General features: G+C 43.5%; 4 protein-coding genes and 1 long non-coding RNA gene across 6 annotated transcripts; all 5 read left to right on the plus strand.

The window, feature by feature from the left end:
* Positions 1 to 7,736: 7,736 nt before the first annotated feature.
* Positions 7,737 to 12,374, plus strand: LOC129703111 (uncharacterized). Its single transcript, XR_008724512.1, has 2 exons — positions 7,737 to 10,941; positions 11,327 to 12,374. It is a non-coding gene; the product is annotated as an uncharacterized LOC129703111 (long non-coding RNA).
* A 5,045-nt stretch (positions 12,375 to 17,419) lies between these two features.
* Positions 17,420 to 36,484, plus strand: gar1 (GAR1 homolog, ribonucleoprotein). Of its 2 annotated transcripts, XM_055645311.1 has the most exons (7): positions 17,420 to 17,549; positions 22,314 to 22,550; positions 24,307 to 24,461; positions 25,097 to 25,156; positions 31,103 to 31,226; positions 32,764 to 32,829; positions 36,104 to 36,484. In XM_055645311.1, exons 2-7 carry the CDS (start codon positions 22,328 to 22,330, stop codon positions 36,118 to 36,120), a joined length of 645 nt encoding a protein of 214 aa, XP_055501286.1. In that variant the 5' UTR covers positions 17,420 to 17,549; positions 22,314 to 22,327; the 3' UTR covers positions 36,121 to 36,484. The 2 variants fall into 2 exon arrangements, with proteins under 2 accessions (XP_055501286.1, XP_055501287.1); XM_055645312.1 differs by lacking the exon at positions 36,104 to 36,484 and having other exon boundaries at positions 32,764 to 32,837.
* A 94-nt stretch (positions 36,485 to 36,578) lies between these two features.
* Positions 36,579 to 52,610, plus strand: rrh (retinal pigment epithelium-derived rhodopsin homolog). The gene is made up of 7 exons (XM_055645327.1): positions 36,579 to 38,053; positions 38,776 to 38,966; positions 44,733 to 44,832; positions 47,157 to 47,310; positions 49,964 to 50,132; positions 50,881 to 51,059; positions 51,143 to 52,610. The coding sequence occupies exons 1-7, from the start codon at positions 37,924 to 37,926 to the stop codon at positions 51,246 to 51,248; spliced, it is 1,029 nt and encodes a 342-aa protein (XP_055501302.1). The 5' UTR covers positions 36,579 to 37,923; the 3' UTR covers positions 51,249 to 52,610.
* Positions 52,611 to 66,963: 14,353 nt separating this feature from the next.
* lrit3b (leucine-rich repeat, immunoglobulin-like and transmembrane domains 3b) lies at positions 66,964 to 86,106 on the plus strand. The gene is made up of 4 exons (XM_055645338.1): positions 66,964 to 67,079; positions 71,391 to 71,860; positions 77,709 to 78,014; positions 85,034 to 86,106. Exons 1-4 carry the CDS (start codon positions 66,964 to 66,966, stop codon positions 86,080 to 86,082), a joined length of 1,941 nt encoding a protein of 646 aa, XP_055501313.1. The 3' UTR covers positions 86,083 to 86,106.
* An 11,316-nt stretch (positions 86,107 to 97,422) lies between these two features.
* egf (epidermal growth factor) lies at positions 97,423 to 217,075 on the plus strand. The gene is made up of 24 exons (XM_055645351.1): positions 97,423 to 99,369; positions 130,206 to 130,405; positions 130,874 to 131,055; positions 132,316 to 132,546; positions 134,147 to 134,349; positions 136,501 to 136,599; positions 143,075 to 143,197; positions 146,334 to 146,456; positions 148,355 to 148,480; positions 152,187 to 152,323; positions 155,814 to 155,962; positions 161,492 to 161,596; positions 165,341 to 165,564; positions 165,689 to 165,856; positions 170,576 to 170,722; positions 172,164 to 172,334; positions 175,932 to 176,048; positions 177,252 to 177,377; positions 181,140 to 181,262; positions 183,999 to 184,182; positions 193,066 to 193,230; positions 196,776 to 196,881; positions 212,947 to 213,040; positions 214,378 to 217,075. Exons 1-24 carry the CDS (start codon positions 99,249 to 99,251, stop codon positions 214,560 to 214,562), a joined length of 3,609 nt encoding a protein of 1,202 aa, XP_055501326.1. The 5' UTR covers positions 97,423 to 99,248; the 3' UTR covers positions 214,563 to 217,075.
* The last annotated feature ends 50,310 nt before the right edge of the window (positions 217,076 to 267,385 follow it).

A 267,385-nucleotide genomic window follows, 5' to 3' on the forward strand; every position in this document is an offset into this window, starting at 1 on the left:
TGGCTTCCTTGTGCATCACTATGAAATATGAAAATATAAACAAGACAGACAAAGGTTCCCCTGGCACACAACTCTTCCCCCAATTATTAAGATCTATTGTAAGAGCGTGGAAAATGTGGATCTTTTTTCATGTCTTGGGTGCCATCTCTCAGGCAAACATCACGACAGCCTCCAAGCCATCCCCATGGACCGCAGCTGACAGAGCAATGGGATGTTCAGATCTCAGACACTGCACTACACTCATGAATCTCTCTACCTTCTGTATGCTTCAGAGACAGGGCCATTCTACAGCAGGCACCTCTGCAGGCAAAAACGTCATCTCTGAAAAATGCTTCAAATACATTGGCAGGGTAGACTGTCAAAATTCAGGGTCTTCTCCCAAATCAACAGCCCCAACGTGAAAAGCATCCCCAATCAGTACCCTGTTCCTGCCACTCAATCACCTGTCCTGAGACCCATCTTAACAAGAAAATTCCAAGGTGATGGAGGAATCATTTTAAAGTATTTTTGAAAATTTGAAACCACCCTATTACTTTGGACTTCCTGGGCAAAACTGCTCAAAGCAGGGAGGCAGCATTCAGGAAGGCAAGAAACAGTGCAAAAACACTCCCATATTTCTTCTCTCTTTTAGGCAATCCTTTGGGTTCAAGGATGACTCAATTCATTTAGGCTGTGGACCGAGCATCAAAAATGTGTCTAGAAATCAGTTTTCTTGACCCAAGTCACCAAACTACAATAAACTTTCCACAGATTTAGATTAAATATAATTGAGAAGGATGTCATAACTCGTCATTGCCAAACATTGCACATTAATTAATTAAACTAATTAGAAAGTGAGGTCGGGAAAATAAGCGCCATCTAGTGGCCTATGCCCATATTACACCATGGGCAGCCTATTTCCGTGTTGCAGTCCATTTGAACTATATATTATTATACCAATATATATATATCTAACTTGTAAATATGAATGCAATCATATATAATTAAGTAAAATTATCTATCTATCTATCTATCTATCTATCTATCTATCTATCTATCTATCTATCTATCTATCTATCTATCTATCTATCTTTATATAAAACTCTGTGCCTGCCGTCCGTCCGTCCGGCTGCCTTTCTGCCTTTTGATTTGTTGACGGCTGCTCCTTCCTATCAGCTTCCAACACATTTCAATAAAAAGTTGCAAGACAGGAACACTCTGAACTTTTCACCTCAATGGGATATCACACCAAGTGCTTCAACAGAAGGGGGAGGGCCAATTGGTATTGCAATTGGAACTGCTGCAGTAGGCAGGGTAGGTGCAATTGGAATTTTTTTTCAATCCACTGCTGAGGGAGGCAGGGGAGTGCTGGAATCTTACATTTGGGAACGGCTTCAGTTCCGTTGGAGGAGATGGGTGCATGGTGGAATATTGGGTTGGGGGATTACACCATTTGGGGAGCAGACCCAACGGGTCTGCACTTGGTCTAGTTATTATATAAATGTCTGTGGCTGCCGCCTGCCGTCCGTCCGTCCGGCTGCCTTTCTTCCTTTTGATTTGTTTCCATCGTGTGATGTCACAATGCCCAATACTCGCAGATGTCCAATCGGAATGGATCCATTTACATGGACGGCTGCTGGCCGCCTTTCTTCCTTTGATTCCCTGCAACTCCGAAACCAGACGCAGAATCGCCGACATCTTTTCCATTTTGGTAGAGATTTCACTTTTCTTTCTAAGTATCCGCTCCCCCCCCCCAAATATTTGAAAAATAAACTGGCTTCTCACCCATAGAAGCAACCCCAGCCTCAGCCCCTCGTGAACGTTCCATCGTGTGATGTCACAATGCCCAATGCTCACAGATGTCCAATCGGAATGGATTCATTTACATATGCCTTTGCAGGAGCACCAGCACCTGGTGAGCGTTCCATCGTGTGATGTCACAATGCCCAATGCTCAATGACATTGTTGCCATAGAGGGAGTACAGAGAAGGTTCACCAGACTGATTCCTGAGATGTCAGGACTTTCATATGAAGAAAGACTGGATAGACTCGGCTTGTACTCGCTAGATTTTAGAAGATTGAGGGGGGATCTTATAGAAACTTACAAAATTCTTAAGTGGTTGGACAGGCTAGATGCAGGAAGATTGTTCCAGATGTTGGGGAAGTCCAGAACAAGGGGTCACAGTTTAAGGATAAGGGGTAAATCCTTTATGGCCGAGATGAGAATTTTTTTTTTCACATAGAGCGTGGTGAATCTCTGGAATTCACTGGCACAGAAGGTAGTTGAGGCCAGTTCATTGGCTACATTTAAGAGGGAGTTAGATGTGGCCCCTGTGGCTAAAGGGATCAGGGGCTATGGAGAGAAGGCAGGTACAGGATACTGAGTTGAATGATCAGCCATGATCATATTGAATGGTTGTGCAGCCTCAAAGGGCCGAATGGCCTACTGCACTTAATTTCAATGTATCCCTCTCCTCACCCCTCTCCATCCCACCCATCCCTCTCTCCCCACCCCTTCCATCTCTCCACCCGCCCCCTTCCTCCTACCCCTCTGTCCCTCTTCCATTACCCCCCTACCCCTCTCCTCCTCCCTCCCCACTCTTTCCACTTCTACCCCCTTCCCTCTCCCTCCCCCACCTCTCACCTCACCTCCCTTCCCCCAACCCCTCTGACCCTCCCCACTCTTCCCCCTCTCCCCTCCCACTATCCCTCTCCACTATCCCCCCCCCCCTCTCCCCCCACACTCTACACCCTCCCTCCACACTCTTCCCCCTCCCTCCCCTATCCTCTCCCTCCTCCTCTCCCTCCTCTCAACATCCCTCTCTCCTTCCCTCTCCCTCTCTTCACCCCTCTCCCTCTCTCTCTCCTCCCCTCCCATCCCTCTCTCTCCCACTCACCTTCCCTCTCTCCCACCCCTCTACCCCATCTCCCTCCTCCCTCCCCTCCATGCGCCCCTCTCCCACACCTCTCTCCCCCTCCCCCATCCCATCCCTCTCTCCTCCCCCTCCCCCACCCTTCTCTGCTCTCCCTCTCCTCACCCCTCTCCTCCCCCTCCAAACCCCATCCCTGTCTTCCCCCACCCCCATTCCCTCCCTCTCCCAACCCTTCCCTCTCTCCCGACCTCCTTCCCCCCTCCCCACAATCCCCTCTCCCTCCCCACTCTTCCTCCTCTCTCCCCTACCCCCACACATCTCTCCCCGCCCCTCTCCTCCCCCTCACCTTTCTCCCCTCCTCCTCCCAAGCCATCCCTCTATCCCCCACCCCCCATTCACTCTACCCCCGCCCCCTTCCCCAATCCTTCTGTACCTCTTCCCCACTCCCCCTTACCTCACCCACTCTCCATCTCCTTGCCCCACCCCCCCTCACTCTCCCCCCTCCCTCCCCATCCCTTCCCCCTACCCCTCTGTCCCTCTTCCATCACTCCCCCTACCACGCTCCCCCTCCCTCCCCACTCTTCCACCTCTCTCCCCCTTCCCTCTCCACTCTCTCCCCCACCCCTCTCCCTCACTCCTCCCCCCCCCCCCCCCTCCCCCACATCTCTCCCCCCCCCCCCCCTCCCCCCCAACCTGTGTGTTTGGGGGGTGGTTAATGTGAGTGTGATGCCGCAGACCCCACCCCCACCCTGCTAAGTCTGTCCGGTGTCCTTCCGTCTGGCTGCCTTTCTTCCTTTTGATTTGTTCCATCGTGTGATGTCACAATGCCCAATACTCGCAGATGTCCAATCGGAATGGATCCATTTACATGGACGGCTGCTGGCCGCCTTTCTTCCTTTGATTCCCTGCAACTCCGAAACCAGACGCAGAATCGCCGACATCTTTTCCATTTTGGTAGAGATTTCACTTTTCTTTCTAAGTATCCGCTCCCCCCCCCAAATATTTGAAAAATAAACTGGCTTCTCACCCATAGAAGCAACCCCAGCCTCAGCCCCTCGTGAACGTTCCATCGTGTGATGTCACAATGCCCAATGCTCACAGATGTCCAATCGGAATGGATTCATTTACATATGCCTTTGCAGGAGCACCAGCTCCTGGTGAACATTCCATCGTGTGATGTCACAATGCCCAATGCTCAATGACATTGTTGCCATAGAGGGAGTACAGAGAAGGTTCACCAGACTGATTCCTGAGATGTCAGGACTTTCATATGAAGAAAGACTGGATAGACTCGGCTTGTACTCGCTAGATTTTAGAAGATTGAGGGGGTACCTTATAGAAACTTACAAAATTCTTAAGTGGTTGGACAGGCTAGATGCAGGAAGATTGTTCCAGATGTTGGGGAAGTCCAGAACAAGGGGTCAGGGGCTATGGAGAGAAGGCAGGTACAGGATACTGAGTTGAATGATCAGCCATGATCATATTGAATGGTTGTGCAGCCTCAAAGGGCCGAATGGCCTCCTGCACTTAATTTCTATGTATCCCTCTCCATCCCACCCATCCCTCTCTCCCCACCCCCTTCCATCTCTCCACCCGCCCCCTTCCTCCTACCCCTCTGTCCCTCTTCCATTACTCCCCCTACCCCTCTCCTCCTCCCTCCCCACTCTTCCACTTCTACCCCCTCCACTCTCCCTCCCCACTCTTTCCCCTCTCTCTCCCCCCCCCCCCTCTCCCCCCCCCTCCCTCTCCCTCCCCCTCCCTCCCCATCCCCCCCCACCCATCTCTCTCCCCATCCCCCTCTCACCCCCTAAACCGCTCTCCTTTCCAGCCCAAATCTGTCCCGTTTCCTCCTCCTCTCCGCTCCCTCCCTCTTCTCATCACCCCCCCAACCCCCCATACGCCGTTGGGGGTACAGACCCTGTGATGTCACAATGCCCAATGCTCACAGATGTCCAATCGGAATGAATTCATTTACATATGCCTTTGCAGGAGCCCCAGCTCCTGGTGAACATTCCATCGTGTGATGTCACAATGCCCAATGCTCAAAGACATTCTTGCCATAGAGGGAGTACAGAGAAGGTTCACCAGACTGATTCCTGGGATGTCAGGACTTTCATATGAAGAAATACCGGATAGACTCGGCTTGTACTCGCTAGATTTTAGGGGGGATGGAGGGCGGATCTTATAGAAACTTACAAAATTCTTAAGGGGTTGGACAGGCTAGATGCAGGAAGATTGTTCCCGAAGTTGGGGAAGTCCAGAACAACGGGTCAACGTTTAAGGATAAGGAGGAAATCTTTTAGGCCCGAGATGAGAAAAAACATTTTTCACACAGAGAGTGGTGAATCTCTGGAATTCTCTGCCACAGAATGTAGTTGAGGCCAGTTCGTTGGCTATATTTAAGAGGGAGTTAGATGTGGCCCTTGTGACTAAAGGGATCGGGGGGTATGGAGAGAAGGCAGGTACAGGATACTGAGTTGGATGATCAGCCATGATCATATTGAATGGCGGTCCAGGCTCGAAGGACCAAATGGCCTACTCCTGCACTTAATTTCTATGTCTCCCTCTCCTCACCCCTTTCCCTCTCCCACCCATCCCTCTCTTCACCACGCCCCCTTCACTCTCTACCTGCACCCCCCTTCCCTCTCTCCCCCCCGCCCCCTTCCCCCTACCCCTCTGTCCCTCTTCTACCACTCCCCCTACCCCCTCCCTCCCCACTCTTCCACTTCCCTCCCTCACCCCACACACCTCTCTCTCTCTCCTCACCTCCCTTCCCCCTACCCCTCTGACCCTCCCCACTCTTCCACCTCTCCCCCTCCCACTATCCCTCCCCACTCTTCCCCCCCTCTCTCCCCCCACACTCTACACCCTCCCTCCACACTCTTCCCCTCCCTCCACACTCTTCCCCTCCCTCCCCACTCTTCCCCCTCCCTCCCCTACCCTCTCCCTCCTCCTCTCTCCCTCCTCTCAACATCCCTCTCTCTCTCCACTCTCCCTCCCCACTCTTTCCCCCTCTCTCCCCCCACCCCTCTCTCCCTCACTCCCTCCTCCTCCTCTCCCCTCCCCCCCCCCCATCTGTGTGTTTGGGGGGTGGTTAATGTGAGTGTGATGCCGCAGACCCCACCCCCACCCCGCTAAGTCCGTCCGGTGTCCGTCCGTCTGGCTGCCTTTCTTCCTTTTGATTTGTTCCATCGTGTGATGTCACAATGCCCAATGCTCACAGATGTCAATCGGGATGGATCCATTTACATATGCATTTGCACCAGCACCAGCACCTGGTGAACGTTCCATCGTGTGATGTCATTGACACCCCGTCTCCCTCGCCCTCCCTCCCTCCCCCCCACCTGTGTGGTTAGGGGGTGGTTAGTGTGAATGTGATGCAGCAGTGTCCCTCCCCCCCCCCCCCCCCCCCCCCCCCCCCCCACACACACAAACGCACGATGGGGAAAACACTTGGTCTAGTTACTATATAAAACTCTCTGGCTGGCGGAGTCCACCGTCCGTCCGGCTGCCTTTCTGCCTTTTGATTCATTTCGATCGTGTTATGTCACAATGCCCAATGCTCGCAATGTCCAATCGGGATGGATCCATTTACATATGCCTTTGTAACAGCCCCAGCCCCAGCCCCATGGTGACCGTTCTATCGTGTGATGTCACAATGCCCAATGCCCAAAGACATTCTTGCCATAGAGGGAGTACAGAGAAGGTTAACCAGACTGATTCCTAGGATGTCAGGACTTTCATATGAATAAACACTGGATAGACTCGGTTTGTACTCGCTAGAATTCACAAGATTGAGGGGTGATCTTATAGAATCTTATGTTTCTATGTTTCCCTCTCCTCGCCCTCTCCCACCCATCCCTCTCCCCCACCCACCTTCACTCTCTACCCCACCCCTTCCCTTGCCCCCCTCTGTCCCTCTTCCACCACTCCCCCTACCCCTCCCTCCCCACTCTTCCACTTCTCTCCCCCCTTCCCCCTCCACTCTCCCCTCCCCACTCTTTCCCCTCTCTCCCCCCCACCCCTCACTCACTCCTCCCCCATCCCCCCCTCCCCCACCCTCCCCCCACTTCTCTCTCCCCATCCCCCTCTCTCACTCCCTACCCCCGCTCTCCTTTCCCTCCCAAATCTGTTCCGTTTCCTCCTCCTCCTCTCCCCTCCCTCCCCTCTTCTCACCCCCCCCTCCCCCCCACCTGTGTGTTTGGGGGGGTGGTTAATGTGAGTGTGATGCCGCAGCCCCCCCCTCCCGCAAACGCCGTTGGGGAAACAAACCCAACAGGTCTGCACTTGGTCTATATTATATAAAAATAATATGATGAATATAATTGTGAGTGCGTTTTTTTAATGACACTGTCGCAGAGGTCTTGCTCCTGAACCAGCATAATTAATGGGTTAGGGCAGTTCTTGAGGGTTCCTCCCTTTACTGAACCCCACTGACTGCCAGTGTGCAGAGTGGGGGTGACGGCCATGGTGGGACCGGGGCAGTGCCAGGCAGGCATGTTCCAGTCGCTTTAATAGGAAATTTAATGAGACTGCAGCAGATGTCCCGGGTTTTAAGGGCTCATGAACCTCCCTAATTAAAGGGTCAGGGCAGATCCTCTAGGTTTCCCCATTTACTGAACCCCGCTGACTGCCATGGTGGGGAGAGTGGGGGTAACGGCCATAGTGGGACTGGGGCAGTGCCAGACCTGTAAGAGACCTGTCTTATTTCTGATGTAAATGTCACATCCTGGCCAAGATGTTTACTCGATGTATATTCATTTTAAGCTACAATGAGCTTATATTTATGTTAGAGACCTCCCCGATGGTGCCGTTCCAAATGAGGGCTATTACCTTTAACCTAAAAGAACCCTAAAAGTGTTGCATTGTTTATCTCTAGTGATGAATAGAAATTCTGAATCAATGTTATAAGATTGTTCTGAAAGACAAAATGGTTGGCCAGGTAGACTGAAACAAAGGACATAAGATGGCTGCTGACCAGACTTGCTGGAACCGGCTGCAATTAAGGAAATCACAATGTCTTGCAATTACTGTGTAGTCATGAATAAAGGATCAAAGCCCCAGTCTGACAAGATTGAGGAATACACAACCCCCCCCCTAGCCAGAAAGACTAAGGAATGTACTGGTCTGAGATTATGCGTGGTTCCTCTAACATCCCCTTATATGGACATACTTGGTTTCCTGTATTCTCCCAACGTGTTGGTCCTTTGATCGGGGGGAATGTGGGAGGTGCTAAACGGTGGCATTAACATATAAAGAGCCTTGCAATTAAGGGCAGGCAGCTTGACTCTTTGCCAGGTTGTAACCTGTGTGGAGATTCCTGCTCAATAAAACGTACGTTTAAAGCAACCCTGGTGCCTGATCGATTATTGTCGAAACAACCGATGTGAGAGAGAAACGTGAATCAACATTTTGGTGTCAGGAGTGGGATGTCAACCAGCGACTGATCGAGCCGGCGAGTGAATCCACTGGGCGACGGGATCGATGTGAAGGGTGCGCAGCCAAGTGAGTAGATTTAGTTAAATCTCCTCTTGGTCCTTCCTCGTATCCCGGCGTAGCAGGGTAATTCGCTGACTTGCGTCAGTTGGTGGGACGACAGCCGAACATTCCGGTTGTGGGCACGGGGATAGGGCCGTCTCGAGGATTATCCTAGTCTGATCGAGCGGATAAAACACCCCGTAGAGGGGGACCGTAGACGGTATATAAGAGGAGTGCACTGTGTATAGGAAGTTAACTAGTTGAAAGAGTTAACAAGTGGTGAGTGTTAACTGAGACCAAGGTACAAGATATCTCACAGAAAGTCCACTTTAAAGTGGCCGAGTGAGATACGACGGAACCAAGGACTCACGGTTAACCCTGAAATTTTGTTGTGATAATTGTGTAATAAAGTTAACTAGTGTTGAGACGTTAACTGAGACCAAGGTACCCCCATATCTCACAGAAAGTCCACTTTAAAGTGGCCGAGTGAGATACGGAGGAACCAAGGGCTCTAGGTTAACCCTGAAAGAGTTAGCAAGTGGTGAGTGTTAACCGAGACCAAGGTACCCCCATATCTCACAGAAAGTCCACTTTAAAGTGGCCGAGTGAGATACGACGGAACCAAGGACTCACGGTTAACCCTGAAATTTTGTTGTGATAATTGTGTAATAAAGTTAACTAGTGTTGAGACGTTAACTGAGACCAAGGTACCCCCATATCTCACAGAAAGTCCACTTTAAAGTGGCCGAGTGAGATACGGAGGAACCAAGGGCTCTAGGTTAACCCTGAAAGAGTTAGCAAGTGTTGAGTGTTAGCCGAGACCAAAGTACCTCCGTATCTCACAGAAAGTCCGCCTTAGACTGGTTGTTAAGAGAGGAAATCCTCCACGCGAAGGTCAGGAATTGAAGTGACCGAGTGAGATACGGTGGAACCAAGGACTCGCGGTTAACCCTGAAATATTGTGTGTAATAGTAATAAGTTTAAAAATGGGTAATGGTATGGACACCAGTGGTCACCCAGACCGGCCATTACATCAGCTATGTTTCTTGCATCCAGAAATGGAGGAGACCTTTAGGCGTATGTCGGGAGGACTCTTTCATAAACTGGGGAAGGATGAATGGCCTGAAGGGGGTTATGAGTGTGTTATCAAGAGCCCAAAGTGTAATATGGAGAACGGATTAAAAAAAAAAAAAAAAAAAAATGTAAAAGGGCCATTCAGTTGTGGATCGATCATTGTAACAAAGAAAAGGCACGGTCTTTAACGGCCAGTTGGCAGAGCAATGCCTTGAAACAGGAATACCCCTGACCGAGGGGGGTCAGGAGAAGTCAGTGACAGTATTAAAACAGGAATGCAGGCATGCTAAAGAAAGTAAGGATCGTCAGGAGAGAGAGAGAGAAAATATGGCCAAGGTAGATAAAGACTTACGTAAGTCGGTGGCTGGCATAGATTTGGGAGGTGACGACGAGGAGGAGGTAGAGGATTATCCTTGGGGAGTCCGTGGAGCACCCCCGTTGAACCAGCCTGCCCCCGTTGCCAGTCCTGTGTATCCTCCTGCCCTCTGCGGTAGCCGTAATCAAATGTGCGGCCCACACGACAGGAGATTCCCCGGTCCAAATCGGTAACAGGTTGGCTGACGATGCGGCTAAGTGTGCTTCACGCGGTAGATTTAAAGTGGTGGGTAGTATGATGAGGCAGGTGAAAAGCCTTTATATGGGCTCGTCTGAATCTGAGAAACCTATGCCAACCATAAATGATGTATTGCTCTTACAGGGGGACGCCTCTGCTAATGTTATAAGTGAATGGGAGCAGCTGGGCTGTAGGAAGGCTGACTCCGGATTGTGGCTCATGCCGGCCGGACAGACCTGTATGACAGACCAGTTAGCGACCTGGGTCGTTGATTGCCTACATCTAGCCACTCACTGTGGGGCCACCTTGCTAGTAGACGCTCTCTTACAGGCATGGTGGCATCCTTGACTTAAGGTTTTGGCAGCCCAAACTAGTGCACGGTGCCTCACCTGCGCTACACACAACCCTGGTAAAGGAGTTGTCTGCCAGACGGGTCGTACTCCATTACCTACTGCTCCGTTTGAAACCTTGCAGATGGATTTTATTGATTTGCCTAAGTGTCAGTGTTATAAACATGTACTTGTTATTGTTGATGTGTTTTCTAGATGGATTGAAGCCTTTCCAACCACTGATTGCACTGCCTCTACGGTGGTGTCTATTTTATTACGGCAGGTTGTTCCTCGCTTTGGGGTTCCAAACACCATCAGTTCGGATAACGGCCCTCACTTCATTGCCGCTATCAATAAAGAATTGTACAGACAGCTGGGCGTAACCCAGCGGCTACATTGTGCTTATCGCCCACAGGCTGCAGGAATGGTGGAACGCTTGAACCAGACCCTGAAGACCAAGCTTGCCAAGCTGGTGGACCAATCAGGCTCCACCTGGGTTAAAATGTTGCCTGTTGCTTTGTTCCAGATCAGAGTCCTTCCAGCAGGGAAGACAAGGTTGTCTCCTGCAGAGATCATCTATGGCCGACCTCTGCGCACCCCTTGGACAGACATTATCCCGGCCACAATGACGTTGCATCACATGACGGAGGAGATGGTCTCTTATGTCCTTGCCCTTACAAGGGCCCTGCGTGAGATTCATGGGGAGGTCAAGGCCGCTTATGTGGGCGACATAGAATTTCCCGTTAATGGACGGATCACCCCGGGTTCTTATGTGTTGATTAAGAATTGGGTTCGTAAGGACACCCTTTCTCCTCGATGGTTGGGCCCCTTCCAGGTTCTCCTCACCACCCCCACCGCGGTAAAGGTAGAAGGACGATCGGCATGGGTGCATTTGCACCATTGCAAAGTGGTTGGTGACACCAAGCAAAGGGGGGAGGTCGAGGTCAGGGAGGGGGATCCAGTCCACGGAAAGCAGGGCACGAATTAATTTTGCCATGAAATTGCACGTTCTTTTCTTTTTCCCTCCCTTGTCTTCACAGATACGAAATAAATCGCTGAGATGAGGGTCTTTGTGGCATTAATATGTGTGGCGACCACTGCAGGGTTAATCGGTTTCGGCTGGAAATGGACAAAGACTGAATACGGACGGAACAAACGAGGAAAGAGAGGGGAACGAGAAAACTCCAATTTATTCATCCAGGCACACAACGAGCTATTCGGGAAGGGGCAGGTGGTTTGTTATCCACAAATGACATCAGTTACCTCCCTGTTTACCCCATCCCCTGCATGGGGCAGAACTGAACGACTGGTGAAGTGCCAGGACAAAAAAACGGTCCCTGTCAAGCCCGATTAATGGTGGCTTTATCGGGTTTGGGGACCACCCCCGAGGAAACTAAAAGTTCTGTACGAATGATGATCTTACAGCGTGAGCAGGAGAGACTGTTACCATTCCCCAACGACAGCGAAAACGATGAAGTGAGTGAGGAAGGAGAATTGGGGGATAAAGGTCAGACGGTCCAAGAAGCCTTGGCCAGGGAACTAGAAGGTTACGAGATTCGGCGAATGGGACTTTTAAATGGACTATGAGTGTTGCCATAAGAATGGCAAAAGGGGGGAATGATGAATAGAAATTCTGAATCAATGTTATAAGATTGTTCTGAAAGACAAAATGGTTGGCCAGGTAGACTGAAACAAAGGACATAAGATGGCTGCTGACCAGACTTGCTGGAACCGGCTGCAATTAAGGAAATCACAATGTCTTGCAATTACTGTGTAGTCATGAATAAAGGATCAAAGGCCCAGTCTGACAAGATTGAGGAATACACAACCCCCCCCCTAGCCAGAAAGACTAAGGAATGTACTGGTCTGAGATTATGCGTGGTTCCTCTAACATCCCCTTATATGGACATACTTGGTTTCCTGTATTCTCCCAACGTGTTGGTCCTTTGATCGGGGGGAATGTGGGAGGTGCTAAACGGTGGCATTAACATATAAAGAGCCTTGCAATTAAGGGCAGGCAGCTTGACTCTTTGCCAGGTTGTAACCTGTGTGGAGATTCCTGCTCAATAAAACGTACGTTTAAAGCAACCCTGGTGCCTGGTCGATTATTGTCGAAACAACCGATGTGAGAGAGAAACGTGAATCAACACTAGTTTGTGTGTGTGTCTGTGTATACCTTTGAAACGTGTATCTGTGGATGTAAGTGTGTATGTACGTGTGGATGGATGTATGTGTGCATGTATGTGTGGATGTGTACATGTATGTCTGCGTGTGAATGGATGTGTGGATATGTGTGTGTGCGGATTTATGTGTGCATGTATGTGTGTGTTTGCATGCATGGAAGTGTGCGTATGGATGGATGTGTGTGTGGATGTGCGTATGTATGTGTGGATCGGTGGGTGGATTGTCGCAGTCATTCACCAGCACGCCATTATCATAAGTAATTCACTCATTGTTTAAATAATTTGACCAAATAAACAGTGAAACAATCAACATTAAAATAAAACTTTATATAATCATTTTTTTCCCACAATGTATTTTGTTTACATTACATCTGATCTTCATCTGAATATTCTTCATCAGATTCAAAGTATTTTGCAGTAATAGAGTTTCTGCAGTCAACACACTTACATAAATCTGTTGTTTTGTTGCAGGAGTGACGATAGTACTCTGCATGATAACCCGGGATACACTGCTGCCTCCTAATAATAGAAGATAATATGTGTCAGGGTGTATTTTACATCTTTTCATGTTTTATATTATGTAATACAATATCGGCATATCAATGAGGAAATTAAAAATTTATGCATGTCCAGATAGATGGGATGGCAAGTCTGCAAATTATCAAATTAGTGTTCATTAAAGCACAGTGCATGTCCACACAAACACTTTTGTGTGGACAGGCTCTGAAGAGTGGAGGGGCAGAGGCTGCAGAAAAAAAATATCATATTACTTATGTCTGCATGGACTTCAATTCATAAAATGTCAATCTCTTCTTAATGTCAATGAGACTTACACTGTAATTTACTGCCATAGATAAGTTACTTCAAGTTCAAGTGGAGGAGCAGAGGCTGCAGAATAGCTAGAGAAAGAAACATCTCATAGTGCCTAGGTCTGCATGGACTTCAATTCATAAAATGTCAACCTCTATTTAATGTCAATGAGACTTACACTGTAATTTACTACAATTGATAAGTTATTTCAAGTGGAGGGTCAGGCAGAGGCCACAGAAAAAAAAATCTCATAGTCATTAAGTCTGCATGAACTTCAATTCATAAAATTTCAACCTCTTCTTAATGTTAATGAGAATAACAATAGGTTACTACCATAGAAAAATTAGTTCAATTCCACATACACCAATTCATTTCTGCAGAGACATCAATCATTTCTGACCTTTTCTCACTCCAATGGAAACCTATAAAGTGCGATCAATATCCCTCTGTTTATCTCCCGTGGACGGCACTATGTACAGCGCCCGCCCGCGGAGATGATCCGCAGCTCCGCATTCGCTAATCGGCGGCTTCTTGATTGAGACCGCGGCTTCCCTATATAAGTACCTAGGCCCCGCGGTCAGAGCACTTTTTCCCGGTAAGTTATCGCAGGCAGCTCCGAGATTAGCTGTTAAAGACTTATTACTCTACAACAAGCTGACATTAGTGAAAATGTTTAATTTGCTGTAATGGATACACATAGTTTAGGCCTTCAACTTCATGAGTGAATGAATGAATGATTGAATGATGAGTGAGTGAATGAATGATTGAATGATGAGTGAGTTAATGAATGATTGAGTGAGTAAATGAGTGAGTGAATGAGTGATGAGTGAGTGAGTGCGAATGTATGAGTGAATGAATGAATGTACAGCCTCTAAATCTCATTTTTTTCACATTATAAAGGGTGCAATTAAATTAATTAAAGTCCATACAGATTAATTTTCATAAATTCACTTTAGATCTTACCTTTCAGTTTGAGTTGATTCACAAAGTTTCACAACTTTGTGTTGCAGCACCTCAGCAGGGACTTTGCTTTCAAGGCTTTCATCCACTTCTGTCCATTTAGCTGCACATTCTTCAGACTTCTTAATGCTTTTCTCACTAAATTCAATTACCCTGCTGCAAGTTTCCATGACATGTATTCCACAGAACAACAAAGAAACTTCATCGGAATCTCCAGTAAAACAGGCATCAGTAGAGGCAATCTCAGCCATGTTGTGTGCTAGCCTGAAACAAAGTGCATGATTGGCCAACTGGCAGACAACTCAATGTTAAACGTGCTTTGATTGGACTAAAAATAACAGACATTTTTCAGGTTTTTCTCTAATTTAATAAAAAATATGCACGTTTTGTTCATGACGAGTTTCAGGGGTGATTTATATATATTTTTTACACAATATGTGAAAATTTCATGACAGTTCGGTGACTTGGGTCACGAAACACTGGAATAAAGCTCCTCGGCCCACAGCCTAATTCTGGCTTTGTGGATTCTGAGGTGGTCATTGGGGAAAGCCGCAGTCTGTTCCACAAATGTGGCAAGAAGTGGAGAACACAGAGTGTCATGCAGTCCTCATGCATAGCCGTGCACTTCCCAGTACCACATCAAAGGCTCTTCATCCACTATGGGTGATCATGGGTCTGAGGCTCCCAGAGTAGTAGTAGTTTGAAGAAAGCTTAGAGCACATCATAAAACCCTTTTCAAGAAATGCCTAGTAATCTCCTCCAATGATAGAGAACGGAATAGAGCATCTGTTTTGGGAATCCAATGTAAGGCACACAAAGCACATGGCCTGCATAATGTAGCTGACCAAATGTAGCTACCTAATGCAGTAAAAATAGCTTTGGTTTACTTATCCTAACAGTGAATTTGGAGTTTTTAAGCAAAGGCAGCATTTGTGGTATTTTGCCAATGCCTTGACTTGCCTCCTGTAGGTAGTCCAGGTTTCAGAAGCATATAGAACAGAGATCACTGCTGCCCCATGTACGAGGTTTACATCAGCTCTGGGACATATGTATCCCTGTTGCTCAGCGATCCAACATTTTGCTAGTGCATTGAACTTGGTCTGAGCAGGGGTTTAGGGACACAGATTAGGTGCATGGTTGGAGCCAAGGACTGGCAATATGGGAAAATGTGGGGCTGGAATCAGTTGGAGAGTCAGACAGCGGTAAAACAGCCCATTTGGCCCAACTTGCCCACGCTTACCAACATTCTCATCTACAGTAGTCCCACTTGCCTGCATTTGGCCCATAGCCTATCCCTTTTCACTTTCTGCAGAGACCGTTCCCTCCCCAACTCCCTGGTTACCCCCCCCCCCCCCCCCCCCCCCCTTCCCACCCAACCTGCCCCCCCCCCCCCCCCAGTACTTTCCCTTGCAAACACAGGAGATGCAACACCAGTCCCTATACCTCCGCCCTCGACTCCATCCAAGGAGGTTCACTTGCACCTCCTCCAACCTCATCTACTGTATCCGCTGTTCCAGATGTCAACTCCTATATATCGGAGAGACCAAGTACAGGCTCGGCGATCGTTTCACTGAACTCCTCCACTCAGCCTGCCTAAACTTACATGATCTCCCGTTTGCTAAACACTTTAACTCTCCCCCCCCATTCCTTAATAATAAGACAAGATACATTTATTGTCATTTGGACCCCTTGAGGTCCAAACGAAATGCCGTTTCTGCAGCCATACATACAAACACATAGACCCAAGACACAACATAATTTACATAAACATCCATCACATCGCTGTGATGGAAGGCCAAATAAACTTATTTCTCCACTGCACTCTCCCCCCCCCCCCCCGATGTCATAGTCAAAGTCAAAGCCCCCGGCTGGCGATGGTGATTGTCCCGCGGCCATTAAAGCCACGCCGGGTGGTGCGAGGTCGCACACCGGGTCTTGGTATTAGAGCCCGCGGCGTGCGCTCGCAGAGTCCCGCGGCCATTCCAAGCCGCGCGGGGCAGTGGTGTCAGGGCCCGCTCCAGGAGCTCTTCGACCCCGCAACTCGGGCGGGGGAAGTCGCCGTTGCGAGAGCCCTGAAAAGCGGTCTCCCTCCAGGGAGCCGCGGGCTCCCGGTGCCGCCGTCCACAGACCTGTCGTTGGAGCCTCCGACTCTCCGGTCGGGCCGCAGCAGCAGCAGCAGCAGCGCTCCTCCACCGCTCCACCCGCTCCGGACTCGGCCAGCCCCGCGACGGCGATGGTGAGTTGTAGCACCAGAGTCCCCGGCTTCTTCCTGTTGGAGGCCGCTCTTCGTTGCGGCCCCAACGACAACGGAAACCCGACGAGAAAAGGTCGGGTCTCCAGTGCAGGGAGAGATTTAAAAAGTTCCCCCCACCCCACCCCCACCCCCCCCACACACACACACCCCGACAAAAAATAACAAAAATTACATTAAAACACAGACAGAAAAATAATAAAACGCGGACAGACTGCAGAGGCCGCTGCTGGCCAGAGCCGCGCCGCCCACCGGATTAACTGACCTTTCTGTCCTGGACCTCCTCAATTGTCAGTGTAAATTGGAGGAATAGCACTTCATATTTCCCTTGGCAGCTTACACCCCAGCGGTATGAACATTGACTTCTTGCTTGCCCTCTCTATCAATCCCTACCCTTCCTAGTTCGCCATCCAGTCTGACTGTCCCCTTGATTACATTTTATCTGTGCTGCTTTGTTGTCACCTTCACCTAGCTATTCCACAGTTTTTATTCGAGCCACATCCCCTTTCATGTCTTGTTTTCACACCGTACACTTCCTTATCTTTGTCTCCCTTTCCCCTGACTCCCAGTCTGAAGAAGGGTCTCGACCCGAAACGTCACATAAATTCCTTTTCTCCAGAGATGCTGTCTGTCCCGCTGAGTTACTGCAGCTTTGTGTGTCTATCCTCGGGCTGCAGCGCTGCGAAGAGCAGAATTTGCCCGGAGTACGAGCAGCATTAAAGCATTCGCCACAACACCAGCCTGCGAGTTCACGGCTGAACAGACAGGTAGCGAAGTGACGTGGAGCAAGTGAGCTGGGATTGTGAAGGGGGCCGTCGAGGATTGCCGAGCCTGCCGCTAGAGGGTGCAGACCACTAGCTTCATCCAAAGATCTGCATCTGCAGCGGCCAACGCTGAAGCTGCACCACGTGAAAGTTCGTGATACGGCAGGTCGTGTCCCGTCGTAAAAAGTGAGTGGGGGTGAAAAAAAAAGCCGGGGGGAAATATTGGGAGACTTGAAATTGCATCTTAATATTGCAAACAAAACCGATGTGTCGAAAATATCTGGCCAGCTGAAGAGTAAGTAGAGTCCCCCCTTTTGTTTTTTTAAATTCTGGTTGCAGCGACCGCGGCGGCGTTCCACGTGCTCCGGGGAAAGTTTCAAGGCCAGTCTGAAAACGGCTCTCGACCCGAAATGTCACCCTTTCCCTTCTCTCCAGAGACGCTGCCTGTCCTGCTGAGTTACTCGAGCATGTTGTGTCTAATTGATTGTCTGTAATCCCCGGGATATGATTGTGTGTGTGCGTGAGGCTCCAGCATGTTGTGTCTAATCCCCGGCTCCAGCATGTTGTTTCCACCCCCGGGATGGGATTGTGTGTGTGGGGCTGCAGCCCGGGGACAGTGGGCACTACTCGTGCTCCGGGCAACGTTCCAGGCCCAGGACAAGGAAGTGGCAGTAGTAACAAAGTAACATAGACAATTAGCTGCAGGAGTAGGCCATTTATGGCTATGGCTATGAGTAGGCCATTCATGGCTATGTGCAAGCACTGCAGAGAGTGGTGAAAATTGCCCAACGCATCACCAGTTCCTCGCTCCCCTCCATGGAGTCTGTCCAAAGCAAGCGTTGTCTGCGAAGGGCGCTCGGCATCGCCATGGACTGCGCTCACCCCAACCATGGACTGTTTACCCTCCTACCATCCGAGAGGCGCTACAGGTCTCTCCATTGCCGGATCAGCAGGTCCAGGAACAGCTTCTTCCCTGCGGCTGTCACACTACTCAACAATGTACCTCGGTGACTGCCAATTACCCCCCCCCCCCAACACTCCTCCACAGGAAAAACACTATGACTATGCATGTAAATAGATTTATTTATTGAAATCATATTCTATGTCGCTCTTCCAGGGAGATGCTAACTGCATTTCGTTGTCTCTGTATTGTACACTGACAATGACAATTAAAGTTGAATCTGAATCTGATCATCCCAAATCAGTAACCCCGTTCCTGCTTTCTCCCCATATATCTTGATTCCGTTATCCAACTCTCTCTTGAATACATCCAGTGAATTGGTCTGCACTGCCTGCCGTGGCAGAGAATTCCACAGACTCACAACTCTCTGGGTGGAAAGCTAGGTAAATTCAATGCTGGCATTTATATTAAGTGGACTGGAATACAAAAAGAACAGATGTAATGCTGAGATAAGGCACTGGTCAGGCCGCATTTGGAGTACAGTGAGCAAATTTGGGCACCATATCTGAGGAAGGATATGCTGGCTCTGGATAGGGTCCAGAGGAGCTTTACAAGAATGATCCCAAGAATGAGTGGGTTAGCATATGATGAGCGCTTGACAGCACTGGGCCTCTACTCGCTGGAGTTGAGGAGGGGACCTCATTGAATCTTACAGAATAGTGAAAGGCACAGACAGAGTGGGTAGACACAAAATGCTGGAGTAACTCAGCGGGACAGGCAGCATCCCTGGAGAGCAGGAATGGGTGACGTTTTGGGTCAAGACCCTTCTGACTGAGAGTCAGGGGAGAGGGAGACACAGATAAGGAAGGGTAAAGTGTGTGAAAACGAGACATCAAAACAGATGGTGATCAAGGAAAATGTAGAATAGATTATTGGTAGCTAGGAGAAATTGACAACAAAGCAAACAGAGATGAAATGTAATCAAGGGGACAGACAGATTGGTCAGAGACCGAGAGAGAGGGAAAGCAAGGGTTAATTGAAGTTAGAGAAATCAATGTTCATATTGCTGAGGTGTAAGCTACCCAAGTAAAATATGAGGTGCTGTTCCTCCAATTTGCGCTGGGTCTCACTCTGACAGTGGAGGAGGTCCAGGACAGAAAGGTCAGAATGGGAGCGGGGGTTAAAGTGTTTAGCAAACGGGAGATCAGGTAGGTTTAGGTGGACTGTGCGGAGGAGTTCAGCGAAACGATCGCCGAGCCTGCGCTTGGTTTTGCTGATATATAGGAGTCCACACCTGGAACAGCAGATACAGTAGATAAGGTTTGAGGAGGTGCAAGTGAACCTTTTCTGGGATAGGTGGGGTATTTGGTGTGTAGGAAGGAACTGCAGATGCTGGTTTAAACCAAGAATAGACACAAAATGCTGGAGTAACTCAGCGGGCCAGGCAGCATCTCTGGAGCGAAGGAATGGGTGAGGTTTCGGGTTTGAAGAAGGGTCTTGACCCAAAACATCAACGATTCATTTTCTCCAGAGATACTGACTGACCTTCTGAGTTACTCTGGCTTTTTGTGCATATCTTCAGGTCGTGTGGTGTTCACCCTGGCCTCCATGTGGTGGGGAGGTGATGAGTAAGTTGGATGAATTGGCTACTCATGGTCGCCACAAAATCAATCTTTTGTTTCTCAGTGTAAACTGAATTGGTCCCACTGATAAAGAGTATTTGGGTCGGACCCCTTCAGACTGAACAATACATAAAAGTGGTAGACTAACTTAGTCGGTCAGGCAACATCTCTACAGAACGGATAGGTGACTGTGAATAAGTTCTTCTTCAGACTGATTGGACTCATCAGTCTGAAGAAGGGTCCTGATCCATGACATTGCCAGTCCATCCCCTCCACATATGTTGCCTGACCTGCTGAGTACCTCCTGCACTTTACGTTTCGGATGTAAATGTAGGTTAGTAAGTTCACAGACGGCACCAAAAGTGGTGGAGTTGCAGACAGTGAGCTGTCAAAGTATACCTGGGATCATAGCTGCAGAAATGGGTGCTGAAGTGGCAAATGGAGTTTACTCTGAACAAGTGTGAGATGTTGCACTTTGGAAAATTGAATGTAAGTGGAAAGCATACAGTTTAGAGAGTCCACATTTTCCAGCCTTTTAGATGATGCACTTCTTCCCCTGGCACTTTTATTTCCATGTTATTTCATATTGCACATGGTAATATAATTTATTACTTGAGCCCTGGGGAGTTTCATCTTGTCAAAATGGTGAAACATTCAAGCACTCTAGCTGTGCACAAGAGTAATCTTCCAGTCCCTGGCTTTGGATGCAAAACCTGCCTATATTCTCAACATGTGCTCCCAATTCCAGCTGCACACATGCCCACACCAACTAGAAAGTGGTCCTGACCTCCCATATACCTCACTGGAGACCTCAAACTATCTTTAATCAGTCTTTACTGGACTTTAATTTGCATATACCCTTATATTCTTTATCGATGTTCTACCCTTTATTCTGTATCTACGCTGGATGGTTTGATTGTAATCATGTATAGTCTTTCAGCTGACTGGATAGCATGCAGCAAAAAGCTTTTCAGTGTCGCTAGGTACACGTGACAATAATAAACTAAACTAATCACGAACCTAACAATCTCCATTTTGAAAATGCCCAATGTCGTGGCCTTCACAGCTGTCTGTGGCAATGAATTCCACAGATTCACCACCGTCTGGCTAAATTAATTTCCCCTCATCTCCATTGTGAAGGTTCATCCTTTTATTTTGGGGCTGTGCACTATGGTTTTAGACTCTCCCATTACTGAAACATAATTTGCGCATGCATTGTAGGCCTTTATAATTTTCTAAATCTATTAGACAGTTGAGAGCTGTGAGCGACAGAGAGGAGAAAATTGAAAAAAAAAAGCCTTGAGGCAATTCGCCAGTATTCTTCAGCATGGTGGAGCAAGCTTCAGAGATCAGGTCTACTCCTATGTCCTTGTACACCTTATGTTTTTGGTGCTTGACTAAAAGTTTGATTCAAGAGAGTCCCCACTGAGGGCAGTGGGAAAGTGGTTGAGGACAATTTTTCAGTCTTTGCTGCAGATTCACACACTCGTCACATTTGATGTCTCTAGGTGAAAGTGAAATGAGTTGGCTGCATCCATTTTTCAGAACTATTTCAACCATGCTTGTAGAAATCTGGCTGTGATCCTAAATAAGTTGCCATTTGATACTGCACGTCCTCGTCCTCCCCATGTTTTGAGAGGTGGGGGGCAAACTCCCCCCTCCCCCCCCCCCCCCCCCCCCCCCCATGTTTTGTATTCCGGATTTTAAAATTCGGTGGGAAAAAAAATCTATTAAAAATCTCTGCTTTCCGCGAGACAGTGGGTTTGGGACTGATGATCGAGGGCGCCGATTGGACGAGAGACGTTGGTCAGCAGGCAATGGGGGGGGGGGGGGGAGACCATGATGTTTCAGTGCGATGATTGGAGGAGGGAGGTGTCGGTCAGAGGCTGAAATAAGGGGGTGGGACTGAGGATAGAGCGCGGTGATTGGAGGAGGAAAGATCATAGGCGGAGCTCCGCTCTATGATCTTTGGTTCACAGGGCCTTTCATCGCCCGGAGTGGCGCAAAATCGGCCACGCGATTTTTCCACCGCCCCACGGTCAAATTGCTGTGTCGAGGCGATCGAGGCTCCCGATGTTGAAGCCACTGCAGGGGCCACAGTCTAAGAATAAAGGGGAGGCCATTTAAAACTGAGATGAGAAAAAACTTTTTCACCCAGAGTGTTGTGAATTTGTGGAATTCTCTGCCACAAAAGGCAGTGGCCAATTCACTGGATGAATTTTAAAAGAATGTAAAAGAAATCGAGGGTTATGGGGAGAAGGCAGGCACGGGTTACTGATTGTGGTTGATCAGCCATGATCACAATGAATGGTGATGCTGGCTCGAAGGGCCAAATGGCCTCCTCCTGCACCTATTTTCTATGTTTACTTGATCAACAAATAAATCCAATGATCAGCAAACTAAATCTATTGATAACGTGCAATCTTTCTTACTATATTTCAATGATGATGTGTAACAAATCCAGGTTACATACTTTATTATTGTGTCAGGGAAGATAACTAATGTACCTTTACTCACTAAATGTAATCTTTTTCAGAATTTTGAATTGAAATGTCTTATCGTGGAGGAAGGGGCGGCGGGGGCGGCGGAGGTGGCTACAGAGGTGGAAGAGGAGGTGGCTACGGTGGGGGAAGAGGCAGCAGCGGCGGCTACGGTGGGGGAAGAGGAGGCGGCTTTAGCGGAGGAAGAGGGCGTGGTGGAGGCGGATTCCGCGGCGGAGGTCGAGGAGGCTTCAATAGAGGATATGATCAGGGGCCTCCTGAAAGGGTAGTCGGTATGTATGAACATGAACGTATGGACATTGATTGGTGACAATGACAAGAATGACAATGGCACAATGACAAGAACATTGATTAGTACGGGTGTCAGAGGTTATGGGGGGGATGCAGGAGAATGGGGTTCGGCGGGAGAGATAGATCAGCCATGATTGAATGGCGGAGTAAACTTGATGGGCCGTATGGCCTAATTCTGCTCCTATCACTTATGACCTTATGAACAACATACTTGGCAAAAGTTGCATTGTCCTAAATCAAGAGGTTATTGTAGTCCAGATAAATATTTCAAATCCCTGAGCAGCTGTTTAATTGGTCCATATTTTAATGAAAATATTTCCAGGGAAGAAGGCTGATTAGCTGAAGATCTTCACTACTGTTTGATCTTTTCTGCAAATGTGATAAAAATGCTGCACATCAGAGAGAAATAGAATGCTTGGATGTTACGCTTCCTCTCTGATAAACTGGTTTTATGTTCTGATTTTGATTCCATGAGGATTCAGGTTTATTTTATTCATGGATTTCTGTAATAATAGCAAAGACACAAAGTAACATGTGTAAAATGATAAATGCTGCAAAAATCTTGTTAGTCCAAACACGGGTGTCATGAAAATATTTTGTATTCATCCTCTCATGTTAATGCAGTGTTTCATGTCTCATGTGTTTTTTGTCTTTTTATGACTTGGCAAATTAATTTCCCTCCTGAGAGAAATAAAGTTATATTGTATTGTATATAATTTGACTCCAAGCCTTTTAATCGCATGAATACCTAATGTACCTCTGAAGTGTTAAATTTAATTTGGATTTACATTGTTTAAATATCCTTTTAAATGAGCTTTTGAATAACTGATGGAGTTAGGAGTACTTGATGGCGCAATGATCCAGCAGACCTTCATCCCATGAATTTGGATTCAAATCAAAAATTCATCGAAAAGATGGAAGGAGAGCGTTTCCACATATAACCATATAACCATATAACAATTACAGCACGGAAACAGGCCATCTCGGCCCTACAAGTCCATGCCGAACAATTTTTTTTCTCCCCTTAGTCCCACCTGCCTGCACTCGTACCAGAACCCTCCATTCCCTTCTCATCCATATGCCTATCCAATTTATTTTTAAATGATACCAATGAACCTGCCTCCACCACTTCCACTGGAAGCTCATTCCACACCGCTACCACTCTCTGAGTAAAGAAGTTCCCCCTCATATTACCCCCTAAATTTTCTGTCCCTTTTCTGTGAGTTATGTCCTCTGGTTTGAATCTTCCCTAGTAGATGATTCTTGAAAACTTGTCCACATCAACTCTGTCATCCCTCTGCTGCTTTCAAGACCTCTATCATGTCCCCCCCTTAACTTCTGCGTAACCCACTAACTAGGATAAAGACCTAACTTATTCAACCTATCTCTGTAACTTAGTTGTTCACATTCTAGTAAATCTCCTCTGTACTCTCTCTATTTTGTTGACATCCTTCCTATAAGTGGCGACCAAAAATTGTACACCATACTCCAGATTTGGTCTCACCAATGCCTTGTACAATTTTAACATTACATCCCAGCTTCTATACTCAATGACTCTGCTGATTTATAAAGGCTAGCATACCAAAAGCTTTCTTTACTATATTTAATGATTTTTTTTTTTTTTGATGTGCAGCTTTAATTTTTTTTAAATTTAAAGCTATTCATTTATAATTTTAATGTATTCTTATGAACATTTAAATGTTATGGTTCTTTAACTCTTTGTTATATTTGTGTTAGAATTGGGAGATTTCTTGCATCCATGCGAAGATGACATTGTTTGCAAATGCACCTCGGAAGAAAATAAAGTCCCTTATTTTAACGCGCCCGTTTACTTGGAAAACAAAGAACAAATTGGAAAAGTTGATGAAATATTTGGACAGATTCGAAATTTTGTATCCTTTTGTGAGTTAGTGTTGGGAAGTACCTAAATTAGTAGATGATTCTTGAGCTACATATGAAGGCCTCGTGTCAGCGAGTGTTTCTTTGACATCTTGTGCTGCTGTCAGGTGTGTTGGTTGTATGAGAACAAAATACTTGGTAACCCACTAACTAGGATTGGGTATAATCGCTAAATTTTTTTTGTTCACATTTATGTCTTCATTGATCTTAAAATTGGTGTGGCACAGTGGGGCAGCTGGTAGAGCTGCTGCCTCACAGTGCCATGGACTGGGGTTCGATACTGACCTCGGGTGCACATTCTCCCTGTGACCACATGGATTTACTCTGGGTGCTCTGGTTTCCTCCCACATCCCAAAACCATGTGGGTTTGTGTGTTAATTGACTTCTGCAAAATCGCCCCATATGTGTTGGGAATTGAAAAAGATAGAAATAGTGTAATATTGGAATAATATAGAGATAGTGCAAACGGATGATTCAGCGTGAGCTCGGTGGACCTAAGGGCTTTTTGCTACACTACATCTCTAAATTAAAAACTAAAATTATGTCTCAATGGTATGATTATAAACTTATTTGCTTAAAATTATTGGAAAAAAATGCTATCTATTTTTTCCTTAATTGAAATTATTAGTATTTTTCAGTTAAGTTATCAGACAACATGAACGCTAGTTCCTTCAGGCAACCACAGAAGGTAGGTTTTATTCTAAAGATTAATTGAAAATATGACATTATTTACAGAAAATAATCACTTTTCCATTTTTATTTTTGTAAAATCCATTTCTTCAGTTCTTGCCAAAAGTTTTCTTCCATTTAGATTACCAACATGTTCCCATTACGAATACAATTATTCTTGCAAGCAAATGATACTTGGGTACTCTTATCAATATTTGTGGATTTTACTGACTGGTGTACTCGTACCTCTCACTAAGAACTATAAAATAGTTGCTTCTGGTCTATTTGGTCTTGGGCTGAAGGCTCCATTTCAACCCTGTGTGACACTCTGCCTCTGCAAACCCATGTATTCTAATTTGTTTACATTTTGTATTTGTGTTATCTTTTTCAAAGGCTCTCAAATTCCAAATGTACTACATGCCTTGATTCCTAATCTGTTCTGCTGGTTCCAACCTCTAAAATTCTTTAGAAAATATTAGATGTGATTTGCCTCTTATTCATGTTCATTCGAAGTGCTCTGTTAATATATCTTTCCTATTTTGTCTAATTTTCCCATCTACTAACTCAGCCCAGTTTTTCTCCCTCTGTTTTCAGGTAGTTATATTTGCCACCTTCCGATATGAGTATGCAGTTCTAAATTCTTTTGATTTTAATTTATCAATTAATAGTCCCATTTATTTTTTTTCAAGTACTTTTTCTTTCTTTGACCTCCTTTTTCACTAGATCTGTTATTTACTATTTCCAGGTAAGATTCGCGAAGCCACGGACAATATCTCTGTTTAGTTTCTATGCTGTTCCCCAGTATAATTTCTCAACTCAGCCTTTAAGTAGCAATGTTACAAAATTTTGAATTTAAAAAATCAAGTCTGCAATTTATCCCATCAGATAAAGCATAAAAAGAAGTTTAATTTGACACCTAATTCACTTTCATATCTCAAGTATTTAAAAAGTTATGGCCATTTTCATACTCGGAAATTAGCATCTTGTTCCCTATTGATTTTCTATGGACATAACAAAAAAGCTGTGATCGTGGACAGTCAAAAGCCCATAACTTTCTTAAAAATTAAGAGAACTGAATGAAATTTTCAGTTATCATAAAGAAGAAGTAAAAACAAATAGAAAACATCACTGTGTTTAAGAAGGAACTATGAAATATTGGACTTTGATCGAAGGGCTCCAGCTTTTTTGTCCCCAAACACATAAAAAATCTTACTTGGATGACCTGAAATTAAAGCATATCATTCCTTAGTTCCAATTGTATGCTATTTTCAAATTTCATTTACTCATTTTCTAAACATCTATCTATTTCTTGTAAATGATTAACATTTTTTAAATAGCCTCATTGTCCAAATGGCTTCCAACCATTCACAATAAATCATGCTTTTTGTTCATTTACATTAATTTATAGGCCAAATGGAAGGAATCTTAGTGTTCAAGTGCTGTTCTGGATAAGGGGAATTTAAATCAGCTTTCTAGTAGGGTTCCTGAAAACGCACTTAAATATTTTAGACCAGTATCTTTGTATATGAGGACAGAGCCAGAAAATATGTGTTAAAGAACCATCTGCACTTTTGCATCTGTCACATAATGGAGAAATAGCAGGGTAGATTCGATGTAATTTGGTCTTTGTATAAAGGGATCTTAAGAAGCCCTTTTTAATGTAAAAATAAACAGCCTACCGTCTGTTGTCTGCTGTATGAGACCTTGCCGGTGGTCGCGGGTTTAGAGGTTAATTTTTAAACTACTACAACAATTATATAAAGCCTTTAAAACTAATAATAGCTAAAGCGACGGAATATTCCAGCGATTTTCCGTTAATAATTAACTAGGCTGAACATCCTCGATTGGAACAGCCTAGGGAAAATCGCGTTTTAAACCCGCCCCCTCTAAACGGCGCCAAAATCGCGCACACCCGCAGTGACAGATTTTCAGCGACGCTTCAGTTGGGCTTTGCAACATACCTACTTTAAGCAATCCACTTTAGCTTCTGCAAAACATTCACTTTTGCAGTTAGACTAGCACATGCTGTCATCTTGGACCACTTGTATTCTACTCTCCCTGTCTTTAAGTGTCAGGGTTTTTAGTTCTTCGTTGCTAAGTTGTGTTTTTCCAATCCAAAGCGTTTCTCCTCGCTTTTCCAACATTTTATATATTTTGTTTTTGTAATTCATAGTTGGATCATTCTTTTTACTTATTGGGGTTGAAGCTTTAAATGGGATATAAATTTGTTCTTCGTCTTCTTGCGAATGAAACATAAACCAAAGGAATAGTTAGATCTCAAACCGGGCGTTGAGCAGCCAGGTCCTGAGCTCCATTTGGTGGGTGGTAGAGCGGGCATCCAGAGATGGCATAGTTGGCTGTCTGTTGTTTTTTGTTGTTTTTTACTCACTCTTTCTCCACAGCCATATCTCATTATGTAATTTTATCATGTTCTGATTATTTTTCCTTTAAAGCCCCAGAACAGCAAGATTATTAATTAACGCTTTATCGTTGCACAAAATTAAATCGACCTGCAGCACAGAGAGTTTGTGCAAATTGTTCGTAATCTGAGCCTGTCCATTTGCACCAGCATATCCTTCAATAATACTCTGATTTCCCCAGCTTACCACACGGTTTTAAGGAACTTGCAGAAACAAGGAACTGCAGATACGCAATGTGCTGGAATAACTCAGCAGGTTATACAGCATCTCTGGAGAACATGGGTAGATCACTCTTCAGGTCGGGACCCTTATCATCAGTCTTCTGTTGAAAGTCACCCATCCGTGTTCTCTACATCTACTCCAACACTTTCTGTCTTCAGCTATCAATGTCACTCTATCCTTTGTGTTCTTTCAAGGAACTCTTTCCGGTCACTTTGCCATTGTCTTGTCAAATGTACCAGTGACAACAAATGGAATAAAGGCCATTTCAAAAACATTGTCCAAAATGAGGAAATGACACGTCTCCCTGAATTTTGCCAGCTTTAAAGGACAGGATCCAAACAAGCCACACAGCGTGATGTGGAGAATGCACATCAGTGATAAATGAACCTCCCTGAGATGAATGCAGTATCCCAGGAATGAGTAGGTTAACATATGATGAGGGTTTGTCGGCACTGGGCCTGTGCTAGCTGGAGTTTAGAAGAATGAGGGGGGATCTCTATTTCCCCCTATATTTAGGGGAGCTATATTTAAGAGGGAGTTAGACGTGGCCCTTGTGGCTAAGGGGATCAGGGGGTATGGAGAGAACGCAGGTACGGGATACTGAGTTGGATGATCAGCCATGATCATATTGAATGGCGGTGCAGGCTCGAAGGGCCGAATGGCCTACTCCTGCACCTAATTTCTATGTTTCTATCTAGTTGAAATATACAGAACATACAGAATAGTGAAAGGCTTGGATGTGGATGTGGACACGGTCACAGTGGACAAACGCATCCGGGTCTACCCCAACCAGAAGCCCTGGATGACCTGGGAGGTCCAGCGGCTGTTAAAAGAGAGGAACACCGCTTTTAGGTCTGGCGATAGGGCTTTATACAGCACGGCCCGAGCTAACCTGAAGAGAAGCATCAGAGAGGCCAAATCAGACTACAGGAGGAAGAGAGAGGACCACCTGGACAGTAACAACAGCAGGCAGGTGTGGCAGGGGATCACCAACTACAAGACCAACCTTGGAGCTGCTGAAGGTGACGCCTCGTTGGCAGAGGAGCTGAACCTCTTCTTTGCTCGCTTTGAAGTGGAGCCACCCGAGACAGCCACTTCACACCACATGGTTCACAGCAGCCTAACCCTCAAGATAGAGGAGCATGAGGTGAGGCACATGCTGTGGGCCATCAATCCAAGGAAGGCTACTGGACCTGACGGCGTCTCTGGACGCGTGTTGAAGACCTGCGCAGACCAGCTGGCTGGAGTCTATACGAGGATTTTCAACCAGTCTCTGGCCCAGTCCACTGTCCCACCCTGTCTGAAGTCCTCCACCATAGTCCCCTTGTCCAAATAAACCAACATCTCCAGCCTCAACGACTACCGGCCAGTCGCACTCACACCAGTGGTGATGAAGTGTTTTGAAAAACTGGTCCGGGGTCATATCACATCACTCCTGCCCCGAAGCTTTGACCCCCACCAGTTTGCGTACAGAGCGAATAGATCTTCAGAGGACGCTGTAGCCACAGCTCTCCATGCTGCACTGTCCCACCTGGAGCAGCGGGGGAGCTACGTGTGGATGCTCTTTGTGGACTACAGCTCTGCTTTTAATACCATCCTTCCCCACAAACTGGTGGACAAACTGGGGGACTTGGGACTTCCACACTCCACCTGCAAGTGGATAAATAGCTTCCTGTCGGGTTGCAGCCAGAGAGTCAGAGTGGGCCATCATACATCCACGGCCCTCAGCCTCAGTACCGGCTCTCCACAGGGCTGCGTACTGAGCCCCCTGCTCTACACCATCTACACACATGACTGCACCCCCGCCCACCACAGCAACACCATTGTCAAATTTGCGGATGACACTACGGTGGTGGGACTCATCTCCGGGGGAGGGACGAGTACGCCTACCGGGATGAGGCGGAGCTGCTGACAGTGTGGTGTGAAGAAAATAACCTGCTCCTCAACACCTTAAAGACAAAGGAAATAATAATAGACTTCAGGAAGAATAAAACGGTACCATTAATTATCAGAGGGGACTGTGTGGAGAGGGTGGCGGATTTCCACTTCCTGGGAATCCATATTGAGGAGGACCTGACGTGGAGCGTGAACACCTCTGCGCTGCTGAAAAAGGTCCAGCAGAGACTGCACTTCCTGAGGGTGCTCAGGAAGAATAACATCAATCAGAGACTGCTGCTGTCCTTTTATCGGTGCTCCATTGGGAGCATCCTAACATACTGTGTATGCGTATGGTACACCAGCTGCACGGCGGCTCAGAGGAAAGCGCTCCAGAGGGCCATTGACAACGCCCAGAGGATTGTTGGCTGCCTTCTCCTTACCTTGAACTTACACAGTTCCCGCTGCATCAAAAAATCCCAGAGTATTATAAAGGACATTTCCCACCCCGGACACTCCCTGTTTGAACTGTTGCCGTCAGGCAGATGGTACAGATCTACAAGGACAAGGACAAACAGACTTAAAAACAGTTTTTACCCCACTGCTATAAAGGCACAAAATGTAGCCGCCAAGGAACGCAGGGGTGATACATACTAAGGGACTGTGGTACAATGTGAAATCGACAGAAGGAGTTAGGGTTGGGTATTTATGCGTGCTATTTTCATGATATTTATTTTAGTTGTTTATCTTTTTTAATATTTTACCTTGTATGTAACGTTAGCTTTTAGAAATGTTTGAATGGTGCACTGACTGGCTGACATTTTTAAATTTTGTTGTACATGGTTCATGTTACAATGACAATAAAGAAACTATTCTATTCTATTGTTGCCATTAGTGGGAGAGTCTAGAACTAGAAGTCATAACCTCAGAATTAAAGGACATTCTTTTAGGAAGAAAATGAGGAGATATTTCTTTAGTCAGAGCGTAGTGAATCTGTGGAATTCTTTGCCACAGAACAAGGCAGTGGATATTTTTAAGGCAGAGATAGATAGATTTTTGATTAGTGCAGGTGTTAGAGGTTATGGGGAGAAGGCAAGAGAATGGGGTAAGGAGGAAGAGATAGATCAGCCATGACTGAATGGTGGAGTAGACTTGATGGGCCAAATTGCCTAATTCTACTCTTATTCCTTATTGGCCTTATGATCCTGGGTCAAACATTGGACCATTTGTTGGAGACGTCTTTGAAATAAATTCATTTTTTTCGATAAATGATTTGTTCATCTACGAACCTCAACTGAATTTATAAATATTGCTGCAGTCATGCAGAAAAATGTAGTAAAATAATCATTGATCTGCTTTTCTCTTTGTGCACAGTGAATGCTGTGCATGAAACTAGCTGCCTCAAGTGTACTTGGATTTACTTGCGTAATTTTCCCTTTTCCCCGCAGTTTTACGTTGATCCAGCAAAACTACTCCCGCTTCAGCGGTTTTTGCCTCTGCCACCTGGTGTAAAAGGTGGGATGAGGGGAGGCCGGGGTTCCAGAGGTCGAGGTGGACGTGGTGGGAGAATGGGTAAGAAATGTTCCATTAATTGAACAAGACCAACAACATATCTATTCAAGTTCCTATTTTTATGTATACACTCCATTGCAGTGTTACCAAAGGTGCAGTGGCTCAGCTGGTAGAGCTATTTTCCTGATGGTAAAATGACTACAGGTGATGTAGGTCAATGATTGTATTGCCTTTATATAAATTGCCCTTGCAGCACATCATTATGTACCATTGTGCAGAGTGGCACAGCTGGTAGAGCTGCTGCCTCACAGCACCAGAGACCCAGGTTTGATCTTGACCTCGAGTGCGGTATGTGCAGACTTTGCACCTTCACCATGTGTGTTTCCTCAAGGTCAGTTCACTCCCACCCCAAAAATTCCAAAGACGTGTGGGTTTATAGCGAAATTGGCCTCTGTAAATTGTTTCGAATGTGTAGGGGCTGGATGAGGAAGTGGGATAACAGAACTAGTGTGAACAGGTGATCGATGGACAGCAGTGGGCCAAAGGGCCTGTTTCCACACTGTATCTATAATACTGAACTAAAATAAATTGATAATTCTCAGAAGAGGACAGGATACAGGTACAGGATACTGAGTTGGATGATCAGCCATGATCATATTGAATGGTGGTGCAGGCTCGAAGGGCCGAATGGCCTACTCCTGCACCTATTTTCTATGTTTCTATGTTTCTAAGAGGGGGTTGGCCATGGACGTCGGTTTTAATGAATGGCATAAAAGAGAACAAAGAGACAGGGAGATGGAGAGACTCGGGAACAGAATTTCATGACATTGCCTCGGAAGCAGAAGACAGATCGTCCAATTGATCGACAATAAAGGGCCTGTCCCACGAGCATGCAACTCCATGCAGCAAGCACGACCTAAAGGGCTGGTCCCACCAGCATGCGCCTGCATGCGGCAAGCGCGACCTAACGTGTTCGCTTGAGACGTACGACCTCGCGTGGCCGGTCCCACTTCGATCGCCGGAGCCGTATGGAGTTGTGCGGAACTGGTCCCGACATCGCACGGGGCTCCGAAAAACTAACCGTGTTTAAAATTCCGCGTGGCAACGGCCTGCCGGCCCGCAGCCGCGTTGACGCCGTACGTCACGCGCGACCTTCCCGCGGACTTCGCTCGAACATCATGTCACTCACTCGACCTCCGCGCAGCCCCCTCTTCTGGTTTGGTTGCGCTTGCCACATGCTGGTGGGACCGGCCCTTTAGGTCGCGCTTGCCGCATGAAGTCGTATGCTCGTGGGGACAGGCCCTTAAGGGAAAAGTTAGAGGGTAGAACTGGAACAGTGCAAATATCTTGGTGGTTTGTATGGTTATTGAACCTGAAGAAAATTGGATTGGCTGGGAAGAGTGGTGGTGGTGTTAAATTGAGATGTTGGAGAGCGTTGAAAACAAACATGTATAACTATTGAAATGACCTGATTGGTCAATTTTAAAAGCAACTATTGCATTGATGCAGCAGTCTTTTCCATTTTAAGAATGAGTGGCTGTGGGTAAATGTTTTCATGTGCAATAATCTAATGATTATATTTTTGATTTTTATCCAGGTGGTTTCAGAGGTGGCAGAGGAGGTTTCAGAGGTGGCAGAGGAGGTGGAGGTCGCAGCTTCAGAGGTAAATAACAAAGCTTGTGTTATATTTCATTAGCCTCCAGTCGTTTTCCTTGCTCTCTGGATGTTATATTTAAAATGCAGGCTTTAAATAAACGAGTGATTGAGTGAAAACCTTTCTTAGAAAATCCATGCATTTGTAACTTGTGAAGAGGTTGTTTGGCTATCACTGCAATGACCAATGGCTAATGTTTTCAACGATGGTGATGCCAGCCTTTCATCTGCTGACTGTGGGGGTGCTTGAGCTGGGCTGAAATATGCCGGATGGATTACAAAGGTGGAGCACAAATTTCCAAACTCTGAAACTGGGAAATTGCCTGGCAAATCTGTACCTTCTTAACTCGCTGCAAAGAAAATGGGTTCTCTAAAAATTAGTGGGAAAACACTTCGACCAGGAGAATTCAATTTTGTTCAATATCTTTTGAGTGCAAAGTATTTTAACTTAAACAGGACTCGAACAGTTTTGAACGTTTGCATGTTAAGGTCATTTGATTCAATTGGTTGCTGGCCATCAAAGCCATGCAGTCAGCGTGACTGACCCCGTGCTGGGAGAGGCTCTGGACCTTGGTGATGAGCCACAAGTCAGCACTTTTAAGACCCTGTGTGGTCTAGGGCGCAGGTTACCTGGAATCTCTGGCCAGCAAACCTTCACTACATCTCCCTCCCTCCTTGAATCGTGCAAAGACATCTATTTTACCAGGTTTTCAGTCTGCTCTGATTTTGAGACTTTGCACACTATTGCTTTCAATTTGTCTTCATTCTTTCAACCACGTTTTCTTATTTTTCGCACCCCTAGTCCAACCCACTCCTAGTCCGAACAAGGACAGGGTTCCATTGTCCATGGTTTCCAATCTACCCGCCTCTCCATTCAACAGATCAGCCTCCTTAATGTCTCTCATTTCCAGCAACAGTTCACTATCAAGCCTGCTTTCTTCCCCCTTCCATTTCGGCATCCAAGGGGACTTTTCTGCCTTCCTTGGTCCATTTTTCCATCTCCTTCAATTAGTTCTCACTCATGATTTTTTCCCAGAAAATAGCAGGAGATGCAACATCTGCCTTTTTACCTTCCGACAATCCAAGAATCCAAACATCCTTCCAGTTGAAGCAGTAATTCATGTGTTGCTTCCAATTTCGGGTGTTGCATACAGTGCTCGCTTTACCATCTTCTTTACAAGCCCAGCCAGGGTGACTGCAGAACCCTTTCTTTCAGCCTGCACTGCTAGCATCGAGCATCCAGTGATCTGATTTTAATTCTCATCCCACTCCTTTTCTACAGTGCTCCAGTGACACCCACAAAGTTCGAGGAACAGCATCTCATTTTTATCTCTCTACATCAGACCCTAAGAGACTAGTTAGTTTTAATTACTTGAGATGCTCTTTTTCCCTGTCTCTTTCAGTTTGTTTAACCTTTCCATTTTGTTTAATAATTATTACCATGGCAGCTTTAGTGTGTCCCCATCACAGATATTGTCTGAAGGAGGGCCTGACCCAAAACGTCACCTATCCTTGTGGCCCAGAGATGCTACCTGACTTATTCAGTTATTCCAGCACTTGTGTTTCTTTTGTAAACCAGAATCTGCAGTTCCTTATGTCTACAGATATTGGCTCTGTGTTTTTCACCCCTGCCTATCTCTACAACTTAAAACATGCTAGCTTTTGGTCCATTCCAGTTCGAAAGAAGAATCCTTGACTCAAAACATTTCCTCTCTCCCCAGTGCTAGCTTTGTACCTGCTGAGTGCTCCCAGTTTAGGTCCACCACTGGTTTACCAGCACCCATGGTTCCAATGCCTTTCTGGGTTGTCTGTTTTGCTGGGCAAACAGTGGTCACGGGCTCCAAGAGGAGTCGGACAGTATTGGAACGGTCCACCTAGGCCGCCAAAGATACCAGTCTGCAAAGTTGGCACTGAACCCGCCGACAGGAACTGATCTGCCGGCCCCGGCTGGGCCAGAGTTCCAGAGCCCTGGCCACAGGGGGCCAATTCGACCAGCAGATCGGCGCAGAAGTCCCAATGAGGTCGAGATCAGCCACCTGGTCTAGAAACCACATTCTGTGAGGTGGGGGGGGGGTTGTTCAAGTGCATTCTCTTAATTTTTTTAAGAAGGAACTGCAGATGCTGGAAAATTGAAGGTACACAAAAATGTTGGAGAAACTCAGCGGGTGCAGCAGCATCTATGGAGCGAAGGACATAGGCAACGTTTCGGGCCAAAATCCTTCTTCGGGTTTCGGCCCGAAACGTTGCCTATTTCCTTCGCTCCATAGATGCTGCTGCACCTGCTGAGTTTCTCCAGCATTTTTGTGTACATTCTCTTAAATTTGTTCAGTTCAAAGGAGTGTCAGACCAACAGTTGTGAGAAAATCAGTGGTGGACCTGTATATTCTAGTTTTTGTTTCTTTAAAATTGCCATACTAACCTGCGGCTACCAGCTCTTGATTCTCCGTCCAAAGTTCTCTCTGTCTCAACCATCAGTCACACAATACTCACAGGTCTTGGTAACTTGGCCACACCTTGACTTAAAAATTCTCACCCAAGTGCAAATTGGTATTTATTTATCTTTCCCTTTGTGTATTCTTGTGGGCTTCTTGAGCACTGCAGTTCTCTGACCTTGGTACAGTTTTCCAATTCTGGCCTCTCAAGGTTCCCAATGATAATTCTTTCTCCGATGGCATCCGTTTCAATTTACAAGCAAAATAACTTTTTTGTTTTGTTTAATATGCACCTTAAAGCCTATAATTTTGATCATGCATCTCTCTGAATATCTTCTTTGTACTTTGGTGTCATATTTTGTGACTTAGTTTCTAAAGAGTGATTTTGATTTTTGAGTATGTGTAGTTATATATGGATTCCCAGTTTAGCATTGTGTCCATGCTCTAATCCAACTTGTTTATGTACAATGGGAACAAACAGTCACGCGGCATATTACTGTGACCAGAACATTTTCACCCTTCCCCTCCACATCCGATTCCATTTGATCTTCAATTCCAAGTTGCCTCATTCGGCTTTCTGAGAATCCCATCTGTTGCGTTGATTTTTTTTTAAACTTACCAAGTTTGTCACTTCAAAGCCATCTAAGCTCCATTAGTATACAGACCGCTTAATATTTATGCTTGTGCCCAGCTCCATTGGGTCCCCTGGACCAGATAACCATTTCAGCTAAATGTCATCAGGCTTTCAGCCATGCCTAACCTGTGCAAATGTATATAATTGTAGTTCTCCATTGTTTACCAGTTGTTGGACTACTGAACGTAACCTGTATCCTTTTATTCTCCCTATTTCAGGTGGAGGAGGAAGATGAACATGGATATTTAAGAGCTGGCCAGCAGCCTCCAAAAGTATTCTTTATATCTTCTACCAGTTCATGCCTTTGCTATTATGGGCTATACCAAACCGAGGAATATTTAAAATCTAGTATAGATTTTTGTATTACAATCACGTCTGTATAATTAATTTGGATATATTTGAGGGTCCAGTTTATATGTAATTTGTGTTTTAATTCAATATTTTCTGAACATATTTATATACAAGGACAAAAGCAGTCATTTGTATTGAATTAAATTTACAATGTCCTACCGATGTAACGATACTTAATTTACAAAACAGAGCATTGTGAGATGATTGTTCAGTGAAATTGGTTTTAAAATAAATGTTTGTTGCAAAGACTTTTGTGTGAAGTTTTACCCGGGAGCCAATTGACTGAGATCACATGCAAGTAGTTTTAGCATGGAAGTAATCATCGCGTAATATTTACATGGAGTAAGGGGTACATTAAGTGGGATGCTGCCTCGGCTCCAGCATCTTGGTTCAATCCTGACATCCAGTGCATTCCTGTGGCCATGTGGAGTTTCCCCAGAAGCCCTGGTTTCCTCCCATCCCAAAGAAATGCAGGTTAGTGGGTTATTTGGCCAATGTAACTTGCCCTTGAGTATGTTGGTTATAGACATCATTTTGGAGGTAGTTGATGGGAATCTGGGGAGATAAGGATATATGAAAGACGGGAGAATGTGATTATATCACAGACTCTGGCCTGAGTGACCTCCTTTACTGTAATCCCGTGAACAGTGAATTTTAAAATGTTTCATTCTAGGGGAGGTGGGAGGATCACTGATATAACTGGAATCTCGTCAAAATAATTGTTCATCTACCCGAGTGGACACATAATGGAAATGTTGTAAGTTGGCATGGCAATCAGTCCCAAGCTTAAAATTTCCCTCAATCCCATAATTGGATCAAATGACCTAAGAGGAAATTTATTTTTATAATTGACTGGAGCTGTGCACAGATAACTTTAATAGCCTCTGAATCTGGGCAAAAATGTGATCAGTAGACCTTTTGAAAACCTAGAATTGAAATGGTTAAGCACATTTTAAAATTCAGCCAGTCGATAAAGTTCTTTGTTTAACAATAGAACCAGTAGTGACTTTATCTCTTGATACTGCTTCTTGTGTTTCCCAATGTTTTACCCGTGATCGCCTCAGCTCTTATAATCCTTTGCTACCCTGGATGCGTTCCAAGTCTACGTCTTTGCCTGAAATTCTAATTAAGTTTTGGGCATTATGTTTGAGAGAGAAAACTGCTCCACAATTTGGTAAGTGCTTTGGCTACTAGATGTCTTATCATTACCTTTAGCATCTAAGCTAGTAAAGCATCTGTGGCAGAAATTAATTTGAGTAAAAACTGAATTTGTTAAATGAAAACTAATGGGCATATAAGCAGCCTAATCTTATATAACACAAGCAAACCAACATTCCATCCAACTACAAAGAGACCATTACTTTGCCCTCCCCTCTCTGAGTCCCTTTCTAAACTAACTCTTAGTTGAACAGAGTTTTTGATCCTGAAAAGTATTAGTGGGATTTTCTGGATTTTGAGTGCACAAAGTACCAGATTTGTGGTGCTCTTTGTTCAAGTAACTAAGGAGTTTGTGTTCCAGATTTTAAAACCTTTCACTGGTTGATCCATTTAACCTTTCAGTGATCATAGTAACGGCAAGCCATTTTTGTGTGAGAAACGAGTCCTTGCCTCCAAATTTGCAATTGAATAGATCCCAACTGAATTTACCCGATTGTATTTGAATAAGAAGGGATTCCTAACAGCAGTAATGGAAGATGCTCTGGAAAATATCCCCAGGAACAATATCAATTCATCTACAAATTCCACTGAATTGGAGCCCAAATCTGCGTTTATGCAATGGGAGCATAACATTGTTGCAGCATACTTAATAACAGCAGGTATTTGGTTGTATTTTAAAAAAAATTTAAGTTAATGATGGAACAAGAGTAGGTTAAAATATGTTACGCGCTTATAGTTAGAAAATAATCATTGTCTTCAGATCAGTAGGAATATCAGTCAATCTAAAATTAAAGCAGTCAAGTGTCACAACACAGATTTATGTAATAATCATGAACTCATAAATGCACCAGTGAGTTGAAATTTATGGCAAAATATCAAATTGTTTGCCTGTATTCATAGTTCTTATTGTCTGAGAATATGAAGAGAGATTATGAAAGATATTTTTCATCCAGATAATAGTAGGGGTCTGTAACTCAATGAAAGGGTGATTTTAAAGGAGAGACAAAGTGCTGTAGTAGCTCAGCTGGTCATGCAGCATCTCTGGAGGACATGGATAGGTGACGATTCGGGTTGGGATCCTTAGACTAATAAAGGCATGACTCCTCGTATTTGAACAATATTTGGATGAATATCTGTTGGGCTCCGACCAGCAAAATTACGGATCCTAATACTGGGAGGAATTAGATTTTTATTTTCAGTGCCTGTAATGATGGGGTAAACGGCTTCCTTCTATGCCTTAACTTTAATTAAAAGTTTATACTAAGTGAAACCTTGATGGTGTTAGCAAGGAACAACAGTACTGATCTTAAAAAATAAAGAATCTTTAATTTGATCACAATGGAACTATTAATAAGATATGTGTCGTTGTGCTTCATTGCAGGAATATTAAGTCTGCTCAGCAACATAATAGTATTAATAATGTTTGCTAAGTTCAAGGAGTTCCGCACAGCAACCAATGCAATCATTGTGAACCTGGCTCTCACTGACATTGGGGTGAGTGCCATTGGCTACCCCATGTCGGCTGCTTCAGACCTGCATGGTAGTTGGAAATTTGGTTATTCGGGATGTCAGGTCAGTTTGCAGACATTCTGTTGTTAATATCTGGTGGAGATAGAAACTTTCATGTAGTAATTTTAAAATATATTAATTTGCCCTCATTATAATAATTTCGTCACTGCTGTTGAATTATTTTTGCAACTCAATCCACGTTTCCTCTTTTTGTGTATGATTCGTTTTCAGTACAGTGAATTAGAAAAATGTAAATATTATCACTAAAGTGACCTAATCCAAAATTAGGCATCTCAGTTAATTAAAACATTTTCAATCCAATCTGCTACTGAAAGGTTCAAATTTTTATGTCCTTAAATATTTGCTTTTGCTTATGGCAGTGTGATGCATGAGAATATTTTTGTTTTGTTTTTAAACGTGCTGTAATAGATGCTGTAATTCATAATCCTTAGTTTATAATGCTTGCTGATTGAAGCACATGCTAAAGTATGTTTAAAAACAAAATGGAAGTCATTTGTGAAATTGTAATAATGTGTGTAACAGCTTAAATTACCTTGTTTCAGTTGGAAAGAATGAAATGCACATTTCATTAGATCTAGCAGTAGTTGTGGGGGTTTCCCTGATTGTCATATCTAGTGGAGTGCCCCCGAGGATCAAATTAATGATTAAATCATTCATTATTTACTATTTATACTAATGACCTGGCGGAGAGGGCAGTGTGTAAGGGTCCCAAGTTTGCTGACAGTAGAAAAATAGAAGGAAAGGCATGTTGCAATGAGGATGATGGGACTCTGCAGTTGAATAGTGATAGGAAGGGGTGAGTGTGCAAAAACATAACAAATGGAGTTTAATATTGAAAATAATGCAATAATGACATTCTGCAAGAGAAATGTAGAAGCAAGTTGATATCTAAATGGAGAAAGCCTCCAGATGAGCACAGTACAAAAGGGTTTAGGTGCTTACGTGCACAAATCACAAACCATTGGCTATGAGGTGTAACAAATGGTTAGGGAGGCAAATGCCATTTTGGCCTTTATTGCAAGAGGATTGAAATATATAAGTGGGGAAGTATTGTTATATTATATACGTATTGTTAGAAGCATCGGAGATGTCTTCAGTCTTTTGTGAACGGGGTTTCCCCTTTTCCATTGTAGGTGAGGCTCTCACTAGGGTCTCCTCGATATCCCACAGCTCTGCTCTTACTCACCCTATTCGTAACAAGGACAAAGTCCCCCTTGTCCTCACCTTCCACCCCATCAGCCGTCGCATGCAACATATAATCCTCCGACATTTTCGCCACCTCCAACGGGATCCCACTACTGGCCACATCTTCCCATCTCCACTGCTTTCTGCAGAGACCGTTCCCTCCGTAACTCCCTGGTCAATTCGTCCCTTCCCACCTAAACCACGTCCTCCCAAGGTACTTTCCCCTGCAACTGCAGGAAATGCAATACTTTTCCCTTTACCTCCCCCCTCAACTCCATCCAAGGACCAAATTAATCTTCACAGGTGAGGCAGAGGTTCACTTGCACCTCCTCCAACCTCATCTGCTGCATCCACTGTTCCAGGTGTCAACTTCTGTACATCGGTGAGACCAAACGCAGGCTCGGTGATTGTTTCGCTGAACATCTCCGCTCAGTCCGTCATAACCAACCTGATCTTCCGGTTGCTCAGCACTTCAACTCCGCCTCCCATTCCCAATCTGACCTTTCTGGCCTGGGCTGCCTCCATTGTCGGAGTGAAGCCCAGTGCAAATTGGAGGAACAGCACCTCATATTTTGCTTGGGTAGTTTACACCCCAGCGGTATCAACATTGACTTCTCTAACTTCAGATAGCCCTTGTTTTCTCCCTTCTTCCCGTCCCCCTTCCTGGTTCTCCTACTGTCTCCGCCCACTTTCTATCTTTTTCCCACTCCCCCCCACCCCCGACATCAGTCTGAAGAAGGGTCTTGACCCGAAACCTCACTCTTTCCTTCTCCCCATAGATGCTGCCTCACCCGCTGAGTTACTCCAGCATTTTGTGTCTACCTTCGAAGTATTGTTATATTTGTGCAGGTTACTGCTGAAGCGGCACCTAAAGTACTGTGCACAGTTTTGCCTTCCTGAATTAAGAAATTGTGCACTGGCATTGAAGGCCATGCACAAGAGATTCTCAGGGCTAATTCTGGGAATGAAGTGGTCCTTTCTCAGGTGGCCAAATAAGTTATTTGCAATATTTAGGAATAACAAGTGCATTTTTACTTTAACCAACCATATTTTCATTTTCAAACCACATTAAGGGCACTCCCAGTTGAGTAGACGTGTGTTCCGTGTTATTCAGAGCTCAGAGACCCTCTTGGTTCCTCCATATTGCAGAGACTGAGTGAGACACACCACTTCCGGGTTTTATAGTCCCTCCCCCCTCCCAGCAGCAGGGGCAGCAAAGAGAATGGCAAATTTTTAAAAAAACATTAATACCTCTATGGGAAACATCGATTTTACATCGATGGGAAAAATCCTACGGTCCCGGAAGGCGGAAGGGGGCTCTGAGCAAGGTGGCCAAAGATGACGGCTGTAGGTGGCGGCGTTTTCTCGGAAATCATGCCACAGCGAGCCAAAAGCGGTCAAGATCAGACTTTTAGTAATATAGATAGATACAAGAATCTTAAAGGGTATGACGGGGTAGATGTTGAGGCAATTCCACTAGTGGGAGAATCTCAAAGAAGATGAAGTGGCAGTCATTTAAAACTGTTGGAACTTGCAGTCACTTGTGAATCTCTGGAATCCTCACCATCACAATGTTGGGTGTATTTTACAAGAGGAAGTAGATATATGTTTTACAGATCAGATAATTGATCGCAATGTGGAACTAATGCAGAACAGGCCATGAAGCCTAGTCAGAATGGGGTATGGATTCAGCTGAAATGTATACCCTTTAATTAAGGAGTTCGACAAGAGAATTAGGGTTGATAATTTTTGCAGAGCATCAAGATTCATGTGGGATGTTTTAACAATGACTCAAAATGGATAGTGATAATGGACAAGAAATCCCGACTCCAGTGCGTGGCAATGCTATATGTGAAGTTGCGTCACTACCTATATGTTCCCCATACATGTTCCTATCCTAATCATTCACTGGTCTGACGTTATAATTTGTTATTTTTACTGAGGATAGACACAAAATGCTGGAGTAACCCAGCGGGACAGGCAGCATCTCTGAGAGAAGGAATGGGTGATGTTTCATAGAAACATAGAAATTAGGTGCAGGAGTAGGCCATTCGGCCCTTCGAGCCTGCACCGACATTCAATATGATCATGGCTGACCATCCAACTCAGTATCCCGTACCTGCCTTCTCTCCATACCCTCTGATCCCCTTGGCCACAAGGGCCACATCTAACTCCCTCTTAAATATAGCCAATGAACTGGCCTCAACTACCCTCTGTGGCAGAGAGTTCCAGAGATTCACCACTCTCTGTGTGAAAAAAGTTCTCCTCATCTCAGTTTTAAAGGATTTCCCCCTTATCCTTAAGCTGTGCCCCCTTGTCCTGGACTTCCCCAACATCGGGAACAATCTTCCTGCATCTAGCCTGTCCAACCCCTTAAGAATTTTGTAAGTTTCTATAAGATCCCCTCTCAATCTCCTAAATTCTAGAGAGTATAAACCAAGTCTATCCAGTCTTTCTTCATAAGACAGTCCTGACATCCCAGGAATCAGTCTGGTGAACCTTCTCTGCACTACCTCTATGGCAATAATGTCCTTCCTCAGATTTGGAGACCAAAACTGCACGCAAACTCCAGGTGTGGTCTCACCAAGACCCTGTACAACTGCAGTAGAACCTCCCTGCTCCTATACTCAAATCCTCTTGCTATGAAAGCCACCATACCATTCGCTTTCTTTACTGCCTGCTGCACCTGCATGCCTACCTTCAATGACTGGTGTACCATGACACCCAGGTCTCGCTGCATCTCCCCCTTTCCCAATCGGCCACCATTTAGATAATAGTCTGCTTTCCCGTTTTTGCCACCAAAATGGATAACCTCACATTTATCCACATTATACTGCATCTGCCAAACATTTGCCCACTCACCCAGCCTATCCAAGTCACCTTGCAGTCTCCTAGCATCCTCCTCCCACCTAACACTGCCCCCCAGCTTAGTGTCATCCGCAAACTTGGAGATATTGCCTTCAATTCCCTCATCCAGATCATTAATATATATATTGTAAATAGCTGGGGTCCCAGTACTGAGCCTTGCGGTACCCCACTAGTCACTGCCTGCCATTGAGAAAAGGACCCGTTTACTCCTACTCTTTGCTTCCTGTTTGCCAGCCAGTTCTCTATCCACATCAATACTGAACCCCCAATGCCATGTGCTTTAAGTTTGTATACTAATCTCTTATGTGGGACCTTGTCGAAAGCCTTCTGGAAGTCCAGATACACCACATCCACTGGTTCTCCCCTATCCACGCTACTAGTTACATCCTCGAAAAATTCTATAAGATTCGTCAGACATGATTTACCTTTCGTAAATCCATGCTGACTTTGTCCAATGTTCACCACTCACCACTATCCCATCTTTAATAACTGACTCTAGCAGTTTCCCCACTACCGATGTTAGACTAACTGGTCTGTAATTCCCCGTTTTCTCTCTCCCTCCCTTCTTAAAAAGTGGGGTTACGTTTGCTACCCGCCAATCCTCTGGAACTACTCCAGAATCTAAAGAGTTTTGAAAGATTATTACTAATGCATCCACTATTTCTGGAGCTACTTCCTTAAGTACTCTGGGATGCAGCCTATCTGGGCTTGGGGATTTATCGGCCTTTAATCCATTCAATTTACCCAACACCACTTCCCGACTAACCTGGATTTCACTCAATTCCTCCACCTCCTTTGACCCGCGGGCCCCTGCTATTTCCGGCAGATCATTTATGTCTTCCTTAGTGAAGACGGAACCAAAGTAGTTATTCAATTGGTCCGCCATATCCTGGTTCCCCACGTTTCAGATTGAGACCCTTCTTCAGACCCTGATTTGAATTGAAGTGACATAAAATATGCCATATCTGCTATCACAATCCAAATGCGTACCATTCAAGATAAAGCTCAATCACCATATCCTCAGGGTACTAAACATGATCAGAGCTGCTCACCTGTCTAGTGCAAGAGCAAAGGCTTGGATTTTGTCAGCACAAAATGGCCATGGGACCATTTGCTCCTCACTGGTTGTAAGTTGTTCTTGGGTATGAATGAATAGTCGATGCTTTTTATTTTCTATATCAAAAATACAAACAGAAGTAGCCCATTAATCCCACCTTGCCTCATGCCTGTTCTCCTTTTCAATAATAAGATGAGAGTTGATTTTCATTTATTTTATTTCACTGCCTTCTCGAACAGAGAATTCTAAAGATTCATTAGATAAAAAAAAAATTCTGATGTTTTTGCTGAATGCCTGACCCCTTATTTTGAGTCTGACCCCTGGTTTTACACACCTCAAATAGGTATTTAATGTATATTTTTACTTTGGGCATCAGAGTGATTGAAGAATTATAAATATGTTGTAAAATCTCTGAATAATAATTTTATTTCTATTGACATCCTTCCACACAAATGCCATCAAATCATCCGAAAGTGGCTCGGGGGAATGTTACCATGAGATAATATTATCCCTCATCACAAAAGATTTTGCTTAAGTAACTTTGACAGGTCTCCTTGCTTTTTGGAAAGTGATGCATTTAATTTAACTGCCATCATTAACTAGCAAAACAGCCAGAGAGGAGACAGCTAAAGGACAACATGGCTCACAGCCTAAAAGCCATTCCTTTTTGTGTTTCAATTATGTTTGCTTTCTTTCAGGCATACGCGGCGCTAAATATCTTTTTTGGGATGGCAAGCATTGGATTGCTTACAGTGGTTGCTTTTGACCGGTACCTGACCATTAGTAAGCCCGACCTAGGTAAGACCAATACTTGGAAATTGATTCTAAAATAACGAAGATAGTTATATTGCCCTCCTTGTAACAATTATAGAAGGCAAAATGCTAAAGTATGAAGTTTATGCAGATGAAAATCTGAATGACCACATTTGAATATAGGAGGTACCATGCAGACTTCCCTTTGCATGCACCTTTGGCCTAAACAACAGTACCTTGTACTACATTGTGGATGTGCAATCAACCTCATGCCTCTATCATCGCAGAGTCTATGCGTTGATAGAGTGGCCCAGTATGATCAGTCATCTTATTCTTCTTTCCATTGTTGTGGAGATGATCCTTTTTGCCTTTAGTTGTCTTCCCCAGAAGGGCTCAGCTGAGATGAGAAACTTCCAATGTAGTTCTGTTTAGTTTAGAGCTACAGCACGGAAACAGGCCCTTCGGCCCACTGAGTCTGCACCGACCAGCGATCCCCGCACAGTAACACTATCCTACACACACTCGGGACAATTTACACATACACCAAGACAATTAACGTACATGCTCGAGTAGACACAAAATGCTGGAGTAACTCAGTGGGACAGTCGGCATCTCTGGAGAGAAGGAATGGGTGACATTTCGGGTCGAGATCCTACATCAGTCTGAAGAAGGGTCTTGACTCGAAACGTCACCCATTCCTTCTCTCCAGAAATGCTGCCTGTCCTGCTGAGATATTCCAGCATTTTGTGTTTATCTTCGATTTAAACCAGCATCTGCAGTTCATTCCTACACAAACCTGTATGTCTTTGGAGTGTGGGAGGAAACCGAAGATCTTGGAGAAAATCCACGCAGGTCACGGGGAGAACATACAAACTCCGTATAGACAGCACCCGTAGTCGGGATCAAACCCGGGTCTCCGGCGCTGCAAGCGCTGTAAGGCAGCAACTCTACCACTGCACCACCGTGGCCTTGGCAAACTCCTGGGCAAAAATATGCTGCTATTTTCTCAACTCAGTGCAGGTAAATACAAATAGAATCCTAATAGGATGTTTCTAGGATTGTAGCAGGGGATTGCTTTGCAAAATGATGTGGATTTTGATTAATTGCATTCTTATTCTTCAACACAATGAAATAAAAGAATCACAAGGAAATACATTTTCCAAATCTTTTACTTAATACACTTTAGTAATTATGTAGGCCGCATAATTAATTGACATGTAATGTTCTGATATCACATGGCAGCACAGTGGCGCAGCTGGTAGAGTTGCTGCCTCACAGCACCAGAAACCTGAGTTTGATACTAACATCGGGCGCTGTCTGTGCAGAATTTGCATGTTCTCCCTGTGACTGTGTGGGTTTACTCAGGGTGCTCTGGTTTCCTCTCACATCCCAAAGACATGTGGGTTTGTAGGTTAATTTCACCACTGTAAATCGCCGCTAGTGTATAGAGAGTGGATGCGAAAGTGGGATAACATTGAACTAGTATGAATGGCGGGTTGATGGGCCTGTTTCCATGCAATATCTCTAAACCTACATTAACAGCTCTTGTAGCCATTAGTTGCATTATTCTAATAACCCCTAACTGTGCAATGTAGTAATAATAATACATAGATAGATACAGATAGAAAATAGGTGCAGGAGGAGGCAATTCAGCCCTTCGAGCCAGCACCGCCATTTATTAAGATCATGGCTGATCGTCCCCAATCAATAATCCGTGCCTGCCTTCTCCCCATATCCCTTGAGCTGTATCTAACACTCTCTTGGATCCATCCAGTGATTTGGCCTCCACTGCCCTCTGTGGCAGGGAATTCCACAGGTTCACAACTCTCTGGGTGAAAACGTTTTTTTCTCACCTCTTAAATGACCTCCCCTTTATTCAAAGACTTGTAGCCCCTGATAATTAAAAACATTATTAGCCAAGTATGTATACAAGGAATTTGCCTTGGTGCTTAATAATAAAAACATGATATACAGTAGACAATTAATAATAAAACATTATAATTTAAACATGTAAAAATAAACTACCAGAGTATAAAGAGGCGGACTTCACTGTAGCGAAATATATCACAGATCTGCCTCTTGAGTACAATGGAAACCAAAACGGTGGCACAGATTCTGTACATTGTTGCCTTTTCTCTTAGTACAGGTTTAAAACATGTTAACTATTTTTATTATACATCTAGCACAGTAATGCATATTTGCATTATACAATTTATCTATGTTCTAGAAACTTGCAACTAATACAACCTTACAGTTGGCTGGGGATACTTCTTGCCATTGTGCAATGTGCATTGTTGTGTCGGTACATTTAATGTTCCATAGCTGTGTGAATATATTGTGGTTCATAAATCAATTAATATTTCCAACAGGGAGGAAGATGACTGGTGCGACCTACACAGCTCTGATCACAGTTGCCTGGGCAAATGGCCTGTTCTGGGCCCTCATGCCAGTAATGGGTTGGGCAAGCTATGGACCTGATCCAACAGGAGCCACTTGCACCATTAATTGGAGAAACAATGACTCGTATGTTTTCTATGTACCTGCTTTATACTTGTTCCTCAAAAATATATTCTCTACTTCTGAAACTGAAAATAAACACAAATTAAATGGTCAAATGTGAAATATTGCCAAAGAGGAACATTTTCAATTAATTGTTTTTACATTTAACACAATTTCTTTGCGAATTCCCTTTCTCGCCTCGCGCTCACTATTTCCCGTATTCCACCTCCGCACCAGAGGCATAACGGGGGTTAAAACAGTGCTTACTTTTTGCAGATTTGTGGTGAAGCCTGATTCACTTCCAGTCAACCAATTGCAACCACAATAGTGATCCTTCTTGAACACTGGCCAATTGTTTTCTCCTCACAGTCAAAATGAAGCACTTTCCAGCTTCACCGTCCAAAATGGACCCAGCCTTTCCTGCCTTGCTCCAGTAACTTGAAACAATCATTCTTGTTTCAGCACCGTAGGTCGATCTACTACCCACAGTGGTCATATTCATACTGAATTAGGATGTTGAGTGGATATTTTATGTGCTGCCCATCTGTTTCAAACTAAACACAATTCCCACAACATATTTTACATGAGCCTTTTTTAAGAACCATAAAAGGGTAGAGCCTTTCATACCATTCTCCTCTTGTAAACAAATCTGTGTTTAAGACCTAAAAGTGGATTGCGTTGGTTTTTATTTTTGTGTTAATTTTGGTTCATTCCAGGAATAGGACAAGTGACTGTGACATTGGAGACATGCATTACACAAGGTTTAAAAACTGTCCATAATAAACTGAATTTTATTGAAAGACAACAATATTTTCCATTGAAAGACAACAATATTTTCATATAAACACACTGGGTGTTTGTTTTCTGCTCTCACAGTTGCTCGGTCATTCAATCGTGGCTGATCTACTTTTCCCTCTTAACCCCATTCTCCTGCCTTCCCCCCTTAACCCCTGACAAGAATCTATCTATCTCTGCCTTAAAAATATCCATTGACTTGGCCTCCACAGAACCTCTGTAGCAATAAATCCAAAGGTTCACCACCCTCTGACTAGATAAACACTTCCTAATTTCCTTCCTAAAAGTATGTCTTATAATTCTGAGGCCATGACCTCTGGTCCTAGATGCTTCCGTCTTATGGAAACATTCTCTCCACATCCACTCTATCCAGGCCTTTCACTATTCGGTAAGATACAATGAGGTTCCCCCTCATCCGTCTAAATTCCAGCGAGTACAGGCCCAGTGCCGTAAAACGCACATTATATGTTAACCCACTTATTCCTGGGATCATGCATGTAAACCTCATCTGTGCCCGCTCCAGAGCCAGCACATGCTTCCTCAGATATGGAGCCCAAAATTGCTCACAATATTCCAAAATCTGTCGCTGGTCTATTACTATTTTCAGTTATGAGATTGGGTGACTTCCAACCGGGAGCTTGGGTGGTTTTATATCAAATCCAGTTAAGATAAAAAAAATTCAGCTGCCGCCTGCAGGCTGAATTTATGCTTTATATTCATAGACCCACAACATGGATGTAGGTCCATCAGCCCAATGACAACCAAGATGTCCCATCTATAAGATGCCCCATCCCACCTTCCTGCGTTTGGCCCAGATTTATCTAAACGTTTCCTATTCATGTACTTTGTCTTTTAAAGATATTTTTAATGTGTCTAGTTCAACAAATTGAATGTTGGAGCTCAATGTAATGCCCTTTTGTTCTCCAAAGCATGCAATCTTTCTCTATGCTTCTTTATAAACAGACAGCAACATACAAATAGACACAAAATGTTGGAGTAACTCAGCGGGACTGGCAGGATCTCTGGAGAGAACGAACGAGTCGAGAAGAAGGGTCAATCTTATCTACTTGCGCATAATTTATATCCCACCATGCCCTGCATAATCTATGTGCCCATCCAAAAGCCTCTTAAATACCACTATCATAAATGCCTCCACCATTGCCCCTGCCAGCGTGATCCAGGCACTCGCCATTTTCTGTATTTAAAAAAACATAACTTGCCCCTTACATTTTCTTTAAACTTTGCCCCTCTCGCTTGAAAACCTATGCCCTCTAGTAGTTGATATTTCCATCCTGGGGAAAAAGGTTTTGACTGTCTACCGCATCTATGCCTCTCATAAATTTATATACTTCTATCAGGTCTCCCATAAACCTCTGTCGTTACTGCAAAAACAACCCAAGCTTGAAAACTCTCCCTGTAGCTAATACTCCCCAATCCAGGCATCATTCTGGTAATCCTCCTCTGCCTGCTCTCCACACCCTTCCTGTGATGGAGGCAACCAGAACTGCATATAAATACTCCAAATGCAGTCTAACCAAAGTCCCACAGAGCTGCATCATTACTTCCTGACTTCCAATCGTCAATGTAGAAATTAGTTACGTTTTCTGTTCTTTATCTTGGGCAAGGAAAATGTATGTGGAGGCCAGGTGCAAATGTTTTTAGCTATTGATTTATCTGATTATTGATATTTCATGTTGTTTCCTGGCCTGACGTTCTCCTCTATTTTGCAATCTGGAATTGGAATGGATCCAAACCAATCTGCCGATATAGAGTTTGCGTTTTATAATGTGCAAAATTGAGGAAAATGTAAGGCCAAATAGATTATTAAGGAGATGATTGCAACAGCAGCCACACATTGTAATTTGATCTTATTTATTGCCAGGCTATTTGTTTCCTATACCATGACAGTGATTGCAGTTAATTTTGTATTGCCGCTATCAATCATGTTCTTCTGTTACTACAATGTGTCAAAAACAATGAAAAGATTCGCACAACACAGTGGTATGGAAAATATAACCTTGGATTGGTCTGATCAACTGGATGTAACCAAGGTAAGAATCATATTTGCAACATCCTAGAGGAAAAGCAATGGAGATTTTTGCTCAGTTATTCTCTGCCACCAATTCTCCGATAATCATATCTTTAATTCCACCTTCACCTTTCTGCTGTCAGCCCTTCTAGTCTGGTTTTCATCCACATAAAACTAAATTATATAATTTAAAACAATGTTTTTCACTGCACCACTCATGACAATAAACTAATCTGAAACAATATAATACTCAGCATGTAATAGACACAAGAAACTGATGATACTGGGATTTGGAGCAAAGCACTGCTGGAGGAAGTCAGTAGGTCAGATAGCATCTGTGGAGGAAATGGACAGATGATGTATTGGTTTGAGACCCTCTTGCAGACTGAATCTGAAGAAGGGTGCCGACCAGAACTGTCATCTGCCTATTCCCTCCCTAAATGCTGCCTGTCCCACGAGTTCCTCCAGCACTTTGTGTTTTGCTCACAGCCCTGCACGATTTCAGCCATGTGTTCTTTGTGATTTTTAGATTGATGAGCCACTCCATTCTCCTTCACTGTTTTCCATCCGTTTGCCTGGCCACGACCTCTCGTACTTCAGGCTTTTGGTATCCCAGTACAGTCTCAGCTCTCCTTGAGTACAGGTGCAACTTAGCTTGCCCACTTTTCTATTTTTTACAGAGAAAGTTTATATGTTCTGGGATTTCACAGTGGCAAACAAATAAATAAATTTAGATGAAACATGTATAACTTTATTATTTCCTCTTCCAGATGTCTGTCGTGATGATTGTGATGTTTCTCGTGGCTTGGTCACCTTACTCTATTATCTGCTTATGGTCGTCTTTTGGGGACCCAAAACTCATCACACCTGCCATGGCAATTATTGCTCCACTTTTTGCCAAGTCATCCACTTTCTACAATCCCTGTATTTATGTTATTGCAAATAAGAAGTAAGCGGGTATTTTCTTGTGGAAAGACGCACTCGTGCAGAGCGCTGATCCAAAATATGCTGATGTGTATTTCTGCTTTTCAGGTTTCGAAGAGCCATCATCACAATGATACGCTGTCGGACTCAACAGGATCTAACCATCAGCCACACTCTACCAATGACCACCTCCCGGACTCCTTTAGCAGAATAAAACACATTACACTTAAATCTGCTTCAAAAATCTGCACCATTGTACTCTGTGATAAATGGTTTTGCCTTCACCTTCTCATCTGTTAAGGGCCTGTCCCACTTGGACGACCTAATCCACGAGTTTAGAAGACACTAGACGAGTTGAAAAATATGTCACGGTCGTGTTGACTCGCCAAAGTAAAAGACCTACGTCTACGGCCACGTACGACTATGTCCACGACCTCCTACGACTATGTCTACGACCTCCTTCGACCCCCTCGACCTCAGTCTTCCACACCTAAGACCAACTACGACTAGCTACGAGTGGAAAATAATCACATGATAAAATGATGTCATGTTTGCATTTTTTTTCTCGGGCCAGTTACCGACCTACGACTACCATCACGACCTACTACGACCTATCTATGACCTACCTACGAGTAAAATCCATTTTTTTCAAGCCAACCTTTTTTTTACTAGTGGACATTGTTTTATCAGGCTGGAAAAAAAGCCGCAACCTACTCAAGTCCGCGGAGACCACTCACGAGTATGAGGAAGAGTTACAAAGACTTTCTACGACCTTGTGGCGACCATGTTGCGAGTATGAGTCAAGGGAAAACTCGGCACAGGTCGCCAATTGGGTCGTGAAAGTGGGACAGGGGTTTTAGACTTTGATTTTGTCTTCCACTGATGTTAAAATTACTTTAGATATTTTTAATTCCAAACTGAATCGTGAACATAACTGAGTGTAATTTTACAAATCTTTGTTTTGTGCCCTCCATTTCTTTGTCTAGTTTACAAGAGGGTGATGATTTTGGGTGAAAATCTTGCTACACAACCCGCTTCCCACAAGCCACGCTGCATTATAGATCTCTCTCATTTATTTCCATTGGATTTAGTTGTTAGTATCCTTGTTGTAATGCAATGGTCTGCCAAGAAAGGGGTAAAAGTTTGCAAAATGTGCCCGAGTCGGCAGTCACAATGTCTGTTCTCGCTGCATGAGCTAAATTTGACAAATTAGCAAAGGAGATGCGGTAACGCAGGAATGATTCGGCAGAAGAATAGAACAAGATAACGTACAAGGTGACCATGCTCCAAGTCACTTCGGCTGTGCTCAATGCACGGACTAAGTGACTGAAGTCTGGAAACCAAATATAAAGGAAACAAATGCAAAGCCCACTGGTTTGGGATTTCACCTTCGGACTGGATTGCGACCGGCACCAAGGAGATGGCAGCAGACACGAACCCCTGCCTTCTTAGATTCGGTATCCCCCTGGCGATAAGTATTTGGCTTGTTTGTAAGAACAATCTTGTAAGAGAGTGTACTACAAAATAAAATGGCTGTCTGCTGCCAAAATCATTATAACCTCGTCCGTGAGAATCATTTGACAAACTCCGTGCAACAATACACAGCCACAGCTAAAAAGCGAAACTCTTCAACCATAGTTTCATTTTTTTAAAATCTCTCACCATTTTGCATGGAAATATTGCAGCTTTATGCTTACAATTTAGGTAACTTGGAGTCATAGGCATACAGCACGGACACTTGCCCATGCCGACCAAGATGCCCCATCTACACTAATCCCACCTGCCCAGGTTTGGCCCATATCCCTCTAAATGTTTCCTGTCCATGCACCTATCCAAATGTATTTTAAATGTTGTTGTAGTATCTCTCTTTCTCTATTTCCTATGTAATATTTATTTTGTGTCCCATAATCTTTCCTCCTATTACTTTACACTGACATGCTTGAAGTTCAACATTTTTGTTGATGACGGCATATGTTTAGTTTAAAGATACAGGGCGGAAACAGGCCCTTTGGCCCACCGTGTCCGCACCGACCAGCGATCCCCGCACATTAACACTACCCGACACACACTAGGGATAATTTACACTTCTACCAATCCAATTTACCTACATACATGTACGTCTTTGGAGTGTGGGAGGAAACCGAAAATCTTGGAGAAAACCCACGCGGTCATGGTGAGAACGTACAAACTCCATACAGACAGCACCTGTAGTCGGGATCGAATCTGAGTCTCAGGCGCTGCAAGCTCTGTAAGGTAACAACTCTACCGCTGCACCACCTTGCCGCCCAGAATTTTAAGAATATATTTTCCATTCTTAATCTTCAACTTCTTGGGTTTCCACGTCCACTGAGTTCGTCCAGTCGTTTGCTTTTTGGCCCACTGCATTCATGCTGGAAGCCTTGCATAGCTTAGTTTTGAGATACAACGTGGAAACTGGTCCTTTGGTCCACTGATTCCATGCCGACCTTCAATCATGTGCACTAACTCTATGTCCTACACACTAGGGAGAATTTACAGAAGCCAATTAACCTCTAAACCTGCACGACTTTGGTATGTGGGTAAGAAACTGGAGTGCTCACACGGTCACGATGAGAATGTACAAACTCCGCCCAGATAGCTCCCATAGTCAGGATCGAACCCGGGACTCTGGCGCTGTGAGGCAGCAGCTCTACTGCTGCGCCACTGTGCTGTTTCTCAACGTACTTTGTGGATCACTCAAATGTGAATTAAAATCCTGGACTAATGCTCAGGATTGTTGGATTCCCATGTCCAACTGCAGGGTCCTTCATGAATTACTTGTCTGATGTATAGGGGCCAGGAACAAAAATCACAGACTTTGCAATTCAATTCCCATGTGATATCTTATTTTTCCATTTTCTCTTTGAGTTTTCTAAGGATACGCAGCTTTTCTGAGTCGTAGAGTGATACAGTGTGGAAACAGACCCTTCAGCCAACTTGCCCACATTGGCCAACATGTCCCAGCTACACTAGTCCCACCTGCCTGCATTTGGTCCATATTCCTCCAAACCTGTCCTATCCATGTACCTATCTAACCTTTTTATACGTTGCGATAGTCCCTACCTCAACTATCTCCTCTGGTGCATCTGTGACTCTATGCAGCTACCCGATCTATACCTCTCTTGATTTTATATCTTCTCCCTTTACATCTTATAAAACTGGTTTCCTATTGGCTTGCTATTACATTTCTTCCCTTCACACTTTCATAGGAGTGCGGAATCTGTGTGCAGAATTTCATCTTCGTGAATGGAACCCAATTTCAGAAGATTGTGCTGTAAATTTACTATGTAGAGCAAAGTATGAAATATACTGCGCTCCCACTTGCACAAATTCATTTATAAATATGATTATAAACATTCTACCTGTATACAGATGCCAACTCTGCCATCCCTGATACCATGTTTAAGAATGATAGTTCAAATGGGTGGTAAATTTGAAGTAGCTCCACATATCTATTTATAACTAAAACTCTGATCTTTGCGCGGTTTTTCTATTTGCGCAAAAACGGTATGCAATAGCGCTACGATTTTTTGCCAGCTCACCCACCGTTCTCCTGTGCTGCGAGTGCACAGTTTTATTCCGATCGATGGCTTATTGTAAACGTTAGCGAGGTTTAATAATCTTAAAAACCGCACGTGTGCAGATCGATCTCCTCTCCTGCCAGTCAGCGCTACGTGGATTAGTCTCTTCTGTCACTCCCCGGGACGGTCCGCCTGTTCTGGCGCCATCGCGTCTTTAATGCTGCTGAGGGTCGCTGGCTCTTGACCCCTCCCCCGTGATACCCCCTCTCCCCATGGCCCTTTCCCCGTCTTTTTTCCGAGCTCTCTTCCCTCCCCCGTCCACACACCCTCCCCCGCCCACACACCTTCCTCCCCCCACAACCCCCTCCCCCCCGCCCACACAACCCCCTCCCTGTCCCCCACACCCCCCTTCCCCCACAACTCCTTCCCTCTCACCCCACACCCCACCCCCCTCCATACACGCCACTTCGCTCCCCTCCTACCCTTGCACACATGAAGAGGAGGGGGAGGGGGGAGAAATGAGCTGTGCTTGCGCAGTTAGGGGCTATGGGTGAGTGGGGGAATATTGTGTTGGGGAATAGGTTGCATTGGGGGACAGGGCCTCCCCTGTGACTGGGACCCAACGGGTCCCACTTAGTCTAGTTTAACTTGATAACCATATCATTTGTATAGCCAATCTTTTAATATGTCCATCTTAAGTGAATGGTGTCTAAAATGTAGTTTCTCATTGCTAAGTCAATAAAATATTTACATATTATGTATAATGTAGATAAAAGATTGTCATTAAGAAAAAAAGCAACATTAAATTCAGACTTCACATCATTTGTAGATGTGAATGTTGGAGGAATTGTATTCCAGCAAATTTGAAGTAATATCAATTGTGGTCATTAAAACCCATCATAAGTGAATCACAAAAGACTGATCTTTATCAGTGCATCAATTTGACCCAAGAAAATAAAATTGATGTTAAATGAGCCAGGGTGGAATTGCGCATTCACTTTGAAAGGTCTCATCAATGCACAATACATCTTGTGTGGTGTATTATTGTTTTTACTTTTAGACATAGAATCGTTAACACTTTCCTACACTTTTCACGTCATGAATAATGTAGACAGATTGCAGACTTTCTGGAATCTGAAACATGAGCTTACTTTTATAATGTCACTTCTTGACTCTACAAAAGAAAAATACTCCAGATAATGGGGAACTAGAAATCAATAACTCTTGGAAATACTGAGCAGTTTTTAACAAAAGATCATTAACCTAAAAGTTTTAAGAAAGGACTGCAGATGCTGGAAAAATCAAAGATAGACAAAAAAGCTGGAGAAACTCAGCGGGTGAGGCAGCATCTATGGAGCGAAGGAATAGGTGACGTTTCGGGTTGAGACCCTTCTTCAGACTGATGTGTGTGGGGGGGGGGGGGGGGGGGGGGGGGGCAAAGAAAGGAAGAGGTGGAGACAGTAGGCTTGTGTGAGAGATCGAAAGGAAGGAGAAAGCAAGGACTACCTGAAATTGGAGGCCAATGGTCATACTGCTGGGGTGTAAACTGCCCAAGTGAAATATGAGATGCTGTTCCTCCAGTTTGTGGTGGGACTCACTCTGGTCAGGAGAAAGGTCGGATTCGGAATGGGAGGGGGAGTTGAAGTGCTGAGCCACCGGGAGATCAAGTTGGTTATTGCGAACTGAGCGGCGGTGTTGGGCGAAGCGATCGCCAAGCCTGCACTTGGCCTCAATGATGTAGAGCAGTTGACACCTGGAACAGCGGATGCAGTAGATGAGGTTGAAGGAGGCGCAGGTGAACCTCTGCCTCACCTGGAAAGACTGCTTGGGTCCTTGGATGGAGTCGAGGGGGGGAGGTAAAGCGTAGCATTTCCTGCGGTTACAAGGGAAGGTACCCGGGGAGGGGGTGGTTTGGGTGGGATTGGACGAATTGACCCGGGAGTTATGGAGGCAACAGTCTCTGCGGAAAGCAGACAGGGGAGGAGATGGGAAGATGTGGCCGGTGGTGGCATCCTGTTGGAGGAGCGAAAATGTCAGAGGATTATATGTTGTATGTGACGGCTGGTAGGATGGGAGGTTAGGACAAGGGGGATTCTATCCTTGTTACGAGTAGGAGGATGGGGAGTGAGAGTGGAGCTGCAGGATATAGAGACCCTGGTGAGAGCCTCATCTATAGTAGAAGAGAGGAACCCCATTCCCTGAAGAATGAGGACATCTCCGATGCCCTGGTGTGGAACACCTCATCCTGGGAGCAGATGCGGCAAAGACGGCGGAATTGGGAGTAGGGGATAGAGTCCTTACAGGAAGCAGGGTGGGAAGAAGTGTAGTCCAGATAGCCATGGGAGTCAGTGGGTTTATAGTAGATGTTGGTCAGTAGTCTGTTACCTGTGATGGAGATAGTGAGGTCTACAAATGGTAGGGAGATGTCCAAAATGGTCCAGGTGAATTTGAGTGTCGTATGGAAGCTAGTGGTGAAATGGAAGAAGTCAGTTCTGCATGGGTGCAGGAGCTAGCACCAATGCAGTCATCAATGTAGCGGAGGTAGAGTTTGGGGATAACGCCACGGTACGCCTCGAGCAAGGATTGTTCGACGTATGGCCCATACACGTACCCATAGCTACGCCTTGGATTTGGAGGAAATGGGAGGAGTCTGAAAGGTATCTGAAGAAGGTTCTTGACCCAAAACATCACCTATTCCTTTTCTCCAGAGATGCTGCCTGACCCGTTGAGTCACTCCAGCATTTTAGTGTCTGTCTTCGGTGTAAACCAGCATCTACAGTTCCTTCGTACACAACCTAAAATGTTAACTCTGTCCGATTCCCTCTCCAAAGATACTGCCTGAAATGAAGAATATTTCTATTTATTTTTGTTGCTTTACTGTTGATTTAGTTATGCTTGGGTTTAAAAGAGAAGAGTGAATTTGTTATGTTGTACAGTAGGTACTCACAGCCAGCCATTGGCAAATGTGGCCACTATTATTGTCTAATCTATAGTGCTCAGGAAGGATTGGCCTAGGAGTTGGGTGGGGATGAGGACTTCTTCCTGGATGTTGAGTAACTTGCATGTTTCCGCTTAATTGTGTAAGCCTTGAATAATTTGGGACACTTTAATTGCAGAAAAGGTGTTACCCCTAACCCTAATATTACTCCAGACACCTGAGCTCAACAGTATTATGGAGTAATCTTTCACGGTTACATTGGTAGATGCATTGAAGTTTCTGAGATGTTAAAACAAGGGAACCTTTTGGTACTATTTTGAAAAGAGTAATAGTAAGATTAAATGAAAACTTACCAGTTTGAAGTTTGATCTGTATTTTATGAGGAGGAACGTTGAGGGAATACGTGAAGAACCCCGCTTCCAACGCATGCGTGTCATTCTTCAAAGCAGCGGTGTGAGGTCACGGAAACTATAATGACCTAACATAGTAAGATTATCAAAGAGATACCAGTTTTTGATATGATCATAGGAGGGTGGGAGCGGAGGGCACGTATTCCCTCAACGTTCCTCCTCATAAAATACAGATCAAACTTCAAACTGGTAAATTCTCATTTAATCTTACTATTTTACTTCGGAGTCACGTGAGTGACTACGTGAAGATTTCAAAGCTCTGTGACCTCATGCCGTGGAACGAGTCCATGCTTCACAACTGTCTTGGGTATTGGGAGAGAGCATCATTAGCAATTTTTAAAACACACTTATACAAAGACTTGTGTGATATAACGAAAAATAAATTTATTAATTGAAATCATAGCCCTGTAACCTTTCGGGCAAATTATATTGTTGAACGTAAAATGGTTTCCGAAAACGATGATGGCTCCAAAACTGGTTTATTATAAAAACCTTTGGAAAGTCCTTTCGGATGACCATCCTGCCATTCTGAGGATTTGGTCTGTGGGCACCTCCAGAATTTTTGCTGCGGATGTTGCTGCAGCCCTGGTGGAATGAGATTTAAAAACATTAGTGTCTATTCCTGCCATCTTTAGGACATATTTGAGCCACCTTGATATAGTTTGGGTCGTGACCCTTTTGTGCGGTTTCTTGTAAGAGATTAACAACGCCATTTCCTGACCTCGAATGCTCTTAGTATATTCTATGTATAATTGGATATGTCTTGCTATACACAGGCGTTCGTCATATGGATATGCCATAAATTCAATCACTTGACCCGATGAACCTGGTCTGTTTTGTTTTATTAAATCCTGTATGACAAACACCAGTTTCTCGGGTGAGATGATCAGGGAGTCCAGGCTCAGTTTGCTTAATGACTGGACTCGTTGTGCGGTAACTAACGCCATGAGCATAACCATCTTCATGGTCAGTTTCTGAAGTGATAATGCTGTTATGGGCGACCAGCTCCTCAGCATGTTTAGAACGACACCCACCTCCCAGATTTTGGAGTACCTGGTTTTAGGGGGATTTGCATTGAATATGCCCCTCATAAGTTTTGTTACCAGGGGGTGCGTTCCCACCATGTGCCGCTCCGTTCCTTGTGATAGGTAATTGGAGAGTGCACTTCTGGCACTATTGATGGTACTGTAGCCCAATCGATTATCATAATGGAGGCTTGTTAAAAATTCCAATACGGCCGGAATGTTCTTGGCCCTTTGGTCGAGGTTGTTGTCAAAGCAGTATATGCCCCATTTCTTGATGTGTCCAAGGTACTGCTTCCGTGTTGACAGTCTTTGTGCAGATGAGATGAGATTCATCGTCCTGTCTGACAGCCCCATGCCGTGTAGTGGGTCTTTCAGACTCTACAAATCAACAAATCCATAGTCTTATGGCATGGATGACTGCCCCCAGTCACTGGATGAATTAATAAATTCGGGCTATGTCCAATAAGGGAACATGGTTCTAACACCATCCCCTGTATGACCGAATACCACGGTTGAGTAGGCCAATCGGGTACTATGAGAATCCCAGATGCCGAGTCTTGTTGAATTTTCCTTAGTACCCGATTGATGAGGCAGAACGGGGGAAATGCATAAAAAGGCCATTTCCCCCAATGCAGAGAGAAAGCATCTGTAGCTTCTGCCCCAGGGTCTGGTTCCCAGGACACATACCTTGGTAATTGGTGATTCAACCTGGATGCAAAAAGATCAATATCTGGTCTACCATATTTTGCTGTAATTTCAGCAAATATATTTTTTATTTAACATATGGGGTTGGAGCAACGTGTTTTCGTTAAATTTGCGTGACCTGGTGTCTGCCACTGAATTTAGCTTACCTGGTAGGTATGTTGCCGATATCCAAACGTTTCTTTGGATACACCATTGCCAAATTAAATTTGCCAATTGATCACAAGATGTCGATATATTTCCACCCATGTGATTAATGTATGCCACCCCGGTGGTATTATCAATTTGTAATCGTACATGCTGGTGCTTAATTGCTGAGTAATATGACTTAAGGCCATAAAATGCCCCTAACATCTCTAGGTAATTAATACCACGTGTGTTAAGTAATACTGCCTCTTCTTCCTTCCACCTCCCTCCACAACTGGAAACAGAGTTAGTGGCTCCCAAACCAATGGCGCTGGCATCTGTTTATAATACCATAGACGGGTTGTCAATAATATGGGGTTGGAGCAATACCTAATGTTATGTACCCACCACTGTAGTTCAATTATAGCTTCCGTAGGCAGCTCCATAGGTCTATCAAAATGACCCTAGTTAAATTTGAGTGCTCTAAATTTGGCTCTTTGCAAATTTTGATAATGTAATGGCCCAAATTGTGTGGCCGGGAAATGTGGCCACAATTTTCCCAATTTCCGGGCTACCCGCCTATTATCTGTTGGGTTAAGAACCCGCCTAATGGAGGGTCTGTTGGTGTATTAAGAAGCTCGCTGCAATCCTGCTGTGCTGGGCTGGATGGATGATAAAATCTTGGTAAAGTTTATTGACATATTGACCAATTCATGTGTGCCAACAATAAAGGTGAATCCTCAAATGGCTTTGTTTACGTAACAATGCCAAATCCATATTAGTTGCTTGGGTATCAATTACACAAAGTTCCCATCCATCCAGTTAATTTCAAACTGGATGGATGTACTATATAAACCTCAAGTTGTTCAAACACTAATTGTTTTGTCTTAAAAATGACATATTGAACAAATGTGTTTGATGTGAAAGGTCAATTCATAACCCCCATTGTGCCAACAATAAAGTTTGATACAAATTCTAATTTTTCATAATAGTATGCTCAATCACACCATACAAACCTGTGGGCTTTAGATTGTTGTTTACGTAAACACACCCAGAAGGAACACATTCCCAGATAACCTGAATACTGCTCCATACGAGTGTAGTGATTTTACACCATTCATAACTGTAGTATTGCAACCTCCCCCCCCCCCCACCGTCGTGGGTCCTTTTTTACAGAAGAAACACACCCACCTACCCCCATGGTTACTGGGGGTTGTGTTTTTTCCTTGGTTTTTTTGAAAAAAGGGCGGGTTCTGGTTTTATATCTCGTGTTCGGGGTTGTGTGGGAGGTTGAGGCTTCCGCATCTTCCAGGGTGGCCGTCCCTGGCCATACCCTAAAAAAGGCTGCTGCGGGTTATATTGATTTCTGGCACTGCCACTGGTATGAGCCACATTTTTTGGTCTTGCATGTGGCTGGTACCGTGCTCCAAAATAAGCCTTTGCGCTGGCTTTGATGAGCCCCAGTGTCTTGGCTTCTTCATCCAGTTTTTTGACTTGTGCGCTCAAGTCTTGTCCAAACAAAAGGGTTGAGGTATTTGCGGTTCTTTGTTTACAAATGGTAGCATATTTGGGGTCCAGTGCTGGCTGAATGGCAGCCTTCCGCATGTTGTTCAGCTCATATTGCACATTACAAAACAGAGCTAATGCGTCTTGGTGGTCTTTGGTTAGCTCTGTTTTGTCCAGGGTGCGGGTGTATGCTGTGATCCCTGCCGTCAGCCCCTTTAAGGTTTTCTGGATCTTGAGGTCCTGGTTCCTGATGTTCCTCCCCATATGCTGCCAAATGCATTGGTTGACACTGGAGACCTGTAATGCCTCACAGTTACCAGGTGGCAGATGTCTGGCCAGTGTCTCTGTAAATATTTGTTGTTGGAGTTTATGGCCAGACATATAGTTAATACTAGCTGCCATCCTGGGATCCAAGTCTGCCCCTGTTTGACTTGGTTTAAAGTAATCAGCCACCATGTCCAGCAGTGTATCTTTCCCTGCTGTTTTAGGATCATGGGACGCTGTATTACCAGGCTCTGGCCCATCAGGGTCCTGCCCACTCTTTTTTATAGAGTTAGAGATCTCTAGGGGTCCCGCACGGGGTACCCATGTGGGGCTTATCTCCTGCCCACTATGGCTAGTCTCCACATTCATGGGACTGCCACTGTGAAGGAGCTCCTCGAGCAGCTCCTTTAAACGGTCTTTGTGCTGAGCTGCACTTGCCATTTTTGGCTGCTCCCAATCCTGCAGCCTTTCAGCAGTGTGCTGCTCTTTGCTGTATCCCCGCTGTTCCCGTCCCCGGTACTCACGGGTGCTGGTTTGCGGGCTTTCCTCATCCCCCCGCTGGCCATACCGGTCCTGACTGTAGGTCCACGTCTGTTCCCGGTCAGCTGTTTCTTCTGGCTGCTCCGTATGCAGCCACTCATAGCGGGTTTGTTTCGTCTCCCGCTCTCGCTCAGCCCTGGTCCGATGTTGATACGGGCTGGTCGCCCGCTGCTGCTCCAAGTCGGGCTCTTCTATGTGGTGAGTTTTTCGTTGAACTTTTCCTCCCGCCCGGGAAGTAAATTTTGTCGGTGCCAGAACGCTTTCTGGCACAGCTGGTTCCTCTGCCGAGGTATCTAGAGCCGGCGGCTGCTGTCTCTGCCCTTCATCCGTGTTCTCAACACGTTTCTCGGGCAGCTTTTTAGCGGGCCGCTTTCTCTTTACTCTATCCATTTTCCTGTTGAAATAAAAATGTAGAGTGCCTTACCTGCCTTTTGCTGGCCGTTTTGTCATTCTCCCGTTACTGGGGGACGTCCTCCCCCTCCTGTTGACTCGTGCAATGCGTGTAGCGATATGACACGCATGCGTTGGAAGCGGGGTTCTTCACGTAGTCACTCACGTGACTCCGAAGTAAAACTAGTTGTCCTGCCAGTAGTATTTCTCAGTTAAGATTATTAGAATGTGAGAATTGTGAATATAGACGTTGTCTAAATTGACTGCCATGTATAAATACTCCATTAGATATTAATTGCCTTGGGACATGCCGAACAGGAAGGGCACAATGTCATTGCTAGTCTCTTTTTAAAAGGTGGTAGTGGTTGAACATGCAATGAATATCAAATAAAATTCACCGTTTTACCAGCAGAGGGAAGAACAGACTGAAACTAGGAAGGAGATTTGTTAAAATGCATAATCAATTTTGCTGTTTTTTTCCAATGAAACTGCACATCACTTAAATTTTTTTTTCTGGGTGTATGCTTGTAAAGGGGCTGATCCTGTCCATTTACATTGAGAAATAATCCCTTTATAGCAGGGTCCCGACCCAAAACGTCACCCATTCTCTCCAGAGATGCTGCCTGTCGTGCTGAGTTATTCTAGCATTTTGTGTCAACCCCCTTATAGCTATGTCTTCAGCTTTGTCCAATTTATCGGCCCATAATTTGAAAGTAATGTAATGGCAACTTTAAAAAATGTGTCATTAAAAGTGTTTAAGAATAAACACCCAGCAATTAGTGGTTAGGGAGTAATGCACTAAGAGTTGCAAATCACCAAACAGCTGTATAATTTGTGACAAATCTACCTGGTGCCTCCTCAAAACTAGAGTTCACTTCTAACCTAATAAGTGTCTGGGTATTTGCCAGTACAAATAAATTAAATTATCTTCAGAAAGCTATTTAAGGTTGTTGGGGAGGCTTTTACTTGTAATTAAATAACTGTCTGCACAAACTACATAAAGGATCCAAGATTAAGTCATTTATTTAATTGATTAAATTGATGTGTTGCAGTTCCTGCCCCTTTGTAGCTCACTTCCAATTAGTTTACAAGTAGCTAGTAGCTACTTCCTGATTGCACAAGTGCATTAAAAAATTGTTGAATAATAGGCAAAAAAACATCCATGTTCAAATGTCTAGGCTTCATGTGCTGTGGGGAAAAAACAAAGTACAGTTTCCTGTAATTCGGTGATGAATGGAATCTGCATGATTCTCAAGCTGCTACTTCAGACATTTGAAGGAGGGTCTTAATCATGGCTGATCATCCAACTCAGTATCCCATCCCTGCCTTCTCTCCAAACCCCCTGATCCCTTTAGCCACAAGGACCACATCTAACTCCCTCTTAAATATAGCCAATGAACTGGCCTCAACTATCTTCTGTGGCAGAGAATTCCACAGATTCACCACTCTCTGTGTAAAAAATGATTTTCTCTTCTTGGTCCTAAAGGTCCTCTTATCCTTAACCTGTGACCCCTAGTTCTGGACTTCCCCAACATCGGGAATATTCTTCCTGCATCTGGCCTGTCCAACCCACTTAAGAATTTTGTAAGTTTCTATAAGATCCCCCCTCAATCTTCTAAATTCTAGCGTGTACAAGCCGAGTCTATCCAACCTTTCATCATATGAAAGTCCTGCCATGCCAGGAATCAGTCTGGTGAACACTCTCTGTACTCCGTCTATGGCAAGAATGTCTTTCCTCAGATTAGGAGACCAAAACTGCACGCAATACTCCAGTTGTGGTCTCACCAAGACCCTGTACAACTGCAGTAGAACCTGCCTGCTCCTGTACTCAAATCCTTTTGCTATGAATGGAGCATGGTGGAGTATTTGCCCCCATACAGCAACAATGGTCACAAAGTGGAAATGGTTGAGAGCTTCAAATGCCTTGGTGTTAATATTACCAATGACCTGCCATTGACCAACTATATTGAAACAACAGACAAGAAGGCACATACGTCTACTTCCTTAGGAGACTAACTAAATTCTGCACACCTCCAATGATTATACTGTAGACGAAAGAACTGCAGATGCTGGTTTACACCGAAGATTGACACATACTGCTGGAGTAACTCAGTGAGAGAGTCAGCATTTCTGGAGAAAAGGAATAGGTGACGTTTTGGGTCGAGATCCTTCTTCAGGCTGAGAGTCAGGGGAGAGGTAAACAAGATATGGAAAGGAACAAAGAACATGTAAGGCGTGATAAGAACTGATCAAAGCAGCACAGAGGTGGAGCAGCGAGAGAGGGTAATTGTACCCTTTCATCTCACGTTTCCCTGTCTCCTGACTCTCAGTCTGAAGAAGAACCTCGACCCAAAACATCACCCATTCCTTCTCTCCAGAGACGCTGCCTCTCGTGCTGAGTTACTGCAGCATTTTGTGTCTATCTTGGGTGTAAACTAGCATCTGCAGTTCCTTCCTACACATTTCGTCTGCTCCATTGGAAAACTCCGCAAGGTGCCTACTTTGAAGAAGTTCTCCTCTTCTCTCCGACAATGCCCCTGTCCCACTTAGGAAACTTGAACGGAAATCTCTGGAGACATTGCGCCCCTCCCAAGGTTTCCGTGAGGTTTCCGGAGGTTTTTGTCAGTCCCCCTACCTGCTTCTACTACCTGCAACCTCCAGCAACCACCTGCAACCTCCAGGTTTCCTAAGTGGGACAGGGGCATTATGCAACACCTTCTCTCGCTGCTCCCCCTCTATGCTGCTTTGATCTGTTCTTTTTACACCTTATACGTTCTTTGTACCCTTCCATATCTCGTTTCCCTCTCCCCTGACTCACAGTCTGATGAAGGGTCTCGACCTGAAACATCAACTGTTCCTTTTTTCCATAGAAATGATACAGTCGAATTGAATCGCAGCTGGTTTGGGAAGGATTCTGCCCAAGACTGCAAAAAACTGCAGAGGGTTTTAGACGTAGCCCAGTCCTTCACTCAGACCAGACTCCCCCACCATTGACTCTACCTACACTTCACACTACCTCAGAAAAGGAACCAACATTAATCAAAGATTTGTCCCACCTCAATCATTCCTTCACCCTGCTCCCATCAGGTAGAAGGTGCAGAAGCTTGAAAGCACACACCACCAGACTCAGGAACAGCTTCTTCCCCTCTATGATCAGGCATATGAACAGTCCTTGCATAAACTGGGGTACTGCCCTGTTCACCCTATTCACCACTACCCCCATATGGACGTTGAATTTTGTCTTTGGATCTAATGCACGATAATGCTGAGAACTATATTCTGTACTCTGTATCTTCCCCTTTGCTCTACCTATTGTACCTATAAGTTGTATTTAAATCTACATTGGGCAAACAGTGGTAAAACTGAATTATAAGGAGAAACACGGCAAATTAGGTCAATCCTGCTTCTGAGTCAAAATTAAGTTGATCTAAAACACTTCTTTGTATAAGATAGGGAACCCAGTGGAGAGCATCTAAATAAAGGGGTTGCCTGCCTACGGCACGGATACATTGGCAAAGAGGCCACTGAACTCAGGAGGCTACCATCTTCTCTTAACCATATTGTTCAGTTCATTTGGAGTAAAATGTGTTGATAGCAAGTTTAGAAATGGAATATCTCACTGTATAGTTACATTTGTTATGGGTGTCTGAGATTATGGGGAGAAGGTAGGAGAATGTGTTTAGGAGGGAGAGATAGATCAGTCATGGATTTTGAGAAAGGTGAAATCCAGCAAGGTGATGGCTGGGTATGGGTATGAAACGGATTAATGGACTGGCCATGTTATTGGAGACACAAGGAACTGCAGATGCTGAAATCTTGAGCAAAACATAAAGTGCTCAGCGGTTTAGGCACCATGCGTGGACGGAATGGATAGGCGACGTATTTGGTCTGGACCCTGGACAGTCTGAAGACGAGTCTTGTCCCAAAATATTGCCTATCCATTCCCTGCACAGATGCTGCCTGACCTGTTGAATTACAGCAGCAGTTTGCATTTTAGCTGTGTTATTGAGTTGCCCTAGACTTGCACTTTTAAGAACTTGATTGTTATAACATTGCATAATTTAACCACATAATGTTCAGGCATGCATCAGTACTTTGTGTCCTTTTGGGTAAACCAGCATCTGCAGTTCTTTGTGTCTACGTGGAACTAGTGTGAATGGGTGCTCGATGATCAGTATGGACCCGGTGAGACTTTGAAAACTGATAACTGAAGGTACTGTAACAAATAAAACAAAGATATGTAATTACAAAACAGCGCCACACGGAGATTATTTACGGTTGGGCAATGGAACAACATCTCCCTTAAGTACGTTCATCTGAAAACTAAGCTCTTCCCAGCGATATCTGAAGGTTGCATGACCTACAAGTCTCAGCTAATCTCCTGTAATCCTCTGTTACCGGCCTGATCCCTCCACCTATTGAAACAGAAGATGTATGAAAATCAGGACTAAAAGCTTTATTTTGCACCTAGTTTTGTCGACTTTGAATCATGTATTTGCTTCCTATCTTCCTCCTGTGGGCCACAATATGTCAAGAAGTATCTTCCTTCTGTCCTTCCCAATGTACCTGCTCTTTCCACGGTAGAAGTGATGGCACCGGGACTAGGTAAGTCAATTAACATTAAAGAGGTGGATAGAAATAGTCCCACGGTTTGCTGCCGATTTGTAAAGCAGGTCAACAAATTTGAATCCACAATTTTTTTAACTAACCAGGAATCGTTGTCAAAATCCACAATAATAATTTCCAGTATTGGGATGGAATATATTTCCTTGATGCTGTACAACACTGCGAGATTATATCTAATCCTCCTTGTAAAGTGCCAGTGAATATGCAATAATTTCTAACGTGATTGATTGTAAAAGTTACTAATGGTTAACACAATCCCAATAAACCAGGTGTACGTTCCTGATTCTAAGAACTATTGAGAAAGTTTTAAATTTTAATTGTGTGGCAAAGTCACACAGAAAACAAAACCAGACGATTAAATGGGAAATGCAAAAGTCTTACAAGGTTGAGCATTATACAGAAGATGCTTTTTATCAGTCAGCTTGCCCGTTTTAAATGAATGGCATTGGCCACACTAGTCGGTGCAATTACAGGTAGTTCTGCTGTAATTTTGCCATTGCTTTCCAACAAAACCTTGTGTCATTACAAAATTGTGTTAGAAAAACAATGATGTCAACGGGGGAAAGGGATTAGGGGCAGGAAAATTTCAGACGTACCATAACAAAGTGCACGATTTAAAAAAAGTATTGTTAATAACTTTAAGTTTACTTTTGTTACTGGAAGCTAAAAATACTAAAGGCTATATGTATAGCATGGAACTGCAGGTGCTGGTTTAAACCAAAGATAGGCACCAAAATCTGGAGTAACTCAGCAGGGCAGGCAGCATCTCTGGAGAGAAAGAATGGGTGATGTTTCAGGTCAAGACCCTTCTTCAGACCCTAAAAGACTATATGTATCATTGTTTAATATAGTATTACACAAGTATCACTAGAAATTATTGCTTATCAATTTAAAAGGCCATCTATGGTGAAACCTGTGGTCTGTGCAGAATAAGAGACAATGGTGTCTGATTATTGCAAAGGTTAAATAAAAACATCTTTTGCATGATAGTCTACAAGATTACGCAAGTGATGGGGTGGAGTGTGTGTGTCATTGTGGAACTCAATAAAATATTAGTTAGGCCACTGTCAGTGAATTGTGTCTAATTCTACTTTTGGAAGCACTACGAGCGATGCAGATATGATTTAAAGATCGTTGCCAGGATTGGAGATCTTTGATCGTGAGGTGAAATTCATCAGACTCCTAATTTCTGTGTGAGAAGGAAGACTGAAAACAAGTTAGTTGAGATGGATGAAACAGTGAAGATAAACGTTATATGGCAAGAAACAAAACACTGCAGATGGTTTAAGTTTATTATTGTCAAGTGTACTGAGGAACGGTTAAAAGCTTTATTGTGCATGCTGTCCAATCAATCAGATAATGTTATAGATAAATTGAATCAATGCAAACTCAAGTACAATTGATAGAATGAAGGGGAAGAAACAGAGTGCAGAATGTGATTCTCGGCATTGTAGCACACCAGTTGCATAGACGGAGTCCAATGTCCACAATGGGATAGAGGTGAATTGAACAGTACCCTTGCTCATGGAAGGACCATTCAGAAACATAGAAAATAGCTGCAGGAGTAGGCCATTCGGCCCTTCGAGCCAGCACCGCCATTCAATATAATCATGGCTGATCATCCAAAATCAGTACCCTATTCCTGCTTTCTCCCCATTTCCCTTGATTCCATTGGCCCCAAGAGCTACATCTAAATCTCTCTTGAAAACATCAGAAATCAGGAGTAAAACCATAAAATGCTGTAAGTGCTCAGCAGTTGATGCAGCATCTACGGGTAGTGAAACTGAATCAATGTATCATGATTTGAATCTTGGTGAGAAATGTTAGCTGTTTCTCTTGCCAAGGATGCTGTCTGACCTGCTGAGTATTGCCAGCATTTTTCAGTTTTATTTTGGAAAAGGAGAAATTTGTTTCTCCCTGAATGTTGATAATTAGTGGACTGACATTTTGGTCAAAGGGACTTTAGGAAAGTCTGAAGAAGGGTGTCGACCTGAAATGTCACCCATTGCACAAATGCTGTCTGTCCCGCTGAATTACTCCAGTATTTTGAGTCTATCTTCGGTGTAACCCAGCATCTGCCGTTCCCTCCCACACATTAGGAAAAGCGTTGTAAGGTCCAGAATGTCTTGAAATAGTGATCAAGGCAGTAACAATCATCACTTTATAAAGTGGTGAAGTATTTGATAAGCTGCATAGCTTTCAAAAAAGAGCTCTTCTACCGTCGCCTCTGCCTCACAGCTTTCAAAAAACAAATAATAATAATTCTTCAGGGAATGGGGGTTCTCCTCCTCCACCATAGATGAGGCTCGCACTAGGGTCTCTTCCATACCCCGCAACACTGCTCTCTCTCCCCACCTTTCACCCCACCAGCCGTCACATACAACAAGTAATCCTCCGTCACCTGTTTCGCCACCTCCAACGTGACCCCACCACTCGCCACATCTTCCCATCTCCCCCCATATCTGCCTTCCGCAAAGACCGCTCCCTCCATAACTCCCTTGTCAATTCTTCCCCGGGTACCTTCACCGTATCACCCCCTCCCCGGGTACTTTCCCTTCCAACTGCAAGAAATGCAACACTTGTCCCTTTATCTCCCCTCTCGACTCCATTCAAGGACCCAAGCAGTCGTTCCAGGTGCGACAGAGGTTTACCTGCATCTCCTCCAACCTCATCTATTGTATCCCGCTGCTCTAGATGTCAGCAGATCTATATTGGTGAGACCAAGCGGAGGTTGGGCGATCGTTTCGCCGAACACCTCCGCTCGGTCCGCAATAACCATCCTGACCTCCCGGTGGCTCAGCACTTCAACTCCCCCTCCCACTCCATATCCGACCTCTCTGTCCTGGGTCTCCTCCATGGCCAGAGCGAGTAACACTGGAAATTGGAGGAACAGCACCTCATATTCCGCTTGGGGAGTCTGCATCCTGGGGACTTGAACATTGAATTCTCCCAATTTTGTTAGTCCTTGCTGTCTCCTCCCCTTCCTCAGCCCTCCAGCTGTCTCCTCCCATCCCCCAGCCTTCGGGCTCTTCCTCCTTTTTCCTTTCTTCTCCCCGCTCCCCCCACCCCCGATCAGTCTGAAAAAGGGTTTCGGCCCGAAACGTTGCCTTTTTCCTTCGCTCCATAGATGCTGCTGCACCTGCTGAGTATCTCAAGCTTTTTTGTGTACCTTTGATGAGCTGCACCCTGCAACATTCCACATTGAGAAAGGGGAGTGGGATTAACATATAATGGTACTTTCTTCTCTGGTGTGGCGAAGATAGTTAAATCATCTTTGTGCAGTAATCTTTTATTATTCTATGTACCATGGTGCATTTTATTTGTGACCCTTTATTCAGTGTAAGAAGTCTGGCCAAAGCTCGAAGTTGATGCCATAAAACTATGAGATGATAAATTTGAAGATTCATTACAAACGCATTTACATTATTCAATTTGGAACCAGGATCTGACATCTCAACAAACTAAACTTTAAAAGTATGAGCTGGGAGATGGAAATGGAAGAAAACAAGAGTGGCTAATTGAAAATACACACAAACAACTGTAAGAGCTTAAACAATAGACAATAGGTGCAGGAGTAGGCCATTCGGCCCTTCGATCCAGCACCGCCATTCACAGTGATCATGGCTGTTCATCCACAATCAGTACTCTGTTTCTGCCTTCTCCCCATATCCCCTGGCTCCGCTATCTTTAAGAGCTTTATCTTACTCTCTCTTGAAAGCATCCAGAGAATTGGCCCCCCACTGCCTTCTGAGGCAGACAATTTCACAGATTCACAACCCTCTGTGTGAAAAATGTTGTTCTTCATCTCCGATCCAAATGGCCTACCCCTTATTCTTAGCTTCTGTAGATACCTGTATTTAAAGAGGAAGATATATCAGATTCAGATTCAATTTTAATTGTCATTGTCAGTGTACAGTACAGAGACAACAAAATGCATATACAATAGTTAATGCTGGTATTTTACAGAGACTATTAAGCTATTTTATTTACCAAACATGAATATATAATCTAGTAATTTCTGGAGAATAAAATGCACTCTAAAGAAATAATGACCGATATTATACAAGAGTAAAACAAAAATGCATGTGTTTTTAATAAAAAATACAAAACAAAAGTAGAATATCACTGAGATGTCAGAAGATGGAGCAAAATATATTTAATAAAACTGAAGTTAATAAATACAACAGAACCACATTAAATTCTTGTTATTTATTCGTTTGTCAGGGTTAAAGTGAAATAACATGAAAGATGTCCAGAAAAATACATATTTAAATCACTTTGTTTTTACAGGTCCGTATTATGCAATGACCCAGATATGTCCGAGATCCCCGTCAATGTACCAGTGGATACTGTTAAACTTCGAGTTGAGAAGACTGTTGTCCGCCTTCTGCCACGTGAAGCATTTTATTACCTTGTGGATTTAAGATATCTTTGGTTGACATATAATGCCATCAACTCCATAGATCCTCGTAGCTTTTACAACTTAAGGGAACTACATGAATTGCGCCTGGATGGAAATATGCTGTCAACCTTTCCCTGGGAGTCACTGCAGGAAACGCCAAATCTTCGGACCCTCGACCTGCACAATAACAGGCTGTCCAGTATCCCTGCTAATGCAGCCCCGTACCTCAGAAATGTAACCAACATCGATATTTCCAGCAACAAACTGACTACATTGCCGTCTGACTTGTTGGACCTCTGGCCAGCTTTCTCAACGCACCAAATGGTCGAACAAAATCCAGCACAGAGAGTGATCCTAGGTATGTTCTATTCGATGGTACAATAGTTGACGATCTATTTGCTGCACTACTGAATCCACAGTTGAGTTAGGTCATAAGATCATCAGGAATAGGACTAGAATCTACTCCGTCATTCAATCATGGCTGATCTATCTCTCCCTCCCAACCCCATTCTCCTGCCTTCTCACCATAACCCCTGACACCTATACTAATCAAGAATCTATCTATCTCCGCCATAAAAATATCCTCTGATGAAGCAATAAAATGCAGAGGGAAGGGTCCAGTTACCGTTCCCACCAAGTCCTTAGCTGTAAGGCCAGCGTTGAGGATGTACGGACACTGGAATAGAGTAGTCAATCTTGTGAGATAAGCTAAGGGGAAATCATAACGAAAGGCAGATACTGGAAATCTGAAATAAAAACAGAAAATGTTGGTAACATTCTGTAGCTTAGGCAGCATCTGTAGAAACAGATGTAACATTTCAAGATGAATGGTCTGATACATGACCTGATACATTACCCCCTTGTATCTTTCCACAGATGCTGCCCGATCTGCTCTTACCAGCCGTTTCTGCTTTTAAAAAAGCAAATAAAAATTTGATTCATTTTATTTTATCAGTTAATATATATATTTTTTTTATATGGAACTAATTTGTTTTGTGATTACATAGAACTATTTAAATAGCTTTGAAATATTTCTATCAGAGACAGTATAAAATTGTTCATAAAGCCACTGACAGCGGCAAGCTTTTGGTCTTTAACTCCACATTGGCTGTAGATGTTTTACACAAGACGGTTGAAGGTTTTGTAAAAGGCCACAAAGTTTGCAAGATCAATATGCTGGAACTGGCAATCCAGAAAATGTAATGTGAACCAGGGTAATGGATAAATACGGCTTAGTTCAGTGAAGGATGCATCTGATGGAGTTTAGTTTAGTTTAGAGATCGGCATGGAAACAGGCCCTTCAGCCCACCGTGTCCGCACTGGCCGTCAATTATCTGTTCACATTAGTTCTATGTTATCCCATTTTCATGTCCACTCCCTGCACACTAAGTGCAATTTATAGAGGCCACTCAACCTACAAACCCGCACATTTTTTTGGGATGTGGGAGGAAACTGGAGTCCCAAAGCAAGTCCACATGTTCAGAGGGGAAAACGTGTAAACTCCACACAGACAGCACCCATGGTCTGGATTGAACCTGGGAAGCTGGCAGTGTGGGGCAGCAGCTCTATCAGCTGTGGTATTGTTCCACACAATTATGGGTGGATTGGAAAAAGTAACAATTAAATGTAAAATAATAATACCTATATTTAGTGAGGATTTTTTGAAGACCAATTAAAAATGAAAATGCATTAATCAACACTTTTTTTCCCATGAATTTACCCCCCTTAAATAAAAGTATAAAATCAATCTAATTAAAAATTAAACATATTTTTAAAATAATATATGTGTTTAAGAAAGAACTGCAGATGCTGGAAAAATCGAAGGTAGACAAAAATGCTGGAGACACTCAGCGGGTGAGGCAGCATCTATGGAGCTGAGGAATAGGCAACGTTTCAGGTCGAGACCCTTCTTCAGACTGATGTTGATGGGGCGAGGAGGGGCGGGAAAAAGTTAGGAAGAGGCAGAGACAGTAGGCTGTGGTAGAGCTGGGAAATGGAGGGAAAGGAGGGAGAAAGCACGGACTACCTGAAATTGGAGATGTCAATGTTCATACTGCTGGGGTGTAAACTATCCAAGCGAAATATGAGGTGCTGCTCCTCCAATTCACTCTGGCCATGGAGGAGGCCCAGGACAGAAAGGTCAGATTCGGAATGGGAGGGGGAGTTGAAGTCCTGAGTCACCGGGAGATCAGGTTGGTTATTGCGAACTGAGCGGAGGTGTTGGGCGAAGCGATCTCCAAACCTGCGCTTGGTCTCACCGATGTAGAGCAGTTGACAACTGGAACAGTGGATGCAATAGATGAGGTTCGAGGAGGTACAGGTGAATCCCTGCCTCATCTGGAAAGATTAATATATTCAAATAATATGTCACTTTACACTGAAAAATATAAAAATTTGTAGATCTAATTTTTAACAATTTGGTTGTGCCAAACTCTCACCAAAACAAGCACTGTGAATATTAATGGGTTTAACAAACACAATCATTTGAGCCTGAAGAAGGGTCTTGACCTGAAACATCACCCATACCGTCACCCCAGAGATGTTGCCTGGCCCGCTGAGTTACTCTAGCATTTTGTGTCTGTCTTCGATTTAAACCAGCATCTGCAGTTCTTCCGAAAAGAGAAGAGTATGTCCCATACATTGTATACTTAAACCTGCAGAGAACATTTTTACAAAGTTCTACCACAAAAGCAGATTTTTTTTATTTTTTATGTTTTGGTTGAGTTAGGAACATTGTCCAGGAATTCAAGAACTCTAGATCTTCTTCAAGGAGTTCAATGCAACTACAGTTAAATTAAAAATGTAACTTTCCTGCGTTGAACCTGAAGGATGTAGCTCTAACTCAATCCTTCACTAAAATAGCCATCTAGATCAGTGTTTCTCAACCTTTTTACCCTTGCAGAACCCTTGAAATAATTTTCATGTCTCAGGGAACCCCTACATAAAAATTACTAAATAACGTGGGTGAATGAGGGACTATATCTGCACGCCAGGAAGCACAGACAGGGCTGATGGAGACCATGCATGCGTCTGTACTCGAGTGAGTCACTTGATGATCAACGAATCCGTCACGTACAGCTGATGTCCACTGACCACTAAAGGCCATTTCACACTGGCACCGTATAGACGTTGCTAAATATGGCGTCACTAAATATGCCAAATAAACATTGCGAAATATACCGAACGTCTATAATAAAATTACGAATATGAAATTAAACACAAAAATGACTCAAAAAATGCATTTACATATGATTAGCCTATTTATCACAATTTATCTCGAACCCCTAACGACATCATGCGGAAGGCTAGCGTTCCAGGAAACCCCGGTCTAGATTGGAATAAATCGAACAAAAATGATGGGCTATTGTACTTGTTAAAGGATGCAGCTATGGTCTGTTTTCCATTCCATCTATATACTTATAAAAATCTTACCTTGCATGTCTGTCTGTCTGTATGTATGTATGTGTGTATGTGTTTTTTTGTATCTTCATCAAAACGAGGTAGCGCTGAAAATTTTCCACATTCTCACTCACATTTTACCCGTCCACAACATAATCAGGTTCCCTTCAGATTTGATGCTATATTTCACCAATTATAGTTATTGATGATTAAAGTTTTAAAAAGCCCAACTTTGAGAAGAATAATTGTGACTCTGCTTTGAGATTTTTCTGGCACCTTCCAGTGATGACGTCACAATGGCATCTCACAGTCGTACATTCACAATGGGATCTCATTTACATACGCTGACAATGACATCACAATGGGATTGTAGCCCTTCTAGCTCAAGCAGGTGCAAATGCATTTTCCTTAAAGTTGCAGTACACTGATTTTTTTTTTAAAGTTTAAAATGAGGGAGTGTGAATAAGGCAAAAGGAGCAGCCCCTGCGCAGTTGGGGGCTATTGGTGAGTGGTGCAATAGGATTCGTTGGGGCATCGGGTGAGTGGTGGAAACGGGTTTTGTTGGGGGAACGGATGAGTGGTGGATTATTGCGTTGGGGGAAAGGGGCCCAACGGGTCCCACTTGGTCCAGATTTAATTAAAATTGTAATTAATTAAAAGGCAGGAGGGTTCCTTTTCAAAATTGCATGTTGATCCATTGACCATCTGCTTGATGCTCTCTTCCGGTGATCGACAGCACACCCAAATATTCAACAATATGATTGGGTCTTAAATAGAATCCTTGCCTGTCTAGCTGCATAGTTTTAAAAAAAAATGCTTCTAATTAACACAAGCAATTATTTGCCCATTGCGATAGCCTGTTTCTAAGTACTTTTCTTATTAAAAACTAAATTATAAACAGTACTGAACAGCTGTGTGTGTACATGTGCATGAGTGTGTATGAGCCAATACATCAGCATGTGTGTGTACGTATGTATGAGATGAGTGTGGAAAATTGGATTATACCTCGTGCCTTTATTTACTGTCCCAGGTCTTGTTGCTTCTTGTAGTTTGGTTTCAAGTGTACTCATCTGCAGGGACCCTGATTTTCAACACATTTCCAATGCTACTGCAGTGCAGGCTACTCTCAGCGTAACGGAACATCTTTAACCGCCAGTGAGATTATGTCTCCAAGCTCACAGTCAAAGTTGCCAATGTTACTGAATGTCGATCAATATCGTGGACATCCATAAACATTAAAAATCATATTAGACTTTAGAGATACAGCACAGAAACAGGTCCTTCGGGCCACGGTGTCCACGCTGACCAATTATCACCCTTCACCCTTGTTGAACCATTGCAGAAAATCAGCTCCTATCTATTTTATTCAAGTTAATGAACTGACCCAGCTGTTTTCATCTAATTTGAGCCTTTACCATCAACCAACCCCATTCACAATAAAACATCTTGAAAATACAGGTTTCGTCTCTATCATATTGAAAATTAGTTTACATAAATACTTTAGAAACAAATGAAATTCCATTAACTGTCCATTTGTTGGGCTTCTCCTGTGGAATAAAATAATGATACAATCTCCATTAGCGGTGTGGGGCTTCTTTTGTGGATCATTTAAAATAAATTGGATACATATGGATGAGAAGGGAATCTCTAAATGCAGGCAGGTGGGCTAAGGGGAAGCATTTTTGAATAGGGCCGAATGGCCTGTTTCCGTGCTGTAATTATTATATGTTGTTATATGTTAAATGGTCTTGCTGGAAGCTTTGAATAAAGCTTTTATTATATGTGGTAGCTGATGCCTTCCAATGGCAATATGGGGAAGATTGCACAGTATTCCACAATATCGAGCCTTTATCACAGTGAGTGGATCATCATGAACATCTCCGCTTCCTCGTTCTCTGTCTTCCATCTCAGCTGTTGACTGCCCACCCAGTCTCAGCTCTGGGAATTGACTATTTCTGCAGCAGACCCCATGAATCTTAGCTGTTGCGCAAAGGTAGAGTTGCTGCCCCACAGTGCCAGAGACCCCGGTTCGATCCTGACTATGGGTGCTGTCTGTACAGAGTTTGTACTTTCTCCCCGTGACCTGCATAGGTTTTGGCCAGGAGCTCCGGTTTCCTCCCACACTCCAGGTTTAAGAAGGAAGTGCAGATGCTGGAAAATCAAAGGTAGACAAAAATGCTGGAGAAACTCAGCGGGTGAGGCAGCATCTATGGAGCGAAGGAAATAGGCAACGTTTTGGGTCAAGACCCTTCTTCAGACTGAGTCAGGGGAGAGGGAAACTAGAAACGATGAAACTATGAAACGATGCAAAGAACAAATGATTGAAAGGCATGAAAAGAACAAATCATAGCCAGCACCGATGATCAAGGAACGGTGGAGCCCACAATGGTCCATTGTTGGCCGTGGAAAAGACAATAACGAGGGTATTTTCCGCCCACAACAACAAGCCAGTCGTGACACACTGACTCTGCAAAATCTTGAAAGCAATTAAAAAATATATCACTTTTCCGCAGTTTTGGATGTCCTTTTCACATCTCAGCTACAGCTTTTTGATGTTTATCCAATAATTTAAGAATGTCTTGGCAACAGAAAAATAAATCACACTTGTTAATTGGGTAGGATAAAATAATCTGCAATGATAAAACATGGTTGATGCTTACTACAGGATATTTACATTAAGTTACAGGTTATGATTTGAGTGAAGTTTTTTGGAAAAGTGTTACAAGAGGAGGATTCACATTAGAGCAAACTCGCACGTTCATGCTTTAAAAAACAATAATGGCCTAAAACTCTTTCTTTTCTTTTAGGTTTCCAAGACAATCCATGGTTCTGTGACTGCAGGATATCAAAGTTAATTGAACTTTCAAAGTGGGAGGAACCAGCAGTCGTTCTCATGGACCCGTTGGTGACGTGCAATGGGCCTGATGATGTTGCAGGTGTTTTATTGCTGAGGGTTGAGCTTGAGCGGTGCATCAAACCATCGGTCATGACTTCAGCGACCAAACTGACTTCGCCACTTGGAAGCAATGTCTTACTCCGCTGTGATTCAACTGGATACCCCACCCCGAGACTGATCTGGTTCAGAGCAGACAGCCTACCTGTCAACAATACAGGTAATCCATTCAGCTTAGTTTAGTTTAGTTTTGTTTGCAGATACAGAGCGGAAACACCGGGTCCGGCCCGACCAGCGATCCCCGCACATTAACACGATCCCACACCCACTAGGGACAGTTTTTTACATTTACCAAGCCAATTAACCTACAAACCTGTACGTCTTTGGAGTGTGGGAGGAAACCAAAGATCTTGAAGAAACCCACGCAGATCACAGGGAGAACATGCAAACTCCGTACAGACAGTACCAATAGTCGGGATCGAATCCGGGTCTCCGGCACTGCATTCGCCGTAAGGCAGCAACTCAACCGCTGCGCCACCGTGACCATGCTAAAGCTATAAAGCTTATAGAACGTGAAACAATGCCGCACAAGAACAGGTCATTTGGCCCATAATGTCTGTGCAGAACATGTTTGCTTGCACATATTCCCTATCCCTCTATTCCCTGCAATCCATGTGCCTACCCAAAAGTTTATTTAATGCCACTATCGTATCTGCTTTTACCACCAACCCCACCAACACATTCCAGACACTCACCACCATCTGTGTAAAAAAAATGTTGCCCTGCATATTTCCTTTAAACTTTACCCCTTTCACCTTAAAGCTCTTTCCTCCAATCTTTGACATTTCCACACTGGGACAAAGTGTTCTGTCTATTCTAACTGTGCTTCTTATAATTTAACAAACTACTATCAGGGCTGCCTGCAACCTCTGCATTCCAGTGAAAACAATCCAAATCCATCCACCCTCTCCCTGTAGCTTTCCAATCCCAGGTATTATTCTGGTAAACCTCTTTCCAAAGCATCCACATCTTTTCTATAGTGGGACGACCAGAACTGCATGCAACACTCCAAATGCGGCCTAACTAAAGTCTGACAAATCTGCATCATGGCTTCCAGATTCTTATACTCAATGTTCCCGACCTATGAAGGCAGGCATACGGTATGCCATCTTTACAACTATCTATTTGCGTTGCCACTTTCAAAGAGTTTTGGACTTGGAACCCAATATCCCTCTGTGTATCAATGCTGTTGTCATGCACGTTTTTTATAGTGCATTCTCACCTTAGGTTTAACCTCCCAAAGTGCAACAACCTCACACTTGCTCGGATTAAACTCCATCTGCCATATCTTCGCCATTTCTGCTGCTGATCTATATCCAACTGTGTACTTTGACAGCCTTCCTCGCAGTCCATAACTCCAGCAATTTTGGCGTAATCTGAAAACTTACTAACCAACCCGACAACATTTATGTCCAAATCATTTATATATATACTAGACCAAGTGCAGACCCGTTGGGTCTGCTCCACCAACGCAGCCGTTCCCTACCCGTAGCCCCCACGGGAGATGTGGTCCTCCAAGTCAAGCCATTCCCGCAGTCAGCAGTGTGGCTGTTTCTAAATGGCGTCTTTGAGGTGAGAGGTGGGTGCCAGCAGCCGTTATGGTCGCTGGCCAGCAGGAGGCGACAAAATGTGTGAGTGGGGGGGGGAGAAGGATTTTATTAAAAATGTGTACATAAACACGATGAAGTTTAATGAGGAGTGGATACTTGGAATGAAAAGTGAAATCTCTACCGAAATGGAAAAAATGTTGGCGTTTCTGGGTCTGGCGTTGGCGTAGCAACGAATCAAAGGCTGGCAACCACAAGTCAGGCAGAAACACAGCCAGCCAGCCAGCCAGCCAGCAGCCACAGAGTTTTAATATTATATAGATATAGATAGATATCACAAATGACAGAGATCCCACCAAAGATCTATGTGGAACTCCACTGGTCACAGACCGCCAATCTGAACATTATCCTTCTCCACAAGTTTCTGTTTTCTATCACTAAGGTAGTTCTGAATCCATATGTTAAAGTCACTGTTAATCCCATGCATCTTAATCTTCTGGATTAGCCTACCATGGGGGACTTTATCAACCCATTCTCTTCCAAGTGGATGTAAATTCTATGCTGAAGAATCATCCCCAAAACTTCACTATCACTGACGGAGGCTCACCTGCCTATAATTCCCTGGATTCTCTTCATCTTTCCTAAGCAAAGTAACAACATAATCTACTCTCCAGTCATCTGGAACCTCGCCTCTGGCAAGGGAAGACACAAAGATCTTTGTCAAGGTTCCTGCAATCTCATCTCTTGCCTCTCTTAGTAACCTGGCATAAATCCCGTTAGGTCCCGGCGATTTATTCACCTTAATGCACTTCAAGAGTCTCAACACCACTTCCTTATTAATCTCAAACTGCCCTTGCATATTCGTTTAGTTTAGTTTAGAGATACAGCACGGAAACGGGCCCTTCAGCCCACTGAGTCCGCACCGATCAGCAAGCCCTGCACATTAACACTACCCTACACTCACTAGGAACAATTTACACATACACCAAGCCAATTAACCGACAAACCTGTAAACCTTTGGAGTGTGGGAGGAAACCGAAGATCTCGGAGAAAACCCACGCAGTCACGGGGAGAGCGTAAAACTCCGTACAGACAGCACCTGCAGTCGGGGTCGAACCCGGGTGTCTGGCGCTGCAAGTGCCGTAAGGCAATAAATCTACTACTGCATGAAATTGTGCGAATCAAGAAATAGTTTCAACACATTTCTGTGTATATATTACGACTGCACGGCTCACATTTTCTTGGCATCAGTCACACACATGACATCACGTCACCACTTATGGTTTTGATTACTGGTGTCATTTGGATTTTTTTGGTGTAATTTAAGGCCGTTGTTTGTACACATAGAAAATGTCAATTAAAGGGTTGGCGTTGTGACATTGTTGTCTGGCACACAGCATCTGCCAGTCTCAGAGCTCACACTTGTCCTTTCATTGGTTACTGGCTACTCATACTATTCATCTCTGGGCTGTGTGCTTAACTACTGTTTTCCAAATTCACTGAAAGACACAGCAGGAAGGTCAGCCATAAGTCTTTATATCAGTCACCGTGAAGTCTCACAGTGCCATCGAGTCACTTACATGTGCGGCCCTTGGGCAGCGGTAGAGTTGCTGCCTTACAGCCCTTGCAGCTCCAGAGACCCGGGTTCGATCCCGACTACGGGTGCTGTCGGTACGGAGTTTGTACGTTCTGCCCGTGACCAGAGTTCTCTCAGAATTCTTCGGTTTCCTCCCACACTCCAAAGACGTACAGGTATGCAGGTTACACAAAAAAGCTGGAGAAACTCAGCAGGTGCAGCAGCATCTATGGAGCGAAGGAAATAGGCAACGTTTCGGGCCGAAACCCTTCCTCAGACTGGATATGCAGGTTAATTGGCTTGGTGCTTGTGGAAATTGTCCCTAGTGTGTGTAGGATTGTGCTGGGATCATTGGTTGGCTCGGACCCGATGGACCGAAGGGCTTGTTTCTGCATTGTATCTGTAAACTAAATGTGCGACTTGGTCAGTACACTCTATAATGTGACACACAAGGAAGATCATTATGTCCCTTTCCCCTTGGTTTTCCTCACCTCTCTGATGGTCTTTCATGCAATCGTTTAGCTGCCAAGGGAAGTGTTCCTTGAAGGTTTGATGCTCTTTACAAGCAACCGTTTGAGGACTTCTACTTTAGTGTGGGATTCTACATGGATCTCACCAAAGGATTATCCAAAAATACACACAAAATTGCTGGAGTAACAATGGCAGCACCTCTGGATATCCAATGTATTTATGGCCAATTTCACTTACATTTGCAAGGAATTGGATACCACATCGGTGTTACATTCAACAATCGAGGAACATTCAAAAACATGTTACACATTTACTGCCCAAACTACTTTTCTAGTCAATGGAAAGAAAATCAGATGGTTGTAAATGTGTTTTAGCTCATGTTAGCCCATTACACCCGGGGATCAATTTGCACCCACTTTGTATTGAATTTCTCCGTCATCATTCACGGAGGATTGCTGCCCTCTGTCTCAAAGCAGCACAATTATTTATTTGCAAGAAATTGTCAACAAACACATTGATTATGTGATTGAAAACCTCATAGAAGATTGTTGAGTCACAGGCCCTTTGGCCCATCTCGTCAATGCCAGCCAAAATGCCCATCCAGTTCAGTTTAGTTTAGTTTATTGTTACGTGTACCAAGGTACAGTGAATAGCTTTTCGGTACGTGCTAACCAGTCAGCAGAAAGACAATACATGATTACAATCGATCCATTTACAGTGTATAGATGCATGATAAGGAAATAACATTTAGTGCAAGATAAAGCCAGCAAATCTGATCAAGGATAGTCCGAGGTTCATTGAAGAGGTAGATAGTAGTTCAGCACTGCTCTCTGGTTGTGGTAGGATGATTCAGTCGCCTGATAACAGCTGGGAAGAAACCGTCCCCGATTCTGGAGGTGTGCGTTTTCGCACTTCTATACTTTTTGGCCGATGGAAGAGGGGAGAAGAGGGAGTGGCCAGGGTGCGACTGGTCCTTGATTATGCTGCTGGCCTTGCTGAGGCAGCGTGAGGCATAAATGGAATCAATAGAAGGGAGGTTGTGCGATGGTCTGGGCTGCGTCCACAATTATCTGCAATTTCTTGCAAGCCCCATATGTGTTTGCATTTGACCCACATCCCTCTAAACCTTTCCTATCCATATACCTTTCCGATTGTCTTTTAAATGTTATTATATCTATCTCAAATACTTCCTCTGATAGCTCATTCCACACACACACACACCACCATTTTCACAATCAGAATCTAAATCTCCATAAAATGAGTGTGCAAGACCGAAAGTGAAATTCTCCCACCTTATAAAATAGGGGTGGGTTATAGTTTGCAACATATATATTCTGTGCTTATTAAAATAATCTTTTCATGTACTTTTTCATTATAAAGCTTTACGTTATTGTCTAATTATACCAATTGGAGTTCAGTTATTAACAATAACACCACACAAAGTGTTTATAATAAAAATCTGTCCTAACTCTGTCCGCACCGACCAGTGATCCCCACACATTAACACTACCCTACACACACCAAGGACACTTTCCACTTACACCAAGCCAATTAAACTGCAAACCTGAACGTCTTTGGAGTGTGGGAGGAAACCGAGGATCTTGGAGGAAAAACCCACGTGGTCACGGGGAGAACGTACAAACTCCCTACAGACAGCACCCACATTTGGGATTGAACCTGGGTCTCCGTCACTGCAAAAGCTGTCAGGCAGCAACTCTACCACTGTGCCACCGTGCCACCCGATATATGCTGGATTCCAGAAAGAGATGTGGACTAGCAGGATCTAGGTAGCACAGTTAGGAGAAAGATAAATGGCAAGCACATTTCCCTGTGGGAAATACTAATCACTGAAGGTTACCAATAGACCAGGTGTTTCTGTTTTCAGGGTGGAGTGACTTTCATTGTTAAAGCTCTCATCACTGATCAACATCTCTGCGGCTAAGTTTAGTGTACAGAATTAGGTTGCATTTAGGCAGAGGAGCAGCTCCTGTGAAGAACTACGCCATAGATGTATAAAATTGTAAAATGAGCTAGATTTGGTCAGCAAGGTCAAAGTTATTATTGCTATTGCATTAAATGACTCTCAAAACCTTGAAGTACATGAGGAGGATGCTATTAGAATGCAGGGTGACTTGGACAGGTTGTGGGAGTGGGCAGATGCATGGCAGATGAAGTTTAATGCGGATAAATGTGAGGTTATCCACCTTGGTAGCAAAAACAGGAAGGCAGATTACTATCTAAATGCCATCAAGTTGTGAAAAAGGGAAGTGCAACGGGATCTGGGGGTCCTTGTTCATCAGTCTATGAAAGCAAGCATGCAGGTACAGCAGGCAGTGAAGAAAGTGAATGGTATGTTGGCCTTTATAACGAGGAATTGAATATAGGAGCAAAGAGGTCCTTCTGCAGTTGTACAGAGCCCGAGTGAGGCCACACCTGGAGTATTGTGTGCAGTTGAGGAATTTGAGGAAGGCCATTCTTGCTATTGAGGGAGTGCAGCGTAGGTTTACAAGGTTAATTCCCGGGATGGCGGGACTGTCATCTGCTGAGAGAATGGAACAGCTGTACTTGTACACTCTGGAGTTTAGAAGGATGAGAGTGGATCTCATTGAAACATATAAGATTGTTAAGGGCTTGGACATGCTAAAGGCAGGAAACATGTTCCCGATGTTGGGGGAGTCCAGAACCAGGGGCCACAGTTTAAGAATAAGGAGTAAGCCATTTAGAACTGAGACGAGGAAACACTTTTTCTCACAGAGAGTGGTGAGTCTGTGGAATTCTCTGCCTCAGAGGGTGGTGGAGGCAGGTTCTCTGGATGCTTTCAAGAGAGAGCTAGATAGGGCTCTTAAAAATAGCGGGGTCAGGGGATATGGGGAGAAGGCAGGAACGGGGTATTGATTGGTGATGATCAGCCATGGTGGCTTGAAGGGCCGAATGGCCTACTCCTGCACCCAGTGTCTATTGACTATGACCTTGAATGCTGCATATGCCTTTCCAATCTATATAATTGTGATAATAAATTTATTAACCAGATTGTTTAAAATGATTTTATTCTTTCATTATTGTATTGCCACTGACTTAGAATTGTTTTTAAATGCAAATTTAGTTAGTGAAATAATATGTGTAGAAAGGAACTGCAGTTGCTAGTTTATATTTGAAGAGAGACACAAAATGCTGGATTAACTTAGCGGGTCAGGCAGCATCTCTGGATAAAATGTATGGGTGACTTTTCGGGATTGAGACCCTTCTTCAAGCCATCACCCTAGAAGGGTCCATATCCAAAACGTCACCCATCCTTTTTCTCCAGAGATGCTGCCTAACCAGCTGAGTTACTCCAGCATTTTATGCCTATCTTAAGTGAAATAATATGATTTGGCTGGTCAAATCTAAGAATTTGTTTATTAATAAGGGTACATTTCATTTAGTTTAATTTTGTTTGGTTTAGAGTTTACTCTGGTTCAGTAGAATTTAATTATAGAACTACTAAAGTCCTTGCTTGGAAAACCCATTTAAAAATGTATTAAACTGAGTAATATTTTATTGCGTTAATAGTTTTTTACACTATATTTAAAATATTCTTCCCTTCAGTCATACAAGAATCGCCAGCAGATGGGACGCGATGGTCGATAATAAGTTTGATGGGCATTTCCTACAAGGATGCTGGTGAATACACATGTAAAGCAAAAAACTTGGCAGGAACCGCAGAAGCATCGATCACTCTTACTGTTGTAGGAATCTTTACCACAGCTCTCCCTCAAAGGAAGACCCTTGTAAACAAACTTAGTTTGGAGAAAAATAATTCGGTTCAAGTGAATGAGGAACAAAAGATTGGAACCTTGACGGCTGAAGCTCCATCATCCACCTCCACTACCCCTGGGGATAAGAGAAAAGTCCCACCTGTGGACCAAGCCAAGGCCATGGCGGATGAAAAAAAGCTTCCTAAGGAGCAAGTGGAGGGAGATTCAAACAAGGTAACCCAGCAAGCCAATGAAAACAAGAAAGAAAGTGGATTTGTGAATGCCACGGTAACAACCCAACAAAATGTTATCATTAAAAATCTGCGAGTGATCAGTGAGACGGATCAGAAAGTCCTTGTGACCTGGAAAGCTTCAGATTATTTAAGCAGTACAGCCTTGAATGTACTCTACTCAAGATATGGTGATAAGCATGTGCGGAAAATGAATGTCGAACCTGGCACAGGCAAAATCTCCATTGGAGGACTGACACGCAGCACAAAGTACACAGTGTGTGTGTGTCCAAAGGGAATCCAACCCAAAAAAGAACAATGTATCATTTTCGCAACAGAAGGAGAAATCAGCACAGGGAGACATCAATCACAACTGATCATTATTGCTGTTGGTGTGGGGTGTGTTTCTGGAATAGGTGTCATTTTTGCACTGTGTTCCGTGGCCATTAAAGCCCATTGCAAAAAGAAAGACCCAGCAGAACAAGAGCTCATTAAAGATTCCTACGTACAATTTGAAAGAGTGTCCTTCAAACCAGAGCTACACACGAGAGTGAATGAACTGTGGACTCGTCGTGATACTGAATCACAAAGACTATTACTCTCAAGATCCAGCATTGATTCACAAATAACCTTCAAAAGTGACAGTTCCAGGTCCGAGTACCTTTGCTAATTTGTGATGCACCAATGTACAGTGTAATAAATATCCATGAAATGTATGTAGGTTATTCTTTATTGGCAAGGTTTACATTTATATAACATCTTAGTTTTTTCAAAGAATAATTAATATTTAAAATCTTTCATATTGAATGTCAAAACTTTGTAATAAAATGATAAGAACATTTCTTGAGTCTTTTGTCTAGTTTAATTTAGAGATGCAGCGTGTAAACAGGTCCTTTGGACCACCGAGTCTGCCCCGACCAGCGATCTCCGCACACTAGGGACAGTGTTTCATTTATACCAAGCCAACTAACCTACAAACCCGTATGTCTTTGGAGTGTGGGAGGAAACTAAAGATCCCGGAGAAAACACACGCAGGTCACGGGGAGAACGTACAAAGTCCGTACAGACAAGCACCCGCGGTCAGGATCGAACCCGGGTACCTTCGCTGTAAAGGAGCAACTCTACCGCTGCGTCACTGTGCCGCCCAAACTTGTTGGGTTTTCTGGGTTCTCTGGGTTTTTCTCCATATTAAAGTAGACAATAAACTGTAAATTTTCGTCTTCATGATTATGTCCCCGATATCCTTGTCACCATTCTGATACCTATTTATTAGCCAGATTACCCTTAACCTTTGCATCACATTTATATTTCTCACTGGGTGGCACCGTACATGGCAGCCTCGCCAACAGCCTGTCTCATTCCTTTCCGTTGTTTTTAGTATTTTTTTACTAGTTCTTTTAGTTTTGTATTTTGTGGGGGAACTTTTTAAAATCTCTTTCCATGACAGAGATGTGACTTTTCACGTGTCGTATCTCCGTCCGCACTGCGGCCTGACATCGTGGTGCTGGCGGTCCCTTTGTTAGGGATCGACTGCGGGAGCTCCAACCGCAGGTGCATCGAAGCCCCAATCGCGGGTGCCTCGACCACCCCAATGCGGGGGCTTCGATCGCCGACTGTGGGAGCTTCAATCACCTCGGCTGCTGGAGGTTTCGATTGCCCCGACTGCGGGAGAAAAGGAGGAAAGAAGATATGTTATTTGTCTTCCATCACAGTGGGGAATGTGAGGCCGCTGAAAAAACAAGATGGACGTGCTGCCTGCACTGGTGGGGACTTGGAGGGAGTGCCGTTAGTGCAGTTATTTCAATGTTTAAGAGGATATTGGTTCATGAGAACAAAGAAACATAGAAAATAGGTGCAGGAGTACGCCATTCGGCCCTTCGAGCCTGCACTGCCATTCAATATGATCATGGCTGATCATCTCGGCGTCTGGTGCGAGTGTGGACGGCTTTCTGACTGTTCGGGTAGACAGGGACTGCAGAGAGTAATAGCGGTCGGCACAATTCTGGTCACATCACGGTGAAGGATCGCGTGTGTGTGGCCCGGACACTGCTGATGGCGGTGGGTCTCCACTTATGCTGTGTGCCCTGGGGATTCTCACACGTCAAAGGTGGTGGCTGTTGAGGAGAAGGAGCAGAGGTAACATGGAGAAATTAATTTGGAGGATCTTTAAGCAAGCTTTGAGAGCACTTTCACATCACCCAGCATTGGGAAAGAGGAAAGAAGAAATTTCAGATTTTGGTCTTTAGAGATCCAGCATGGAAACAGGCCCACTGGATCCGTGCCGACCAGCAGTTACCTTGTACACTAGCACTATCCTACACATATGGAACCATTTGCAATTTACAGAAGCCAATTAACCTACAAACCCGTAGGTCTTGTAGAGTGTGGGAAGAAACCGAACCACCCAGAGAAAACTGACATGGTCACAGAAAGAACATATAAATGTACAGACAGCACCCATACTCAGAATCAAACCTGTGTCTCTGGCGCTGTAAGGCAGTGACTCTACCACTGCTCCACTGTGCAGCCCAATACATTCAGATATACATTCATGGATGAATATTACTAATGACCAAGTATTAATGAACATGACACTAAGGACAGGAGAAAATCTAGGGCAGTCATGTATTCTGAAACAACTATATTTACATAAAGTACACATGTTGTATATATAGAATTTATAACAAATTAAGAATAACTACACTATTGACTTAATTTACAAGTATATATTTTCTAAGAATAGGTACTGACGTTTTACAGTCCCTTAAACGTCCATCTCTTAATACCATTTAAGTGATCTAATTACTTAATACTCGACTGTTTAATCTTCTTAGAAATCCAAGTGAAAACATCTTCAGTTGCAGGCAAAAGGCATCAATATGATTCCATATTGTTTATATTATTGTTCAAAAATGGATTAGGGAATTTGATTAAAATAAGAACACATATCTTGGACCACATTGTTATGTATTCATGGTCCAAATTGTGGTCAGCAGTAAGTCAGGTTGTTCAGTGAAAATAGATTCACCAGGTGATTGTATCGTGCTAATGAATATTTTCTAACTGAGTAATAGGGAAACATGAGTAAAGACGATTTTGAGACCTGGAAAACAACTATTATTAGATGACTCTTACATCTGGTATGTTTTATTGAAGCCAAACGCACACCTTTACACATTTGGCCAAGATAGTGAGCAATATCTGCATCCAACCAAAGAGATTAGCCAGATACCATATAGTAAACACGGGCAACAACATATCATTTTAACATCAATAAATCAAGCAGCTGAGTATAGAGATGACTAATGTCCCAGTCCGTGCTTGATGTTTTTCCTTATCTTGGTTCTCAATTCTGGGAATTCCGCCAGGAAAAAGTTGTTACCTGCAACAACAAGTCAGTGTGTCTTCAACACTTCTGCAATGAGTGGGAGCTTGTATTGTCATGTCATAAGGGATAGGAGCAGAATTAGGCCATTTGGCCCATAACTCTACTCCGCCATTCAATCATGGCTGATCTATCTCTCCCTCCTAACCGCATTATCCTGCCTTCTCTCCATAATTTCTGACACCTGTACTAATCAAGAATCTATCTATCTCTGCCTTAAAAATATCCACTGACATGGCCTCCACAGCCTTCTGTGGCAATGAATTCCACAGATTCACCACCCTCTGACCAAATAAATCCCCCCTCATCTCCTTCCTAAGAGAACATCCTTATGGGCCTGTCCTACTTTGGTGACTCTTTAGGCGACTGCCAGGGCCTAATTTTAATGGAATTCACCCATGACACCTGGCGACAACCTACGACAACCTACGACAGCAGAAATTGTCGCCACTGTGCCAAAAATTTTCAACGTGTTGAATATTTTGCGGCAGTCGCCTAAAAAATCGCCTAAGAGGGACAGGCCCATTAGATTCACATCATCACAGGCTGAGGCAGTTCTCTATTACAAAAAAACAGGAGTTGAGAGAATAATTTTGGAATACGTTAAACATCCAATTTAATTTCCTGTTTTAATTTTTTTATGGAATTTTTTTTTCAAGTGAGACTAAAAGTGCACTTTTGCAAAGTGCATGGGTGTCCTCCTACTCCTGCGGGACCATCTGCAATGTTGTCTACATGACCTTGGGTACTTCTTGGATAACGGATTGTGAGGGTGAGATGTACCGCATTTGTTGGACACTGCTCTGGAAGATGGTACCGCAGAAACCTATGTTGCAGCAGTACCTGCCTTCATCTTTAGACCTTAGACTTTGGAGAAACAGCATGGAAACAGGCTGATGCAAGGGAGCAAGTTCAAGGGTTTGACTAGTAGAACAGAAAAAGGCTGTTTAGTTACAAATCAGATTTATGGGCAAGAGAGAGAACAACAATACTTGTCATAGTATGTGCGGGGTCCAGTTTTACAGCAGCACACCCCACTCTCTCTCTCTCTCTCTCTCTGCTTCTGTCCGCAGCGCTGATCACGACTCAGTCCGTTGATAAACCCGTCTCGTACATGAACTAACTTATGGCGTACCGGCGCCTGCCTATATACAGTTATCAGCTGTTGAAATAACCGCCAGTACGTCCTGGCCAATAGCGCTGCTCGCAAATTCAAACTATAACCAATGGCAGGGGACATCCGAGCGAGGCCCCCCCCCCCTCCCCCCCCTTTGGGAACCAAGCGCAATCAGCCGCAGACTGGCGTGTAAAGCAATACAGCGCTACAGACTTGGCGCGTAAAGGTAACACACACTGCGCTGCCGGGTTGGCACGCAAAGGTTTAAGCAAAGTGATGTCAGCTTAGGGTGTGGGATTTAAACAAATAGCTGCCAGCTGCAGCGCAATGGGTTCTAAATATAGCGCTACTGGCCAATAACGCTCTGGGCTTTAAACATAGCATTCTGGGCTTTAAACATGGCTCACGCTATCGGTTGCACACTGTTCGGGCACAATTCTCGTATAACACAGGCCCTTTGGCCCACCGAGTCTGCGCCAACCAAAAATCACCTTGAACACTAGCACTAACCTACACAGTAGGGACAAAGTACAATTTACAGAAGGCAATTAACCTACAAACCTGTACGCCTTTGGAGTGTGGCAGGAAATCTGAGCAACTAGAGAAAACCCACGCGGCCACAGGAGGAGCGTACAAATTCGTGCAAACAGCACGCGTAGTCAGGATCGAACCCGGCCTCTGGTGCTGTAGGGCAGCAACTCTACAGTTGTGCCACTGTGCTGCCCAAGGCACAGGTGTCAAGGCATCAAGTACAGGAGTCGGGACACCATATTACAGCTGTACCTGACATTAGTTAGGCTGCATTTGGAGTACCATGTACCATTCTGGTCTCCCTGCTCATTAAACTGGAAAATGGGCGAAAATGATTTTGGGAGAATGTTACTGGGTATGGAGGGTTTGAGTTAGAAGTAGAGACCAGGGAGGCTAGGACATTTGTCCCTGGAACATGGGAGTTTGAGGTGTAACCTCTTTGAGGTTGATAAAATAAAATAAATATAGTGAATACCCAAGGGTAGGGAAGTCTAAAATTAAAGGGGACAGATTTAAACTGAGAGGGGAATAATGTAACGGAGTTGTGGAGCACAGGGGCTGCATATGTGGAACAAAGCTGTCATAGGACGTGGTGGAGTACAATTCCAACTTTTAAAAGACACTTGGGCAGATACTTGGACAGGAGAGATTTGGAGGGATATAGGCAATAAACAGTAGGTGCAGGAGTAGGCCAGAGAACCGGCCTCCACCGCCTTCCTGAGGCAGAGAATTCCACAGACTCACACCTCTCTGTGTGAAAAAGTGTTTCCTCGTCTCCGTTCCAAATGCTTTACCCCTTATTCTTAAACCCCTGGTTCTGGACTCCCCCAACATCGGGAACATATGGGCCAGCCGCAAACAAGTGGGACTACCTCAATTAAGTTTTGTCCTGGATGAGTTGATCCAGAGCCCTTGTTTGACTGCTCTATGATTCTAATTATTCCCCCTTTGAAAAGAGAATTATGAAAATACCAGAAATGTCATTTCAATGGAGATTCGGGGCAGAGTCTTCTATAGGCTCTAGCTTTGCTATGATCCGATGTGTACATTGGATTCATTATATTAATTTGAAAACACATAATTATTGAAATTGGAGAACTGCTTGACATGAATAGGTTTTAAAACACAAGAAAATAAATTTATGTCCCATTTACACAAACATATTATACCTGCGTTCTCACTTAACACAGTTTTGCTTATCTGGTTACTTTCAATGTTTACTTTCCATTCTAGTTTAAATCATTGGTTAATTATTTTTCTAATAATGAAAGCAACCTTAAATTATCCTCTCTCTCCTTTCTTCCTATCTCTGATATCTCTCCACCCTTTCTTGATCTCTGACTCCATTGCAAGGGACAGACTATCAACTGATGTCTACTACAAACCTACCAACCCACAGTTATCTGGACTACACTTTCTGCCTCTTCCTACATTCAATTCCTCCATCTCCATCACATCTGCTCCCAAGATGAGGCTTTCCAATCTAGGAAATCTGAGATATCCTCTTTCTTTACTAAGCATGGTTCCCCCCACTGCTGTCATGGAAGATTCCCTCACCGTGTCTCCTCTGTCTCCCGTAGTTCTGCACTCACCTCACCTCACCCCAGACAGATCAAGGATATTCCCCTGGTCCTCATCTTTCACCCCACCAACTTCCACATCAAACATAAGATCCTCTAACATTTAGTGGCGTTCCATCACAGTGAGGAGGTGCCTGGTGAACTCACTGTGGTGGATGTTAAATTTGTGTTTATTGTGTGTTTTTGTCATTTTTATTATATGTAGGACTGCAAGGCAACAACATTTTGTTCAGCCCGAAAAGGTCTGAATGACAATAAAGGCTACTTTGACTTTGACTTTGACTACTTTGACTTTGACTTTGACTTTGATTTCTATCGCCTTCAGCGTGATCCCACCACCAGTCATATTTTCCCATCTCCACCCCTATCCAACTTCCACGGAGTCGGTTTCCTCTGCAACTCCTTGGTTTACTCATCCCTTCCCAACCCAAACCATCCTGTTCCCAAGTACTTTCCCCTGCAACCACAGGAAATGTAACTCCTATACACTATATCTCCTCCCTCACCTACAACAAGGGACCCAGGAGTCTTTCAGGGTGGGAGATTGCAACCTTCACGTGGTCCTCCCTGTTTCAACGAATGCAATCAACCCGACGTGCGCAACCAAATAAGATCAAATAGGACAAGTTGTCTTACAACTTTAGGCTGTGCACGTCATACGCAAGAAGAAGAAGAAGAAGATGAAGCAGTCCATCCAGATGAGACAGAGGCTCACGTGCACCTCCTCTAACCTCAACTACTGTATCTGGTGTTCCTGATGTGGCCTCTGGTACATTGGCGAAACCAAGTGTAGGTTGGGCGATTGTTTTATCGAACATGCTCTCGGTCCGCCAAGCCCTACCGGATCTCCAAGTTGCTAACCACTTTATCTCACCTTTCCATTCCAAAACTGACCTTTCTGTCCTGGGCCTCCTCCATTGTCAGAATAAGGCCACACACAAACTGGAGGAACAACGGCTCATGGTTTGTATGTGTAGCTTACATCCCATTGATCGATATGTTCCAATTTTAGGTAACTTCTCAGATTCAGATTCAATTTTAATTGTCATTGTCAGTGTACAGTACAGAGACAACGAAATGCATTTCTAACTCCCCCTTCCCCACCCCTTTCTCCCCCCCCTCCCCCCCCACCCTTTTCACCCAACCCCCCATCCCCCTGTGCCCCACCTAGACTTGCACCAATTTCCACCCTACCCCTCCACCTATGTTCTTTCCTCTGACTTCACAATTTGAAGTACTTTCATCTTTTTGTTTCACACCTTTTTTGCTTCTCTGGCCCTTGTCTAACCATCTGCCTTTCATACGACACCCTTGTCCGTGTTCACCTATGACCTGTCATGCTTGTTCCTGCCACTCCTCTCTTCTAGCTTTCATCCCCCCCCCATTCCCATAATCAGTCTGAAGAAGGGACCTGACCCAAAACATCACCTATACATATTCTCCAGGGATGCTGCCTGACCCACTGAGTTACTCCAATGAGTGTGTTTCTTAAATTAACAGAAGTTGGCAGTGATCTACAGTGTATCTTCAATTAAAAATGTATAAACTTAAACCCAATTATATCATCTGAACTAATTTTTTAAAATCTCTATAAATTGGAAATAATCCTAACCACAGATGAAAGAAATCATATAATAAAGGTAAAGAGAATGGCCTGAAACATGGTTGTCCCGTGCACTTGCCACTAAAAGCATAAGAACATAAAAGAATGAAGTGGGAGTAGACCATTTGTACCTTGTGCCTGCATTGCCACCATTGTTCACTATATGATATCTGATCGAATCCCTTTGGTCGAATGCGAATTTTACTCACACTGTTGGACAAATGAGGGAAGGTGTGTGTGCGTGTGGTTTCCATAAAACATGCCAGTTGTAACTGTCATCTAATTCCATGTTTCCCAGGTCTCTAACTCTGCTTTATTCATGTTTTTTCTCTTACTCAGTTAGAAACTATGCAATAGCATGATACAATCAGTAAGTGAAGCTACTTCCACTGAGCTAATTCCGTGCAAGTAGCGTCACAGAGGTGGTCAAAGATATTTTCGGCACATTGGCCTTCAATAGTCAGAGTATTGAATATAGAAGTTGAGAGTTATATTGCGGTTAAATAAGACATTGGTGTGGCCGCGATTATAGTATTTTGTTCCGTTTTGGGCACCTAAACGTTTGTAATATGGTTTGTAATAAGGTTTGTAATAAGGTGGATGAATTGAATGGGCAGTTAGTAGTTAAGGGATATGATATAATTGGAATTACGGAGACATGGCTCCAGGGTGACCAAGGCTGGGAGCTAAATATGCAGGAGTATTCGATATTCAGGAAGGATAGACAGAAAGGAAGAGGAGATGGGGTGGTATTGCTGGTTAAAGAGGAGATTAATGCAATAGTAAGGAGAGACATTAGCTGGGATGCTGTGGAATCTGTATGGGAAGAACTGTGAAATAGCCAAGGGCAGAAAAGGCTTGTTGCAGTTGTATACGGACCACCAAACAACAGTAGGAAGGTTGGGGATAGCATCATGCAGGAAATTGGGGATCTGTGTAGCAAAAGTACAGCGGTAATCATGGGTGACTTTAATCTACATCTACATTGGGCCAAACAAATTGGTAACAATGCTGACGAGGGGGATTTCCTGAAATGTATACAGGATGGTTTTTTAAGCCAATATGTAGAGGAACCTACTAGAGGGCAGGCCATCCGAGACTGGGTATTGTGTAATGAGGAAGGATTAGTCAGTGATCTTGTTGTGCAAAGCTCCTTGGGCAAGAGAGACCATAATATGGTGGAATTCTGCATTAGGATGGAGAGTAACACGGTTAATTCAGAGATTAGGGTCCTGAACTTAAAGAAAGGAGACTTTGAAGGTATGAAATGGAATTGGCTAGGATAGACTGGCCAATTATACAAAGGGTTGATGGTGGAGATGCAATGGAAAATATTTAAAGATCGCATGCATGAACTCCAAAAATTGTTCATCCCCGTCTGGCGAAAAAGTAAAACGGGGAAGGCGGCTCAACTATGGCTAATGAGGGAAATCAAGGGTAGTGTTAAATCCAAGAGGCCTATAAATTGGCCGGAGGAAGCAGCAAACTGGAAGACTGGGAGAAATTTAGAATTCAACAGGGGACAAAGGGTTATTTAAGAGGGGGGAAAAAGAACATGAAAGAAATATACAATAGACAATAGACAATAGACAATAGAATGCAGGAGTAGGCCATTCGGCCCTTTGATCCATCACCGCCATTCAGTGATCATGACTGATCAGCCCCAATCAGTACCCCGTTCCTGCCTTCTCCCCATATCCCCTGACTCTGCTATATTTTAGAGCCCTATCTAGCTCTCTCTTGAAAGTATCCAGAGAACCAGCCTCCACCATCCTCTGCGGCAAAGAATTCCACAGACTCACAACTCTCTGTGGGAAAAAGTGTTTCCTTGTCTCCATTCTAAATGGCTTACCCCTTATTCTTAAACTGCGGCCCCTGGTTCTGGACTCCCCAAGCATCGGGAACATGTTTCCTGCCTCTAGTGTGTCCAAACCCTTAACAATCTTATATGTTTCAATAAGATTCCCTCTCATCCTTCTAAACGCCAGAGTGTACAAGCCCAGCCGCCCCATTCTCTCAGCATATGACAGTCCCGCCATCCTGGGAATTAACCTTGTATACCTACGCTGCAGTCCCTCAATAGCAATAATGGCCTTCATCAAATTAGGGGACCAAAACTGCACACAATACTCCAGGTGTGGTCTCACTAGGGCTCTGTACAACTGCAGGAGGACCTCTTTGGTCCTATACTCGACCCCTCTTGTTATAAAGGCCAACATGCGCCTTGCAGAGGGTCTCCAGCAGCAGTATCCACCCGGCGCGGCCTGCGGACTTTGGAAGCCGCCGACTCCGGTAGGAGGGGGCCGACTCTGCTGTCCACGCCGCTGAGGACGTCTCGCAGCCCCGACGTCGGACTTACAACACCCCAGTGAGCGGTCCTGAACATCGGGCCGCCCGTAGCGGCAACTGCGGAGGGCACGGGGAGGCCCTGACCACGGGGAACAATGGAGGAAGAGACTGACTTTGGTGCCTTCCCACACAATGGGAAACTTTGATTCTGCTGTGTGGGGATGTTTTATGTCAAACCCTATAGTGTGTTGTGTCCCTTTTTTTTTTTGTATGGCTGTATGGGAATTTCATTTCACTGTGCCGTCTGGCACATGTGATGAATAAATCTATCTTGTATCTTGTATCTTGTATTCCATTTGCTTTCTTCACTGCCTGCTGTACCTGCATGCTTACATTCATAGACTGATGAACAATACCCCCAGATCCCATTGTACTTCCCCTTTTCCCAACTTTACGCCGAAAAAAGCTTGCAGGGAATATAAAAACTGACTGAAAAAGCTTCTTTAGATAGGTTTAAAAGGAAAAGATTAGTGAAGACAAATGTAGATCCCTTCAAATCAGGTACAGGTGTATTGATAATGGGAAACAATGAAATGAGAGACTAATTAAATGAGTACTTTGGTTCTGTCTTCGAAGACACTTAGGAAGACACAAACAATCTCACAGAAATACTAGGGGACTGAGGATCTAGTGGGAGGGAGGAACTGAAGGAAATTCACATTAGTCAGGAAATGGTGTTAGATAACCTGTTGGGACTGAAGCAGATGAATCCCCAGCGTCTGATGGCCACACAAGAAGGTGGTCCTAGAAATCGTGGATGCATTGGTGATCATTTTCCAAAGTTCTCTCGACTCTGGATCAGTTCCTGTGGACTGGAGGGTAGCCAATGTAACTCCACTTTTTAAGAAAAGTGGGAGAGAAAAAATGGGGAATTATAGACCAGTTAGTCTTACATCGGTCGTGGGGAAGTTGCTTCAGTTGATTATTAACAATATAATAGCAGCGCATTTGGAAAGCAGCGATAGGATCGGTCAAAGTCAGTATGGATTGATGAAGGGGAAATCATGCTTGACTAATCTTCTGGAATTTTTTGAGGATATACAAGTAGAATGGATAAGGGAGAGACAGTGGTCAAGACCCTTCTCCAGACTGATCAGATGTGTGTGACTGGAGATCTGCTTGCAAAAGGTTACATATCTCATGCATGCTAAAGAGGGCAAACCTAAGCCCGTATCTGGTCAGAGAGGAGAAGAAAGGAGATATCTCAAATCAAACTGGAAGGGACACATACAGGGCAGAGACCGAAGGTTCAATACTGGACATTTATGAAGTTCCTTTCCATCTAATTATATTTATTTTCCAGCTGGTTAAAATGTTTGCTTCAGTACTGCATTGGTTTAATTCCACTTTGGTGAGGCCCGCAAAGTTAATGAAGAAGATAAATGGGACCCAAAAAGAAAGTGACAATTCTATCCAATAAGTAATATTTTGGAAGGATTGTTCCATGATTACGAAGGATGATTACGAAATTAAATTTAATGTAGTTTCTCTTTTTCAAGAAAATGATGTGAAGAAGGCTTCCAGAAGTCATTTGCAATAACAAATCTTCGTTACCAATGCCACATCAAATTATGGTATGTCCTGCTTTACTCCATTTGCGTTGACTTGTATTCACAATGCCATCAGTTGCTGCTGAATTTGTTCTTATGTGGACATGGGGATAAAATGCACACCAGCAGTCCTGAATAATACATCATGGCCTGTTGCAGCTGTGTATGGATATTTCCACAGACTCCAGATTACCAAGAAAATCACCACAGAGATGTCCTACAGTTTGTAGGCAGACTTCCAAGCACATCTGACCATAGATGCCAGCCCTGTGTAAACCACTATGTAGTTTAATTCCTAGCAAACATGTAGCCCAAGGACCCACATATTTTCAACAGCAATGTGAACTGGCAGCATGATTTATTTGCGTGTCTCTAGAAATAATTTAAATAAAGGTGTCAGCAAAATCCTTAGCCCAGGCTTTTTCAACTACTGCAGAACATCTAGAGTTATAGACTTCATGGCGTTCTATAAATGCCTCATAAACGTGGTCAGTCTTTCTGAGAGACAGAATGTAAAAGTGTCACCTACCTACTTTGTCCACATTCAAAAATGCCGATCCTGCGCAGTGCTGGTGGTTGAGATGCTGCCTTTGTGACTAAGCAGCTTCCTCTCCATCTTACTGGTGGAGTCAAGCATGGTGGGCTTGAAATCAGAGCAGTTTCCTTGGCAACAATGCCAATGTGGCAGGTTGCCGGTGGATTTTTATCTGTTAAATTCAATGCCAAACAACTGATTGTAGGTTTAAGATGGTGAAGTTCAGCTGAAGTTCAAACATTGTTTCAGCTTATTGTCCAGGTAACTAGCTTCTTGTCCAGGTAACCAGTATGACGATAGATTAGTAACAAGTTGCTTAACTCAGTAAGTTTTGAGTACAGGGGCTATTGGTAAAATCTGTGTCATTTAACGGTATGTATGTTTAACGGAATTTATATGTGGCTAATCTGCATTTAAGCAGTAAACCAAAACTTGGTGCTTTTTAAAACGGTGCCAGCGTTGAACTACCATTGACTCAGGTGGCTGTTAAAGATTGGATATTTACTCTAGTTTCTGAATGAGGCAGCCAAAAGTATTCACATTCACATTCAACACGCTTGTTACAGACTTGTACAGACAGAAAACTATGAGCTCCAGCTCTCTGTTCTCTGCCTGACTTCTCAACTACATTAGATAGCCCACATGTACGTTTGAATGAAATTCATGTCAAGAGGTTTAAAAAAAAGGCGAAAGGGGTGGAGTGATTAAAATTCTCGTGCTGCTGAGGGTTAGTGGAGGAGGGGAATCCTTATAAATGCAAGCAAAACAAGCACTTTGACTGGAGAGACAAGAAAGACAATTTCATTCAGCAAAGAAAATGCTTCACTAAAAGGAGTAATGGGGCAGAAATGCATTTATTATTTCTCTTATCTATAGGCTTTATATCTGGAAGAAACTATTGAATTTCCAGCTGATCTGGATTCTTTTTTAAACTTGCCAAATCTGTCACAAGGGTGTCAGGCATTTCATACTTTACTTCTACAAAGCTATAGAAACCTCCAAGAGAGTTGGATTTAACAAAAGTCTAGAGCGCTACAATTTTTTGAAAAAGGGACCCAGGAATTGTGAGAAAATGCTACAGACCTTGTTAAACTTTTTCTAACATTGTCCTTTATCCTTCTATCCTGAAATTATGTTTAAAGGACAGTGAACTGTGCTTTACAGTTAGGCAAAAAAGACAGAGATTATGACAGTCTCATCTCTTCTTGTAGTGATCCTCAGTATTACTTTGCCTCCTCTCTCTCTTTGCTTGGACTGGAGATGTTTGGATGATTACTATTTAGCTGATGATAACTTCACATGTGCTCGTAAGTTCAATCTTATTTTTATTTGGATACTTTAATGGTTAACTATCAAATGATGATTTAACATCTTGTTTAACATGAAGTAATTTTCCTGATTGATTAAATCATTAATTGATAGTCATTGAGTCATAGAGTGATACAGTGTGGAAACAGGCCCTTCGATGTTTATATTTATCATTTAATGTAGAATATTTTTTTGAAACACAGCCAGTATGTTGGTAAGATTGTTTTTTAATCGATTTAATATTTATATATAATTCAATTTATGATCTTAAAAATATGTCTTCTGTACATTTGTAGTTGAATCTAAATTTTAAGATTTCAAAAGCTTTCTAAAAACCTTTAGAAAATATTGGTTGTGCAAGAGTGTAGGTGACACCGTTGCTACATTTGGGATGTGTGCACTGCTTATTGTGTGAATAGAAATTGTCATTGTTAGATATGACGAGCTCCCTTTGGAATAACGATTTGAGGTAGGCAGCAAATAACACTGTGTTGGGCATCTGTATATCTGGGTAACATTTATAATGCCCAACCTAGAGTTGCAGCTTGGTTACTTTCTCCCTGCGACCATCTTCTGTCCTTCAACACCATCAGAATCATAAATCCCTCCAGTTCCAACCAATGCTGCACAATTCCCCATTATCTTTCAGCTGCTCAAGGCCTAAATCTGGAATTTCAGAGTTATTTGCTGCCTTCTGATGAAAATGAGTGTTATCTTTTTTTTTTTTTAATTTGTATTTTTATTAGAAGCAATGTACGGTAGTATAAACCGCGGCATATGACAAACATTTTGTGTACAACTTCTATGTTAATTTTAACCAGAAAAAGGTAGATCAAGAAAGAGAGAGAGCAAGAGAAGAGAAGAGTGAAGGAAGTAGTGATGTGTAAACCCCTAGTGTACCAGATGGGCAGTCCAGGGGTGAACAAGTGATAGCCTGTGGAAAAATAAAGACAAAAAACAATAAAACTGTAAAAAAAGAAAGAAAAAAGAGAGAAGAAAAAGAAAACAAGAGAGAAAAAAGGAACCCTTGTGTAAGGATAGACCTGCTTCATATCTTACCACACCCATCACCCAGTTCGTGAATCGGTTTATTTCCAGAATTGTGTTGCACCATATTTGTAATAAATCAATAAACGGAGAACATATCTTTAAAAATTGCTCTGATTTTCCTGCTAAGACGAGTCTCATATCTTCCAGATGTAGCGTCTCAGACATGCTTGTTATGATTGTTATCTAAGCCACACAATATCTAGGCTGCATGATGTGTGATACCATGAGAGAGCTGCGCTGTTTCCTGTGGTGGTTTCTAGATGAGACTTTCCAAGGGCCTTTCATTTCATTACATTTTATTCTCGTATTCTTGACCAACCAGATACGGGTCAATTAGTTATTGTCTAACTGAGTTTTATTGGACCTTGGTTTGGATAATCTGGCTGCCTTATTTCCAATGTTACAACTTGTGGTTGGCCTTCAAGATTACTTCATTGGCTGTAAAACACTTTAGGATACCTTGACTTCCGGAAGGCACAATATATCTTAACATACTATGAATTATGCTGTGGTGAAGAAAATGATGTAGCTATTTGTAGACTAGTTTTAGTTCAGTTTAGCTTAGAGATACTGTGCAGAAACAGGCCGTTCGGCCCACCGAGTCTGTGCCAACCAGTGGTCACCCCGTATACTAGCTCTATCCTACACACGAGGGACAAAGTACAATTTACAGAAGCTAATTAAACTACAAACCTGTACGTCTTTGGAGTGTGTGAAGAAACTGGAGCACCTGTAGGAAACTCACGCGATCACAGGGAGAATGTACAAACTCCGTACTGACAGCACCTGTAGTCAGCATCAAAGCCGGGTCTCTAGTGCTGTAAAGGATCAACTTTGCCACTGCGCCACTGTGCTGCCCCAACAATTATTAGAACTACATTTTTTCCAGGGTTATTACAGTTCCTAGTGCAGTTGCAGCTGAATTTCTAGCGAACAAGCAGGAGATTTCCTTTCAAAAGAAAACAAGCAAATGGCTGGAGCAGCATCTTTGAGTTGAGAAGAATGGTCAACATTTCTCATTGAAACCCCTGAGAAGATTTCAGGATTTTGACCTGAAATCTCAAATATTCCTTTCCACTCACAGATACTGCACGATCTGCTGAATTCCTCCAGCAGATTGTTTGCTGCTCCTGGTTCCAGCATCTGCAGTCACTTGTATCTCCAAATTCCTTTTGAAATTCACACACGCATGCCTAGAAATTCATTGCCAGTCTGGGATATCTGGTAATGGCTTTATTGTGCCCTGTATTTTCTTTTACTGAAGCAGTGCCTGGACAGCAGAGGTGACTTACACCCTCTTCAGTTTTGTGGGTGCCGAGGTGACGGATAGGGTCAATGTCATGAGGCTTTCTACAGATTGGGCATCATATCGTGGGCATGTGGGTGATTTGTGAGGTAATGTATTAATTCAGCCATTTACACAGGGGCTTTATTTGCTCCTAATAGGAGGACTCTAGGATCTCAAGAGCATCCCAAAAGCTATTTCAAATTTGTGGAATTCTCTGCTTCAGAAGGCAGTGGAGGCCGATTCACTGGATGTTTTCAAAAGAGAGTTAGATAGAGCTCTCAGGGCTAACAGAATCAAAGGATAGGGGGAGAAGGCAGGAACGGGGTACTGATTGGGGATGATCAGCCATGATCAAATTGAATGGCGGTGCTGGCTCGATGGGCCGAATGGCCAACTCCTGCACCTATTTTCTATGTTGCTACCTTTCTCCGCTTTGAGCAGTCATGGGCCAGGCATTTTCAAGGGTCAGCGGGAATGTTGCATTTTTCAACCTGGCACGGTGCTGCAGCAGTTAGTGCTGCTGCTTCGCAGCTCCAGGGACCAGACTTCCATCATGACTGCGTTCTCTACTTGGAGTTTCTCCCAGTGTGTGGTTAAATAGCAAAGAATCAAAGGAGAATTGATGGGAATGTAGGAGATAATAAATCCCAGGACTGATGGTAAACTAATGAGAGGGGGACGAGACTGACAGAATTGCTCTGTAGGGAGCCGACATGGACCTAATGGGTCAAATGGCCTCCTTCAATGTTGGAGTAAATGAGGCTTTGAGAACATCTTTTCCTCTGTCTACTTGGCAATCTGATCTCAGCATAGAAGTCCAAATAGAGCAACATGCATGTGAGCAACATGCCCTGGTCAACACGGCTGACTGAATGTAACAACGATCTCCATGCTGGTGATATTAGTCTGGGAGAGGACACCAAGATTGGGTTTACTGACCCCTCCATTGAATTTGGAGGATTTTGTGGAGAATTCATTGGGGGTATTTTCCAGTGTCTTGAAGTACTTGCTCTTGGTAGTCCATGTCTGAAAAGCATATAGGAGGGCAGAGCTTATTGCTGCCTTGCAGACACACTTTATACTAGGTCTGAAGTCTTGCTCTCTAAACTCTCTTTTTCTCAATCAACCAAAGGCTGTGATGTTGTATTGAAAATGACAATGATTTTCATCATTGATATCTCTGGTTTGGTTTATTATTACACCTCAGACACATGTACCAAGGTACAGTGAAAGAATGTGTGTGCATTCCAGCCAAATTGAACCATACATGTGTACAATCAAGCCATCCACAAGTACAACAGGTCGAGCAAAGAGAAAAAATACCAGAGTGTCATGTATAGCAATACAACATTATAGCATTGTAGTTACAGAAAAAGTGCAGATACAAAGAGTGTAAGGGCTGCAATGAGGGAGCTTGGGGATTGAGAGTACACCCTTAGCTCATGAGAGGACCATTCAGTAGGACCATTCAGAAAGCTGTCCTGAATCTGGTGGTATGTGCTTCCAAGCTTTTGTATCTGCTGCCCAACAGAAGATGGAATAACCGGGGGTGTGAATGGCTCTTGATCCGAAGAAGGGTTTCAGCCCGAAACTTTGCCTATTTCCTTCGCTCCATAGATGCTGCCTCACCCGCTGAGTTTCTCCAGCATTTGCATGTCTACCTTTGGCCTTTGATTAAGTTGGCTGCTTTCCTGATGCAGTGTGAAGTGTAAATTGAATCAATGTGGGAGGGAAGGGGGAGGGAGTGGCTGAGTTTGTGTGATGGACTAGGCTACATCATCAACTTTGCAATTTCTTGCGGTATTCCCAATACATGCACCTGTTTCTACCGTGCATCTGTAGAAGTTGGTAAGGTTCATTGTAAAACATACCAAATGTACCTAGTCATCTGAGGAAGTAGAGGTGGCTTTCCTCCATGTTGAATTTGCCTTTTGCCATAGAGGGAGTGCAGAGAAGGTTCACCAGACTGATTCCTGGGATGTCAGGACTGTCTTATGAAGACTGGTTATACTCTCTAGAATTTAGGAGATTGAGAGGAGATCTTATAGAAACTTACAAAATTCTTAAGGGTTTGGACAGGCTAGATGCAGGAAGATTGTTCCCGATGTTGGGGAAGTCCAGGACAAGGGGTCACAGCTTAAGGATAAGGGGGAAATCCTTTAAAACCGAGATGAGAAGAACTTTTTTCACACAGAGAGTGGTGAATATCTGGAACTCTCTGCCACAGAGGGAGTCGAGGCCATCCTTTAAGAGGGAAACTAAGGGGATCAGAGGGTATGGAGAGAAGGCAGAACTGAGTTGGATGATCAGCCATGATTTTGAATGGCGGTGCACACAGAGAGTGGTGAATCTCTGGAACGCTCAATTCTCACCCTTCTCTCAGAGGGTGCAAGTCGAGTGACTCAGCGGTTTCAGTTCTGGTGTGGTTGCTGTTCCTTCAACACCTTCTGTATTCTTAAGAGGGAGTGGATAGATGTGGCAACCTTTGTGGCTAAGGGGATCATGACATGCAAACCATTAGAAGGTAAGGAGAGAAACTCTGTGGGCAGGTACTTGAGGGATACTCAGAGTTGGATAGAGATACATCAGCCCCATGATCATATCCTCCACCCATGGCGTTTTTATATTTACAAAGTGCAAAGGCTCGAAGGGCCGAAGATGGCGCTACGGGGAGAATGTACAAACCTGCACCCACAGTCTAACCTTTCTGCGCTGTTTCTATACCGTTTCTATGCCCTCTGTGTTTCTAGTACTGTTCCCTGCACTGTGTAGGAAGGAACTTACTGGGTTTAAACCGAAACCACAAAGACAGACCCAGTGTCAAGTCTGAAGAAGGGTCTCGTCCCGTTACTAGGGGCATTTTGTGTCGACCCCTTTCTTCTCTCCGGAGTTGTATTGCGTGCAGATTTGAGGATGGGCATTTCATGCTAATTATGTCAAGAATGCCCAGCTCTGAAAATGAATATGAATAGTAAAAGAGATGTCCACTGTGCCTCTTGATCGATGGATTTGATATTTGAGATTTGGGGTGCAACTGATCAGCGGCTGATGCAGGTGCATGAGATGGATTAATATATTAATACTAATAAACTGCGGTTAATATATTGGACTTTGATCCTTTCTTGTAGATGGTCATGACAAAAGCATCACTTGGGGGACCGATCTATCTTCCTCTTTCCAGTTGTGGGCAATGAGATTTGTGACTGATTGTGGTGGCCTCACCAACAAATGTTAGAACTGCAGCTATGATATCATCTGCTCTCAAAGCCTTGTATTTTTTTAGGTAGGACATAGCTTGTTGGTCATGAGGGTTGGTTGGATTGGACAGAATAAACTGTAGTAGGATGGGGTCAAGAGTGCTCATGTCAATTACAAATTTGTGATGAGGGGGTTTTTTGAAATGTTCCTCCCGTGGGTGGTTATAATTTTCTGTTCTTAAGACGTTCACCATTCTTGGCTCTCAGTAGTGTGGCCTTGTATGTTTGGGCCATAATTGACCTTGAACTCAAACAGGTAATGGTTGTAGTGAGCAGCTGCATCATAGTCATAGTCATACAGCATAGAAATTAGCCACACTGACCAACATGTCCCATCTACACTAGTCCCACCTGCCTGCATTTGGCCTACATCCCTCTAAACTTGTTCTATCCAGGTATAATTGTTTCTTAGTGTTGTGATAGCACCTGCCTCAACTACCTTTTCTGGCAGTTTGTTCCATACTCCCACCACCCTTTGTGTGAAAAAGTTACCCCTCAGGTTCCTATTAAATCTTTCTCACCTCACCATAAACCTATGTCCTCTGGTCCTCGATTTCCCTACTCTGGGCAAGAGATTCTGGGCATCAACCCATTCTATTCCTCTCATGATTTAGTACGGCTGCCATCAGTTTTTTTCAGGTTATGGATTTCCACCACAATTTGAAGTTTGGCACATGGAATATGAGGACCATCGTGGACAGCCGCAGCAGTGACACACCTGACTGTTGTTCTGCTCCCTTAAATTAAGCTCAGACACTTTGACATCAACATCACAGTCCGGAGTGAAGCACAAAGTGTGGGAGATGGCCAGTTTAAAGAATAAGGCAGGGAGAAAACCAAGGAGAACAATAAACTCTCTTGACTCTTGACTCTTGATTCAAGGTACAGGTATGTCTACCTTGAAGGAGTTCTACTCTCTCCGATGAGAGTTCAGCAGTCTATCTTTGGTTTAAACCAGCATCTGCAGTTCCTTCATACACAGGGAGAGCACCTTTTTCTGTATGGTCACAACATCACAACACAAAGTCCATCGTCATGAATGATTTGGTCAGTCATGTTAGGAACTCTTCCCCAGAATGAGAGAATACTATATTATCCTTTGGTTCTCTCCCACATGGAACCAAGATCAATACAGACACCCCAAACTTCCAATGAAGCCAAAGGGAACCCCTATAATATTAAGAAAAACTGGTTTACCCCATAAAGGAAATAAACTGATCCTCTTGGGTGCCAAGATGGGAAAATATGCAAGTGTGTAATTGGCAAGGAAAGAACAGAGATAGCTAACGATCCTTATCTTGACAAAATGCACAGAGCACTGTTTTACCACAATCAGTATCCTACTTTATCAAAGAGAATCTCGCACAACATCTTGCAGTAACATTTCTATTCCAAATTCTGGCACCTGGTAAATGTTATCATTGTTTGAGAAAGGGCCACAAAGATATTTGTATCAGTGGTATTGTGTCAACTTTGACGCCCATTATGGGCTGACCGTTTGTATAATACACTGTATTATTTCCATTAAACTGGTCTCGTAAATGCCAGCACCAACAGCAACATTGCCACAAGAAGATAGGTGTTAAAGGACCCTCACAGTGGTAGCTCCTTTCAGACTGCACCTCACAGGCAGCTTGTCAACCTGTACTCCAGCAGAGATTCACATGAGTCTCAGCTAAATTGGCATGACTCTTTAATGAGAGTGGTATCAGGAGCAGTTTGGTTTTATGATCAAGAGTTGCACTCAATGCATTCTTATGTGCATTTTTGGCTATAAGGCTATATTACCGAAAATAATATTTAAAAAAATAATTCTCTTACACCTTGAGTTTCATTCTACATTTGTTAAATTGCCTGGGCATTTGAACCATGTTTAAATCACAGCTCTCAGAGAAAACAGTGAGGATTTACCCATACATTTCCAGGCAGCAGCAGCTTTGCACAATTATTCACTGATTACTTCAAAGAACATTAAAAATCATTTCAGATGTATTTGTGATCCAATGCATGACTGTAGAATCTGTCCTGCAATTTCTTATAATTTCACATGACTTTAGACTTTAGACTAGAGATTCAGCATGGAAGCAGGCCCTTCGGCCCACAGAGTCCGTGCCATCCCTGTACACTGACACTATCCAAAATTTCCAATTTTACTGAAGCCAATTAACTTCAAACCTGTACATCTTTGTAGTGTGGGAGGAAACCAGAGCACCCAGAGAAAAACCCATGCAGTAACAGGGAGAACGTACAAACTCCATACAGACAGCACTCACGGCCAGGATCACCCCTGGGTCTCCGGCACTGTGAGGCAGCAGCTCTACTGCTGCGCCACTGTGCCGCCCTGTGCCACATGTGAGTTTAATAATCATATCAATCTGCACTAATTTCCATGGTATATTTAGTCACTGCAAATAATTGCTAGACAAGATTCCAAACTTATCCTTTCCAATGGAATAATGTAAAAGTTGTAATAGTTTTGAGCTTGTACACCTTAACAGTTTAAATAACTGACTTTTAAAGCAAGGGCATCAGAGGACTGAGTAAGAGATGACGTACCAAATGTATCCGCCATGCCAGTTGCAACGAATTATGAGCAGTCACAAGCATACAGAGTTTAGCATGCCTTCGTTAGCATAAACCTGTCAATGGCCCTTTCAACGCCTCACATAGTATTCAGATTTGTAATCCAGTTATTTACCAATTTAACAAAGGCCAACCCAAAGCATTTAAAATGTTATATTCAGGGCATGAGTTGCAAGGTGTTATTTAATTTTCCCTTTCTATTTTGTTGTAATAAATAATGGCAACCAATCGACAGTGAGAAATCGGTCAAATATAATTTTCTGTTCAATGTCACAATTGAACCTTCCCTTTAATTTGTTGCTTCCATGACTTGCTTTCACTGGCATTTCCCATAATCCATTTTGTCCAAAATTGACAGGGATTTTTTAAACTCTTTTGTTTATGTGCCGATGTAAATGAGGCCTGATTGCCGGCGTCATTTACTGAATGTGCTAGCAAGCACAAATAAGGCAAACACAAAAAAAACGCTTCAGACAGCAATTGTGTCTGCTCCATCAAATGTCATCCTGCTTTCACTAACTTTCTCATGCTCGGAAATGGCTAGAATATTAATTACTGTGCCATTCAGAGAGCTTACACCGTGAACTCACGCAAGGTTTTTGCTGAATTTAAAATGCAAAATCTCCCGGGGCATTCTAAAGATGTTATTGAGTCTTCTGCCAGGTTCTTGGTCTTTCATGCAAAAGGATTTATCAAGTTTCTCTGGATACTTTTGTTAGAGCTTAGCTCATGTTATACTGGAAACAATTCACTTTGGAGCAGACTGTTGCTAGGATAAGTGAAAGCTGGGTCATACAGTAGCTGAGGATGGTGATTAATTTCAACTATATCCCGACCCCCATGAAGTCCAGAACATCTGTGTCACTTATATTTTTCAATTTAATAAAACCATAAGACCATAAGACATAGGAATAGAATTAGGCCATTCGGCCCATCGATTTTGGAACCATTCAATCATCTAATTTTCCCTCTCAACCCCATTCTTCTGCCTTCACCTTTGATGCCCTTAATAATCAAGAATAAATATCAATCTGCACCTTAAAAATACCTAAAGACTTGGCCGCCACCACTGTGGGTGGCATTAATTTCCTCCAGACCCTTGGGCTGAATAAAATCCCCCTCATTTGCATTCTAAAGGTACGCTCTTTAACTCTAAGGCTATGCACTCTGGACCTGGATTCTCTCACTACTGAAAACATCCTCTCCACATCCAGGATATCTAGAATATCTATCTAGAATATCGTAATGTATCTCTGATTTGTTCAATAACTGTGCCCATATCTTTAAAAGATTTATTTTATATGTTTCCTATTTTAAAGTTGCCCATACTGGGCGATGCAACAGTTTCCAATTTAGGCTCCCAGGGCTGGATTTGTATGCTTTGACACATTTGATGTTGGTAGGTGAGACAAAGTAACACAGGCAAATCTGAAATTATTGGAACTTTCAGTCATTTTAATTTAACCATAGCTTTCATATTATAATTACGGGGTCTAGTGGGCGTAATGATGACACACAGCAATTTAAATTCAGCTCCACTGCATGAAGTTGTATGTCCAGAATGGCATACCACAGTCATAGAGTGATACAATGTGGAAACAGGCCCTTCTGCCCAACTTGCCCGCAGCGGCCAACATGTCCCAGCTACACCAGTCCCACCTGCCTGCGTTTGGTCCACATCCCTCCAAAACCTGTCCTATCCATGTACCTGTTTAACTGTTTCTTAAATGTTGGGATAGTCCCAAAGCTTTTGTTGCGTGCTAACCAGTCAGCAGAAAGACAATACATGATTACAATCGAGCCATTCACTGTGTCCAGATACATGATAAAGGGAATAACGTTTAGTACAAGGTACAGCCAGTAATGTGCACATTGATAGAACATTTTCAATCAACAAATTATACCTCAGAGCACCAGCTTCCAGGCTTCAATCCTGATTATATGTGCTGTCTATGTGGAGTTGGCATGTTCTCCCGGTGGCCATATGAGTTATTCCATTAAACCTGGTACCCTGGTTTCCTCCAACATACCAAAGACTGTGGAAAGACACAAAATGTTGGAGTAACTCAGCGGGACAGGCAGCAGCTCTGGAGAGCAGGAATGGGTGATGTTTCGGGTCGAGACCCTTGTTCAGACTGTGGTTAGTTGGTTTGTTGCCCGCTGTATAGTAATACGTTTACTGAACAGTATGCAAAAAAATAATTTCACTGTACCTTGGTACAAGTGACAATAAAGTACCATTGGTCTATAGACCCGTTGACCCACTGTAATTTGCCCCAAGTGTATCGTTGCTTGATATAATCTTAGGGGAGTTGATGAGAATGTGGCAAGTATTTTTAAACATGAGATTAACTTAGGGTGCATAGAGGTCAGTGTGGACACAGTGAGCCAAAGTTCCTATGCTGCAAGGATCTATGACATTGTGACAAAGCATCTGCCACCAGCCCGATGTATTTGTGAGTGGCCAACAGTGCGGTCCTTTGTTTAGTTTTAGTTTAGTTTAGAGAAACAGCGCAGAAACAGGCCCTTCGGCTCACCGAGTCTGCAATGACCAGCGATCTCCACACATTAAGACTGCCCCATGCACCCTGGGGATAATTTTACATTAATACCAAGCCAATTAACCTACACAAACCTGTACGCCTTTGGAGTGTGGGAAGAAACCGAAGATCTTGGAGAAAATCCGCGCAGGTCACGGGGAGAACGTACAAACTCCGTACAGACAGTACCCGTAGTCGGGATCAAACCCAGGTCTCTGGCACTGTCGGGCAGCAACTCTACCGCTGCGCCACCACAATGCCCGTGCCGTGTCTTTAGGAATGGCCCAAAGGTGCAGATGTTGAGGCAGCAGTCATCTTCACATACCATTCTTGTCCCTGCAACCAACAGACAGCAGGTTCTCTTTCACTTAATGTCCATTTGCTCTTCTCTAGTTCATCAGCAGTGATGAAAGTGTCATTGTGCACTTATAATTCAGGCAGGACTGCACTACAAAACTGCACAAAATAATAATACAAATCGTAAAGGGAATCTGATCTTTCTTTAAAGCAAGTTCTTGAACTCCTCGGCATGAATATTAGTTTTATAAAAATGCATGGTTATGTGAAAGGTATCTGTCATTCTGTTTACTATCTGTGCAGATTGAGAAGAATGTTCCTTCCACACTGTAATTATTTATTCAGGTAACATGTCATTATACAAGCAAAGACATGCATCCTTTTGCTTTTTAAAGCCATCTGCGTGTTACTCTCAATTCCACAAAACAAAAAATAGGTCAGAATTGGATTCAAACATGTACAATGTACAATGAGTATAGTCCTCCTCACAACTAGCAGATGGAAATTTTAGTATTTCATTATTTTAACATAAGTCTTAAAGCAGTATTGTCCTCGTATTTCCTGAAAAACGATTGAAAAGTCAATGATACGTAGCAGCAATAGAATTGAAACTATTTACTCTATTACTCAAAGTAGATATATTTGTATTTCTTTCAAGGCGAGACGCACCAACTTATTACAGCTCCCAATGAAACAGAGCCGATCAGGCTTTGAGCATTGTTCAAAGATACGATTGTGTACACTTTCATTGTTGGAAACTGGACATTTGACTGCTTGCCAATATTTCTTCCACACCTAACAGATTTTGAAAGGTGAGGTGCAACTGGAAAGAGCTCTCTGAATGTTTCGATGGTCTGCAGGCATTCTTTTCCATTAGCAAGAATAGTGAAGAATTGTGGCGGCTATAATTGATCAAGCAAATGTCATCGCTCACTGACAAGTCTCAAAGATCAATGGTTCAATGGTAGTTGTCTGTCACGGTTATGCACTGCACAGTGAAATTCTCTTTGCAATAGCTCACGAGTCGCTATATTTTGGCGGCATTTACAAAAGTCCAAAGTCCGGTCCACGTGCTCGATACCCATCCAGATAAGCCCCACGCTACTGCAGGGCCACCTCCATCACCCTTGACCGGTTCGGTCCGTCAACCAATGTCCCTCTCCTGTCCTGGGGCTACCTCCTGAAACAACCTTGAAGATGCTGGAGTTAATACCCCGGTCTCTCTACTACCGGCCCACTCCTCACGTCCATCGTCGGCAGTGGCTCTGACCTCCTTGACTCTGCTCTTCGGGGCTGAGCTCGGTGACTACGGGCAGCGGTCCAACCGGGCCTGCCACCGCCTGTGGCCGCGGGTGACCCGCCAGGTCTTCCTTCGTGGCGGCCCGCCAGGTTCTTCTTAGTTCGGCTCCTCGTTGCATCACGGGTGCTTTTGCCGCCATCTGCCTCCTGAGGGATGGATTGTGCGGATAGCGCACAAATGGTGTGGATGGGGAAGGAGCTGGATTACATGCAGCAGGTGAAGAGGTGAAGAAGAAGTGTATGTGTAGGAACATTGGGGTGGTAGAGGAATCAATGGGAGGGAGTGGAGACCTGAAGTTAGAGTCTTACTTAGAGTCATAGCGTGATACAGTGTATCAACTTGCCCACACCGGCCAACACGGTCCCAGCTACACCAGTCCCACCTGCCCGCATTTGGCCCGTATCCCTCCAAACCTATCCTATCCATGTAACTGTCTAACTGTTTCTTAAACGTTGGGAGAGTCCCAGCCTCAACTACCTCCTCTGGCAGCTCGTTCCATACACCTATCACCCGTTTGTGTGAAAAAGTTACCCCTCAGATTTCTATTAAATGCTTTCCCCTTCACCTTAAACATGTGTCCTCTGGTCCTCGATTCACGTAATCTGGGCAAGAGACTGTGTGCATCTACCTGATCTATTTCTCTCATGGTTTTATACACCTCTATAAGATCACCCCTCAACCTCCTGTGCTCCAGGGAATAGAGTCCCAGCCTACTCAACCTCTCCCTATAGCTCAGACCCTCTAGTCCTGGCAACATCCTCGTAAATCTTCTCTGTACCCTTTCCAGGTTTGCAGCTTGACAACAGAGAACTCAATGTTCATGCCATCGGGCCGTGGACTAATGAGTGGGAACGTGAGGTGCTTTTCCTCGAGGTTGTATTTGGCCTCACACTGGCCTTGTTTGCATGTGGCCATCACAAAGGAAAGGAAAAGCAGAGAGATAGATAGATCTTCTTATCTGATATCTGTTTAAAAGACAAACAACTGAGTCATAGCAGTCTCAGAAGGATTTTGTAGTGAAGCTATTTAGCAAATGAGCAACGGATAAGAACATTATTTTTCATCAACATTTGCAATATCAACACTATAGCAAGCCGCAGGGGGAGTAGTTTTTCATGAGATGATTCAGATGTGTTGTCGTCAATGGTATTAAGTACTTACAGATGGATCTTTTCCAAGGTTGGCAGTAATTCAGTTTGAATGGTCTTTGCAGCTTTTGAATGTTATAATATTTACTTGAGCTGTCTTTCTACATGTTTCTTTCCTGGTAATTAAAAAGATGGTTAAGTGTGGCATCAAGGGCAACAATTGAGGTTGTCCTCAATCACAACCTTGATTCAGGCACGGTTGTGGATGGAGATTTTCACCAACTTTTACCTTCTATGGAGGAAACTGTAGTTAAGATACAGCTGTTGACACAGAATACATCTGGTGTCTTGTGGGTTTCTTGCGTGAAACCCGAAGCAGATTAGACGCATCACTTAAGATATTGCTGAATATGTAAATGAACAAGTGTATATCGCATCTGAATGACGTTCCTTAGCCTGTTGATATCAGATATCCATGAACAAAATCCTTCTGACCATTTGTCATTGTGAACTAGGCTCTGTCGACCAGGCGGTGCCCGTAATGGCTGCCTCGCCAATAGTTTGTCTCGTCCATTCCTTCTTTGTTGTTTTTAGTACATTAAATGTATGTTTTAGTGTACTTTAGCTTGTTTTATGTGTGTGTGTTTTTTTAGTATGGCTGTATCGTAATCGAGTTTCACTGTACCTTAATTAGTGCCTGTGACAACAAACTGACCATGAAACCTTGAAACCTTGAAAGCTTGATATGCATAAAGTTGACAAAAACACCTCAGTTGCATATAAACCCTAATACTACAGGCAAATTGTACGTATTTACACAGAGACAGCTCTCATGGTGGAAGCGCAGTAGTCCTCACCAGATGTAGCTTTAGACTTTAGAGATACAACGTGGAAACAGGCCCTTCGGCTCACCTGGTCCACGCTAACCCTGCACACTAACACTATCCTACACATTAGGGGCAATTTACAATTTACAGAAACCAATTAACCTACAAACCTGTTCGTGTTTGAAGTGTGGGAGAAAACTGGAGCATCGCGAGGAAACCCACACGATCACGGGGAGAGCATACAAACTCTGTACAGACAGCACCCATAGTCAGGATCAAACCCTGGTGTCTGACGCTGTAAGGCAGCCACTCTACTGCTGTGCCACCTTGCTGCTGTAAATGAATTTGGACAAATGTGGATTACAGTGAGGAATTCCAGTGCAATTCCTCACCTGTGGAAAATAGGCATTTGTGCAAAAACCATCATATCTGTGCTGGTTAGACGTCAATCATTTCACAGTTCCTGTATTTAGTTTACGTCTCCAGTTGGATGAGATCAGCAATTTTCATTTGCGTCAAATCAAAACAGAAAATGCTGGAATCACTCGGCAGGTCAGGCAGCATCAGTGGAAAGCGAAATAGTTTATGTTTCATGCGTAAAATCCTCCATCCTGACTGGGAAAGGGAGAAAATACATTAATTTTCATAGCACAGGAGGAGGAGGAGGAGGGATGAGTAGAACAAAGGGATTATCACTGAAACAGTGAAACCAAATTGGTTAAAATAGCATTGAGAAAGTCTGTTGAACATGTTGCTCACAGTGAGGCTATGGGATATGCCCTGCAGGTTAGATTGGAGACCGAGAAACGGAACCAAATCACAAATGGATGACCGGGAGAAATGGCCATTCTGCCACACTCAGAAAGAAAGAATGTAATGATAGAGAGTTTGATATCATCATCATTGGCAGTCACTCAAAAGGAGTATGTCTGTCCTCTCCTCTCCATAGGGTCGTAGGGTGGATTCCATATATGGAGGATGCCTGTGCGTGACTTTGTTTAACGTGGGTGCACAGACAGATGTCCTTGACAGATCTTTTTTTTAAAATAATCTTATTTATATAGCACATTTGGAGTCAACTTGCATTGACCCCAAAGTGCTTCACATAATTACATTACATTTACACACAGGCAAAGGTGGGTGAAGTGTCTTGCCCCAAGGACACAACGACAGTATGCACTCCAAGCGAGTTTCGAACCGGCTACCTTCCGGTCGCCAGCCGAACACTTAGCCCATTGCGCCATCTGTCGTCCCAGATCTGGGTCAGGATCCAGTGGCATGGAGTCCAAGATGACCGGAGATCCTTTTCTGCTGCAGCCTTCATCCGCCTTCCCAGCCGTTGTGACGCTCCACTAAAGTCAGCCATCATCCTCCGCCTGTTCCGCCGTTGAGGTCTTGGTTGGATTGTTCTTTGTCAGGGACCTCTCCCTCGACCTTACCACCATGGATACCAGGAGCATAGTTCCAGACGGCTTCGCTCACAGGATCTCAGGACCAGGGCCGGCCTTAGAAGGTGCGGGGCCCAATTGGGAACAATTTTGATGAGTCCCAGGTTCCCAGCCAAGGTCTGTAGAATCATAGAAATACAAATAAAGTCTATTATAGACTTTACATCTCTATGGTAAAATGGAAAGTAATCAAAATATGCGCTTAAAAAGTGCCTGCGAGTTAATGGACCAAACAGATCTAAGCTACATTTTAATATAAAAGTACATGCATTTAAGCCTACAAGTAACAAACAAAATGTGTAGATCACCTCTGAAAAGTACATAGTTACAATACCACTTGTTTTAGTGACTGTGAAACGAAATTATATATTTTGTAATTAATTAACTAGATCCTGGAAAAAATTACTATTGGCTAAAAACCAGTCCAGGCATTAAATTTTGGGCTTCAGCCCCATCCTAACTTAGTTGTGTGTGTGTGTGTGTGTGTGTGTGTGTGTGTGTGTGTGTGTGTGTGTGTGTGTGTGTGTGTGTGTGTGTGTGTGTGTGTGTGTGTGTGTGTGTGTGTGTGTGTGTGTGTGTGTGTGTGTGTGTGTGTGCGCGTGTGTGTGTGTGTGTGTGTGTGTGTGTGTGTGTGTGTGTGTGTGTGTGTGTGTGTGTGTGTGTGTGTGGGGGTGTGTGTGTGTGTGTGTGTGGGTGTGTGTGTGAGTGTGTGTGTGTGTGTGTGTGTGTGTGTGTGTGTGTGAGTGTGTGGGTGTGTGCGCGTGCATGTGTGTTGTCTGTGGGTGATGTGTGTGTGTTAGTTGTCTGTGCGTTGTGTGTGTGAAGTAAGGAGAGAAGGGAAGGAGGGAGAGAAGGGAGAAAGGAGAGGAAGGGAGGGAGGGAAGTAGAGAAAGGGAGGGAAAGAGGGAAGAAAGGAGAGAAAGGAGGGAGGGAGAGAAGGGAGGGAGAGAGGGAGGGGAAGGAGAGAAGGGAAGAGAGAGAGAGGAAGGTGGGAAGGAAGGAGAGAAGAGAGAGAGCGAAGAAGGGAAGGGCAGGGAGGGATAGAAGGGGAGGAGAGAAGGGAGGGAGAGGGCCAGCGGCAGGAGCAGATGCCATGGTCTGGGCAGACGGGTGTGAGCTGAGGCCGATGTTTGTAAACGTTGCTCCAACCTCCGTCCTGGCCCTCTCTGTATTGTTCACCGCATCTCCCCGGAAAGAGAGAGTGGTGGAGCCGGGGCTGTGTGCGTGAAGCACGGTGACTGGAGGGGCGGGAGCGCTGCCACCCTCTTTTCCATTCCCCCTCACACCCCATCCCCATCTATCCCTTTCTTCCCCCTCTACCCCTCTACACTTTCTCCACCCCTCTCTCCCCCCTTCACCTGAGCCGAGAGTAGATTACTCTGGCGTGGGGTCCCCCTTAGACGCGGGGCCCAATTGGGAGCAATCGGTCCAATCGGCTAAAGGCCGACCCTGTTCAGGACCACACAAGCTTCTCCACCACGACAATAGAGTTCTGAAGACTGCTCTGTGCCTAGGCTGAAGATGAGGTGCTGTTCGGGAAGTGTGTGTAGGATCTCTTTGTAACAGTGCAGGAAGCCACAGACCAAAGGGTTCGAGTGGAAATGGAGTGCAAAATTAAATTGTCAGGCAACGGAACTCCCTGCGACTGGTCAAAGGCTTACATTTCGAGAAAATCATTAGCGATGAAATAACTGGGAGACAGCAATTGAGTCTTCACAAGGGGACAGGGTGGGAAGAAGTGAAACCAAGATTGCTGTGCGACCCTATGGGTTTGTAAAGGCTAGAACATTCAACATCGAACAGTACATCACAGTAATGGGCCATTCGGCCCACAATGTCTGTGCCGAAGATGATGCCGTTAAACTTATTTCATCTGCTGATCAATATCCTTCTTTTCCCTGCACTTCCATGTAAAAGCCTCTTAAGCAGCACTATCATTTCTGTCTCTGGCAATTTATTCCAGGCCATCGCCACTAACTATGTATAAAATGTGCCCCTCACATCTCCATTAAACTTTCCCCCTCTCATCTCATAGCTATGTCCTCTAATGTTGGACGTTTCCACTCTGGGAAAAAGCCTCTGACTTTCTAACCTATCTATGCCCCTCATCTTATTATATCTATCTATCTATATATATATATAAAACTCAAATCAGTCCGCCTGCCGTCCGGCTGCCGCCCGGCTGCATTTCTTCCTTTGATTAATTGCCACGCCCAATCCAGACGCTCAATCTCCGAGATATTTTCCATTTCGGTAGAGATTTCGCTTTTCTTTCTAAGTATCCGCTCCTCATTTCATTTTGTCGTGTTGAAGTACATGTTTTTAATCAAATCCTTCTCCCCCCCACCCACCCCCAAGTATTTCAAAAATAAACAGGCTTCTCCATTTACATGTCAGCTTCCAACACACTTCGAAACAAAGTTGCAAGAGAGGAACACTGAACTTTTCACTGCTGCAGCAGGCAGGGGAGGGCTGCAATCTTACATTTGAGAACGGGCTCAGTTCCAATGGAGGAGACGGGTGCATGGCGGAATATTGGGTTGGGGGATCACACCATTGGGGGAGCAGACCCAACAGGTCTGCACTTGGTCTAGTATAATATTAAAACTCTCGCCCCATCCGACCGCCTGCCGTACAGACCCCTTCCTGCCTTTCGATTAGTTCCCGCCGTGCGAAGTCACAATGCCCGATGCTCGCGGACGTCCAATCGCGATGCCCGACGCTCGCAGACGTCCAATCGGAATGGATCCATTTGCATGTATGGCTTCCGGCCGCGTTTCTTCCTTTGATTCCCTGCAACTCCGAAACCAGACGCAGAATCGCCGACATCTTATCCATTTCGGTAGAGATTTCGCTTTTCTTTCTAAGTATCTGCTCCTCATTACATTTCGTCGTGTTTAAGTACACGTTTTTAATCAAATCCTTCACCCCCCCCCCCCCACCTCGATATTTCAAAAATAAACTGGCTTCTCACCCATAGAAGCAGCCCCAGCCCCAGCCCCAGCCCATGGTGAACGTTCCATCGTGTGATGTCACAATGCCCAATGCTCAAATACATTGTTGCCATAGAGAACGCTCAGTGATTATTCAAATTCTTCACTAACTGTCATTCTGACTTTGCTTGTGAAGAGAAAAGTCCTGAATTGCATTTGTCTGATGCAGGAAGATTGTTCCAGATGTTGGGGAAGTCCAGGACAAGCGGGACACAGTTTAAGGATAAAGGGGAAATCCTTTAGTACTGAGATGAGGAAAACATTTTTCACACAGATAGTGGTGAGTCTCTGGAACTCTCTGCCACAGAAGGTAGTTGAGGCCAGTTCATTTGCTATATTTAAGAGGGAGTTAGATGTGGCCCTTGTGGCTAAAGGGAACAGGGGATATGGAGAGAAGGCAGGTACGGGATACTGAGTTGGATGATCAGCTGTGATCATATTGGATGGCGGTGCAGACTCGAAGGGCCGAATGGCCTACTCCTGCACTTAATTTCTATGTTTCTATGTTTCCCTCTCCTCACCCCTCTCCCTCTCCCTCTCCCACCCATCCCTCTCTCCCCCACCCCCCTTCCCTCTCTCCCCCACCCCCTTCCCTCTACCCCTCTGTCCCTCTTTGGTTCCCCTACTCCTCCCTCCCCACTCTTCCACACTTCTATCCCCTTACCCCACGCCTCTTCCACCCCCCACCCCTCTCTCTTCCCCTCTCTCCCCTTCCCCTACCCCTCTGTTCCTCTTCCACCACTCCCCCGTCCCTCTTCTACCACTCCCGCTACCCCCTCTCTACCCCTCCCCCTCCCTCCCCACTCTTCCACTTCTCTCCCCACATCTCTCTCCTCCCCCTCTCCTCACCCCCCTCCCATCCCTATCTCCCCACCCCCCCTTCCCTCTCTACCCCACCCCCCCATTCCCTCTCTCTCCCCCACACCCTTCCCCTATCCCTCTGTCCCTCTTCAATCACTCCCTCTCCCTTACCCCCTCTCCTCCTCCCTCCCCACTCTTTCCCCTCTTTCCCCCCACCCCTCTCCCCATCCCTCCCTCCTCCCCTCCATCCCCATCCCCCCTCCCCCAAAGCTCTCTCCCCATCCCTCACCCCCTACTCCGCTCTCCTTTCCCTCCCAAATCTATCCCGTTTCCTCCTCCTCCCTCCCCTCTTCTCACCCCCCCGCAAACGCCGTTGGGGAAACAGACCCAATGGGTCTGCACTGGGACTAGTATATTACTAAAACTCTGTTCTTGACTGGTTTCGGCTTTCTGCGCTGCGGTTTCCGAGAGTACGCCGCCACCTACGGCCGTCATTTTTGGCCACCTCGCTCAGGGCTCCCCTCCGCCGCATGTATACCGAGGATTTTTCCCGTCGATGAAAATTGACAGAGATATTAATGTTTTTACAACATTCCCCATTCTCTCTGCTGCCCCTGCTGGAGGGAGGGGGAGCAACTATAAAACCAGGAAGTGGTGTGCCTCAATCAGTCTCTGCAAGTGGTGTGCCTCAATCAGTCTCTGCAAGTGGTGTGCCTCAATCAGAGCTTTGAATGACTGACAAATGTCTACAGCACTGTGAGTACCCTTAATTTGGTTTGAAAATGGAAAATATGTTTAGAGGTCAAAAAGCACTGCCTGCAAATGGTTGTTTGGGTTGAAGTAAAAAGTCTCTCTCGCCCCTCCCTCTCCCCCCCCCTCCCTCTTCCCCCCTCCCTCTCCCTCTCCCTCTCCCTCTCCCTCAAAAACAAGCATACGTTGAGCACATGCCAGTGCCCGTTGTTTTCCCCTTGGGAAAATGAGTAGAGTGAGAATCATGTGATAGGAGCAGTATTAGGCCATTTGGCCCATCATGTCTATATCATTCAATCATGGCTGATCTATCTCTCCTTCCTAACCTCATTATCCTGGCTTCTCCCTATAACCTCTGACACCCCTACTAATCAAGAATCTATTTATTTCTGCCTTAAATGTATCCATTGAAGGAATAGGGAATAGAGAATGTGAGAATTTGTTCAGCTATGCCCACTCTTAGTTATCTCTCCGAGAACTTATACATTTATAAATTTCTGAGCATACGCAAACTGCTGACAGATGAGACTTCAGATACAGGAAACAAGCAGAAAGCAAACTGCTGGTCAGGCTGAGGGAAATAGACCATTGATGATGTTTTATGTCGGTACCTTTCCGAAAAGTCGTCTGGGTCTTTCCCGCCACAGATGTCGACTCACTCAGTTCCCCCAGCAGTTTGTCTTTTACTAAAGTATAGATTGCTATTAACTATCATATTAATTTATTTGGTTTATTTCTATTCCGATTTATTCCCTTTGTTCTAACCATCTCTCCCTCACCTGTATCACTGAAAACTAACTTGTTACCTCTCTTTCCCTGCGCGGGCAAAAGGTCCCACTTTCTTTCCACAGGTGCTTACTGACCTGCTGAGTGTTTCCATCATTTTAATTTTTTTTTTCAGTTTTACAGATACAGCGCGGAAACAGGCCCTTTCGGCCCAGCGGGTCCGCAGCTACCAGCGGTCCCCACACATTAACACTATCCTATACACATTAGGGGCAATTTTTGCATCTACCAAGCCAATTAACCTACATACCTGTACGTCTTTGGAGTGTGGGAGGGAAGCGAAGATCCTGGAGAAAACCCATGCAGGTCACGGGGGGATGTAGTCAGGATCGAACCCAAGTCTCCAGCACTGCATTCGCTGTAAGGCAGCAACTCTACCTCTGCGCCACCGTGCCGCCCATATTTATTTATAAATTTATTTATTGCTTTTATTTCAGATACTAAAATCTGCTTTTCTTTCCTTTTTTCATTTACGTATTGACGACAACATAATGCTCAAGTGATTTTATGCAAGTGAATTTGACCGATAGCATGTCAATGAACTTGGAAGAAGTGTAAGATATCGAAAAAAAATATAGAGATTCATTCCAGAATTGAAGGCTTTGACAAAAGAAGCAATCGTGTTTGACACTGGGATGAAGAGGTGGGGCAGGGCACAAGACATTTGACATAAAACATAAAACATAGAACTTAGAATTGCACAGCACAGCAGCAGGTCCTTCAGGTCACAGTGTCGGTTCTGCACATGATCACAACTTAAACTAATCATTTATGCCTGTGCGCTCTCCACATCCCTCCAATCCACGAGTAGGATAAAGAATGCAGATCCTTGGTTTGTTGTGCAACTAGAAATATTTAGAAATGTAGTAAAGAGATGCTGAGATGAATATGAGACTAGGAATTATGAATGATGATTGGATGAATAAAGGAACTAACATTGGCCATGATACACAGACAGGCAGGTCACAGAAGTGATGGCACTGCCATGCAGCTGCGGCTCGCCTGCAGTACGTCTCTCCAATACTCCTGAGATGTCATCTGCACGGGGTCCCCCCCTTCCCACCTACTACTACACCACCAGCCCTACCTATGACTCTTCATACTGCGCAGGTCAAGATGATGCTGGACAGACTGAAGCCAGGGAAAGCAGTGGGGCCCGATGACATCAGCCCAAGGCTACTGAAGACTTGCTCCTCAGAGCTGTGTGGTATTCTAACACCTGTTCAACCTGAGCTTGCGTCTACAGAAGGTCCCAAGGCTGTGGAAAACATCTTGCCTGGTACCTGTCCCAAAGAAGACCTATCCCACTCACCACAATGACTACAGACCAGTAGCGCTCACTTCACATATTATGAAGACATTTGAGAGACTTGTCCTCTCCTACCTCAGGACTAGTGTGTCAACTCAAATGGATCCTTTACAGTTTGCATATCAGCCCAACATCAGTGTCGATGATGCCCTTATTTACATGCTGCAGAGGGCGTACACACATCTGGACATCCCTGATGCATCTGTAAGAATTACATTCTTTGACTTCTCTAGCGCTTTTAACACAATTCAGCCCCGACTGCTAGGGGAGAAGATGGAGAAGATGAAGGTGGATCCATTAATGGTACTGTGGTGTTTGGATTACCTTTTCCTCAGACCACAGTATGTGCGCCTACAGAACAATGTCTCAAGCACCATCATGAGCAGCACAGGGGCTCCACAAGGAACTGTGCTGGCTCCATTCCTGTTTACCATCTACACAGCGGATTGTCAATATAACACCAACAGCTGCTTTTTGCAGAAATTTTCAGATGACACAGCTGTTGTAGGCCTCATCAAAGGGGGCAATGAGGAGGAGTATAGAGACACAATTAACAACTTTGTGGAGTGGAGTGCACACAATAATCTCCATCTCAACACCAAAAAAACGAAGGAGATAGTTGTGGATTTCAGGAGGGGGAGGAGGAGGACTCAACCAACACCAATCACCATCAGGGGCACTGAGGTGGAGGTGGTCGCCAACCACAGGTACCTTGGTGTGCAGCTTGACAGTGAGCTGGACTGGAAGAGTCATATGGAGGCGGTGTACAGGAAGGGACAAAGTAGACTGTATTTTTTAAGGAGGCTAAAGTCATTTAATATCTGTCAACCCCTACTGTGCAGTGTCTACCATTCAGTGGTGGCCAGTGCTCTGTTTTTTGCTGTGGCCTGTTGGGGAGAAGGCGCCCTAATAGCGGACAAAAACAGACTGGATAAGCTGATCAGGAAGGCCGGCTCAGTGGTTGGGGCAGAGCAACTAACGGTCAAGCAGGTGGCAGAGGCCAGAACTCTGAAAAAACTAGGCTCAATAATGACCAACCCCACTCACCCACTCCACGCCCTGAAGGTGATCAAGTGCAGCATCTTCAGTTAGAGACTGATTGCACCAATGTGCAAAACGGAGAGACATAGGAAGTCTTGTATACCAGCTGCTATAAGGTTTTATAATGCACAAAAAATTTTAACTTATTATGTATTGAAGATATCTGTTGAAATGTGTGGTGTTATGTCTGTCTTGAAGCTGTTGTGGCACTGTAATTTCCTGTAAAGGATTATTAAAGGTTATTCTATTCTATTCTATTCTGTCTTATATATTTTTTTGTTTTCTTGTTAGACGTATGTTTTAGTTTATTTTTAGTTGTGTATGTGTGGGGGGTGGGGGAAACTTGTTTTGGTCTCTTCCTTCGGGGAGATGCGACCTTTTCTTGGTTGTATCTCCGTCTCCGTCTGCGCTGAGACCTAATCGTGGAGCTGGCGGCCTCCAACTGGGACTGACTTCGAGGCTCCGGAGGCAGAGCCAGGACTCACCATCGCGAGGCTGGTCGACTTCGGGGCTGTGGTGGCGCTGCGGCTGCAACCCGACTGGAGCCTCGGAGGCTTCAGCCGTGGGCCCAGTGGACGACATTGTCAGGAGCTCGCAGGTCGCAGGTTGGTGACCGATTCTCCAGAGCTCCCGCAACAACAGCTTCGTCTGCTGGACTGGAGGGTGGCAGCTTCGACCGCCCCGGGCCGCGGAGTTTGAACCGGCCCGTTCGCGGAGCTCGGATTCGGCCGCGGGACTTACTATCATCCGGCGGGGGGGCCCAACATCGAAAGCCTGGATCGCCTCAACGCAGCAGGAGAACAAGGAAGGAAGAGACAAGGACTTTAAGACTTTTACCTTCCATCACAGTGAGGAGGTGCCTGGTAGACTCACTGTGGTGGATGTTAAACTGTGTTCATTGTGTGTTCTGTTATTTTATTTTCTGTCATGACTGCAAGGTATGCATTTTGTTCAAACTCTGTTTGAATGACAACAAAGGAAACTTTATACTTTATACTGTTCAGGACATGTTACAGATTAGGATATGAGAGAGTTTGAAATTATGGTGAATGGAAAAATAGCTACTCTCAAAATATTTAGTGTTTAAGAAGGAACTGCAGATGCTGGAGAATCGAAGGTACACAAAAAAGCTGGAGAAACTCAGCAGGTGCAGCAGCATCTATGGAGCGAAGGAAATAGGCAACGTTTCGGGCCGAAACCCTTCTTCAGACTGATCGGGGGTGTACACAAGAAAGGAAAAAAGGAGGAGGAGCCCGAAGGCTGGGGGATGGGAGGAGACAGCAGGGGGACTGAGGAAGGGGAGGAGACAGCAAGGACTAACAAAATTGGGAACATTCGATGTTCATGCCCCCAGGATGCAGACTCCCCAAACGGAATATGAGGTGCTGTTCCTCCAATTTCCGGTACTGCTCGCTGTGGCCATGGAGGAGACCCAGGACAGAGAGGTCAGAGACGGAGTGGGAGGGGGAGTTGAAGTGCTGAGCCACCGGGAGGTCAGCTTGGTTATTACGGACCGAGCGGAGGTTTTCGGCGAAACGATCGCCCAACCTCCGCATGGTCTCACCGATATAGATCTGCTGACATCTAGAGCAGCGGACGCAATAGATGAGGTTAGAAGAGATGCAGGTAAACCTCTGTCGCACCTGGAACAATTGCTTGGGTCCTTGAACGGAGTCGAGGGGGGAGGTAAAGGGACAAGTGTTGCATCTCTTGCGGTTGCTAGGGAAAGTGCCCGGGGAGGGGGTGGTACGAGAGGGAAGGGAAGAATTGACAAGGGAGTTATGGAGGGAGCGGTCTTTGCGGAAGGCAGATATGGGGGGAGACGGGAAGATGTGGCGAGTGGTGGGGTCACGTTGGAGGTGGCGAAACTGACGGAGGATTACTTTTTGTATGTGACGGCGGGTGGGGTGAAAGGTGAGGACTAGGGGGACTCGGCCCTTGTTGCGAGTGGGGGGATGGGGAGGGAGAGCAGTGTGGCGGGATATGGAAGAAACCCTGGTGCGAGCCTAATTTATGGTGGAGGAGGGGAACCCCCGTTCCCTGAATAATGAGGACATTTCAGATGTCCTGGTGTGGAACGCCTCATCCGTGGAGCAGATGCGGCATAGACGGAGGACTCTCAAAATATGTTTTTAATAATTTTATTCCCCTTTTCAATTGATCCATGCAAGCAATCTCACTTGCAAAAACAACCTGCAACAATGCATTCTCACGGGTCATTTATTAAGTTGCAGAGAAAAGGAAGTCTGGTCTTAAATTTACTATCCAAAATAGTCTTTCGTTTCAAATGATTCTGAATAAAAATATCTTTAAAGAGGTTGTGCTGGATAATGATCAAGATAAGGATGTCAACACTTATATATAATGTTATGAAGTATGATTTGCAGATAAATTGTGTCAACATTGTTCAGGTGTTCAGACAAAATAATCCTCCAGCCAAGTTTTTTACGCTGTTTACATGTGCAACATGACTAATCATTGCATTGTGTGGAACAATAACTGCAAATAGTCGGTTGGCTCGTCGCACTGTTGTAAATTCTATCTTTCAGACATCAATGAATGTTTTGGTGGTAATTGTGGTCAGATCTGTACCAACATGCCAGGCTCACAGCCCTGCTCCAACATGGCTGGTTACATGTTAGAGGACAATATAATGGTCAGATCATCCAAACTGTAATCGCTGATTACATCGTGCTTTAAAGCAAATGGAATGCAAGAGTAGAGCAAAAACAAAAATATAAATGGAAACTTAATATTTTAACACTACTGAGGCATCTGATCAACATTCATGCTGAGTTCAACACAAAAACCTGGAGTAACTCAGCGGGTCAGATAGCATCTCTGGGGAAAAGGATCACTTGGCTACATTTTTTTTAGTTTAGTTTAATTTATTGTTATGTGTACTGAGGTGCAGTTAAAAGCTTTTAGTCACATGCAATCCAGTCAGCGGAAAGACCACACATGATTCCAATTGAGTCATCCACAGTGTACAGCTACAGGATAAAGGGAATAACGTTTAGTGCAAAATAAAGTCTGATTAAAGGTAGTCCGATTATCTCCAATGAAGTAGGTAGTAGCTTAGGACCGCTCTCTAGTTGCTGTTAGGATGTTTCCTAACTGTCCCTGAATCTGGAGGTGTGTTTTTTCACACCTCTGTACCTCTTGTCTGTTTGGAGAGGGGAGTGGTCCTTGATTATGCTGGTGACCTTGCCAAGGCAGCGTGAGTGTAGATGGAGTCAATGGAAGGTTGGCTTGTGTGATTATCTGGGCTGCATCCTCAATTCTCTGCAATTTCTTGCAGTTTTGGATGGAGCTGTTCCCAAACAATGCTGTGATGCATCTCCATTAAATGCTTTTTACGACGCTTTTGTAGAACTCGGTGAGGGTTGGCGACACGCAGAACTTCCTAAACATTCTAAGGATGTATAGACATTGGTGTGCTTTCATGGCCAGTGCTTCGATACGGCTAGTCCATGACAGGTTGCTGGTTATATTTTCTCCTAGGAACTTGAAGCTTTCCACCATCTCTACTTTAACGCCGTCAATGTATAACATTGATATGTGTAAAGGGCCTGTCCCACCAGCATGCGATTGCATGCGTCTAGCGCGCCCAAACGTGGTCGCTTGAGGCGTACGGCCTCGCGGGGCCGGTCCCACTTCAATCGGCGGAGGTGTATGGAGTTGTGTGGGGCTGGTCCCGACATCGCGCGGGGTTCCAAGAATCTTGCACTGTCCGAAAATCCTGCGCGCCAACGGCCTGACAGCCCGCAGGCGCATTGAGGGCCTACGCAGTGTCTCGACGGCCGTACGCAGCGTCTTGACGTCGTACACAGCGTCTTGACGGCGTACGCCTAGCGCGTGGTGTTGCACGATGACGTCACCGCCCGGCGTGCCGTTGCGTGATGACATCACCGCCCGACGCCATGCGACGTCCAAATTCAGTCGGCCCGCCTCCTGCCCAGCTGATTGGTCAGTTTGATGTCGGGAGCAGCCCTGCACAACTCTATACGTTTCCGCTGTTCGAATTGGGACCGGCCCCGCGCGGCTGTACTCCTCAAACGACCACGTTTGGTCGCGCTAGACGCATGCAATCGCATGCTGGTGGGACAGGCCCTTAACGCTTTGCTTCTTGAAGTTGATCACTATCTCCTTTGTCTTGCTGGCATTGCTAGAAAGGTTGTTGTCTTGACACCAGGTCATGAGGTTCTCAATCCCACGGTCCTGTACTCAATGTTGTCATTATTTGATAGCCAGCCCACTACAGTGGTGTCATCTGCGAATTTGTAAATTGGGTTTGATTTGTACATGGCTGCACAGTGTGTGGATCTAAAAGGAGTAAAGAAGGGGGATGAGAACACATCCTCGTGGAGCACCAGTTTTGAGGAATATCATAGAGGATGATTTGTCACCTATCCTCACTAATTGTGGTTTGTTGGTCAGGAAGTCGATGATCCAATTGCAGAGATGAGTGCTGACCAAATTCCAATTCATTCAAATAAATGTCATATCAAGTGATATTCTAAGTTAGAGACTTCTCTGCCCACTAGTGTTTTCATTGGTTTTGGCATTCGGACAAGGATTATTTGAAAGTTGCCAAAAATGCTGGAGAAACTCAGTGGGTAAGGCAGCATCTATGGAGCGAAGGAATGTCCTTGCATTTTGGTTTCACCTCTTTCTGAGCTCAAAATGGTAGAGATAGAATCCCAAGGTTTGGAAGACCTTGTTTAGCAGAGTTCAGGAGAAATATGGGGGTCAGATGGATAGCAATTGTCACTGAAACTGGTCCAAAATTGTATTACATAGGCAACCTAGAACTAAAGGTTGTAAACCGAGCAGATGGAGAACTGTTGGCAAATATCTCAGCTGGGCGTTAAATTCTTAGGAAAAACCCAAGCCTAAGCACTTCAGCATTCTAATGGCATTTACGCAAATGAAGTCTACAGATTCTAAATATGCTAACACCCGTCTGTTCTCTACAAACAGAAATTCCCAAACCCGGTGGAGTATGCCAGTATATATGAAGTGACAACGTATGAAATGCTTTGCCTGGAGCCGGTCATTAATCTGCATGGTCTTACAATGCTGTCCACATAGGTCCCGTGTAGTGGGAAGGAGACCCTGAGAATCTCACGGTCAAACAATATTGCTTTTCTGCTGCTGAAAGGAATCTGAACTATTTGATAAACAAGTGACAATTAGCCCTGGTGCATAAATGATGACGGTGAATTGCAAGGGAATTGCATGTAAATAAAGATAAAATTGAAAAATCTGCTAACTAATGAATTGAACTATTACACATGCTGTTCTTTATCATTATATTTGCATTTTTTTTGCAGGAATATTTCCTTTTCCTTTGTTTCTTTTCACTGCAATAGATTTCCTCAGTGCCAATACAGATTCCTCAACACATTGTAACTCAATTCTTTCATTAATGTGACAGTGGGACCAAAAGTGACATTTTTACATTTTTCTTCATTCAGTGATTTTCCCCCCTGCTGAGTACCTTAACTTTAAAACTTTACTGATATTGGACAACCACTAAGCATGAAATCACAAATGGAAAACAAGTAAACTGCAGACGCTGGAATCTGAAACAAAAATGAGAAATGCTGAAAGAACTCAGCCAGTCAAGCAGCATCTTAGTTTTGAGATTCACCGTGGAAACAGGCCTTTCGGCACACCGAGTCCACAATGGCTCGCGATCCCCGCTCATTAACACAAGCCTACGCACACTAGGGACAATTTACACTGAGAAAATCCACACAGTCAGGGGAAGAATGTACAAATTCCGTACAGACAGCACCCATAGTTGGGATCAACCCCGGGTCTCTTAAGCTGCAAACGCTGTAAGGCAGCAACTCTGCTAATGCTGCACCACCGTGCTGCCCTATGGAAAGAGAAAACAGTTAATGTTTCAGGTCAAATACCTTTCATTATAAATAGAAACATAGATTGCAGCAGATTGTAATTCCCAGCAGTTCTGGGAATACTTATTTCATGAAGGAGACTTTATTGAGTAGATTTCACTTGGACAAAGCTGGCATCTACTGAGTCGGCATTTTGCAGTACCAAATTATACCTCAAACTCGTGCTTTTGCAGTAAAAAAAGTGCTATGTTAATTATGAAATACAAACTACATACTAACTGATACATTTGAAACTTGATTACAAGTTACATCGCATTCTTGCTCAGCATGGTTGCAAGGTACTTTCAGCTTTTCAGGAATAAGAACACGAGTCAAGAAGATTGAAACAGGAGACAATTTATTTTTTGAGTTGTTATGTTCACATTTGATGGCTGTTACTCTATTTCTCCCCAATACGATTCCAGCCCTTCCCATATTCCTGCTGATGGCATTGACAGTAGCTGAGGAAATGCTAATGGTGGTTCACACAAAAGATAGACATAAAATGCTGGAGTAACTCAATGGGACAGACAACATCTCTGGAGAGAAGGAATGAGCAATGTTACGGGTTGAGACCCTTCTTCAGATTGGCCAGTCTGAAGAAGGGTCTCGATCCGAATGGTCTCCCATTCCGTCTCTCCAGAGATGCTGCTGTCCCGCTGAGTTACTCCAGAATTTTGTGTCTATCTTCGGTTTAAACCAGCATCTGCTGTTCTTTCCTTCAGATTACGAATAAATTAATTCTTCGGCAGACATGTACTTGCAGGTTCTCCTGAGCCAAATACATATTGCAAACCATAATAATTAATCTCTCTCTCTTTGATGAACAGTCACTTTGCTTTATGATGTGGTATGCGTAAGCCTTAAGTATTGGTTATACTAGTGAGATTCTAATTTGACCCATTTTCTCAGTGTTGTTATGTGTGGAATTCACTAGGTCGGAGCAGAGGCTCCATGGTAGAGTTGCTGCTTTACAGCGCCAGAGACCCGGGTTCGATCCTGACTATAGGTGCTGTCTGTACAGAGTTTGTATGTTCTCCCTGTGACCACATGGGTTTTCTCCACATGCTGCGGTTTCCTCCCACACTCCAAAGACGTACAGGCTTATAAGTTAATTGGCTTCTGTAAAATTGTAAATTGTCCCTGGTGTGTAGGATAGTGCTTGTGTATGGTGAGGTCGCTGGTTGGCACGGACTCGGTGGTCTGAAGTGCGTGCTTCCATGCTGTATCTCTACAGTCTAAAGTGAAGACTAAATTCTAGAGTCTAAAGTCCAACCAGTGACTACAGACAGCATGGGAAATGATTAGGAAATATCCACCACTCCATGCATTGCTATTCAGTAATCTCAAACAATGGAGCTGTTCTTATTGTTTAAGAAAGAACTGCAGATGCTGGAAAAATCAAAGGTAGACTAAAATGACAGAGAAACTCAGTGGGTGAGGCAGCATCTATGGAGCGAAGGAATGGGTGACGTTTCGGGTCGAGACCCTTCTTCAGCTGTTCTTATCAGTAATTTTCAGTCACCAGTGTGTGTCAGTTTATAAATGTCTATTCTTTTAATTTCTTTAAGCTCCTCCACCTTACCTGATCTTCAGCCATGGTAATGCAATATTCAAGATTGACAGAGAAGGGACAAACCACCAGAGGATTGTGACAAACTCCGGGCTCTCAGTTCTCTTGGATTTCCACTACAGGAATGGAGAGATCTACTGGGCAGATACTGAGAGAGGCCTATTGCAACAGGCCTTCATAAATGGCACAGACAGAAAGGTGAGTGAACCACTCTGAAACGTTATTTATTTCATTTAGTTTATAGACACAGCATCGAAACAGGCCTTTCGGCCCACCAAGTCCACACCAACCATCGATCATCTATTTGCACTGATCCTTGAGCTTCGTCCCCTTTGATCTCTCGTTTTCACATCTTACCTTTCCATATCTCTCGTTTCTCTCTCCCCTGACTCTCAGTCTGAAGAAGGGTCTTGACACAAAATGTCACCCATTCCTTCTATCCAGAGGTGCTGCCTGTCCCGCTGAGCTACTCCAGCATTTTGTGTCCATTTTCACACTGACTTTATGTTTTCTCACATTTGCATCTGCATTAGAGACAATTTACAGAGGATATTTACCTACAGATCTGAAGACAGAACATTCAGACTGTAGTCCTGCATTTTTTGGTCATGTTAAGATTTTGAAGAAAATATCGAAGAACGTGGATCTTTTTTCTTTGCATCACAGATTGTACGGGCTGTGGGGGAAGGTCTCCTGGGCTTTGCTGTGGATTGGTTGCACAACACAATCATCTGGACTAATCGGAAGAAAGGAACCATTGAAATGTCGAACTTACACGGCAAAAATGCCAAGGTCCTTCTGAAAAATCTAACCTTTCCCACCTTCATGGCAGTCGAACCAGAGGAAGGGTAGGACTTTGGTTTCCTACCATTCATATTGATATTGATATTTGATTTAAATATGCAACAGGAATGGAAATTAAGATGAAACTCTGCAATAATTTTATGCCTTCAAATAAATCGACCAAACTGTAATTTAACAAAAAACTTTTGATGCATAGACAAAATTGAAAAGTTTAAGCTATCTCTTGCCAAGGGAACTGGGCATAAATGTCACTTTTAATTTGTTGGAGGCTGTAGATTAGTACCACTTTTCTTTATGATTGCTATTGAGGGAGTGCAGCGTAGGTTCACCAGGTTAATTACCGGGATGGCTGGACTGACATATGATGAAAGAATGGGTCGACAAGCCAGTGAATGGGCTTGTATTCACTGGCATTTAGACAGATGAGAGGTGAACTCATAGAAACATATAAAATTCTTAAGTGATTGGACAGGCTAGATGCAGGAAAAATGTTCCCGCTATTGGGGGAGTCCAGAACCAGGGGGTCCAAGTTTAAGAATAAGGGGGAGGCCATTTAGGACTGAGATGAGGACTTTTTTTTTCACCCAGAGAGTAGTGAATCTGTGGAATTCTCTGCCATAGAAGGCAGTGGAGGCCAATTCACTGGATGTTTTCCAAGAGAGAATTAGATTCAGTTCTTAGGGCTAACGGAATCAAGGGATCTGGGGAAAAAGCAGGAACACGGTACTGATTTTAGATGATGGGCCATTAGCACATTGAATGGTGGTGCTGGCTCGAAGGGCCGAATGGCCTACTCATGCGCCTATTTTCTATGTTTCTATGTTTCTACGTCTAAGATTATGGGTTTATGACTTGAAACATAATTATTATTTCATAGCCTTCTCTATGTGTGCTCATCAAAGAGATTATTTTTTTACAGATTCACACAACCATTGAGTAACACAATAAAATATCTAATTTATCAATGATTTTGGAAGACTAATGCAGAAATGTCCCAGTATAGTTTGATATAAAAAGGACAATGCCTTCTAATATGGAGGCAACTACTTAGTATTTATAGGGAAAGATTTAAACTCTCCATTTATTCCACATTATACCGGGAATAATTTTTTGCTTAAAGCTCACATTGAATTCACTAAAGAGAAAAATGTTTTTTCTACATTAACAGATCCATAATGTCCTTTACTATTTATAAACCGTTAACAAGTTGTCCTAACGTCAACCTGGCAAACACCCAAACTGCTTTTGAAAATTCCACAACATTACAAAGATTTTTAACTCAACTTGCTTAATTTTATTCCAAGGTACATGTTTTGGGCTACAGAAGGTTCTGTTCCGAGTATTCATCGTGCAAATCTAAATGCCACAACAGCCATCTCCATTGCCAAGCCCTGGTCCAAAGTGAAGTCTTTGACATTGGATCTGATTGACAAACGACTCTACTGGGTTCAACGTGACACTGAGAATATCTCAAGCAGCATTGGGTCATGTGACTACACTGGAGGCTCAGCTCAGATCATCAAACATTCGATACGGTAAGTGCATTGACAAGAACATTAGGTCATTGTTCCATCCCATTAATTACTTTCCACCAATGGTTTTTCCATTGTCCAGTGCCTCAGCTCCATTTTGAAGTTAGTTTTTTCTCTAGTGCATCACAGTTTCAGTTTAATTATAGATACGGCATGGAATTGGCCCTTAGGGCCCACTGAGTCCATGCCGACCAAAGGTCTCCCACTCGTTCACTCCAGCTCTATGTTTTCTCATTTTCTCATCCACTTCTTTCACAGGAGGCCAATTAACTTACTAACCTGCAACTCTTCATTGACTTTATTTGATAATTAAAAGAGTGCAGAACTTTCATGTTGATAAGTTCATAGGTCATAGGAGCAGAATTAGGCCATTGAGTCTTTCCAGTCTACTCTGCCATTCTCTTGTACTAAAATATTTTTCATGAGGGGGTAAGTGCCTTCATTTGACTGTTATATGAAAAGGAATTGGACGGCATACAAGTAGATCAAAACCCAAAATGTTCTATTGATTTGGCTTTTCTCATAGAGTCATAGTCATATAATCTTACAGCATGGAAACAGGCCCTTTGGCCCTTTCTTACCCACACCGGCCAAACTGTCCCATCTCCACAAGTCCCACCTGCCTGCATTTGGCCCATATTCCTCTAAACCTGTCCTATCCATGAACCTGTCAAAATTTTTCATAAACATTGCAATAGTGAATTTTGGTCGCCTAATTATAGGAAGGATGTCAACAAAATAGAGAGAGTACAAAGGCGATTTACTAGAATGTTGCCTGGGTTTCAGCAACTAAGTTACAGAGAAAGGCTAAACAAGTTAGGTCTTTATTCTTTAGAGTGCAGAAGGTTAAGGGGGGACTTGATAGAGGTCTTTAAAATGATGAGAGGGGTAGAGAGAGTTGACGTGGATAAGCTTTTCCCATTGAGAATAGGGAAGATTCAAACAAGAGGACATGATTTGAGAATTAAGGGACAGAAGTTTAGGGGTAACATGAGGGGGGAACATCTTTACTCAGAGAGTGGTAGCTATGTGGAATGAGCTTCCAGTGGAAGTGGTGGAGGCAGGTTCTATTTTATCATTTAAAAATGAATTGGATAGGTATATGGACGGGAAAGGAATGGAGGGTTATGGTCTGAGTGCAGGTAGATGGGACTAGGGCAAAATAAGTGTTCGGCACAGACTTGAAGGGCCGAGATGGTCTATTTTCCGTGCTGTAATTGTTATATGGTTATATGGTTATATGGTTAATAGTGCCTGCCTCAACTACGTCCTCCGGCAGCTTGTTCCATACACCTACCACCCTTTGCGTGAAAAGGTTACCTTTCAGGTTCCTATTAAATCTTCCCTCTTTCACCTTAAGCCTATGTCCTCTAGTTGTCGATTCCCCTACACTGGGCAAGAGACTGTGTTTCCACCCGATCTATTCCTCTCATGATTTTGTACACTATAAGATCACCCCCTCATCCTCCTGTGCTCCAAGGAATAGAGTCCTAGCCTGCTCATCCTCTCTCTATAGCTCAGGTGCTCGAGTCCTGGCAACATCCTCGTAAATCTTCTCTGCACCCTCTCCAACTTGACAGCATTTCCTCTTCTTTCCACATAGCCACTGGCCATTTGGAATTTCTCTTTTTGAGGAACACATATACTACTCAGATTGGAAGACGGGCACAATTCGCCGAGCAAACAAGTTCACTGGGAAGGACATAGTCGTCATCAACCCTAGACTGTCCTTTCTGCCGCCAGCTGATGTGAAAGTGGTGCATCCATCCCGCCAGCCGACAGCTGGAACAGACCCACAATTAGCAGGTACATGCATTCATCCAACAACCTGCTGCCAATGGAAACACAAGAGACTGCAGATGTTGGAATATTGAGTAACTGATAGAGGAATGGATGGTCGGGCAGTATGTGCGGGGGGAAATGGGCAGACAATGTTTCTGAATTACATCCTGAAGAAGGGTCCCAACTTAAAATGTCACCCATCCTTTTTCTCCAGGAATGCTGGCTGACCCGTTCAATTCCTCCAGCACTTTGCGTCTATCTTCGGTATGAACCAACATCTGCAGTTCTTAGTTTCTAGACAATGTTTCGAGTTAGGATCCAACTTAATTTATTAATCTGCTGCTAATTACTGCTGCTATTTAATAGCCATTATTAATGACTAATAGACAAATAGGAACTGTATGGCTATTTAAAATATTACAGTAAAGTCATAGAGGTATACAGCATGGAAACAAGCCCTTCAGCCCTACACATCCATGCCTAACCAAGCTAATCCCACTTGCTTGTGTCTGGCCCATATCCCTCCAAACCTTTACTACCCAGTAATACCCTCCACAACAGCATTGTGAGTGTATCCCCACTTCAAGGAGTGCAGTGATTCAAGGACCTTCTTAATGGCTACCAGGGATGGCAATTAACCAATCGCTCAACCTGCAGAATCCGCCTCTCTTCAATGGGCGGCACGGTGGCGCAGCGGTAGAGTTGCTGCCTCCCAGTGCTTTCAGTGCCGGAGACACAGGATCAATCCCGACTACGGTTGCGGTCCATACAGAGTTTGTACGTTCTCCCCGTGACCTGTGTGGGTTTCTCCGAGATCCCGAGAAACCAAAGACCTAGTGTGCATAGGATAGTGTTAATGTGCAGGGCTGGCTGGTTTAGTGCGGACTAGGTGGGCCGAAGGGCTTGTTTCCGCGCTGTATCTCTAAAACTAAAACTAAGCTTAGTGCAAAACAACAAAGAAGTGAAACCGATGTGATGTGTGGTAGGAGGAAAGGCACGACAGAATTAAAGAGCAGTGTAATTGAAGGAAAGAGTGAAAATTAGAAATCCAGGTAAAAGTGCAAAACATGAAATGTGGAAAAGGTTATCAAGACAAATGAAATGAAGGAAATAGATGGGAGTAGAGAGCAGTGAAGGAAGAGGGGAGGAAATAAAACAGGAAGTGAGAAAACGAGGTTGGGGTGGAACAAAAATTAAGTCAAAGAGAGAAAATAATCATAGGAAGAGTGAAAAATGTAAGGGGAAGGTGAAGAATGGGGAAAGGCCAAAATCACAAAACTGAATTCCGGGAAGAAGAATTCACAATGCATCTCCAGAGGGCGGCACGGTGGCACAGCGGTAGAGTTGTTGCCTTACAGCAAATGCAGTACCGGAGACCCGGGTTCAATCCCGACTACGGGTGCTGTTTGTACGGAGTTTGTACGTTCTCTCCGTGACCTGCGTGGGTTTTCTCCGAGATCTTCGATTTCCTCCCACACTCCAAAGACGTCCAGGTTTGCAGGTTAATCGGCCTGGTAAATGTAAAAATTGTCCCTAGTGGGTGTAGGGTGGTGTTAATGTGCGGGGATCGCTGGTCGGCGCAGACCCGGTGGGCCAACGGGTCTGTTTCCACGCTGTATCTCAACTAAACTAAACTAAAACTAAAATTTCAGATGAAAATTGTTCAAATGTTTAAGAAGGAACTGCAGATGCTGGAAAATCGAAGGTAGACAAAAGTGCTGGAGAAACATCTTCAGAAGGGTTTTGGCCCGAAACGTTGCTTATTTCCTTCGCTCCATAGATGCTGCTGCACCCGCTGAGTTTCTCCAGCATTTTTGTCTACCTAGCATTGTTGAAATAATTGCCCTATTTCACTATCTTTAGATTTGTAGGCTCTCATGTCACTCATAGAGGCAAGAGGGTCTGTTACATTGGGTACTCACTCCTAGTCTGGAGTCTTGTTCATGGAAGTCTCATCATTTTCTGCTTGTTTATTTTCAAAGCTGCAATCCATTCATATCGTATCCACAATCACTCCCTAAACAAACTCGGAGGAAAGGATTTGCATATCTGGAAAACTCAATGCCTTGGTTTCTGTTATCTGCTCTTTAATCAAATGGGAAACACTGGGCTAAATTGGAGTTATTGAACCTTGTTAACTTTGAAATGTTACCGTTTTAATAAACTTTTCCACAGAAAATGAAACAGGAAACGTTTGCAAGAAAAGCTTCAATGGAACGTGCTGCGAGTGTAAAGATGGTTATGTACTCAGTGATGATCAGAAATCATGTCGAGGTAAACCTCACCCCAAGAGGCACGGCTTACTTGCGTGATAAAGTATCTCAACTTCTGTGGTTAACGCTCTGTCACAACCACAAAACTATGAACTACAATCCATGTTTTACCTTGCGCTGTCCACGATATGTGGCAGTTTCACGCCTGGTGCCGGATGCAGCGGCGTTAAGGACAACCACTAAAAGGGAAACAAAAGCACATTTAAACATTTATTTCTCTTATCACTGGAGGGGGGGGGGGGTAGATGGTGGGGAGTAATTGGTGGAGAAAGGGTGTATGGGGGGGGGGGGGGGGGGGGGGAGAGGATTTGTGAGAGGTTGCCTAACATTAGAAAATTCAATGTTCATAGTATTGAATAGCAATGTTCATAGCAATGTTCATAGTACTGCACATCTTGTATGTGTATGTGACAAATGAACTTGACTTGACTTGACAAAGATAAACACAAAGTGCTGGAGCAACTCAACAGTTTGGGCAGCTTTTCTGGAGAAAAAGGGTTGATTGGGACCCTTCTTCAGACTGGGGGGGGGGTGAAAAGCTGGAGGCGGGAACAGACTAGGACCAACAGGGCCAGCAAAACAAATGCCCTCAGGAGGGTGGAGCCATGGTAAGCCTATTGTTAGCCATGGAAGGTGTAGTCTCAAGAGGGATACAATGTGGTGAACTATGAAACTGGTTAAATGACTCGGTGGAGAAAGGCAGACAGGGGGCAGAGGAGGGGAGTGTAGGTAGAAGTTACTTAAAAATTGAGCATTCTAATTCATCCTGCTGGATTACAAGCTACCCAAGCGAAATATGAGGTGCTGTTCCTCTAGTTTGTGTGTGGCCTCATTCCAGCATTGGAGAAAAGTAAGTATGGGAATGTGAAAATGATTAGCAACTGAGAGTGTTAAAACTCAATTATGCCTTTTACAAACGTCTGCAGAATGGCAATAGGCATTTGATAAAATCCTCCCTGGGTAGGCTGATCCAAAAGGTTAAGATGCCTGTAGTTCACGGCATCTTAGTTGTGTGGATTTGGAACTGGTTTTCTGATAGGACGCAGTGCAAGTTGTGGTGTAAGAACAATCTTCAGGCTGGACGTCTGTGACCAGTGTAGTTCCACAAGAATTTGTGCATGAACCTCTGTTGTGTGCGAGTTTTTTAAAATTACTTGGACATAAATGTAGAAGGGTTGGTTAGTAGATTTGTAGATGCCACCAAGATTGCTGGAGTAGGAGACGGTGAGGGAGGCTGTCAACGTATATAGGGGGATATGGATCAACTATAGAAATGTCAAATGGCGTTTAATCCAAGCAGATGTGTTGTGTTGCTCTTCAGGAGGTCAATTGAAAGGGGAAAATGTACAATTAATGGCAAGATACTTAACAACATTGAAGCACAGAGGGATGTTGAGGTCCAAGTCCATAGCTCCCTGAAAGTGGCAGCATAGGTAGGAAACATAGAAACATAGAAAACATAGAAATTAGGTGCAGGAGTAGGCCATTCGGCCCTTCGAGCCTACACCGCCATTTAATATGATCATGGCTGATCATCCAACTCAGTATCCCGTACCTGCCTTTTCTCCATACCCTCTGATCCCCTTGGCCACAAGGGCCACATCTAACTCCCTCTTAAATATAGCCAATGAACTGGCCTCAACTACCCTCTGTGGCAGAGAGTTCCAGAGATTCACCACTCTCTGTGTGAAAAAAGTTCTCCTCATCTCGGTTTTAAAGGATTTCCCCCTTATCCTTAAGCTGTGACCCCTTGTCCTGGACTTCCCCAACATCGGAAACAATCTTCCTGCATCTAGCCTGTCCAACCCCTTAAGAATTTTGTAAGTTTCTATAAGATCCCCTCTCAATCTCCTAAACTCTAGAGAGTATAAACCAAGTCTATCCAGTCTTTCTTCATAAGACAGTCCTGACATCCCAGGAATCAGTCTGGTGAACCTTCTCTGCACTCCCTCTATGGCAATAATGTCCTTCCTCAGATTTGGAGACCAAAACTGCACGCAATACTCCAGGTGTGGTCTCACCAAGACCCTATACAACTGCAGTAGAACCTCCCTGCTCCTATACTCAAATCCTCTTGCTATGAAAGCCAACATGCCATTCGCTTTCTTTACTGCCTGCTGCACCTGCATGCCTACCTTCAATGACTGGTGCACCATGACACCCAGGTCTCGCTGCATCTCCCCCTTTCCCAATCGGCCACCGTTTAGATAATAATCTGCTTTCCCGTTTTTGCCACCAAAATGGATAACCTCACATTTATCCACATTAAACTGCATCTGCCAAACATTTGCCCACTCACCCAGCCTATCCAAGTCACTTTGCAGTCTCCTAGCATCCTCCTCACACCTAACACTGCCCCCCCAGCTTAGTGTCATCCGCAAACTTGGAGATATTGCCTTCAATTCCCTCATCCAGATCATTAATATATATTGTAAATAGCTGGGGTCCCAGTACTGAGCCTTGCGGTACCCCACTAGTCACTGCCTGCCATTGTGAAAAGGACCCGTTTACTCCTACTCTTTGCTTCCTGTTTGCCAGCCAGTTCTCTATCCACATCAATACTGAACCCCCAATGCCATGTGCTTTAAGTTTGTATACTAATCTCCTATGTGGGACCTTGTCGAAAGCCTTCTGGAAGTCCAGATACACCACATCCACTGGTTCTCCCCTATCCACGCTACTAGTTACATCCTCGAAAAATTCTATAAGATTCGTCAGACATGATTTACCTTTCGTAAATCCATGCTGACTTTGTCCAATGATTTCACCACTTTCTAAATGTGCTGCTATCCCATCTTTAATAACTGACTCTAGCAGTTTCCCCACTACCGATGTTAGGCTAACTGGTCTGTAATTCCCCGTTTTCTCTCCCCCTCCCTTCTTAAAAAGTGGGGTTACGTTTGCTACCCGCCAATCCTCTGGAACTACTCCAGAATCTAAGGAGTTTTGAAAGATTATTACTAGTGCATCCACTATTTCTGGAGCTACTTCCTTAAGTACTCTGGGATGCAGCCTATCTGGCCCTGGGGATTTATCGGCCTTTAATCCATTCAATTTACCCAACACCACTTCCCGACTAACCTGGATTTCACTCAATTCCTCCACCTCCTTTGACCCGCGGGCCCCTGCTATTTCCGGCAGATCATTTATGTCTTCCTTAGTGAAGACGGAACCAAAGTAGTTATTCAATTGGTCCGCCATATCCTGGTTCCCCATGATCAACTCACCTGTTTCTGACTGCAAGGGACCTACATTTGTTTTAACTAATCTCTTTCTTTAGGAATAGTGGTAAATAATGGGCCTGTCTCACTTTTGGGTGCTGCCTCAAAATTTTCAACACGTTGAACATTTTTCATTACAGTGGCGACAATTTTTGCTGTCATAGATTGCCGTACGTTGTCGTACATTGACGTAGATGTTGTCGTAGGTTGTTGCCAGTGTCGTAGGTGAATTCCATTAAAATTAGTTCCTGGCAGTCGCCTAAAGAGTCGCCTAAGTGGGACACGCCCAAACGGCACCTGTATGCCCATCTTCATTATTCAGGGCATTGAGTATATCAGAGAATCATGATGCAGCTTTAAAGGACTTGTGTTAGGGCACAGTTGGAATTTTGCATGCAGTTATCTTCACCTCAATGCAGGAAGGATGTGGAGTCTTTGGACAGGGTGCAGAAGAGGCTTAAAAAAATGATGCCTAGATTAGAAGGTATTAGCTACATGGAGAGGTTGGATACACTTGGATTGTTTTCTCTGGAGCATCAGAAGTTGAGGGGACACCTGATAGAAAATGATAAGAGGCATAGATAACATAGACAATCAGCCCCTTTTCCTCAGGGAGGAAATACCAAAGGCAGGCGGCGCGACTCTCGTCAGCAGCGGCCTCTGCAGCCCGTCCGCGTTTTTATTATTTTTTGTCTATGTTTCTATGTAGTTTTTGTTATTTTTTGTTGGGGTGTGTGTGTGGGGGGGGTGCGGGGGGGGTGGGAGGGAGGGGGTAACTGCACGGGAGACCCGACCTTTTTTTGTCGGGTCTCCGTTGTCGTTGGGGCTGCAACGAGGAGTGGCCTCCAACAGGAGAAGACCAGGGACTCTGGTGCCGACAACTCACCTCACCGTCGCGGAGCTGGCCGAGTCCGGAGCGGGTGGAGCGGTGGTGGAGCGCTGCTGCTGCTGCGGCCCAACCTCCGGAGATTCGGAGGCTGCAACTGCGGGTCTGGCGGACGGCGGCACCGGGAGCCCGCGGGTCCCTGGAGGGAGACCGCTTTTCAGGGCTCTCGCAACGGCGACTTCTCCCGCCCGAGTTGTGGGGTCGAAGAGCTCCTGGAGCGGGGCCTGACATCACCGCCCCGCGCGGCTTGGAATGGCTGCGGGACTCTGCGAGCGCCTGCCGGGGGCTCTAACACCAAGACCCAGTGTGCGACCTTGCACCACCCGGCGTGGCTTTAATGGCCGCGGGACAATCGCCATCGCCAGCCGGGGGCTTTGACTTTGACTCTGGCATTGTGGGGGGGGGAGAGTGCAGTGGAGAGATAAGTTTTTTTTGGCCTTCCATCACAGCGATGTGATGGATGTTTATGTAAATTATGTTGTGTCTTGGGTCTATTTGTTTGTAATGTATGGCTGCAGAAACGGCATTTCGTTTGGACCTCAAGGGGTCCAAATGACAATTAAATTGAATCTTGAATCTTGAATCTTGGCAAGCGAGCATAGCTTTAAGGTGAGAGGTGAAAAGTTTAAAGGCGAAGTGCGAGGCACATTTTTTATCTAGCGTGTGGTGAGTGCCTTGAATGCGCTGCAAGGGGTAGTGGTGGAAGCAGATACAACGGTGGTGTTTAAGAGGTTTTTGGATAGGCACATGGATATGCAGGGAATGGAGGGATATGGTTCATGTGCACACAGATATGGGTTGGTCTTGGCTTCATGTTCTGCACAGACATCGCAGGTCAAAGTGTTTGTTCCTGTGCTGTACTGTTATATGTTCTATATTCTATGGGCAGCTAGTTGTATCTATGTGTGTGATAGTCACATACATATACATTGCACATTGCCATCATATTTCACCTTATGTACTGTTTGCATCATATCCAAACAATTGACATAAATTGCTCTGGTTGTAAAGCTAGAGACAGCAGCAATGGAATGGAACAAATGGCCTCTGTCCCATACATTTCCAACCATGAAAGCATGACATGATAATAGATGCACTAACTATTGTGAATATGTGATAGAGGTAGAATATTCTACTTACACCTTACAGGGCTAAGGGGCATTCTTGGGAATTTAGTTTTCCATCCAACAATTTAATGGAGAAAGTCACAGGCTCTGGTACATCTGAACTGGGCTATTTATATGTTCCATGCAACAGAGAAAATCTACTACATGTCCATATTTATCTGCCTAGGTTACAGAAGCACTGTTTTATGAGTATACTTACTGTATTTTTCTTTTCCGTGAGAAGATCAACTATTTGATTAGATTATGAGGTTGACAACTTTGGATAAGCAAAATGTTCCCGGATATTTTCCTTCTCAATTGCAGCAGGTTTCAGAATAGAAATATGCATATGTGCAAGACATTGCTGCATTAACAATCAGCAGATCTGAGCAAAACTGCCACAACCAATACAGGCAACCCCTATCTGGATAATTTTCCCTGGATATTTTAAATGGTAGTTAATCATCATCAAACAATCCCCCAAAATATCAGTCTGCAATTTTTTCAGTAATACCTTTGAATGGATTCGCTTCAGCAGTGCTACTTAAAATTGAGTGGGATAGTGGTGATAGTGGGGAGAGGGAGCTAGTGGGAAGGATGAAAAGTCAGTAGAGTTGACCAAACAGCATCAGCAACAGCCAATACACGTCATTCCCATCTGTATCATCTGGAATATTTTTAAAAGATGATCAATGTCAATCTACACATGGCCTCACTCACCCCCTCCATGACACATGGTCAACCTGAGGAGTACCTTCAGCAACAGACTGGTTCCACCAAGTTGCAGGACAGAATGCCACAGGAGATCCTTCTTCCCTGTGGTTATTAGACTGTACAACTCCTCCCCCTTCTGTCGTGGGATAGATTGAGACTGACTCCCCCCCTCCCCACACTCCTCAATCTTCGCACATCCCCAATCCTTTCCACTCGTCACTTTAATCTCATATTTCATATATTTTGTGCTTTTATGACTGTTGGCAGATCAATTTCCCTCCTGGGATAAATAAAGTTCTATCATATCGTATTGTATCATATCGTGACTGCCCAACTTTAGGTCATGCTGCACAAAAGTAAGCCACTTGGCCTATGATCAATGTGTTGGTTTTGAAGGAGTTATATGATTGTTCCCTCTAGGCCTGTCCATCCCTATGCCCCTGTATTCAGTCTGCAACTCTGCACAATGTTGTTCTTGCGCTTTGCTTAGCTCCAGATAAAATCTTCATGCAGCTTTTCCTGTTTCTGACGTGCACTTTCATTCCTCAGATGTCAACGAATGTGCCTTTTGGTACCATGGATGCACCTTGGGATGTGAAAATGTCCCTGGCTCTTATCATTGCTTCTGTCCAAAGGGGTTCGCACTGCAGCCCGATATGAAAACATGTCAGGGTAAGGATTTTGTAAATGTACCTTCCCTTGCAATTACCAATGAGGAACCGTTCAATATGCAGACCTCTAGCATCTAGGTAGAGCCATAGAATCATACACAAGGCCCTTCTGCCCAACTTGCCCATGCAGATCGAGATGCCCCATCTAAACTAGTTGCAATTGTTACTTTTGACCCATATCCCTCTGAACATTTCCTATCCATGTACCCGTCCAAGTGTTTTTTAAATATTATTATGGTACCCGCCTCAACTACCTCTGCTAGCAGCCAACTTGTTCCATTTCCCCATCATCCTCTGTGAACAAATTGGCCCCTCGGGTTCCCATTAAATCTTGCCCTTCTCGTCTTCGCAAATTTTCATCCAGCATCTCCAACATCCAGATAGCCTTTTGTATTAATTAAAGTGAAGTCTGTTCCCAAGTGGGTTGAGCTTTGATGGAGCATCTTGGGCAGCATGGACAGGTTGTGCCAAAGAGTCTGTTTCCGTGCTGTATGACTCCATATATCTAAATGCTCTAAAGAAAAACATAATTCAAAAATGAAAACTTGCTCCTTTTGTTAGATATTTATTCCTATAACTTTGACCTACTTCATTGGGTGTGTTATTTTCAATCATTAAATGCTTCGGTGACAAATCACGGGCTGGAGCTTAAATGGTTATGCATAATGTTATTTTATGCTGAAAAAGAAAATATCAAAATATGGTTGCATAGTAATAGATATATCGAACACGGAATGTATAGTGAAGATAGACACAAAATGTTGGAGTAACTCAACAGGCAGGCAGCATCTTTGGAGAGAAGGAATGAGTGACATTTCAGGTTGAGACCTGAAGTCTAAAGAAGGGTCTCCAACCAAAACGTCACCCATTCCTTCTATCCAGAGATGCTGCCTCTCTCCCTGAGTTATCCGGCATTTTGTGTCTACCTTTGTTTTAAACCAGCATCTGTAGTTCCTTCCAACACAGAATTTATTGTAGAGAATACTGAGCTATTACCTGGTTTTATACATGAAGATAAGGGTAATTGATGTAATAGATTGATAAGGAACCTTCACATGCCACATAGAAATATCCAAGATGATAAACTGATACGTTATAGCTCCCTTATTAAAAAGAAGCTCTCCACAAAAATAAAGACTGACAGGTGCTCATTATCCCAAGAATAGGCTCTCTTCAGAATGGTTTTCAAAATTATCATTATTATGAAATCTCATATATAAATTTATGGACTGGAGGAACTTAATATATCAATTTTGTGAGATTTTTTGCAATGACTATTGCTTGATGCAGAATGTTCTTTTACAACCACATTGTTACTCCATAAGGGCCTGTCCCACTTGGACGACCTAATGCGTGAGTTCTGGCGAGTTTGCCCTCGACTCATAAGCGCAGCATGGTCGACACGAGGTTGCAGGAGGTCTTCGTAACTCTCCTTCATGCTCGAGAGTGGTCTCCGCGTACTCGAGGCCTCAGCTAGGTTGCGCCGTATTTTACAATATGTTAAAAAATGCCCAAGTGTAAAAGAAAGTCGGCATGAAAAAAATCGATACTTTTGTTAATCGTAGGTTTAGTTGTAGTAGGTCGTAGTAGGTTGGCGTGTTAGTCGTAGGTAATCAAGGATAGTCAAAGGTAGTTGAAGGTAGTCATAGATAGTCTTCATCATAGTCGAAGAGAGGTCGAACGGAGTTCGAAGGAGATCGAAGGAGGTCGTCTTCACTCTCCAATATTTTGTGTCCAATTTTCCCAAAGTTAGTCGCAGCTAGTTGTAGCTAGTCGAAGCTGGTCTTCAACATAGTCGAAGGAGGTTGAAGGAGGTCTTTTACATAGTCGAAGGAGGTCTTCAACATGTCATTTTTTCAAACTCTTCTAAACTCGCCAATTAGGTCGCCCAAGTGGGACAGCCCCTTTAGATAGTCGCGAAATGTAACTATGAGCTAAACAATGCTCGTATTATTTCAAGGAATTAGGTAGAAATATGTGTTCCAATAATAGTCTTAACTTTCTGTATGTCCTCCTCATTAACACTTGCTTTCATTTTCCCATCCTCATGTACTTAAATTGCTTCATAAACACATCAATGTTATCAATCTCATGTTGATAACTACTTTCACATATTGACCATTTATTAATCATCAATTAGCTCATATAGATTTCCCAAGATACAAACTGTTAGTGCAAATCTATGAAGTCATCACAAAAGATTTCAGTCACAAAGAACATTAATCAGATTTATTCATAAGATTAATAATTTCAGCAAAAAAAGATCATGCATTTCTGTGCCCTAACATATATACCTATAACCATTGTCTTAGTTGAATTGTAATGGACATGTAGGTGTGATCCACGAGCTCTTTAAATCACTGTTGGCTGAATGCACCCATTGCTCCATCAAGTTATGATACAAAAAACCACAGCTTGAATGGTGTGAAATGCCGAGAGAAGAAATTGAAATTGGATTTATCATGAGAATTCAGTCTATTTTCACGTTGCAACTTTGACCATTACAGAACCATTTGCAACTTTACCATCACCTCTTCCATTTGTTTTACATGGTGAACTCTTGCCTTGACCTACATTGCTTAGAACAGAAGTCATATTCATAAGTCGCAATAATAGAAATGTATTTGCATTCAAAGTTAAGGGCAACATTTCTACTACATTTTCTTTACAGGCTTTTAATATTTTTAATACATGTAGTTCAATTATAAATCTGTAAATTTTCCTTAGTGTTCAGGGAGTGGATGCGAAAATGGGTTGAAATATAGCTGTGGAGTCCAAATCAATTAATATTTTTGAGGCAGAGATAGATCGATACTTGATTAGGACAGGCGTCAACGGTTATGGGGAGAAGTCAGGAGAATGTGTTAAGAGGGAGAGATAGATCAGCCATGATTGAATGGCAGAGTAGACTTGATGGGCAGAATTGCCTAATTCTACTCAATCCCTTATGACCTAAGATTGATGGATGGCATGAACTTGGTGGGTTGAAGGGCCCATTTCTATGCTGTGAATTTCAATCAATCAAGATGTAATATTTCTCACTAATGAGGAAAAGGCATTTTATTGTGTGGCGACATGTTGAAATAACTGTTGAAAGATGTTCATTTAATTACTACTGTATTTTCTTTATCCACTAGCTCTTATTCCGTGTTTGGAGAATCACACTGACTGCAGCCATGACTGCACACAGACCTCTGAGGGAGCAATCTGCCTCTGTCCACCAGGATCTGTTTTAGGATCAGATGGCAAAACATGTTCAGGTATCAGTTGGAATTGCAAAGTTATTTTCAAAAGATTACCCTATCAATAAGTGCTCACTGTTAAAGATAAGATGTTATCAAAGTAAAGTGCAAATTGGAGTCATATAATGTATTTGAGAATAATTACTTGCTTGTTTAAAATAATAGAGTTTAAAATAGTATGTACTTAAGGGCCTGTCCCACTTAGGCTATTTTTAGGCGACTGCCGGCGACTGTCATAGTCGTAGCAGGTCGCTGAAAAACCGGCAACTGGACCCCCCTTTCGACATAAAATTTGAAATAGAATCATCACTTTAACAACAAAGAAAAACTGGAGTCAGCACCAGCGACAAACTACGTCACCTGGCGACAATCTACGTTAACCTTTAATAGCTTACATTATCCAATTAACATTCAACTGATGAAGATGTACAGGACCCTGATTTCCTTCTAAACTTGGTGCTCATTGGCTTGGGAAGAGGTCTAAGCTTTGAACATTTCCTAATGTTTCCTCCCGTATCACTGCCTGCAAGAGGCAATCTTGACTTCTCTTATTGAATCCACACACAAGATTAGAAGCTGTGCAGCCAGAGCTGAGCACACTTCTCGGCATCTGCATACAATGGTGTCTGCCTTGTCGCTTCTTGTGTGTGGTGGTGGAAACACGGCCGCGACGTGAAGGCTCTTTCCTTGACCCAATCTTGACTAATAACATCAGTGATTATCAGAGGGAGCTGAATAGGTAGACTATAGGCTTTAGACTTAGAGACACAGCAGGGAAACAGGCCCTTCCATATACCGAGTCTGCGCTGACCAGTGATCCCCACACACTAGCACTATCCTTTTTTTGGAGGCCAAGTCAGTGAATATATTCAAGGCAGAGATAGATAGAATCTTGATTAGTACAGGTGTCAGAGGTTATGAGGAGAATGGGTTAGGAGGGACAGATAGATCAGCAATGATTAAATGGTGGAGTAGACTTGATGGGCGAAATAGCCTAATTCTGCTCCTATCACGTATGATCTTATGATCCTACACACTAGGGACAATTTACAATTTTACTGAAACCAATTAACCTACAAACCTGCACATATTTGGAAGAAACCGGAGTACCCAGAGAAACCCAATGCAGTCACATGGAGAATGTAAAACTCCGTACAGACAGCACCCATAGTCAGGATCAAGCCCAGGTATCTGACATTGTAAGGCAGCTGCTCTTCTGCTGTGTCACTGTGTAATCAATCACTAAAGCCCAGGTGGACTAACAGGAGTGAAGTGTGCTTTCAAACTCTGATTTTTCCTATTCCTGAACTTTTGCAAATAATTAAGATTGCGTGTTCAGGTGATTACCACACCTTGATTTTTTTTTTCAATTTAGTTAAAGTAAACTGTTGGACACAACTACATTCATGACTTCAGTCGAGATTGTACACTAACTTCTTTAAGAACAGAATAATGGTAATTGTTGCAATTGTTGCAATGATACTAAATCTAAATAATTAGGAATTTCTGAGATAGGGTTAGCTTCTGCTCGGTAAAAATCTAATTGTTAGAATAATTGTGTCATTGTATTATTTTTCATTGTTATCCGATCCTCTTCGCTTCATTGTAAAATGAAATGTTACTCTGGGCCACATTTACACAACAAAATGTTCATCTGTATCAAACACATTGCCAGAATGATCATTTTAAAACAATGTTTGATAAAATTCCCACTGGTGCAATCTTCTTCTTGCGTATGGAGTGCACAGCCAAAAGGTGTAGGACAACTTGTTCTATTTGATCTTATTTGTTTGTGCATGCCGGGTTGGTTGCATTTGTTGAAACAGGGCGGACCACGTGAAGGTTGCAATCTTCCACCCCACTGGTGCAAGGAATGCTATGCAGAGAGTACATCACCAATCTAACATTTTTTTCAGGCTGTATGTCGCCAGACAATGGAGGCTGTAGCCAGATCTGTGTACCACAGGGTGCAACCGCTTGGAAATGTGAATGCCTGCCCGGCTATAATCTGCAGCTTGACGAACAACACTGCCGTGCTTCAGGTTGGTAGCGATGCCTGATGTTGCCATTGTTTGTTTATCATGACTTATATGTCATATATTAGCATGAATATCAGTGGGTTAGGCAGCATCTCTGGAGATCATGCATAGGTGATGTTTTGGCTTGGGACCCTTCTTCAGACTGATTGTGATGGTGGAAAAGAGGGGGATGAGTAAAGCTGGAATAGAGGAGAGAGAGGAGGGCGTTTTGGGTCAGGACCTTTGACTTCAGACATTTCTGAAGAAGGGTTTGAACCCAATACATAATTTATTCATAGAAACATAGAGAATAGGTGCAGGAGGAGGCCAGTTGGCCCTTCGAGCCTGCACCACCATTCATTGTGATCATGGCTGATCATCCACAATCAGTAACAAGTGCCTGCCTTCTGCCCATATCCCTTGATTCGGCTAGCCCCTAGAACTCTATCTAACTCTCTTTTAAAGGCATCCAGTGAATTGGCCTCCACTGCCTTCTGTGGCAGAGAATTCCACAAATTCACAACTCTCTGGGAGAACTCTTCATGTTCTCCAGAGATGCTGTCTGACCCATTGACCTACTCGAGTGTTTTTGCTCAAGATTCCAGCATCTGCAGTTCCTTGTGTCTACTTTCTATTCAAAGTTTTCTCTCGATGAAGCTACAGTATATAAATATATTAGAAAATCAGATGAGGAGCAACTTAACAAGCTTGTAATCTCGACACAGAGCTATGCACATGTTGGCAACTTAATTGGATTAAAAATTAAGGTGGTGTATATGCACAGATGTGTGGAGGACACAATGGAGTGGAGAGAGAGTTTGCAAAATTACCGTCATATTTGCTACTTAGTTTTGAAAAGCTCTACTTTTCCAAATATGTATACTTCTCTCATTTATGTATTTATGGTTTGAATCTCGGTTCGTTCAGGATTGGGGTGAAGTGGCCCGCTTCCCCTGGTGCTCCCATTCATATCACACACAGTCCAGAACAACCTAATTCCGGGAAAACCTCAGGAAAAATATGAATTATTTTGCGTAATGAATCTGCTTCAAACCCGTAGTTTCAGTGGACCATAAAGTTGCATCTCAAATAGAATTGCCCTGACATTGTACTGCGTGGCCAGTAATATCTCAACTCTTAACATTTATTTTGTAAGTTAAAAACTGTCATAAATAAAAAAACAATAATGACTCGGCGAGAACAATAGACATGGTTGAGCAGATGCAACTGGACCTCTAACATTGTGTTGAAGGTTGCTTGACTTAAAATGTTAACAGTTTCTCTTTTCACATAGGTCGAGAGTTTCCAGTATTTATTTTATCACAGCCCTACGTTAAATAGTGGAAGTGATTGTCAGAACGAAATTTGAAAATATTGTCTGTGGCACAAAATAAACTAGCAAACAACTTTAACATATTTTCTTTTCCTTCCTTGATAAAGTGATTCTCCACCAAATCCTACAATATTCTCGAAGCCCAATTTGATAGTTGCTTTGGAAATTCAATCAGCTGAGAGAGCTCCTTTCCTAATTTTCTATGTATATTCATGGCCTTGTGGCTATCCCTGACCATTTCCTTGTGCCTCTCAAAAACCATATGTCCCAACTCCTTTTGATGGTTCCTTTAGTTACTATTAGGTTCAAAAAAATAGGTTAGGGTTAGGGCTAGGGATTTGTATTAGGTTAAAACTATTATTAGGTTAAAAAAAAAGCCTCTTCTCAGTATCTTATAACTGATTTCAAAAAGCCTAACTGCCTAATCTTTAGTCCTTCATTTGCCGACATACTTGCACACCATTTCTTTTGCTGAAAACCAAAACCTCTCTCATCCAGTTGAATAGCTATTTCTCTGGTACTAGCCTTATCCTCATTTCCTCATGTCCAGAGAAGCATTTTCAGCATACCAAAAACCACTGGTTTAGACACAAAATGCTGGAGTAACCCAGTGGGATAGGCAGCATCGCTGGAGAGAACCTTCTTCAGACCCAAACTATCACCCATTCCTTCTCTCCAGTGATGCTGCCTGTCCCGCTGGATTATTCCAGCATTTTGTGTCTATCTTCAGTGTAAACCTGCATCTGCAGTTCCTTCCTACACACTGGTTTACTTGCCCATCATCAGATCTGGCTAGACCATGTACTGCACTATTAAGTCACTCTGATTTCTGCCATTATGCCCAGCACTTCTAAACCACCCTAAAGAACAAAAATAATCCACAACCTCATGAAATCATGAGTCTCGTTCCCAGAGTAGGTGAATCGAAAACCAGAGGGCATAGGTTTAAGGTGAAATGGAAAAGATTTAATAGGAATCTAAGGGGTAACCTTTCCACACAAAGGGTGGTGGGTGTATGGAACAAGATGCCGGAAGAGTTAAGCCCTGACCCACTATGCGAGTTCACTCAAGAGCTCTCCCGAGTTGAAAAAAAAAATCAAACTCGTGGTAAATACATAGAATGTACATAGTGGGTACGTAGGACCACGTGGATGTCCCGTAGTGGCTCGTAATGGGAATGGCAGGTGCTCGGAAATGCAGTAACTCGTGAAGTTTTTTCAACACTGTGAAAAATGTCCAAGAGTACCTGCAGTTAGTTACCGCATTTCCCGAGTACCCGCCGTTTGCATTACGAGCCAATACGGAACATCCACGAGGTCCCACCTACCCGCTACGTACATTCTACGTACTTGCCACGAGTTTGATTTTTTTTTAAACTCGGGAGAGCTCTTGGGTGAACTCGCATCGTGGGACAGGGGCTTTAGTTGAGGCAGGGACTATCCCAACATTTATGAAACAGTTAAACATGTTCATGGATAGGACAGGTTTGGTGGGATATGACCTAGGTATGTTACAAAACCTACCTATCCCGACATTTAAGAAACAGTTAAACATGTACATGGATAGGACAGGTTTGGTGGGATATGAACCAAACGCAGGCAGGTGGGACTAGTGTAGCTGGGACATGTGGGCCGGTGTGGGCAAGTTGGGCCGAAGGGCCTGTTTCCACTTTATGACTCTATGACTCTAGATGTCCAACTAATTTCTTAAACCTTTCTGCCAATTCACTACCACCAAGCGCAAGTCCACAAACTGTTAAGTCTACTTGTACATCTGCTTCATAGTCCTTTCCTGTGTCCCTTCCTTCCCCTTGCCTAATAAACACTGTTTTTCCAATAGGTTCTCCCCCTCAATCCCTCGTTCATCAGACTGCATAGTGTAACCTTGACATCATTTCCACTAAACAGACCATTCACGTTTCTTTCCTGGCTCCAATTAGCATTTTATATGTTTAGTTCTCTTTGGATCCTGCCTATACGACTTTCAAAATTGCCATCAGCAATTTGGCCTAAAATCTAACGTCAGTCCATCACTCCCTGAAATTTAACACACTATTTTGGGTCTTTGCATCTTTTTCCATTTTTGTTTACATTTTGCTATCTTACAAATTCCACCCCATCGTTTTCTTCAACTCCATTTTCTAATTAAGTTTACAATTCTGCTCCAATATATAATGAAGAGTTTAAATTCATTATCGGTTTTCCTTTTCATCTTTTATACCCTCTTATCTCCAGGTTTTAGGAGGATGTCCACCTGGTGAGAGTTTTTAGCTGAATATCCTTTAACCATGTTATGGTTCCACCTGCTTTCTCTAATGGTGCAGGCATGAAAATATTGATATCCGAGACACCGCTTTTTGTGTTTTTTATTGAAAATAATCAAATGTATATTTAACAGGTCCCAGCCCATTCTTGATATTTGCAAATAATCATAATATGCGGCGCATAAACTTTGATGGGACAGATTATCATACTGTGCTGGAAAGACAGATGGGCCGAGTCTTAGCACTTGATTATGATCCAGTTCAAAGTAAGGTAAATAGGATTTTATAATTTCACATGTTTGATCCCCGATGAGTGACAGAAAGTCTTAAAAGCCTGTCAGGATTCAAATAGTATATCAATTGTTATTGATTTTTTTTAATGCAAAAGTTCAGAAATTACTGTTCGTAAAGTTAAAGAAACAAAATTTAAAAAACACAGATAGAGTCATAGAGTGATACAGTGTGGAAACAGGCCCTTCGGCCCAATGCCCACACTGACCAATAAGTGTAGTCCCAGCTACACTCGTCCCATTTGCCTGCGCTTGGTCCATATCCCTCCAAACCTCTCCTATCCATGTACCTGTCTAACTGTTTCTTAAACAATGGGATAGTCCCAGCCTCAACTACCGCCTCTGGCAACTTGTTCCATACACCCACCGCCCTTTGTGTGTAAAAGTTACCCCTCAGATTCCTATTAGATTTTTCCCCCTCACCTTGAACCTAAGTCCTCTGGTCCTCGATTCCCCTACTCTGGGCACGAGACTCTGTGCATCTACCCAAACTATTCCTCTCATGATTTTGTACACCTCTATAAGAACCCCCCCCCTCATCCTCCTGTGCTCCATGGAATAGAGACCGAGCCTAATCAACCTCTCCCTGTAGTTCACACCCTCTAGTCCCGGCAACATCCTCGTTAAAAAAATGTTAGGCTTTTTGCAGAAGGTTTAGCCTTTTAAAAGTCAATGGATATTAATTGGATATGATTTTTATGGTATTGGTTAAATAATCATTCAAAATTGCGATAGATGTAATTCAATTAGCTTTATCAACATTGACTTTCATGCTATGGTTTTTCAAATAATCCAGTTAATTGATCATGAAAAGCATCACATTATATTATCATTCTTATTCAATGAAAAATGCTTATTTTGACCTTAATTTTTCTCTCAAAATTGCACGTGCTTTTATGGTCAATTTACATGGTATTGACTGGAAGGAATATGTCTGTTTTCATGCTCCTGGTTTAACATGGGAAATGTTGTCAATTCTGAACCAATAACAAACTACTGGAAGAACATACTAGGTCAAGCGTAAAGGGTTTTCAGTCAAAAGGTTGACAATTGTTCTCCCCTCTACAGATGCTGCCTGGCCCACTAAGTTCCAGTTGCAATCTTATTTTCCTTAAAATTCCAGCAGTTGTTGTCTCTTGTGTCTCCATACATTGGATAGGACAGGTTTGGAGGGATATGGACCAAACGCAGGCGGGTGTGACTAGTGTAGCAGTGGGACATGATGGTCGGTGTCGGCAAGTAGTGCCAAAGGGCCTGTTTCCACACTGTTTCACTCCATGACTATATTCTCAACCTTGTCCTTGAAAGTGCATATTGGCTCAGAATAAAATTGGATTTGAATTGCATCTGGATTGGTTACCAAGAAATGCATGCAAGCGCATGTGAGACCACTCAGACAGCTCACATTGCAGAGCAGATGATTGTTCACCCATCAAAATAAATACTCTGGAAGTATCTATATGCCTCTTATTTCTTATATTGTATTCCCCACAACCATAATCTCTCCTGAGACAACATCTGTCATGGATTTCCCTTTTAGTTGGATATTATTTAGTTGGACATGGAAGATGAGCTTCAACCCAACCAAATGCTCAATTGTGGTAAGTTCAAACAAGAAGAAACCAACTAATCGAGACTACGTCTTCTGTGGACAAATACTTCATCATACAAGTTCACAATCATATCTTGGAGTTCATCTTGATAACAAGCTTTTGGTGGGGGAACACGTAGACAACACATTTACTAAAGCCAACCAGACACTAGGATTCCTTAGACAAAAACTCTGGTTCTTAGAATTAGAATTACCTTTATTGTCATTCAGACAATAAAGGTAATAAAGGTAATCTGAACGAAATTTTGTGACTGCAGTCATACATACATACAATAATAAACAACAATAAACACAAATTAACATCCACCACAGTGAGTCCTCCAAGCACCTCCTCACTGTGGTGGAGGCAAAAATCTTAGGGCTGCAGTCTCTTCCCTCCTCTTCTCTCTCTGCGCTGAGGCAATACCCCACCGGGCGATGGTACAAACAGTCCCGCGGCTCACCGAGCCCTGCAAACGGGCCGGCTCAAACACCGCGGCCTGGGGTGGTCGAAGCTGCCGCCCTCCAGTCCAGCGGACACAGCCGCTGGCCCGCGGTTGAACCCCGGACTCAGGTCACCGCCGTCCCAGCCACCGGAGCACCCAAAGGTTCTGCCCGAAGTGAAGTGAAAACCACAGCATATACAACATTGGTCAGACCCTTATGCCCCTGTCCCACTTAGGAAACCTGAACGGGAACCTCTGAAGACTTTGTGCCCCACCAAAGGTTTCCGTGCGTTTCCCGGAGGTTCCCGGGGGTTTTTGTCAGTCTCCCTACCTGCTTCTACTACCTGCAACCTCCGGCAACCACCTGTATTCTCCGGGAACCGCACGGAAACCTTGGGTGGGGCGCAAAGTCTCCAGAGGTTTCCGTTCAGGTTTCCCAAGTGGGACAGGGACATTACTGGAATACGCCTGGGACCCATACAAAATTGGTCATATCAACAAAATAGAAGGGGTACAGAGGAAAGCAGCATGCTTTTGCATCGGGAACTACAATAGAGGTAGCAGTGTCACCCAGATGATGTCTGACCTGGAGTGGGAAACACTGGAAACAAGAATGGCAAGGAACAGACTAGCTATGTTGTACAAGATTCAAAAGGTGATTGTGGACATAACTGCAGATAGATACATAACGTACTCAACAGAAAGGAGAACAAGAGAGAGAAATGATATGCAAATAGAAACCCCATTCGCCAGTGCAGATATTTATAAGAACTCATTCTTTGTAAGAGTCTTAAGGGAATGGAATAAACTAGACAACAACATTGTCAAATCACCTTCACTAGACAGTTTTAAGGGGGCACTAACAGCACGTTAGTATGCACAACACATCCAATTTGGCGATATGCAGAGTCCTGCCCTGCCGACTACAAATTCAGAAGGTTTAGAAGGTATTACCTCAGATTTGTTTAGTAATAATATTTATCTGGAGAAGTTCCACATATTACCCACATAGATATATATCTTTTGTTTTAGACTGATGGAGTAAAGGACACTTGTAAATTAAATTACAGACTGCAATATAATGCAGAGTAAAGGGATCGTGACCAACCATCTAATTCAGGCATGCTTATCATTAGGGTGCCTTGTGTTATGTTTCATCATTCATGCTCAAAATAGAAAGTCTACCATTCTCCAGCCCATTACCGCAGTTGGAAATAACTGCAGACTAACCCTCTGTCAATCCAGTAGAATTGAGTATCAGTTTTTATATGAATTGTGGTACATGGTAAACAGGCTACACTTGTTGATGGCTCAACAGGATTACTGTGTGTTCCTTCAGTCACAATAGTCTTCAGAATTTAGACAAAACTGTTCAGCATAACCTTTACTTATTTGTTTTATGAATCCACTGTGTGCTCTTTTTTCTATTTGCAGGTTTATTTTGCTCGCACAGGCTTGAAACAGATTGAAGTAACTAATCTGGATGGTACTGAGCATGAGAAACTCATTAGCAATGATGTGGATTTGCCTGAAGGACTTGCTGTGGACTGGATTAACCGCAAATTATACTGGATTGACAGAGGGTATGCCTGCAGTTAAGTAACTAATTGTCAAGTTCACCCTAATTTTAACTATCTGGTGAAATCACGCGTTTAGCTGAACGTCTGTCAGTGCTCCTTAAGATATCTGTTAGCAAATGACCACTGGCAACTGCAAACCGGATTGGAAGATTTCAGATAGATACATTTAGTGGGCAAAGGAAGAGATGGTCTTTACGGGGAAAATAGGACTTCTATTTTCCATACTTATTTGCAGAAATTAATATTGACCAAATTACTGATGATGCTGCAAATGCACCTCAGTCTCTAATAAATAATACCGGTCAAGTGCGGCACGGGGGCGCAGCGGTAGAGTTGCTGCCTTACAGCGACAGGAACCTAGGTTCGATCCTGACTGCGGGTGCTGTCTGTGCGGAGTTTGTACGTTCTCCCCGTGACCGCGTGCTTTTTCTCTGGGTGCTCCGGTTTCCTCCCACACTCCAGGTTTGTAGGTAAATTGGCTTGGTATCATTGTAAATTATCCCTAGTGCGTGATGGGTAATGTTAATGTGCGGGGGGGATCAGAGGTCCGGCAGGGACTCGTTCCTGCACTGTATCTCCAAACTAAAAATTGAAATGGAACCCTTAACATGTTTCTGCACTTCATGTTGGGGCACTGCCATTCTGCTTTGCTGCTGAGACCAAATAATTGATAGATACAGGTCTCTCCATTTTTCTTAGCAAAACTGCAATATTTTTTCCATCCAATCCAACCAATTTTAACTGTGTCTCTGGCTGAGCACAATCAATAGCATTTCTGTTTTGTGGGTTAATTTCAAAAAGCCACGGCTAATTAAAATTTCAATGTCAATAGTTGAGATAAAGTTGCCAATATGCCATCATTAACATTTGCTCTTTTAAGTTGTTCTTTCATCCATACGTCATCATATTGGACCTGTTTCAGCGTGAACACCTCCTGGTCGGGGCTGTCCCCACTTGCGGTTTCAGATCAAATCCAACAAGTTGACACCTGTGCGAATATTTGCTTTGAGTTCCTTTATTTCCTGCTCTTTCTCCAAGAGTAAAACCTTATACTGAATATTCTCTGCTGCTTCTCGCTTCAGCTCTTTGTTTATCTTTAACTGCCACTTCAATTTTTGTACATGAGCCAGTTCTTCAGCAAAAGCTTGATTTCTTCCATTCTCTTCATTGAACATCTGTTTGCACTTCTCTGTTTTTGCTCTGTTTTTTTTTTCTTTTATTTCTTGACTCATTTTACCGATTTTTGTCTGCACCAAGCGATCAAATGTGTAGTCATTCCTCTGGCAAGCTTCAGGCCAAGGGGATAAAGGTTACAGAAAGAGGCAAAGATTTATTTAGAGTGCGAATTAAAATATTAATATGTTGCAGTGACATTAGAATTTTTTTTATCATGGTCTTCATATTTCATATTTCACACCTCTTCTCTCCTTATCTCTGTATCGAAGATTACCTTTTCATAGAGTCATAGTCTTACAGCATGGGAGCAGGCCCATCAGCTCATCTTGCTTTAACTGGTAGTATTGCTTCTACAGTATGAACATTGAATTCTTCATTTTTAACTAATCCTCAAACAACCCTTTCCTCTTTTTCCTCCTCTCTCTTCCCTGTGCCACACCTGGATGATCACCCATATTTCACACCTCTTGTCCTTATCTCTATATCTAAGATTACCTTTTATCTTTTCATAGAGTCATAGTCTCAGGGCTGCCAACATTGGGTGAGAATTGGGAGTGAGAAATTGCGAAAGACCAAGCCCGAGGGAGCATAGCGACCGGGGGGGCGGGGCGGGAGTCCCTCTCCCATTGGTACGGAACATTTGCATTTTTCAGCTTGAAATTGTGCAATATGGTGCATACTGTAGCGAGTCTTATAACTTACACTTGAATGCAATATATATGCTTTAAATTGGGTTGGAGCATTTTTGAAAGGGGGAGGCTGTGCGATCACTGATCACTGGCCTTGGGGGTACCCGGTGAGGGAGTGGAGCAACCGAGTGGGGAGAGGGTGTGGAAGAAGGGTGTCCCTCCTCCCAGGGTAGGAACGTTTTGAAATTTGATGTATTAAAATCATGTTTTAGTGCACTGTAGAAGTTTGATTTCAATGTTTTTTGTATGAAGTATTTTTAAGAGGTAACTTTTTAAGGGGTAACTTTATCCACACAAAGGGTGATGGGTGTATGGAACAAGCTGCCAGAGGAGGTAGTTGAGGCAGGGACCATCCCAACATTTAAGAAAAAGTTAGACTAATAAATGGATAGGACAGGTTTGGAGGTATGGACCAAAAGCAGGTGGCGTAGCTGGGACATGTTGGCGGGTGTGGGCAAGTTGCACCAAAGGGCCTGTTTTCACACTGTATCACTCTATGACTACATTATACCTCCACCATGCATGAATGCTTCAAAATCAAGTGATCGAGTTTTATTGCCATATACTCAAGCATAGAAACATAGAAAATAGGTGCAGGAATAGGCCATCGGCCCTTCGAGCCAGCACTGCCATTCAATATGATCATGGCTATTCATCTAAAATCAGTACCTCTTTCCTGTATTTTCCCCATATCTCTTGATGTCGTTAGCCCCAAGAACTAAATGTAACTCTCTCTTGAAAACATCCAGTGAATTGACCTGCACTGCCTTCTGTGGCAGAGAATTCCACAGATTCACAACTCTGCGTGAAGAAAGTTTGTTCTCATCTCAGTCCTAACTGGCCCCCCCTTTATTCTTAAACTGTGACCCATGGTTCTGAACGCCCCCAACATCGGGAACATTTTTCCTGCAGTTACAGTAAGTGAAAATCTAGCAGGCAAGCAGGATGCTTTCACCAACCACCCCCATTTGAAGTCAACTATCTTCCACCGTATCTACCCAGTGCTTGGTACTTACTTCCAGCAGCCACTGGTTGTCCTCCAGGATGTACCGAGCTGCAGCCTGATCCATGCCGGTCACCTGGGCGAATTCGGCACAGAGACTCTCACGGCAGCAGCGCAACGCTTCGACGCCTCCGATGGCCCGGGACTCTTGCACTGAGGCTGCTCCATGGCCGGAGCTGCAGTGAGCGACTCGCCAGCCCGGCAAACACTCTCCAGCCCCGCTCCCCGTCCGCATCTGTCCCCGCCGCTGCTTCCGCTTCCAACACCCGCGGCCCATGCAGTTGATATGAGTTTTGAAATTTTCGTTGATCACAGAATTTCCCACAACAGAGCGAGAGAAATTTGTGATCAGCGTGAGAATTTGGTGAAATGCGTGATTCTCACGCTCAATGTATGGGAGTTGGCAGACCCCCCCCTGCCTCTCTATCCCCTCTCCCTCACCTCCCACCCCCCCCTCTCTCTCCCCCCCTCTCTCTCTCCTCCACCTCTCTTTCTCTCTCCCTCTCTCTCTCTCTCTCTTCCCTCCCACCTCACCTCTCATCCCTCTCTCTACCCGACCGAGCCCCCCTCTCTCTTCTGCTCTCTCCCTCTCCCGGAAGACCCCTCTCAACCCCCCTATCTCTCTCCATCCTCCCCCCTCCCTCTCTCTCCTCCCTCTCTCGCTCTCTCTCTCCCTCTCTTCACCCCTCTCACTCTCTCCCCTTCACAGCCCTCCTCTCTCGACCGAGAAGCCCCCTTTTTCCTCCCCCCCTCTCTCTCCTTCTCTCCCCCCTTCCTCTCTCTCTCTCCCTCTTTCTCTCTTCCCCAACCCCGCTCTCCCTCCCACTTCTCACTCTCCACCCCCCACTGGACCATCTCCCCTCTCTCCTTGACCCCCCCCTCTCCCCTCTCTCCCCTCTCCCCCCCTCCCCCCCTCCCTCCCCTCTCTCCTCTCTCTCTTCGCCTCTCTTCCCCACTCCCCCGCCACTTCTCTCTCTCACACACTCTTCTCTCTCCCCCTTCAATCTTTATCAATCTCTCTCCCCACTCGCTCTTCCCCTCTCTCTTCCCCCTCTCTCTCTCCCCTATTTCTCTCTCCCACATCACTCCCCTTCCGCTCTTTCTTTCCCCTCTGTCTCTATCTCCTCTGTCCCCTTTCCCCCCCATCTCTCCCTCTCCCTCTCTCTCTCTTTCTCTCTCTCTCCCTCTTCCCCCCCTCTCTTTTCCCCCCCCTCCCTTCCCCCTCTCTCTCCCCCCCCTCCTCCCCCTCTCTCCCCCTCCCTCCTCTCTCCCTCACTCCCTCTCTCTCCCTCTCTACACAGTCTCCCCTCTCTCTCTGTCTCTCCTCTCACCTCTCTCTCTCTTCCCCCCTCTCTCTCTCATCTCTCTCTCCCTCTCTCCCCCATTTCTCCCTCCCACCTCTCTCTCCCCTCTCTCTTTCCCCTCTCCCATTCTCTCCTGCCCTCTCCCTCTCTCCTCTCTCTCTCCATTCACGCCCCCTCTGTCTCCCCCTCCTCTCTTCTCACCCCCCCCCTCTCTCCCTGTCTCTTTCCCTTCTCTCTCTCTCGCCACCTCCCTTTGAGAGTCTGCCCCTTCGGCACAGAGACTCTCGCGGCAGCAGAGCTTCCGATGCCTCCGACGGCCCGGGACACTCGCACTGTCCGGAGCGTTCCTTGGCCGAAGCTGCAGCGAGCGACTCACTAGCCGCACAAACACTCGACAGCACCGCAAACTCACCTGTCCCGGCTCCCCGCATCTGTTCCCGCTGCTGGTTCTGCTCCCATTCCTCCCGCAGCCCCGGCTCCCCAACACCCACGGACCATGCAGTTTATCCGAGTTTTGAAATTTTCTTTGATCACAAAATTTCTCACCACTGAGCGTGAGAAATGTCTGATGAGCGTGAGGGCGTGAGAGTTTGCTTGAGGGCGTGAGTCTCACGCTCAAAGCGTGAGAGTTGGCAGCCCTGTATTCTTACAGCATGGGAACAGGCCCATCAGCCCAACTTGCCCACAATGACCAACACGTCCTATTTCCACTAGTCCCACCTAACTGCGTTTGGCCCATACCCCTCTAAACCTGTCCTATCCATGTACCTGTCTAAATTTTCATCTCCGAAGTGTTCAACCATCTATCAATCAAATCACCCCCTCCGCTCACCTATATCCACCTATTACTTGCCACGTTTTGTCCCGTTCCCATCCCTCTTCCAGCTTTCTCACTGTCAATCATCGATGAATCCACAGTACATACCTGTAGCAATTTACAATCCCTTGTTAACTTTCAACAGAAAGTACCAGACATATGGTTATGTTTGTTTTGTACCACATTGTCATGGATGCCCCAACTTATCTAGAAGTGAAAAATATTTCTTCATATCTGACATGTTAATTAAGTTTGAGGGTCACACACATGCACACTACTGTTTAGTCTGTCCATTGTGCGTTTAGTTGGTCCATTGATCAACTTATCCAAGGACGCTTCACAGCCCACCCCCTCTGGGTTGTTTGCAAACATTGTTACAACAGTGTGAGCAGTTAGCCACATAGCATATGCTTTAAACAAATGGCAACCAAGCAGCAATCATTGCTGAAATCAATATGACATAAGCGACACTATCGAATAACTATATGACTGAGTCAAATGATGAAGAACAACAATAGCGTTAATTGCCTTTCTTTGTTGCAGGTTATCGCACATAGCAAGGAGTGGGCTCGATGGTACACAGAGAGAAGTGATTATCCGTGAGGGTGTCGACATGCCAAGAGGAATCACTGTCCATCCATTGGTTAGGTAAGAGTGTTAAATAATAAAGAAGCAAACCAGCAACTGATTTGATCAGATAAGATGGTTTAGTTTCAGTTTAGTTTAGTTTATAGTTGCGTTTACCGAGGTGCAGTGAAAAACTTTTGTTGCATGCTAACCAGCCAGCAGAAAGACAATACATGATTACAATCGAGCCATTCACAGTGTACAGGTACAAGATAAGGGAGTAACGTTTAGTGCAAGATAAAGCCCGGTCACATAATCCTAGGGTCTCCCATGAGGTAGATAGAAGTTCAGGACAGCTCTCTAGTTGGGGTAGGATGGTTCAGTTGCCTGATAGCAGCTGGCAAACAGCTGGGAAGAAGAGATTTAAAATGAGAATTATCATCTGTGTTTTCATAGTGCTGGATTGTTAAGTGATTTGACAAAAAAAATTACAGGTTTAATGTGAGACAAAAGAGTTTTAAAGGTGAGATGAGGAGAAAGTTTCTTAAACAGGGGAGAACGTTTTTAAACTGAGAGTGGTTGACGTATGCAACATGCTGCCAGTTAAGTCAAATACAATTGCTACCTTTAAAGGAGATTTATGCAGCCATTTAAATAGGCGTCATCAAAGGATAGGGTCCTAATGAGGACAAATGGGATTAGTGGAGATACTGAAAAGCAGAGACAAGGTTGGCCAATGGGCTCATTTCTTTGCTGTACAGTGATTTCTCTGTGACTATGATTCTAAGGTTGGTTTATCCTAATTTGAGGGAGGACATCCTTGCTGTTGAGGGAGTGAAGCGTGGGTTCATGAGGTTAATCCCCGGGATGGCGGGACTGTCTTATGAGGAAAGATTGGAAAGACCGGGCTTGTATTCACTAGAAATTAGAAGGATGAGAGGGCATCTTATAGAAGCATATAAAATTATTAAAGGACTGGACAAGCTAGATGCAGGAAAATGTTTCCCAATGTTGGGCGAGTCCAGAACCAAGGGCCACAATCTAAGAATAAAGGGGAGGCCATTTAAAACTGAGATGAAAAAAAAAAGTTTTCACCCTGATAGTTGTGAAATTGTGGAATTCTCTGCCATAGACGGCATTGGAGGCCAAATCACTGGATGAATTTAAAGAGAGTTAGATAGAGCTCTAGGGGCTAGTGGAATCAAGGGGTATGGGGAGATGGCTAGCATGGTTTACTGATTGTGGATGATCAGCCATGGTCACAATGAATGGCGGTGCTGGCTCGAAGGGCCGAAGGGCCTCCTCCTGCACCTATTTTCTATGTTTCTATGTTGTGGAAGAGTTGGTTGGAGTATAATAAACAGAGGTGTTCTCCATTAGTTCACAGTAATTAAAGGAATTCCTGCCAATTATTTAATATTGATGTTGCACGTGAACAGCTGGATTTGTTGAAATACTGGACAAAGAAACATAGTATGCCACAGGTATCATGGATGCCATTAACTTCATTAAACTATTAAACCTCAAGCTTAGCTGAGAAAGACAATTGAAACAAAATGGCATCACAGGCAAGAATATGATGTTAAGATTATTAAATGAAACATCTTATAAATATAATCGAGCTTAACTAGTCCAGTGTACGGGTCAATGAATCTCATATACATACAAATTAGCTCATGTCTAAGACCTCACATGTCTAAGAACTAAGCGAGTCTAAGAACTCGCTTTGCAACATCTCGGATCGGAAGCGAGACATGGGATGAGTGACATTTTGGTAAATGTCTCCAAAAAAATACAATAATAACCAGTCTTGCAATGAAATGTACAAGGGGAAATTGACTGTCAATACACATGGACTTGAAGTCATAACTTCTCAAATAGCTGAAACAACCATCTTTGCATTGACTCCATCTACACTTCATGCTGCCACGGTGCCCAGCTGGAAGGCTCGTCGGAGAGCTGGACCGGGAACCCACCCAAAGGCTCATCGGTCGACGGGACTGGGAACTCGCATGAAGGCTTGTTGGATGGCTGGGTGATGCCTCCAGCGCCTTCGAGTAGACTGCAGGAGATGCCCCCCCCACCCCCCCCAGGACACAAAGATGGCCGGGCGAGGAGTGTAGACGGACGTCGGCACGCAGGAACTGCTCCAGTACAATGAACACATGGACTTTGGACTCTGAATAATGGCGCCAAAAATGGCGGCACCTTCTTTGGTAGCTCAGGGATCTTTTTCTCGCTTTTTCCTATTTTACTCCTTCTTCATTCTCTTCTTTTTTCTCTCTTTCTTTCATTTTTTTCTTTTTTCTTAAATTTAGGTTCTAACGTTAAAAGTGAAGCTGTGCAATAATTGTATAACTGTTATGTCGATCGCCTTATCCTTGTACAATCGCTTCTAATAAAATAAATACAATTTAAAAAAATGTCGGCACCAGCATGTGTAATATACGTAGAAAGAATTTCACTGTGCAGTTGCATGTGTGACAAATAAAACTGCATTGCACCATTAAACTGTTGAAATCAGAACATTTGTCTGCAACTCACTTCTCCTTGGCATCAGCTCCACCTACATCAATCGACTCCAACTGGTCCAGAACGCAGCCGCCCGACTCATCACCCACACCAAATCCCGGCATCACATCACTCCAGTCCTCAAACAACTTCACTGGCTTCCCATCTCCCACCGGATCACCTACAAAATCCTGGTCCTCACCTACAAAGCCCTCCACCATCTGGCCCCCCCATATCTCACTGACCTCCTCTCCCCCTACCAACCCTCACGGTCCCTCAGATCAACATCAGCTGGTCTCCTCTCCATCCACAAGTCCAACCTCCGCAGTTTTGGGGACAGAGCCTTCTCCAGGGCAGCTCCCAGGCTCTGGAACTCCCTCCCCCAACTGATCCGCAATTCCGTGTCCTTCACCATCTTCCAGTCCCGCCTCAAGACCCATCTCTTCACCTCTGCCTATCCTTAGCCCCACCTCCCCCTCCCTTTTCATCTGTGCTTGAATTGCCTCATATTGTGTTTTGAATTGAATTCTGTCTTTACTTTGTGTACTAGTCATGTCTCTACTATTTATTTCATTCCGCTTACATGTTTTTCCTCTACTTGCTAAATTTTTGTAAGGTGCCCTTGAGACTCTTGAAAGGCGCCCAGAAATAAAATTTATTATTATTATTATTATTATTATTATTTGTCAATCACATGTTTTGCAGAAGCCTGGCAAGGTCAGCTGGTTAATTTTATCTTTTCATTTAAGTTCCTTCTAGTTTTTTGAATAGCGTGCTCATCAGAAGCTTTAAAAATAATAATCTCCATAATTAATGCTACCAATGTTTAAAAATCCGCATCTTTAAAAAAAAAAAAAAGCCTGCTTCGATTCAGTAATTGAATATGACAAATATTTGTGATGTGCTCAATTCCGGCTGACGGATTTTGGAGTCTGGTAGAGGTGTATGTCTGCATTCTTCCAACCCAGAAGGCCTCCCATTAGTTACAACCTTTTAACTGCAATAGATTTCATAATTGATCTTCATAATTAAAATAAAATGTTTTGAACTATTTTATGCAGCGGCCTAAATATTGCAGCGTTTAAAAACCTTTTCATTTATGTTTTCACAACCATAACATCTCAATAATGCTAGGACACAACAAACCAAGCATATTCCTGATGTTCAGGTTCTGCTGAGCTGTTAATAATACACCTAATTCTGCTACTAATTCAAATACATCTATTTCTACTGTGAATGGTCTTTTTTTACACACACGAAACAAGCAAAATAAATCTTAAATTGGTTTGTTGTGTACCACTTCATCTAATACAGGAAGCTATTCTGGACTGTGTGTGGAGATGGACCTAGAATAGAAAGCTGTTCTCTGGAGGGTGAACAGCGTCTGGTGATTGTTGGCAGTAATCTCGTTTGGCCCAGTGGAATAACCATAGACTACCTGTCTGACAAGCTGTATTGGTGTGATGCCAAACGTTCTGTGATCGAGATGTCAGATCTGAATGGATCAAACCGTCGGATACTTGCACAGATCGAAGTAGGTGAGGCTTTTTGTGACCCTGAAGTTGCACACCATTGTCTCATCTGCAACAGGAAATGAACAGTCCTCTAAAAGCTTTCTTTTTACATTCCCCCCCCCCCCCCCCCCACCCCTTTTCTCTGAAGGACGACCATTTGATGTAGCCGTATTTGAAGATCATGTCTGGTTTACAGACTGGCGTAAGTCTTCTCTGATGAGAATTGACAAGTGGACTGGTCACAACAGAGTGAGACTCCGAGGCAGTATGCGAAGACCTTCAGCGATTGTTGTCGTTCACCCATTAGCCAAGCCAGGTGAATTCATTAGGCCAGAACTATAAGGTGCTGGAGTAACTCAGCGGGTCAGGCAGCATCTCTGGAGGACATGAATAAGCAATGTTTTGGGACCCTTCAGATGGATGGCTAGTTAATTAAGCCAGTTGAACAAAGTAAAAAGTAGTTTAAAAGATAATCCCAGTTAATTGTCTCAGTTCCTTTAACAAGAAGTTTTGATGTAATAATTTTTCGCCTTCCCATGTAACCTAACCTGCCTATTGTGAAATGTGCAAGGTCTGATGTTACATGCTCCCTTATTTTCCTCAGCATGATATTAAATGGAATCTTAAATCAAAATTATACCCAAACCGATGAGATAAGGGAAATAGTTACTACTTTCATAATTTTAACCTGTTAAACTGATGTGGATTATTACTGGCTATTAAATAGCAGTGGCCATATTTCAAAAGTAACTGGCTGCGAAGTATTTGGATATCTTAAGATTGTTATACAAATATGTACCATAATGGGTGTTGTTTCAATAAGGTAAATTAAAGCCACACTCTCAACATGTAGATGTGGCCTCAGGGAGTATGGACTGGGGAACCAGGACTACAATATTGGGACCACAGGATCATAACATTACGAGCTTTTGCTGCAAATACAGATACTACAATTTTGGGATATGGGGGTCCATAGAATATCAGACTCACTTTATCCACTGAAAAAAGAGCTCCATTAATATTTTGTGCAGGTACACAACTGAGAAAGAAAGTGTGAGGAACTGCGGATGCTGTTTGAAACCGAAGATAGACACAAAATGCTGGTGTAATTCAGCAGGACATGCAGCATCTCTGGAGAGAAGGAATGGGTGAGGTTTTGGGTCAAGAAGAAGGGAAATGAGGAAGGATCTTGATCTGAAACACCACCCATTCCTTCTCTCCAGAGATGCTGCCTGTCCCGCTGAGTTACTCCAGCATTTGGTATTTATCCGTGAATATTTTGGATGATGGGAGATTATGTCGTTGGCTCATTGTTCAATTGCTAATTTCATTTTGTGCCTTGTTGTGGGCAACAACTAGTTTACAACAAAAAATGCTGGAAAGAGAAACCGTTATTCTCTCAGTCTTCAAAGACCTGAAAAGTTAACTTTGTTTCTTTTTCCACAGAAGTTGGTTAAAATGCTGACTACTTCCAGTCATTACAGTTTTTATCTCAAATTCCCAACACATGCAGTTTTTCCCCTCACTTGTCAGTTTTGTTTTGTTTGATAAATCAAAATAATAGTTCTAATGAACAGACATCAAGCAATTTTTATTTTCTTAAATTATACACACGGTACATTTGAAAGCTCCATTAAAATTATATTCACAAAAATCTTTTAACTGAGCCATTGCATGTGGTATAATAACATTTTTAGCTACAATTGTTGTAACCTACATAAAAGTTTGGGAAATAAAAAAGGTGCTAGCGTTAGTAAGGTTACAATAAAAAATATTATGATTACCCATCAATTTAAAATTTAATTTGACATTGTTGGTTTGTTCCTGCAAGGCACTATAATCACTGCAAGATATTTTCATTTAGTGCTAATAACAGGTATTTATGCAGAGATAAGTTGTACTTGTAGACAACTGCTGTCACTGATATGGACTTGGCTATTGCATCACCTCGAAAGGTTGTTAATATCATTCATGTTATTGAACTTGTTCGAGTTAGGGGTGACATGGTGGCGCAGCGGTAGAGTTGCTGCCTTACAACACCAGAGACTCGGGTTCGATCCTGACTACAGATGTGCAGAGTTCATACGTTCTCCCCGTGACCGTCTGGGTTTTCTATGGGTGCTGCAGTTTCCTCCCACACTCCAAAGACGCACAGGTTTGTAGGTTAAATGTGTAGGAAAGAACTGCAGATGCTGGTTTAAAGCAAAGAAAGATACAAAATACTGAAGTAACTCAGCGAGCCAGTCAGCATCTCTTTAGTACAGGTTTGTAGGTTAGTTGACTTTGGTAAAATTGTAGATTGTCCCTAGTGTGTAGGATAGTGCTAATGTACGGGGAGATCGCTGGGCAGCGTGATCTCGGTGGGTCAAAGGGATTGTTTCCGCGTTGTATCTCTAAATCAAATCAAACTAAACTAAACTTTGATTAAGGGTGGGCATTGCATGCCCCTTTCTACTTAAAAATGATAAAGGAACCACATCATTTTGAAATATTTAGGTGCGCTATGCTGTTGTGCCAATGAATGTACACACCCAGTGGGAAGCTAATCACTTGGTTACAATTCCCAAACCCTGTTTGTCCTGTTCTCTGAATAGGTATCAGTCATCTCTAAGAGAGGGATAGCCACGAAAGACAGAGAAACATAACGGAAGCAGCATGCGGAGATGACATTTCTACTCCACTGCCCCAACTTTTAGAGGCCACTTTGTGTCAAATGGAGAAGACAACGGGGTTTGGTGTGGGAACATTAGTGAGAAATGATGACAGACTGAGAATTTGATTAGCTAGTTAAGTGAAATGTGTTCCTCTTCCAATAATACTTCCAGTGAAATGGCCAATTGTTGCAATTACTTCAAATGAACCCCAACCGGAGACTGATGAAAGATTCCTCATTGAAAAATGATCAAGGACTTCATTGAAATATTAATCTCTCCATGTTTTGTGTTTCTACAATTAAATGCTAGAGGAATCACTCCATCAGTTTAAACAAACTCTACAGATGAGGAGAATGTTTGAGCAAACTGTTCTGAAGTCCCTAATCAGTCTCCTGGTATCAATAGAGCATTCTTTTAAATAGTCTATAAAAAAACTAGCACAAACTGCGTGTAGTTCTACTGAAGTTATACACAAAACGCTGGAGTAACTCAGCGGGACAGGCAGCATCTCTGGAGAGAAGGAATGGGTGAAGTTTCGGGTCGAGACCCTTCTTCAGTCTTCAGGTCAGTCCGAAGAAGGGTCTCAACCAGAAACGTCACTCATTCCCTCTCTCCAGAGATGCTGCCTGTCCCGCTGAGTTACTCCAGCGTTTTGTGTCTAAAGTCCGATCAAAGACAGTCCGAGGGTCCTATAGTATGACTCGTCATTTGTTTTTATCCATTGTTTAAATTTGCACAACAGTGGTATCATCGGTGAATCTAAAGATTTAATTGGGGGGGGGGGGGTGTCTGTCTACATAGTCATGGGTCTAGAGAGAGTAGGGCAGGTGACCGAGCACATGGCCCTGAACTTCCCCAGTGCTGATGGTCAGCAAGGAAGAGGAATTATTGTCAATTAGTACTGACAGAGTTCTGCCAATCAGTATGTCGAGGATCTGGTTGCTGAGGGAGGAGCATAGACTCAGTTCCATGAGTTTGATGACAAGTTTGGAAGGGATGAAGGTGTTGAATGAAAAGCTGTAGTTGATAAACAACAGCCTGACCAGCATGTCGCTGTAGTTCGAATGGTGGAACACAGACTGAAGAGCCCACAAGATCACACCTACTGCCGATCTTTTACAGCAGGGGGCAAATTGTTCTGGGTCCAGGTCATTACTGAGTAAGGAGTTTAGTTTAGTTTAGTTTAGAGATACAGCACAGAAACAGGCCCTTCGGCCCACTGAGCCTGCACCGGCAAGCAACCCCCGCATATTAACACTATCCTACAAACACTAGGGAAAATATATACATACACCAAGCCAATTAACCTCCATATCTGTATGTGTTTGGAGTGTGGGAGGAAACTGAAGATCTCTGAGAAAACCCATGCGGTCACGGGGAGAACGTACAAACTCCGTACAGACAGCACCCATCTTTGAAGACTGAGAGAATAACGGTTTCTCTTTCCAGCATTTTTTGTTGTAAACTAGTTGTTGCCCACAACAAGGCACAAAGTGAAATTAGCAATTGAACAATGCTTCGAGCCTGCACCGCCATTCAATATGATCATGGCTGATCATCCATCTCAGTATCCCATCCCTGCCTTCTCTCCATACCCCCTGATCCCTTTAGCCACAAGGACCACATCTAACTCCCTCTTAAATATAGCCAATGAACTGCCCTCAACTACCTTCCACAGATTCACCACTCTCTGTGTAAAAAATGATTTTCTCATCTCGGTCCTAAAAGACTTCCCTCTTATCCTTAAACTGTGACCCCTTGTTCTGAAATAGTAATTGTTACCTCAAACTCAATGTGAAATCGGGCTGAAAAAGTCAAATCAAAAATGAAACGCATACAGGATTCAATTTTTTTTTAAGTATGGACAAGTAAAACTATTTTTTTCCTTTTAATTCTCTAGGAATAACTAAAATCTGAAACGTGAGATTCCACAGTTGTAACAGTTTCCAAAACAGATATTTGGTAATAATTAAAACTTGCCGCACCATCAAATGAAAAGTGAGGTTCTGTTTAATCTGTTCAATGTCCACTTTCCATCCATATTTACTATGTTAGTGCAGGAAATTCATACTATTCAATATACTGGGCACCGCTTATTATTTTCATGCTGCTTATGGAGGTGTGGTGTAACGTGTGGATTTTCACATTTAGCAATTTATCTCTGCTCACGAGTTTCCGATTGATTTGTACTCAAATACTTTCAATCGCAGTGTTTTTTTCTTTCCAATGACTTTGAATCAATTAATGGCCATCTATTATATCACTGCAATGCCTGGTTAACTGAAATGTCTCCAAAGTATTTTACGATAAATTGAGTTTCTCAGCAAGGTCTGTGCTCGTAGTTATGAACTGTATTCAGATTTCTTGCGATAATACACTAGGTTCTGATCCTTGCCTGTATAAGAACGGTGGATGTGATCACGTCTGTGAGAATAGGTATGGAGCTGCTCACTGCCGATGCCGCAACAGATTCCAGAAAAAAGCAAATGGACGGTCATGTCAACTTACAAATGTTTCAACCACCGTAGGTAAGAAATATTTCCCTCATAGTCCTACCACTTGCTAATAATGTCTCACTGGGAAGCAAGTGGTACATTATCACCTGAATTTTCTTTAATAAAAACACCGCATGCTGGAAATTTGAAACACAAACAAAACGTGCTGGAAAAACTACAGGTCAGGCAGCATCTGTGGAACAGTCAATGATTCAAACCTCTTCTACAGTTGCTGAATACCCTGCTGAATAGTTTCCAGCATTTTTGTGATTTTGATAAAGCATATCGTCAGATATGTGCATCTATTTAATAAAAATAGAAAAATATATTGGTCAACCTTTATTAAAAGATTCTATAAATGGCACCAGCTGCCATTTATGTCAGTGAAAATAATTTCAAATGTAATTTGCATTAAGCAATATATCAGTCCTCCCTATCCAACAAATAGAGAAGAGATATAATGGAGATCTAAACATTTGGTTAAAAAGTGAGTCATGACGTAACCAGCGTTTTAAAAGATATACTTCTTTTGCACCTTAATCTGACGGGGGGGGGGGGGGGAAATCAAAGGATAATTAAACATTGCTAAAAAATGGGAATCAAATATTGGAAAATGAGTGCAAAGTCCCAAGAGAAAATTAGAAACACAACTATTGTCTGAAGATGATACCAAGAGGTTTAAGGTGCACAGTAGGAATAAAAGTATTCCTTGTACACTTATAAAACAAAATATAAGAGTCAGGGCGGCACGGTGGCAAAACGGTAGAGTTGCTGCCTTACAGCGCCAGAGACGCGGGTTCAACCCTGCCTACAGGTGCTGTTTGTATGGAGTTTGTATGTTCTCCCGATGATCGTGTGGGTTTTCTCTGGGTGCTCTGGTTTCCTCCCACATTCGAAAGACATGCAGGTTTGTAGGTTAATTGGCTTCTGTAAATTGTCCCTGGTGTGTAGGATAGAACTAATGTATGTGTGATTGTTGGTCAGCATGGACTTGGTGGGCCAAAGGGCATGTTTCCATGCTCTATCTCTAAACTAAACTAAACTAAAGAGTAAAGATTGTTTTAATCTCTCTATATATAGAGCACTCACAAGGGGATAATAGATCTGGTGAGTGCTCTATATATTCCCGTTATCTTTTACGGTTTCAACTATCTAGGTCCATGCTCTAGAATGGTCTCAACAATCCTCTTGGCTATTCTTTCTTTAAGTTCCTTCTAAGTCCTTATTTCTTTGACCAAGCTTTGTGATTTGTTATGATATTTTGCCTCGGACTAATCTTGTGAAGTGCCTAGGGATGTTTCACTGCATTAAAGGTTTTATAAAAATAAAAACAAAGGCCACTGATCTGAATACTCGAGGAATCAAAAGTTTACTTTGAAATGGGAAGGGTATTTGAAGTGACAGCTAATGGACAATTTGGGACTGTGCTGGCATATTGAGCAACAGAAAGCAACATTTGGACTCTTGCCAACAGATCCCAGGACTACCTTTTCCGCCAAGGTGAATTTATCATCGAACGCCGGATTACAAGATGAAAATCTGTCCAAGTTCGTAGGCAGCTCCTCCATTACCAGTATCATTGAAGATAGGAATACTCCTGAACACCTGCCAAAATCCACCCTTGTGGCAGAGATTATGGTATCAGGTAATTGCTACTAGTAAAAAAACCATAATTATTACAACGCATAGAGAGGCTATTTGATCAACGGTGCATATTGGCTCTCAGCAAAGCAATTCTATTAGTCCCATTACCTTTCCCCTTATTTGTTTTAGCTCTGCAATTTATTCTATCTCGCATTCCCAATAGCTCGCCTTTAATTATTCTGCCACTACACTGAAGAGTAACTGGCAGTAACTAATTAAGCTATTAACATATCATCTGTAACGTGTGCGAAAACTGGAACACCCCACAAAAAACGACATAATCACAGAAACATTCTGCAATGTCCACAGTACCTAAGGTCAGGATTGAACCTGGCTCGTTTGGGGTGTTAGACTGCAGCACTGCTACACAGCCAACTGAGCCACCAAGCACCAAGACATTTAGGATTGGCTTATTAACAATATAAACGTGATCACAACTATTTGGAGGGCTTTGAGACTGGTGCTGGTCAGAAAGCAATAATTTAATTGTTCACATTTAATGCCAATAGCTTTGACTAGTTTAATACATATTAGTTTTCTTATCTCTAATTGCATTTTACTTGATAGGATTGAGGCTGTTAAACTATTCTATTAGCCATTGCTTTCTTACTCATGTGAAAATTGTACACAATGTATCTACAAAATGGACTTAATTCCACAAAGAAAATGTAATATTAAACCATGCATTATCAAAAACATACAGTTAAATTCTCCCACTGAAATGTCCTAATTATTGAACAATAAACACTGCACAGACAAAAGCAGACAAGGGAGGACATTCTGGACATTCATAAGGTTCACCAGACTGATTCCTGTGATGGCAGGACTTTCATATGAAGAAAGACTGGATAGACTCGGCTTGTACTCGCTAGAATTTAGAAGATTGAGAAGACTAGAAGATCTTATAAAAACTTACAAAATTCTTAAGGGGTTGGACAGGCTAGATGCAGGAAGATTATTCCCGATGTTGGGGAAGTCCAGAACAAGGGGTCACAGTTTAAGGATAAGGGGGAAGTCTTCTGGGACCGAGATAAGAAAAACATTTTTCACACAGAGAGTGGTGAATCTGTGGAATTCTCTGCCGCAGAAGGTAGTTGAGGCCAGTTAATTGGCTATATTTAAGAGGGAGTTAGATGTGGCCCTTGTGGCTGAAGGGATAAAGGGTATAGAGAGAAGGCAGGTACAGGATACTGAGTTGGATGATCAGCCATGATCATATTGAATGGCGGTGCAGGCTTGAAGGGCCGAATGGCCTACTCCTGCACCTATTTTCTATGTTCTATGTTTCTATGGACATTTAATTCATGCAAAGAATCACAAAATGTTATAGTACAGAGAGAAGCTGTTTGACCAATTTGGTCTTTGCCAGCTGTATGCAAAATCAATCCATATAGGCCCACTCCCCTACACTCTCCCATAGCAATGGGTTTTATTTTGTTTAAATTATGTATCCAACACTGACAGAATCTATCTCCATTAATTTTTGCGGCCTTCCTTTTTCATCATAGCCACCTGCTCTGTTAAAATATTTCCATCATGTCACTTATTTTTTCCGTCAATTATCTCAATTCAATATCCTTGAGTTCTTCATTCTTCTGCCAGAAGAAAAAGGTGTCTCTACTTACACTGTCTAGTAACTTTGTGAGTTTAAATAGAGTCATAGCATCATAGAATCAACCTTCCATCATACTCCCTCGCATCCTCCTCTGCTCCAAGGAGAAAATAAATCCAGTTTCTTCTATAATGCAAAGGAAATTGCTTTAATGTGATAGGGACTAGGTTTAATGGAGATGTGCAGGACATTTGTTACACAGAGGGCTCTGGGTGCCTGGAACAGGCTGCCTGGTGTGGCAGTGGAGGCAGGTGCAATAGTAACGTTTTGGATAGTCATGTGGATATGCAGGGAATGAAAGCAGACAAGATTAATTTAGTTTATTTTATTTAATTTTAATTTAATTTAATTTAATTTAATTTAATTTAATTAATTTAATTAATTAATTAAAAGAGTCTGAAGAAGGGTTTCGGCCCGAAACGTTGCCTATTTCCTTCGCTCCATAGATGCTGCTGCACCCGCTGAGTTTCTCCAGCTTTTTTGTGTACCCAAGATTAATTTATCTTGGCTTCATGTTCGACACAGACATTGTGAGCCAAAGGACTGGTTCCTGTGTGGTACTGGCCTGTGTTCCATGTTCCAGCAAACCAGTGCAATCACGCATGCTCAGCGCTCGGCTGTGCTTGCGGCTCAGCGGGCTGGAAGATTATGGGGAAAAAAATCCACCTGCGGGCCGGATGATTTCAGATTACGGGCTGCATTCGTAGGTTGCCAACCCCTGATATAGACCATATCCATTGATTCCGCATTCTAGCTTCGCAATGGATTTTTTTAACTTACTTTCTCAGCACCATGTCACTTTCAAAGTAAATCAGATTAGTTTATTTTGGCATGATGTTCAGCCGAAACATTGTGGGCTGAAGGGCCTCCCCCTGTGTTCTGTGTTCAAAGATGTATTTACATCCTCAGATCTCTCTGTCCCCCTTCGCTAAATAAATAAAATCTGTCCCCCAAAGAAGTTTAGTCAGGGTCCAGCCTTCATATTATCTATCTCCACATCACTAGCACTACTCTGAATTTCTGGATTTCAGTTTTTTTGCTGACGTTCTATGTATTAGTCCGGAGATCATGCCTTCAGTGCCTTGGTGAGTCAGGCTCTTAAATACAATGCCACCAGTTCACTTCTGAACAAAATGGTTACTATCATAAATAACATTTTTCGACTGAAGCGTGAAATAAAGGCTGCCTCCAGTCAGGTAGACATTAAAGTTCTATTGGAATTATTTGCAGAACTCTTGTTCTTTGATCATGTTAATTGAAATTAAATGCGTGGCTTGTGGCACTTAACAAATTACCTTTGTGTCCGATGTATAGCATATAAAGCTACATATAAACACAGCATAGCAGCTGGCGGAGCTGCTGCCTGACAGCACTGGAGACCTGGGTTCAATCCTGACCTTGGATGCTGTCTGTGCTTCCTTCGACTGCATGGGCTTCTTTCGGATACTTCGGTTTGGCCTCTGTAAATTGCCTCTCGTGTGTACGACGTGGAAGTGAAAGTCAGATAATATTGAACTGGTGTGATGAAATTATGAATTGTTAGCATGGCCTCAGTGGGCCAAAGTGCATGTTCTAATGCTGCATCTTTCAATCAATAAAACACATTATCACTGTTTACTGATTGCATTTACAAGTGGACATTAGAAATGAATACAAAATACTTTTTTTTCACAATTATTTTGGGTACACTCATCATCTCTTGCTCAACATGCTTCCAGACATTCAAACGATTCTCCTTGTTCCTGAAACTAATCTACTATAGAGCATATATAGCTATAGAATGGGGATATTGGGCTACCTATGCTATCCCGTTTGTTATTGACTATATCAATAGAAACATCCCACCCTCACCTCTTTACTTGTGTCTTTTTGAGGCTGATTTGTGTTTTTCTACACATTCCTTAGAATAAAGATAATGCAGATATTTAAAAGCTGGTTTATTATGTATTGGCTTTATTAAGTTGGTTTGATTTCCCTTTTCTCAAGATCAAGATGACTGTGGTGTCTTGGAATGTGATCTCAATGCTCGATGTATTGTCTCAGAAGGAAGTGCTAAGTGCCAGTGTTTGGAAGGATTTGCTCTGCATGGCAACAATTGCAATGGTAATAACTTAACTTTAATTGTCCTTGTGTGTGATCTTTAATTTATTCATGAAACAGATTTATTTTAAGAAATGCATGAAATGTCATCCTGGTTTAATGTTTTATTAATGTGACATATTGATTGTGCATTAATTTTATAACGTTTGTGAATTTTCAAATGATCTCCAAACTGCAGGAAAGTTTCTCCAGGTCCACCAGAGCTTCTAAATCTGTAGCCCTATTGCCAACTTATCATTGTCTGTTCCATAGTCCAATAAAATGTTGTTTATATTTATCAGTCACTAGTTCAATTATGTTGCCTACATCTTTGTCAAGTATATCAATAAACTACATAAAGTGCAGATGGACACAAAGTGCTGGAGTAACTTTGAAGAAAAAGGATGGGTGAAGTTTTGGATTGGGACCTTTCTTCAGACTTTCTCCAGCACTTTATGTCCCACTTATTTACTCTAGCACTTAGTGTCCCACTGAGTTACTCCAGCATTTCGTGTCCCGCTAAACTACTCCAGCATTTAGTGTCCCGCTGAGTTACTCCAGCATTTAGTGTCCCACTGAATTTCTCCAGCATTCAGTGTCCCACTGAGTTTCTCCAGCATTCAGTGTCCCACTGAGTTACTCCAGCATTTTGTGTCCCGCTGAGCAACTCCAGCACTTTGTGTCTATCTTTGGTATAAAACAGCCTCATTAGTTCTTTGTTTCTGCAGAAAGTGCAATGTGATTGAGACCTTTAAAGATATGACACAAAATGCTGGAGTAACTCAGCAGGACCTGGCTTATTTTTCACTGTATTATGCAGCAAGCCCAGATTACATAAATTAAACTAGCTAGACCATAGAAATTATTTAGTTACCAATTCTTCAGTCCTGAGGTTCATAAGTTCATATGAGCAGGTTTAAGCCATCCAGCCCATCAAGTCTGATCCGCCATTCAATTATGGCTGATCTATCTCTCCCCCTCAACCCCATTCTCCTGCCTTCTCCCCATAACCCCTGACTCCATGTACTAATCAAGAATCTATCTATCTCCGCCTTAAAAATATCCATTGACTAGTCCTCCACAGCCTTCTGTTGCAATGAATTCCACAGATTCACTAAAGAAATTCCTCCTCATCTCCTTTTTAAACGAACGTCCTTTTATTCTGAAGATCCATTAGGGGTGATGGTGCCAGTTACTTCCAAGATGTAACATATTATGTCCTTACAGATATTGATGAATGTGCTACTGGCATGGCACTGTGCAGTGAACATGGAACAGGCTGTATTAACACAGAGGGCAGCTTTGTCTGTAAATGTCATCCTGGTTATGGTGGTGATGGACTCTTCTGTTACGGTGAGGCGTTTTATTTTTTTCCGTTGCATTGGCTTTGCTGATCAAAGATACTGTTGGTGGCAACTATTGGAGCTGTTTGACATTTTTCTAGGAGCTATTTAAAGAATTAATTGAAGGGAGTAGAGAGGAAGGATTTTAGTTTGGAAAATAGAGAGGTAGAATCGGTTTGGACGGAGTTAGGAAATAGTGAGGAACAGAAGAAATGAGTGGCATGAATTGGCAGTACAAAAATAGCAACGCTGGCCATTGTATAAATAAAGTCATAGAATCATAGAGCCATACAACATGGAACGAGGCCCTTTGGCTCAACTTGTCCAAGCCAAACAAGAGCCCCATTTAAGCTTTCCTATTTGCCCAAATGTATTCCATTGCACTCTAAACCTCTTCCACCCATGTATCTGTGGAAGTGTTAAATGCAATCATGCGACTTGCCTCAACTACTCCCCTGGCAGTTTGTTCCATATACCCATCGGCCCTCAGAGAAACAGTTGCCCCTTAGGTTCCTATTAAATCTTGCACCTTTCACCATAAACCGTCTTCTGTTTCTTGATTCCTCTACCCTTGGTAAAAGACTCTGAGCATTCACCCTATCAATTCCTTTCATGATTTTACACACAGATCAGGAAATTAGAGATGGATGTTCATATAGAAATCATAAGGGACCTTCAATAACGGAGGTATAGAAGTGCAGAAGTGTGAAAACGCATATGTCCAGACCGTTTCTTCCCAGCTGTTTTCAGGCCACTGAGCATGCTACCAACAACTAGAGAGCAGTCCTGAACCACTATCTACCTCATTGCAGACTCTGGACTATCCCTAATCGGACCTGACTGGACTTTATATTGCACTAAATGTTATTCCCTTTATCGTGTATCTGTACACTGTGGATGGCTCGATTGTAATCATGTATTGTCTTTCTGCTGACTGATTAGCATGCAACAAAAGCTTTTCACTGCACCACGGTCCATGTGACAATAAACTGAACTGTTCAGGATGTAGGTTAATGTGAGATTGTGCGTACACGTGCCAATAAACTAAACTAAACTAAACTACACACATGGCAAACCAGGTTGGTATTAATAGTGCGGAAGATAAATTCATGAGGTTCGTAAGAGATGCATTTTAGTTCAGCATGTTCAGGCACCAACAAGATATTGTGTTATTGAGTAACGAGAGGGTTAATTGAGGATCTGATCATTAAGAGGACTTTAATGAGCACTGATTATAATATGATAGGATGCTATATATTTAAAACATTTCTGACTGCAGAGCCTTATGTTGAACAATGCAAACTATGAAGCCATATAGCACGAATTGGCAACAGTATGCTGGGAAACATCATGAAAAGATATAACAGTAAACGAGCAGTGCCTAACCCTTAAAATATTGGTACAGAGATTCAAAGTCATGACTATTATTTGAGTTTAGTTTAAAGGTACGCTGTGGAAACAGACTCTTTGGCCCACTTATTACCGATTCACATTAGTTCTTTATTTTTCCACATCCTCATCTACTCCCTATACATTCAGAGCAATTTTACAGAGGCTACCTAACCAACAAACCCACGTGTTTTTGGGATGTGGGAGGAAACCCATGCAGTCACAAAGACAAAAGTGCAATCACCACACAGACAGCACCCGACGTCAGGCTTGAACCCGGGTCCCTGGCATTGTGAGGCAGCAACTCTGCTAGTTACACCATTGTGTCACCCTGTTAAAGAAAAAATACACAACTGAAGAAGCACTCCAGTCTTGGCTATTGGTAGAAATTAAAGATTGTATTAGATCGAAGGAAAAAGTTTATTTTATTTCCTAAAAGAGCAGCAAATCTGAACATTGGAATATTTCAAATTGCAGCAAAAGAAGACCGAAGTGTTGAGAATAAAAATTAGACTATGGTAGGATAGTAAGAGGAATCAGTTCAAACTTACATTTTCTGTGGATAAGTAAAAAGGAAAAGTTAAATGTGATCATACCTTACATGGTCAAGACATGGGAAAATATGTTTGAGGATATGAGAGATATCAGACAAATATTTTGCACTTGTTTCATAAGGTCATAAGTGATAGGAGCAGAATTAGGCCAATTTTCAACATGCTGAAAAATGCCCATGAGTAAAAAAAGGTCGCCATGGAAAAAAACAATATTTTTTTTACTCGTGGGTTTAGTTAAAGTAGGTCGTAGTAGGTCGGCATGTTATTCGTAGGTAATCGAGGGCAGTCAAAGGTAATCAAAGGTAGTCGTAGATAGTTTTCAACATAGTCGAAGGGGATCGAAGGAGGTCGTCTTCACTCTCCAATATTCGCTGTCCAATTTCCCGAAGCTAGTCGAAGCTAGTCTTCAACATAGTCGACTCCAGAAGCATCTGCAGTTCCTTCCTACACTTAGAGCGGCACAGCACAGGAACAAGTCCTCAGCCCACAATGTCTGTGTCAAACGTGATGCCAAATTAAACTATTCTCTTCAGTGTGAATTTGATCTGCATCCCTCCATACCCAGCGTTTTCATGTGCCTAAGTAAAAGCCTTTTGAATGCTCGTGTGCTTTTCTTTAAACACTTAAATGTATCTCCTTCTTATCGAGTCCACACACAAGATTAGAAGCTGTTCAGCCCGAGCTGAACACACTTATCGGCATCTGCATACAATGGTGTCTGTCTTGTCGCTTCTTGTGCGTGGTGGTGGAAATATTTGTGGAAACAGGGCCGCAACGTGAACGCTCTTTCCTTGACCACTCTTAAATGTATGAAGGCATAACAAAAATTGTTCATACCTCTTGGGTCAGTTGCAAGCATAATGTTTTCTCAAAATAAGGGGTCAACCACTGGGGGCAGAGATTTTAATTTCTTAATACCCCCCTATAAATAATGATCTTAGTTCCCTGCCTGAGAAGGCCTTGGTGGCTCTATAGAGAGATACATAGTTTATTGTCACGTGTACCGAGGTACAGTAAAAAGCTTATGTTGCATACTGACCAGTCAGCAGAAAGACAATACATGATTACAATCGAGCCATTTAGAGTGTACAGATACATGATAAAGGGAATAATGTTTAGTGCAAGGTAGCCAGTAATGTGCACATTAATAAAACCTCTTCAATCAGCTCTACTTTGACAAATTATACCTCAGAGCACCAGCTTCAGGGGTTCATAACAGGTGCTGTCTATGCGGAGTTAGCATGTTCTCCCGGTGACCATATGGGTTATTCCCCCTGGTACCCTGGTTTCCTCCAACCTATCAAAGACTGTGGATAGACACAAAATGCTGGAGTAACTCAGCGGGACAGGCAGCATCTCTGGAGAGCAGGAATGGGTGACGTTTCGGGTCGAGACCCTACTTCAGGCTCTGTTGTTGAATATATACAAGAAAAGACATTGATCGGATTTGGATACTAAGGGGATATAAGCTCAGGAAAATAGCATTGAAGTAAAGCATCAGCTATCATCCTACTAAATGTGAGATTCAGATTCAGATTCAGATTCAATTTTAATTGTCATTGTCAGTGTATAGTACAGAGACAACGAAATGCATTATGAGCAGGTATGAGAGTGCGAATGACCCATTTTTAATATTTCTCAAGCCCGTATTCTAGAGTTTCTATCTTGAGTTAATTTCCTGTCTGTGTCGGGCTTCATGTATTAACAAGCTTGTTAAAGCTTGCCATCAATTTGAAATGAAACCTATAAATTAAATCAAATATGAAGATAATACTGATAAATCACATTTATGATACGTTCTAAAATGATGTATTTTGTTGGCTTTTCAGATATTAATGAATGTAAAACTGGGGTGCATAGCTGTGATGAAAATGCTATCTGCGCCAATACAGATGGAAGTTACACCTGTACATGTTACGGAGGATTTATAGGGACAGGATATCATTGTTTACGTAAGTACGCAAGCTTTTCACTCAATGAGTTCGTTATGTTATTTAGGGATGTCAAACTTTAGATTTACACAAACGTCTTGTTATCTATTGGTGTATATCTTGTGTGTGTGTGTGTGTGTGTTGTGTGTGTGTGTGTGTGTGTGTGTGTGCCTGTCTGTGTGTGTGCCTGTGTGTGTGTGTGTGTGCCTGTGTGTGTCTGTGTGTGTGTGTCTGTGTGTGTGTCTGTGTGTGTCTGTGTGTGTGTCTGTGCCTCTGTGTATGTGAACGTTTGTGTGTGTGCGCGTTTGTGCGTGTGTGTCTGTGTGTATGCCTGTGTATGTGTCTGTCTGGATGCGCATGGCTCTTTGTGTGCGCACGTCTGTGTGTATGTGTATGTGTACGTGTGTACGTGTGTGTGTGTACGTGTGTGTGCGTGTGTGTGTGTGCATCTATGTATGTGTGCGCGTTTCATTGTATGTGCATGCCTGTGTCTGCATGCGAATGCATGCACGCATAAGCAGATGCAGGATGATCTATAAATTCTTTATAAGACTTTTGAAAGATTCACTCATTTGATCACATACAGCCTGAACACAACTGTTTTGGAAAAATTGTTATGTTTTCCATTATCCACTAATTTTATCGAAGAGGTGGGTTCAATCCTAACTGTGAGTGTTGGCTTTGAGGAGTTTGCACATTCTCCATGTCACTTTGTGGGTTTCCCCTGAATGCTTATGCAGGATGTCAGGTTATTTGGTCACTGTAAATTTCCCCTTTAATATGTACATGAGTGATACCATCTGGGGAAAATTGATGGGAATGTTGTGTAAATTTCCCCAGCACAGAGAATTAATATGTACAAATAGACCCCAGACACAACATAATTACATTTAACATAAACATCCATCACATAACTGTGATGGAGGCCAAATAAACGTATCTCTCCACTGCATCTCCCCCCCCCCCGATGTCAGAGTCAAAATCATAGCCCCCGGCTGGCGATGGCGATTGTCCCGCGGCCATTAATGCCACGGGGTGGTGCGAGGTCGCACGCCGGGTCTTGGTGTTGGAGCCCCCGGTGTGCGCTCGCAGAGTCCGCGGCCATTCCAGCCGCGCGGGGCAGTGGTGTCAGGCCCCGCTCCAGGAGCTCTTTGACCCCGCAAAGGCGGGAGAAGTCGCCGCCGCAGAAGCCCCGAAAACGGTCTCCCCCCAGGGAGGGGGCTCCCGGCGCCGGTCCACAGAGTAGAGAGGTTCCGACTCTCCGGCAGCAGCAGCAGCAGCACCAGCAGCACAGCAGCAACAAACAGGCCCTCCACCGCTTGGGCCAGCTCCGCACGGTGAGGGGTCGACACCTGACGCCCACCTTCCTGTTGGAGGCCGATCCCGTTACGGCCTCAATAACACTGAGACCCTACGAGAAAAGGTCGGGTCTCAGTGCAGGGAGAGATTCAAAAAGTTTACCACCCCACCCCCACCCCCCCCAACAGCCATAAAATAACAAACACTAACCTAACAAACAGACAAAAATAATGTACGGACAGGCTGCAGAGGCCGCTTTGGCCAGCGCGCCGGGAGGAAAACCACCGGAGCAATCCCGCACAATAACACTATCCAACACACTAGGGACAGTTTACCATTTTATCAAAGCCAATTAACCTACAAACCTGTACATCTTTGGAGCGTGGGAGGAAACCGGAGCAACCGGAGAAAACCCACACAGGTTACGGGGAGAACGTATAAACTCTGTACAGTTGGCACCCGTAGTCAGGATCGAACCTTGCTCCCTGGGCATTGTAAGGCAGCAACTCTGCCGCTGTGCCACCATATGTTGCCGCAATACCTGCCTTCGTTTTTGGACTTTAGACTTTAGAGATACAATGTGGAAACAGGCTCTTCGGCCCACCGAGTCCATGCCAACCAGTGATCTGTTTCTATGCTATACCTCACCATGATTCCAGGTTCCACACTGCCACTCTTTGGTCATGCATCACATTCGTTCCTTCCTTATCACTGTATCAAAGGCTGTGTTCTTCATCCATCAATACTATATGACTACCTTCCTCACAGTGATTGCAACGGTTTAAAGGGGCTGTCCCTTTGCGGTGACCTAATTGGCGAGTTTAGAAGAGTTTAGGAGAGTTTGATAAAGTGTCATGTTGAAGACCTCCTTCGACTATGTAGAAGACTAGCATCGACTAGCTTCAGGAAAATTGGACACCGAATAGTGGAGAGTGAAGACGACCTCCTTCGACCTCCCTTCGACTAAGTTGAAGACTATCTACGACTACCTTTGACTACCTTCAATTACCTTCGACTATCCTCGATTACGTACGACTAACATGCCAACCTCCTACGACTTCGACTAAACTACGAGTAAAAAAAGTATCGATTTTTTCCATGGCGACCTTTGTTTACTCGCGGTCATTTTTCAACATGTTGAAAAATACGCCGCGATCTAACTGAAGCCTCGAGTACACGGGGACTACTCTCGAGTATGAAAGAGAGTTACAAAGACCTCCTAGGACTTCGTGTCGACCATGCTGCGAGTATGAGTCGAGGGCAAACTCGTCTGAACTCTCAGATTAGGTCGCCGCAGTGGGACAGGCCCTTTAGGAGGTCAGCTCACCTTCACCTCCTCAGTGACAAGCAAGGATAGTCGCACATGTCAAATGAAATACTAATTCCTTTGTTTTGCAGCAACAATGCTGCTTGCAACATCAGACTATTTAAGGAATTAAATATTTGTCATTTGTTCAGGTGCGATCAGCTCTGCGCCGACCACTGAAAGTTCAACAGAAGTTACTACCAGGAGCAACACAGATGAAACAACTACAAGTATGCTGGAGAATCACGAGATGAACTGTCCACTTTCACACGAGGGCTTCTGTCTGAACGGAGGGATTTGCACACATTTTGCTGAGATAGCAACAGTTTCATGCAAGTAAATAAAATCGGCGATGCACTGTTGATATCTTTAAGCATAAAATGTAAAATGGTATGCTGAGCAGGAGCATAGAGTCATACAGCATGGAAACAGGCCCTTTGTCCGAACAGTGTTCCCCCATTACAATAGTCCCCCTGCCTGCATTTGGCCCCTATTCCTTTAAACCTATCCATGTACTTGTCCAAATTTTTCTTAAACATTGTGATAGTACCTGCCTCAACTACCTCCTCCAGCTGCTCGTTCCATTTACTGACAGCTCTTTGTGCAAAAACGTTGCCCCTCAGGTTCCCATTACTCCATCTATTCCTCTCATGATCTTATACACCTCTATAAGATTACCCCTCATTCTCCTGCACTCCAAGGAATAAAGTCCTAGTGTGCCAACCTCTCTCTATAACTCAGGCCCTCGATTCCAGGCAACATCCTCGTAAATCTTCTCTGCACCCTTTCCAGCTTAAGAACATATTTTTCGATAAGAGGGTGATCAAAACTGAATGCAATACCCTAAATATGGCCTCACCAATGTCTCTTATAACTGTAACAGCAAACAGAAAACACAAAGGAAATGTCAACCCTTATAACTAAATAATAATGCAGCACATTTTATGGAAGAGAAAGAAATACTTGAATTCGTGTATTCTTTTTCATAACCTTGAATTTTTTGCAGCAATGGTATAATTTTGTGAACAGTCATAAGGGTGGTGAATATTCACACTTGGGGAGGTTGTTCCCAACAATAATGTGATTAGTTGAATGACAAATCCCAAATATATTTTCAAGGATTTTTTTTTTGAAGTTGTCTCTTGGGATAGCAAATTGAGGACGCAGCCCGGACCGTCACACAAACCAACCTCCCATCTAGTGACTCCATTTACACCTCACACTGACTCGGCAAGGCCAGCAGCATAATCAAGGATGAGTCGCACCCTGGCCACTCCCTCTTCTCCCCTCTCCCATCAGGCAAAAGGTATAGAAGTGTGAAAACACACACCTCCAGATTCGGGGACAGTTTCTTCCCAGCTGTTATCAGGCAATTGAATCATTCTACCACAACCAGAGAGCAGTGCTGAACTGCTATCTACCTCTTAGGTGACTCTAAAACTGTCCTTGATCAGACTTTGCTGGATTTACTTTACACTAAATTTTATTTGCTTATCATGTATCAAATCATTGTAAAATGGCTCGATTGTAATTATGTATATTGTCTTTCTGCCGACTGGTCACATGCACAAAAGCTTTTCACTGTACATTGATACGTGACAAAAAATTAAACCGTAGAACTGTTTACATCAAACATGAGGAGACAGAAATAGCCTCAGTTTTAATCAGACATTTGAAGGGCAGCCCCTTCAATAATGAGGCATTCCCTAGGTGTAAGCCCTGATTTTGTGCCCAATTCTCTTGAATGTGACAACCTTTCTGGGCTGCAGTGAGACTCCAACCAAGTGAGTCAAGTCTGACTCCTGGAAGGAAGAGCACTTTTTGAGCATTGGGAAGTGAATACAAGCCAAGCGCAAGCAATGTGATCAGTAAAACAATTTGAACAAATTGGGACATTTTAGTTTATTCCCTCAAGAAATAAAGTGGAGGTTACAAAGGGGTTTGATGGCATATATGGAGTTAGATAAATAGCCCGGGAGGCCAAAGGTAGAAGCATCTCCTTGCAACGGCAATTAAGTCTAAAGAAATAAAGAATGAGCAGCAGACATATAAACCACAAGACGGAAGCACAATAATTTCACTGTACCTTGGTACACTTGATACTAAAGGAACTGATGAACCATTGATGATTAATGGAAGGAAAAAGGTGGTGATATGACTGCATATTAATTGGACGAATTCTCCAAATCATCTTGTATTGGTTCAGGATCCAATTTGCCCAATTTACAGCATATAATCCTCCAACACTTTCGCCACCTCCAACAGGATCCCACTACTGGCCACATCTTCCCATCTCCACCCCTTTCTGCATTCCACAGAGACTGTTCCCTCCGCAACTCACTGGTCAACTCGTCCCTTCCCACCCAAACCACCCGCTCCCCAGGTACTTTCCCCTGCAACCGCAGGAGATGTGACACCTGTCCCTTTACCTCCCCTCTCGACTCCATCCAAGGACCCCCCACAGTCATTTCAGGTGAGGCAGAGGTTCACTTGCACCTCCTCCAACCTCATCTACTGTATCCGCTGTTCCAGGTGTTAACTTCTCCACATCGGTGAGATCAGCGCAGGCTCGGCGATGGTTTTGCTGAACACCTCAGCTCAGTCCACCTTAGCCTACCTGATCTCCTGGTTGCTCAGCACTTTAACTCCCCCTCCCATTCCCAATCTGACCTTTCTGTCCTGGGCCTCCCCCATTGTCAGAGTGAGGCCCAGCGCACATTGGAGGAACAGCACCTCATATTTCGCTTGGGTAGCTTACACCCCAGCAGTACGAACATTGACTTCTCAACTTCAAATAGCCCTTGCTCTCCCTCTTTCTCCATCCCCTCCCCCTTCCCAGTTCTCCCGCCAGTCTTACTGTCTCCGACTACATTTTATCTCCGCCCCTCCCACTCCCCTGACATCAGCCTGAAGAAGGGTCTCGACCCCAAAATGTCACCCATTCCTTCTCTCCAGAAATGCTGCCTGTCCCATTGAGTTACTCCAGCATTTTGTGTCTACCTTCAATTTAAACCAGCATCTGCTGTTCTTTCCTACAAATCCAATCCAATTTGCCCAAAGCAGCTCTGGCTTTACAAAATGGAGAGACAAGTCTGAAGAAGGGTCCCACTTCTGAAACAGCATGGGTCCAGTTCCCTCCACACATGCTGTCTGACCCGCTGAGTTCCTCCTGGAGTTTGTTTATGCTCGAGCATCACAAAACTGGGGAGAGACCGGATTACAAGATTCCAAATGATTACTATGGCCCCGCAAACTATGCTCATAGTTCGTGGAGCACAGTCACAGGCTGGCAACTTTCATGAGTTTTGCCACATCAAATATATGAAGGAACTTGGTATGGACAGGTACGTGGATAGGAAATGTGTAGGACGATACGAGTCAAACACGGACTGACTGGGATGGGGCATCTTTGGTCGGGCATGGACAAGTTTGGTCTGTTTTCATGCTGTATGACTATGACTCTATGAACTTAAAAAAAATGTAAACATAGGAACATAGAAAATAGGTGCCATTCGGCCCTTCGAGCCAGCACCGCTGTTCATTGTGATCATGGCTGATCGTCCCCAATCAATAACCCGTGCCTGCCTTATCCCCATATCCCTTGATTCCACTAGCCCCAAGAGCTCTATCTATCTCTCTCTTAAATCCATCCAGTGATTTGACCATCCAGTGATTTGATTTCTCTTAAATCCATCCAGTGATTTCAGACGTAATGTTTTCTAAAAATCAGGTCATTTAAAACCACAGGATTCGAGACACTTATTAAAATTCCCCTTCAAAATTGCAACAGAAAAATTCAAGTATCTGGGTATTCAAATTACGAGAAGACACAAATCATTATTTAGTACCAATTTTATGCTACTATTAAATAAACTGAATGATATGATTAAATATTGGAAAACGCTCCCGCTCTCATTGATAGGTAGAATTAACGCTATAAAAATGACTTCCTTACCACAATTAATATATTTATTTCAAGCGATCCCAATATATATTCCAAAATACTTTTTCAAAAAACTAGATTCTACTATCACTAATTTTATATGGGATTACAGAGCACACAGAATTCAACGAAAGCATTTGTGTAAACCTAAAGAAGTTGGGGGTTTATCATTACCTAACTTTATATATTACTACTGGGCAGTGCATATTAAGAACATAATGTACTGGTTGGATAGTTCCACTCAGCAGTTGGAGTGGATAAGAATGGAGAAAGAGGAGTGCTATCCGCACGATATAGGAACGATCTTGCTTTCACCGATAAAATTGAATAGTGTAATATACAAGAAAAACCCAATTATTCACAATACAATAAGAATTTGGAAACAAATAAAAGTATCCTTGAAATTACATAATCTATCAGTACTAACCCCACTAGTGAACAATCCCGCATTCAAACCATCTCTCATCGACAAAACGTATCAATCAACAATGGGATAGACTGGGGATTAGTAAAGTAGGGGATATGTATGAATTGGGCAAACTGTTATCATTTCAGCATTTAAAATTAAAATTTAAACTGAAGGATAATCAATATTTTAAATATATACAGATATGTGACTTTATGAAGAAATATATACTTAGATTTCAAACTATATTTTTAGACCCTTTAGAAGAAGCAATGAATATTAAGGCTGATTCACAAAAACTAATATCATACTTTTATAATAATATATTAAATAGAGAATTACCCTCAACAGAAGCACTAAGAGAAGATTGGGAACATGAGCTAATGATAAAGATCTCGAAGGATAGATGGGAAAAGTATCTGATGAACACACATAATTGTTCTATTAATGCAAGACATAATTTAATTCAATTCAAATTATTACATAGACTATATTATTCAAAAACGAGGTTGAATACATTTTATCCAAACGTCTCTCCCAGATGCGATAAATGTTTGTTTCAAAACACTAATATAACACATTCATTTGTAGGGTGTACAAAGTTGAATAAACTTTGGAGCGATATATTTGATATATTTACAAAGCTTTTTAAGTGCACAATAGAACCTAAAACGGAATGGATTATATTTGGAATAATAGTAGAAGATATCAATTTAAATAAAGACCAAAATGTTTTTTTTAATTATGGGTTAATAATTGGAAAGAAATTGATACTTAAATTTTGGAAAAATACAACCATACCAACTGTTAAAATGTGGATTAGGAATATGATGGACATAGCACGCCTTGAAGAAATGAGACTCCGACTAATAGTCTTCATTCTTAAGGAGTTGGTCTCCTTTCATCGACTTTTTGGAATCATGTGATGCAGCGGTACCGTAAAGATTGCTGATTTCAATTCATGACGTGGATAGATCTACATCTCCGAATAAAGATTTGAAAATTTCTCTTTTAAGGGGCCTTCTCTCCTATTTCTACTTTTTCTTTTTTTTTAATACACACTTCACGTTTTTCTATTCTCTACCATCTATTTTTCCTCTTTTTCCCCTTTCTATTGTTTTCTTTTTCTTGTCTTACTTCCCTTCTCAAAACATAAAAGTAGAGGTTATACATAGAATGGATTACGGTATGACATAGTTGGCATCTAAAATTAGGTTCCACTGTACTGTTTTTTACTGTATTAACTTCTAATAAAAAAAACTAAAAACAAAAAAAAATCAGGTCTTTCACAGCAGGCAACTGGAAATAGTCATTAAGGAACTTATTTTGGGCAACATTTAGCTATTTTAATAAGTCTGCCAACTTACAGAAGTACAGTTTCCTAAAGAAAGCAATGTGTTGTTAACATAGTTTTTAGTCAATACTAGACTAAGTGGGACCCGTTGGTCCCATGTTCACAAGGGAGGGCTGGTCCCCCGCTGCAATATTCCACCTCTCCACCAATTCCAATATTGGTGTCCAGTGGGGGGGGCTTTCTGGAGTGCTGGTATGGATTCTTGGGGTGGCAGCTCAGTCCCTCAAGCCTGATCTGCTGGCAGCTCACTCACGGCTGGTGGGCTGGCAGTTGACTCATGACTATTCCTTGAAATTCCTTTTCATGCAGGGTGCAAGGCCACCAAATTCAAATCGATGTTCCTACTATTTCAAGCAGAGTGCAAGGCCACCAAATTCAAGTGCAATTTCTTACCACTTTGAGCAGGGTGCAAGGCCGCCAACTTCAAGTGCAGTTTCATACCACTTCAAGCTGGATCCAAGGCCACCAAATTCAAGTGCAGTTTTATTCAATTTTAAGCAGGGTGCAAGGCCACCAAATTCAAATGCAGCTTCATACCATTTCATGCAGGGTGAAACCACCATAAAACCACACAAAACACCATACTCACACTTCAGCAGACATTCAGTGTGTTCAGTTAATTCATAGCTCAGACAGAGTCATGACCTCTCCCTCCCCCATCATGCAGAGACTGAACCACACCCACACTTCTGGGTTATAAAACCTCTGCACCTGCTCAGCGGAGGGGGACTGAGTAAGATGGCCAAAAATCATAGCCGTAAGTGGTAGCGTTTTATCTAAAATCAATATACAGTGCAAACAGGAAGTAAATGCATTTGCAGTAGTGCCTTTTAACTTCAAGCCAATGCACCCACACCACCATTTGCAGTAAGTAGTGCCTTTCAACTTCAAGCCAAAGCAACCAAGCCACCATTTGCATGTAAGTAGTGCCTTTCAACTTCATGCCACCATTTGCAGTTATGTAATGCTTTTCAACTTCAAGCCATTGCACCCAAGCCACCATTTGCAGTAAGTAATGCCTTTCAACTTCAAGCCACACCCAAGCCATCATTTGCAGGAAGTAGTGCCTTTCAACTTCAAGCCAAAGCTCCCAAGCCACCATTTGCAATAAGTAGTGCCTTTCAACATCATGCCACCATTTGCAGAAAGTAATGCCTTTCAATTTCAAGCCACACCCAAGCCACCATTTGCAGTAAGAAATGCCTTTTAACTTCAAGCCAAAGCACCCAAACAACCATTTGCAGGCAGTGCCTTTTTACTTCAAACAAACCATATTTTCATTTTGAAACCACATTAAGGGGACTCACAGTTATGTAGACATTTGTTCAGTGTTATTTCAGAGAGATGTAACCCTTGGCTTCATCCATGTTGAAGAGACTGAGTGAGGCACACCACTTCCTGGTTTTATAGTCCCTCCCCCTCCCTCCAGCAGGGTCAGCAGAGAGAATGGTGATTTTTTTAAAAAACATTAATATCTCTCTGATTTGTCATCGTTGGGAAAAATCCTCTGCTCCTTTAAGGCGGAGGGGGGCTCTGAGCGAGGTGGCCAAAAATGACGGCCGTAGGTGGCGGCGTTCTGTCGGAAATAGCAGCACAGTGGGCCAAAAGCGGTCAAGATCAGAGTTTTAGTGATATAGATTTACAAGAAATAAAGTGGGGGTTGCAGGGGAGGACACAGAGGGTTAGATGGTTTGGACATTTCATAAGGACACTGGGAAAATAACTGAAAAACAGTTGTATTGAAGGTGGAAGGAGAGTGACATTAATCTGAAGGAGAGGCAAATAAGATTCAGACATGGCTAACATGGGAATTAAACATTGAACCGATGAGGGATGACTGAATCCATCCAGCTTGTCATTGATGACTGAATCCATCCAGCTTGTCCATTTTTTCACATATGCACTTGAACAGTTTTGACTGTTTTACAGTTCTTTTTACAATCCATGTTCTCGGGATATCGATATCAATATCTAAATCCAAATTTTATTAGTTATTTATGTTATGACATTGGTTGGAAGCTGCATACCAAATCTCGTTGTGCTTATGTGCAATGACAATAAAAGATATTATTATTATTATTCCATCAGAAAAATTACACCATTTAGACGTAGTTTAGATGTAATTATTTGAAAAATGTAAAACGAAAACTGATGCTGAATTGCTGGAAAACCTGACTAGGAACTTGATCACAGGTTTACCTTCATACTCCATGGTCTGTGGATGTTTGCTGATGCCAATTTCTTTTTTGGAATGAATTCACAGTAGAGGGCAGTGTTGCCACGTGCTATTTGCTTTTTTTTTAAATTTAGTGACGAATAACAAAGTCATCACATCTCACTTGGTGCCTCAGAGCTAAAAGATGGCCAAGGTGTAATCAGTCAAAAAATAGATCCCACTATTAAACAGGAATGTGAATACCTTTAATTGATTTTGTCTATATCTCTCTATATAACCGTCTATATCTTTTAACTTTCCCCTGATCCTCAATCTGAAGAATGGTTTTGACCTGAAACATCACCCATTCCTTTTGTCCACTAGCTTTTTGTGTCCATCTGCGGTTTGAACCAGCATCTGCAGTTCCTTCCTACACTTTGCGAATTGATAACCAGGTGACCCATTAACCTGATAACCCAACCCCCAACAGGTTACTAGAATGTTGCCTGGGTTTCAACAACTAATTTACAGAGATAGGTTGAATAAGTTAGGTCTTTATTCTCTGGAGCGCAGAAGGTTAAGGGGGGGACTTGATAGACGTCTTTAAAATGATGAGAGGGATAGACAGAGTTGATATGGACAAGCTTTTCCCTTTGAGAATAGGGAAGATTCAAACAAGAGGACATGACTTCAGCATTAAGGGACAGAAGTTTAGGGGTAATATGAGGGGGAACTTCTTTACTCAGAGAGTGGTAGCAATGTGGAATGAGCTTCCAGTGGAAGTGGTGGAGGCAGGTTCATTGGTATAATTTAAAAATAAATTGGATAGGCATATGGATGAGAAGGGAATGGAGGGTTATGGTATGAGTGCAGGCAGGTGGGCCTAAGGGAAAAAAAGTTGTTCGGCACAGACTGTAGGGCCGAGATGGCCTGTTTCCGTGCTGTAATTGTTATATGGTTATTATATGGTATACAGAGTGGCTCGTACAACTCCGGGGCAGACCAGGCAGAAGAGCAGCTACCACACTGCCCAACCCTGGAGTAATTCGTCGGGTCAGGCAGCATCTCTGGAGGTCATGGATAGACAACATATTCTGCAGAGGTGCTGTCAGAGTTGCTGAGTTACTCCAGCACTTTGTGTCTGTTTCAGATCAGTACCCTTCATCAGACTCTGACCTGCTGAGTTAATCCAACACTTGTTTTATGCAGTACATTGTGTTTCCATTTTACTGTCCAACACTGAATTAATGGCAAAATTCAGATATGACCTGCTGTATTGATCTTATGTGCACCATGTGTCTTGACGTAAGATGCAGGTATTCCACGTCCTCGCTCCTCACCGGTTTTCTGCTTTTTAACAGCTGTCCAAAGGGTTACGTGGGAGAGCGGTGTGGGTACAGTGACCTACAGTGGTGGGAACTGCGCCGTGTCGAGGAAGAGAAGAAGCGTAATGTGGCTATAACTGTCTGCGTGATGTTGCTAATCTGCCTGCTGTCAGTGGGAGCTTGTGTAACGTACTGCATCAGGTGAGTGTAAATGGAGAATACAACTGCCCCAAGTAAGTGTGAGTCAAGAGTGTTTCATTGTTCGTATGTCCCAAACAGAACAAATACAATTCTTAATTGCAGCAGCACAACAGAATATGTAAACATAGTACACTGTAAACAATATAATAAACGAAAAGTTGTATACATATATACACACACACACGCACACACATGTATACACACACACATGCACGCACACACACCTACATATACACACACACACACACACACACACACACACACACACACACACACACACACACACACACACACACACACACACACACACACACACACATAGATATTACAAACAAATTACAAACAATATTACAAACAAACAAACAAACAAACGGTAATAATGCAATGACAAAACCAATGCCCTCAAGTCTATGTAGTTCAGAGCTTATCTGGAGGTTGCAGTGTTTAAGAGCCTGATTGGTTCAGGGAAGAAACTGTTCCTGAACCTGGATGTTACAGTTTTCAGGCTCCTGCACCTGCTTCCCGATGGCAGGAATGAAATGAGTGTGTGGCCAGGGTGGTGTGGGGCTCTGATGAAGCTGGCTGCCATTTTGAGGCAGTGACTCATGTAAATCCCTTTGTCAGGCAGCATCTCTGGAGGATATGGATAGGTAATGTTTTGGGTCGGGCCTATGATTGTATTTAAGGGACAAAAGGTTGGAAAGAGTTGGGGACGGGACAAAGCTTATCAAGTGATAGATGGATGCAAAGTGTGTGTGTGTGTGTGGGGGGGGGGGGGGGGGGGGGGGGTGATTATTATCAGATGGGTGAACACAGATTGGAGATGATAAGGTGAAATCATGGTCAGAAAAAGATCTCAACTGAAATGTCACCAATCCAGGTTGCAGCCTAACCTGCTGAATTACTCCAGCACTTTGCATTTTTTTATATAGCAGCATCAAACCGCCAGTAGTTCCTTCATTGTGTCTTTATTATATTGAACACAGTTTTATATTGGTTCATTGTTAGTAGAACATTAGTCGTGAGTCTGAAACATAGACCCTGATTCTCTCCCCACAGATTTGTCTTAATCTTGAGTATTTTGAGCAATTTTTGTTTTTGTTTTAGATTATCAACATCTGCATTTTTTTCAATGATGCGAGTGATTTGTGCAGTGCCACTCAGCAATGTAATAGGGCTGTACAGCACTGCTAAATCAGGGTCGGTAGGGATTTAAGAGTCTAAAATTCCTTAGGAATTTCTTGGGAGTTCCAGTCTCCCTCCAAGCTTTGACCAACAATCCATGGTCCACACATAAGCCAAAAAAAGGGAAATATTAAGGTAGATTACCAAATGATTTGTCTGAGGGAGGTTTCAATGAATATAACAAAGGGCACCACGATGGAGTTGCTATCTTACAGTGCCAGAGACCCGGGTTTGATCCTGACTACGGTGCTTGTCAGTACGGAGTTTGTTCGTTCTCCCCATGACCTGCGTGGGTTTTCTCTGAGGTTTCCTCCCACACTCCAAAGATGTCCAGGTTTGTAGGCTGATTGGCTTGGTACTAAAATGTATATTGTCCCTAGTATGTGTAGGATAGTAATGTGCGGGGATCGCTTGTCGGCGTGGACTTGGTGGGCCGAAAGGGCCTGTTTCCACGCTGTATCTCCAAAACTAAACTAAACTAAAGGAAGAAGGCGAGTTGCTGCCTCAGAACGCCAGAATCCTGCGTTTGATCCTGGCCTCGGCTGGTGTCTATATGGAATTTGCACGTTCTCCCCGTGACCACGTGGGTTTCCTCCTGGAGCTCTGGTTTCCTCCCACATCCCAATGTGCGTGGATTTGCAGGTTCATTGGCCAGTGTAAAATTGCCCCCCAGTGTGTGGGGAGTGGATGAGACAGTGGGAGAGCATAGAACTAATGTGAACGGGTGATCAATGTTCGGCATGGACTCATTGGGCCTAAGGACTTGTTTCTTTGCTGCATGTTGAAACTAACCTAAACTAAAAAGAAGAATAGAGAGATGATGAAATTAAATATGATATTCAGAAGCCTGTGGCATAGTCAGTGCCACTGTACTGAAATGCAGGATATGTACTTGTAGAGTGCTTACATCCCAGTGCTGGCATGGTGTAGAGATTCCAGAGATGGGGGAAGGTGCAGTCTTTATGTCTAAAATGCCATCATTGCCATCGACGTTAATAAACTCAGCAACTGAGCATCCCTCTAGGAATGCAAATTCCCTATTTCCCAATCTCAGGAATCCAATCCTGCTCCTTAAAAGTCCTGTTCCACTGTACGAGTTCATTCAAGAGTTCTCTCGAGTTTGCCCTGATTCGAACTCGGAGATTTATGGTAATGGCCGCTCGTAGGTATTCTGGGCTCTTGTGGACATTTCTCAACATGTTGAAAAATCTTCACGAGCTTACCGCATTTCCCGAGTACCTGCCGTTAGCGTTACGAGCCGCTAAGAGACGTCCCCAAGCTCCGACGTACATTCTACGTGCTTCCACGAGTTTGAATTTTTTTTAAAGTCGGGAGAGCTCTTGAATGAACTCGTGCAGTGGGACAGGGCTTTAATACACACAGTGTCTTTGTGCTTTCTGCCAGAAGATGACACAAAAACATGTTGCTGCCCTTAATTCATGTGGTTGGATAATGATTAAATGGTTTGACATAAAAAGATGCGGTTAGTTTTGATTGTTTCATTTGACACATTATTCTCAGCCCCATTAGGCTAAGTGTTGCTACCTGTCCTTTGTGTGAGAAAGTGCTTGCTAAATTCATCTGATACAATGCGATATGATCCAATAGAACTATATTTATCCCAGGAGGGAAATTGATTTGCCAAGTCATAAAAACATTAAATACGTAAAACGTGAAATTAAAGTTACGAGTGGAAAGGATTGGGGATGTGCAATGATTTTGGGGTGGGGGTGGGGGGGGGGGGGGGGGGGGGGGGGTAGTCTCTACTCCTGACAGAAGGGGAAGGAGTTGTACAATTTGATAGCCACAGGGAAGAAGGATCTCCTTTGGCGTTCTATGCTGCATCTTGGTGGAACCAGTCTGTAGGTACTCCTCAGGTCATGGAGGGGGTGAGCTGTAGTGTCCTGGATGCTCCTTAGTTTGAGGAGTGTTCCTCTCCTGCTAAAGTCCACCACTAATTCCTTAGTCTTGTTGGTGTTGAGCTGCAGGTGATTCAGCCCACACCACTCAACAAAGTCGTTGACTACACCTCTGTATTCAGCTTCCCTCCCCTCACTGATGCAGCCCACAATTGCAGAGTCATCTGAAAACTTCTGCAGGTAGCAGGAGTCTGAGTTATATCTGATGTCCGAGGTGTAGATGGTGAAAAGGAAGACCATCCCCCTGTGGGGTCCCTGTGTTGCTCGCCACCATGTCCGAGACATTTTAACTATCTCCTATTTATTTGACGATTGTCCCTCATTCTTGGGGGAGACAGCGTTCCTTCTGTCATTTCCCTTTTAACATTGCAAACACCACAGTCATATGACTGCGAATTGTGTATGGGGCTTGGAGAATGACAACAAGCTTTTGTTTATTAGGCAGCCGAAACCTTTGAAGAAGAGCCATTATCCCGAAGAAATAAGTCAAGCGAGCAGCAGCAGCGTTGACAATGCAACTGCAACATCGACAAACAATGAAGAACAGGTAATTTGAATTAAGATGAAAAATGTACAGATAATAAATGATAATGCTCCATCTCTGAATTCCACAGAAGAAGTCTGACTCCCCAGAAAGGGCATAATTTGAAGAACAATTTACAACTAGTTTAAGAGTGAAGGAAGAACATGGCTGAGAGTATTAGGCTCTACGTTTTAGGCCTGTCCCACTTGGCGATTTTCCTCGGCAACTGCCGGCACTATATCAGTGTCACCAAAAGATTTTGAACATTTCAAAATCCAGTGGCGACCAAAAAAAATGTTGCGACACTTGAAAAAACATCGCGCGTCATACGCCTCAACGCCACGTCACCGCCGCATCGCGCTGCAAATTTTTTGGTGCCCTGGTACTTCAGTCAATGATGCTGGCAGTCGGCACAAAAAAATCGCCAAAAATCACCAAGATGAAAATTAAGATTGTTCCTGATATTATTGCAATAAACATGCCAATGCTGGGAAAGTGCTCAGAGAAAAGAAATTTTATTTTTACGTTTTCTCTGCCAAGTTTGGTGTGGTGGTTGAATTCGATTTCACAGGTAAAGGAACGTGTAGAAGTTTTAATTGTACAATGCAGGATAACAACATGGTGGCAAATTCTTTAAAATGGCAATTTGATTTTAATTGTTATATTTTATTAACTTTCGTAATAAGAGTTATTATTCAGAAATTAGATGTATTCCCAAGTAAATATTCTGTAATGTGAATTTAGAAAACACAGAAGTCCAATTGGAGCTCAACAATATCAACATATTATTCATCAACAAGATGTTCAATAGTTACGTTATTGTCGTGTGTACCTAGTTACATTGAATTGGTTTGTGTTCCATGTAGTCCAGTAAAATCATACTGTACATAAGCACAATCATACATAAGTAAAAGTGCACCGATTGTGGTGTAAAATGTAGTAGATTTCTTCTGAGGCAGTACACCAAGAGTCACCATGTTTCTGGTGCTATCTTGTAGCTTTCACCTATCAAGTTTGTAGGGATGTGGACTAAATACGGGCGGGTGGGACAAGTGTAGCTGGGACATGTTTCCCGGTGAGGGCAAGTTGGGCCAAATGGCCTGTTTCCAAACTGTGACTCTCAGTTCTTATAAATATTGAGTTTCATCTTGACTTTAAAGGCCTGTTATCCTGGCTGTGGCACTAGAGCAGAGATGTATGGGTCAGCCTGGTCTGGCGATGCTGTGGGTACCTTCCACCGCCACTCTGCCGCTCCATGCAGTTGTTGCAGGCTGCGCCCCATCTGCACCTTGTCCAACTTCTGGGAGGCTTTCGATCTACGTGACCCCTCAGCTGCAGTGGAGCCTCCAGCAGCCCACTGCACCGACACCTCACTGCAAACGCACCATTATTGCCCCCCGCAGGGACCCATCCACCTTTGTGCACCTCACTTCAGTCGACCATGAAAGGGCGCAGGAGCTGAGCTCACAGACCACTTCCAGGCACTGATCCTCCCCTTCATAGCCCACCATCCACATCCAGAAAGAATATGTCTATATTTTGGGGAGAATATAACAGAAAAGGCAACTCTCACTTATAAATCCTTGAAGGGATAAGATCTCAGCCTTTAAGAAAAAAGAAACCTCAAGCGATAAATACATTTGTTTGTCCTCAGGTTTTTAAAAAAACTTTAGACTTAAGAGATACATCGTGGTAGCAGGCCCTTCGGCCCACCGATTCCACGCTGACCAGAGATTCCTGTACACTCGCACTATCCTACACACTGGAGACAATTTACAAATTTGTCCGAAGCCAATTAACCTACAAACCTGTACATCTTTGGAATGTGGGAGGAAACCGGAGCGCCCGGAGAAACCCCACGTGGTCACAGGGAGAACATACAAATTCCATACAGATGGAACCCGTAGTCAGGATCGGACTGTGGTGCTGTAAGGCAGCAACTCTACAGCTGCGCCACCATGCCGACCCATACTTTGGAATTTCATTCACATTCCTATTTCTCCAAGCGATTGAAGAGGAAACAGCTGTGCAGTGGATGCTTGCAATTCTGTGTGAAGCAAGGGATGATTCTCTATACTTAAATATTATTTAGCACATAAAACCAAAATTCTAATCCAAAATACAAAGACTTAAAATTCTGTATTCCTCTGTGTATTTTTATTCACCATTTTGCTTTGTATTTGTTTTAAATAAATGAGATGAAACCAGCATGGATAATAATGTGCAGGGGATGTGGTAATATTAACGGAGATTTCACTTTACAATAATGAGATTAATATGAATCCCACTGGACATTGGAACATTTGTGGCACCTAAATCATTGCAGTTAACATATGGTTCAATCCATCAAACAACATTGTGGTGCAAAGTTGAGTTGCGACTCCATTTTTGGAAACCAGTTAATTTAGAGTTTGTACATGAGGTTCACAAGTTAGAATATGTAGGCCTTGTATATAATGGCACGTTTCAAAAATCCTTTGTAAATATATCAAGCAACCAGCTTTGGTGATTGTCTGTACTGCTGGAGCCTTAACCAAGGACATCTCTTCAAATGATGGCTGCAAAAAAAGTATTTCTCATATTTTCAATTGGTGGTAACATTTAATGTTGGTGCTACCCAACTTGCACAGTGATTCAGAATCAGAGGAGATTAGATAACAATTAGTAGGATGAAAATCCAACAGGTCGAATATCCTCGACAGGTTCAAGGTGAAGGGGAACAGATTTAATAGGAATCTGAGGGATAACCTTTTCACACAAAGGGTGGTGGGTGTATGGAACAAGCTGTCAGCGGAGGTAGTTGAGGCTGGAACTAAGCCAATGTTTAAGAAACAGTTGGACAGGTACATGGATAGGATAGGTTTGGAGGGATATGGACCAAGCGCAGGCAGGTGGGACTAAGTGTAAAAAATGAAAAATGATTGAAATGATTCAATTAATTGTCATTGTCAGTGTACAGTACAGAGACAACGAAATGCATTAAAATGAAATGATTCAATTTATTGTCATTGTCAGTGTACAGTACAGAGACAACGAAATGCATTTTTAGCATCTCCCTTGAAAGGGAGACACAGGGCGTCGCGGTGTGCCCGCGCCTGCCGCCGTAATTACATTCCATTACAGGCAAAGGTGGGTGAAGTGTCTTGCCCAAGGACACAACGACAGTATGCACTCCAAGCGGGATTTGAACCGGCTACCTTCCGGTCGCCAGCCGAACTCTTAGCCCATTGTGCTATCTGCCGCCTCCCATTGTGCTATCTGCCGCCTCATGTTAAAGTGTAACTTTAACATGTGCGGGCAAGTTGGGCCGAAGGGCCTGTTTCCACTCTGTTTCACTCTATGACAAAAATGGAAACATGAATAGTTTCTTTTAAAGGCAGGTAATTTGTACTCATTCATAGATTGTAGCTATTGCTATCCACCCCTAATCACTGCGACAAAAACACAAAAGCTGGACTGAAGAAGTGTCCCAACACGAAACGCCGGTAAACCATGCTCTCCAAAGATGCTGCCTGACCTGACGAGCCACTCTAGCACTGTGTGTGTTTTTGATCAAGATTCCTGCATTGCAGTTCCTTATATCTACCGAATCGCTCCTAAATTGAATGACTTAATGGCAGTAAAGAGTCAGCCATGTTGGTGGGCATCGACCAGCTGGTAGCAAATTTCCTTCAAATCACTGAATTTAGATACCTTAGCCCCCAGGTGGTATTTAAATCTATACTCACATTTATTAGTCACTATCTCAGGTCTACTATCCAAAGACATAAAACTATGTTGTCAGATTTCAATTTAATAATATCATTCATAATTACATGAGGAAGAACATTCACAGAGAACTGGCCTAGATGATGGGTCTGCACACAGGGAAACCTATTGGTAAATCGCTGCAGTTTTGCCAATAGTTTACTATCAATTGATGGTGCTTTAGAAAGCTTGGCTTCATTTGCTGCTAAGACTGCAGACGATTAAATCTTAGAATGAGGCTGTTCAGATTTATGAAAGCGGATTAATAGCAGAGTTTCAGCTTCCACTCTGTCTAGTTCAGTTCAGTTTAGTTTAGAGCGTGGAAACGGGTCCTTCATCCAATTGAGTTTGCCAATCATTGATCACCCGTTTACACCAGTTCTATGTTATCATATTAGGCCATTCGGTCCATTGTCTACTCCACCATTCAATCATGGCTGATCTATCTCTCCCTCTCAAACCCCGCTACCCTGCCTTCTCTCCATAACCTCTGACACCCGTACTAATCGAGAATCAATCTGTCTCTGCCTTAAAAACATCAATTGGCTTGGCCACCACAGCCTTCTGTGGCAAAGAATTCCACAGATTCACCACCCACTTTCTCATCCCCTCTCTGCACCAACGTTTCTCAACCGGGGTTCCCCAGAACGCTAGGGTTCTGCGAGAGGTCACTAAGGGTTCTGAGAGTGATAAATAGGCTAATCATTTGTAAATGCATTTTTGAGTCATTTTATGCTTAATTTCATATTCGTAATTTTATTATATACGTACGGCATATGTAGCGACGTCTATTTAGCATATTTAGCAACGTCTACACAGCGCCAGTGTGAAATGGTATTTAGTGGTCAGTGAACAGGAGCTGTACATGACGGATTTTTGTTTCATCAAGTGACTCAATCGAGTACAGACGCATGCTAGGCTCCATCAGTCCTGACTGCTTCCTGCCGTGCAGGTACAGTCCCTCATTCACCCGCGTTATTTAGTAATATTTACCCATCATTTAGGGATGTTTTATGGATTTAAAAAATGTAAGTATGTTTATGTTTATTTGTGTTAGTTCATCAAAAGTTTATTTATGTATGTTTTTGTCAGTTTATGAAAAGTTTATGTGTTGTTCTTTTCTTTCTTTTTTTTGCATTTTCAATAAATTTGAGAAAAACATGTTATTTTTTAAACCACTATAATATATCATGTTCGCCTTATGAGCTTATGAAAGAGAAAGAAAGAGATTAATAAAGATATTATAATTTTTAAGTAGGGGTTCCCTGAGATGAAAATTATTTCAAGGTAGATAAAAGTGCTGGAGAAACTTTTCAGCACTTTTGCAGCAGCATCTATGGAGCGAAGGAAATAGGCAATGTTTCGGGCCCGAAAACCTTCTCCAGCATCTGCAGTTCCTTCTTAAAAAAATATTTCAAGGGTTCTGCAAGGGTAAAAAGGTTGAGAAATGCTGCTCAACACACTAGTGGCAATTTCTTACAGAGGCCAATTAACCTACAGACCCCCCAGGTCTCTTGGGAGTGGAGGTGGGGAGGAGTGGTGAAACAAATAGGCACCATACTACAGTGACATTTTGCCAGCAGCACAACAGCTATGGATCAAGTATAACATTTCTGCTACTTATTTGGATAAAATAAATAGCAGAAATTAGCACTGTAACTGACAGCTGCTGGTCCATGTGAATGGATTGGCATTATTGCGATCTCCCGATGACAATGGATCTCTGAAGTTAAGAGAAGATAGACACAAAATGCTGGAGTAACTCAGCGGGGCAGGCAGCATCTCTGGAGAGAAGGAATGGGTGTCGTTTCGGGTCGAGACCCTTCTTCAGACTAAGTGTGTAAGGGATTCCCCGATGGCAGGGTCGGTTTACAAACAAGGCTGCAGCGCAGGTGACCACCACCCCCCCCCCCCCACCCCCCCCCCCCCCCCCCCCCCCCCCCCCCCACCATTCTACTGGCCAATGTACAGTCCTGAGAGAATAAAGTTGAGGACTTAAGGTCAAGGCTGCTTTATCAAAGAGAGCTGAGGGAATGTTGTGTGCTCCGTTTCACAGAGACATGGCTCACCTCCAGCAGCCCAATGGTTTCTCCATCCATCGTATGGGCCCAATGTAGGCATCAGGGAAAGGGAAAGGGAGAGGCGGAGGCATCTACCTTGTGGTCAACTCTTTGCGGTGCTCAGATGTGGCAGTTCTGTTCATCTCCTGCTCTCCGTATCTGGAACACCTGAAGGTGACGTGTTGTCGCTGCTGACTCCCAAGGGAATTCACCTCCATCTTCCTGACCGCAGTCTACATCCCACCCCAGGCAGTAGTTGGTCTAGTAAATGCCATACGACATACCCCAACTCCTTTCCTATCAGAGCCGGGGCTTCATCAAGGCCAGCTTGAAGAAATCTCTCCCAAACTACTACCAGCACATCTCCTGCAGCACCAGAGGATCAAACACCTTGTCCACTGCTATACCACAATCAAAGATGCCTATCACTCCCCTCACCCTCATTTTGTGAAACACAGCCATTCTGCTGTGCTGTTTTTTCCTGCATACAGGCAGCAACTGAAGAGCATCCCCCCAGCAGTGAGGACTGCTCAGAGCTGGTCAGAGGAGGCAGAGGAACAATTCCGGGACTGCTTGCAGTCAGAAGACTGGGTGATGTTCAAGGACTCACCTGAGTGAATGTGCTACAGTTGTTACTAACTTCATAAGGAAATTTGTGAGGAGTGTTTGCCCATGAAAACCATCTCGGCGTTCCCCAACCAGAATCCTTGGATGAACGAGGAAGTCCACAATCTCGGGCATTCAGGTCTGGCGGGGCAGATTCATGGAAGAAGTCGAGATACACTACGAACTTCAACTAAACACCAAACTGCCTTGGTAGCACAAGGGACTTTGGGCTTAGTTGTGATTTGCTCTATACTTTGTATTTTTTCTATTGATAGAACTTTTTTTGTTGTTTGTTTTTGTTTATTATATTATTTGTTGAATATTGTGTTAGAAACCCGTTGTGCTGCCACAAGTAAGAAAACACTCTTGATTCTTGTGGAAACTGAAGCACCTGAGGAAACCCACGAGGTCTCAGGGAGAACGTGAAAAATCCATTCAGACAGCTCCAGAGATCAGGATTGAACCTGGGTCTCTGGCGCACTTTGCCGCCTGTTATTGCAGCTCTTCCAGTATTCGTGTAAAAATACATTCAAGCATACAAAGGAGGTTTCTGTTGAACGTTCGACACAGTTGTGGATGACACATTAAGTGCAGCTTAAAATAAACTCCTAATCGGGGAGACACAATATTGGGCATAGGTTTTAGAGTTAAATGAAAATTTGACTTTTTATTGCAGACTTTTTTTAGGCTTCATCTCAAATTCAAGTTGCCAATATCCGCATTGTTCCAATTCACTCATTTTCATTTAATCATTCGCATTGAATTATTGCTATTTGTTTTATTTATAGGGAAATCCCAGCATCACAGTGGTCTTTTCAACCCTGAGCTGATTAATAAAATTAATTAGGGGAAAAGATTTACATAGAAACATAGAAAATAGGTGCTGGAGTAGGCCATTCGGCCCCTCGAGCCTGCACCGCCATTCAATATGATCATGGCTGATCATCCAACTCGGTATGCTGTACCTGCCTTCTCTCCATGAGACTCCCTGATCCCTTTAGCCACAAGGGCCACATCTAACTCCCTCTTAAATATAGCCAATGAACTGGCCTCAACTACCTTATAATAATAATAATAATAATAATAATAATAATAATAATAATAATAATAATAATAATAAGTTTATTTATATACCACATTTATAGTCAATTTTCATTGACCCCAAAGTGCTTTACATAATTTAAAAATCAGTTCCATACAAAGCATAAAGATGGGTTAACAAAATAAGAAAATGCATAAACAGGACACAACATGTAACATAAACATCCACCACAGCATTCATCACTGTGGTGGAAGGCACAAAAAAGTTTGGCCGTCCTCCTCCATTTCCCACCCCCGTGGACAAGACCAGAGTCCAGAGTTCAGTCCAGGATCGGTCTTTCCTCACCGGAGACCGCGGCTTCAAGATTATGTAGGCCGCAGGCCGGCGGTTGAGATTTAAAGTCCCCGCCACAGCCAGAAGCACCGTAGACTGCAGGGCCGGCGGTCGAAGCTCCCCTCCAGGGGTGATGGTAAGTCCATGCCGGGCCCGCAGTAGAAGTTATCCGCGGGCCGGCAATGGCGGCTTCTTCTTCCCCCGGGTCCCCCACGAGGGATCCGGGCTGTAGACGCCGCCAGCTGGAACCTGATCCCCGCGGCTTCAGGCTGCGACTTCAGGCTGCCGGCTGCCCCGGGCCAGTGAAACGGAGCACTCCCCTCCAGCGAGCCCCAGCGAGGGCTCACCCGCTCCACGCAGAGTCCACGCTGTGCCTGCCGCTGAAGCCCCGGGCACGTCTCCGGGAAAGACCTCGCCGATCCTTGATGGTAGGCCACGGGGGAGGCGACCTGGAAAAAGTCGCCTCTCCATGGAGGAGGCGACCAAAGCGGTTTCCCCCTTACACCACCCACACCACCCCCCACACAAAACACAAAAAACCCCACTAAATACACACTTTAAAACATATTAAAAATAAAAAATAAAATTGAAAGGCTGCCATGGCTGCCGCCAGAACAGCGCCCCCTTCACCATATGTGGCAGAGAATTCCAGAGATTTACCACTCTCTGTGTGAAAAATGTTTTTCTCATCTTGGTCCTTAAAGATTTCCCCCTTATCCTTAAACTGTGACCCCTTGTTCTGGAATAATAGGAATAATCTTAATAGGAATCTGAGGTGTAATAGCGCAGGAATACAACATGCAATGCAACATGGAATGCTGCACATGCAACTTCCTACATGGCTGGTCACATTATACAGGAACAATATAGAAAATCTTGTTTCCCCACTGCACTATCTGGAAAATCAACTCACTCATTCTCAGTGAGCCAGATTTTGCAGTATTTGACATTGGGAGTGTTTTTTAAAAATAACTTTAGGGGCAGCAAAGTGCCACAGCTGATTCCCAGCGGCAGATAACCAGTTCAATCCTGACTCAGGTACTGTCTGTGTGGAGTCTGCGTGTTCTTCCTGTGATCATGTGGGTTTCCACAGGGTGCTCCAGTTTTCTTCCATATTCTAAGGTGTATGGGATTGTAAGTAAATTGGACTCTTTAAAAAAATATTGGTTTGTTGTGAGCGGGGTGGATGCGAAAGTGGGATGACATAGAAATAGTGTGAATGGGTTGGCTTGGACTCGGTGGGCTGAAGGGCCTGTTTCCATGCTGTACCGCAAAACCAAATTTAACAACTCCAATTGCTAATCTTTTTTGTTAGTCATGCAGCTTCCCATCTTGAAATAATATTCTTAATTCATTTAATTGGGTCTTTAAAGAACTACTCACTCCAGGTGACAATGGTTTCATTATTTTCAAAGACGGGACGGTATTGAATTGGCCAAATGGATGCTTAATGTAACTAAACAATTGACTGCATTTTTCACTGACATCACATTACAAGGTCAAGTAACTTTATTCTCAAACTATTTGCTAAGGGTGTGACACAGACTGCAAAAATATTTGAACTGGTTACCTGGATTTTGATCTACTAATGAGTTACCAACAAAACAAGCATTGTTGTACATTTTTACTTCTTCAATTATTGAATGGAAAACTGACCCTATATTTGTAGTAAACTGTAATCTGAACAAAGGTGAAACATGCCCACGGCGGTGGCAAATATTTATCATGCAGGCTTGTTGAATTGAAATGCAGCATCGATCGGCTGCAGTTTCATACACACAAATATCTTTATATACATGATATTAACCTGGCTTGATACGTGCAATTACATCCATATAGTTTTTCTACAATCCAACATTGTTTTATCTTACTTATTTTATCATTCTGCAAATGTAAGGGTACGATGTTATAAATCGTACATTTTCACAAGGAGATTTCCTATCAGCACCTTAATTCTGCCAATTAGTACCTCGTTTATGTGAATCTAATACTCTGCGGGAGCTTACGTTTATTTTCGGTTAGTTTAGTATCGAGATACAGTGTGGAAACAGGCCCTGCAGCCCAGTGAGACTGCACCGACCAATGATCACACGCGCACAAATTAACCTACAAACCTGTACGTCTTTAGAAAGTGGTTGGAAACTGGAGCACCCGGAGAAAACCTACCTGGTCGCAGGTAGAACGTACAAACATTAGCCGAAGTCAGAATCGATCCCGGATCGCTGGCGCTGTAAGGCAGAAACTCTTCCATGTGCCTATCCAAAGCCTCTTAAACACCACTATAGTATCTATCTCCACACCTCTCTGGCAGTGCATTCCACACACCAACCACCTCGGGTGCTAAAAACTTGGCCCGCATTTCTACCCTGGGAATAAGAAATAATAAGGGGAATAGATCACTTGTGGGATTGATGTATAGGCCTCCCCTTAAAATTAACAACACCATAGAACAGAGTACAAAATAATAAATAATAGCAGCTTGCAAAAAAGGTATGGCAATAATCCTGGGGAATTTTAATCCGGATAAACACTAAGGAAATATCAGCAAAGGAAGCCTAGATGATGTGTTCGTGGAGCATTTTAGAGATAGTCACTTAGAACAGGACATACTGTACTAGTATCAAGCAGAGGGCAGGTTCCACTAGACCTGGAATTGTGTAACAAGATGGCTTAATAAACAAGTTCATACAGTAGACACATATGTGCAATATTGATCGTATTATAAATGTTACATTCAGGGAGAGGAGAATGAGCCCAGGATTTTACTTCAAACTAGATCAGAGACATGACACAGAGCACATAAGAGTTAACTTTGCTTTATTTTCTGTGATGCTTTGAATCTTCACTGCTTTTTCTTTGTCGAGCACAGTGGATTGTAATTAATCTGATGGGCTGTAATTGATCCTCACTGAAACTGCCTTGTTATTACAATACATTTATTAAGCCAGGTTAAATATAAGGTCCCACATAGGAGATTAGTGGGCAAAATTAGGGCACATGGTATTGGGGGTTGAGTGCTGACATGGATAGAACATTGGTTTGCAGACAGGAAACAAAGAGTAGGGATTAACGGGTCGCTTTCGAAATGGCAGGCAGTGACTAGTGGGGTTCCGCAAGGCTCGGTGCTGGGACTGCAGCTATTTACAATATACATCAATGATTTGGATGGAGGGATTCAAAGTAACATTAGCAAATTTGCAGATGACACAAAGCTGGGTGGCAGTGTGAACTGTGAGGAGGGTGCTATGAGAATGCAGGGTGACTTGGACAGGTTGGGGGAGTGGGCAGATGCATGACAGATGAAGTTTAGTATGGATAAATGTGAGGTTATCCACTTTGGTATCAAAAACAGGAAGGCAGATTACTATCTAAATGGCGTTGATGGGAAAAGGAGAAATACAACGTGATCTGGGGGTCCTTGTTCATCAGTCTATGAAAGTAAGCATGCAGGTACAGCAGGCAGTGAAGAAAGCGAATGGCATGTTGGCCTTTATAACAAGAGGAGTCGAGAATAGGAGCAAAGAGGTCCTTCTGCAGTTGTACAGGGCCCTAGTGAGACCACACCTGGAGTATTGTGTGCAGTTTTGGTCCCTTAATTTGAGGAAGGACATTCTTGCTATTGAGGGAGTGCAGCGTAGGTTTACAAGGTTCATTCCTGGGATGGCGGGACTGTCATATGCTGAGAGAATGGAGCGGCTGGGCTTGTACACTCTGGAGTTTAGAAGGATGAGAGGGGATCTTATTGAAACATATAAGATTGTTAAGGGTTTGAACACGCTAGAGGCAGGAAACATGTTCCTGATGTTGGGGGAGACCAGAACCAGGGGCCATCCCGGGAGTTAACCTTGTAAACCTACACTGCACTCCCTCAAGAATGATACAAATCCACTAATTAGCTAATTGCTTGCTGTGATCACAAAGTAACTTTATTCTAATGGAACTAAAAATCAAAAAAACTTGCATTTTGCTACCGAGGATAGACAAAAAGTGCTGGAGTAACTCAGCAGGACAGGCAACATCTCTAGAGAAAAACGATGGGTGATGTTTTCAGGCCGAGAACCTTCTTCAGACTCAGATTTTGCTACCACACTTTTCATTGTCACGTAGAATGAAAGTTATCTCCAAAATTCAATTGGCATTAATGTTAGTATCTTCTCAGTGAAAACAATAAGTTTAGTGCAAGAAACGAGCTTTTTGGCATAACCCAGGAGATTTTGTAACACATGCGTTTAATCAGCCACTAAATATGACAGAGCTGTTTTCATTAACATTATGCATGTTAAAATCCACCTTCATTTTAACCCTCCATTTCCATTTATATCACACAGAAGCACGTTAATCCATCATTACTCATCTAAACAAATGTGTAGGGTACAAAAAGCTGGAGTAACTCAGCGGGACAGGCAGCGTCTCTGGAGAGAGGTGACGTTTCGGGTTGAGACCCATCTTCAGAATGGATATCTCTTTCCTTTCAGCCCCAAACTTGATCTGCACTCCCACACTTTGCCTGCAGTCATTCATCAGGAACATTTTGTATATTGTATGAAATCCTTCCGAAATTATTTGGTTGTCTTTGATGTCTTGATAGCCTGTGAAAAGGAACAGCATGGGTGCAAACAAACTGAGAAATCATAAATAAGCAACAAGATGAACTGTTGATGACAGAGGTTACACAAAAAAGCTGGAGAAACTCAGCGGGTGCAGCAGCATCTATGGAGCGAAGGAAATAGGCAACGTTTCGGGCCGAAACCCTTCTTCAGACTTTCGGCCCGAAACGTTGCCTATTTCCTTCGCTCCATAGATGCTGCTGCACCCGCTGAGTTTCTCCAGCTTTTTTGTGTAACCTTCGATTCTCCAGCATCTGCAGTTCCCTCTTAAACATGTTGATGACAGAGATTGGCTTGATTTTCCAGCATCATTGACTTTTCACACAGCTACATGGAGTAAATAACAGCACGGCGGCAAAGTGGTAGAGTTGCTGTCTTACACCCTTACAGCGCCAGACACCTGGGTTTGATCCCGAGCACAGGTACTGTGTGTATGGAGCGTGTACATTCTCCCCGTGGCCGCGTGGGGTTTCTCCGAGATCTTCGGTTTCTTCCCACACTCCAAAGACGTACAGGTACATAGGTTAATTGGCTTGGTATAAATGTAATTCGTCCTTAGTAGTGTAGGATAGTGTTAATGTGCGGGGATCGCTGGTTGGCGCAGACTCGGTGGGCCGAAGGGCCTGTTTCTGCAGTGTATCTCTAAACTACAAACCAAGTGGTGGTCAGTGATTTCAACGTATGGGTAGTAAAGCAGAGAGAGTTTGTCTTGGCTTCTCTAATGTTTCCTGGAGTCCAGTAGTGATCACACGTGGTAATAACGGAACATGCTGGAAAAACACAGAAGGTCAGGCAGAAAATATGAAAGGAGAAACAGACTATGAGATGCTGCGAGCATTGATTTAGCTTAGTGTATTATTGTTACCTATACTGAGGTATAGTGAAACACTTTTGTTTGCGTGCTATATAGTCGGGGAAAAGACTATTCATGAATACAATCAAACCATCCCCAGTGTACAGATGGAGGATAAAGGGTACGGCACTCAGTACAAGATAGAACAATGAAGTCCAGTTAGAGTGTGGTCCTCACCTCCCATCTACCTCATTGAAGAATTTTGAACTATCTTAAATTGGACTTCAATGTTATGTCCATGTTTATGTTGTGAGCGAAGGTAGACACAAAATTATTGGAGTAACTCAGCGGGACAGGCAGCATCTCTGGAGAGAAGGAATGGGTGACCCTTCCAGTTCAGACTTTTCTTCAGTGTGTTGTGAGCCACTGGATGCTATTTCTCACCTGTTGCTTTCTTTGTCCATTGGTGCATTCGGCCCCACGAAAACATGTGCAAACATGCAGTCAGTTTTACGAGAGGATTCTAACCCGTAGCATCCACTAACAATGTTCGATGTGATAACATTTCTGGATTAAACTTTATCCCTTGAATTCTGTCAAAGCACCCAACCCTCGATATTCTCCATGATACTGCCATGAACTGAAAGTTATCTTGAGGGGGGATCTTATAGAAACTTACAAAATTCTTAAGGGGTTGGACAGGCTAGATGCAGGAAGATTGTTCCCGATGTTGGGGAAGTCCAGGACAAGGGATCACAGTTTAAGGATAAAGGGGAAATCCTTTGGGACCGAGATGAGAAAAGCATTTTTCACACAGAGAGTGGTGAATCTCTGGAACTCTCTGCCACAGAAGGTAGTTGAGGCCAGTTCATTGACTATATTTAAGAGGGAGTTAGATGTGGCCCTTGTGGCTAAAGGGATCAGGGGGTATAGAGAGTGCAGGTGGTACAGGATACTGAGTTGGATGATCAGCCATGATCATATTGAATGGCGGTGCAGGCTCGAAAGGCCGAATGGCCTACTCCTGCACCTATTTTTCAATGTTTCTATGTTTCTATATGAAACCATTCGATCCACACCAAAGTCTGTACTGGAGGAAAAAAAAGACTCCAATAAAACTGTAGGATTTTTTAAGAGTCTGTAATTTTATTTTGTGAGCAGTTATAAACTGCTTGAGCTTTGCTCTCAACTTTGACTATCTCGGTGGCACTTTTTCACTAATCACTTCCAGGTGCCTATTTGTGCCATATAATTTATAATAGGACAGAGAATTCTTTGTTCGTTAAACAACGTAGAGTGTAGAATAGCTAACATCAGAGGGAAACATTTATTGGGCCACTGTTCTTGCAAACAATTTAATACTGTGTTTACCTTGTGTAACTTGGCCTTTGTGCAATTGACAAACTCAAATTTTAGATTTTGTTTTTCCTAATTGTCGGACAGCAGTCTGGCGACATGCCAGATTGATCAGCTGTATTTTTGAAAATCACTCGGTTTATTTGCTCCGAGATCCCTCCACAGCGTTTTTTTTAAATCATTTTGGCCAAAAATTTACAAACAGAGAAATTCATCATTGGTCCTTGGCACCAAACACAAATAAGCCTGCCGGATGCCAATTGCACTCACCTTCTGCAAAGGTGCAGAGTATAGAGTCATATAGAGTAGTTATAGAGTCATAGAGACATGCAGCATGGAAACTGGCCCTTTGGCCCAACGTGCCCATGCTAACCAAGATGCCCATATGCAGTAGTCCCACCTACCTGCATTCGGCCCATATCTCTCGTATTATATTGCTCTGAATAACTCATATCCATGTACCTGTGCATTTGTCTTTTGTTCCCGATGTTGGAGGAGTCCAGAACCAGGAGCCACTGTTTAAGAATAAGGGGTAAGCTATTTAGAACAGAGGTGAGGAAAAAACTTTTTTACCCAGAGAGTTGTGAATCTGTGGAATTCTCTGCCTCAGTGGAGGCCGGTTCTCTGGATGCTTTCAAGAGCGAATTAGATAGAGCTCTTAAATATAGTGGAGTCAAGGGATATGGGGAAAGGCCAGGAATGGGGTACTGATTGTGGATGATCAGCCATGATCACAGTCAATGGCGGTGCTGGCTTGAAGGGCCGAAAGGCCTACACCTGCACCTATTGTCTATTGTCTATTGTTTAAATGTTATAATACTGGCCTCAACTACCTCTGATCATTCAGCACAACACCTTAGTTTTCGTGCACTTTTGGAACCTGGATTTCACGGGTAAAGCCAGCATTTATTGCACATCCCAATATTCCCCTACAGAGGTGGTGAGGAGTGCTGAAGTCCTGCTCATTATGGTGCACTCATAATGTTGCTGAGTTGGGAGTTCCAGGATACAGACCGTTTGCCAATGAAGGAGATGCAAGGAGGAAGCACAGCTCCTCAATACAACTAGAGCAGCACCTTCCCCTTCAAAATGTTTCCTTTCAGCCTCCATCCCAATATCTATTCACTAGAGTAATAACATTTAATAACCCCCTTCCAATATAACTCTTATCCTATTCTATGATTATACAAGAAAAATGATTAGATTAGATGGCTCATGTGAAATTTCAGTGTAAACATAAAGTGCATGTGGTCTAAAGATGGGCCCTGCCCTGAAGTATCACGTATCTATGTTCTCCAGGGATGCTGCCTGACCCACCGATTCACTCCAACACCTTGTGTCTTTTTTGATAAACCACTACCTTCAATTCCTTGTGTCTACATGAACATGTAGCCTCACTACTTGCCTAACTGATCAATGCTTATCGATCATGAGTACTAGTCTGTTCTAGTTGAACCTTTATGAATCTCTGGTCTCTATCAAATTATATCTGATGTATCTTAATGGATTAATTTTTTTAATATAACTGCTCCATTAATTTTCCAGTCTTACACCGGAGTGGAATCTAATTGGAAGTTTCGAGACACAACCCTGGTCCGTATTATTGCAATTGAAACTCATGACTTTGCCACTGAATCAGGTTGGAGGAACTTTTCTCTATGTTGGAATTTTATATAAGATTTTTAGTGTGGGATTAATTCTCTTTCTAGGTTTCAACTCATCATATTTTAACCTAACAATCATTTTTAATCTATTAATATATTATATTTTTTTGTTTTATTGATATTGATGGAGATATAAAGTGTAGACTTTCTTTGCAGTAGTATAATGAAATATAATGTAATATAATATAATATCTCATGCTGGATTACAAGAAACTGGATTTTTTTTCCTAAAATAATAATTACATTTCCATGTTCACTTTGAGATTTGTAACATCCATTCAAATTTTTGCACCATATATTGTACTACCAAACCACTTGAGATTCTTTGCAGTGAATAAATTAATGTAGCATACAGGGCCTGTCCCACGAGTATGCGACCTGCATGCGGCAAGCGCGACCTAAAGGGCCTGTCCCACGACTGCATGCGGCAAGCGTGACCAAACCAGAAGCGGGGGCCGCGCGGAGGTCGAGTGAGTGACATGAAGTTCGAGCGAAGTCTGCGGGAAGTTCGTGAGTGACATACGGCGTCGAGGCGGCTGCAGGCCGGCAGGCCGTTGCCGCGCCGAATTTTTGAACACGGTCAGTTTTTCGGAGCCCCACGCAATGTCGGGACCAGCTCCGCACAACTCCATACGGCTCCGGCGATCGAAATGGGACCGGCCCCGCGAGACCCTACGGCTTAAGCGACCACGTTAGGTCACGCTTCCACATGGAGTCGCATGCTCAAGGGACAGGCCCTTTAGGTCGCGCTTGCCGCATGCAGGTGGCATGCTCGTGGGACAGGCCCTTTACTAAAACATAGAGGTGAATGAATGAATGAATGTATGAATGAATGAATATGTTTATTGGCCAAGTATGTACACATACAAGGAATTTGCCTTGGTGCTCTGCTTACAAGTAACAACACAACATACACTAAACAATTAAGAATAAAACATAATATATAAAAACAATGTAACTGTTATTTCCAGAGCAATTCAAAAGCCCCAAGCCCATTTCTATGCACAGTTGTAAAATTAACAGCAGAATGTACACTTTGAACCTGCCATTTTTAAATCCAAATTTAATGCCACCATATAATTATTGCCTTTCATCAAATGTAATCAAGATCCCTAATTGTTATTCACTTTCTATTTATATGCAAATTGATAACATTCCTGGGAGTAGTTCTATTTTATATTTGACATTGAAGATTATTCCAATTCAACATTATTACAAACTTCAATAAAATAATAGTTAAAACAAAAAAGAACTGGATTGTTGTGCATCATTCAAAATTATTTTAAATGTATTTATTTTTATTTTTTACCAGTGGAATGTGCCATACCTGCTGCATGCCGGGATGGAACTGGTTGTAATTTAAGGGAGATGGGAAGCCAATGTTTCGACCAACAACTGCCGTACCATCACGTGAAAGAGATGACAACATATCCGAGCAGCCTTCCTCTCAAGATACCAACTACCGCAAGAGACCAACTTTGGCAAGGGTCAGAGTGACCTCATAGAACAATGGACCTAGGACATTTACTTCAGAATTAACCAGTGAGGATAGAGAGTCTTCCTGAAGTCAAAGAATAAATTTGTTGATTGCATTCATGTTGGTAAAATTAAATCCATGGAATATCATCTTTAGGACTGTCCCAATGTTTCTGCTGCAATTATTTTCCTGCATTTACCACTGAGCCTGTCAATTTATACAGCCTTCTCAATTTATGAGCCTCTCATCTGTTTTTGAACACTTTTAGGTAAAGTGCATTTATTCCACCAGATGGCCACACTGTTGCTGAAATTGTTCACTATTGAACTGAAGTTCCAAGTATAATAATTCAAATGTTCCTGGGGACAAAGTGTGTGAACAAGGAGATGGTTTGCTGTGCTACAGAGCAATGGGGGTGGAGATAAAAGTAGAAAATGACAGAAACATTCGACAGGTCAGACAGCATCAGTGGAAAAAGAAGCCAAACCATTGTTTCAGGTCAAAGACCCTGTGTCAGAATGGGATTGGGGAGATTAGTCAACATTAGCTTGTAAAAGTACTTGTGGTTGCCGCTACCTCAAAGAAATATCATCCATTGCAATTCAAATATGTACAGAGAGGTGATGACTGGATACGTTGAAGTAATCTTTCATTTTGATTGCTCGTTGTGGAGATCGCTGCATTACCACCAGTAGTTTGAAGAGTTGTGAATCAGATTCAGATTCAGATTCAATTTTAATTGTCATTGTCAGTGTACAGTACAGAGACAACGAAATGCATTTAGCATCTCCCTTGAAGAGCGACATAGCAAACGATTTGAATAAAAAATAATAAGTGTCCGGGGGGGGGGGGGGGGTGGTGATTGGCAGTCCTTAAGTATATCAAAACTTTAGGGCAACACTGTGGTGCAGCAGTAGAACGTCTGCCTCTCAGCGCCAGAGACCCGGGCGCTGATTGGCAGTCACCGAGGTACGTTGTTGAGTAGAGTGACAGCCGCCGGAAAGAAGCTGTTCCTCGACCTGCTGGTTCGGCAACGGAGAGACCTGTAGCGCCTCCCGGATGGTAGGAGGGTAAACAGTCCATGGTTGGGGTGAGAGCAGTCCTTGGCGATGCTGAGCGCCCTCCGCAGACAGCGCTTGCTTTGGACAGACTCAATGGAGGGGAGCGTGGAACCGGTGATGCGTTGGGCAATTTTCACCACCCTCTGCAATGAATCGGGCTTATCCCACCAGAGATGAGTGTTCCTCACCGACAGTTTCCCTCTTTACACGAGTAAAATCACAAAAGACCAATTTTTGGTTTTAGTGAAGATTTTTATTCAATGGCGTGATCAGTGAACACATGATTCCACACTTACAAATTGTATAATGGCTCATTATGGTTGTATTGCTCGGTTATAAAAGTCAAGTTTATAGATGGACTCTGAGCAGTGCTATACGTTAGCTCATGGTTTTAATGCAGGCAGCATTTTGATATTGTACTGTTTATCGTGCTGATCGGAACCACCACTGTCATTCTGCAGTCAAGGATAGAGGAGCCCTGTGCAAACAAGTTTAAGTACAGAGCTGCTGTGAAGAAGGAAGTAAAGTTTTAACATTAACCACAAAATGAAACATGCCGGGCAAGAGTCCACTTGGGATATGCTGGATAGGCCTCAAAGAGCTTTGCTGCTATGAACATTCATAATAAACTTTCTCATTAAGGGGGAAGATTTTTTTTCAATGCAGCTTGTTAAAAGATTATATCGCCTGGCAAACAAGTTTAATGTTTAAGGTTACATTGAGGAAATTTTTCCAAGTGGACCTACATCTAAATTTAGTCTTTCAAACAGCTGATGGCAACTGTCATGGAAATGACTGCAGCACTTTCGAAAGCAGAGGATAACATTAGACAGATTCCTAACCTGGATCAGGGCCCAAAATTCTATTCAGGGCCATAAGTTCCAATTGTTCTGACGGATGGATCTATTAGCTTACACCAGTTTCCTTTCCTCTACTCTTGCAGGGCATTTCCTTGGTGACATGAATTATGTCACACTTTACTGAAAACGCGTAAAAACCCCCAATGCCAAGAAAGTAAAAGTTCGAGAGTTCAAGAGGGTTTATTTGTCGTTTGAAATGACTACATGCTGCAGCTTCACAGACATTGGATGTCACCACAATAATAAGAAATATGCAATAAATTAGCAGCTATTCCAAGAAAACCAAATTGTGAGACCAAAGTACGTAGAACTACAATATTAGTGCAAAGTTCATAATGGTTGGTGTTGAGACATGGTTGTTGGTAGGATCGTGCAGGATGGTTCAAGAAACTAATGACTGGTTTGAAGGAGTTGTTCTTGATCCAGAAGGTAACAATTCTCAGGCTCCTGTAACTTCTTCCTGATGGTAGCACTGGGAAAAAAGCATGGCTATGATCGTGTGGGTGTCTGATGGTATTAGCTGCCTTCTAGAGGCAGCACTACCAGTCAAAGCCTTTGATGGTGGGGAGATCAGTATCCATGTGTGTAGAGATCAGTATCGACGTCGTGCGCACTGCCTTGACGGTTTCATCGCAGCAAACCAATGCCGGACACAAAATCTTGACGGAGTAACGTCAACCGATCAAGCAGCCCTCAGAGAAACCTTTGAACTTCGACGTCAAAACGTCAACCTATTCCTTTTCTCCAGAGCTGCAGGTTTGGCCACGCTTGAGTTATCCAGGTATTTTGTATCTGAGTACAGTATCCAAGATGGACTGTGTAATGTCAACTACCTTCTACATTCTTGAGCATTTGAATTATCAAGCAAGGTTGTGATGCAACCAATCAGCAGTTTCTCCAGCTGGAGAAGTTCGACAGGATATTCAGTGACGTGCTGAATCTCCTCAAACCTCGGGGGAAGTAGAGGCGTTGGTAAGCTCCCTTTGTGATTGTGTCACAGAACTGAGGTCAGGACAGATCATCAGAGACGTACAGACTTCGTAACCTGATACTATTAATTCTCTCCACCATCATCCCTCCAATGAAGGCAGGAGCATGGTCCCTCAGCTTTCCCTTCTTGAAGTCAACAATCAGCTCCTTGCTCTTACTAATGTTGAAAGGAAAGAAAATCTTCTTCTGCCACCACTCTACCAGATTGTCAATCTCCCTCATGAACTCTGACATCATTACCCATTCTGGGCCCAAGAACAGTGGTATCGATGGAGATGGCATTGGAAGCTGTGCCTGACTACACAGTAATAGAAACATAGAAACATAGAAAATAAGTGCAGGAGTAGGTCATTCGGCCCTTTGAGCCTGCACCGCCATTCAATATGATCATGGCTGATCAATGGGTATAGAAAGACTAAAGGGCCTGTCCCACGAGCATGCGACTCCATGCAGCAAGCGCGACCTAACATGGTCGCTTGGGCCGTACGGCCTCGCGGGGCCGGTCTTACTTCGATCGCCGGAGTGTATGGAGTTGTGCGGAGCTGGTCTCGACATCGCGCGAGCTCTGAAAAACTGACCATTCAAAAATTCCGCGCGGCAACGGCCTGCCGGCCCGCAGCCGCCTCGACGTCGTACGCAATGCCTTGACGGGCATACGCAGCGTCTCGACGCCGGACTCAGCGTCTTGATGCCATACGTCACGCCCAAACTTCCCGCGGACTTCGCTCGAGCTTCACGTCACTCAGTCAACCTCCGCGCGGCCCCCGCTTCAGGTTTGGCCACGCTTGCCGCATGCAGGTCGTGTGCTCGTGGTACCGGCCCTTAAGGCAGAGGACTGAGCACACAGTCCATTACTCGTTCAATGATGGTGGTGTCATCAGATAATTTAGAACTAATAGGCGGGAGTCCTGATAGTGTCACAGGGAAATTGAGCTCTTGTGGCATCTTCACACATTGAAAGATATGATTGTAGGTCAATAATAATATGTGGTGATATTTTAGGGCTTAAACTGAAAACAATTTATTCACCCTGTTATTAGTGTACAGTAATAAAATTGATCTTGAATTCTAACCATGAAATATATTTTCATTAACTGCAAGTATAATCGAACTGCAACAGTTTATGCATGAGGACAGATTTAAATACTGATGTCTTCTTGCCCAAGTCTTTTGTACGGATATATAGAAACATAGAAACATAGAAAATACTGGGAGTAGGCCATTCGGCCCTTCGAGCCTGCACCACCATTCAATATGATCCATGGCTGATCACCACTCAGTATCCTGTACCTGCTTTCTCTCCATACCACCTGAATTTGGATAACCTCACATATAACTCCCTCTTAAATATAGCCAATGCAACTGGCCTGCAACTGCCCTTCTGTGGCAGCCTATCCAGAGATTCACCACTCTCAGTGTGAAAAATGTTTTCCCCCTCATCTCAGTCCTAAAACACAGCCCCCAGCTTCGTGTCATCCGCAAACTTGGAGATGTTGCATTCAATTCCCTCATCCAAATCATTAATATATATTGTAAATAGCTGGGGTCCCAGCACTGAGCCTTGCGGTACCTCACTAGTCACTGCCTGCCATTGTGAAAAGGACCCGTTTACTCCTACTCTTTACTTCCTGTCTGCCAGCCAGATCTCTATCCACATCAATACTGAACCCCCAATACCGTGTGCTTTAAGTTTATGTTTACAACTAGAAGGTCAAAAGTACCTTTCACAATCACAATCACAAACACAATAATATTTTATTAGCGATATATATTTTACAACATACAAGGAATTTCATTTGCCAAATCAGTCATACAAATATAAAGCAACGGAACACACAAAATACATTTTAACATAAACATCCACCACAGTGATTTCAGGATTTTATAATGAAGTTTTGATTTAAACAGATACTAACATTTAATTAAAATATCTTCGTTCACTTGAGATAAGGTAGCTTGATAGGCTTGTTAAGTAGAATTGTGAAATGAAAGACTATTTGGAAGTGAATGTGGGCGATATGGTGCAATTGTTTACGGGTGACATGAACGTCGCTTGTGTATTCAATGGTGAGAAAGGTTTAATCTAATGGGCCTGTTCTCTTTGGCGATTTTTCAGGCGGCTGTCAAGTTGCCGGCAGTTGCCTGAAAAACCGGCAACTGGAACGGCGACTGTCAGAGTGGAACACACACACTCACACACATCGCTTCCTCCACCAGCCCGTTATGCAAGCAGGGTACAGGGCAAGCGGGGAAAGCACTGTCTGAGTGAAATTCACATGGTGCAAAGCCAAAAGCCATGGTGATGTAGACACACACCAAGATGAACAGGAAGGTAGGCGTTGCAATTAAGATGGCTAAAGCACAGTGTACGGTAAGTCCTTAAAAGAGGGGGGGGAGAAGGAGTGGAGAAGCAGTGGAGACAATTTTAAGAAGCCAGAGATACACAGCTGTGAAACACGGCGGACATTTAACATTACCGGTCTGTTAACCTTGATTCTGAAAACTACTGCTTATGTTTTTTTGCCCAGTGAGCCAATGAAATTCAGCACCAGCCACAACCTATGAGAACCTTCGACCTCCTGGCAACCCACTGGGACCACCTGGCAACCCTACTGGGACCACCTGGCAACCCACCTATGGCACGGGAATTCTCGCTACTCTCCATGGTGGCTTCATTCTAATCGCCGCAAATTTTTCAACACGTTGAACAATTCATGGCGACCATAATGAGGCCGCGACTAGTTCCCAGAATTCGGGAACTCCTCACGACCATGAAGGCGACTCCCCGGCAACCACCCACGAACATGTGGTGACCATGTGGTGACTGCATAGTCTCCTGCAGTCACCTAAAAAGTCCAGAAGGCTGTAAAATGAGATTGGTAGGATGAGCAGAGCAACAATAGAAGGAATTTTATTATACTATGTACGAGGTGATGCATTTAGGGAGGACATACAAATGAAAGACAGGATGCTAGGCAGTAGTGAGGAACAACGTAATCGGTGTACATCTCCAAGAGTCCCTGAAGGAGATAGCACAGTAGGTATGGCAATATAGACAGCACATAGCATAGATTCCTTCATTAGCTGGACTATCCCAACAGTTAAGGGGCTGCCCCACTTGGGCGACCTAATTGGTGAGTTTAGAAGAGTTTGAAAAAATGACAATTTTGAAGACATCCTTCTACTATGTAGAAGACCTCCTTCGACCTCCTTTGACTATGTTGAAGACCAGCTTCAACTAGCTACGACTAGCTACGACTAACTTTGGGAAAATTGGACACCGAATAGTGGAGAGTGAAAACGACTTCCTTCTATCTCCTTCAACCTCCCTTCGACTATGATGAAGACTTTCTACGACTACCTTTGGCTATCCTCGATTACCTACGACTAACATGCCATCCTACTCCAACATACCACGACCTACTACGACTAAAACCTACGAGTAAAAAAATATCGATTTTTTTCCATGGTGACCTTTTTGACATATTGAAAAAAACGTTGCAACCTAACTGAGGCCTCGAGTACGCGGAGACCACTCTCGAGCATGAAGGAGTGTTATGAAGACCTTCTTTGACCTCGTGTCGACCTTGCTGCAAGTATGAGTCGAGGGCAAACTCGCCTGAACTCGCGGATTAGGTCGCCCAAGTGGGACAGGCCCTTTAGACAGGTACATGGATAGGACAGGTTTGGAGGGATATAGACCAAGAGCAGGCAAGTGGGACTAGTGCAGCTGGGACATGTTGGTCAGTGTGGGCAAGTTGGGGCCTGTTTCCACACTGTATCACTCTATGACTCCATATTGTGGCAACACTCCTCGCTTGAAGCACATATAGAAAGTTACTTCACTAATCTACCAAGTAAAGATTAGAAGTATAACTTTATTTCTTCTTTCTTTTGGCACTGTATTTATTTTTATTTTTTTACCCTGCTTTGGTAACAGTCCAATAAAGGATTATACTTTAAACTTGCTTTATACTACCTAAAAGGGACCACAACTTTTACCTTCAAATAGTTTTTTAACTTTGACTACATTTTATAAAGGATATTATTTGTATACTCTGTGTCTAGTATCAGTCCCCAGCCTAAATAATATGAACCAGAATGGAAAAGACCACTTTTTTTTTGTTTTGTTTGCACAAATAAAAAGCTAATTTATAAACAAGAATTATTTCTTGGTACCTATTATAATATGTGTGCCAATCTGTCATTAACGTCTGTTCAATTTGATGATTCCATTAGGAAGCTATTAAATCGAGGCCCACAAAAGATACCTTTCTTTTCAATTCAAGTGAGAAAATATTATCAGCCAGGGTTATTTTGTCAGCACAGAACTAATGTCTATATCACTGATGCAAAGCAACTGGATGTTCCCTCCACATTTCTCAAATTGAAGAGTTTGTAAAAGGTTTGCTTCAGCGGTACATCAACTTAGTTGTCTAAAAGCATGCAAGTTCCTATTCCTTTCTTAAACTTCCCCACCAACCACAACCCTCAGTCATCCCACTTAATGCATCTAATTAAGCTAAATGGGGAAGTAACCTGCAATATAAAAAGACACAAAGCGCTGGAGGAACTCAGCGGGTCAGGCAGCAAAACCTGGAGAACATGAATAGGTGACGTTATAGTTCAGGACTCTTCTTCAGACCGTGTCTTTTTGTGTAAACCAGCACCTGCAGTTCCCTGTTTCTATATCCTGATCATAAATCTGTGCTACTGGAAAATGGTCATTAGTAGACATGTTGCAGGAGAAAATCAATTGCTCACGTTTTCCGACCAAAATCTGTGCAAGTGCACCCTAGGATGTAGAAAGCTCCACTTTAGACCTGACTGTAGTTATGAGAAATATAGCGAAGGTACAAATGAGAAAAGTTATGTGGTTAGATATTGAAAATGATCAGGTTCAATTAGCTTTTTGTCTAGTTTAGTTTAGTTTAGTTTAGTTCAAAGATATAGCAATGTTACAACATTTTGAGATTTTAAAAATCGTTTGTAATTTATCCCATCTGATAAAGCATAAAAAGAAGTTTAATTTGACACCTAATTCACTTTCATATCTTCAGTATTAAAAAAGTTATCTTGCTCTCTATTGCTTTTCCATTGACTTAACACAAAAGCTGTGATCGAGAACAGTCAAAAGCCCCTAACTTTCTTAAAAATTAAGAGAACTGAAATAATTTTTCAGTTATTATAGATTGAAGCATTCTGAAACAAATATGAAACAATCTTACTTAGATGACTTGAAATTAAAGCATATAATTAGTTAGTTACCTAATTGTAGCTAATTACAAAATTCAATTACTAGATCTAAACATCTATCAATTTCTTAAGAATAGATTAACATTTTTAAATAGCCTGAGTGTCCAAATAACATTCACACAAGAATTCACAATATAACATAATTTTTAAATCTCATTGTCATGGGTATATAGGTCAAATGGAAGGAATATAATGTTTAATACCTGTAAATTAATGGCCATTTAAATCCTTGCGAGTGGGTTTTTCTGGAACGCGATCAATTTGAATGTTGCGGTTGAGATGATTTAGTCCCCCATATCGGCAGCAAAAACACTGCCGGTACGTTTGGGGAAAAAAATCACCGTTTCGCAACTTAAAATGTGAATTAAATGCATCTTAAGAAACAGTTTCATACATAAAAATAAATTACAACGAAATTTAAAAATGTCAGCCAGTCAGTGCACCATTCAAACATTCAAACGCCTGTCCCCTACATAAAATCCGTCCTCGTTGTTGCGTTGACGGCTTCAGAAGCTCATTTTAAAATCACTCCAGTGATTAACTTGTCGGGCGAATTTATTTTAAAAACACACAGAACGGCCGTCGGAACGATTCTTTAGCAAACACTTGCACTCCAACAAAATGTAATCCAGGACCAGGATCAGAAAACCGCGTTTTAACCACGCCCCCCCCCCCCCCCCAAACGCACCAAAATCGCACACATGGCCAGTGGCAGAATTGCAGCGCCGCTGAAGGCAAGTATTGTAACATACCTAAAAGATACAACGTGGAAACAGGCCCTGCAGCCCACCGCGTCTAAGCCGACCAATGATCACCCAAACATCCATAGTTCTATTCCACACACGAGGGACAATTACAGAATCCAATTAACCTTCAAACCTGCATTTCTTTGTAGTGTGGCAGGGAAGCCGGAGCACCCGGAGAAAACCCATGAAGTCACGGGGTGAACTTACAAACTCTATGCAGATAACACCCGTTGTCAGGATTGAACCCATGTCTCCAGCCCTGTAATGCCCCCGTCCCACAAAGGAAACCTAAATGGAAACCTCTGGAGACTTTGTGACCCACCCAAGGTTTCCGTGTGGTTACCGGAGGTTCCCGGAGGTTTTTGTCAGTCTCCATACCTGCTGCCACTACCTGCAACCTCCGGGAACCGCATGGAAACCTTTGGTGGGATGCAAAGTCTTCAGAGGTTTCCGTTCAGGTTTCCTAAGTGGGACAGGGGCATAAGGCAGCAACTCTACCACAGTCCCTCTGTGCCACCCCAGTTATTAAAACATCAATTTTATCAGTTTGATTACTTATGAAACTTCATGAATTCACCCATAAACTTCAGCAACTCCACCTGAGTATTAACCTGTTGTTCCACTATTCTCATCGAGTCCAGGCTGACATATCCCATAATGGATAAGATTTCCTCTGCAGAATTATTTGAAGATCTTATTATAAAATGCCACCATAAAAGATGTTCCCAAAAAATTGCAGCATCACCACAGGAACTAATGCAAAGAACGAAAAGATGGTTGGTGCTGAAAACGAGTGAATATTATGTGCTCTGCACAAAATGTAGCAAGCAACAATCTTTATGGCGGGAGGGGAAAGAGGGCTGAGCTGATGTGAATATTTGGAAGATTGTTTCTGTGAGATATCGAGAGGTCTGTGGGAGTTACTGTTCACAGGACGTGTTTGCCTCCTCACCATTATAGACATTAATTGAAATGAGGTTCATCTTTTTGGTCTGCAGAATAGTAAATTACAAGGCTCTTTCCTGTAAGTGTGGCTTCATTGTGGCTTTACTTCAGCTGTTCAGACTTAAAATAAGGGATAAAGGTTAATCCATTGAAAGAGAATAAACCATTGCATGGCTTGGCTTGCTGCAGGAACTCACATCATTACTGATCACTCTAACAGTAGCAGTTGGCCCTAAGTGAGAGTTTTCTTTTTTTTTCTCCTCGGTCTTCACAACTGATGTAGTAAAAGGCTATTAAGTGCCCACTCAAAGGCTTTGTTGTGATCCTTGAGGTCAGGTCCGGTCTTCTTGGCACCAAGCTTTCAATGCATTCTGTCTGATGGACTAGATTTAGATAAAATCGAAGGACGAAAATGTATCCTAAGGTAATTCCGCATATGGTGGTCACATCCCACTCTGTGATATTGCGCAGACTGATACTCGATCACTAAATAGATAACGTTGTGTAAATATTTTAACAATTGCGGGATTTTAATTCTGTCTTATCTTTTAGTGGACTTTCAAGTTGAGATTTTGAAAGGATCAGTTACGAAAATGTTATTGTTCACTTCTTTCGCAATTGCAGTAAAATTGAAGCACAGATATTAAAAATTAAAAATTAAAATATTTGTCAGACAGCTGATTGTAAATTAATGTATGTCCTTCAAGGCAGCTGATTTTCTGCCTTCAACTTAAGAATGAACTCCAACTAAATCAGTGCACTCAGAAATAATGGCCCAATTCCATTTTGGATGGCACCGTGTTAAAACAAGGATCGCAATGGGAACATTCAGTGAAATCAAAGGCAAAATATTACTGACATGTGAAGTAAAAGTTTCTGAAAGTTCCTAAAATATCCAATCGATCAATTAGCATGTGGAAATAAGAAATAGTTATAATTTTAGGTTACTTATTGTCATCAGAATGGGGAAAAATGATACCTGCAATAGGTTTAAGTCCCAGGCAAAAAGGTGACATGCCTCATCGACTACCGACTGGTGGCGCTCATGTCCATTCTTATGAAGTGTTTCCATAGTTTGGTTACGACACAAATCGTGGGGGGGGGGGCGACCACGGTGGCTCAGCGGTAGAGTTGCTGCCTTACAGTGCTTGCAGCACCGGAGGCCCTGGATCGATCCCAACTACGGGTGCTGTCTGTACGGAGTTTGTACGTTCTCCCCGTGACCGCATGGGTTTTCTCAGAGATTCCTCCCACACTCCAAACACATACCGATATGTAGGCTAATTGGCTTGGTGTATGTATACATTTTCCCTAGTGTTTGTAGGATAGTGTTAATATGCGGGGTTTGCTGGCCGGTGCAGGCTCAGTGGGCCAAAGGGCCTGTTTTCATGCTGTATCTCTAAACAAAACTCCTTTCTCAGTGGTGCTGGCTCGAAGGGCCGAATGGCCTCCTCCTGCACCTATTTTCTATTTTCTATGTAATGACCTGGACCCAGAACAATTTGCCCCCTGCTGTAAAAGATCGGCAGTAGGTGTGATCTTGTGGGCTCTTCAGTCTGTGTTCCACCATTCGAACAACAGCGACATGCTGGTCAGGCTGTTGTTTATCAACTACAGCTTTTCATTCAACACCTTCATCCCTTCCAAACTCGTCATCAAACTCATGGAACTGAGTCTATGCTCCTCCCTCAGCAACCAGATCCTCGACGTACTGATCAGCAGAACTCTGTCAGTACTAATTGACAATAATTCCTCTTCCTTGCTGACCATCAGCACTGGGGAAGTTCAGGACCGTGTGCTCGGTCACCTGCCCTACTCTCTCTAGACCTATGACTATGTAGCCAGACACACCCTCAATTAAACCTTTAGATTCACCGATGATACCACTGTTGCGCAAATTTAAACAATGGGTAAAAACAAATGACGGGTCATAATACAGGACCGTCAGACTGTCTTTGATTGGACTTTAGACACAAAATGCTGGAGTAACTCAGCGGGACAGGCAGCATCTCTGGAGAGAGGGAATGAGTGATGTTTCTGGTTGAGACCCTTCTTCGGACTGACCTGAAGTCTGAAGAAAGGCCTCGACCCGAAACTTCACCCATTCCTTCTCTCCAGAGATGCTGCCTGTCCCGCTGAGTTACTCCAGCGTTTTGTGTCTATCTTAGATTTAAACCAGCATCTGCAGTCCCTTCCTACACATTTTGATCAGACTTTACTGGCTTTATCTTGCACTAAACATTATTCCCTTATCATGCATCTGTACATTGTGGATTATCTTTCCACTGACTGGTTAGCACGCAACAAAAGGTTTTCACTGCACCTCGGTACACGTGACAATAAACTAAACTGAGGAGGGAAATTGACCATCTGGTTGTGTGGTGACAGAACAACAATCCTGTTCTCAACATTAACAAGACAGAGGTTGACTTCAGAGAGGATTTAGGATTAGATTTAATATTGTGCATTGGGCTGCACGGTGGCGCAGTGGTAGAGATGCTGCCTTACAGCGTCAGGGTTTGACCCCAACTATGGGTGCTTTCTGTACGGAGTTTGTACTGTACATTCTCCTATGACCTGCATGTTTTTTCTCCGAGATCTTCAGTTTCCTCCCACACTCCATAGGGGTACAGGTTTGTAGGTTAATTGACTTGGTATAAGTGTTAGTTGTCCCTAGTGTGTGTAGGATAGTGTTAGTGTGTGGGGATCGCTGGTCGGTGTGGAGACTCAGTGGGCCGTACTGTTTCTGCACTGTATCTCTAAACTAAACTAAACTAAAGTACAGTGAAAAAGCTTTGTGTTACATGCTATTCAATCAGATCAGATAATACTATACATAAACACAATTAAGTCAACTCAAGACGTAGAGCAAAGGGGAAGAGCAGAAAATATTTCTCAACATTGTAGCGCACCAGTTTCATAGCACACATTCCATGCTGCAATGGGGTGGATGTGAAGCTTATGGGAGGGCCATTCAGAAGCCTGATAACAGATGGGAAGAAACTGTTAGCGAGTCTTGTTTTTTTTTTTTCTTCTTTTTTTTTAAATATTTTATTTTATTGTGCACAGTGGCGTGCCCTTTATGCTAATCTGTACCTTATAGTGTGTGAAGAAAGAACGAGCAAATTAGAAAGTTGAGAGAGTCCGATGGGAGCAGGAGAAGACGAAAAAGGAATGACTGGGGTGGTGGACACAAAACAGTTATTTTTTACAATTGTGTTGCACCATATTTTTGATTTTTTGTTGGCTGCATCTTTTTGAGGCATCGTGAAGTGTGAAAATTGAGTTAGTGGTGAGGAATCTGGTCTACGTGACGGACTGGGCTAATCCACAACTCTCTGCAATTTCTTGGGCAGAGCTATAGCTAAAACAAGCTGCGATTTAACTCAATAGTATGCTTTCTACAGTGAATCTGTTGGAGTTTGTAAGAGTTGCTGGAGACATGCTGAATTTCCTCAGCCTCCTAAGGAAGCAGGGGCATCTTGCATAAAATCTTGCATCTTGCAGGGGCATAAAATGATTGATCCACAACAAATCGTTGGTAATATCAACGCCAAGGAATTTAAAACTCTCAACCATTCCCACGTCAGCACCATTGATGCTGATTAGGGTGGTGTACTCCACCATGCTTCCTGAAGTTGATAACTAGCTGCTTTGTCTTGCTGACATTGAGGAAGAGGTCGTTGGCCTGAGACCACGTTATTAAGTTCTCTTTCTTCTTTCTCTACTCAATCTCATCATGCCACCTATCCTCACTGATTGTGGGCTGTGGGTCAGAAAGTCGAGGATCCTGTGGCAGTGGAAGGGGGGGTGGGGGGGGGGGTGCTGATTCCTATGTCCATGAGTTTAGAGATGAATTCCTAGGTCCAGGAGTTTGGAAGTTTGGAAAGCTGAGGGTCCATACACCTGTCTTCCCTTGTGGGACAGAGGAGGAGTGAGACAACAGATTCAAGTTGCTGGCCGTGCACATTGTTGAAGATCTGTCCTGGGCCCAATACAAGGAAGCTCACTAAGTTCTCTAATTCCCCAGAAATTTGAGGAGATGGAGTAATGTGTGTAGTTCTGGTTGTCACAGGAAAGTTGCGATGCACTGGAGAGGGTGCAGAAGAGGTTCAAAAGAATGTTAATTGTGTTGGAGTGTTTTAGTTATAAGAGAGACAGGATAAGCTTGGATTTTCCTTGGAGATGGTAAGACTGACGAGGATACCCAATATAAAAGCATATAAAATCATGAAGGACATGGTTAAAAAAAAAATTCAGGAAGTAGATAGAGAAGCCTGAGAACTGTTATCTCCAGGTTCAAGAATAGCTTCCTCCCACCACACTACACAACCTGAGCACAAACCTATCTCAGCACTGTGGTCTTTGCAATACTATGGTTGCTCTACATATTTTGTTTTTGCGCTATCATTCTCCAGTTAATAAAAGAGTTAAAAAAATATATTATATTTTGATTATGACGAGTCTCGACCTGAAACGTCACCCATTCCTTCTCTCCAGAGATACTGCCTGTCCCGCTGAGCTATGCCAGCAGTTTGTGTCTATCTTACATTAAATTTTGATTGTTGTTGCTGCATCATATGTTCCTGTAAAGCAGCAGCAGATGAGAATTTCATTTAGATAAACACAAAAGTGGGTCAGGCAGCATCTCTAGAGAAAAGGAATAGATAACATTTCGGGTCGAAACCTTTCTTCAGACCCGAAAGATCGCCTGTTCCTTTTCTCCAGAGATGCTGCCTGACCAGCATTTTGTGTCTATCCTCGGTGTAAACCAGCATCTGCAGTTCCCTCCTACACAAGAATTCCATTGTTCCAGTTCATATCCGGTAAATATAGAATAATTCCAACAATATACATCAATGATTTGGATGAAGCGATTCAAAGTAACATTAGCAAATTTGCAGAAGACACAAAGCTGGTAGCAGTGTGAACGATGAGGATGCTATGAGAATGCAGGGTGACTTGGACAGGTTGGGGGGGTGGGCAGATGCATGGCAGATGTAGTTTAATGCGGATAAATGTGAGGTTATCCACTTTGGTAGCAAAGGCAGATTACTATCTAAATGGCGTCAAGTTGGGAAAAGGGGAAGTACAACGGGATCTGGCGGTCCTTGTACATCAGCCTGTGAAAGTAAGCATGCAGGTACAGCAGGCAGTGAAGAAAGCGAATGGCATGTTGGCCTTTATAACGAGAGCAATCGAATATAGGAGCAAAGAGGTCCCTCTGCAGTTGTACAGAGCCCTAGTGAGATCACACCTGGAGTATTGTGTGCAGTTTTGGTCCCCTAATTTGAGGAAGGACATTCTTGCAGCGTAGGTTTACAAGATTAATTCCCGGGATGGCGCGACTGTCATATGCTGAGAGAATGGAGCAGCTGGGCTTGTACACTCTGCAGTTTAGAAGGATGAGAGGGGTTCTTATTGAAACATATAAGATTGTTAAGGGCTTGGACACGCTCGAGGCTGGAATCCTGTTCCCGGGAGTTGGGGGAGTCCAGAACCAGGGGTCACAGTTTAAGAATTAGGAGTAAGCCATTTAGAACGGAGATGAGGAAACACTTTTTCTCACAGAGAGTGGTGGGTCTGTGGAATTCTCTGCCTCAGAGGGCGGTGGAGGCAGGTTCTCTGGATGCTTTCAAGAGAGAGCTAGATAGAGCTCTTAAAAATAGCGGAGTCAGGGGATATGGGGAGAAGGCAGGAACGGGGTACTGATTGGGGATGATCAGCCATGATCACATTGAATGGCAGTGCTGGCTCGAAGGGCCAGATGGCCTATTCCTGCACCTATTGTCTATTGTCTATTGTCTATGATAAATAAACACTCTCGTACTTGAAAAGTAGAAAAGAGGGAAAAAAACAGGAGACAAGGTGGAAGGCAGGAGAAGGAATAATGGGACATAGCAAAAGTGTAATGGAACGGGATGGGGTAAAGAAAGAAGAAATGAGTTTAGTGGAGGTGAGGGGGCAAAATAGTGGAATTGAATGTTGAGTCTAGAAGGCTGCTGTGAATCTAATCACAATAAGGGGATCTGCTCCTCAGGGAATGATACTATGCATTTCCTGACCGACTTACATCTTCCAATTGACAATGTTGACATATGACTGCCTAATCCATTCATGTCAAAGTAAGGATTTTACTTTCAATCCAAACAGAGAGAGAGAAATCTGATCTTTATGCAATCGCTGCTAATAGCACCCCATTTCTAGTCTCACAAATCACTCCACTTGCAGCCCAAAAAAATATTACAATAAGGGATAAGAGTCTATTCATGTTATTCTATTCACCGGGAATACCCCTGGAAACATATCTGATAGAGATATAATGCTGTGAAATATATCGTAAAGAATGACAGTAATCCCGCTAAAGTTTTTTACTAACATGCTGCAATTGCTTTATTTCTAAATACTTTTTCCAATTTGTTCACATAAAAATCAATGAGAGGTTTAAAACAACATTTTAAACTAAAATCACGCATTTATGGTGCAGATGGGTTTCTGATTTTGGGTGAATTACTGTTCAGCAGGAAGGTTAAGTTAGCAATCACACAGTTGACCTCGTTCTTTGCTATTGCACCGTAAGATTAAGAAAATAATAAAAGGTAAACCACTGCCGTGGTCCTAACTCTCGCACTGCAGGGTGCTTAGCGCTGCAAACCTACTGGGAGTTCAGCAGTTATCAAGTCTGGTCAAACAAAGATTGAAAAAATCAACATCAGGTCAAGCCACCAGAGCAAAATTCATTAAGACTGAAAAAATGAAATAAATGCTTTGAAAATAAGTAAATCCAAATGAAAATGTTATTTTGTTTGGTTAAACAAGGGTAATTCATTCTTAAATATCACAAGGGCAAGACTGGTGAATTTGATATCGATGCAGGTGGTGCTGACAGACCACTTAAAACGAATCATCTTTCTTTTTTTTAATCTAAAGTCGTGCACAATAAAAAAATAAGGTCACATCTAATGTCTGGTCCTCGACTAGTTGTGACTGTGGATTAACCTCCTCTCACCTGCAATGAAGTAAGTACAGTCTCGGGGCCAAGCTGGATGAAAATTGTTTATATGAAGCCTTTGCCTTAAACAATCAGGTTTCCGTCACTAGGTGTAGCTATAGGCCTTTGGAATTCAGCGTGTGGGGAGTTTACAACCTGCCCTTGTAAGTCTGATGGCAATGCAGAGATCTTTGTCAAGTCCATCATAGCAAAGACACACACACACACACACACACACACACAGTTGATGATGCTCAAGATCCCAGAATAGCTATTCTACAGTTTTACGAATACTCAATTCAGTGTAGGCAAGACCATGCATCCAATTAAATTTGCCTCAAATTAAGATTAGTCATGAAAAATACTATAACAAGTATAGAATTACTGCATTTACATAGCACCTCACGTCCCTTCAGAATGCTCTATTTGCCTCGTAGCCACTGAAGTGATTTTGAAGTGTGGTCACACAGAGCTAAGAAATCAATAAATAATTTTGCTGATTTTTCTACACCAAGCCTACGAAAGCAGCTAAGTGATAATGGTGGTGTTGAATGAGGTGTAAGTACTGTTGAAAATCACGTTTTCTCATGAAAACTTTTAATTTGGTCTCCTATTGCTATACATTTGAGGTTATGCAATGACACCAAGTTTAATCACAAACTGACCCAAATGATTCTGATAGAAGAGTGCTGAACCTTCAGACATTGTTTTTTTATTCAGGTTGGTCAAGTATCGCTGATAATTATCCATTTTGTGTCAGTCAAGTGACGCTGAGACATGCATGTGACAGAAAAGCTTGCTTCCTCTCCGATGATCATACAGTTCAGTTCAGTTTCAGTTTGGTTTATTGTCACGTGTACCGGGATACAGTGAAAAGCTTTTGTTGCGTGCTAACCAGTCAGTAGAAAGACAATACATGATTACAATCGATCCACTTACAGTGTATAGATACATGATAAGGGAATAATGTTTAGTGCAAGGTAAAGCCAGCAAAGTCTGATCAAGGATAGTCTGAGGGTCATCAAAGAGGTAGATAGTAGTTCAGCACTGCTCTCTGGTTGTGGTACAATTATACCCTCTGGGGTGGTGATGCCCAAAGTCATGTATCATATGTGTGGATGGAAGAACTATGGCAGCAGCTCTCATCAGGGAATGATGAGGAGGGAGAGAGTGGCAACCCGTATCCAGGATTGAGATCATTAACCTCTGGTGTCCCTCATTCAGCTTTGTAGCAATCCCGTATACACTGGCAATCTTGGATCAATCTTGGATACTTGGATCAATTTCCCTCCTGGGATAAATAAAGTAATATCGTATCATAATCAGAACTTAGAAAGCAGAAACACTACTTGAAAGAAAATAAAACATAAATTCAATTTAGACATAAATCCATTTGCATATCGTTTGTGTTGATGCTGTCGCAAATTATCTTCTGTTAAGATTGAATTATCAAATATCTTGGGCAATTTGTTGTGACTCTTTTTAAATATCTGACCCAGAGAATTTTCTAGGGAAATCCAAATCATATTATCAAGCGATGCACTGTAGAAAGATTTGAGAATGTGAAGAATGACCCCCAGATAGATTTTTTAATTCAAACATTAACGAGCTAGGTTGCTTTATTAGACTCAACAGTTCAGCAATGGCTGCAGATAAAGAAACAGAGCTTCCTTTGAGGTCAAAGAACTTTCATAGGAACTGAGCTACAATAAAGAATCAAAACAGACTATGATTCACCATGCATGACTGTGTATCCCGCTGAGCTCACCTTTCACTATACTTGCCCTTGCACTTTTAAACATGATATGTTGCTGAATGTGTGAATTGATAACAAAGATGAAAAATGGACATCTGACATCTGAGAAAACAGGACAATGAACAACGGAGATATAAGGAACTGCAATGCTGGAATCCTGAGCAAAACACAAAGTAACTCGGCAGGTCAGGTGCATTTGCGGAGGGAATGGATAGGCAAGGGAATGGACAGTCTAAAGGAGGGTCCTGGCCTGAAGGGTCCTTGCGAATCCATTTCCTCCACAGATGCTGCCTGACCCATTGAGTTAATCCAGCACTTTGGGACTTTGAGGACAAGGAACAATACATTTTAATATCAATTGTTGTGAAATTATTGCCATTGTGCTAGTTTTGTATTTTGAGTAGAAACAAGGAGCTGCAGATGCTGGTTCATACTGGAAAAGTGCTGGAGTAACTCAGCGGGTCCGGCAGCATCTCTGGAGAACATGGATTGGTGACATTTCGGGTCAGGACCCTTCTTCAGACTGTTGTTTAGGGTCCTTTTGTTTAGTGAGTACATTACGGCAGCTGAGGAAGCACAATCTGCCACAGGCAATGATGGTCCAATTCTGCACGGCCATCGTAGAGTCTGTCCTCAGCTTCTCCATCATGGTCTGGTTTGGCTCAGCCACCAAGCACGACACCTGGAGGCTGCAGCGAATCATCCGATCAGCAGAGAAGGTTATTGGCTGCAACCTTCCCTCCATTGATGAACTGTACACTGCAAGGGCCAGGAAGCGAGCAGGCAAGATCATCTCTGACCCCTCTCACCCTTTGAATCACTTCCCTCTGGAAGGTGTCTCCGGACTGTCAAAGCTGCCAAAGCCAGACATAAAAACTGTTTTTATCCACAAGTAGTTGCTCCACTCAACATCCAAAAATCTGTAGCCTCCTTTTGATCTGGTATTTTATTGGTTCACATGCTTGATCTGGTTTTTATTGGTTCAATGTTGTTTTATCATTAATGTTTTAATATTATTAATGTTTAGTGTTTTCTGAGTCATTCGTAACTGTCACTGTATGTCATGTTGTTACTTGTGGGCGGAGCACCAAGGCAAATTCCTTGTATGTGAATACTTGGCCAATAAACTTAATTACATATTTACTTTGCAATCAAACATTTTTTTAACTAATTTATCATGTCGGCATTACTTCCTTTTTATAAGCTAGAGATACAGTGCAGAAACAGGCACACTGAGTCCGCACTAAACAGCGATCCCTGCAAGGGCCCGTTCCACTTTCATGACCTAATTCACGACCTCTGTCGAGGTTGCCCTTGACTCATACTTGCAACATGGTCGTCACGAGGTCGTAGGAGGTCGTAGAAGGTCGTAGGTATGCTATCCTACACACTGGGAACAGTTTACAATTATACCAAGCCAATTAACCTACAAATCCGTACGTCTTTGGAGCGTGGGAGGAAACCGGAGCACCTGGATAAAGCACACGCAGGTCACGGGGAGAACGTTCAAACTCCATACAGACAGCACCCGCAGTCTCTGGCACTGTAAGGCAGCAACTCCACTGCTCTGACATGATGCCACCCTATTATGAGGCACTTTATCAAATGCCTTTGTATGTCCATAAAGCCCATAGTTAAATATGCCATGTTTATTGCTTTATCAATCTAACCTGCAACATTCAATGATTTGTGCACCCACACTCTTCCATTTCATTTGGAAGAGTATCCTTTATTATATCTTGTCTCTCCTCAGGCTTCTAACCTAAATGCATCGACTCACAATTTTTCACATTAAATTTATTTTGCCCATTCCACCAGGCTGTCAACACCCTGCTGTGAGCTATCATTTTGTCCCTCACAATTTATCATATTTTCAGTTTTAGTGTTATCTGCTAATATAGAAATTATGGCTGGGACCAACATGTCTAACTCATTAATGCAGGTCAAAAAGAAGCAATGGTCTACTCCCTAGGTAACAATTATGAATCTTCCTCCAACCCAAGTCGAGGAGCCATTTATAATTGTCAGTATATTATAATCATGTCTAGATATTTCTAGTTCTTATCTGTATGTACGCTGATAGTTGGTTTTGATACGTAGTGGGGTGTGTCTACATCTGGAGAGGCTAGCGACGACTCAGAGATTTCGAGTTTTGTTTGCCGATTTAATTGCTGTTACACCAAGAGAAACATACATTCCCCAGGTTCTCTCTGCTCTCTGTTGCTTAGCCATGAAACCATGTTGTTCAGCTCTTATGGTAACTTTGCTTTGGGGGCTATCTCAACGAAAATTATTTTTAATTTGATGAAGTAACAGAAAAGATTGTTAAGGGCAATGTGTTGGCTGTGCGGTGGAGATGGAGAAATTGAAAGTAGGGGTTTTGGAACTCAACCAAATTCTTAATCAGAGTCAGGCCCTTCAGCCCCCTATTTGCATGCCAAGCTTTTATCTCATCTGCACAAATTCCTTTTTCCAGCACAAAACTTAATGCCTTCTTTGCCTTGCAATTTTAAATGTGTGTCTAAATGCATCTTAAATGTAATAATTCCATCTGATTCCACCAACTCGTCTGGCACCAACTTCAAGATATTAACTACTCCCCGTATAAATTAAAATAATTTTGTCTTCAATACCATGTTTGCAAAAGTGTTTTTCTTGCAGTCAAAGTCTTACAGCTCAGAGAAGACTGTGCTGAAATTATTTAATTGCTATCTGAGAAAACTTGGTAGGATTTTCAATCATGTTGCAGAATTTCAATATCTTTTAGATTAAAAAAAAAACATTACAGGTTAATCAACGAATGGGAAATATTTATGCACGCTATGTTCCACAAAGGAAATTCCACACTCAGTGATAAACGTTGTATTTATTGTTACTCTCTTGTTACTTGTTGCATAGTACTTATTCACTTGCTTTTCAAAGGCTGATTTTCAATTATGAAGCTGTATCAAGAATAAAAATAATACGCCATTAGAATATGAATATTTTTGTAAAAATCATCCTACATTTAAACACCCATTTTACCATCTGATAATAAAAATAAACATTTCATTTAAATAGTGGTTGGGTTAAAACAATGATTTATTTCATATGAGGAGCACTTCCTAGATTAATTGTAACACCATTGTCAATTGAGGTCTCATTGAGAAAGGACTAGGCATGACATCACTTCCAGCATAGAACATAGAACAGCACAGGCTGGGGGCTTTAGACCACCATGGCCACGTCAAACATGGTGCCAACCAAAAGTAATCCTATCTGCCTTCACATGGCTGCAGAATGATAGCGTAGCAGTTGAGCTACTGCCTTACAGCACTAGAGACCCAGGTTCGATACTGATCCAGATTTTGAACATTCTCCCTGTGAGCTGCATAGGTTTTATCCGAGATCTTTGGCTTCCTCCCACGCTCCAAAGACGTACAGGTGTGTAGGTTAATTGGCTATGGGTAAATGTAAAATTGTCCTTAGTGTGTGTAGGGTAGTGTCAATGTGCGGGGGCCACTGGTCGGTCTGGACTCGGAAGGGGGAAGGGCTGGTTTTCGCGCTGTATCTCTAAAACTAAAACTGAAACTAAAAATGTTTTGTATCCCTCGATCCTATGTCTACTTGTGCATCTGTCTTGACCATTATTATTGTAAAGGAGAGCAACTGCGGAAATAAGAGGATAAATGAATGTAAATTCCAACAAACAGGAACTTGAATGCACCATTGAACATCTGAGAACTGAATCAGTATTCATTGTGATTCTGGATGATCAGCACCTTAAACACACATGTGTGTTTGTGCTTCTTACCTTTTGATATTCAATCCAAGCAGAAATCCATCAGATCCTCGACCTGAAGAACTTTTGTGAGGAAGGCGTGCAGATCTCCATTACCCTTTGTACATCGGATTACTCTTCTAAATGGCAGTCCGCTGATCTTGTTCTGGATACTCTCACTGTAGAAATAGGTTTACAGTATCCAACATCTTGTTGATGCATGGTCACAATTCAATTAGTATTAAAAGTTCTGGAAAGCGATAGTACTAGTCCACAAATTGGGGTAAAGTTATTTTTGTTGACATTTGAAAGGGTCTTACAGATGTTGATTGGGGGAGGCTGTCAATAGGTAGAGGGAAGATAGACACAAAATGTAACAATGCGGGATAGGCAGCATCTCGGGAGAGAAGGAATGGGTGGAGTTTCAGGTCGAGACCCTTCTTCAGACTGATATGTCACCCATTCCTTCTCTCCATCCCTCCCCCACCCAAGTCGGACCAGCTTCACATTCTCACTTGGCCAACAGTTAACAATGGCCTGTTCCCTTTATCATCGTTACTTTTTTTGCATATCTTTCATTCATTTTGTTCTCTAACTCTCTACTTCATCATTTATTTCTCTCGTTTCCTTTCCCCTGACTCTCGGTCTGAAGAAGGGTCTCGACCAAAATCATCACGCATTCCTTCTCTCCAGAGAAGCTGCCTGTCTCGTTGAGTTACTCCAGCATTTTGTATCTGTCTTCAGTTTAAACCAGCATCTGCAGTTCCTTCCTACAACAATAGGCAGAGGAACATCTGGTCAGGGCTTCCCTTGAACATTATTGCCTGAGGGCAATGTGGTGCAGCAGGACCAAGTTGGCAGATAATCTTTGATTTGAAAACTTTGAATGTCAGTCCCATCCATTATATATTTTACTAAATGCATTCACGATGGCTTAGATTTCAGCCTCTGAATGAATGAACGAAAAAAATTTATTGGTCAAGTATTCACATACAAGGAATTTGCCTTGGTGCTCCGCACACAAGTGACAACATGGCATGCAGTGACAGTTAGGAATGATATATAAAACATGCATGAAAGCAAGTATTGTTTACTTTAATAATCTTGCATCTGGAGCATAATTGGCACTGGTTGAACAATTGGTTCTAAAGATGAGGTTTATTTTCACAGGTTCGAGGTAGAATTCAACTTGGTGGAAAGATGAAGATTGAGAAAAGTGTTGAGGCAGCGAGACAGCCTCGTTTGACACCATTCTTCACCGAGAATGGTTCTCTTGCAAGCCGGTGTCAGTGTGTATCATGGCTTGCATGCATAAGATGGCTGAGGATTTCTGCAGGCAATCAGATTTGTGGAGGGATTTCCACGCACTGATTAGATCAGAGTCGTTGAGCGTGTCGGTTGGATACAGCCCGCAGCAGCTCAGAGCAGCAGAGCCTTACCAGGCCGACCCTGTAACTCTAACCGAGTGTTGCCGCCAGTCTCGAACATCTTCAACAACTTTTGAAATTGAAGGGTACAAGTTTGTGCCGGAAACATGGGGTCTCTTCTGTAGTGACTCATCTATTAACCTTGCACTCTTGTACTTGAGTACGATTGTGCCCATGTATAGTAGGATTTTTACTGAACTGGAGGCAAAAAAAGGAATTCCACTGTACCTCGATAAAGGTAATAAAGTACCATTGAACCATGGAAATAACAGTGATGTTGGCAAAAGCCATGCATCATGTATTTTACTCGTTGTCTAGTGTGACCTCAAAGGAAGGGTTCGATGGTGGCTTCATCCATCAGGTGGAGGCAGTTGAAGAGGATCCTGGTGACATCTTCCTTTGTGGTGGATGCATAGAAATCCCTCTATTGTTAACACAATTAGAATTGCCTCCTTTCGTGAAATTGGTCATTATCACTCCATCGTTGAGGATCAATGGATTATCCTCCTCTTTCTGAATGTAATTGAAGAGGTTGTGGATTCATGACTAAACTTCCTCACTGCCCAGTTTTAAGATGTCTACTGGGATACCATCCAATCCCGGCATGTTGTTATGTCTAAGCTGGTATGTGGCACTTGAGACTTCCTGTTGGTCAGAAATGGTTGCAAGCTTGGTCCAGATGGGTTACTATAGGTGGAGTTAAAAGTGTGCTCCCATCAGGGCAGCACAGTGGAGCAGTGGTGGAACTACTGCCTCACAGAGCCAGAGACTCGGGTTTGTTCCTGACTACGGGTGCTGTCTTTGTGGAGTTTGTACGTTCTCCCTGTGACCATGTGGGTTTTCTCCAGGTGTTCTGGTTTACTCCTACATTCCAAAGATGTGCAGGTTCATCGGTTAATATGCTTCTGTAAAATTGCCGCTAGTGTACAGGATATGAAAGTGGGATAACATAGAACTAGTGTACGAGTGATTGATAGCCAGTATGGACTCAGTGGGCCAAAGGGTCTGTTTCCACACTGTACCAGACACGCAGTAGAAGAGGTAATGGAAGAGGTATTTAAAGTGTTTCCTTCGTTGGATTTAACTATCTTTCTGTCCTTGACAAATTCACTTGCATTCATGGCTATCAGTAGGTCTTGGGTGTTTAGATTGTGGATGGCTTTTACAACACTGAAAAAACATTATGCCATGGCTGCCGGAAGTTGCTGAAAAGTCAGACACTCTTATCATCTATCGTCTGTTCTTAATATCCTTGGTTTTCAATAACAGAGCACTTTGTCAGCTAATGTGTTGGAGGTGGGGGAGATGGAACACAGTAGCCCAGCGGCAGAGTTGCTGCTTTACAGCGCCAGAGACTCGGGTTCGATCCTGACTACAGGTGTCGTCTCCACGGAGTTTGTACGTTCCCCCCGTGACCTGTGCCTGAGATCTCCAGTTTCCTCCCACACTTCAAAGATGTACGGGGGTTTGTCGGTTAATTGGCTTGGTAAAATTGTAAATTGTCCCTAGGATTTGTCCGATAACGTTAATGTGAGGGTCAGCAAGGACACTGTGGGCCGAAGGGCCTGTTGCCGCACTGTAACCCTAATCTAAATATAGCATAGTTATTAGCCTTTTTAAACAGCTGGAAGTAAGAGTGAGTTCTCCCAATAAAAGGAAAGTAATTTCCACCAAAATCTGCAGTAAGTGAAGGTTGGTTTTATTTGAATTATGTGCATAAATTAAGCCTCAGTCACTTATAACAGAGCGGGCTTGACTGATAAAAGAATTAGCCAACTCTCCCACTCTGCCTAGCCAAAGTATTGGATTTCAGAGAATTTTCTCTGTCCTTCGTAATGACACAAAAATAAGCCATTTATCCCACTGTCAGTAAGAGCCTTTATTTTTTATCAATCTACTTTGTCCTTCCTAATAGTAAGTCCCCAGGACTGAGAGCAGTTCACCAGATGTGATCTACTCAATGACATATACAACTGAAGCATAATTTCCTTATCTTCATTTTTCAGAGGTCATGAGATAAAGATAAATATGTTGTTTGCCTTCCTGATTTCTATTTATGCCTTTTCCTTTCATTTTTTAACTTAGTTGTGCTACAAGTTTGGATTCATAATTTACTACTAAATTAATTTAAAAAAGTAGCTCAAAGTCACTTAATTTTCCCGTATTTCTCTTTGCTAGTTAGAAAATAAACATAAAATTGAGCAAAACAAATGTTTTACTGTAATTAATTAATATGGGAATCCCTTAACAGAAAATGAATTGTGATCCGGGGACACAGGGAACTGCAAGTGCTGTAATCTTGGGAGCATTCATGTCCTCCAGAGATGCTGCCAAGTCTGCTGAGTTACTCCAACACTTCATGTTCTATGCATGAATTGGGATTGTGTTTTTTAAGATTAAAAATGCCATTTGTTCTGAGAATTGGTAATCTGAACTCTGGTGATTGTTAATGTATATATACACAAATAAAGAATTGCTGAGGCTGAAGATAATAAACTGCTAATCTATGATACAATATGAGGTGTCAGAATAGCGTACAAAAAAGTACTCAGCCTTAATTTACATATATAATGCAACTGGAACATACATGCCAAGTGTCTGATAATTATGATCTAAAATTGGCTCAGTGGCAGGGAGCAAAGATAATTATGGATGGCAAGGAATTAAAACAAAACTACAGGAATGTTTTTGTTTTGCAGCTGGTTATTTTGGTTATTGCAAGAGGTACTGAATACAAAATGAACAAGGTTGTTATCTTCGGATAAAGAGCATTGAGGATATCTGGAATATTGTGAGTATTGGTCTGTTTATACAAGCAAGAACATTTAATACATAGCAACCCATTCAGAGAAGGTCAATAGGTTCGGTTCACAACCTCAGATGTTTTGGAGAATGAGAAGGGATGTGATTAAAATATAGCAGACCTGGGGAATCTTAACAGGGTGGATGAGGAGAGAAGGTTTCCCCTTGATGTTTAAAAGTACAATACCACCCATTTAAGTAAGGTGAGGTTTTCTGCTGGAGGACTGTGAGTCTTTCAAATTCAGCCTCAATCAGCTGTGGAAGCAGAATGTTTGAATATTTTTAAGGCAAATGTAGGGAGATACAAATGTATGAAAGGTTAATACATTTACAGATTAAGGGACAGTTTTTTCCCCATCTGTTATCAGGCAATTGAACTATCCTATCAACAACTAGAGAGTTGACCTATGATTCAACTCGCTGGAGACCTTCGGACTATCTTTAACCGTGAGTGAGAGTTGAGTCCAGAATAGTGAGTCTACACCGTAAGTGAACTGAACTGTGAGTTGGCACTGTGCTGCTTGAACTGAACTGAAGGGTTGGTTTACACTGTGCTGTCTGAACTGAATGTCACGCTCATTCCGGAAGTCCTGCTCACTGCTGAAGTCTCGCTCAGGGGATAGGCCACGCTCAACCTCGTGAGTAGATTCAAGAGATGTTTACTGTGATATATATGTTTTGTGTGAGTGTGTGTCTGATAGATGGTGTGTGTGTGAGATGGAGGGTGTGTATGTGTGTGCGATGGAGTGTGTGTATGTGTGTGCGATGGAGTGTGTGTGTCTGTGTGTGTGTGAAATAGAGTGTGGGTGATGGAGTGTGTGTGTGTGTGAGCCCACCAGCCGTGAGTGAGTCAACAACCAGTCCACCAGCCATAAGTGAGCCAACTGCCAGCCCACCAGCTGTGAGTGAGTCAACTGCCAGCCCACCAGCTGTGAGTGAGTCAACTGCCAGCCCACCAGCCGTGAGTGAGTCGGTTGTCGGCCCACCAGCCGTGAGTGAATGAGCTGCCAGCCCACCAGGCCTGAGTGACTGAGCTGCCAGCCCAAGAATCCAATCCGTTCACATTGTCCATACTAGCCCTCTGGAAACCCTTCAGCCCACAACACCCATACTAGCACTCCAGAAAGCCCCCTCCCCCCCCCCCCCCCCCCCCCCCCCCCTGGCCCCCAATATGGCCACCAATAATGGAATTGGTGGAGAGGTGGATTATTGCGTTCACAGCCTTCCTGTGTGAACATGGGACCCAACTGGTCCCACTTAGTCTAGTGTTTCTCTAGATAGAGTGGATGTGGAAAGGATGTTTCCACTGGTGGGAGAGGCAAGGACTAGAGGTCAGAGCCTCAGAATTAAAGAGCGTTCTTTTAGAAAGGAGGAGAGGAGGAACTTCTTCAGTCAGATGTTAGATAATCTGTGGAACTCGTTACCACAGGGGGCTGTCGAGGATGTAGATGGGAGTTGGATTAATTACCTAAAATTGATGAATTCAATGTTCATGCTATTGGATTATAATCTACCCAAGCAGAATATGAGGGGCTGCTCCTCCAGTTTGCGTGTGGCCTCACTCTGGCAATGGAAGAGGCCCAGGACCGAAAGGTCAAATTGGGAATGGGAAGAGGAGTTTAAAATCTGCCTTGGGTTTGCACCCATTGAGATCCAGTACGTTTTGGTGAACCAAATGAAAGTGTTCGGCAAAAACGGTTGCCGAGTCTAAGATTGGTCTTGCTGAAGGAGGGGTCTTCCTCTTCCACACTCCCTCCTCTTCCACCCTCCTCTTCCCTGTGTCTCACACGGGCTTGCATCCAGTTCTCCCTCCCCCTTCCCCTCCACTCACGTTCCTTCCTCTGGCTTCACAATTTACAACTCTACTATCCTTACTCATGCCTTCCGTCCTTTCATTTTGGGCCTTTGTCAAACCATCAGTCTATTAATAAAGAACCCTGTACCTACCTATCACTCTCCAGGCTTTGATCTGTCCCTCCTCTCATCCAGCTTTATTCCCCCCCCTCCCCCCCCACCCACTCCCCCCACCATCATCACAATCAGTCTGAAGAAGGTTCGCGACCAGAAACATCAGCTATCCATGTTCCCCAGAGATACTGCGTGTCGCGTTAAGTTACTCAAGCATTTTGTGTCTATCTCTATTATACAAATTCTTTAAAACGTGATTGCAATCGGGATCTCGAGAACCACTTAAAAGTTGCTTTGGAAATTGACAAATAGAATAAAAGATGTCTTGGAAAAAGACTTTTGCCATTTAACTTCCACTCAGTTATCAGACACCATTATCCCCTTAAAAATATAGTCTGTCAATTTCACCATTTCAAGTCCATCACGCGGACCAGGTTCCCCCACCATTTAACTTCACCTACATGTCACACTGCCTTGGGAGAACAGTCAACATAAGTTGTCGGAAGTAGGGTCCCAACCCAAAATGTCACCATCCCATAATATCCAGGAACGCTGCCTGACCCGTTGAGTTACTCTCGACAGCTTGTCTCTTTTTCTTTTGTGTCTTTTTCTTTGCAAACGTGTATCTACAGTACCTTACCTTGTTTCTACTCTGTGTTTCAACAAAATCAAAGACCTGTCCTACCCCAGTCATTCCTTCTCTGCCATGCTTCCTTAGGGCAGATGGTACAGATGTTTAAAAGCGCACTCGATCAGAACAGCTTCTTGCCCTCTTTTTTCAGCCTTCTGAACGGTCTTTCCATAAACTAGGGTATGTCTGATTCACCTCTACCCCATTGCAGATATTAGCTTTTGTCTCTGGAACTGGTGCACTACAATGCTGAGAACTATATTCCGTATCTTTCCATTTGCTCTACCTATTGTACCTGACTTTGGCTTGATTAGATTTATGTATAACAATCTCTGATTGGACTGGATAGCATGCAAAACACAGCCTTTCACTGCACCTTGGTACACGTGACAATAGTAAACCAAATAAACTTAATACAGAGAATGAAAACAGAGTGGTGAATATAGTCACAAAAATGCTGGAATAACTCAACGGGCCAGGCAGTATATCCAGGGATAAGGAACAGGTGACGTTTCGGGTCAGAAACCTTCTTCAGACTGATTTCAAAAAGTGCAAGGGCCACAATGCGGTAGACTGGGAGATTGGGAATACATCTTCAGCATATGAGCTGTTCTTGAATCTGCTAATTCATGCTTCCAAGCCAAAGTTTCTTCTGTCCAACGGGAGATGGGAGGAGAGAATGACTGGACTGTGCATGGTCCTTGATTATATTGGCTGATTTTCCGAGGCAGCTTGAAGTGTGATCTGTACTTAAGTATGTATTTAGAGATCTGTGGCCTTCAGGGCTAAGGACCAAATGCCAGACAGTGGAATTAGGCTTTCTTAACTGACAGAAGCACAATGGCCCAGATGGTCTCCATCTGTGTTCCAATTTTCTATGACTCTAATTATGATTATGTAACATTGAAGAAATCAGTGTGATGGTGCTGTTTGGAACTGCTTGTTAAGTTTTCATAACTAGTTATTTCAAATGAGTTCAATCACATTAATCTATGAACCCATGAATGCCTCTGAAGCTTTGGGTATGTGTGTGTTGCTAACGAATAATCTACAATAAAACAGGTGGTTTATTACAAACTTGCAGTAACATCTATAATTATTATTATCTTTCTTATCTTTCATTAATTATTATTCTCTTCATGTTTTTGCATTGTAAATGAGCTGTTTAGATCAGTACACTGCAAAGAACAGTTAATATAACTAACTGAATTACGTTTCATGCATACGACAGATTAATGAAAAGATGTGAAGCTGTAGAGATATACATGTAAAAAATGTTTTAGAACGTTATCTTAGCAAACATTTCAGAATGTTTATTTTTATTCCTTGCATGTAGCAGAACTTTTTAACAAGACTGGAAAGTGGAAATGTGTAGAATCGCTAGAAAAAAGGAATAGGTGACGTTTTTCGGGTCGAGATCCTTCTTCAGACTTCAGTCTTCAGTCTGAACTTCCTCTAACTATTTGTGTAGGAAGGAATTGCAGATGCTGGTTTAAACCAAAGAAGACAAAAAGCTGGAGGAACTCAGCGGGTTAGACAGTATCTCTGGAGAAAAGGAATAGGTGACGTTTCGGATCGAGACCCTTCTTCAGACAGTCTTTTCTCCGGAGATACTGACCCGCTGAGTTACTCCAGCCTTTAGTGTCTATCGCAGAAAGCAGAATGTTAAAGTTATGAAGATGTAAGTCCTTGGTGCATAGACCATAATGAAGTCCCTGGAAATTCGTGAGCAATTTCTTTCTGTTACTAGCATAAATGATTACAATTAATTTCCCACAGACATGTTAAATTTATGGGAAATGGCTTATTTATGGACGTTGATTCTTGATGTAAAACCTCACCTGGCGGGAGAACATTCTTGTACAAATTAATTAAATCATCGACTGGTTTTGCTATTTTTTCATATAATGAGTTTCTATCTATACCATTTGTTCTTAAATGTTTCTGAAACACTATAAATCTCTCTTAAGAAGTCCATCTGGTCATTTTTCATTCTGTGAGTATTAATTTTTTTATGCCCCTGTCCCACTTAGGAAACCTGAACGGAAACCTCTGGAGACTTTGTGCCCCACCCAAGGTTTCCATGCGGTTCCTGGAGGTTTTCGTCAGTCTCCCTACCTGCTTCCACTACCTGCAACCTCCGGCAACCACCTGCAACCTCCGGGAACTGTATGGAAACCTTGGGGGGGCGCAAAGTCTCCAGAGGTTTCCGTTCTGGTTTCCTAAGTGGGACAGGGGAATTACTATCCAGTGGTTTCTGTGAAAGTTGCCTTTAGTTGGATAGATAGTGGAATATTGCAAAATTCCACTGTAGTGTAGAGAAAATTAATATGTGCTGTACGGCAACAAATCATAACACTGGGAATGCAGGATAGACACAAAAGGCTGGAGTAACTCAGTGGGACAAGCAGAATCTCTGGAGAGAAGGAATGGGTTCAGGTCTTGACTCTTCTTCTGACTGAAGAACTATGAAAGACTATGAGTCTGAAGAATGGTCTCAATCCAAAACATCACACGTTCCTTCTCTCCAGAGATGCTACCGGTCCCACTGAGTCACTCAAGTATTTTGTGCCTATCTTCGATGTAAAACAGCATCTTCAGTTCCTTCCTACACTGGAAATGGGGGAATCCAACAGAAATAGGGTACACGGTGATGTAGCAGTAGAGCTATTGTCTTATTCCCCTGTCCCACTTAGGAAACCTGAACGGAAAACTCTGGAAACTTTCCGCCCCACTCAAGGTTTCCGTGCAGTTCCCGGAGGTTGTTAGAAACATTGAAACATAGAAAATAGGTGCAGGAGTAGGCCATTCGGCCCTTCGAGCCTGCACCGCCATTCGATATGATCATGGCTGATCATCCAACTCAGTATCCCATCCCTGCCTTCTCTCCATACCCCCTGATCCCTTTAGCCACAAGGGCCACATCTAACTTAAATGTGGCCCTTAGACAACTAATGCATTTCGTTGTCTCTGTAATGCATTTCGTTGTCTCTGTACTATACACTGACAATGACAATTAAAATTGAATCTGAATCTGAATCTGAATCTAACTCCCTCTTAAATATAGCCAATGAACTGGCCTCAGCTACCTTCTGTGGAAGAGAATTCCACAGATTCACCACTCTCTGTGTAAAAAATGATTTTCTCATCTCGGTCCTAAAAGACTTCCCACTTATCGTTAAACTGTGACCCCCTAGTTCTGGACTTCCCCAACATCGGGAATAATCTTCCTGCATCTAGCCTGTCCAACCCCTTAAGAATTTTGTAAGTTTTTATAAGATCCCCCTTCAATCTTCTGAATTCCAGCGTGTACAAGCCGCGTCTATCCAGCCTTTCTTCATATGAAAGTCCTGCCATCCCAGGAATCAGTCTGGTGAACCTTCTCTGTACTCCCTCTATGGCAAGAATGTCTTTCCTCAGATCAGGAGACTAAAACTGTACGCAATACTCCAGGTGTGGTCTCACCAAGGCCCTGTACAACTGCAGTAGAACCTCCCTGCTCTTATACTCAAATCCTTTTGCTATGAATGCTAACACACCATTTGCTTTCTTCACTGCCTGCTGCACCTGCATTCCTACTTTCAATGACTGGTGTACCATGACACCCAGGTCTCGTTGCATCTCCCCTTTTCCTAATCGGCCACCATTCAGATAATAGTCTACTTTCCTGTTTTTGCCACCAAAGTGGATAACCTCACATTTATCCACATTATATTGCATCTGCCATGCATTTGCCCACTCACCCAACCTATCCAAGTCACCTTGCAGCCTCCTAGCATCCTCCTCACAGCTAACACTGCCCCCCAGCGTTGTGTCATCCGCAAACTTGGAGATGTTGCATTCAATTCCCTCATCCAGATCATTAATATATATTGTAAATAGCAGGGGTCCCAGCACTGAGCCTTGCGGTACCCCACTAGTCACTGCCTGCAATTGTGAAAAGGACCCGTTTACTCCTACTCTTTACTTCCTGTCTGCCAGCCATTTCTCTATCCACATCAATACTGAACCCTCAATACCATGTGCTTTAAGTTTGTATACTAATCTCTTATGTGGGACCTTGTCGAAAGCCTTCTGAAAATCCAGATATAACACATCCACTGGTTCTCCCTTATCCACTCTACTAGTTACATCCTCGAAAAATTCTATAAGATTCGTCAGACGTGATTTACCTTTCATAAATCCATGCTGACTTTGTCCAATGAATTCACCACTTTCCAAATGTGCTGCTATCCCATCTTTAATAACTGACTCCAGAATTTTCCCCACCACCGATGTTAGACTAACTGGTCTGTAATTCCCTGTTTTCTCTCTCCCTCCCTTTTTAAAAAGTGGGGTTACATTAGCTACCCTCCAGTCCTCAGGAACTACTCCAGAATCTAAAGAGTTTTGAAAAATTATCACTAATGCATCCACTATTTCTGCGGCTACTTCCTTAAGTACTCTGGGATGCAACTTATCTGGTCCTGGGGATTTATCGGCCTTTAATCCATTCAATTTACCTAACACCACTTCCCGGCTAACCTGGATTTCACTCAGTTCCTCCATCTCATTTAACCCCTGGTCCCTTGCTATTTCCGGCAGATTCTTTATGTCTTCCTTAGTGAAGACAGAACCAAAGTAGTTATTCAATTGGTCTGCCATGTCCTTGTTCCCCATGATCAATTTGCCTGTTTCTGACTGCAAGGGACCTACATTTGTTTTAACTAATCTTTTCCGCTGCACATATAAAATATGCGCAAAGCTTTTGCAGTCCGTTTTTATGTTCCCTGCCAATTTTCTTTCATACTCTATTTTCCCTTTCCTAATTAAGCCTTTTGTCCTCCTCTGCTGGACTCTGAATTTCTCCCAGTCCTCTGGTAGGCTGCTTGTTCTGGCTAATTTGTATGCTTCATCTTTTGATTTGATACTATCCCTGATTTCCCTTGCTATCCACGGATGCACTACCTTCCCTAATTTATTCTTTTGCCAAACTGGGATGAACACTTGTTGTAGTTCATCCATGCAGTTTTTAAATGCCTTCCATTGCATATCCATCGTCAACCCTTTAAGAATCATTTGCCAGTCTATCTTGGCCAATTCACGTCTCATACCCTCAAAGTTACCTTTCTTTAAGTTCAGGACCCTTGTTTCTGAATTAATAATGTCACTCTCCATCCTAATGAAGAACTCAACCATATTATGGTCACTCTTGCCAACGGGACCACACACAACAAGACTGCTAACTAACCCTTCCTCATTACTCAATACCCAGTCTAGAATAGCCTGCTCTCTCGTTGGTTCTTCTACATGTTCGTTTAGAAAACTATCCCGCATACATTCCAAGAAATCCTCTTCCTCAGCACCCTGCCAATTTGATTCACTCAATCTATATGTAGATTGAAATCACCCATTATAATTGTTTTACCTTTGTTGCACGTGTTTCTAATTTCCTGTTTGATGCCATCCCCAACTCCACTACTACTGTTAGGTGGCTGGTACACCACTCCCACTAGCGTTTTCTGTCCCTTAATGTTTCGCAGCTCTACCCATATCGATTCCACATTCTCCAAGCTAATGTCCTTCCTTTCTATTGCGTTAATCTCCTCTCTAATCAGCAACGCTACCCGCCTCCTTTTCCTTTCCGTCTATCCCTCCTGAATATTGAATATCCCTGGATGTTCAGCTCCCAGCCTTGGTCACACTGGAGCCATGTCTCCGTGATCCCAACTATATCATATTCATTAATAACTATCTGCACATTCAACTCATCCACCTTATTACAAATGCTCCTTGCATTAAGATACAAAGACTTCAGGCTTGTCTTTACAACACTCTTACCCTTATACAATAATGTTGAAAAGTGGCCCTTTTTGATTTTTGCCCTGGATTTGTCTGCCTGCCACTTTTACTTTTCACCTTGCTATCATTTTACACCCCTCTGCCTCTCTGCTCTTGCACCCATCCCCCTGCCACATTAGTTTAAATCCTCCCCGACAGCACTAGCAAACACTTCCCCAAGGACATTGGTTCCATTCCAGCCCAGGTGCAGACCGCCCTGTTTGTACTGGTCCCACCTCCCCCAGAACTGGTTCCAATGCCCTAAAAATTTGAATCCCTCCCCCTTGCACAATTTTTCAAGCCACGTATTCATCTGCAATATCTTCCTATTTCTACTCTGACTGGCCCGTGGTACTGGTAGTAATCCAGAGATTATTACCTTTGAGGTCCTACTTTTAAGTTTATCTCCTAGCTCCCTAAATTCACCTTGTAGGACCTCATTCCTTTTTTTACATATATCGTTGGTGCCAATATGCACCACGACAACTGGCTGTTCACCCTCCCCCTCCAGAATGTTCTGCAGCTGTTAAGTGACATCCCTGACCCTTGCACCATGGAGGCAACATACCATCCTGTAGTCTCGTTTGCGGCCGCAGAAACACCTATCTATTCCCCTTACAATTGAATCCCCTATTACTATTGCCCTTCCACTCTTTTTTCTCCCCTCCTGTGCCGCAGAGCCACCCATGGTGCCATGAACTTGGCTGCTGCTGCATTCCCCTGATGAGCCATGTACGCGCTGTACGTGCTATTCACGACTTTCTCAGCATCGTGGATGCTCCAGTATGAATCCAACCGCAGCTCTAATCGTTCAATGCGGTCTGCCAGGAGCTGCAGCTGGACACACTTCCTGCAAACGTAGTCACCAGGGACACCGACCATATCCCTGATCTCCCACATGTTGCAGGCTGAGCAAACCACGGGGCCAATCTCCACTGACATAGCTTACTCCCAAATTAAATCAACTCCCTCACACTATAAAAATCTTTATCCTTTAAACTGTACCTTTACTAATAAATACTGTACCCTTAACTCACAGAACCCTTAACTCACAGAACCCTTAACTCACAGAACCCTTAACTCACTGATCCCTTAACTCACTGATCCCTTGACTCACTGATCCCTTGACTCACTGCTCCCTTGACTCACAGAACCCTTAACTCACAGAACCCTTAACTCACAGAACCCTTAACTCACAGAACCCTTAACTCACAGAACCCTTAACTCACAGAACCCTTAACTCACTGATCCCTTAACCTGAAAGCAGAAATGTAAACCTGGGGTTGCACCCAATCAGCTGCTTCCTCTGGTCCTCTTCCACCAATCAGGGGCTTCCACCAGACCCCTTCTCTGGAAGTGAGATGGAACACTGCAGATTTGGGTAACTCCTCCTCTCACCAACGGCTCCCCGGGCCTCTGTGAAGGTAAGCCCCGCACTCGATTTTTAAACTCACCGCCCAGGTAACTCCTCCTCACACCAACGGCTCCCCGGGCCTCTGTGAAGGTAAGCCCCATTGTTGTCAGTCTCCCTACCTGCTTTCACTATCTGCAACCTCCGGCAACCACCTGCAACCTCCGGGAACCGCACGGAAACCTTGGGTGGGGCGCAAAGTCTCCAGAGGTTTCCGTTCAGGTTTCCTAAGTGGGACAGGCGCATAGCGGGACAGGCGCCAGAGGCCAGGGTTTGAACCTGACTATGGGTGCTGTCTGTACGTTCTCTCTGTGACCTGCATGGGCATTCATCGAGATCTTCGGATTCCTCCCACACTCCAAAGACTTCCAGGTTTGTTGGTTAATTGGTTGGGTATAAATGTAAAATTGTCCCCAGTGTGTGTAGGGCAGAGTTAATGTGAGCTGAAAGGCCTGTTTCCGCGCTGTATCTCTAAAACTAAATTTAAAAACGAGACTAACCTAAATCACGAAAAGGAACCAATAAGAACTGAAAAAGACGAGGATGGATTTGAGGCCTATTATCAAGGAGAGACGGAAAGGAAAGGACTGCACCAAGAGACGATAAAATATTCCGAAACTGTCATAATCTGGTCCCTTCCATGCCATATGGAGACAAAGATAAAGAACCATAGTGAACATTGCATGTAGTAAAGATATAAATTGCAATGATAATGAAAGGAAGGTAGCCCTTCAGCATGTAAATTGTCTTGTAAGATCTGAATGGAATTGATTCAATGAATCTGCACCAGGATATAAATGCAGGTCAACCACAAATTTTCCAGCACCCTTGGTTTCAGAGCCTTTCTGGATTATCCGGTTTGCTGAACCAACAGAGATTACGGCCTTGGGAGGCCGACCCGCAAAGTGGGCCGCGGAGGTCGGTTGTGGGAACGGATCAGCCGGCTCGGGCTGGGTTGGAGTTCCAGAGCCCTGGCTGCAGGGGACAAATTCGACCTGCCAGTCGGCACGGAAGTCCCGATGAGGTCAAGATCGGCCCCCTCACCCAGTCTAGTTGCCACATTTTCAGGAGGACTTCTGGGGGGAGATTTTGTCCTGATTAAAGGAGGGGCCGAACCGCCAGTTACTGGAAAATCAGTGGTGGACGTATATTTGAAAATTTCCTGGAATCTGTAATAGCTCACTGTAGCCAATGGCAGATGTAGCTTTAGACAATGGGTGCAGGAGTAGGCCATTCAGCTCTTTGAGCCAGCACCGCCATTGACTGTGATCATGGCTGATCATCCACAATCAGTACCCCATTCCTGCCCTCTCCCCATATCCCTTGACTCCACTATCTTTAAGAGCTCTATCTAACTTATAGTGGCCATTTGGCTTATTTTGTGTGTCATTAATTGTGGCATGTGCCTTTAAATTTTAGACTGCCAGTTATTATGTGGGTGGGATTTATTACGTATTCTAGGGTGTGTTTGGAGCTAAGTTTCTTGCGCAGCAGCTTAGGTTTTAGTTTAGTTTTGGACTTGCATGAGGAAGGCATACACTTTGACCACGCAAAGTGCAACGGAGACACGAGGAGTTTTCTAACCTTTAAAGCGGTATGCTGAAGTTCGATGAAGATTATAGTGCACGAGTCGGAAGAAGGTTGGATGTACCTTATTGTGTTTAGTCAACAATAAAGAATCTATTAATCAAACGACTGTTATTAATATTTATCTGTGAAGCTTTGAGGGTATCATAGAAAGCTCACATGCATATTACGACATTCTCCATAATCATATAGTCCACTTTAGTGGCTAGAGGGAGTAATCTCTTGAACGATATAAACATCTGCTGTTACATAACTCTCTTGAAAGCATCCAGAGAATTAGCCTCCACTGCCTTCTGAGGCATTGTGCCCAGAGTGCACATTAGTTAGTCTGAAGAAGGGTCTTGACCCGAAACATCACCTATTCCTTTTCTCCTGAGATGCTGTCTGACCCGCTGAGTTACTCCAGCTTTTTGTGTCTATCTTCAGTTTATACGAGCATCTGCAGTTCCTTCCTGTACATGAATAACATTTCTTTAGGTGAAATCAATAATTAGATAAAGAAGCATAAAAGTCCAGGGCCATTGTTCGGTGCAGGGAGCTGCGGCTGTACAACTGTAGGCAGTGGGATTGCTGATTCATGGGTTTGTTTCAAATGCTTATCCTATAAATAATATATTTAAAAGCAAACAAATAATCGTTGTAGTTGTATATGTTTCAAGTAAATAACATCATCTGCCTTGTCTGGAGGAAGAATGTGTGCCAATAGCCCATCTGTGTTATTGAGGAATGGTGAAAAGATTTAATAAGTTCTAATGTGTAGGAAGGAACTGCAGATGCTGGCTTAAACCAAAGATAGACACAAAAAGCTGGAGTTAAGGGCCTGTCCCACTTGGCCGTCATTTGCGTGCCATTTATGGAACCTGGTAGCACGTGGGTAGCGTGTGGGTAGCGCAGGACGGGCGCATGGAGTGGCGTGGAGTGTGGAGTTGCGTGCGGTATCGCGCAGCGCGGCAGGATTTCATCCTGTAAGAAATATTTGCGCGCCACCGGCCTGTCACGTAAATGATGGCCAAGTGGGACAGGGTGCCGTTTCGGGTCGAATGGGTGACGTTTCAGGTCGAGACCCTGCTTCAGACTGAAACATCATCCATTCCTTCTCTCCAGAGATGCTGCCTGTCTCGCTGAGTTACACCTGCATTTTGTGTCTATCTTCAATTTAAACCAGCATCTGCAGTTTCTTCCCACAGATTAATTTGGTCTGCAGCTTGCTACTTTTCATTCACCTCTTTTTTTTGAATAGGGGCATTACATCTGCAGTGTTTTCCAATTACTAGCACCACTCAAGAAACTGGAACATTTTAGAAATTCACCATAAATATCATAAACTGGGTATTCAAATGAGGTCACGCACTCCAGACAGCTGTGTGGACACATGATGACGCTCGTGACAGTCACTACCGGCCTGTCGTGTAAATGACGGCCAAGTGGGACAGGCCCTTAGCTCAACGGGACAGGCAGCATCTCTGGAGAGAAGGAATGGGTGACGTTTCGGGTCCCAACCTGAAACATCACCCATTTTATTAATAAATTATAATGTTCGCTTAGTCTGCTCTTGCAGAAGAGTGGCCATTAAATACCATGAACAGATACACTCTAGTATTGAGGATACTTCAGTTCTAAAACACAAAAATAATCTAAACTTACAATTGTTCCCTTTGTTGACAAGGCTTTGAACATTGTCGTGAAGTTGTCATTGATGGCAGTGCTGGATGGGAGAGCTTTAGTGCTTAGAGGGAGATCTTTCTCCACTATTTTGACAAAGGAAAGAAACATTGTTTGGAAGTAAGGATGCCAAGTGATCATCGGGTCAGGCAGCGTCTCTGGAAAATATGGATAGGTGACGTTTCAGGTCGGGACCCTTCTTCAGACTGATTGTGGCGGGGGTGGAAAAGAAAGCTGGAAGAGAAGACGTTCAGGACAACGCCTAGCATATGACAGGTGGATGAGAGAAGGGTTTAGATGGGCAGATGGTTGAGCAAAGGCTAGAGATGAAAAGACGAAAGGTGTGAGATAAGGATTGAAGAGTTGCGAATTGTGAAGCCAGAGGAAGGAATGTTGGGGGGAGGGAAGAAATCCGAGGGAGGTGGTATAGGGGCAGGTGTTACAACTCCTGCGGTTGCAGGGGAAAGTGCCTGGGGAGGGTGTGGTTTGGATGGGAAGGGACGAGTGAACCAAGGAGGTGCGGAGGGAATGGTCTCTACAGAGGGGGAGGGATGGGAAGATGTGACAGGTGGTGGAGTCACGTTGGAGGTGGCGGATATGTGGGAGGGTGATGTGTTGGAAGCGGAGGCAGGCCGGGTGAAAGGAGAGGATCTGGGGAATTCTATCCTTGTTCCGTATGGGGGAGGAGGAGCAAAAGTAGACCTACAGGGCAGAGAGGAGATACAGCTACCCCTCACTATAGTGCTTTTAATATTACATCCTGAAAGGTTTCCAATCAGGTTTCAGGGTCCACCGCAGCACAGAGTCTGCCTTGTTGAAGGTACACAATGACCTGCTTCTTGCCATCAACTCCGGCGACTGTGCAATCCTGCTCCTTCTCGACCTCAGCGCAGCATTTGATACAGTGGACCACACCATCCTAATTGACCATCTCCGGTATGGGGTTGGTGTTGATGGCACTGCCCTGAGCTGGTACGTTTCCTACCTCAAAAATAGGAGTTTCTCTACCAACAAAGGTAATTATTTCTCTTCCCCAGCTAGCCTTTTCTGCGGGGTGCCACAAGGCTCCATCCTAGGCCCCGTTCTCTTCTCTCTACATGCTTCCCCTCGGCCAAGTCATTCAAAGGCACGGCATTTCTTTCCACTGTTATGCAGATGACACACAGCTCTATCTCCCCCTGAAACCCAACAACCGGTCAAATTTAATCAGCCTCATGCACTGCCTCGAGGACATAAAATGTTGGATGGCAACTAAACGAGAGCAAGTCTGAGGTCATCCTACTCAGCCCCTCTAACTACATCAAAACGATAACAAGCAGCCTTGGAAGCCTAACCTCCGTAGTCAAACCGCCCGTCAAAAACCTTGGCGTGATATTTGACTGCATTAAAATTTGACAAGCTAAGTCAACTCTGTGGTAAAAGCTAGTTTCTACCTGAATTTCTTCAACGACATAATGGTTGAACACAAATTCAAAACCGACGCTAGGGTCTGGTGAGCAGGCGTAGGGAAGGGTGGTGGGATATATCTCCACTTTTTTCACTTCTTCAGGAGTTCAGGGGTTTTTCTTTTTTCTCTTTCGCGTCTTTTTCAAAATTCTTTCTTTTCTTTTTCTTTTCTTCTTCTTTTCCCTTCTTTCCTTTTTTCTTTTTTCCGATTTAGTTATTAGTTTATAGAATGTTAAAATTGAAGCTGTACTAAAATTGTATAATTGTTATGTCGATTACTTTCTCCTTGTACAATTGCTTCTAATAAAATAAATATTTGAAAAAAAGCAAGTTTCTTCCAGCTTCGTACCATAGCTAAAATCAAACCATTCTTCCAATTTGACGAGCTTGAAAAAAATCATCCGTGCATTCATCTCCTCCCGCCTTGACTACTGCAACTCCCTATACCCACCTGCAATTGGTTCAAAATGCCACAGTGAGACTTCTGACGGGTACCCGTAAAAGGGATCACATCACCCCAATTCTGGCCTCTCTCCACTGGCTTCCAGTACCGTACAGAATCAACTTCAAGCTCCTCTTATTCGTATACAAAGCCCTTAACGGGCTTGCCCCCCCCCCCCCAATATCAAAAATCTTCTAACCAACCATTCTACCTCCAGGTCCCTCAGGTCGGCCGACTTGGGGCTACTGACTATCCCGCGGTCTAGGTTTAAGCTCAGGGGTGACCGCGCTTTTGCGGCTGCAGCACCTAGACTGTGGAACAGCAACCCTCTCCTCATCAGAACTGCCCACTCCATCGACTCCTTTCAATCGAGGATCAAAACCTATTTCTACTCCCTAGCGTTTTTGAGTCCCTCTGAGGGACGCTGTAAACAGTTTATGTATGTATTGTTAGGTCTGTAAACCATTGTATGTAGCACATTAGTACCTACACTGATGTACAGCACTTTGCTCAACGTGAGTTGTTTTTAAATGTGCTATACAAATAAAATTGATTGATTGATTGATTGATATGTCAATTGTTGCTGCGGACTTCCTTACAAACAGTCACATAGACTATCCCTCAAATAGTCCTGATACAATCAGTATTCGTGGGATTTGTCCTCTGCAATCTTTCCAATAATGGTCTTGGTCATTATGAATTTTTATTTTTTGGACTTTAGACTTTGGAGATACTGCGTGGAAACAAACCCTTCTTTCTGCCCACTGACTCCGCAGGAACCAGCGATCTCCCCCAGACACTGCCACTGTTCTATACATTAGGGACAATTTATCATTTTTACCAAAGCCAGCTAACCTACAAACCTGTATGCCTTTGGAAACTGGAGCGACTGGAGAAAACCCACGTGGCCACAGGGAAAGCATGCAAACTCCATACAGACAGCCGCCGTAGTCAGGAACAAACCCAGGTCTCTGAGGCTGTAAGGCCTCTACCGCTGTGCCACTGTGCCACCCATTCCTCATGATCTTTCCCAGATTACTAAATTTTCTCATGTTGTAGGTTGTCCTTTATTTTACAAGAGACACGTCATTCTGGTTTTCATTAGCAAAGTGTAGCGGAGAGAAAAATTCATAAAACTGGTGTGTCTTGATGCTTCTGGGACCCACATTGCCTTAAGGACGCACCGCACATCTCTGCCCTCCAGTTCCTGCGGACTTCCGCCGCTGGAAGTATAGGATTTTTTTGTGTGTGCTTTATGATCATTCCTTACAATGCTATGTATGACAGTGATCGCAACTTCTACTGAAGTGTGGATGGCCGTTGGTTCGCTAGAAGCTCATCCGCCCTTTGACAGGTCTTGTTTTTGGTCCTGCTGGGGGTCCACAGCCCCCTCCTCACCTGGCAAACCAGGTGGGGGAGACTTTTAGTCGCCGACTATCCAACCATGGAGCAGGTAGCACGGGATTACATGGTACCCATGGCGGGGGGAACTCCCCCCGACCTGACCCTTAAGGGCACCACACCCAAACCCAGTCTGAAGAAGGGTCTCGACCCGAAACATCACCCAATCCATCTAACCAGAGATGCTGGCGGTCCCGCCGCTGAGTTACCCCAGCATTCTAGTTTGGCTCAGCCACCAAGCACGACATCTGGAGGCTGCAGCGAATCGTCCGATCAGCAGAGAAGGTTATTGCTGCAACTTTCCCTCCATTGATGAACTGTACACTGCAAGGGCCAGGAAACGAGTGGGCAAGATCATCTCTGATCCCTCTCACCCTGGCCACAAACTCTTTGAATCACTTCCCTCCGCAAGGCGACTCCGGACTGTCAAAGCTGCCATTGCCAGACATAAAAACTGTTTTTATCCACGAGTAGTTGCTCTACTCAACAGCCAAAAATCTGTAGCCTCCCTTTGATCTGGTATTTTGTTGGTTCACATGCTTGATCAAAGGTGTTATATCATTAATGTTTTATTAATAATGTTCAGTGTTTTCTGAGACATTCATAACTGTCACTGTGTGTCATGTTGTTACTTGTGGGCAGAGCACCAAGGCAAATTCCTTGTATGTGAATACTTGGCCAATAAACTTACTTACTTGCTTATTTTGTGTCTATCTTTGGTTTAAACCAGCATCTACAGTTCCTTCCCACAACACCCAAATCCTGTATGTTGTGGGCCTTGCAAAGGATTTCACACTACATAATCACAACCGTCAACATTCGATTCTCAGCGTCATGACCTGGTCACCTCGGCACAGTTTGCCCTTTATTTCTAAGCTATCAAGTGTTCCTTCAAGAGCTGGGATATTCTCAACCTAGCTTGCCATTAGTATCAGTTCAGTTCAAAGAGGGAACATATCAACACTATTCAACATGGTTATAATCAATGCCAAAGGAAGAAACTGCAGATGCTGGTTTAAACACAAAGAGACACAAAGTAACTCAACGGGACCCAAAACGTCACCCATTCCTTCTATCCAGAGATGCTGCCTGTCTCGCTGTGTTACTCCAAGATTTTGTGTCTATCAATGCTTATCATCTAAGTGATTTTATTCAAAGTAGATTTCATCATTGAGATCTCCATGTCTGCATTCAAGCACAATCTTTTTTTGTCTCCTATTTAACCATTCGCGAGTCCGATGCCAGGAGGGTAAATGGGTTTTTCCATATTAATCATGACCCTAGCTAATGATGCTTCCCCTCCAATACATTCAGTCAGATTTTTCCATCAATGTGCAGACCCTGTGGTTCTGCAGTACCATATTGTGGCCAACAGATAGCAGTGTCAAATAGATTTATGAATTGTCACATTACAGTGACTTTTCCACGGGGACTCGCTGGGCTGATGGACCTGTTTACATGCCACATCTTTCAATCAATTAATTTCTTCAAGCAAGTAATGTTTATTTAAGTGTACACAACTATTGGATCTGCAAAGAGTGAGGAGGGCTGTAGAGGCTAGAGTTGGATAAATGTAAAGTTATTATGGCATTGCCCATAAATAAAACAAACACAGATCTAAAAGCCTTTGCATAAATCATTTTTTTCCACCCAAATAGCTTTTTCATCGAGTCAGAGAAAGAATGATTGCAGACCAGAGAAGATGTTACGAGGGGTGACTGGAGGTTTCATTTAAAAGTGCCTGTATTAAAGATAGTCCAAATTTGTGCATTAGGTTCAGTTACTGAGAAAGAGAAGAAGTGCCCTTGAGATCCTTATTGTCAAAGCTGAGGCAGAGACCAGCAGAATATCCCAACAATGAATGAATGAATGAATGATGAATGCATGAGTTTATTGGCCAAGTATTCACATACATGGAATTTGCCTTGATGCTCCGCCCACAAGTGACAACATGACATACAGTGACAGTTAGGAATGACACTTAAAACATTAAACATTAACACAAAAAGCAAATATCTCCAAATACAAACATGGATATTGTTTTGTTAAAGCTGAACAGACCTTGCGTCATCCCACGGCAATACAGGACTTGTAAGCACCAACAGTTTGAGATCAAGATGAAGGACAATCATGTAAGTTGGACAAAGACAAGCAATTACAATTTCCACAGAGGAGAACCCATTGCTCTAAGAAGAAAATTGGAGATTAGCAGTGTCTCCATGGAATTTCTAAGCCTTTTTTTTTTAAAGCAGCTTGAATGATTTATTTAATTTTCCAACCAAGCAACAGCAAAATGATGCCATAGTATTTCCTCGTTATATGGACAAAGGGTAAAGGACATTTATTATCACATACACCAATTGGTGTAGTGAAATTTGTCTTCCCATGCAGCACACAGATAAAGATAAGACCCAACATTAAAGAATTTAACAATAAACATAAAAAACATCCCCCCACAATGGTTCCCATTATGAGGGAAGGCACAAAGTCCAATTCGCATCCCCATGTCCACCCATAGTCAGGCCTATTAAGGCCTCCGCAGTTGCCGCTACGGGGGCCGATGTTACAGGCCCTTCTTCGTCGGGTGATGTGCTCCGGCGTCGGGATAACCCTCTCAGCGGCTCGGGGTGCCTGGAGGCCGCGGCTTCCGAAGCCAACACGCCGCGCTGGTCGGAGCTCCACAACTGGCGATCTCGGCGAGAGATCCCAGGCTCCTGATGTTAAAGTCAGCGCCGCCGCCACAGTCGCAGGTAGGCCGCTGGGCGCACCACAGTCCCGCAGCTCCGCGATGTTCACCTGCGGTCTCAGCATTCCGGAGCTCCAGCGTGGCGACCCAGGCAAGGCTTCGCCTACTCTGCTCCATGATAGCATCCAGCGCTGTGCCGCCGCCGAAGCCGAGGTTCTGGCTGGTCCCCTCAGGAAACGCCTCTCCAGGCCCGCTGGTAGGCTGCGAAAACGGGTCGACGGTGCAGACCCCGGAGAAAAGCCTCCTCTCCGACCAGGTAGTGGACCCTAGAAAACCCCCCCCCCCCCCCCTTCCCCCCCCCCCCCCCCCCCCCCCCCCCCCCACATAAAAAAGGCTAGAACTCCGAAAACAAAAAACTCAACTAACTTAAAATTTTAAAAAAGAGAAAAAAACGGACAGCTGCAGGCTGGGCAGCCATACCATACAGGACGGCGACCCCTATAACATTTCAACATAAGAGTTTGATTATTTTCCTTTTGCCTAACTTAGTTCAGGTAGATTGTTCCAAATATATGGTAAAGATAGACACAAAAAGGTGGAGTAACTCAGCGGGACAGGCAGCATCTCTGGAGAGAAGGAATGGGTGACTTTTCGGGTTGAGACCCTTCTTCAGACTGAAAGTAATGGGAAATGGAATCGAGAGATATAGAAGATGATTTGGAGAGATAAAGAACAATGAATGAAAGGTATTCAAAAAAAGTAACCATGATAAAGGAAACAGGCCATTGTTAAGCAGTTTGTTGGGTGAAAGCGAGAAACTGGTGCAACTTGGCTGGGGGATGGATGGAGAGAGAGGGAATGCCGGGGTTACTTCAAATTAGATAAATCAATATTCATATCACTGGGCTGTGAACTGCCCAAGCGAAATATGAGATGCTGTTCCTCCAATTTGCATTTACCCTCACTCTGACAATGGAGGAGTCCTAGGACACGAAGGTCTGTGTGGGAATGGGAAGGAGAATGAAAGTGGTTAGCAACCGGGAGATCAGGTAGATCCAGGTGGACTGAGCGAAATTGTTCAGCAAAACGATCGCCCAGTCTACGTTTGGTCTCGCCGATGTATAAGTTCACATTCTGAACAATGGATACAGTAGATGAGGTAGGAGGGGGTGCAAGTGAACCTCTGCCTAACCTGAAAGGACTGTCGGGGTCCCTGGACAGAGTCGTGGGATGGGGCATTGGGACAGGTGTTGCATCTCCTGCGGTTGCAGGGGAAGGTACCTGGAGGGGGTGTGTGTGCATAGGGTGTGTGTTGCAAACAATGGAAGAATAGACTAATGCAGCTTGGTTATGCGTTGGATTTTATTTTTCTGATAGTCATTGCCCGCAAGACATTAGGTAGCGAGCAATTAACAAATCTGACGCAACATATATGAAATTATTGCATATAATACAAGTCATAGAATTCATGCTGGTATAAATCTAGGCTGAAATAAAACAACAACAATAAACTAACAGTGAAAATGTAAAATTGCCTGCAAATATTAAAGGTTGCTGATTGTGCATTTTGTTCCCAGGTGACCTGCACTCCAATCTGTGCAACACTCTTCTTCCGCTCTGACTTGCCATTTGCTTTGTTTATCTTTGATTAAGAGAAGGAAAAAAAAACATTCCTGTGAGTATCAGATATCTGAATTAATATGTTTGTTAATATTCCTAAATATTTTCTTCTATGTATAGAATGTGAAGCACATGTCACCTCTTATTTATCCTCACTCAACAGACAAATGAAGGTTTAATCTGGAATTCAATGATGCATTAGGTGCATCCGAGCATAGATAATCCATGCATTGCACGTGTGCTCCCAGCTGCTTAGTAGGATTTCTGCATTAAGGATTATTTCCAAAGTTCCCCTCAAATGCATGGAGACCCTTGGAACCCGTCCCCAACAATCATTTGGTTTCATGCTTCCTTGCAATTTGTTTCAGCTCATGAATATGTCAAAATGAGAACAGCTGATGGTTTACTATAGATAGACGCAAAATGCTGGAGTAACTCAGTGGGACAGGCAGCATTTCTGGAAAGAAGGAATGGGTGATGTTTCGGAAGGGTCTCGACTCCAAACGTAACCCATTCCTTCTCTCCTTCTCTCCAGAGATGCTGCCTGTCCCGCTGAGTTACTCCAGAATTTTGTGTCTATCTTCGATTTAAATCAGCATCTGCAGTTCTTTTTTACACATGATGGTTTACTAATTTCCACTAATATTTTGTATTTTGATATTCAAAACTAGCATCAGTTGCTAGTGAAAAAAGTTCCCAATTATTTTAAATCCTCATCAACTAGGCATATGAAACAGCAAGCCAGATTGGAAGTTCACTTCCTTGGTACGGCACGCTAGAGGCAGGAAACATGTTCCCGATGTTGGGGGAGTCCAGAACCAGGGGCCCCAGTTTAAGAATAAGGAGTATTACTTATTAGAGTATAAGAACGGAGACGAGGAAACACTTTTTTCTCACAGAGTGGTGAGTCTGTGGAATTCTCTGCCTCAGAGGGCAGTGGAGGCGGGTTCTCTGGATGCTTTCAAGAGAGAGCTAGATAGGGCTTAAAAATAGCGGAGTCAGGGGATATGGGGAGAAGGCAGGAATGGGGTACTGATTGGGGATGATCAGCTATGAACACATTGAATGGCGGTGCTGGCTCGAAGGGCCGAATGGTCTTCTCCTGCACCTATTGTCTATTGTCTCTTGGCTATATTTAAGGGGGAGTTAGATGTGGCCCTTGTGGCTAAATGTATCAGGGGGTATGGAGAGAAGGCAGGTACAGGATACTGAGTTGGATGATCAGCCATGATTATATTGAATGGCGGTGCTGGCTCGAAGGGCCGAATGGCCTACTATTTTCTATGTTTCTATGTTTCCCCACTGCAAGAAAGTCTATGGTCATGCTTACACTAAAAATTAGATACATTTAGGTTTAGATTTATTATCTCATGTCCATTGAGGTAGCTTTGTTTTGCATGCTATCCAAACATATCAGACATACCATATATAAAACCAAGCGAGTCAAACTCAAATACATTAGATGGAACAAAGGGGAAGAGAGAGAGAGTGCAGAATATAGTTCTCAGCATTGTAGCACATTGTCACATATCAATTTCTTAGACAAAGGTCCAATGTCCACAATGGGGTTGAGACAAATCTGACAGTACCCTTGCTTATGACAGGACAGTTCAGAAGCCAAATAACAGAGGGGAAGAAGCTGTTCCTGAGTCTGGTGGTATACACTTTCAAGCTTCTGTATTTTCTACCAGATGGGAGCAGTGAGAATAAGGAATAATCAGAGTGGAACAAGTCTTTGATTATGTTGGCTGCTTTCTGAGGTAGCATGAAGTGTAGATGGAGTCAATGGTGGGAAGTCTGACTGTGATGAACTGGGCAACATCTAAAACTCTGTAAATGTTTGCGGTCTTGAGCAGAGCTGTTCCCAAACCAAGATGTGATGCAACCTGACAGTATGCGTTCTATTGGTGCATCTTTAAGAGTTGGTAAGAATCACTGGAGATATGTTGAACTTCACCAGTCTCCTAAAGGTTGGTGTGCCTTCTTGACTGTTGCATAAATGTGGTTGGTCCAATGACAGATCATTGGTAATATTAATGCCAAGTAACTATTTCCACTTCCACTCCATTGATGCTGATTGGGACAAATACTCCACCATGTTTCCTGAAGTCGATTATGCACACCTTCACCTTGCTGACATTGAAGGAGAGGTTATTGTCCTGACGCCATGTTGTTAAGCTCTCTGTCTCCTTCCTGTACTCCGTCTCATCATTGTTCACCATTCGGACCACCACTGCAGTGTCATCTGCAAACTTGTATATGGAGTTAGAGCTGGATCTGGCCACAGCTGCGAATATACATGGGGTACAGTCGGGGACTGAGAATGCATCCTTGTGGGCCACAAGTATTGAGAACTATTGTGGAGGAGATGTCGTCATCTATCCTACAGTCAGAAAGGCAGTGGCAGAGGAGGGAGCTGATTCCTAGGTCCTGGAATTTGGAGATGAGCTTGGATGGGATTGTGGTGGTGAAGGCGATGCAATAGTTGATAAATAGGAGTTTAATGTAGAAGTTGTCTGGGTGTTCCAAATATGAGTGTAGGGCCTGGGAGATGGCATCTGCTGTGGACCTGTTGCGACAGTAAGAAAACTGCAGTGGATCAAGGCTGGCTGGAAGGCTGGTGTTAATGTGTGCCATCATTAAGACATGCTGGGATGGCGCCAGCAATGGTTGCCTCGCCAACAGTCTGTCTGCCTTTTCCTTCTTTATGTTTCAATTGTATGTGTTAAATGTTTTTTTTTAGTGTTCTTTAGCTTGTTTTATGTGGGAGTGGGTGGGGAGGGGGGAGGTTGGGGAAACTTTTTCTATTCTCTTACCTCGACGGAGATGCGATATTTTTCCGTAACATCGAGGAGTTGGCGGCCTTTGCTGGAGACTGATTTTGAGAGCTCCACTGCGGTTGCTTGCGGACTTACCATCGCGGAGCTCACAATCACTTTGCAAGGGGTCGACCTCTGAGCTCCAACCGTGAGTGGTTGCGGAATTTGACATCATGGAGCTCGCGGTCTCTAGACAGAGACCGACGTCGGGCACTCCAAGCCACAGGGTTTTTTTTTGTGTTTTTTTTAACTGCTCCGATGCAGGAGTTTCGATCGCTCCGATGCGGGCGTTTCGATCGCCCTGACGTGAGGGCTATGACCGCCGGCTGCGGGAGCTTCGATCACCCCAATGGATGGTTCGACTGCCCCGACCGCGGGAGAATAAAGAGGAAGAAGATTGGACTTTTTTGCCTTCCATCACAGTGAAGAATGTGGGGAATCCCCTGTGGTGGATATTTATGTTAACTTTTATGTAGTTTGTCTTGTTGCATTTTTTGTTTCATATGGCTGTATGGTAATTTGCACACCACTGTACCTCAGTTAGTACATTGTTTTTATTGACAATAAAAGACCTTTGAAACCTTTGAAACCTTACTTTTCTTTGGCACCGGGATGATAGTGGTCTTTTTGAAGCAGGTGGAGATCTCAGAATGGGGCAATAAGAGGTTAACGTTGTGCGTAAACATCTCTGCCAGATGATCCACCGAGGGCTCGAGATAGTGACCCGGACCAGTTGATTTCCACGGATTCACACTCAGGAAGGCCTATCTTACATCTGCCACAGTAACCGCTAGTACAGGCGTATCTAAACTTGCGGAGCAGACAACATTTCTCCAGTGATCCTGCGTTCAAGGCAGGCACTGAGTTAACTGGGGAGAGACTCATGGTATGCCACGCGACAGTGCCACGCGACAATGGTTCTGAACTTAAAGAAAGGTAACTTTGAGGGTTTGAGACGTGAATTGGCCAAGATTGACTATCAATTAATTCTAAAAGGGTTGACGGTGGATATGTAATGGAAGGCATTTAAAGACTGCATGGATGAACTACAAAATTGATCATCCCAGTTTGGCAAAATAATAAATCAGGGAAGGTAGTGCATCCGTGGATAACAAGGCAAATCAGGGATAGTATCAAAGCAAAAGATGAAGCGTACAAATTAGCCAGAAAAAGCAGCATACCAGTGGACTGGGAGAAATTCAGAGACCAGCAAAGGGCTTAATTAGGAAAGGGAAAATAGATTATGAAAGAAAACTGGCAGGGAACATAAAAACTGACTGCAAATGTTTTTATAGATATGTGAAGAGAAATATATTAGTTAAAACAAATGTAGGTCCCTTGCAGTCAGAAACAGGTGAATTGATCATGGAGAACAAGGATATGGTGGACCAATTGAATAACTACTTTGGTTCTGTCTTCACGAAGGAAGATAAATAATATGCCGGAAATAGCAGGGGACGGCGGGTCAAAGGAGATGGAGGAACTGAGTGAAATCCAGGTTAATCGGGAAGTGGTGTTGGGTAAATTGAATGGATTAACGGCCGATAAATCCACAGGGCCAGATAGGCTGCATCCCAGAGTGCTTAAGGAAGTAGCTCCAGAAATAGTGGATGCATTAGTAATAATCTTTCAAAACTCTTTAGATTCTGGAGTAGTTCCAGAGGATTGGAGGGTAGCAAACATAACCACACTTTTTAAGAAGGGAGGGAGAGAAAAAACGGGGAATTACAGACCAGTTAGTCTAACCTCGGTAGTGGGGAAACTGCTAGAATCAGTTATTAAAGATGGGATAGCAGCACATTTGGAAAGTGGTGAATTCATTGGACAAAATCAGCATGGATTTACGAAAGGTAAATCATGTCTGACGAATCTTATAGAATTTTTCGAGAATGTAACTAGTAGAGTGGATAGGGGCGAACCAGTGGATGTGTTGTATCCGGACTTTCTGAAGGCTTTCGACAAGGTCCCACATAAGAGATTAGTATACAAACTTAAAGCACACGGTATTGGGGGTTCAGCATTGATGTGGATAGAGAATTGGCTGGCAAACAGGAAGCAAAGAGTAGGAGTAAACGGGTCCTTTTCACAATGGCAGGCAGTGACTAGTGGGGTACCGCAAGGCTCAGTGCTGGGACCCCAGCTATTTACAATATATATTAATGATCTGGACGAGGGAATTGAAGGGAACATCTCCAAGTTTGCGGATGACACTAAGCTAGGGGGCAGTGTTAGCTGTGAGGAGGATGCTAGGAGACTGCAAGGTGACTTGGATAGGCTGGGTGAGTGGGTAAATGTTTGGCGGATGCAGTATAATGTGGATAAATGTGAGGTTATCCACTTTGGTGACAAAAACAGTGAAAGCAGATTAATATCTAGTTATTTCAGTCATTGAAAATAGGCATGCAGGTGCAGCTGGCAGTGAAGAAAGCGAATGGTTAGCTTTCATAGCAAAAGGTTTTGAGTATAGGAGCAGGGAGGTTCTACTGCAGTTGTACAGGGTCTTGGTGAGACCACACCTGGAGTATTGCGTACAGTTTTGGTCTCCAAATCCGAGGAAGGACATTATTGCAATAGAGGGAGTGCAGAGAAGGTTCACCAGACTGATTCCTGGGATGTCTGGACTTTCATATGAAGAAAGACTGGATAGACTCGGCTGATACTCGCTAGTATTTAGGAGATTGAGAGGGGATCTTATAGAAACTTACAAAATTCTTAAGGGGTTGGACAGGCTAGATGCAGGAAGATTGTTCCCGATGTTGAGGACGTCCAGGACAAGGGGTCACAGCTTAAGGATAAGGGGGAAATCCTTTAAGACT

Source organism: Leucoraja erinacea, chromosome 1 (genome assembly GCF_028641065.1).
Source record: "Leucoraja erinacea ecotype New England chromosome 1, Leri_hhj_1, whole genome shotgun sequence".
Lineage (NCBI taxonomy): Eukaryota > Metazoa > Chordata > Chondrichthyes > Rajiformes > Rajidae > Leucoraja > Leucoraja erinaceus.

Coding starts and splice junctions, on each gene's coding strand:
- gar1 (XM_055645311.1), top strand. CDS start 22,328: ATGTCTTATCGTGGAGGAAGGGGCGGCGGGGGCGGCGGAGGTGGCTAC. Junction 22,551..24,306: donor GCCTCCTGAAAGGGTAGTCG/GTATGTATGAAC, acceptor TATTTGTGTTAG/AATTGGGAGATTTCTTGCAT. Junction 25,157..31,102: donor CCTTCAGGCAACCACAGAAG/GTAGGTTTTATT, acceptor TTTTCCCCGCAG/TTTTACGTTGATCCAGCAAA.
- rrh (XM_055645327.1), top strand. CDS start 37,924: ATGGAAGATGCTCTGGAAAATATCCCCAGGAACAATATCAATTCATCT. Junction 38,967..44,732: donor TTGGTTATTCGGGATGTCAG/GTCAGTTTGCAG, acceptor GCTTTCTTTCAG/GCATACGCGGCGCTAAATAT. Junction 44,833..47,156: donor CATTAGTAAGCCCGACCTAG/GTAAGACCAATA, acceptor TATTTCCAACAG/GGAGGAAGATGACTGGTGCG.
- lrit3b (XM_055645338.1), top strand. CDS start 66,964: ATGTATTTGCTTCCTATCTTCCTCCTGTGGGCCACAATATGTCAAGAA. Junction 71,861..77,708: donor AGCACAGAGAGTGATCCTAG/GTATGTTCTATT, acceptor CTTTTCTTTTAG/GTTTCCAAGACAATCCATGG. Junction 78,015..85,033: donor CCTACCTGTCAACAATACAG/GTAATCCATTCA, acceptor TCTTCCCTTCAG/TCATACAAGAATCGCCAGCA.
- egf (XM_055645351.1), top strand. CDS start 99,249: ATGACAGTCTCATCTCTTCTTGTAGTGATCCTCAGTATTACTTTGCCT. Junction 161,597..165,340: donor ACTGTCCATCCATTGGTTAG/GTAAGAGTGTTA, acceptor CATCTAATACAG/GAAGCTATTCTGGACTGTGT. Junction 177,378..181,139: donor TGATGGACTCTTCTGTTACG/GTGAGGCGTTTT, acceptor TTGGCTTTTCAG/ATATTAATGAATGTAAAACT.